At 45.3% G+C, this 288,358-nt stretch overlaps 1 protein-coding gene across 1 annotated transcript; it reads left to right on the forward strand.

Annotated features, from left to right (window-relative positions):
* Nucleotides 1-51,678: 51,678 nt before the first annotated feature.
* On the forward strand, nt 51,679-218,277 carry PREX1 (phosphatidylinositol-3,4,5-trisphosphate dependent Rac exchange factor 1). Its single transcript, XM_069750829.1, has 39 exons — nt 51,679-52,340; nt 119,484-119,555; nt 129,538-129,660; nt 133,789-133,893; nt 134,550-134,651; nt 135,744-135,905; nt 139,446-139,579; nt 139,957-140,072; nt 141,792-141,941; nt 143,949-144,093; nt 147,068-147,168; nt 157,027-157,130; nt 158,798-158,847; nt 161,702-161,777; nt 165,408-165,480; nt 178,871-179,001; nt 180,944-181,036; nt 183,592-183,740; nt 184,328-184,413; nt 196,362-196,498; nt 196,611-196,761; nt 198,061-198,236; nt 198,329-198,490; nt 198,777-198,987; nt 201,615-201,894; nt 203,109-203,318; nt 203,695-203,783; nt 205,543-205,625; nt 205,879-205,969; nt 206,280-206,450; nt 206,522-206,739; nt 207,097-207,196; nt 209,170-209,313; nt 209,509-209,620; nt 213,553-213,610; nt 213,713-213,900; nt 214,352-214,454; nt 214,554-214,621; nt 216,142-218,277. Exons 1-39 carry the CDS (start codon nt 52,197-52,199, stop codon nt 216,182-216,184), a joined length of 4,911 nt encoding a protein of 1,636 aa, XP_069606930.1. The 5' UTR covers nt 51,679-52,196; the 3' UTR covers nt 216,185-218,277.
* Nucleotides 218,278-288,358: the final 70,081 nt, after the last annotated feature.

Genomic DNA, 288,358 nt, shown 5'->3' on the forward strand with positions numbered 1-288,358 from the left:
CAAATTCTGTTTAATTAAAAAAAAAATGGAAAAAAAATTGTGTGGGCTCCTGCGCAATTTTCAAGTACAGAGTGGGAAAGCCAGCGACTGGGGGCTGATTTTTATAGTCTGAGAAGGGGTTAATACCCATGCAGCTTCCCAGGCTATGAATATCAGCCCACAGCTGTATATTTAGCCTTTACTGGATATTAAAATAGGGGGACCCCCCCCAAAAGAATGACGTGGGGTCCCCCTATAATATATAGCCAGAAAGGTTATGCAGACAGCTGCGGGCTGATATTCATAGTCTAGAGAGGGGCCATGGACATTGCCCCCCTAGCTACAATCTGTAAGATGCGCCAATTCAGGCACTTAACCTCTCTCTTCCCACTGCCCTGTAGTGGTGGCATATGGGGTAATAAGGGGTTAATGTCACCTTTGCTTGTAAGGTGATATTAAGCCCGGTTAGTAATGGAGAGGCGTCAATAAGATACCTATCCATTACTAATCCTATAGTAGTGATAGAGTTAAAAGACACAGCCAGAAAAAAGTATTTTAATATTCTTAATTTCACCATACTTACAACCACCATCGATCACCTGCAAAAAATAAAAAATAATAAACCAACCGTATACTATCTATCCGATGCAGTCCAATTAATAACAAGTGTCCCACGACGATCTCCCCTATAGAACAGTGACATCGGGTGATGTCACTGCTCTGTAGGCCTCCTGTGATGCACTGATAGTAGATAATGGCTCGTGCAGTGCATTACTGAAAAGGTTACTTTAGTTCATTCTCTCGTTTTACAGCAATGTTGCGTGGGAATTTTCTCATACAGCATTGCTGGCGAGAGAATGAACTTAAGTGACCTCTCTACCGGCAGCGGCAGAGGGATACATTGCGGAGGATTACCCCGTTGTCAGTTCATCGCGGGGCCCCTGTAGAACACTGACATCGGCCGATGTCAGTGTTCTACATGGGAGATCGTCGTGGGACACACATTATTGGTTTATTATGTTATTTTTATTACAGGAGAATCGAGGGCTTCTTTTTTTTTTTACTACTGAACACAGCCATTGTCTGATGGGACTACTTTCCCATCATCGCCAATGCTGTCACTGTGAGCATTCATTGCCAGATGGGAGCAGTAGTCCCATCAGACAATGGATGCCTACACAGACACGCACAGACACAAAGACCCGCGCACACACACATAGCTCCGCCCACACTCTTCCTCCTCCCTCTCTGCAGCGATTCATCCGCAGCAAAACCGCAGATCTTTTTTACATCTGCGGATGTGCCTGACACAATGAAGTCAATGGGTGCATAAACGCTGCAGATCCGCAAAAAGAATTGACATGGTCCTTTTTTTTTTAATCTGCTGCATTTTCTGTGCGGATTTCTCCACACAATTAGCACAGCATTTTTTTCCCCATTGATTTACATTGAACTGTAAATCACTTGCGGTTCTGCAGCATTTCTGCGTGGAAAAAAATGCTGCAGATCTGCAGGAAACCTGCAACATGTGCACATACCCTTAAGGTACCTTCACACATAACGATATTGTTAACGATATCGTTGCTATTTGTGACGTAGCAACGATATCGTTAATGAAATCGTTATGTGTGACAGCGACCAACGATCAGGCCCCTGCTGGGAGATCGTTGGTCGCTGAATAAAGTCCAGAACTTTATTTCGTCGCTGGACTCCTGCTGACATCGCTGGATCGGCGTGTGTGACACCGATCCAGCGATGTCTTCACTGGTAACCAGGGTAAACATCGGGTAACTAAGCGCAGGGCCGCGCTTAGTAACCCGATGTTTACCCTGGTTACCATGCTAAAAGTAAAAAAAAACAAACACTAGATACTTACCTACAGCCGTCTGTCCTCCAGCGCTGTGCTCTGCTCTCCTCCTGTACTGTCTGTGAGCCGGAAAGCAGAGCGGTGACGTCACCGCTCTGCTTTCCGGCTCACAGCCAGTACAGGAGGAGTGCAGAGAAGCAGAGCGCAGCGCTGGAGGACAGACGGCTGTAGGTAAGTATCTAGTGTTTGTTTTTTTTTACTTTTAGCATGGTAACCAGGGTAAACATCGGGTTACTAAGCGCGGCCCTGCGCTTAGTTACCCGATGTTTACCCTGGTTACCGGCATCGTTGGTCGCTGGAGAGCGGTCTGTGTGACAGCTCTCCAGCGACCAAACAGCGACGCTGCAGCGATCCGGATCGTTGTCGGTATCGCTGCAGCGTCGCTTAATGTGAAGGGGCCTTTAGGAATCATAAGCCACCTAATAAATTTGGTTCATCTTACTTTAACAGTCTATACAGTAGGTTCAAGACTAGTTTATGAAACGCCAGTCTGGATGCATTTTCCCTCTATATAACTGTGTCTTATGTGGTGTAGCAGTATTATACGGGCCCTGTATACAGTAATATTGAAAACTTTCACTACTTTATTTGTGGTGTAGCAGTATTATGTGGATACTGTGTGACTTTGATGTTTGTGGTGTTAAAGTATTATATGGATACTGTGTAACCACATTATTTGTGGTCTAGTAGTGTTTAGCAGATACTGTGTGAATATTTGTGGTTTAGCAGTATTTTACATGGGCACTGACTGCTATTTGTTTTTGGTGCAAAGCAACATTGTACGCACTGTAAGGTTGCTCTCACAGAGTGTATTGGGGGACACTCGCTAGGCACGGGATTCAAGCACACGGTCACGGTTTTTCAAAACAAAAACAGTTTTAGTATGGAGTCATAAGCCACAGAAATATGAACAATAAGCACACAGTCTTTACATCAGTCTTCAGATCATGGTCTACGGCTTTGAAACACGGTTACTAAACACGCCGAACCTCTGTGTCCAGTTATCGTGGGTGACAGCACGCCATACAGTTCAATAATGCCCATGGAGCACAACAGGCACCATCACACGACATTACGGTTGCAGCAACTAAACACGCTGGTCCTCTCCTGACCAGTTGCCATGGGTTACCACACAGTTTATAAATCAACACAAGCACTAGCAGTCTATGGTACCTTATGGGAGCTCCTGCTCCACCTGCTGACACCTTGTCAGTCCTCTCTTCTGGGAAAGCTGCCTACGGGGATCACCAACTTGCCTGGGCGGCACACCTTAGTTAGTCCAGACCCAGCGAAGGTCGGTAGCTTCCCCAACACAGATTATCCAGGTCCACAGTTTCACTGTGTGCTTCTCAGGGATCCGGTCCGACTCCCAGGACCTCCCACACTGTGCGCTGCTCAGGGATCCGGTCCTACTCCCAGGACCTCCCACACTGTGCGCTGCTCAGGGATCCGGTCCTACTCCCAGGACCTCCCACACAGGAACCACACAGAAACATGAACACTGGACCCACACAGGACCATGAGACCCACACCCTGGTTACATTATATACCTTTAAACCACTCCCCTGGGTGGGAGTGGGTGTGTGTGTGGCTAGTTTGTCCCGCCCATCTCACATAACTAGCCCTGCCAACCTCCCATGACTATTACACAACATGCAACATACTTGTGGGACTATAGGACCCAGAACACCACATCGCTTCAGGTTGGCAGCGCAGAGTCCCCTCCTCTGCGACACATATATCGGCCATTCACCACAATGCCGGACTTTGTCACATCATCACATCCATGCATGCAACTGCCATGCACTCTCACAGCCTCAATACGCCTCCGTGCGTATACTGGGGAGACTATGCAGCGCCCCTTACCTGTTACAGGGGTCACTGCATCACAGCACACACTGTGTTACTTTTTTATCAGCGGTGTAGCAGTATTAGGATGTGTGTCTATGGTCCGGATTGTCTGCCCTTTGGACGGAGCGGAAAACCCACTCCGCCCAAAGCGCCTCCCCCTCCTGTACGCGCTGTGATTCCGGATTTGTTCATTGCACACATCCGGAATCGCTGCACCCTATACATAGGACCCTGTTATTTAACTTGCGGCAACGGATCGTCGCCGCAAGGTAAACAGACATGCTGCATTCTAAAATGACACGCCGCATGTCCGGAAATGCAGGGCCACCGGATGCATGTTCGCACGCATAGTGGAGACAGGATTTCATAAAATCCCTTCCACTATGCTGTAACATCTGGACGCTGCAGGTTGAACGCTGCGGTTGTACGCAGTGTTCAATCCGCAGCTAATCCGGATGTAATCCGGCCTGTGGACACATACCCTTACGCGGGACTTGTATGGCTGCATTATTGCAACAACTCTGCCGGCATCATGGCATGGCCTCTCATCTCTCACACTATCTTACCCACTGCTCCAGGTCATGTTGTGGTTTCTGTTTCTTGCCAGCTTCATATTCTGTGCCTCTGCTCTCTGCATGGTTCCTGGCTGTGTGTATAGGGGGGCGGCGCCTGAACTCTCTGGTTCTTATAGGAATCAGGTGCACCTGTCTAATCTGTTCCTGACCAATTACCAAGAGGCCTCCAGTATTTAGTGCAGCTCCACCCAGTGGACTGGGCCTGTGCAATGTGTTAGCTCAGTTTGTGTTTAGCTTCTGGGTTGCCAGGCCTTGCTCTGTGTTCCTCCCTCTCTGGAGGCTCTACTCTTAGCTTTGCCTTGTTCTTGTTGTCTGCCCTCCAGGAGGCTGTTTATCCTTGTCTCTGTGTCCTTGCTTTGCCTTGTTTAGGTTTGTCCGCCCTCCAGGAGGCAGAATGTCTTGTTCCATTACCTTGTCTGAACTTTGTCTTATCTCTGCCTCCTTGTCTGTGACTTCCTTCCCTGCTGTGTCTTTCCTTGTGTTCTCAGATTAGAAAGGTGAACGCATGATAGTGAGGTGCCTGGGTAGATTCCAATATCATAAATTGTAGTAAAAAAAACCAGCACTCTAAAGGTACCGTCACACATAGCGACGCTGCAGCGATACCGACAACGATCCGGATCGCTGCAGCGTCGCTGTTTGGTCGCTGGAGAGCTGTCACACAGACAGCTCTCCAGCGACCAACGATCCCGAGGTCCCCGGTAACCAGGGTAAACATCGGGTAACTAAGCGCAGGGCCGCGCTTAGTAACCCGATGTTTACCCTGGTTACCATCCTAAAAAGTAAAAAAACAAACGCTACATACTTACCTACCGCTGTCTGTCCTCGGCGCTCTGCTTTTCTGGTCTGGCTGTGAGCGCCGGGCAGCCAGAAAGCAGAGCGGTGACGTCACCGCTCTGCTTTCCGGCTGACCGACGCTCACAGCCAGAGCAGGAGGAGAGCAGAGCACAGCGCTGGAGGACAGACGGCTGTAGGTAAGTATGTACTGTTTGTTTTTTTACTTTTAGGATGGTAACCAGGGTAAACATCGGGTTACTAAGCGCGGCCCTGCGCTTAGTTACCCGATGTTTACCCTGGTTACCAGCAAAGACATCGCTGAATCGGTGTCACACACGCCGATTCAGCGATGTCTACGGGGAGTCCAGCGACGAAATAAAGTTCTGGACTTTCTTCCCCGACCAGCGATCTCCCAGCAGGGGCCTGATCGCTGCTGCCTGTCACACTGGACGATATCGCTAGCGAGGACGCTGCAACGTCACGGATCGCTAGCGATATCGTCTAGTGTGACGGTACCTTTACTTAGCTTTTGGTCAGTGGTTTAATTGTGTCCACGTTAAACAACAGAAACGTTTCGGTCCTAATATTCGGACCTTCCTCAGTCACAGTAATAAGATATGGTTGACACCAGGCAGACCCCAGGATTGTGAGATCTCAGTAGATTCATGGGGGATGGTGGACACAGACAGTGTCTCAGGGCTTGTATAAATATCCGGAGGGTGCCCTTAAGGAGAATCTGGAGCCTGTGTGTGTGGTCTGAAGGGACGCGGCATCCACCGTAAGTCCATGCGACCAATTTATTTCCTTGTGTTCTCAGTCAGCTTATGCTCCGCACTCTTGCGGCTCTGACTGCTCTAAACCCTTGTGACATTGCCTGGGCTCCTCTCTTGCTGTCACGATCGCCGATACTTACCTGGCCGGCGCACTCCCGACGTCCCTCCTCGTCCTTCTCTGCCCGGCTTCTATGGTTCTCGGCGCGTCGGCGGTCCGCGCATGCGCCGTAGTGTCTCCGCCGCTCAGCCTTCTGGGAGGTCATGACCCGGTGGCTCCGCCTCCAATATGGCGGCGCCCACCAGGTATTTCTGCTCGGCGCTTCCCCAGGTAAAGCGCAGGTGTGTCGTCGTTGCTGCGATTCTGATTATCTAGCATCGTGCTCAGGCCGTTCTCTTGTGCTGGTTCCCAGTGCTCCTTTCCTTCCGTGCTTGTTCTGTTTGTTCCTGGTTCTTTTGTCCTCCGCTGCCTCCACACTCTTAGTTTTGCCATCACCTAATACTTGTATTTCCTTTCCAGCTCACCGCCTCGTCATCCTCAGCGTTCCTGTTCTACAACTTCACCCAGTCATCCCTTTGGCTCCGGCAGTTTCGGTTCCATCCTCCTTGGGCCTGCTCCTAACACTCCCTGTATAGGGGGTGTGTCCATCAGGTTTGCTCGCCCTTGGGGGCTCTGGGGCCGCGACCCTGAGGGTCCACTTTCGGGTTCACCATTTTCTCTGTCTCACTCCCGTGTAGCGTGATACTTGCAGCGTTGCCTCTGCTCTGCACTCCTGCGGTTCTGCTCCGTTGTACTCTGCTCTGCTCCTGTTGCTGCAGGAATCTCTTGCTGCAGCTCCTCTCCACATTCCTTGGGGCTCCGCTCTGCTTAGCTTCAGCTGCTGCAGTAATCTCTTGCTGCAGCTTCTCTCCACATTCCTTGTGGCTCCGCTCTGCTTTGCTTCTGCAGAAATCTCTTGCTGCAGCTCCTCTCCGCATTCCTTGCGGTTCTGCTCTGCTTAAGCTTTTGTTGCTGCGCTATCTCTTGCTGCTCTTCCGTTCCTATCTGCAGCCTTGCACTTCTCTTCCTGTGTGAACAGGTCCCTACCTGTTCCTTCATACTACATATCCGTACCTGCACCTCCTTTGTGAACAGCTCCCTACCTGTTCCTTCATACACCACACCAACCAGCCCTGTGTCTCTGGCGTGCCTGCCAGCCCTGTGTCTCTGGCGTGCCTGCCAGCCCTGTGTCTCTGGCGTGCCTGCCAGCTCGTCTGAGTTTCATCCATGCTCATCTGCTAGTCCTGCCTGATGCCCGCACCAATCCTGGTGTTCCTGTTTCCCAAGTGGGATCAGCAGCCACAGCCAGACACCACCCTGGAGTAGCATCTGGCAGCTGCCTGCCGCACAAGCCTGACCTCACCATCAGAGGCTCCAGTGAAGACTAAGGCAGTTGTCATAGTCACGCCCCTTCCAGAGTATTCTGGTTTGTGGCACAGTGGGGCCACAAACCCCCTGAGCTCACGCCCACCAGTCAGGGCGTGAGCGTGACAATTATTAGTGATGTACTAGCATATGTGAATGCTGTGTATCTGCATTATTTGAACTTCATATGACAATATCATATGGAGAATGTTTGGGATTGGGTATAATGGAACATTACACGAGGGTCGCTACATTAGGGAGGTTATGATGAAGACGTGTAAATACTGTAACTAGTGATTAAAAAAGGAAATTGGGATAATGCTTGAATTGCTAAAATGTGCCAAATCCTGCTACTTTCTTTTAATCTGTGTATTTACTATGAAGAGGTGGTGTCACAATGTCATTCCTATTCTCTTGTATATAAAACAGAGCCAAATCCTAGTTAACAGGTCATTCATAATCAGGTCTTCTTAGAACTTTCAACAATTGTATGTCATTATCAAGAGGCGACAGAAGATGTGTCATAGCAGAAGACAAAAAAAACTGTCCCCCAAGGGAGGAAATATGTCTGAAGATTTCTGTGAATGCCTCATCTTAAGCAGTAGCTGCCCCCATTTGTTCTGATAGGGTCCCTTGGAGCCGCAACCCAGCTATGTAGCCTGAATGCTATTTCTTTTATGCAGAAAGTCTGCTGTGCTTCATATTTCTAGCAAAGTGGATGTGAGATCATTAAATTCACTCCACGACATATCTTCACTCCACGACACAAACAGTGCCACTGCTTTCTGCAATGCCACTCTCACATCAGCTATAGACAACTGTGGCGCCCCTGGTCGTCACAATAATGTCGCTTTTCTCACGGGGAGAGTGATGCCACGTTTGGAGGCAAGAAAGGATAACTGTAACCAAGTACCACAAACATGCAACACATTCACACTCCAGGCCACCAGGGGAGCTTTTGATCCTATTTACTAGGTGACTATATATATATATATATATATATATATACAGTGGGGCAAAAAAGTATTTAGTCAGTCAGCAATAGTGCAAGTTCCACCACTTAAAAAGATGAGAGGCGTCTGTAATTTACATCATAGGTAGACCTCAACTATGGGAGACAAACTGAGAAAAAAAAATCCAGAAAATCACATTGTCTGTTTTTTTATCATTTTATTTGCATATTATGGTGGAAAATAAGTATTTGGTCAGAAACAAAATTTCATCTCAATACTTTGTAATATATCCTTTGTTGGCAATGACAGAGGTCAAACGTTTTCTGTAAGTCTTCACAAGGTTGCCACACACTGTTGTTGGTATGTTGGCCCATTCCTCCATGCAGATCTCCTCTAGAGCAGTGATGTTTTTGGCTTTTCGCTTGGCAACACGGACTTTCAACTCCCTCCAAAGGTTTTCTATAGGGTTGAGATCTGGAGACTGGCTAGGCCACTCCAGGACCTTGAAATGCTTCTTACGAAGCCACTCCTTCGTTGCCCTGGCGGTGTGCTTTGGATCATTGTCATGTTGAAAGACCCAGCCACGTTTCATCTTCAATGCCCTTGCTGATAGCAGGAGGTTTGCACTCAAAATCTCACGATACATGGCCACATTCATTCTTTCATGTACCCGGATCAGTCGTCCTGGCCCCTTTGCAGAGAATCAGCCCCAAAGCATGATGTTTCCACCACCATGTTTTACAGTAGGTATGGTGTTTGATGGATGCAACTCAGTATTCTTTTTCCTCCAAACACGACAAGTTGTGTTTCTACCAAACAGTTCCAGTTTGGTTTCATCAGACCATAGGACATTCTCCCAAAACTCCTCTGGATCATCCAAATGCTCTCTAGCAAACTTCAGACGGGCCCGGACATGTACTGGCTTAAGCAGTGGGACACGTCTGGCACTGCAGGATCTGAGTCCATGGTGGCGTAGTGTGTTACTTATGGTAGGCCTTGTTACATTGGTCCCAGCTCTCTGCAGTTCATTCACTAGGTCCCCCCACGTAGTTCTGGGATTTTTGCTCACCGTTCTTGTGACCATTCTGACCCCACGGGGTGGGATTTTGCGTGGAGCCCCAGATCGAGGGAGATTATCAGTGGTCTTGTATGTCTTCCATTTTCTAATTATTGCTCCCACTGTTGATTTCTTCACTCCAAGCTGGTTGGCTATTGCAGATTCAGTCTTCCTAGCCTGGTGCAGGGCTACAATTTTGTTTCTGGTGTCCTTTGACAGCTCTTTGGTCTTCACCATAGTGGAGTTTGGAGTCAGACTGTTTGAGGGTGTGTACAGGTGTCTTTTTATACTGATAACAAGTTTTAAACAGGTGCCATTACTACAGATAATGAGTGGAGGAAAGAGGAGACTCTTAAAGAAGAAGTTACAGGTCTGTGAGAGCCAGAAATCTTGATTGTTTGTTTCTGACCAAATACTTATTTTCCACCATAATATGCAAAAAAATTAAAGAAAAAACAGACAATGTGATTTTATGGATTTTTTTTTCTCAGTTTGTCTCCCATAGTTGAGGTCTACCTATGATGTAAATTACAGACGCCTCTCATCTTTTTAAGTGGTGGAACTTGCACTATTGCTGACTGACTAAATACTTTTTTGCCCCACTGTATATGTATATATATATATATATATATATATATATATACATACATATATATATATATATATATATATATATATATATATACTGGTAGTCTGTAGGGAAAGTTAGTGAGTACCAGACAGCAGTCTGAGGAGGACAGAGAGTTTACGGAGCTGTGTAGGCCACAGTGCTACAGCTCCTGGAAAGAGACATTTAGAAAGCAGAATTGATTACAGTGAGCATGCAGGAGAGGAAGCACAGGAGAGGATACCAGTGGGAGACCAGCCCCGAGCAGGCTGCCTCCTTCTGAGGCGCAGAAATCCGGTAGCCGGAACACCGAGGTTGTAAGGACCTCCACGCCTTACATCAGAGACCGGCAGGACAGCTGAACTTTAAGTTCCCTGTCCGACCCAACACCCAGGAGGCACGGTGACACCTTTCAGAGCCGGGTCATCTAAGAGATCCTATAAACAGGCTCAAGTCACCAGTCATATGGGTTATGTCCTATCCTACCTGGGGGACAGAGAGAGAGAGATAACATCTGTGAGGACCTTATGTGAAGCTTCTAGCAGTAAGGGACTACACCACTACAGCGCAAAGGAAGGCTTCTATTTTCCACCTGCATAAGGGGACTCTGGACTTGCCTCCAAACCGGCCGGACCCTATTTAGTAACATAGTAACATAGTTATAGTGTTATATAGTAAGGCCGAAAAAAGACATTTGTCCATCCAGTTCAGCCTATATTCCATTATAATAAATACCCAGATCTACGTCCTTCTACAGAACCTAATAATTGTATGATACAATATTGTTCTGCTCCAGGAAGACATCCAGGCCTCTCTTGAACCCCTCGACTGAGTTCGCCATCACCACCTCCTCAGGCAAGCAATTCCAGATTCTCACTGCCCTAACAGTAAAGAATCCTCTTCTATGTTGGTGGAAAAACCTTCTCTCCTCCAGACGCAAAGAATGCCCCCTTGTGCCCGTCACCTTCCTTGGTATAAACAGATCCTCAGTGAGATATTTGTATTGTCCCCTTATATACTTATACATGGTTATTAGATCGCCCCTCAGTCGTCTTTTTTCTAGACTAAATAATCCTAATTTCGCTAATCTATCTGGGTATTGTAGTTCTCCCATCCCCTTTATTAATTTTGTTGCCCTCCTTTGTACTCTCTCTAGTTCCATTATATCCTTCCTGAGCACCGGTGCCCAAAACTGGACACAGTACTCCATGTGCGGTCTAACTAGGGATTTGTACAGAGGCAGTATAATGCTCTCATCATGTGTATCCAGACCTCTTTTAATGCACCCCATGATCCTGTTTGCCTTGGCAGCTGCTGCCTGGCACTGGCTGCTCCAGGTAAGTTTATCATTAACTAGGATCCCCAAGTCCTTCTCCCTGTCAGATTTACCCAGTGGTTTCCCGTTCAGTGTGTAATGGTGATATTGATTCCCTCTTCCCATGTGTATAACCTTACATTTATCATTGTTAAACCTCATCTGCCACCTTTCAGCCCAAGTTTCCAACTTATCCAGATCCATCTGTAGCAGAATACTATCTTCTCTTGTATTAACTGCTTTACATAGTTTTGTATCATCTGCAAATATCGATATTTTACTGTGTAAACCTTCTACCAGATCATTAATGAATATGTTGAAGAGAACAGGTCCCAATACTGACCCCTGCGGTACCCCACTGGTCACAGCGACCCAGTTAGAGACTATACCATTTATAACCACCCTCTGCTTTCTATCACTAAGCCAGTTACTAACCCATTTACACACATTTTCCCCCAGACCAAGCATTCTCATTTTGTGTACCAACCTCTTGTGCGGCACGGTATCAAACGCTTTGGAAAAATCGAGATATACCACGTCCAATGACTCACCGTGGTCCAGCCTATAGCTTACCTCTTCATAAAAACTGATTAGATTGGTTTGACAGGAGCGATTTCTCATAAACCCATGCTGATATGGAGTTAAACAGTTATTCTCATTGAGATAATCCAGAATAACATCCCTCAGAAACCCTTCAAATATTTTACCAACAATAGAGGTTAGACTTACTGGCCTATAATTTCCAGGTTCACTTTTAGAGCCCTTTTTGAATATTGGCACCACATTTGCTATGCGCCAGTCCTGCGGAACAGACCCTGTCGCTATAGAGTCACTAAAAATAAGAAATAATGGTTTATCTATTACATTACTTAGTTCTCTTAGTACTCGTGGGTGTATGCCATCCGGACCCGGAGATTTATCTATTTTAATCTTATTTAGCCGGTTTCGCACCTCTTCTTGGGTTAGATTGGTGACCCTTAATATAGGGTTTTCATTGTTTCTTGGGATTTCACCTAGCATTTCATTTTCCACCGTGAATACCGTGGAGAAGAAGGTGTTTAATATGTTAGCTTTTTCCTCGTCATCTACAACCATTCTTTCCTCACTATTTTTTAAGGGGCCTACATTTTCAGTTTTTATTCTTTTACTATTGATATAGTTGAAGAACAGTTTGGGATTAGTTTTACTCTCCTTAGCAATGTGCTTCTCTGTTTCCTTTTTGGCAGCTTTAATTAGTTTTTTAGATAAAGTATTTTTCTCCCTATAGTTTTTTAGAGCTTCAATGGTGCCATCCTGCTTTAGTAGTGCAAATGCTTTCTTTTTACTGTTAATTGCCTGTCTTACTTCTTTGTTTAGCCACATTGGGTTTTTCCTATTTCTAGTCCTTTTATTCCCACAAGGTATAAACCGCTTACACTGCCTATTTAGGATGTTCTTAAACATTTCCCATTTATTATCTGTATTCTCATTTCTGAGGATATTGTCCCAGTCTACCAGATTAAGGGCATCTCTAAGCTGTTCAAACTTTGCCTTCCTAAAGTTCAATGTTTTTGTGACTCCCTGACAAGTCCCCCTAGTGAAAGACAGGTGAAACTGCACAATATTGTGGTCGCTATTTCCTAAATGCCCAACCACCTGCAGATTTGTTATTCTGTCAGGTCTATTAGATAGTATTAGGTCTAAAAGTGCTGCTCCTCTGGTTGGATTCTGCACCAATTGTGAAAGATAATTTTTCTTGGTTATTAGCAGAAACCTGTTGCCTTTATGGGTTTCACAGGTTTCTGTTTCCCAGTTAATATCCGGGTAGTTAAAGTCCCCCATAACCAGGACCTCATTATGGGTTGCAGCTTCATCTATCTGCTTTAGAAGTAGACTTTCCATGCTTTCTGTTATATTTGGGGGTTTGTAACAGACCCCAATGAGAATTTTGTTACCATTTTTCCCTCCATGAATTTCAACCCATATGGACTCGACATCCTCATTCCCTTCGCTAATATCCTCCCTTAAAGTGGACTTTAGACAAGACTTTACATAGAGACAAACCCCTCCTCCTCTCCGATTTTTACGATCCTTTCTAAACAGACTGTAACCCTGTAAGTTAACTGCCCAGTCATAGCTTTCATCTAACCATGTCTCGGTTATTCCCACTATGTCAAAGTTACCTGTAGATATTTCTGCTTCTAGTTCTTCCATCTTGTTTGTCAGGCTTCTGGCGTTTGCGAGCATGCAGTTCAGAGGATTTTGTTTTGTTCCAATCTCCTCACTGTGGATTGTTTTAGAAATGTTCTTACCTCCCTTCTGAGTATGTTTTCCTGGGTCGTCTTTGTTCGAGTCTAATGTTTTTCTTCCCGTCCCCTCTTCTTCTAGTTTAACGCCCTCCTGATGAGTGTAGCGAGTCTTCTGGCGAATGTGTGTTTCCCAGGTTTGTTGAGGTGTAGTCCGTCTCTGGCGAGGAGTCCATCATACCAGTAATTCACACCGTGGTCCAGGAATCCAAATCCTTGTTGTCTGCACCATCGTCTTAGCCAGTTGTTTGCATCAAGGATCCTGTTCCATCTCCTGGTGCCATGCCCGTCTACTGGAAGGATAGAAGAAAAAACTACCTGTGCATCCAGTTCCTTTACTTTCTTCCCCAACTCTTCAAAGTCCTTGCAGATTGTCGGTAGGTCCTTCCTTGCCGTGTCATTGGTGCCAACATGTATCAGAAGAAATGGGTGGACGTCCTTGGAGCTGAAGAGCTTTGGTATCCTATCGGTCACATCCTTGATCATCGCACCTGGAAGGCAGCATACTTCTCTTGCAGTTATGTCCGGTCTGCAGATGGCTGCTTCTGTGCCTCTCAGTAGTGAGTCTCCCACCACCACCACTCTTCGTTGCTTCTTGGCTGTACTTTTTGCTGTCACTTGTTGCTGTGTGCCCTTTTCTTTTTTGCTTGCTGGTATTGCTTCATTCTTAGGTGTGCCATCTTCATCCTCTACAAAGATTTGATATCGGTTCTTCAGTTGTGTGGTTGGTGATTTCTCCATGGTCTTCTTGCTTCTTTTGGTCACATGCTTCCACTCATCTGCTTTTGGAGGTTCTCTGACACTTTTTGCACCTTCTGTGACCAGTAGAGATGCTTCTGTTCTGTCTATAAAGTCTTCATTCTCTTTGATGAGTTTCAAAGTTGCTATTCTTTCTTCCAGACCCCGCACCTTTTCTTCTAAAAGGGCCACTAGTCTACACTTCTGACAGGTGAAATTGGATTCTTCTTCTGGTCGATCTGTGAACATGTAGCACATGCTGCAGCTCACCATGTAGGTTGTCACATCTGCCATGTTGCTCCTAGATCCTGCTGACTTGCTGTGTGTTTTCCTTCTTGTGTAATCTACTCAGCCAAGCTCTCTTGCAATAATGTCCTACAGGCAAAAATTGGTGATGCTTTCGAAGCAGCTGGTCCCGGCTGTACCCAACGATCTTCTAGCTTAGGGAGACTTCGCTTCTCCCAGAAGGCACCTGGAATATGCAAATTAGCCTCCTGAAGCTTGAATCCCTGGTTTGGTGATGCTTTCGAAGCAGCTGGTCCCGGCTGTACCCAACGATCTTCTAGCTTAGGGAGACTTCGCTTCTCCCAGAAGGCACCTGGAATATGCAAATTAGCCTCCTGAAGCTTGAATCCCTGGTTTATTTGCCATGTGATCCAGTTCCCTGGACTGTGGCTGCTGAAGTCTTCAGTAAACGAGGTAAAGAGACTGCAAACCTGTGTCCTCGTTCCTTACTGCACCCCTCACCATTCTACCATCTTCACACTGGGAAGCCCTGGGGATCTACTTAACCTGTAGGAAGGTATACCATCTAGCTGCCATAACATCACCCCAGGGGCCCTTAAAGCAGCGTCGGTCCCCACTGACCGAATACCACAGGTGGCGTCACGAACATAAACTTTATTCCCTTTAAAGACCTTTCCCTTTTACATGGGCTCACAGGGCCATTGTGACACGCAAGCCCGCGCAACACAAGTATAAGATTATCTACTCTCTCAATCCACTAAAAACACAGACTTACCAGGAACTATCCTTATGGATATCCTCAAATATATTAGTTCATCACTGATGAAGGTCAAACGTGACCGAAACGTTTGTTAAGCGTACTACAATAAATCATCACAATCTTAAGCGTACTGCAATAAATCATCACAATCTTAAAGTTGAGTGCAAGGTTTCATTTTCACTACTGTACAGTTTGGGTACCTACCTTAGCACCACCCATAGAAGTGCTCACAGTGTTTTTCTATTCAGTAGACACTCAGACTTACCTCTTTATCTCAGATGTCACCTCTCTGCTGTCCAGAATCCTGGAGTGTCTATCAGCCATATCCTCCTTCTTCTCCTTTCGCCTCCTCAAGCTCAATGTGAACAAATCTGAACTCATTATCTTTCCTCCATCTCATGTATCTTCCCTACCTGATCTATCTGTCACAAAAGAAATGACATCACTCTTTCCCCTGTACCGTAAATCAGCTATCTCAGAGTAACACTTGACTCTACCCTATTCTTCAAACAGCACATCCAAGCTCTCGCCACTTCCTGTCGCCTCCATCGCAAAAATATTAAAAATATTTCCAGCATCTTTCCTTTTCCTCAACCCTCAGTCCCGGAGGGCAATGGATTAGATCTTAGCCCCTCACAAAAAAATACGTTGCAGCTTACCTCAATTACATTGTGATATTCTACCTGTATTCGGGAAGTCATCTGCAGAAAGTCCAGGCTATGATGGATGCGCTGTAGAAGGGGTTGTTTACCATAAACCCAAAGAAGTGTGCTGTGTGGAACAAGAAGGGAAAATACTTGGGCTACATCGTTAGAAGAGGCAAAGTAAAGCCGCAAGTGAATAAGGTGGAGGTAATCCAAAATTGGCCAAAACTGGTCTTGAAGAAACAGGTTTGGGCATTTCTAGGAGTGGATTTGGAGGTGCAAGCTCAGGAGATGTGCTTTTGTGTTAAGGAAAGCTGGACGTATGGAGATTGCCATTCTCCTGGATTGAATGTCCTTTGCTAAAGGACATGGAAACTGGAATCTAAGGCTACTTTCACACTAGCGTCGGATTCGGCCCGTCGCATTGCGTCAGGCCGAGATTCCGACGCTAGCGTTTGTTGTGCCGCACAACGGGTGCAGCGGATGCATTTCTCCGGCGCATCCGCTGCCTCATTGTAAGGTGGGGGCGGAGTTCCGGCCGCGCATGCGCGGTCGGAAAAAGCGGTCCGTCGGCTGCAAAAACGTTACATTTAACGTTTTTTGCTCCCGGCGGTCCGCCACAACACGGTGCAACCATCGCAAGACGGTTGCGACGTGTGTCAATACGTCGCAATGCGTCGGTAATGTAACTCTATGGGGCAAAAGCGCATCCTGCAAACAACTTTGCAGGATGCGTTTTTTCCCCTAAACGACGCATTGCGACGTATTAAAAAAACGCCAGTGTGAAAGTAGCCTAAGCCAAGTGGGCTAACCAGAACTATTGTTTGTACTTGTTACTTTATGTTTTACCTTCTGCTGAACAAAGGCTGTGTTTACGTTTTCTGGTGACGTGGTTTATAAGGATTGCAATAACCAGGCAAACTTTAAATAAAAGTTCATGTGTCTACCTCTTTAAGAAGCCGATTGAGTCGATCTATCACAAAGGATACAGCCAGTTAAGAGAACAGGACAGATAGCTTGCAGGGAGATGAATGCTATGTGAACACCTGGATGCAAGTAAATGAAGAAAACAAGACAAGTAGTTGGGAAATTAATGGCATATGATCACATGGGTACAGGTACCTTATGGAAACAGGACAGGTAGGGTGAAATGGAGGATGAAGGATCGCCTTGATCCTAGATACAGGTAAATAAAAAAATACAGCATAAAATCAATTATTTGAATGAATTACACCTTTATTTTATGGAGTTGTAGAATTTTTTGGCTTTGTAGACAAAAATACTCAAGAAACATTTCCGTACTCTCCAATGAAATTCCCTAAGCACCTTATTGTAGATGCAGCTATTTCTTACATAGCTCCTGCTTGTTTCGGTCCAGACCTAATCTAAGGGGATCCTTATTTGTGTACAAAGGATGGTGCTTGTACCCCATTTGTACAAACACATCAGACTACGCTCAACACGCTTTTAGCATCACTGTATTTAAATAAACTCTTCACAATAATCTTAGAACGTTGGGATCGGTACTGTGAATTATTCCTAGCTGGTTGCTAGGTGACACATGTTAATCTGTCAGCAGCGTTGTTACTACAGGGACTGAATGTAGGAGCTCCTGAAAGAGCCTAACCTGTCAAATCCCCCCCTTCCATTTCCCCATAAAGTAGCATCACCCTTGTCACTGTGTACTGTCACAGTCTGAGGAATGAGAGATATAGAATATTTATAGAATATGTCAATGATTAAATGGATGACCATTTTAAGATAGAGACAAGTCTGAAAATCCCTCTCATTGTCTTTTTTTTTTCAAATGTGTTCTTCCAGAGTACACAAGAGTCCCTATTGCTCCCTGTATGATCTTCAATAATTGTATCTATTACCTGGTCAAACATCTATTGTATCTGCTCCCTCGTTGGATCACTGATAGGGCTTCACTGACCATTAGTTGGAAAGAGTTTAATTTACTATCAAGTAAAATAATCCATGTGGAACAATGGAAATATTTTTGATGAGGTGACAAAACAATATTCATATTCACCCCCACGAGTGTTCTGATACATTACAATTTCGAATACTTGTCGTATTTTGTGCATCTACCGACCAACAGCCAGCCTTGTGTGCTATCATTTTATAAATATGGGCTGACTGTTGAGATTTTTCTTGAAGGAATTTTTTCTAATAGTTTTCTCAGCACTATCCAAATGATTAGACGACGTAAGTCCGTATTGTTTCACGTATTCTGTCTGTATTCACATGAAATAAACCATGATCATGGAGAGAACGTCATTATCGAGAATAGACAGGCTATTCTGCTCAGATAAGAATGGTTAATTTCTCATTACATTTTTTTTAAAAACAATCCCAGATGTGGCTATAGGCCAGAAATCTGTATATAACTTACCAACTCAGGTTGACTGTCTGAACGTGGATGTAATTAGAAATATGTCAAACCAATCAGCTCATGCAACCATCCAGATTCTGACACTAGGCTTTGTTCACATGTCCATTTGTCTATTCCTTTTGACTTTTCAGTTGAAAATTGAATTAGCAACCTGTGCATTCCTGTTTCAAACAGAAACAAAAGGGTCCCCATTGATTTATTTGGAGTCCGTCTAGTTTCCGTTTGTTGTTCAATAGTAGAAAGAAAAAAGTCTCAAAGTTTTTTCCCTTCTAAAAATAAACAACAAGCGGAAACCAGACCGACGCCGCATGAATCCAAGGAGCCCCTCTGTTTCCATTTGTAATAGGAATGTACAGGATGCTAATTATATTCTAATCTATTGGTTCCTTTTTTGTAAAGAGAACAGACAAATGGAAAGGATAATGGAAACCGGTGTGTGACTGATCAATTCCAGGCTGATCGTCCAAATGTAGATATTGCATGGAATCCTGTATGTAAGTGTCCCGTGAAAGCCAAAAATTCAGATGCTAATATTGACTTGAAATTAGTGATAAGCGAGTGTGCACGTTACTCGAGTTTTCCGAGCATGCTCGGGTGTTCTTTGATTATCTTGGGCGTGCTCGTAGATTATGTTTGCGTCCCTGCAGCTGCACGATTTGCGGCTGCTAAACAGCCTGAATACATTTGGGGATTCCCTAACAAACAGTCAATCCCTGCATGTGTTCAGGTTGTCTAACAGCCGCAAATCATGCAGCTGCGGGGATACAAACATAATCTACAAGCACGCCCAAGATACTCGGAGAACACCCGAGCATGCTTGGAAACTCGAGTAAGGAGCACACTCGCTCATCACTACTTGAAATCTGTCTAGCTGACTGACCCAGGCGACCACCCAAATGCTGAAATTATTTTGAAATTGCATCAGAAACGGGACAACTTAAGGCCCACATACACATTAGTTATATGTCTGCCAAATCCGCTGAAATCAACAGGTTCGGCAGATGGTCTAATATGTATGGGGCGTCGGTCAACTGATGGTCGGGAGAGATGCCATCAGGCATGTCCAGTTGTGAACTGCCTCTCACATTGTTCCCTGTGATATAAGCCACCGGTTGAAGTGTCATTCGGCGACTTTATCATAGAGAATACAGGAGCAATCGGCCGAACGAGCATTCCTGTGTTTGGTAGAGTCAGCTAAGATGGCTGTCTGCTGAACAATCGGCTGAGGTGTCATTTGGCCGCCAGCCATTTAATGTGTATGGCTTGCCTTAGCTTAACTGTCCAGGTGCAGGTATTGACTTGACTAACTGTCCAGATGCTCAAATTGTCTGAAAATCTGCATTTGTAACTGACTAACTAAAGCTGATCAGCAGGATGCTATTATTGACTAAAAATGTATGTGTAAGTGACCTTTCAGATGCATGTATTGACTGTACACCTGTGTCTAAATATCTCAAATATACTATCCCGATGTAAATACTGCCTTGAAATCTGTGTCATTTTACCAATCCTGTCTACCATCTAGAGATATTGTCTGTAATTCGGATTAAATAAATGCCAATTTGGACCCATAATCGAGATGTTGTCGTCCTCTGCCTGATCCCAGTTTACTGGTTACAGTTGTCTTGATCGTAAATACAGTTAAGGTACATGCACACAATCAGTGGACGCTGTGTATTTGTGCAGCATTCAACCCGCAGAATCCAGATGTTACAGCATAATGGATGGGATTTCAAGAAATCCCATGCCCACTATGCGTCTGTAGACGCCTTTGAATCACCAACGCAGATGGACATGCAACGTGTCTCTCCAAACCACAGCATGTCTATTTCACTTGTGGAGATGTGAGTCTCCTCAAGAGAAATTTCACCCATACAATGTATTGGATGCAGTGAATACGCATGGTTCAGTGAACACAAGCGGTTTCACCTGCGTTCAATAGACAGCAGCAATTCGGACGCAGAATAATAATAATAATAATCTTTATTTATATAGCGCCAACATATTCTGCAGCGCTTTACAGTTTAACAGTTTCAAACACAACAGTCATAGGTAACAACGTTAACAATACAAAAGCAAAATAAGACGACCCTGCTCATGAGAGCTTACAATATACAATGAGGTGGGGGAGATACAAAGTACAGGTGTGTATTTACAATGATGTATTTATAATGATGGTCCAGCCATCTTCAGGGGGTGGGGGGTAGATGGAGATAGTGAATGGGCTACACACAAACATGAAATGACTTTGATTAGTTAACATGGTAGGCCCCTCTGAACAAATGTGTTTTGAGCGAGTGCCTAAAACTATGCAAGTTGTGGATGGTCCTAATATCTTGGGGCAGAGCATTCAACCCTGGCTGCCGCATTAAGGATGGACTGGAGAGGGGAAAGTCGAGTGAGGTGAAGGCCAATTAATAGTGTTGCAGTAGTCCAGGCGGGAGTGGATCAGGGCGACAGTGAGGGTTTTTGTTGTCTCCATGGTGAGAAAAGGGCGGATTCTAGAGATGTTCTTTAGGTGTAAGCGGCACGAGCGGGCAAGAGATTGTATGTGGGAGGTGAAGGAGAGATCGGAGTCAAACATAACACCCAGACAGCGTGCCTGCTGCCAGGATGTTATTATGGTGCCACCCACGGAGAGGGAAATGTCAGATTTAGGGAGGTTAGTAGAAGGCGTGAGCAGAAGTTCAGTTTTGGAGAGGTTGAGTTTCAGATAGAGAGCGGACATGATGTTGGAGACTGCAGACAGACAGTCAATGGCGTTCTGTAGTACAGCGGGGTTAAGGTCAGGGGATGACGTGTATAGTTGTGTATCATCAGCATAAAGATGGTACTGAAAGCCAAATCTGCTGATGGTCTGTCCAATTGGGGCCTTGTAGAGAGAGAAGAGAAGGGGGCCAAGGACTGAGCCCTGAGGTACCCCAACAGTGAGAGGAAGAGGAGATGAAGTGGAGCCAGAGAACAGAACACTGAAGGAGCGGTCAGAAAGGTAGGAGGAAAACCAGGAGAGAGCAGTGTCCTTAATGCCTAGTGACTGGAGCCTAGAGAGTAGGAGAGGGTGGTCAACAGTGTCGAAAGGTCGAGGAGAATGAGCAGAGAGTGGTCACCGTTACATTTTGCTGTAGGAAGGTCATTGGTCACCTTGATGAGTGCAGTTTCTGTCGAATGTAGGGGGTGGAAACCGGACTGTGAAGGGTCTAGGAGGGAATGAGTGGAGAGGTAACGGGTAAGGCGGGAGTAGATCAGGCGCTCCAAGAGTTTTGAAATGAAGGGGAGATTGGAGACTGGTCTCTAGTTGTTTGTGCAGGATGGGTCGAGGGTAGGTTTTTTAAGTAATGGAGTAATGATAGAGTGTTTGAAGGAGGAGGGGAAAATGCCAGAGGAGAGGGAGAGATTAAAAATTGTAGCTAGGTGAGTTGTGACGACTGGAGAGAGAGACTGGAGGAGGTGTGAGGGAATGGGGACGGTGGTGCATGTAGTTGAACGAGAAGAGGAGAGGAGCCTGGAGACTTCTTCTTCTGTGATGGGATCGAATGTGGAGAGTGAGCCAGGGGAGATGCAGGGAGGGATGGGAGTCATTGCTCTTGGTGTCTGGGAGCGGATTTCCTGACGGATATTGTCTATTTTCTCTATAAAGTGGGAAGCCAGGTCATCAGCACAAATGTCTGTGATAGGGTCTTGTACTTTTGGCCTGAGGAGGGAGTGAAAGGTGTTAAAAAGTTTCTTGGGGTTGTTGGATAGTGAGGAGATCAGGGTGGTGTAGTAGGTCTGTTTGGCGCGGTGAAGGGCAGAGTTATAGGTCCTTAACGTAAATTTGAAGTGTATGAAGTCTTCTGGTGTGAGAGTTTTCCTCCATAAGCGTTCGGCACTCCTAAAGCATCGCTGGAGAAATCGTGCTTGTGATGTGAACCAGGGCTGTTTCACTCTGTGTTTGGAGGTTCTAAGACATGCGCTGTGTCTAAAGCGCTGCCAATTCCTGATCATTTGCACATACCCTAAGAGCAGGCGAGACCATACACACTTACATGGTCTAATTGTTTGAGTTGCTCGGAAAATTATTGGAAGAAATTTCCTTCAAGAAATATTTGAACAAACATCCCAAATGTGATAAATCATAGAGCAGATGGCTTTCGGTTGGCCGACAGATGCCCACAATACAATAAGCAGTCTGGTTTATATTTTTTGAGCATGCTTGTTACAAAGAGGTTCACCATGAAAATTGTTTTGTCATATCAAAAACTTTTGACTAAAAATCTCAATAAGGCCAGGTTCACATTAGTGTTTCTGTGATCTGCATATGATCCATATACATCTGCATGCGTCATGCGTACATATTTTTAACATGGTGTACGCAAGGACATGCGTTTGCATGTGGATGCGTATGCATGCATCATTTTGTGGTGTGCGTCGAACGCAACATGTTGCATTTTTTGAGGCCGCAAATATTGCGCAATCGTCTGCATTGCGTAAAAAAACGCATTACTGTCTATGGTAATGCAAGGACATCCGTACGCATGCGTTCGATACGCAATGCGTACTTCACACTAAACATGTCCAGGATATGATGTCAACACCTACAAAATCACTGATGTATAAAAGGGGTCTGGCGACAGGTAGTCCATTACTCTCAAGACTCTGGATGGAAGCACAAGACTCAGGACAAGACTCTGGATGTAATTACAGAAGCTTTGAAAATATGTTTCTCTTTGCAGTCTGTACTCTGTACTAATTTTTTTCTGTTCCTTGTAGACTGTTTGCTGCTCCGGTCCTGTTGCTGCTGTCCTGTGTACTCTGTACTAATTTTTTTTATTTTCCTTGTAGACCGTTTGCTACTGCTGTCCTGGTGCTGCTGTCCTAGTGCTGCCGCCATCCTGGTTCTGCCGCCTTTTTGGTGCTGCTGGAAGTAAATATAGAAGCTTTGAAAATGTCTGTCTCTCTTTGCAGTCTGTACTCTGTACTATTTTTTTCAGGTCCCTTGTAAACTGTTTGCTGCTCTGGTGCTGCTGCCGTCTTTCTGGTGCTGCCGTCCTGGTGCTGCTGGATGTAAGTATAGAAGCTTTGAAAATGTCTGTTTCTCTTTGCAGTTTGTACTCTGTTCTTTTTTTTTCAGGTCCTTTGTAGACTGTTTGCTGTTCCGGTCCTGTTGCTGCCGTCCTCTGTACTATTTTTTTTATTTTCCTTGTAGACTGTTTGCTGATGCCATCCTGGTTCTGCTGCCGTCCTGGTGCTGCCTGACTGCTGTGCTATTGGACTACTGCCTGTGATGTAACTATTGGTGTCCATTGTTGTTGCTTTTTTGTGCTACACTGTGTTTGGCTCTAAACAAGTTAAATTTTTCTTATCTGTTCTTTTCTCTAATGTTTCACTTGACTGCTGCCTGCTCTTCCAACATGTCCTCCACTGAAGGTTCCGAAAGTGGACATGACAGATTATGTAATCATATTTGATTTACTGATTGGTATGTATTGAATGTCAATACTAGACATATGTTAAATCATGTATTTTCTTTACATGTACCTGACAGTGGAGAAGAGCAGGAGCAGTCAAGTGGAAATGTTTCTTCCCAGGGTCGTCGTGTTGTGAATTCTGTGGCAGAGCTCCCTCCTGTGGTCACAAGTGGTACTTCGGCTGATTCTCTCTGTGAGCTTCCGTTGGTGGAGGAAAGTGGTACTGCGGCTTCTGAGTTTCCTTCCACAGGTGATGTGGTGAAGTCGTTAGGTGCTGCTCTATTTAACTCCACCTTGTGCTTTGATCCTGGCCTCCAGTCAATGTTCTAGTATTGGACCTGTTTCCTCCTGGATCGTTCCTGTGGCCTGCTGCTCTGCATAGCTAAGTTCTGCTTTGCTATTTTGTTTGCTGTTTTTTTCTGTCCAGCTTGTCTATTTGTTTTTTCCTGCTTGCTGGGAGCTCTGGGACGCAGAGGGTGTACCTCCGTGCCGTTAGTTCGGTACGGAGGGTCTTTTTGCCCCCTTTGCGTGGTTTTTGTAGGGTTTTGTGTTGACCGCAAAGTTACCTTTCTATCCTCGCTCTGTTTAGAAAGTCAGGCCTCACTTTGCTTAATCTATTTCATCTCTACGTTTGTCTTTTCATCTTTACTCACAGTCATTATATGTGGGGGCTGCCTTTTCCTTTGGGGTATTTCTCTGAGGCAAGGTAGGCTTATTTTCTATCTTCAGGCTAGCTAGTTTCTCAGGCTGTGCCGAGTTGCATAGGGAGTGTTAGGCGCAATCCACGGCTGCCTTTAGTGTGTTGGAGAGGATTAGGAATTGCGGTCAGCAGAGTTTCCACGTCTCAGAGCTCGTTCTATGTTTTTGGGTTATTGTCAGGTCACTGTATGTGCTCTGACCTCAATGTCCATTGTGGTACTGAATCACCTTATCATGACATGTCGGCCTCAAGTTGCTGAGGAGGAAAGATGGGGTGTAAGTAGCCTTTATTAGAGTTGTAATTGAATTTGTTTTCAGTTTTACTTACAAATTCTTTTTTTTGTATTTCATCTATAGGTTCCACAACGTTAGGAAGGACAACGTGACTGTTACGAACGCTGCGCATACTTACCCGGCTTCTCCCATCCCTCGGCGCACTCGCGATCCTGTCCAGCGCCGCTCTGCTTCCTCCTTCGCCGGCTCACGGCGTCCGGTCCCTCTGCGCATGCCCGGTCGCGTCTCCTCCATCGCAGAGCCTTCTGGGAGGTCGCGACCCGGTGGCTCCGCCCCAACATGGCGGCGCCCATCGGGTATTTCTTCCCGGCATCTCCCTAGGTAAGACGCCTTTGCTTTGTAGGTGCACTGTCTGCCGTCAGTGTCCCTATGCCCTAGGCTCCCCTGTACCAGTGTCTTCTCTCAGCCCAGTCTTTACTTTGTCTCAGTGTCCTGCCAGCCCGTGTTCCTGCTGTGTCTTGCCTGTCCGTGTTCCTGCTGTGTCCAGCCTGTCCGTGTTCCTGCCAGTCCGTGTTCCTGTTGTATCCTGCCAGTCCGTGTTCCTGCTGTATCCTGCCAGTCCGTGTTCCTGTTGTATCCTGCCAGTCCGTGTTCCTGCTGTATCCCGCCAGTCCGTGTTCCTGCTGTATCCTGCCGGTTCGTGTTCCTGCTGTATCCTGCTAGTCCGTGTTCCTGCTGTGTTCTGCCAGCCCGTGTTCCTGCTGTGTCCTGCCTGTCCGTGTTCCTGCTGAGTCCTTCCGGATCGTGTTCCTGCTGTGTTCTGCCGTTCCGTGTTCCAGTCATTTTCAGTTAAGTCTTGTTTTCCTATTATTCCCTGCCATCCTTATAGCCTGTGGTTTCCTTCTTTATCTTGGGTCGCCCCTTTGGCTCTAGCTGTTGTGTCTCCATTCCCCCGAGGTCCTGCTCCTAACACTCCCTGTATAGGGGGTGATTCCATCTGGTCCGCTCGACCCCGGGGGCTCTAGAGTCACGACCCAGAGGGTCCACTCCCGGATTTCTGCCCGAGTACTTACAGTAAGCAAAAGCCATGGACCCCGCTGGGGCCTCTGCTGTGCAGAAAGAGCTACTCTTTTTGCGAGAGAATCAGTCCCGCATGATGTCTTTTATGAAAGCTATGGATTCTCGTTTGTCCACGCTCCAGTCCTCCGATCCTGGCAACGCCGCTCTACTCGTTGGCTTACAGCAAGAGTTGGCTCAGCAGCGTGACACCCAGGCCCATATACTTAGTTATATGTCTTCTATTGACGATCGGCTGCTTTCCATCCAGACAGCCGCTTCTACGTCTGCTCCTGCGTCCCACCCTCCACCACGCTTGGCTAAACCGCCTCGGTACAATGGGGATCCTAAGTCCTGCCGAGGATTTCTAAACCAATGCCGTCTTCACTTTGAGCTTCTGCCCCAGCATTACCCGACGGATCGGTCCAAAGTTGCGTTTTTGATTTCCCATCTGGAGGGTGACGCCTTGACATGGGTTAATCCACTCTGGGAGCGAGACGATCCCCTAGTCTCCCGGTTGTCTGAATTTTTGGAGACTTTCCGTCTTGTCTTTGACGAACCTGGACGTCTGGCCTCTACAACTGAAGCTCTATTTTCTCTCCATCAGGGATCGTTATCCGTAGGCCATGACGCTATTCAGTTCCGCACACTCTCCTCTGACTTGGGCTGGAACAATGAGGCGTTGGTGGGTGCTTTTTGGCGGGGTCTCTCTGGGTGCATAAAAGATGAGTTAGCCGGTCGGGACACCCCTACTGTTTTGGAGGAATTAATTTCCTTAGCTACCCGTATTGACCTTCGGTTCCAAGAACGCGCCCGCGAGCGGAGGTCTCTTCATCCTTCTTCTGCCACCCGTAAGCCACTCAGTCCTCAGCCTAGAACCTCCTCTCAGGCGTCCGCACCGGAACCTATGCAAGTGGACCGTCTTAAGATGTCCGAACAACGTCGTAAAGAGAGGCGCACTCAGGGGTTATGCTTTTACTGCGGGAGTGCTGCTCATTTATTACGCTTTTGCCCTGAACGTCCGGAAAACTCCTCCGCCTAGGTCAGGTAAGAGAGGCCTCCCTAGGTGTGTGTGATCCCTCTCAACCCCCTTACTTTGTCCGTTCTTTTGCATATTGCGGGCAAAGGCATTTCTCTGGATGCGTATGTGGATTCGGGCACAGGAGGGAATTTTATTAGGTTGGAGGAGGTTTTGAAATTCTCCGTTCCAGTCAAAACCTTAGAGGCTCCTGTGATTCTTGCATCTGTGGATGGTAAACCGTTAAAGGAGACCATTACTCAAGTAACACTTGAGCTGGAACTTCAGGTTGGGGCTCTGCACAAGGAGAGAATTGCATTTTATGTTTTAGCGGGTCTGTCTCATCCTATGCTCTTAGGTCTTCCTTGGTTACGGAACCACGAGCCCATTTTAGATTGGCGCAATGGTAATATCTTGCGTTGGGGTGAGCTTTGTCGGGAACGTTGTCTGCTGCCGGTGCGTCCTGTGGGATCTTCCTCTAATTCTTCTCCTTCCTCTTCTTTTCCCGCCTTACCCTGTGTCTACAGCGCCTATTCTGATGTCTTCAACAAGAAGGAGGCTGAGGGTCTTCCGCCGCATCGGCTCTATGATTGTCCCATAGATCTCGTGCCTGGAACTAACCCGCCCAGGGGCAGGATCTATCCTCTCTCTCCTGCTGAGACTCAAGCTATGTCTGAGTACATTCAAGAAAATCTTGCCAAAGGATTCATTCGCAAGTCTTCTTCTCCGGCCGGAGCAGGGTTTTTTTTCGTGAAGAAGAAAGACGGTTCTCTCCGTCCCTGCATTGATTAACGAGGCCTAAACAACATCACGGTGAAGAACAAATATCCTCTGCCACTCATTCCGGAACTCTTCGACCGTCTTCGGGGTGCGCAAATTTTTACCAAATTAGATCTACGTGGCGCATATAATTTGGTTCGTATTCGTGCAGGCGATGAGTGGAAGACTGCCTTCAATACTCGTGACGGTCACTACGAGTACTTGGTTATGCCGTTTGGTCTCTGCAACGCTCCCGCGGTTTTCCAGGAATTTGTGAACGATGTATTTCGGGATCTTCTCTACTCCTCGGTCGTGGTTTACCTTGACGACATTCTCATCTTTTCTCCGGATCTCTCCACTCACAGGAGAGATGTCCGTCGTGTTCTGCAAAGGCTAAGAGAGAATCATCTGTTCGCTAAGATTGAGAAGTGCGTCTTTGAACAATCTTCTCTTCCCTTCCTAGGATATATTGTCTCAAGATCTGGCTTAGAGATGGATCCAGAGAAGGTTTCTGCTGTCCTGAATTGGCCTCGTCCTCTTGGAACAAAAGCAATCCAACGTTTTCTTGGCTTTGCCAACTACTATAGACAATTTATTCCTCATTTTTCTTCCATGACCAAGCCTATCTCTGCTCTAGTTCGCAAGGGAGTCAACTCCAGTCTTTGGACCCCTGAGGCTGAAGAGTCCTTTCTGTCTCTTAAACAAAGCTTCGCTACGGCCCCTGTGCTTCATCGTCCTGATGCTAATAGACCGTTTGTCCTTGAGGTCGACGCATCCTCTATTGGAGCTGGTGCTGTACTTTTGCAAAGATCCTCGTCCGGACGTTTGGTGACCTGTGGTTTTTTTTCTAAAACCTTTTCCGCTCCTGAGCGTAACTACTCTATTGGAGATAAAGAACTTTTGGCTATCAAGCTAGCCTTGGAGGAATGGCGTTATCTCCTTGAGGGGGCTCTTCATCCATTCATCATTTACACAGACCACAAGAATCTGGCCTATATTCAGTCTGCCCAAAGACTAAATCCACGACAAGCCAGATGGTCTTTATTCTTCGGACGATTTGAATTTGAACTTCATTTCCGACCCGGAAATAAGAATGTCAAAGCAGATGCTCTTTCAAGATCCTTTCAGCCTCTGGACCTAGAGGATTCTCCGGCTCACATCATTGATCCTGCGAAGATCGTCACTCTTGCTCCTCTAAGAGTGATTTCAACTCCTCCTGGCAAGACTCTTGTGGCTAACCAAGACAAGGAGAGAGTTTTACGTTGGGGTCACTCCTCCAAAATCGCAGGACATGTAGGAGTCAAGAAGACACTTTCTCTTATCTCTCGGCATTACTGGTGGCCATCTCTCCGACAAGACGTCACCAAATTCATCGCTTCTTGTCCTTCTTGTGCAAAAAATAAAGTCCCTAGGCAGCTTCCTTCCGGTCTCCTGCATCCTAGTAACATAGTAACATAGTTAGTAAGGCCGAAAAAAGACATTTGTCCATCCAGTTCAGCCTATATTCCATCATAATAAATACCCAGATCTACGTCCTTCTACAGAACCTAATAATTGTATGATACAATATTGTTCTGCTCCAGGAAGACATCCAGGCCTCTCTTGAACCCCTCGACTGAGTTCGCCATCACCACCTCCTCAGGCAAGCAATTCCAGATTCTCACTGCCCTAACAGTAAAGAATCCTCTTCTATGTTGGTGGAAAAACCTTCTCTCCTCCAGACGCAAAGAATGCCCCCTTGTGCCCGTCACCTTCCTTGGTATAAACAGATCCTCAGCGAGATATTTGTATTGTCCCCTTATATACTTATACATGGTTATTAGATCGCCCCTCAGTCGTCTTTTTTCTAGACTAAATAATCCTAATTTCGCTAATCTATCTGGGTATTGTAGTTCTCCCATCCCCTTTATTAATTTTGTTGCCCTCCTTTGTACTCTCTCTAGTTCCATTATATCCTTCCTGAGCACCGGTGCCCAAAACTGGACACAGTACTCCATGTGCGGTCTAACTAGGGATTTGTACAGAGGCAGTATAATGCTCTCATCATGTGTATCCAGACCTCTTTTAATGCACCCCATGATCCTGTTTGCCTTGGCAGCTGCTGTCTGGCACTGGCTGCTCCAGGTAAGTTTATCATTAACTAGGATCCCCAAGTCCTTCTCCCTGTCAGATTTACCCAGTGGTTTCCCGTTCAGTGTGTAATGGTGATATTGATTCCCTCTTCCCATGTGTATAACCTTACATTTATCATTGTTAAACCTCATCTGCCACCTTTCAGCCCAAGTTTCCAACTTATCCAGATCCATCTATAGCAGAATACTATCTTCTCTTGTATTAACTGCTTTACATAGTTTTGTATCATCTGCAAATATCGATATTTTACTGTGTAAACCTTCTACCAGATCATTAATGAATATGTTGAAGAGAACAGGTCCCAATACTGACCCCTGCGGTACCCCACTGGTCACAGCGACCCAGTTAGAGACTATACCATTTATAACCACCCTCTGCTTTCTATCACTAAGCCAGTTACTAACCCATTTACACACATTTTCCCCCAGACCAAGCATTCTCATTTTGTGTACCAACCTCTTGTGCGGCACGGTATCAAACGCTTTGGAAAAATCGAGATATACCACGTCCAATGACTCACCGTGGTCCAGTCTATAGCTTACCTCTTCATAAAAACTGATTAGATTGGTTTGACAGGAGCGATTTCTCATAAACCCATGCTGATATGGAGTTAAACAGTTATTCTCATTGAGATAATCCAGAATAACATCCCTCAGAAACCCTTCAAATATTTTACCAACAATAGAGGTTAGACTTACTGGCCTATAATTTCCAGGTTCACTTTTAGAGCCCTTTTTGAATATTGGCACCACATTTGCTATGCGCCAGTCCTGCGGAACAGACCCTGTCGCTATAGAGTCACTAAAAATAAGAAATAATGGTTTATCTATTACATTACTTAGTTCTCTTAGTACTCGTGGGTGTATGCCATCCGGACCCGGAGATTTATCTATTTTAATCTTATTTAGCCGGTTTCGCACCTCTTCTTGGGTTAGATTGGTGACCCTTAATATAGGGTTTTCATTGTTTCTTGGGATTTCACCTAGCATTTCATTTTCCACCGTGAATACCGTGGAGAAGAAGGTGTTTAATATGTTAGCTTTTTCCTCGTCATCTACAACCATTCTTTCCTCACTATTTTTTAAGGGGCCTACATTTTCAGTTTTTATTCTTTTACTATTGATATAGTTGAAGAACAGTTTGGGATTAGTTTTACTCTCCTTAGCAATGTGCTTCTCTGTTTCCTTTTTGGCAGCTTTAATTAGTTTTTTAGATAAAGTATTTTTCTCCCTATAGTTTTTTAGAGCTTCAATGGTGCCATCCTGCTTTAGTAGCGCAAATGCTTTCTTTTTACTGTTAATTGCCTGTCTTACTTCTTTGTTTAGCCACATTGGGTTTTTCCTATTTCTAGTCCTTTTATTCCCACAAGGTATAAACCGCTTACACTGCCTATTTAGGATGTTCTTAAACATTTCCCATTTATTATCTGTATTCTCATTTCTGAGGATATTGTCCCAGTCTACCAGTTTAAGGGCATCTCTAAGCTGTTCAAACTTTGCCTTCCTAAAGTTCAATGTTTTTGTGACTCCCTGACAAGTCCCCCTAGTGAAAGACAGGTGAAACTGCACAATATTGTGGTCGCTATTTCCTAAATGCCCAACCACCTGCAGATTTGTTATTCTGTCAGGTCTATTAGATAGTATTAGGTCTAAAAGTGCTGCTCCTCTGGTTGGATTCTGCACCAATTGTGAAAGATAATTTTTCTTGGTTATTAGCAGAAACCTGTTGCCTTTATGGGTTTCACAGGTTTCTGTTTCCCAGGTTTCTGCCTGTGCCTTCCGTTCCTTGGAGTCATATAGCTATGGACTTCATCACTGATCTACCTTGTTCCTCGAATTGCTCTGTCATCTTGGTTGTTGTAGATAGGTTCTCCAAGATGGCTCATTTCATCGCATTGCCTGGTCTGCCTTCCGCTCCTGAGTTGGCAAAGATCTGTTTACACCAAGTCTTCCGTCTTCATGGTTTTCCTCATCATATCGTCTCAGACCGTGGAGTACAATTTACCTCACGTTTTTGGAGAGCTCTCTGCAGTCTATTAAAGGTTAACTTGGACTTTTCTTCCGCTTATCACCCTCAGTCCAACGGACAAGTGGAGCGAGTTAATCAAGTCCTGACTACATATCTGCGACATTTCTCCAATGCACACCACGATGACTGGGTCTCTCTTCTCCCCTGGGCCGAATTCTCATATAACAATCTTCCCAGCGAGTCTTCCTCCAAAACTCCCTTTTTTGTAGTCTATGGTCAACATCCGAACATTCCTCTTCCTGTTTCTCTTTCCTCGGGGGTACCGGCAGCGGATTTCTTGTCCCGGGAATTCTCTACGATTTGGAGTGAGACCAAAGTGGCTCTTGAGAGAGCTAGCCTTAATATGAAAAAGTTTGCTGACAAAAGGCGTTTGGATGCTCCGCCATATTCTCCGGGTGATAAAGTTTGGCTTTCCTCTCGCTATATCAAGCTTAAAATTCCCTCTTGCAAACTGGGTCCCCGCTATATTGGTCCTTTTCCTATCTTGAGTCGCATTAATGATGTTTCTTATAAATTGAAATTGCCTGCCTCTTTGCGCATTCCCAATGCCTTCCATGTGTCTCTGCTCAAGCCTGCAGTCTTTAATCATTTTCACTCCGCTACCTCTTCCTCTCCTCAGCTCTGTACTTCTGATGGAATCTTTAATGTTAAAGACATTCTTGCCAAAAAGGTAGTTAGGGGTAAAACTTATTTTTTGATTGATTGGGAGGGATTTGGCCCTGAGGAGAGGTCCTGGGAGCCCCGAGAGAATATCAATGCTCCTCTTATCATGAAAAGATTCCTTTCTAGCCTTAAAAAGAGGGGGACTAAGGAGGGGGGTACTGTTACGAACGCTGCGCATACTTACCCGGCTTCTCCCATCCCTCGGCGCACTCGCGATCCTGTCCAGCGCCGCTCTGCTTCCTCCTTCGCCGGCTCACGGCGTCCGGTCCCTCTGCGCATGCGCGGTCGCGTCTCCTCCATCGCAGAGCCTTCTGGGAGGTCGCGACCCGGTGGCTCCGCCCCAACATGGCGGCGCCCATCGGGTATTTCTTCCCGGCGTCTCCCTAGGTAAGACGCCTTTGCTTTGTAGGTGCACTGTCTGCCGTCAGTGTCCCTATGCCCTAGGCTCCCCTGTACCAGTGTCTTCTCTCAGCCCAGTCTTTACTTTGTCTCAGTGTCCTGCCAGCCCGTGTTCCTGCTGTGTCTTGCCTGTCCGTGTTCCTGCTGTGTCCAGCCTGTCCGTGTTCCTGCCAGTCCGTGTTCCTGTTGTATCCTGCCAGTCCGTGTTCCTGCTGTATCCTGCCAGTCCGTGTTCCTGTTGTATCCTGCCAGTCCGTGTTCCTGCTGTATCCTGCCAGTCCGTGTTCCTGCTGTATCCTGCCGGTTCGTGTTCCTGCTGTATCCTGCTAGTCCGTGTTCCTGCTGTGTTCTGCCAGCCCGTGTTCCTGCTGTGTCCTGCCTGTCCGTGTTCCTGCTGAGTCCTTCCGGATCGTGTTCCTGCTGTGTTCTGCCGTTCCGTGTTCCAGTCATTTTCAGTTAAGTCTTGTTTTCCTATTATTCCCTGCCATCCTTATAGCCTGTGGTTTCCTTCTTTATCTTGGGTCGCCCCTTTGGCTCTAGCTGTTGTGTCTCCATTCCCCCGAGGTCCTGCTCCTAACACTCCCTGTATAGGGGGTGATTCCATCTGGTCCGCTCGACCCCAGGGGCTCTAGAGTCACGACCCAGAGGGTCCACTCCCGGATTTCTGCCCGAGTACTTACAGTGACATAGATAACGATGTACTTATTCAAGCTGTGCAAGAGCGAGCAGCATTGTGGGACCGCCGTGATCAGAATCATTCCAGCTCAGCCTTGATCCGACGACTCTGGGAAGAAGTGGCCAGATCGCTGTTGGATGTTTGGGACCATGCAAGGCCAAAAGTCAGAAAGGATTTTCGTAAGTATTGCAATGTGGTCTTTTACGTCTTGGTTTTGCTGTCAATGTTGGTGTCTTTTTACAATAATTTTTGTTTTCTTCCCCCTTCACAGTGAAGAGAGTAAAAGTTTGTTGGCATTCAATGAAGGATCGCTTCAATAAGGATATGAGAAGAGATTCGGGTTCGAAGTGGTGCTTCTCAAAAAGTCAGAAAATATAAGTACCATCAGCGCCTTTTTTTCTGAGGCCTGTGCTTGCTCAGCGAACATGAGTATCTTTTGTGTTGTCTTACTATTATTTAAACTTTTAATTTTTTTACTAATGTTTTTAATTTATTTTCCTGACAGAACCTGGTGTAGCACCACAGAACCTGGATCGTCCTCTGTTTGAGCGACCCCCTCATCGACCAGCCAACGAACAGGCCCGAGTGCAGCAGCCCAGCCTTCCCCTTCAACCACGCAGCCGCGTGCAGCAGCCCAGACTTCCACTCCCACCACGCAGCAACAGGAAGCAAAAGGCCGAGGAAGTAGCAAAACAAAGGAAGGAAGCGAAAGGGAAAGAGACATTACCAACCCCCTCCACCCTCACCTCCGAATGTGTTTTTTTTTTTTCAAGTCCCGTCCACACCTTCCCTTGGTTCTTTCCCATCCAATGTGTCAATTCCTTCCAACTTGTTTTTCACTCCTAATGTGTCCTCTTCCCCCAATGTGTCCTCTGCCAGTGTTTCTGACCCAATTCTCCAGTTTCTCCAATTCTCTAGTTTCTCAGGCTGTGCCGAGTTGCATAGGGAGCGTTAGGCGCAATCCACGGCTGCCTTTAGTGTGTTGGAGAGGATTAGGAATTGCGGTCAGCAGAGTTTCCACGTCTCAGAGCTCGTTCTATGTTTTTGGGTTATTGTCAGGTCACTGTATGTGCTCTGACCTCAATGTCCATTGTGGTACTGAATCACCTTATCATGACAGTACTGGAGGCCTAAAGTACTAATGATTCTCAATAGAGGGAAAAAAGAAGTTCTGAGACCATTTTTTTTTTCTCTGCACTGTGTTTTGCCTTTTTTTTCCCCTAGACATTTGGGTGTTTCAGGACACAGGTGTAGCGATGGATATTAAGGGTCTGTCTTCATGTGTGGATCAGCTCACGGCAAGAGTACAAAATATTCAAGACTTTGTGGTTCAGAATTCTATGTTAGAACCGAGAATTCCTATTCCTGATTTGTTTTTTGGAGATAGAACTAAATTTCTGAGTTTCAAAAATAATTGTAAACTATTTCTGGCTTTGAAACCTCGCTCCTCTGGTGACCCAGTTCAACAAGTTAGGATCATTATTTCTTTTTTACGTGGCGACCCTCAGGACTGGGCATTTTCTCTTGCGTCAGGAGATCCTGCATTAAGTAATATCGATGCGTTTTTCCTGGCGCTCGGATTGCTGTACGATCAACCTAATTCAGTGGATCAGGCAGAGAAAAATTTGCTGGCTCTGTGTCAGGGTCAGGATGAGATAGAGGTATATTGTCAGAAATTTAGAAAGTGGTCCGTGCTCACTCAGTGGAATGAAGGTGCGCTCGCAGCTATTTTCAGAAAAGGTCTCTCTGAAGCCCTTAAGGATGTCATGGTGGGATTTCCTATGCCTGCTGGTCTGAATGAGTCTATGTCTTTGGCCATTCAGATCGGTCGACGCTTGCGTGAGCGTAAATCTGTGCACCATTTGGCGGTATCACCTGAGCTTACATCTGAGCCTATGCAGTGCGATAGGACTTTGACCAGAGTTGAACGGCAAGAACACAGATGTCTGAATGGGCTGTGTTTCTACTGTGGTGATTCCACTCATGCTATCTCTGATTGTCCTAAGCGCACTAAGCGGTTCGCTAGGTCTGCCACCATTGGTACGGTACAGTCAAAATTTCTTCTGTCCGTTACCTTGATCTGCTCTTTGTCATCGTATTCTGTCATGGCATTTGTGGATTCAGGCGCTGCCCTGAATTTGATGGACTTGGAGTATGCTAGGCGTTGTGGGTTTTTCTTGGAGCCCTTGCAGTGTCCTATTCCATTGAGAGGAATTGATGCTACGCCTTTGGCCAAGAATAAGCCTCAGTATTGGACCCAACTGACCATGTGCATGGCTCCTGCACATCAGGAGGTTATTCGCTTTTTGGTGTTGCATAATCTGCATGATGTGGTCGTGTTGGGGTTGCCATGGCTACAAGTCCATAATCCAGTATTAGATTGGAAATCCATGTCTGTGTCCAGCTGGGGTTGTCAGGGGTTACATGGTGATGTCCCATTTCTGACTATTTCGTCATCCATCCCTTCTGAGGTTCCAGAGTTCTTGTCTGATTACCGGGATGTATTTGATGAGCCCAAGTCCGATACCCTACCTCCGCATAGGGATTGTGATTGTGCTATCGATTTGATTCCTGGTAGTAAATTCCCAAAAGGTCGACTGTTTAATTTATCTGTGCCTGAGCACGCCGCTATGCGGAGTTATGTGAAGGAGTCCTTGGAGAAGGGGCATATTCGCCCGTCATCGTCGCCATTAGGAGCAGGGTTCTTATTTGTGGCCAAGAAGGATGGTTCACTGAGACCTTGTATAGATTACCGCCTTCTAAATAAGATCACGGTTAAATTTCAGTACCCTTTGCCGTTGTTATCTGATTTGTTTGCTCGGATTAAGGGGGCTAGTTGGTTCACCAAGATAGATCTTCGTGGTGCGTATAATCTTGTGCGTATTAAGCGAGGCGATGAATGGAAAACTGCATTTAATACACCCGAGGGCCATTTTGAGTATCTAGTAATGCCATTCGGACTTGCCAATGCTCCATCAGTGTTTCAGTACTTTATGCATGACATCTTCCGAGAGTACCTGGATAAATTCCTGATTGTGTACTTGGATGACATTTTGATCTTCTCGGATGATTGGGAGTCTCATGTGAAGCAGGTCAGAACGGTGTTTCAGGTCCTGCGTGCTAATTCTTTGTTTGTGAAGGGATCAAAGTGTCTCTTTGGTGTTCAGAAGATTTCATTTTTTGGGTTCATCTTTTCCCCTTCTACTATCGAGATGGACCCTGTTAAGGTCCAAGCCATCCATGATTGGACTCAGCCGACATCTCTGAAAAGTCTGCAAAAGTTCCTGGGCTTTGCTAATTTTTATCGTCGCTTCATCTGTAATTTTTCTAGTATTGCTAAACCATTGACCGATTTGACCAAGAAGGGTGCTGATGTGGTCAATTGGTCTTCTGCTGCTCTGGAAGCTTTTCAAGAGTTGAAGCGTCGTTTTTCTTCTGTCCCTGTGTTGTGTCAACCAGATGTTTCGCTTCCGTTCCAGGTCGAGGTTGATGCTTCTGAGATTGGAGCAGGGGCTGTTTTGTCGCAGAGAAGTTCTGATTGCTCGGTGATGAAACCATGCGCCTTCTTTTCCAGGAAGTTTTCGCCTGCTGAGCGAAATTATGATGTGGGCAATCGAGAGTTGCTGGCCATGAAGTGGGCATTCGAGGAGTGGCGTCATTGGCTTGAAGGAGCTAAGCATCGCGTGGTGGTATTGACTGATCATAAGAACTTGACTTATCTCGAGTCTGCCAAGCGGTTGAATCCTAGACAGGCTCGTTGGTCGCTGTTTTTTGCCCGTTTTGACTTTGTGATTTCGTACCTTCCGGGCTCTAAAAATGTCAAGGCGGATGCTCTGTCTAGGAGTTTTGTGCCCGACTCTCCGGGTGTATCTGAGCCGGCGGGTATCCTCAAAGAGGGAGTAATTGTGTCTGCCATCTCCCCTGATATGCGGTGGGTGCTGCAAAAATTTCAGGCTAATAAACCTGATCGTTGCCCAGCGGAGAAACTGTTTGTCCCTGATAGGTGGACGAATAAAGTTATCTCTGAGGTTCATTGTTCGGTGTTGGCTGGTCATCCTGGAATCTTTGGTACCAGAGAGTTAGTGGCTAGATCCTTTTGGTGGCCATCTCTGTCGCGGGATGTGCGTACTTTTGTGCAGTCCTGTGGGATTTGTGCTTGGGCTAAGCCCTGCTATTCTCGTGCCAGTGGGTTGCTTTTGCCCTTGCCGATCCCGAAGAGGCCTTGGACACATATCTCTATGGATTTTATTTCAGATCTTCCCGTCTCTCAAAAGATGTCAGTCATTTGGGTGGTCTGTGATCGCTTCTCTAAGATGGTCCATTTGGTACCCTTGTCTAAATTGCCTTCCTCCTCTGATTTGGTGCCATTGTTCTTCCAGCATGTGGTTCGTTTACATGGCATTCCAGAGAATATCGTTTCTGACAGAGGTTCCCAGTTTGTTTCGAGGTTTTGGCGAGCCTTTTGTGGTAGGATGGGCATTGACTTGTCTTTTTCCTCAGCTTTCCATCCTCAGACTAATGGCCAGACCGAACGAACCAATCAGACCTTGGAAACATATCTGAGATGCTCTGTTTCTGCTGATCAGGATGACTGGGTGTCCTTTTTGCCTTTGGCTGAGTTCGCCCTGAATAATCGGGCCAGCTCGGCTACCTTGGTTTCGCCGTTTTTCTGCAACTCTGGGTTCCATCCTCGTTTCTCTTCAGGGCAGGTTGAGTCTTCGGACTGTCCTGGTGTGGATACTGTGGTGGACAAGTTGCAGCAGATTTGGACTCATGTAGTGGACAATTTGACCTTGTCCCAGGAGAAGGCTCAACGTTTCGCTAATCGCAGACGCTGTGTGGGTCCCCCACTTCGTGTTGGGGATTTGGTTTGGTTATCTTCTCGTCATATTCCTATGAAGGTTTCCTCTCCTAAGTTTAAACCTCGTTTCATTGGTCCGTATAGGATTTCTGAGGTTCTTAATCCTGTGTCTTTTCGTCTGACCCTTCCAGATTCTTTTTCCATACATAACGTATTCCATAGGTCATTGTTGCGGAGATACGTGGCACCTATGGTTCCATCTGTTGATCCTCCTGCCCCGGTTTTGGTGGAGGGGGAGTTGGAGTATATTGTGGAGAAGATTTTGGATTCTCGTGTTTCAAGACGGAAACTCCAGTATCTGGTTAAGTGGAAGGGTTATGCTCAGGAAGATAATTCCTGGGTCTTTGCCTCTGATGTCCATGCTCCCGATCTTGTTCGTGCCTTTCATATGGCTCATCCTGGTCGTCCTGGGGGCTCTGGTGAGGGTTCGGTGACCCCTCCTCAAGGGGGGGGGGTACTGTTGTGAATTCTGTGGCAGAGCTCCCTCCTGTGGCCACAAGTGGTACTTCGGCTGATTCTCTCTGTGATCTTCCGTTGGTGGAGGAAAGTGGTACTGCGGCTTCTGAGTTTCCTTCCTCAGGTGATGTGGTGAAGTCGTTAGGTGCTGCTCTGTTTAACTCCACCTTGTGCTTTGATCCTGGCCTCCAGTCAATGTTCTAGTATTGGACCTGTTTCCTCCTGGATCGTTACTGTGGCCTGCTGCTCTGCATAGCTAAGTTCTGCTTTGCTATTTTGTTTGCTGTTTTTTTCTGTCCAGCTTGTCTATTTGTTTTTTCCTGCTTGCTGGGAGCTCTGGGACGCAGAGGGTGTACCTCCGTGCCGTTAGTTCGGTACGGAGGGTCTTTTTGCCCCCTTTGCGTGGTTTTTGTAGGGTTTTGTGTTGACCGCAAAGTTACCTTTCTATCCTCGCTCTGTTTAGAAAGTCGGGCCTCACTTTGCTTAATCTATTTCATCTCTACGTTTGTCTTTTCATCTTTACTCACAGTCATTATATGTGGGGGCTGCCTTTTCCTTTGGGGTATTTCTCTGAGGCAAGGTAGGCTTATTTTCTATCTTCAGGCTAGCTAGTTTCTCAGGCTGTGCCGAGTTGCATAGGGAGTGTTAGGCGCAATCCACGGCTGCCTTTAGTGTGTTGGAGAGGATTAGGAATTGCGGTCAGCAGAGTTTCCACGTCTCAGAGCTCGTTCTATGTTTTTGGGTTATTGTCAGGTCACTGTATGTGCTCTGACCTCAATGTCCATTGTGGTACTGAATCACCTTATCATGACATGTCGGCCTCAAGTTGCTGAGGAGGAAAGATGGGGTGTAAGTAGCCTTTATTAGAGTTGTAATTGAATTTGTTTTCAGTTTTAATTACAAATTATTTTTTTTGTATTTCATCTATAGGTTCCACAACGTTAGGAAGGACAACGTGACATACATAACGATGTAATTATTCAAGCTGTGCAAGAGCGAGCAGCATTGTGGGACCGCCGTAATCAGAATCATTCCAGCTCAGCCTTGATCCGACGACTCTGGGAAGAAGTGGCCAGATCGCTGTTGGATGTTTGGGACCATGCAAGGCCAAAAGTCAGAAAGGATTTTCGTAAGTATTGCAATGTGGTCTTTTACGTCTTGGTTTTGCTGTCAATGTTGGTGTCTTTTTACAATAATTTTTGTTTTCTTCCCCCTTCACAGTGAAGAGAGTAAAAGTTTGTTGGCATTCAATGAAGGATCGCTTCAATAAGGATATGAGAAGAGATTCGGGTTCGAAGTGGTGCTTCTCAAAAAGTCAGAAAATATAAGTACCATCAGCGCCTTTTTTTCTGAGGCCTGTGCTTGCTCAGCGAACATGAGTATCTTTTGTGTTGTCTTACTATTATTTAAACTTTTAATTTTTTTACTAATGTTTTTAATTTATTTTCCTGACAGAACCTGGTGTAGCACCACAGAACCTGGATCGTCCTCTGTTTGAGCGACCCCCTCATCGACCAGCCAACGAACAGGCCCGAGTGCAGCAGCCCAGCCTTCCCCTTCAACCACGCAGCCGCGTGCAGCAGCCCAGACTTCCACTCCCACCACGCAGCAACAGGAAGCAAAAGGCCGAGGAAGTAGCAAAACAAAGGAAGGAAGCGAAAGGGAAAGAGACATTACCAACCCCCTCCACCCTCACCTCCGAATGTGTTTATTTTTTTCAAGTCCCGTCCACACCTTCCCTTGGTTCTTTCCCATCCAATGTGTCAATTCCTTCCAACTTGTTTTTCACTCCTAATGTGTCCTCTTCCCCCAATGTGTCCTCTGCCAATGTTTCTGACCCAATTCTCCAATTCTGCCACTTCCACTTTCCCAACCACTCCAAGCCTACCATCACAGTCCAACTCCCCCCTGGTCCACCATGTCACTCCCTCCCGCAGAACCCGAAGGTAATCACATTTTCATTTTTTTTCATTTTTTAATTTTTATTTAAAATCGTTTTTATTTTTGATAAAAATTCTTTTGATTCACAATAACTGTTTCACTGTGTTTTCTTTATCTCTTTATTTAAACGTGTGTATTGTTGAGTGAAGTATTAATGGGTGTTACAGTTAAGGTGTCAATATTACAGTCAGAAAAAAAGTACAGGTACTTAACATTACAGGTACATTTTAAACCATTTCATCTTGCCATGATATCGTATAATTTCTCCTTGCAGAGATTGACATGCTAAGCATGCCGAGATGAGGAGACTTAAAGCCGCAATGCTCCTCTGGGAAATATGCTAATAATGTAGATTGTGTCTTCAGAGAGGAAGAGAACTAGAACTCTACTGTAGTGCCATCTATTGGAAAGTAGCAATCCTACAAGTCAATGTTGACCCTTTAACGAACCTTGTCTCGTGACTTAGGATAATAGCCAAACCAGAATCTCAAATTGCAGACACTGTGCTTCGGGGTACTGCCCCTTGTCAGTGCAAAGTGGAGATCTGGTTGGCTGTGTGAGAGGCATCCGACCTATATCCAAGAAATATCGTTTTTTCTTGCGGAGATCATGCCATGACACACGTCCAATATCCGAGACAAAGTAGGCAGCCAATTTATCCCTCATTTGGACAAGTTCCACTGTAGTCCTCAGAGGGTGATCATGATAATCCGGCAATGTGGTATTAACAGGTTCCTCAAGTTCGAACTGCGGTTGCTCTTTTGCCAGGATATAATTATGCAGAACAACACACTCTTTCACAACCTCATCAATTGTCTCTTTTAAAATTGATTGGTGATCCCAAAATGCACCATTAAGCTGCCAGCAAACCTAAGGCACACTCCACAGTACTTCGTGCCTTTGTCAGTCTGTAGTTGAAAATCCTTTTTGTGTGTTCCCGACTTGAGTATACTCTTATGAGGTTGGGCCACATTTGAAACGCCTCATCACCCAACAAGCAAATGGCATTGGTGGTCCTTCAGTGTTCGGAAGAGGTTGTGGCGGTGGAAAATTAAAATTCTTAGCATACAAACGTTATCCCATGTCAGAGTTTTTGAAAGTCTGTGAGTCATTTCCTTGTCCAAATGAGCCAATGTCAGCGGCGACAAATCAACATTCAACATCCGCAATCGCCATGAGAACAATGGAAAAGTATTTTTTATAATTGAAGTCCTTGGATCCACTTCCAGCAGGTTTTAAAATCTGAATGTGTTTGCCGTCCACAGCCTCCACATAGTTTGGAAAATTACAAATTTCCTTGCATTTTTTCAGCCAGAGTTCAGTTGTGGGTTGGAGGAGGAATTCTGTATGCAGAACGTCACACAATGCACGGCCGGTGATTCCAACAGTCCCAGAAAGGGTGGACAATCCAAACTGAAATTGAAAATGTAAAGATCTTAAAGTCTCTCCGGTGGCCAGGAATCTGTGGAAAAGAAAATGGGGAAAAAATCAGTACATGGCTTTTATAACAAGAATATTAATGACAGGGGTTTCTTTTTCTAAATTACGTACCTTATGGTCACCAACAGATGTTCCTCAGCAGGAATTGCTCTACGTAGTTGCGTGTCCTGTCTGGTGATGGATCCTCACACACGATGCAGCAATTCACCGAAGCTCTGTTCAGACATCCTCGAGTATTCAAAATACTTTTGCGGGTTTTCACAAAGCTCGGTGTACAATGAGTGGTAGGCTCCACGGCTCTCTCGGACATCAACAATGGGGTGTTGCCAATAGCGACGACGACGTCTTCTCCGTCTTTCTCTTCTTTTTTCTTCCTCACAAGCCACAACTAAAGCAAAAGCAAATTTCAATGATAAATCCAGATTTAGATTGAAGCTCTCCATGTTAAGATCCACCTTGCAGCAGGATACAGCATCAAAAGATGAGGATTTCAGCTGTGCAGGGTCTATATATAGTAATCCCATATGCCACGCCCATTGGGAAAGACCGTACGCATGTGCATAAACAACGCAAACACATGCAAAAACGCATTCACATGCAGAATTTTTTGCCCGTCATGCGTAAGATCATGCAGATAAAAAAAGCAGCGTAAACATGTGTTTGGCATGAATTTGCGCATGCAGATGATACGCTGCACACATAAACGCTAATGTGAACCTAGTCTAAGTGACATTAACCGTCCAGATGCTGAATTGTCTATCTAGAAGTCTGCAAGTGTAACGGCCATACATATTAGATGACTGTCAACCAAACGACAATCCATCTCAGCCGACACTCCCATACACAGGAGCGCTCGTTTGGCAGTACAAAATAGGATATGTGCAATTGATATCTCTCCTGATCATCAGTTGGCCGGTGCCCCCATACACATTGGATCATGTGCTGAAGAATATGTTGACTATTATTATCATTGGCAGAACATGGCGATATCAGTGGGTTCATGTGACATTATACTAACGCGAATGGTGGCCCTAACAACCAACTCAGTCCAGCCATTCAGTTACTGTTATTGACCAAACATCTGTGCAATTGCAAACTCAGGCCCATCTTCCAGATGCAGATAACTGGACTGGAAATCATCATGTGTTAGCGACTATCTTAAATCCCCCCCACCCATATTAGACTAAAGTTATACCAAATGGATGATTTCTTCCACATCTATTGTTCATCGTACAGCTCTTTAGATGCAATTGACTTTTAGGCGATGAACGTTCATAGTCATCCGACAGTTCGATAGGGCACATCTGATATTTTCATACAACTATGGCATAATATGATTGTTTGAAAATATCTGTTATTTCCCTTAAAGGGGTTGTTAACTACTCAGAAAAATACCATCTTAATCCCTATGTCTCCCTCTTATAAAATAACACTTTTATGCTCAACTCCTGCGCTGTTCCTAAGGTACACGCAATTCCTGTGACAATCAGCGCTGGCTTCACTCTGCTACGGGCGAATCACATACATCTGGAGGAAATGAGAGGGTAGCTGCAGCTCTGACTTCCAACCTGTGTATTTGATTTGTCTGAATGAGGGGAGAGTGAAGCCAGCGCTTTTTGGCTGCAGGAATCGCATGACAAAACAATGTCATGCAATCCCCAGAAGAGCCAGTGCCAAGAATGCTGGAACGGCGCCGCCACTAGAGATGAGTATAAGGCCGGGGTCACACTTGCGAGTTCAATGCGAGAAACTCGCACGAGTCTCTCACATCAAGTCCCTGCACTGCCGCCGGCACTCATGAACAGAACGTCAGGCTGCTTAGAAATACATGCAGCCGCAAACTCCGGTCCCGAGTGCCTGCGGCAGTGTCGGGTATTGATGCCAGGCAAGGTCGGTGTCAGCACCCGGTGCACCGGGGCAAGTGCCGGGGCCCTGAGCAGGCAGGGGGCCCACTCGCTGTCTGGGACACTGGCGCGCTATAGTGCCGGCCCCCGCGAGTGGACCCCCTGCCTGCTCCGGGCCCCGGCACTTGCGATACTTACCTCTCTCGGTTCCAGCGCTGCAGCGTCTTCCATCCTCTGACTGTGACGTTCAGGTCAGAGGACGCGATAACGTCACCAGTGCGCGACCTCTGCCTGAGCAGTTGCAGCACAGAGAGCAGGAAGACGCCGACGGTGAGGAGTCCAGAGCAGAGCAGCGTCAAGTAACAAGAGGTGAGTATTTCACTTTTTTTTTTAAATATTTGGAGCAATATACAGGGACCATCAGAAGGGGCCCATACTGTATATGGAGCATTATATGGGGCTAATTCTATATGGAGCATCTTATTGGGCCAATAATATAGGGAGCATCTTATGAAGCCAATTCTATAGGGAGCATTATATGGGGCCAATTTAATATGGAGCCAATTTAATATGGAGCATCTTATGGGGCCAATTCAATAAGGAGCAGTATATGGGGCCAATAATATATGAAGCATCTTATGGGACTAATTATACAGTGGGGCAAAAAAGTATTTAGTTAGTCAGCAATAGTGCAAGTTCCACCACTTAAAAAGATGAGAGGCGTCTGTAATTTACATTATAGGTAGACCTCAACTATGGGAGACAAACTGAGAAAAAAAAATCCAGAAAATCACATTGTCTGTTTTTTTAACATTTTATTTGCATATTATGGTGGAAAATAAGTATTTGGTCAGAAACAAAATTTCATCTCCATACTTTGTAATATATCCTTTGTTGGCAATGACAGAGGTCAAACGTTTTCTGTAAGTCTTCACAAGGTTGCCACACACTGTTGTTGGTATGTTGGCCCATTCCTCCATGCAGATCTCCTCTAGAGCAGTGATGTTTTTGGCTTTTCGCTTGGCAACACGGACTTTCAACTCCCTCCAAAGGTTTTCTATAGGGTTGAGATCTGGAGACTGGCTAGGCCACTCCAGGACCTTGAAATGCTTCTTACGAAGCCACTCCTTCGTTGCCCTGGCGGTGTGCTTTGGATCATTGTCATGTTGAAAGACCCAGCCACGTTTCATCTTCAATGCCCTTGCTGATGGAAGGAGGTTTGCACTCAAAATCTCACGATACATGGCCCCATTCATTCTTTCATGTACCCAGATCTGTCGTCCTGGCCCCTTTGCAGAGAAACAGCCCCAAAGCATGATGTTTCCACCACCATGCTTTACAGTAGGTATGGTGTTTGATGGATGCAACTCAGTATTCTTTTTCCTCCAAACACAACAAGTTGTGTTTCTACCAAACAGTTCCAGTTTGGTTTCATCAGACCATAGGACATTCTCCCAAAACTCCTCTGGATCATCCAAATGCTCTCTAGCAAACTTCAGACGGGCCCGGACATGTACTGGCTTAAGCAGTGGGACACGTCTGGCACTGCAGGATCTGAGTCCATGGTGGCATAGTGTGTTACTTATGGTAGGCCTTGTTACATTGGTCCCAGCTCTCTGCAGTTCATTCACTAGGTCCCCCCGCGTGGTTCTGGGATTTTTGCTCACCGTTCTTGTGATCATTCTGACCCCACGGGGTGGGATTTTGCGTGGAGCCCCAGATCGAGGGAGATTACCAGTGGTCTTGTATGTCTTCCATTTTCTAATTATTGCTCCCACTGTTGATTTCTTCACTCCAAGCTGGTTGGCTATTGCAGATTCAGTCTTCCCAGCCTGGTGCAGGGCTACAATTTTGTTTCTGGTGTCCTTTGACAGCTCTTTGGTCTTCACCATAGTGGAGTTTGGAGTCAGACTGTTTGAGGGTGTGCACAGGTGTCTTTTTATACTGATAACAAGTTTAAACAGGTGCCATTACTACAGGTAATGAGTGGAGGAAAGAGGAGACTCTTAAAGAAGAAGTTACAGGTCTGTGAGAGCCAGAAATCTTGATTGTTTGTTTCTGACCAAATACTTATTTTCCACCATAATATGCAAATAAAATGTTAAAAAAACAGACAATGTGATTTTCTGGATTTTTTTTTCTCAGTTTGTCTCCCATAGTTGAGGTCTACCTATGATGTAAATCACAGACGCCTCTCATCTTTTTAAGTGGTGGAACTTGCACTATTGCTGACTGACTAAATACTTTTTTGCCCCACTGTATATGGAGCATTTTATATGGCCAATTATATATGGAGCATTATATGGGGCCCATTATACATGGAGCATCTTATGGGGCCAATTATTTTTGGAGCATTATATGGGACCCATTCTGTATGGAGCATCATATGGGGCTCATTCTGTATGGAGCAATATATGGGACTCAGTATACTGTATGGGGCCAATCATATACTGTATGGAGCAGTATATGAGGCCCATTATATATCGAGCAATAGATGGGGCCCATCATATACTGTATGGAGAATTATATATGGCTCACTATACTGTATGGAGCATTATATGGGGTCAATTCCGTATGGAACAATATATGCAGCTCATTCTGTATGGAGCACTCTGTGGTGCCCATTATACTGTATGGAGCATTATATGAGGCTCATTATTCTGTATGGAGCATAATATTGGGCTCATTATTCTATTTGGAGCAATATATGGGGCTCATTATTCTGTATAGAGGACTATGTGGTGCCAATTATACTGTATGGAGCACTATATGGGGCCATTATACTGTATGGGGCAATATATGGCGCTCATTATTCTGTTTGGAGCAATATATGGGGCTCATTATTCTGTATAGAGGACTATACTGTCCGGTTTCTGAGCTAATGTAGAATGTACAATAGATATCACTCATGTAATGTAAGAAGTAAGTGAAATCTTTGGCATTGTGCTATACCTATATTTCTCTGCCTTTATCGGTGCATTATGAATTGTGGTATGTGTTAAAGGGGCCCACCGGGACTCTTTCGCCCAGGGCCCATGAAAACCTGGAGCCGGCCCTGATGCCAGGGCTGGACTGGACATCTGGCACTTCTTGCAAATGCCAGAGGGGTCGGTGCCAGGAGTGGGCCGCTGCCGCTATCAGCAGTGCCAGGGCCGACTCACCCCCCCGACCCGCATTCAACTATACCGACGTCTATGACGCCGGTACAGTTGAATGCAATGATGTAGGAGAGAGCGTCCGCTGTCACTTCCTCTCCCATCATTCCCCGCTCTGCCTCGCCCTGACACTGTGGGTGCGCGGTGACGTCATATCATCGAGCACCTGCTGTGTGTCGGGCGGGCAGACTGCAGCTGCTGAGACTGGAGCCAGGAGCAGCGTGGGGCACGAGGAGAGGTGAGGAGAGTGTTTTTTTGGTTTTTTTTAATATATCAGTGAGTGATAACTGGATTGTGGGGCAATTGGGGGGCTGTATTACATTCTATGGGTGGGCTTTATTACATTCTATAGGGGCTGTGCTGAATTACCTTCTATGGGGGCTGTGCTGTATTACATTCTATTGGGGCTGGCTGCATTACATTCTATGGGGGCTGGCTGCATTACATCCTATAGGGGCTGTGCTATATTGCATTCTGTGGGGGCTGGGCTGTATTACATTCTATGGAGGCTGTGCTGTATTACATTCTATGGGGGCTGAGCTGTATTACATTCTATGGGGGCTGGGCTGTATTACATTCTATGGGGGCTGGGCTGTATTACATTCTATGGGGGCTGGGCTGTATTACATTCTATGGGGGCTACATTATATTCTATGGGGGGGGGCTGTATTATATTCTATGAAGGGTGATTGCATCATACTCTATGAGGGGGCTACATTATACTATATGAGGAGGGCTGCATTGTATTCTATGAAGGGGTTACATTATATTCTATGGGGGGCTGCCTTATGCTCTATGAGGGGGCTACCATATATATGCAGGGGCTGCATTATACTATATGAGGGGGCTGCATTATATTTTCTGGGGGTTATATTATACTCAGGGGGCTACAATATATTCTGTGGGGTGGCTGCATTATACTCTGGAGTGGCATCATTATACTATATGTGGGCTGCATTAAACTGTATCGAGGACTATGGGGAATACATTATACTATATGAAGAACTATGGGGTGCATTATACTATGGGAAGTGAATTGTACTACATAGATGACAATGGCGGTGCATTATACTATATGGAGCACTATGAGTAGTGTATTATACTATTTGGAGGACTGAGGAGTGTATTATACTATATGGAGGACTGAGGAGTGTATTATACTATATGGAGGAATTGCAGTGCATTTTAATATATGGAGGACTATGAGGAGTGTATTATACTATATGGAGGACTATGGGAAGTGTATTTTACTATATGGAGGACTGAGGAGTGTATTATACTATATGGAGGACTGAGGAGTGTATTATACTATATGGAGTACTGAGGTGCACATTAAAATATATGGAGGACTATGGGGTGTATTATACTAAACAAGCAAAATGCTGCCTATTCATGGGGTGATTGGATTGTTTATGTGGGAACAGAAATCCTTGTTCTCAGCAGCACATCGCCGGTGTAAACTGTAGTTGTGCTGCTGAGAACATGATACTGTGTGGGGACAGATTGATCTAATTGTGATTGTTCTGTCCCCATTATTCTTTCTCAGTTAGTGTAAAGAGGCTGAGAAACAAGCGAACGACTTCAGTATTGTCTATCACACTCGCTTAGCGGCCTGAGATCAGTGCATGTAAATACAGCAGAAATGCTTCGCAGGGAGATGAGGCAAGGATGATGACAGTTGTAGTTAGCACCTGGCGCCTGGGAATAGCGCTAACTCTACTGCTTTTCCCAGCCGCCAAAGCATTTAATTCTGGTATGTGTAATGATTTTTAGGGTTGGTGTCAGCTGCGTAATGTCAGCTTCCATCAATCCCTGGTCTGGTGTAAGTAATGGAGAGGTGTCTATCAGACACCCCCACTTCTAGCCCAAACCTGGCGAGACCCAGCGACTCTGAAGAGCGGTGACGGTAGTAACAATATCGCTCTTCACAGTCGCCGAGCTCAGCGTAAGACCGAGCCGGAATATCTGAAGAGCGGTGACGTTACTGATGTCACCGTTTTTCAGAGTCACCGGGTCTCGTGCTGCGCAGCGGAACCAAAAGTGGCTGTAGGCAAAGTTTATGGAGCAAATAACAGTCAGTGGTAAATCCCAAAAATATATAGGGTATTTAATGTATTGGATCAAATATAACCTTTATTACATATACTAAAAACTCCTGAGAGTACCAATCTCAAACTAAACAAAGTGCAAAGGACAAACGACACTAAACAAGTATGTAAAGTGCCCCTGACTCAATAGAGTATCATAGCAAAGGGTTACTCTAAGGGTATGTGCACACGTCCGGATTTCTTGCAGAAATTTCCTGAAGAAAACCAGAAATTTTCCGCAAGAAATCCGCATTTTTTTTTTTGCGGTTTTTTTGCATTTTTCTTAGCATTTTGCAAGCGAAATTAGCTTGCAGAATGCTAAAGTTTTCCAAGCGATCTGTAGCATCGCTTGGAAAACTGACTGACAGGTTGGTCACACTTGTCAAACATAGTGTTTGACAAGTGTGACCAACTTTTTACTATAGATGCTGCCTATGCCACATCTATAGTAAAAAATAGAATGTTTAAAAATAATAAAAAAAATGGTTATACTCATCCTGCAGACAGCCGATCTCCTCAGCGGCGTCCATTCCTATAGATGGTGTGTGTGTGCAGGACCTTCGATGACGTCGCGGTCACGTGAGCGGTTGCGCGACCAATCACAGGACCGCTACGTCATCGCAGGTCCTTCACACAGACCATCTATAGGAACAGAAGCGGCAGCATGCAGCGCAGAGAGGCGGGAAGACACCGGGGCCATCAGAGGGTAAGTATATGACTATTTTTTATTTTAATTCTTTTTTTTTTACTAATTATATGGTGCCCAGTCCGTGGAGGAGAGTCTCCTCTCCTCCACCCTGGGTACCAACCGCACATAATCTGCTTACTTCCCGCATGGTGTGCACAGCCCCATGCGGAAAGTAAGCAGATCAATGCACTCCTAGGTGTGCGGAATCCCCGCAATTCCGCATTTTTAATGAACATGTTGCTTTTTTTTCCGCAATGCGATTTTTTCGCGGAAAAAAAAGCAACATTTGCACTAGAAATGCGGAATACACTGTAATTAATAGGAGGCATATGTAAGCGTTTTTTTCGCGTTTTTATAGCGAAAAAACGCGAAAAAAACGTGAAAAATCCTGAACGTGTGCACATGGCCTAAAAGAATAGACCGCTATTAAACTACGTACCACACAGCAAACAACCTTCTGTTAGAATGGTAAAGGGTATGCGTAGCGGTTTACTGCCAATCACAGCAATTTTTGGGACAATTCCAATATATTGATTTTATACAGTCAGTGCATCCTAAAAATAGTCAAAAACACCCACTACTGATATAATCAAGACAGTATATCTACAACATCATGCCGTCATAGTGGATGTGACCATATCCCAAGACCTTATTGAAAACCAATAGGTCAAGATAATTACCACACAGAACTCATTCTTGAAACCATGTACCCACAGAGATTGGGTTCACACTGCGTTGTGAGAACCCGTTTAACGGACTACGTTACACCGTGGCATAACGCGGTGTAACGTAGTCCGTTAACGCCGCCATTACTGGCAATGGCGAACGCATCGCTAGCGCACGCCCACAATGAGCGTGCGCTAGCGATGTGCCGTCTTTGAGTGACGGACCCGAGACGCGGGCTGCAGCGTTTCCGGGTCTGTCACTGCTAGCGCAGATGGAGCTAGCAGATGCTCCACCTGCGCTAGCGCAGTGCCAAAGTTGGCACTTGCGTTAGTAAAGTCCGTTTAACGGTTTTGTTGAACGGACTGCACAACGCAAGTGTGAACCTAGCTATGTGACAGGTTTTCAGGTTTGACCCTGGACTTAGTGTTATTATTTTACAGGGAGGAAACAGGAATTGTGAAGAGGTTGTTGGAGCGGTTAACAACCTCTTTTAGCCATCCCACTGATTAATGAACATTTTTGTTTGCAATACATCTTCATCTGAAAGATATTTGGGCACTGTGATCGAACAAGTGTATGGGGCGGTCGGAAAAACGAAACATTTCATGGTTGGATTGTCATCTCAGGTGTATGGAGGCATTTAGCCAACAGTCCAGATGATGAACGTGATTGGGAATATCTGGAAATGACCAGATTGCACCATGTATCTAGGTGCTTAAATTGTCTGGAAATGTGTGTGTAATTGATCATCTCAAGGCCCCCCATCCAGATGCTGATAGTCATCAGTGATCTGTGTGTGGTGGAGACAGACCCCATATTGAGAGGGGGAGGGGATTCTCTTATCTCTGCAGCTTGCTAAACAGATGTATACAACATGCGCTGGACTCCTGTTGTGTTATTGTGAATGGGCAGCAGGGGGCAGAACTTTTCCAGATGTTATTTACATCTATACTGTACTCTTATCTAGAAATCTGCTACATGGTATCAGCAAACTCTTTTTTTCGGGTTCATGATCAGGGATCCTACAAGTAAATGATGAGTGAAGGCACATGGGAGAGAATGAGGCTCCTGCCCAACAACAGATCGATGTGATCTTACCATGAGCTTTTGTCATTCTGTGTGTCTTCTTATCATTGTGCACCTAAAAACAAGGGCAGGCTGGCTCTGAGAAAGCATGGAGCATGTGTGCCAACACTGGGGTGCACTTTGAGAGTGGTGATCGCATAGTGTGCAACAGCTCTGGTACCGGGGAGCCTGGCTCCGTCAGCGGGGTACAGCACCACTGGGCTCAGCTCTGTGCCCCTGCCCCGGGGACCCGTCCCGACATTGTGCCATAGGAAACGCAGAGCTACAATGTAGCGGAGCCGCCGGCGACAATAGGCTGAGAGATTTGGAGCGCACCTCCACCCTCCCCCATCCTGTATTGTGCGCTGTGCCTGAGCACAGAGAAGACGGAGACTCCCAGTGCTGGCGGCAGCAGCGGAGGAGAGTGGTCGTGGCAGCCACACCGGGCAGGGCATTACGGGGGGCGCTCCCTCCGCTGCGCACGATTTGGACATCGCTGTAAACTTTCCCCCAAGCTTTACACTGGACGACCCCTCACTAATCAGAGGACGATGCTTTCCCCAGTCCTCCCCGTGCAGGAGAGTGCACTGAGCCGTACATCGCAGCTGGGGCGGCACTGAGCAACCGCATCCCGAGCCCGGGTCACTGTGGGACATGGAAGCCGAGGAGCAGGCGAGCAGCGCGGAGACCGGCAGCAACAAGGACTCCGAGCGGCAGCTCCGGCTCCGGCTGTGCGTCCTCAACGAGATCCTGAGCACTGAGAGGGACTATGTGGGAACCCTGCGCTTCCTGCAGTCGGTGAGTAGCTGCACATGGTCTTTGTGTTGTTTGGAGCATGATTTGTGTGTGCTCCACCCTGCAACCAGAGCCGGGTTGTAAGCTCATCCTGCAACCTGTTCTGTGTCCTGCAACGAGAGCCCGTTTGCGAGCGCCGTCCTGCAACGAGAGCCCGTTTGCGAGCGCCGTCCTGCAACGAGAGCCCGTTTGCGAGCGCCGTCCTGCAACGAGAGCCCGTTTGCGAGCGCCGTCCTGCAACGAGAGCCCGTTTGCGAGCGCCGTCCTGCAACGAGAGCCCGTTTGCGAGCGCCGTCCTGCAACGAGAGCCCGTCTGCGAGCGCCGTCCTGCAACGAGAGCCCGTTTGCGAGCGCCGTCCTGCAAAGAGAGCCCGTTTGCGAGCGCCGTCCTGCAAAGAGAGCCCGTTTGCGAGCGCCGTCCTGCAACGAGAGCCCGTTTGCGAGCGCCGTCCTGCAAAGAGAGCCCGTTTGCGAGCGCCGTCCTGCAAAGAGAGCCCGTTTGCGAGCGCCGTCCTGCAACGAGAGCCCGTCTGCGAGCGCCGTCCTGCAACGAGAGCCCGTCTGCGAGCGCCGTCCTGCAACGAGAGCCCGTCTGCGAGCGCCGTCCTGCAACGAGAGCCCGTCTGCGAGCGCCGTCCTGCAACGAGAGCCCGTCTGCGAGCGCCGTCCTGCAACGAGAGCCCGTCTGCGAGCGCCGTCCTGCAACGAGAGCCCGTTTGCGAGCGCCGTCCTGCAACGAGAGCCCGTTTGCGAGCGCCGTCCTGCAACGAGAGCCCGTTTGCGAGCGCCGTCCTGCAACGAGAGCCCGTTTGCGAGCGCCGTCCTGCAACGAGAGCCCGTTTGCGAGCGCCGTCCTGCAACGAGAGCCCGTTTGCGAGCGCCGTCCTGCAACGAGAGCCCGTTTGCGAGCGCCGTCCTGCAACGAGAGCCCGTTTGCGAGCGCCGTCCTGCAACGAGAGCCCGTCTGCGAGCGCCGTCCTGCAACGAGAGCCCGTTTGCGAGCGCCGTCCTGCAAAGAGAGCCCGTTTGCGAGCGCCGTCCTGCAAAGAGAGCCCGTTTGCGAGCGCCGTCCTGCAACGAGAGCCCGTTTGCGAGCGCCGTCCTGCAAAGAGAGCCCGTTTGCGAGCGCCGTCCTGCAAAGAGAGCCCGTTTGCGAGCGCCGTCCTGCAACGAGAGCCCGTCTGCGAGCGCCGTCCTGCAACGAGAGCCCGTCTGCGAGCGCCGTCCTGCAACGAGAGCCCGTCTGCGAGCGCCGTCCTGCAACGAGAGCCCGTCTGCGAGCGCCGTCCTGCAACGAGAGCCCGTCTGCGAGCGCCGTCCTGCAACGAGAGCCCGTCTGCGAGCGCCGTCCTGCAACGAGAGCCCGTCTGCGAGCGCCGTCCTGCAACGAGAGCCCGTCTGCGAGCGCCGTCCTGCAACGAGAGCCCGTCTGCGAGCGCCGTCCTGCAACGAGAGCCCGTCTGCGAGCGCCGTCCTGCAACGAGAGCCCGTCTGCGAGCGCCGTCCTGCAACGAGAGCCCGTCTGCGAGCGCCGTCCTGCAACGAGAGCCCGTCTGCGAGCGCCGTCCTGCAACGAGAGGCCGTCTGCGAGCGCCGTCCTGCAACGAGAGCCCGTTTGCGAGCGCCGTCCTGCAAAGAGAGCCCGTTTGCGAGCGCCGTCCTGCAAAGAGAGCCCGTTTGCGAGCGCCGTCCTGCAAAGAGAGCCCGTTTGCGAGCGCCGTCCTGCAAAGAGAGCCCGTTTGCGAGCGCCGTCCTGCAAAGAGAGCCCGTTTGCGAGCGCCGTCCTGCAACGAGAGCCCGTTTGCGAGCGCCGTCCTGCAAAGAGAGCCCGTTTGCGAGCGCCGTCCTGCAAAGAGAGCCCGTTTGCGAGCGCCGTCCTGCAACGAGAGGCCGTCTGCGAGCGCCGTCCTGCAACGAGAGGCCGTCTGCGAGCGCCGTCCTGCAACGAGAGGCCGTCTGCGAGCGCCGTCCTGCAACGAGAGGCCGTCTGCGAGCGCCGTCCTGCAACGAGAGGCCGTCTGCGAGCGCCGTCCTGCAACGAGAGGCCGTCTGCGAGCGCCGTCCTGCAACGAGAGGCCGTCTGCGAGCGCCGTCCTGCAACGAGAGGCCGTCTGCGAGCGCCGTCCTGCAACGAGAGGCCGTCTGCGAGCGCCGTCCTGCAACGAGAGGCCGTCTGCGAGCGCCGTCCTGCAACGAGAGGCCGTCTGCGAGCGCCGTCCTGCTACGAGAGCCCGCGTGGGAGCGCCGTCCTGCTACGAGAGCCCGTGTGGGAGCGCCGTCCTGCAACGAGAGCCCGCGTGCGAGCGCCTTCCTGGAAACGCAAAATGTAGCAAAATGCTACAAAGGAAACTAAAATTTCCAATTTTGAATGAATCTGACTTAAAAAAAAAAAAACCACTGATCTATAACAGCTGATCGGCATAGTGCCCACTGTTGCACCCCCACCGATGAGCTATTGATAGCCTATTATAAAGATAGGTCATCATTGCAAAAAGTAGCGACCAACTTCTTTAAAAGGAGTCTTGTCTGCACAAAATGACTGTTCAAACCAAGCACAGGCTCTCAATGCACACTTTGTGTGGCTAAAAATTTAAGTGCACCTAACTTGTTTTCCCATCTCTGCCCTTCTCTGGCTTCACAGAGCCGGAGTTGTCAATCAAAGAAGGAGCGGAGATAGAGGGATAAGTAGGTGGGAAGGTGCAGTGAACTGATGGCCACATCAAGGGTACTCTGAGCACCTGTACTTAGTTTGAACAGTTATTCTGTCCTGACAGTCCTTGTAACCCTGTGTGTGCTCCACCTTGCAACCTAAACCTTTTATCTATGCCACACTGCAACTTGAGCATTGTACTTATTCTCCATCTCCTCTGTGCTTTCAGAAGGGTGCAGGCAGTTGTAATGTACAGGCAGTATACAGTGCCTTCTGAAAGTATTCGGCCCCCTGGAACTTTTCAACCTTCTCCCACATATCATGCTTCAAACATAAATATACCAAATGTTAATTTTTGGTGAAGAATCAACAATAAGTGGAACACAATTGTGAAGTTGAACAAAATTTATTGGTTATTTAAATTTTTTGGGGGAATTCAAAAACTGAATAGTGGGGCATGCAATATTATTCGGCTCCTTTACTTTCAGTGCAGCAAACTCACTCCAGAAGTTCATTGTGGATGTTGTCCTAAATGCCTAATGATAATAAATATAATCCACCTGTGTGTAATCAAGTCTCTGTATAAATGCACCTGCTCTGTGATGGTCTCAGGGTTCTGTTTGAATAAAGAGAGCATCATGAATACCAAGGAACACAACAGGCAGGTCCGTGATACTGTTGTGGAGAAGTTTAAAGCCTGATTTGGATACAAAATGATTTCCAAAACTTTGAACATCCCAAGGAGCACTGTGCAAGCGATCATATTGAAATGGAAGGAGTATCATACCACTGCAAATCTACCAACACCCGGCCGTCCCTCTAAACCAGTGTTTCCCAAACTCCAGTCCTCACGGACCCCACAGGTCATGTTCTCAGGATTTCCTTAGTATTGCACAGGTGGTGTAATTTTCATCAAGCCCTCAGAAATTCTCTCACCTGTGCAACACTATGGAAATCCTGAAAACATGACCTGTGGGGTCCGTGAGGACTGGAGTTTGGGAAACACTGCTCTAAACATTCATCTAAAATAAGGAGAAGACTGATCAGAGATGCAGCCAAGAGGCCCATGATCACTCTGGATGAACTGCAGAGATCTACAGCTGAGGTGGGACAGTCTGTCCATAGGACAACAATCAGTCGTACACTGCGGAAATCTGGCCTTTATGGAAGAGTGGCAAGAAGAAAGCCGTTTAGAGATAACCATAAAAAGTGTTGTTTAAAGTTTGCAACAAGCCACCTGGTAGACCCACCAAAACATTTGGAAGAAGGTGCTCTGGTAAGATGAGACCAAAATCAAACTTTTTGGCAACAATGCCAAACGATATGTTTGACGTAAAGGCACCACAGCTCATCACCCTGAACACACCATCCCCACTGTCAAACATGGTGGTGGCAGCATCATGGTTTGGGTCTGCTTTTCTTCAGCAGGGACAGAGGGAAGATGGTTAAAATTGATGGGAGGATGGATGGAGCCAAATACAGGACCATTCTTGAAGAAAACCTGTTGGAGTCTGCAAAAGACCTGAGACTGGGACGAGATTTGTCTTCCAACAAGACAATGATCCCAAACATAAAGCAAAATCTACAATGGAGTGGTTCACAAATAAACGTATCCAGGTGTTAGAATGGCCAAGTCAAAGTCCAGACCTCAATCCAATCGAGAATCTGTGGAAAGAGCTGAAAACTGCTGTTCACAAACGATCTCCATCAAACCTCACTGAGCTCGAGCTGTTTGCCACGGAAGAATGGGCAAGAATTTCAGTCTCTCGATGTACAAAACTGATAGAGACATACCCCAAGCGACTTGCAGTTGTAATTACAGGAAAAGATGTCGCAACAAAGTATTACGTAAAAGGGGCTGAATAATATTGCACGCCCCACTTTTCAGTTTTTGAATTTCCACAAAAATTTAAAATAACCAATAAATTTGGTTCAACTTCACAATTGTGTTCCACTTGTTGTTAATTCTTCACCAAAAATGTACATTTGGTATCTTTGAAGCATGATATGTGGGTAAAGGTTGAAAAGTTCCAGGGAGCCGAATACTTTTGCAAGGCACTGTAGATCTGTTATGTGGTGTGCTGGGTATATGTATTTACTAGTAAATCCTTCTCACAGGAGGGGAAATTGCACCAGCCCCCCCCCCCCCCTGACCCTGCTAAGTGTCTGTGTGTCTGTGTGGGTTGTGTGTCTGTGTCTTGCTGTTCGTGAATTGTTTTAAAAGGTTTTCCTTCTGGGTCCATAACTGGATTAAAGAGTCAGAGCAGCAGCTCTTGTGAAATCTGGGAGATTACATGCTGTGTCCTCCATTTGTCAACCATGAGGTCAAAAGGGATTCAAAGTAATCTGTCACTTTCTGCAGCCACGGTTTGGGTGCTGCTTTATTAACCTCAGCAGTGCTAGATTAGTGAGGATCTTTACTTATTTAAAAGGAGTAGTTTCATTGTTGGATGCTCCAGCCGAGGAGACTTCCGTTCACTCCATGTTTAGGTTTAACCCCTTCCCGACCTTTGACGCATACGCTGCGTCATGAAAGTCGGTGCCATTCCGACCCATGACGCAGCATATGCGTCATGGAAAGATCGCGTCCCTGCAGATCGGGTGAAAGGGTTAACTCCCATTTCACCCGATCTGCAGGGACAGGGGGAGTGGTAGTTTAGCCCAGGAGGGGTGGCTTCACCCCCTCGTGGCTACGATCGCTCTGATTGGCTGTTGAAAGTGAAACTGCCAATCAGAGCGATTTGTAATATTTCACCTAAAAAATGGTGAAATATTACAATCCAGCCATGGCCGATGCTGCAATATCATCGGCCATGGCTGGACACACTAATGTGCACCCACCCCACCCCTCCGATCGCCCCCCCAGCCCCCCGATCTGTGGTCCGCTCCCCTCGGTCCTGTGCTCCGCTCCCCCGTCCTCCTGCCCGCTCCCCCCGTGCTCCAATCACACCCCCCGTGCTCCAATCAAACCCCCCCGCACTCCGATCCCCCCCCCCGCACAGCGATCCCCCCCCCCGCACAGCGATTTTCCCCCCTCCCCCGCACAGCGATTTTCCCCCCCCCCCCGTGCTCCGATCCACCCGCCCGCACAGCGATCCCCCACTCCGTGTTCCGATCCACCCCCCCGTGCTCCGACCCCCCCCCCCCCCCTATACTTACCTAGCCTCCCGGGGACCGTCCGTCTGCTTTCCTGGGCGCCGCCATCTTCCAAAATGGCGGGCGCATGTGCAGTGCGCCCGCCGAATCTGCCGGCCGGCAGATTCGTTCCAGAGTGAATTTTGATCACTGAGATAGGTTATATCTCAGTAATCAAAATAAAAAAAAAAAGTAAATGACCCCCCCCCCCCCTTTGTCACCCCCATAGGTAGGGACAATAAAAAAATAATTTTTTTTTTTCCACTAAGGTTGGCGTAAGAACTAGGGGTAGGGGTAGGGGTAGGGTTAGGGTTAGGGGTAGGGTTAGGGTTTCGGTATGTGCACACGTATTCTGGTCCTCTGCGGATTTTTCCGCTGCGGATTTGATAAATCCGCAGTGCTAAACCGCTGCGGATTTATGGCGGATTTACCATGTTTTTTCTGCGCATTTCAATGCGGTTTTACAACAGCGATTTTCTATTTGAGCAGTTGTAAAACCGCTGCGGAATCCGCAGAAAGAAGTGACATGCTGCGGAATGTAAACCGCTGCGTTTCCGTGCAGTTTTTCTGCAGCATGTGTACAGCGATTTTTGTTTTCCATAGGTTTGCATTGAACTCTAAACTCATGGGAAACTGCTGCGGATCCGCAGCGTTTTCCGCAGCGTGTGCACATACCTTTAGAATTAGGCTATGTGCACACGGTGCGGATTTGGCTGCGGATCCGCAGCGGATTGGCCGCTGTGGATCCGCAGCAGAGTTCCATCAGGTTTACAGTACCATGTAAACATATGGAAAGCCAAATCCGCTGTGCCCATGGTGCAGAAAATACCGCACGGAAACGCTGCGTTGTATTTTCCGCAGCATGTCAATTCTTTGTGCGGATTCCGCAGCGTTTTACACCTGTTCCTCAATAGGAATCCGCAGGTGAAATCCGGACAAAAAACACTGGAAATCCGCGGTAAATCCGCAGGTAAAACGCAGTGCCTTTTACCCGCGGATTTTTCAAAAATGGTGCTGAAAAATCTCACACGAATCCGCAACGTGGGCATATAGCCTTAGGGTTAGGGTTGGAATTAGGGTTGTGGTTAGGGTTAGGGGTGTGTTGGGGTTACGGGTGTGTTGGGGTTAGGGTTGTGATTAGGGTTACGGCTACAGTTGGGATAAGGGTTAGGGGTGTGTTGGGGTTAGTGTTGGAGGTAGAATTGAGGGGTTTCCACTGTTTAGGCACATCAGGGGGTCTCCAAACGCAACATGGCGCCACCATTGATTCCAGCCAATCTTGTATTCAAAAAGTCAAATGGTGCTCCCTCACTTCCGAGCCCCGACGTGCACCCAAACAGTGGTTTACCCCCACATATAGGGTACCAGCATACTCAGGACAAACTGCGCAACAATTACTGGGGTCCAATTTCTCCTGTTACCCTTGTGAAAATAAAGAAATGCTTGCTAAAACATCATTTTTGAGGAAAGAAAAATGATTTTTTATTTTCACGGCTCTGCGTTGTAAACGTCTGTGAAGCACTTGGGGGTTCAAAGTGCTCACCACATATCTAGATAAGTTCCTTGGGGGGTCTAGTTTCTAAAATGGGGTCACTTGTGGGGGGTTTCTACTGTTTAGGCACACCAGGGGCTCTGCAAATGCAATGTGACGCCCGCAGACCATTCCATCAAAGTCTGCATTTCAAAAGTCACTACTTCCCTTCTGAGCCCCGACGTGTGCCCAAACAGTGGTTTACCCCCACACATGGGGTATCAGCGTACTCAGGAGAAACTGGACAACAACTTTTGGGGTCCAATTTCTCCTGTAACCCTTGGGAAAATAAAAAATTCTGGGCTAAATAATTATTTTTGAGGAAAGAAAACATATTTATTATTTTCACGGCTCTGCATTATAAACTTCTATGAAGCACTTGGGGGTTCAAAGTGCTCACCACACATCTAGATAAGTTCCTTTCGGGGTCTAGTTTCCAAAATGGGGTCACTTGTGGGGGGTTTCTACTGTTAAGCCACATCAGGGGCTCTGCAAACGCAACGTGACGCCCACAGAGCATTCCATCAAAGTCTGAATTTCAAAATGTCACTACTTCACTTCCGAGCCCCGGCATGTGCCCAAACAGTGGTTTACCCCCACATATGGGGTATCGGCGTACTCAGGAGAAACTGCACAACAACTTTTGGGGTCAAATTTCTCCTGTTACCCTTTGTAAAATAAAAAATTGCAGGCTAAAAGATCATTTTTGAGAAAATAATTTTTCTTTTTTAATTTTCATGGCTCTGCGTTATAAACTTCTGTGAAGCACTTGGGGGTTTAAAGTCCTCACCACACATCTAGATTAGTTCCTTTGGGGGTCTAGTTTCCAAAATGGGGTCATTTCTGGGGGATCTCCAATGTTTAGGCACACAGGGGCTCTCCAAACGTGACATGGTGTCCGCTAATGATTGGAGCTAATTTTCCATTTAAAAAGCCAAATGGCGTGCCATCCCTTCCGAGCCCTGCCGTGTGCCCAAACAGTGGTTTACCCCCACATATGAGGTATCGGCGTACTCGGGAGAAATTGCCCAACAAATTTTATGATCCATTTTATCCTACTGCCCATGTGAAAATGAAAAAATTGAGGCGAAAAGAATTTTTTTGTGAAAAAAAAGTACTTTTTCATTTTTACAGATCAATTTGTGAAGCACCTGAGGGTTTAAAGTGCTCATTAGGCATCTAGATAAGTTCCTTGGGGCGTCTAGTTTCCAAAATGGGGTCACTTGTGGGGGAGCTCCAATTTTTAGGCACACGGGGGCTCTCCAAACGTGACATGGTGTCTGCTAAAGAGTGGAGCCAATTTTTGATTCAAAAAGTCAAATGGCGCTCCTTCCCTTCCAAGCCCTGCCGTGCGCCCAAACAGTAGTTTACCCCCACATATGAGGTATCAGCGTACTCAGGACAAATTGGACAACAACTTTCGTGGTTCAGTTTCTCCTTTTACCATTGGGAAAATAAAAAAATTGTTGCTAAAAGATAATTTTTGTGACTAAAAAGATAAATGTTCATTTTTTCCTTCCATGTTGCTTCTGCTGCTGTGAAGCACCTGAAGGGTTAATAAACTTCTTGAATGTGGTTTTGAGTACCTTGAGGGGTGCAGTTTTTAGAATGGTGTCACTTTTGGGTATTTTCAGCCATATAGACCCCTCAAACTGACTTCAAATGTGAGGTGGTCCCTAAAAAAAATGGTTTTGTAAATTTCGTTGTAAAAATGACAAATCGCTGGTCAAATTTTAACCCTTATAACTTCCTAACAAAAAAAAATTTTGTTTCCAAAATTGTGCTGATGTAAAGTAAACATGTGGGAAATGTTATTTATTAACTATTTTGTGTCACATAACTCTCTGGTTTAACAGAATGAAAATTCAAAATGTGAAAATTGCGAAATTTTCAAAATTTTCGCCAAATTTCCGTGTTTATCACAAATAAATGCAGAATTTATTGACCTAAATTTACCACTAACCATTGCCCAATATGTCACGAAAAAAAAATCTCAGAACCGCTAGGATCCGTTGAAGCGTTCCTGAGTTATTACCTCATAAAGGGACACTGGTCAGAATTGCAAAAAACGGCAAGGTCTTTAAGGTCAAAATAGGCTGGGTCATGAAGGGGTTAAGGCTATGTGCACACTTTGCAGATTCCACTGCGGATTTTTCCGCAGCGGAATTGCAAAATCCGCAGTGAAAACCCATCGCGGTTTTTACTGCGGATTTATCGCGGTTTTTACTGCGTTTTCTTCTGCGGATTTTCAACTGCAGTTTTCTATTGGAGCAGCTGAAAATCCGCAGAAAAGAAGTGACATGCTGCGGAATGTAATCCGCAGCGTTTCCGCGCGGATTTTTCTGCAGCATGTGCACAGCGTTTTTTGTTTCCCATAGGTTTACATTGAAATGTAAACTCATGGGAAACTGCTGCGGATCCGCAGCGGTCAAATCCGCTGCGGATCCGCAGCAAAATCCGCAAAGTGTGAATATAGCCTAAAGGTACCGTCACACTAGACGATATCTCTAGCGATCCGTGACGTTGCAGCGTCCTCGCTAGCGATATCGTCCAGTGTGACAGGCAGCAGCGATCAGGCCCCTGCTGTGCTGTCGCTGGTCGGGGAAGAAAGTCCAGAACTTTATTTGGTCGCTGGACTCCCCGCAGGCATCGCTGAATCGGCGTGTGTGACACCGATTCAGCGATGTCTTCGCTGGTAACCAGGGTAAACATCGGGTAACTAAGCGCAGGGCCGCGCTTAGTAACCCGATGTTTACTCTGGTTACCATCCTAAAAGTAAAAAAAACAACTGCTATATACTTGCCTAACGCTGTCTGTCCCCGGCGCTGTGCTCTGCACTCCTCCTGTACTGTCTATGAGCGTCGATCAGCCGGAAAGCAGAGCGGTGACGTCACCGCTCTGCTTTCCGGCCGCTGTGCTCACAGCCAGTACAGGAGGAGTGCAGAGCACAGCGCTGGAGGACAGACAGCGGTAGGTAAGTATGTAGCGGTTGTTTTTTTTACTTTTAGGATGGTAACCAGGGTAAACATCGGGTTACTAAGCGCGGCTCTGCGCTTAGTTACCCGATGTTTACCCTGGTTACCGGCATCGTTGGTCGCTGGAGAGCTGTCTGTGTGACAGCTCTCCAGCGACCAAACAGCGACGCTGCAGCGATCCGGATCGTTGTCTGTATCGCTGCAGCGTCGCTAAGTGTGACGGTACCTTAAGGTACTCAGCAGAGAAGTTTCATATCCTTAAGCCCCCATTCATCTTTTGGAAACATAAAACAAGGGTTCAGGATTTGCTAGGGTTTAGGATTTGCTACATCTGCTTGTAGCCTGCAGTGTACTATATGAGGAGCAAAGAAAATCTAAGTATAGAAATACTATATTATGTCACAGAGTGTTAGGCTATGTGCACACGCTGCGGATTTTGCTGCGGATCCACAGTGGTTCCGCAGCTGCGGGTCCGCAGCAGTTTCCCATGCGTTTACAGTATAATGTAAACCTATGGGAAACACAATCCGCAGTGCCCATGCTGCGGAAAAAAACGAGCGGAAATGTAGCAGTTCATATTCCGCAGCATGTCAATTCTTTGTGCGGATTGCGCTGCAGTTTACACCTGCTCCTCAATAGGATTCCGCAGGTGTAGAACCGCAGTGGAATCCGCACTAATTCCGCAGGATATCCTCAGGTAAAACGCAGTGCCTTTTACCTGCGGATTTCACAAATCCGCTGCGGAAAAATCTACAGAGCTCCAAAATACGTGTGCACTTACCCTTATGGTCACCTCATCAGTATGTCAGTGTGCTATGATCCCATCGTTGCTGTGCCGGTGTACTAGTATGGTCCCATCGTCAGTGTCCTATGGTCACTGTGTCATTATGCTATAGTCACTGCTTCGGGGGTGCTCTGCTCACCACATCCCTACATTAGGGTGTTGTGGTTACTGCATCAGAATGCTGTGGTCACTACATTACTGTGTCAGGGTGCAATGGTCACCATGTCACTGCGTCAGGGTGCAATGGTCACCATGTCACTGCGTCAGGGTGGAATGGTCACCATGTCGCTGCACCAAGGTGCCATGGTCAGAGCTGTAGTCATCGTGTTAGTCTGTTATAGTGCTAGTAAGTCCTTCAGAGTGATGTGGTCACCATGTCATCACATCAGGGTGCTTTGGTCAGCTTGTCACTGTGCCAGGGTACTAAAGTCACCTTGTCACCTCTTTTAGAATGTTATGGTCTCTGTGTCAGGGTGGTAGTCAGCTTGTAACTGCCTCAGAAAGATGCTATCATCTTGTCACTGCATCATGGTACTGTGCTATCTGCATCCGGGTGTTGTGGTCCCCCAGTCTCTGTGTCACCATGCTGTGGTCAGTTCATCACTGTAGCATTTTGTGAAGTTAGGCTTGGTTGCCATTGCGTTAATGGGAAAGCGCTAACGGACAGCGTTGCACGGCGAAATTAACGCAGTGCAACGCGTCCGTTAGCGCTCCCATTCACGGCAATGGGAACGCGCAGCACTAGCGCGTGCCATGTTCGGCACGCGCTAGCGACGCGCCGGTGTTTCCCGGGGTTCTGCGAGAGCGGGGACGTTACCGCGACCCCGGGACGCGGCCCCATTAAAAACATTGCATAAGCGCTAGCGCTAAACGGGTTGCACTAACGCAATATGAACCTAGCCTTAGTCTTCTGCCCCCACTTTTCATGTCATTTTAGACTGTCAGTTCTGAAAATATTTCAAATAGGACTGGATCGGCTGCTTTTCTTGCATGTATAAGTCCTTAATTTTTTTTTTTTATATTTTCCTCTCGTATAGTGTTCCGTCTTCATTTAAATTGTCACTGTCTTCATGAGTGAAACAACCTCCACTGTGGTGAAATAACCTTTCTTGCATAAGAAGATCTTCTCAGGACTTCCTGTATATGACATGAGGACACTGAGAATAGACTTCCTCCTAATGCTGCATTGTATCAGATGAGAGGAAAGATAGCAAGCTCACATTATTACCTCTGCAAAATCCCTTCCTAACATATACTTTGAATTTCTCCGACTGGGTCATTCACGAGGTACCATTATCAATGAAACTGGTAGACCCATTCACACACTGTCCATACGGTCAGCAGGAGCCAGCACAAAGGAAGGGAACTGTCGCTTTATAACTTAGTGCCACATATCTTACTTCTCCACATAGACTGTAAATACAGGCCTGACTCCTCCGTCCTCGTAGACTGTGGGCACAGGCCTGACTTTTCCTGTAGAATTTGTGTGCAGGTTCTACTGAGACTGCGGGTCCTATGTCTCTTCATAGTCTTTATGTGCTGGTCCTACTTTTCACATACTGTCGGCAAGAGATATACTTTATAGACTGTGGGAGCATATTTTTATCTTTCTTCTTAGACAATGGGTGTAGGTCGTTTACACACAGATTGCGGTTTCATTCTTTTCTTCATAATCCACGAGGTAAAGTCCTATTTCCAGGACGTCCCTCCTGACAGCACCACCAGGAGGTTGTCCTTCTTATCCTTGATAGGGACAGGAACACAGAAGAGGTTAAATAGCCCCTCCCCATCTCCACCCCTCAGTGTTTTACCTGTCCCTATCAGGGACAGACGCAGAGGAGCGTTGGTGCGGCTTGCCGTACTGAAGATTCCAATAGCCGGTTGAGCAGGGCTCCCGGAGTGCCTTCATCCCTTCATCAGCGAAGGCTTGCTAATGCAGGCTGAGTCCGCAGGAACGCGCTGACACCGAGGGAGGTCCCTTAGCGCGGGTTGAGCTGTGTGCTCCCATCTTTGGCACATCCCTCTCCAGTGGGCTCTGCGCCTCAAGCTGCACACGGTCCATGCCGGTGGTGATCGATCCAGGCGCGCCATCGGACACGCCACGTCTCCCTGTATCAAAACTATCATCAGAGAGGAAGTACAGTCCACAGTATCGGCACTAATGCCAGTCGAATCCCCCCGCCCTAAGAAACCTAGGTGGGAACAGGATCTTAGCTCAGAAGAGGGTGAGCTTTCAGCTTACTCCATATCTGACTCCGTGGAGGGCAAATGCTCTTCAAATATCTTCCCAGAAGAAAGAAAGATACCTATTCTCTTCTGTGAACACGGACACACTACTGCAGGCCGTTAGAAACACCATGAAGGTGGAAGAGTCCACAGAACCCCTTACAGGGATGTTTGGCGGGCTCAGAGCTCGCAGGAACAGAGTGTTTCCCGTGAATCACCATATATAAGAGATGATTTTGGAAGAATGGGGTGACGTAGCAAAGAAGCTAGTAGTCCCAAGAGATTTTAGATACCATCTACCTTTTGATCCAGATGAAACCACAGTTTGGGAATCTGTGCCTAAAGTACAGTAGATATACCTGTAGCTAAGATCTCAGAAAAGACCGCCATACCATTTGAGGATTCCTCGGGTCTCAAAGACCCTATGGACAAAAGATCTGAAGATCTCCTCAAAAAGGCCATTATGAAAACAAATATTGCGGCCACCTCAGTTGCCAGGTCAATGTCGCTGTGGGTAGAAAAATTAGAAACCCAAATTAATAGTAAAACTCCCAGAGATGAAATCCTGAAGTCTACCACTCCTGAAGATGGCGACAGACTTTATGGCCGATGCTTCGGCAGAATCAGTGCACTTCGCTGCAAGAAACAACGCTTTATCTAACGCAGCAAGGAGAGCTCTGGCTCAGATCATGGTCGGGTGATACGTAGTTAAAAAACAAACTATGTTCAATACCCTTCTCTGGTCTTCATGTTTTCGGTCCAGTAGTGGACGAATTGCTTGAAAAAGCAGCAGATAAGAAGGGCTTTCCTGAAGAAAAACCAAAAAATACACAGTCCTTTCATAGAACTCGGTCCCATCCCAAACAAGACTATAGAGGGAAAGGGAAAGGCGGAAGATGGAGCTACCCGAAAGGGGGTAGAGGCAGGGGTACCTTTCAAGATCAGAAGCCAAGAACCAACAAACAATGACGTCAACTTAGTGGGTGGAAGACTTCAGTACTTACTACAGGGTTGGAAAAACATCACTCAAAACTCATGGATCTTAAGTTTGATAGAACGGGGGTACAGAATAGAATTCAGCCAAACACCTCCCAGAAGATTTTGCCAAACTCAAACCCAGTCATTATCGGTTCATCAGAGAATTCTAAAGGATATTCAGTAGCTTATCCAGATAAAAGCCATCATTCCGGTACCCCATTCTCAAAGGTTCAAAGGACACCATTCAAGTCTGTTCTCCATAAAGAAACCAAGCGGAGAATACCGTACGATTATAAACCTGAAACCTTTAAATCTATCAGTTGATTACAAACAGTTCAAGATGGAATCCCTCAAGTCTGTAATACCTCTAATCCAGAAGGGATCAGTAATGAGCACATTAGACCTAAAAAAGTGCCTACTACCAGGTTCCCATCTCCGCCTCACACCAACAGTATCTCAGATTTGCCATAAAAGACCGAGATCACATTCTACATTACCAGTTCACGTGCCTGCCATTCGACCTCTCGTCTGCTCCCAGAATATTCACCAAACTCATGGCAGAGGTGATGGCCTTCTTAAGGGGAAAAAAAGATCCTCATCATCCCTTATCTGGACGACATCCTGCTGATAGCAGACTCTCCTCAACAGATGGAACAGAACTTAACAGCGATGTCACTCTTAAAAAGCCTAGGATGGCTAATAAATCTTAAAAAATCAAACCTCAGACCCGAAACAAGGAAATTATTTCTCGGAGTGATTCTAGACTCAGTTCAGGAACATACGTACCTCCCGCATCACAAGCAGGAATCATTCAAAAAAAGAGTTCCTAATATTACAGAAGCAAAAGCAAACATCCAAAAGAAAGGCCATGCGGGTACTGGGCTTAATGACATCTTTCATTTCCAGCGTTCAGTGGAGTCAATATCACTCAAGACCCCTGCAGCAGGATATTCTCTCACTTTGGGACGGCAGAGACGTAACCCTGGACAACATAGTGCGCCTATCCCTAGACGCAAAGAGTTCACTGTCATGGTGGACCATAACAAAGAATCTTGAGAAAGGAAGGCCTTGGAGAACATCTCCATGTGTAAGCATCACTACAGATGCAAGCCTCTGCGGCTGGGGAGCCCACATAGAAGAGGACTACTCTCAAGGGACTTGGCCTGCTTCAGTACGAAGCAGGTCTTCAAATTACAGGGAACTCAGGGCAGTCTAGGAAGCCTTAACAACATTCCAGGAAAAATTAAAAGATCAGCACATCTGTGTCTTTTCAGACAACTCAACGACAGTAGCCTTTCTACTTCATCAAGGAGGTCCAAAACATCGTCACTTACTGGACCTGCCAGATACAATATTCTCCTGGGCAGAACATAGTCAAATCAATAACCGCAGTTCACCTAAAAGGCACCGAAAACCAGGTAGCCGACTTTCTGAGCAGACAGAAATTATGCCCCACAGAATGGTGCTTAAACGAGGAAATCTTCCTCCAACTAACCCAACATTGGGGTTTCCCGGAAGTAGATCTGTTCGCCTCAAGGAAGAATACAAAAACACAAAGGTTCTTTTCGCTGAATCCAGGAGACAGACCGTCAGGAATAGACGCATTGGATCAAAATTGGGACATGAATTTGGCACACACTTTTCCTCCGTTGGCTCTAATACCGAGATTATTGAGGAAGATCCAGGAGAGCCAGACATCAGTTATATTGATAGTCCCATACTGGCCCAAAAGGAGCTGGTTTCCTCTACTGAAATGGATGTCTTTGGAGGATCCAATCTATCTACCAGTAAGACCGGACCTTTTATCTCAGGGCCCTCTAGTTCATCAAAACCCGGGTCTACTACAATTATCAGCATGGATCCTGAAAAAGAAATCCTAAGATCAAAAGGCCTCTCGGAACCAGTCATTGCCACTATCCAGAACAGTAGGAAACCTGTAACTTCCGCAATATACAGGAAAATATGGAAGAAATTTTGTTCCCAGAGCACAGCCCCTGTGACGGTCTCTCAGGGTCCAGATATTCCAAAAATTCTAGACTTTCTCCAGTCAGGCTTTGATAAATGACTAAGGCCTAGTACATTAAAGGTACAGATCTCAGCCCTCAGTTCCTTCTATGACTTCCAGCTATCCTCCCATCCATGGATAGTGCGATTTGTTAAGGCCATTCAAAGACTTAGGCCTACAATTCGCAGTTCAGTGCCTCCCTGGGATCTAAACCTGGTGTTAAATGAACTTTGTAAGGAACCATATGAGCCACTAGCTCAAGCAGACTTAAGAGCCGTAACCTTTAAAGCTCTCTTCTTGGTGGCAATAACTTCAGCGAAACGTATCGGTGAGATCCAATCTTTATCCATCAAAGATCCATACTTAAAGGTCCAGGATGATTGTATCATCCTTAAACTAGACCCCTGGTTTCTTCCTAAGGTAGTCTCTGACTTCCATAGAAGTCAAGAAATTGTTTTACCCACATTTTGCCAAAACTACAGTAATGACAAAGAGTGTTCTCTTCACGCTTTAGATGTCAAAAGGACAATTCTACACTACCTAAAGATCACAAATGATTGGAGAATGGACTCCAACCTCTTCATCCAGATGGCAGGAAGAAATAAAGGGAAGAAAGCATCCAAAGCTACTCTAGCTAGATGAAGTCTACCATCTCGGCAGGAAGAACCCCTCCAGAAAGCCTCAAGGCACACTCGCTGAGAGCAATCTCGGCCTCATGGGCAGAAAGCGCTGAGGCCTCTATGGACCAAATATGCAAAGCTGCTACATGGTCAAAATCAAATACCTTCTGTAGGCATTACATATTAGATGTAACAGTAAACCAACAAACTGCATTTGGGAGGAAAGTCCTCCAAGCTGTAATCCCGCCCTAAGTGAAATAGGAGTTATTGGTATTTCTCCTGGTGGTGCTGTCAGGAGGGACGTCCTGGAAAGTAGGAATTAGTCCTACCGGTAATAGTGTTTCCAGGAGTCCATCATGATAGCACCCCTTATATACCCTCCCTTGAGTTCCTGTCTATGTGATGTAAACATGTGTAGAGAGGAATTTCAATAAAATAGAGTTGCATCCATCCTGGTGTGGTACTTCGAAAAAATCACTGAGGTGGGGATGGGCTATTTAACCTCTTCTGTGTTCCTGTCCCTATCAAGGATAAGAAGGATAACCTCCTGGTGGTGCTGTAATGATGGACTCCTGGAAACACTATTACCGGTAGGACTAATTCCTACTTTCTCATAGACTGTGAATGCACTTCCAATTTTTTCTTATAGGTCTACACCATGTAGACCGCAGGCACAGGTCTTCCTTTTATTCCTTTTACAAGCAACAGCCAAGCTTCAATGAAAATATAGAGCCTGCCGCCATCTGTGTTGGCCAATTATTGTGCCCTGAAAATTCATGGACATTATTACTACTATTTTTGCAGTACTCTGTGATTGTCCTCTGGAGACTTCCTGACACATTGGAAAGGGGGAAGGTAGGACTGAGTGAACATCTGTGATGTTCACTCTTTTTGGTTCAAAACGCAAGTGATACATGTAATGATGCGCTTGTACCTTTAAGATGGTTCTCAGCATGGTAGTTTACAGGCCTGGACCTGGCTCGGGGCTCGTTTCGTGCTGCCTGTTTATCTCGTCTCTAAAGCTGCCTCGCCCAAGTGGCACAGGGCCCTGTAGACCAGAGCGAGGAGCGAAGTTGTGGTTTCTGCTTTTTCTTTTTTTTTGTTTCACCTACTTCTAACTCTGAAGTCTAAAAACAGAAGAAAAAGTATTTTTTTTTCTGCTGTGGGTGGGATCCCTGCTGTGATTCAGAAAATAAAGTCTGGTTCTGACGCTGGGTGCCTCATACCACATAATGTCACTGGTTTTATACATGCAGATAATGATTATTTGCCCTTTTAGATTTCTTTCCTATTCCCTCTGACCTACAGATTTCCTGGTTTATCATGTGTAGAACTATATCATTTTACAGAACAGAATAGGTCGATGTCTCACATGTAGGATAGAGGGTGATTCGTTGGAACAGTGTTGCATTGGCATCATCCCCAGGAGCTGCTCATTACTTATAATAATAATCTTTTTATTTATATAGTGCCAACTTTTTCCGTAGTGCTTTACAGTTTGCACAGATTATCATTTCTGTTCCCGGTGGGGCTCACAATCTTCATTCCCTATCGATATGTCTTTGGAATGTGGGAGGAAACTGGAGTACCCGGAGGAAACCCATGAAAACACGGGGAGAACATACAAACTCCTTGCAGATGTTTTCCTTAGTGGGATTTGAACCCAGGACCCCAGCGCTACAAGGCTTCAGTGCTAACCACTGAGCCACCGTGCTGCTCCTTACCTGCCCCTTACCCTAATGTCCTATCAGTGTTATTAATGTGACTGCAAATAGAAGTGGAGAATCCACCTGGTTCTCATATGTGGCTTCATCTGCGTGGTGGTCCAGGACGTATAGGACGTGAATCATTCTGTTCCTTATTTGGTAGTTTGCTTATTGCAGGATGCAGCAATCATTGAGAAAATGTGGCGATGTTGGAGATGTATTTTACCAGTATAAGGTCCCAGTAATTAGAGGATTTAGTGCAATGTGAGGTTTACGCTGATGACTATTGCGATCTGCCGAAGGCTGTGAGCATTCCCCTGGGCTGTGTACTCTTCGTACTGTAGTCGGAGTTCAATGTGCAATTTACCAACTCCCGGCATGTATTTTACTTACTATATCTTATCATTCCTATCCCAAGAGCTGACCATTTTGTTTAATTTTAGGCTGTGTGCACACGTTGTTGATTTTTTGCGGTTTTTTTTCCGCATTTTTTCGCTATAAAAACGCTATAAAACCGCAAAAAAAGGCATACATTATGCATCCCATCATTTAGAATGAATTCCGCAATTTTTGTGCACATGATGCGTTTTTTCCACGAAAAAAGCGCATCGCGGTAAAAAACGCAGCATGTTCATTAATTTTGCGGGTTTTTTTTTTTTTGTGGATTTCCCACTATATAATGCATTGCGAAATGTCTAGAAAAATCCTCAAAAAAAAAAAACGCACCAAAGACGCGCAGAAAATTTCAGGTTTTTCTCAGGAAATTTCAGCTAGAAATCCTGAACGTGTGCACATAGCCTTAATCCTTGCCTTTGTTAATCTACGGTGTGTTTTGTTTTTGTTTTAAACTGCGGCATGTCAATTCTATCAGTTTTTTGCTGCATTTTTACCTATTCACTGCAATGCATAAAAAGCGCATACAAATGCAAAAGAAACCATGAAAAACGCATAAAAAAGCATGCAATGTGCACAGCATTTTTTCCTGCCAACACTGTGTTTTTCCATGCTGAAAAGGCACTGTGTGGACATGACCTAAGCGTTTCCAAACCTTAGTAATTGACGGTCATGAATGCCGGAGCTGCTTGGATTAGAGGAGTGTCGCCTCCATGAGGCCTCGGCTGTCGCAAGCGTGCCGCTGTCTTAATGACTTTTGCAGATAAGAAAATCTGCGTAACTCTGGACACTTCACAGTTTTCACGTCTGTTTTTTTCCAGTCAGGTGGAAGCCGAATAACATTCTCCCTCCAGGTTACTGTCTGGTTCTGCTTTATCCCATTGCATCATGCACAGAAGTCTGGAGATCAGGCCTGGAAGTGTCCCAGAGGGCGTTGATGCTTGAAAGAGGATGCAAGGGCAGTGAAAACCTCACAGTGGCCAATGCTGTGTGTAAAAATGTTATTTTTCTCAGCAATAATACTGGAAATAATTGTGAAGTAGTCTGCTTTATAATCCGCACCATCCACCATTAGCACTTTAGATAATGTGTGCCGTCCACCAGTAGTATCTTACATAATAATGGCCATCCACTTGTAGAATTTTGTATAATGAGCGTCAACCATCTGTGGCATTTTGCATAATGTGAGCCATCCACCTGTAGTATCTTACGTAATGTGTGCCATCCACCTGGAGCATCTTACATAATGTGAGGCATCCGCCTGTAGCATCTTACATAATGTGTACCATCTACCTGTAGCATCTTAAGTAATGAGAGGCATCCGCCTGTAGCATCTTACATAATGTGTACCATCTACCTGTAGCATCTTACATAATGTGAGGCATCCACCTGTAGCATCTTACGTAATGAGAGGCATCCACTTGTAGCATCTTACATAATGTGAGGCATCCGCCTGTAGCATCTTACGTAATGAGGCATCCACCTGTAGAGTTTTACATAATTAAGGCCACCTACCTGTAGCAGCTTATATAATGTGAGCCATCCACTTGTAACATCTTGAATAATGTGGGCCATTCACCTATGTGATCTTACATAATGCATGACATCCACTTGTAGTATCTTGCATAAGGAGGGCCATCCACCCAGGCCTGTGGAATCAGTAAGCCAAACTTCTGACTCCTCAAACTTCCTTGACTCCAGACTCTTGACTCCACAGCACTGGTCACTACTGAGCATGTACATAAAGTGCAGCGCAGATTCATCTCACCTAAAAAGCTGAGATCCTTAGATCAGGAATAGAATAGACATTTATAGGACATTTCATAAGTTTCCCAAATACTTATGAAAAATGTACAGCACACACTGCATTAAACTACGGTACCCAATTTATTATATTATTTAGGAGTCAGTCGGTCCATTTTATACCGACTCCACTAAAATGGACACAGACTCCCAACTCCACATCCCTGCATCCACCTGTAGAATCTTACCTAATACGTGCCATCCACCTTTAGCATCTTACATAATGTGTTCCATCCACTTATAGCATCTTATATAATGTGAGGCATCCGCCTGTAGCATCTTACATACTGTGCGCCATAAAACTCTAACATCTTATATAATAATGGCCATCCACCTGTAACACCTTACATAACGAGTGCTATCCACCTGTAGCATCTTATATAATGAGGGCCTTCCACCTGTATCATCTTACATAATGAGGGCCATCCACCTGTAGCGTCTTACTTAATGAGGGCCTTCCACCTGTAGCATCTTATAAAATGAGGGCCATCCACCTGTAGCATCTTATATAATGAGGGCCATCCACTTGTAGCATCTTATATAATGAGGGCCATCCACCTGTAGCATCTTACATACTGTGCACCATACTAACATCTATATATATAATTGTCTAAGGGGTACTTCCGTCTTTCTGTCTGCAACTTCCATAACGGAAATCCCGCGTTGCTGATTGGTCTCACCAGCTGTCTCTCATTGCTGCCGCGACCAATCAGCGACGGGCACAGTCCGATTAGTCCCTCCCTACTCCCCTGCAGTCAGTGCCCGGCGCCCGCATGCTCCCATCCAGTCACCGCAGTCAGTGCCCGGCACCCGCATGCTCCCCTCCAGTCACCGCAGTCAGTGCCTGGCGCCCGCATGCTCCCCTCCAGTCACCGCTCACACAGGGTTAATGCCAGCGGTAACGGACCGCGTTATGCCGCGGGTAACGCACTCAGTAACCGCTACTATTAACTTTGTGTGTCCCCAACTTTTTACAAGAGTAAAAAGATGTAATGTTAAAAATAATAAAAAAACAAAAAACATGCTATACTCACCCTCCGTAGTCCGCCGAGCCGCGCGCGGCCTCCGCCATCTTCCGTTCCCAGAGATGCATTGCGAAATTACCCAGAAGACTTAGCAGGTGAGTATATAACTATTTTTTTGTTTTAATTATTTTTTTTTTTAACAGGAATATGGTGCCCACACTGCTATATACTACGTGGGCTGTGTAATATACCGCGTGGCTGCTATATACTACCTGGCCAGTGTTATATACTGTGTGTGCTGTGCTATATATTACATGGCCAGTGTTATATACCGCGTGGCTGCTATATACTACCTGGCCAGTGTTATATACTGCGTGTGCTGTGCTATATATTACGTGGCCAGTGTTATATACTGCGTGGCCAGTGTTACATACTACGTCGCCTGTGTTATATACTGCGTGGCTGCTATATTATTATTATTTATTTATATGGCACCATTGATTCCATGTGGTGCTGTACATGAGAAGGGGTTACATACAAGTTACAGATATCACTTACAGTAAACTAACCAACAATGACAGACTGATACAGAAGGGCGAGGACCCTGCCCTTGCGAGCTTACATTCTACAGGATTATGGGGAAGGAGACAGTAGGTTGAGGGTTGCAGGAGCTCCGGTGTTGGTGAGGTGTATATATATACTGCGTGGGCTGTGTTATATAGTACGTGGGCTGTGTTATATACTGTTTGGGCTGTGTTATATGTTGCGTGGCCTGTATTAACGCATCGGGTATTCTACAATATGTATGTGTATGTGGCACAGGCCACATCGCATTTGTCTGCTATATACTACATGGCTCCGATATACTACGTGGCCTGTGCTATATACTATGGCTGCTACATACATACATACATACATACATACATACATACATACATACATACATACATACATACATATTCTAGAATACCCGATGCGTTAGGCTGCCGTCACACTAGCAGTATTTGGTCAGTATTTTACAATAGTATTTGTAAGCCAAAACCAGGAGTGGGTGATAAATGCAGAAGTGGTGCATATGTTTCTATTATACTTTTCCTCTATTTGTTCCACTCCTGGTTTTGGCTCACAAATACTGATGTAAAATACTGACCAAATACTGCTAGTGTGACAGCAGCCTTAGAATCGGGCCACCATCTAGTCTTATATAATAAGGGCCATCCACCTGTAATACCTTACAAAACGATGGCCATCCGCCTGTAGCATCTTATATAATGAAGGCCATCCGCCTGTAGCATCTTATATAATGAAGGCCATCCACCTGTAGCATCTTATATAATGAGGGCCTTCCATCTGTAGCATCTTATATAATGCACAACATCCACCTGTAGCATCTTATATAATGAGGGCCATCCATCTGTAGCATCTTATATAATGAGGGCCTTCCACCTGTAGCATCTTATATAATGAGGGCCATCCACCTGTAGCATCTTATATAATGCATGACATCCACCTGTAACATCTTACATAATGAGGGCCACCTACCTGTAGCATCTGACATAATGCACGCCACCTACAACCCCCAACACAGTGTGTGCCAGCTTTCTGTAGAATCCTATATATATGTTATTAATCTGTAGGGTCCATACTTGTTATCACTGATAGTGGAGTAGGGTAGTAGAGATGTTTGGGTCCACTGTTTAGCAGAGTTGCTTTTACTTTGGATTCTTCCGATGGTTGACAGTTTACATGTTCTTGGCAGTGGAAGGGTCACTCTGAGCCAAGTTATATTTCTACAAAGCTTATGAAGAAATGTGGAATTTATTATCTATTACCCAACCAGAGTCTTCGATATGGAGTGCAAATTTAAATGTATAAAAGCTTATAAAAAGTAGATGTTCTCTGGCTGAGGAACTTACACTCGTATTGCTGGGGACACAAGTCTGGATAGCAGGGACAGGCAGGAAGGCCGGCCAATTATCTCTGCTAGACATCTATGCCCCACCTGGACCCAGGCCAGAAACTGATAAACGTTAAAGATGGAAGTTCACATCAGCAAGGGCACTTGATCGTGTTACAGACTCCACAGAAAGGAAACCCGAATCTTCCTTCTGTTCTCCTCTTCCTTTAACCTCTTAGCAAACTGCTGCCGGATAGTGGTGATCCGATTTGGACCAGAATCTGAGAGTATGCGCTTGCCTTGGGGTAAAATCATCAATCGCCCAACCCCCGTGGGCTGATTTTGTAAATTAGTGAATGTGATCTAACTGGTTGGCCTGACCCCATCATCATTCCATATAAAGAACCTGCTCACACACAAGAGCAAATAGACTAAAAATGTTACCGGTAGTGTCAACATAAACAAAATCCTTATCCAATTAAAAAAGAAAATACACTTTATAACTATGAAGAAGGAAAATTCATGCACAATTCTTGATTCTAACAATAATTACAAATAGTGGCACTCATATTGTGAGTCATTTATTAAGCCACATATAAAGCCAAGACTAAATGAGTCAGGGAGGTGGGGGAAACAGAAAGCAAACCTCAATGCTTTCACTAATATTTTTGACCCTGTTATTCACCCTACCTGATCAGAGATTGGCACCCTAGGTAAAGTACGCAAGTTATGGTGCCCCCGTTCAGTCGTCTCACCCTATTAAACCCTAGGGAGTCCTGCAAACTACAACCCCTCACGGAGAAAGGATGGAGACAATACGTAATTCCTATGACAATCTGCAACCAATATACAAGTAATAAAGTGACAAAGTTCAGGGTTAATAAATTAATGACAAATTCACCTCCTCAGACCACTCCATGTCCTCTAAAGGTTAATAGTCTGGACTAACTTGATGTTGCCATGACTTCTGCAATCCGCTTCTTTCATGCACATGTCATAAATGATTTATTGTGAATTGACCACTTTATTGCATCCATTACAGAGGCAGAACATGAAGTTCCTGGGCCCCAATGCAGAATCCATAACAGGTTCCTCCCCCATATGTGATATGTCATTATTGCTGATCTCCTGTGGTGTTTGGGTGCCTTTTGCATCTCGGTGAAGTCCCTGGTTCATAATTTGATGCCCCATTTGCTATCAAGATTACAGTTGATATGTGCATATTTTAGATCAGGGGTTTCTGCTCTGGTCATATATGGGGGAACCTGCTGATTACTGACAGAATTACACTGTTTCTATTACTTCTGACATTTGTTTTGGGTTTTGGAGATCTGTTTATTCTGCTGTGTCCTCATGTCATCTTTTTCCTCTTCCTCCTGATTCTTTGCCTCGTTCGCTTCCACATCTTTTGTCTTCCTGTTGTATTTTCCTGCGCTTGCGTGTTGTGTTCTCCCACATCTTTCCCAACTTCCGCTTGCATGCATCCCCTCTTCTTCCTCCTGCGGCTTTTCCTCAACTTCCTTCTACGCCTTTTCTCCATCTTCCTCCTGCGCCTTTCCCCCCAATCTTCCTCTTGCACTATTTCCACCCACTCTCCCTCTTGCACTATTTCCCCCAATCTTCCTCTTTTGCCTTTTCACCCCATCTTCCTTTTGCGCCATTTCCCCCACATCTTGCACCTGTGTCTTTTCCCCCATGTCTTGCACCTGTGCCTTTTTCCCCACGATTTGCACCTGCGCCTTTTACCCCACTCGTCTTGATCCTGTGCCTTTTACCCCACTCATCTTGCTCCTGGGCCTTTTCCCTATATTCTTCCATGTTACTTGGAAATCTTTGTACATAAATGACTACATGTAAAGTAAGTGTATTATATCTGGGAGAGACATCTTTGATTTCCTGTGTTGCTGGAAGGAAGGGACTATAAAGCAGATGACCCCACTGGTACCACTGGATATCATGAATTAACATCAATCTGTCAGGCTTCCTGATGAGCCGCACGGTGTCACACGTTGAGGCAATTATAGGAAGACTTATCTAGATAAGTACTACCCTTTACCTTACATTTAATATGTTATCAATTACATTTATGTTGCAGCTAGGGGAACATATGGCCCTGCTGATCTAAAGCTGTCTGAGTTAGTGGTGTTGGTTCGAGGACAGTATAGGGCATCCCAGAGATAGCTGCCGAGGAGAGTGGGCCACTGTTGTCTATCTAGGGTCCCAACCTCTGCAGTTAGGTAGGGTTGAGCTTGTTACGGTAAGGACGTATTTTTATGTCATCAGTATTTTTTATCAAAATATTTTCTCTGGATTGTTAATGGGTACATATCGGCGATATCGCACCCTAATTGCTGTAAGATAATGTTGTATGTAGACAGCTATTTGTTGATCCTGATTACACTTTTAATATCTGTTTTTAATCTGACGTAAATACATTGGTGTTAGTTAATTAGGGCATACCAGGGCATTGTAGGGACAGCCACCGTTGAGCAGGGGTGCCACTTTGCTTCCATAGGATGCCATTCTCCGCTGTTAGGTAGACACTAATTATAGGCATCGAATTAGGGTGAGTTATTTACATTACGGTGTTTATATCCATTTATATTTGTTAGTGTTTGATATTTTTGTGTTGTGAGTCTGACCTTTTAATGTTTGATAATATAGTATTCAATTTTAATTAGAATGGTCTGTATATAATAGCCCAGCCCCACTGGTGAACAAGATCACTGGAATCTTAACCCCTTCCCGACCTGTAACGCCACGTAGGCGTCATGAACGTCGGTGCCAATCCGACCTGTGACTCCTATGTGGCGTCATGGAGGGATTGCGTCCCTGCAGATCGGGTGAAAGGGTTAACTCCAATTTCACCCGATCTGCAAAGACAGGCGGAGTGGTACTTCAGCCCAGGAGGGGTGGCTTTGCCCCCACGTGGCTACGATCGCTCTGATTTGCTGTTGAAAGTGAAACAGCCAATCAGAGCAATTTGTAATATTTCATCTATGAAACGTGGTGAAATATTACAATCCAGCCATGGCTGATGCTGCAATATCATCGGTCATGGCTGGAAACCCTGATCTGCCCCCGTCACCGATCTCCTCCACAGTCCTCCGTCCTGTCCCATACTGTGCTCAGCTCCCCTCCGTCTTCCTGTACGCTCCCCCCGTCCTCCTTCCCCCCCCCCTCCATGCTCCGAACCCACCCCCTCATACTTACCGAGCCTCCCGGTGTCCGTCCATCTTGTCCATGGGCGCCGCCAGCTTCCAAAATGATGGGCGCATGCACAGTGCACCCGTCGAATCTGCCGGCCTTCAGATTCATTCCAGGTACATTTTGATCACTGTGATCAAAATACGGTTTTATCACAGTGATCAAAATAAAAAAAATAGTAAATGAACACCCCCACCCCTTTATCACCCCCGTAGGTAGGGACAATAATAAAATAAAGAAAATATATTTACTTTTATTTTTCCACTAGGGTTAGGGCTAGAATTACGGTTAGAACTAGGGTTAGGGTTAGAATTAGGCTATGTGCACACGGTGCGGCTTTGGCTGCGGATCCGCAGCGGATTAGTAGCCGTTTTCCATCAGGTTTACAGTACCATGTAAACCTATGGAAAACCAAATCCGCTGTCCCCATGATGCGGAAAAAACCCCGCGGAAATACTGCGTTGTATTTTCCGCAGCATGTCAATTATTTGTGTGGATTCCGCAGCGTTTTACACCTGTTCCTCAATAGGAATCCGCAGGTGAAATCCGCACAAAAAACACTGGAATTCTGCGGTAAATCCGCAGGTAAAACGCAGTGCCTTTTACCTGCGGATTTTTAAAAAGTGGTGCGGAAAAATCTCACGAATCCGCAATGTGGGCACATAGCCATAGGGTTGGAATTAGAGTTAGGGTTGGAAATAGGGTTAAGATTAGGCTTGTGGTTAGGGGTGTGTTGGGGTTAGGGTTGTGGTTAAGGGTGTGTTGGGGTTAGGGTTGTGATTAGGGTTATGGCTACAGTTGGGATTAGGGTTAGAGGTGTGTTGGGGTTAGTGTTGGAGTTTGAATTGAGGGGTTTCCACTGTTTAGGTACATCAGGGGTCTCCAAACGCAACATGGCACCACCATTGATTCCAGACAATCTTGCGTTCAAAAAGTCAAATGGTGCTCCCTCCCTTCCAAGCCCCGACGTGCGCCCAAACGGTGGTTTACCCCCACATATGGGGTACCAGCATAATCAGGACAAGCTGGGCAACAACAATTGGGGTCCAATTTCTCCTGTTACCCTTGCGAAAATACAAAATTGCTTGCTAAAACATAATTTTTGAGGAAAGAAAAATTATTTTTTATTTTCACGGCTCTGCGTTCTAAACTTCTGTGAAGCACTTGGGGGTTCAAAGTGCTCACCACACATCTAGATAAGTTCCTTGGGGCGTCTAGTTTCCAAAGTGGGGTCACTTGTGGGGGGTTTCTACTGTTTAGGCACATCAGGGGCTCTGCAAACGCACCGTGACACCCGCAGACCATTCTATCAAAGTCTGCATTTCAAAACGTCACTACTTCCCTTCCGAGCCACGACGTGTGCCCAAACAGTGGTTTACCCCCCCATACGGGGTATCAGCGTACTCAGGACAAACTGGGCAGCAAATATTGGGGTTCAATTTCTCCTGTTACCCTTATGAAAATAAAAAATTGCTTGCTAAATCATAATTTTTTAGGAAAGAAAAATGATTTTTATTTTCACGGCTCTGCGTTATAAACTTCTGTGAAGCACCTGAAGGGTTAATAAACGTCTTGAATGTGGTTTTGAGCATCTTGAGGGGTGCAGTTTTTAGAATGGTGTCACTTTTGGGTATTTTCAGCCATATAGACCCCTCAAACTGACTTCAAATGTGAGGTGGTCCCTAAAAAAAGGTTTTGTAAATTTCATTGTAAAAGTGAGAAATCGCTGGTCAAATTTTAATCCTTATAACTTCCTAGCAAAAAAAAATTTTATTTCCAAAACTGTGCTGATGTAAAGTAGACATGTGTGTAGCGTTATTTATGAACTATTTTGTGTCACATAACTCTCTCGTTTAACAGAATAAAAATTCAAAATTTGAAAATTGCGAAATTTTCAACATTTTAGCCAAATTTCCATTTTTTTCACAAATAAACGCAAAAATTATCGACCTAAATTTACCACTAACATGAAGCCCAATATGTCTCGAAAAAACTTTCTCCGAACCGCTAGGATCCGTTGAAGCGTTCCTGAGTTATTACCTCATAAAGGGACACTGGTCAGAAGTGCAAAAAACGGCCAGGTCATTAAGGTCAAAATAGGCTGGGTCATGAAGGGGTTAAATAGATGGAGTAAAGTACATTAGTTTCCTGGTTTACTGCTAGTGTTTCCCTAGACTCTGGTTCCAACACTGGTTCGCTAGCATCCAGTGAACCATGTAGCATCAGTGTTTTGGTGCTGTTTCCAGTGTTGATGTTGAAGTTAAATAAAAATGGACATTTCTTGGGCATTCCCCTAATCTCCCTCTCTGGCATCATGAAAGTGTATCCTTTGTTTCTTCTTTTCAAAGAATCATTGACTGTCGGTTGTGAGCAGTACAAATGAAAATAAATGCTTCAGTGTCTATATGGATGAAGTGTTCTGGAGGGGCACAAAGGGGGTGTTGGTGGCCTGTGGGGGGGTCTACTGTCCAGCGAATAGGATTCCAACTTGGAGAAAGAAAGGGATCATTGAGCAGCTCCCGTGGATGGATAATTGATATATTCTGTCAGTCCTTGTATAAAATCAAATCTGGCACATTTGTAATTTACACAGTTGATTACCACTGATTATACTAGGATCAGGATTATATTGTGTATTACTTTTTGATTCCTATCAGAAATTTACAGAGGCATGTAAATGTTTGGGCACCTCTGGTCAAAATTACTGTTATTGTACACAGTAAGCAAGCTAAAGATGAAATGATTCTTAAGTTAAAGATGACACATTTCCTTTGTATTCGGGACAAAAAAATATTATTTTTTACATTTTAAAAATTACAAAAAGATAAATGGTCCAGTGCAAAAGTTTGGGCACCCTTTGAGATTTGTGTGCTCAGATAACTTTGACCAAGGTTTCAGACCTTAATTAGCCTGCTAGGGTTATGGCTTGTTCACTATCATTGTTATGAAAGACCAGGTGATGCAATTTTCCCAGCTTTATAAAAACCCAGTCTCCTCTAAACTTGTGCCATAAACAGCAGCCATGGGTTCTTCTAAGCAGCTGCCTAGCACTCTGAAAAATGGAGGCCCACAAAGCAGGAGAAGGCTGTAAGAAGATGGCAAAGCGTTTTCAAGTTGTTTTTTCCTATGTTGAAATGTAATTAAGAAATGGCAGTTAACAGTTCCTGGAATGGAGGTCAAGATAAGGTTTTGAAGACCAAGCAAAATTTCAGTGAGAGCTCCTGGTAGGATTGCTAGAGAGACAAATCAGAACCCCCAACTGACTGCAAAAGACCTTCAGAAAGATTTAGCACTCTGGGGTTGTGGTAAATTTTTCTACTGTTCAGAGACACTTGCACAAATATGGTCTTCATGGAAGAGTCATGAGAAGAGAATATTTCCTGCATCCTCACCATAAAATAAACACCCATTGGACCGGTCCTCCCCCGGGTGAGTATAATAAACCTTGTTTTTCTTCTCTTTCAGGTTGGTCCAGGGGCTTATCTACAGCATTATAGAATGCTGTAGATAAGCCCCAAAAGGCAGTGGCCGTATCTTATAGCGGCAAAACGAGGTGACAGGTTCCTTTTAAGCCTGGGGATGGATCAGTCATGCTTTGTGGTTGTGTTGCAGAAAATGGCATGGGGAACATTTCACTGGTAGAAGGAAAAATGGATTCAATTAAATTTCAACAAATTCTTGATTCCAATTTTGAAAAAATTGTTTTTAACTCCAACAATACGTGAGGTTTATTAAGCAGGAAGGTGGTAGATGTCACATGAACTTGGCCCTGGTGACTTGTGCGGGACTCCTAGAATCCATTGATCCGCAATAATGTAGAGTTCAGGCTAATGGGCAAGGAGACAATAGACTGGTTTGCAGAGACTGTAGGCTAGGAATAGATGAGTTTTCAGGTTCAGTTTGAAGGATCGAAATATGGGAGACAATCAGACATGTTGAGGTACTTGGTTCCAGAGGATGAGTGAAACCCGGGAGAAGTCTTGGAGGCGATTGGATGAGGAACGCATGAGAGCAGAGTACACAAGGAGGTCTTGTGAGGACCGGAGATTACGTGTGATGAGATATTGGGAAGTTAGTTTACTTATTATGCTTGCTTGTATAGCACCATCGTATTTCACAGCGCTTTACAGATATTATCATCGATGTCTCCAATGGGGCTCACAATCTAAATTCCCTATCAGTATGTCTTTGTAGTGTGGGGGAAAACCCACACAAACACTGGGAGAACAGACAAACTCTTTGAAGGTGTTATCCTTGGTGGGATTTGACCCCAGGACACCAGTGCTGCAAACAGTGCTAACCAATAAGTCACCATGCCGCCTAATTTTTTGAAGATGTATGGGGGAGCAAAGGTGGTCCTCTAATTTCCAAAGGAGATCTTCATGGTCAGAAAGGTCACAGAGTGGATAACCCATCGGAGAGGTGTCTTTTCTTGTAAGTGATGGCACTCATTTGACATATTTTACATTCTGTGGGTTGGGATCTCCACCTCTTCCTACCCCAAACAAAGGACAGTTACAGAACAGTCAACCCCTCTGCACTCTTGCCCACATTCAGCTTCCCAGCAGTGTAGACATTGGGGATAATCCTCATACAGCAGGGTGGGCAGTATTGTTTCATGTGATCAGCTATTGCAGATACATTGCTGTTGGCATCATCAGTTTAAAAGTTAAACATTCTAGATAAGTTCCAGTGATTTTCCAAACAAAAAAAAAATTGTGATATAATCACTATTCAATACATACTGAAAACTATATAAAACTACCAGGAATAATGTAAAAAAAAAATCACAGCACAAATAAGACCAGAATATTTAAAAACAATTAAAAGGGCGCAATCAAAAGGTTCATTCAAGTTACTGCCCTAGACATTTTATATAAATAACATTAGCCAGGACCCTCTGTACATCTGAGGAAGCCACTGTGGGTGGCAGGACACTTGGGGTGACAATCACACTCTCCTCCCCACGTACTGATTCTCTATACTTTTCGTCCTGTCTCTTCAATTTTCATGGGTTTCAGGGTCATCTTGTATTCATTTTTGTTTATTTTTCTATCTAATAGTATATATTGAGGTTATTTCTGTATCTAGTGTCTTGAATCCTCGATATTACAGCACGTATCGGATTATGTTCTGTTGGTAACCTTGTGTTCATGTTTTGTACTTGTTTCATAAGTTCCGAAGAATAACCGTAGTTTAAATTTTTATTAAATAAATCATGGGTACATGTCAAAAATAACCAAATTTGTAATAGATCCTATCAGAGAAAGCTTTTTTTTCTCCTCCTGGATTGATCATTTACTCTGTTTTTGGGTAAAATTTGTGTTCCACGAAGACAGATTTTCCTATTACTAATTCTGCTGCAATTCTCCTGAATCGACAGTTACAGTTCTCCGTAGAACGTTATAAGCACTTTAGGGATTCACGTTCTCAGGTAAGCATTAGGTAGCATTCATAGGCAATGCAGTTTGATCCAAACAGGTGCAGTTTTATTGCTTTCATAAAATTCCCAAGTAATTCAAAACCAAAAACCGCTTCTTCTGGTCATAAAGGTATCACGGAAAATAAACAGTTTAATTTGGCAAATATGTTAGTACGGGCTCAGTCGAACAGAGTACAGTCCTTTCTATCGGAGCAAACTTCATACACAGAAAAGGCACCATCTTACCAGTCTCCGTATCCGATTCAGCCTGAGGTCCAGCAGCTTCCAGAGCCAAACATAAGTATTCAACTCCAAGAACTGGATGGACAAATGTCTTTTTTCGATCTTACTAACTATTACTATGATATTTGCAGATGATACAAAACTATGTAAGAACAGTTCAAAATGAACAGGTTGCAGCTTCCACACAGACTGCTCCGCTTTCTTAAGGTACCTTTACACTAAACGACTTACCAACGATCACGACCAGCGATACGACCTGGTCGTGATCGTTGGTAAGTCGTTGTGTGGTCGCTGGGGAGCTGTCACACAGACAGCTCTCTCCAGCGACCAACAATCAGGGGAACAACTTTGGTATCGTTGAAACTGTCTTCAACGATGCCGAAGTCCCCCTGCAGCACCCGGGTAACCAGGGTAAACATCGGGTTACTAAGTGCAGGGCCGCGCTTAGTAACCCGATATTTACCCTGGTTACCATTGTAAAAGTTAAAAAGAAAAAACACTACATACTCACATTCTGATGTCTGTCACGTCCCCCTCCGGCGTCCACAGGGTTAAAACTGCTTTAGGCAAGAGCGCTGCTAATGCACGCGCTGCTGCCGAGATACACTGACTGTGTCAGCGCCGGCAGTAACAGCGGTGACGTCACCGCTGTGCTCTGCTTTACGGCCGGCGCTGACACAGTCAGTGCATCTCGGCAGCAGCGCGTGCCAGGGTGGATTTGATTTAAATCTAACTGATTTAAATCACGATTTAAATCACGATATAAATCACTAGTCAGTAAGGCTTGATTTAAATCGGTGATTTAAATCAAAGTTTCTACCTAAACTAGTTCTTGCTACTTTAACATGCAAGTAGATGAAGATTTTTAGAATCACTTTTTATATTACTTTTTTCTCCCCAGTTTAATGGGTTAATCATTCATATTTGGACACCACTGTTCTGTTGTACTTAGGAAGGAGAAAAATAATCCTGACCTTAATAACAATTTAAATAGATTTATTCAATTGAAACAATAACAACATTACAGCATAAGTTATTTGCTTAAACAAACATCCATGTTTGTTAACTAATTTGGCTAAACAAAATATATATATATTATAAGAAACTTAGACTGTCAGCCCAGCCGACACATGAAAAACTTAAATACTACTGTCCCTGCTGTCCTCTGTAGCTCACTTGTCGTCATCTTCATCATCATCTTCTTCTTTGTTCCTATTCATAATCTGGAAAAGAAAAACAAGCTTTCCTGCTTTATTGGGTCCCAACCGATTTCTCAATTTAGAATGAATGAGTCCAAAGGAAGAGAATATTCTTTCAACGCCTGCAGAAGAAGCTACTGCTGTTAAAAGTGAAATCATTACTTGAACAGTCTCTAAATCCCTAAATCCAAGCGCTTAAGTGACTTCCACCAGTTTACTGGTGTGACCTTCCTTAAAATATCTTCAGCAAACATATATTTCTTGAATGGTTCCCCCTTAGCACTGAAGTTTATTATAGTTGGCATTAAAGATGGATGATTGCTGGATACCCATGTCATAGCTAACTCCTCTTCCTCAGCACTTAGGTTTTGACCCTGATATTGGATATTGACAATATTTGCCAAAAAATTAGCTGGAGTCAGTGCTTGTCCCATTCGTTTGTTTACTGCTTGTAATTTAATTCTGTCCATGTGTAGTTCTGCTTTTAAGTGTTCACTCAGTTCCTTCCAAATTTCAACAGCATCCGCAATAAAACAGCTATTTTTCTGTTTTGTTTTAAGCTTGAGAGATGGGTTTCAGGAAGCTCAGCATATGTTCAACATTTCTCTTAAGCCCAATGTTGAGGATTTTGGCCGTGACAGTGCCATCTATTTTATCTCGATTTTCTTCACAAAGTGTCATCAGAATAGGCCAGTTTTTGATATACTGCTCAAAACAGTCCACCACAGAGTTCCATCTAACATCTTGTGGGAGCGTTAGCTTGGTTCCACCCATCCTTTTCAGAGCTGCTGCAGCAAAATGATTATTACGGAAGTATTTAGCAATTTCAACAACATTAGCCTTTATTTCTGGAACACTTAAGTCTTTGGCTAAGAGGAGCAGCAAATGAGCACTGCAACCATATGTTATTAGCAGCTTTGTATTCCCTCCCTGCTATTCTAAATCTCTTCTCGTCTTGGATACGTTTGCAGCATTGTCAGTGACCAAACTGCGTAGTAGACATTTGAATTTTTGTTCACATGTCGTTATAGCTTTTACTGCCACTTCTTGTAAGTATTCTGCTGTGTGTGCATTTCCTGACGTATCAGTTGTTTGTGCAAGGAAGACTTTACCTTCTTCTGTTGTTATACAAGCACATACAATAGGATCATTGTGGACATTACTCCACCCATCAATACTTAGGTTAACAATTTTACCCTCCAGAGCTGTTGCACATTGCTCCATTTCTCTGTCATACACTTGATCCAGCAGTTTCCCTGCAACATCAGCTCTGCTGGGTGGACTGTATCCTGGTCTCAGTGACTGAACCATATTAATGAAATGTGGGTTCTCAGTCAGACGGAAAGAAGAGTTCGTTGCATAAATAAACTGGGCAATTTTTTCATCAATCAACTCTTTTTCTAATCTGCTAGTTCTTATCACAAACCTATCTATGGTGGTTCCAGGAGGTAAAGGTTTTTTCTTCCTTTTGGGTGATGGTGATATGTGGCTGTGGGTGTCTGATGATGCTGCTGCTGCTAATGAAGCACTATCCTGGATGGATAACTCTGAAACTGTAGAACAGGATGATGGTGATCTTGGAGGTGGATAGTTTCCAGAATCCATGAATTCCCCTAAACAAAAAAAGTCAATGCTGTTATTTTATTGTTTATACAATTTCTGCTTATTGTACACAAGACATCACTGCCCCTGCCCCAAAAGGAATATTTGTTTTTCTTCATAACTGTACCAAATGACAGTAACATGCAGTAATAATAAGAAATATAATTTTTCTCACACATGACAGTTCAGTCTTTAGAAATAGGATTCAATAAAAATGTTTACCAACCTGAAGATCCTGCCTGTTCAGAAGTGTTTCTTTGGTCATCTTCATCACCGCACTTCTCATGATGTTGCCTCATTCGCGCCACCAGGCCTTGCATCTCTTTGTTGCATCGATTGCATTTTGCACGCATGCCTGCCTTACCGATAGGCGAAGGAGCTTCATTAAAATATTCCCAAACTGGGTCTCTTTTACGGCCTGCTGCCATTATAAGGAAAGAATGTAATAAACCTCAGATCGTACACACAAACAGATCCAGACTTGTCTGTCTGTGGCTATGCTGCAGTATTGTGCTCAAAGTTTCACTTTCATTTTCTTGTCTGCTTGCCCTTCCTCCTCCTCACACTTAGATTCACATTCTTCTTGTGTTGTGCAGATCTATTCCACTCCAAACAATCAGAAACATATTGTCTAACTTCTTGGACTTGGCACTGAAGGGGTTGATTCTGTATTCATAGGTTTGTAGAACAATAGGATTAAGGTCTTTTTCTCAACGCTGTTCATGTTGTAACATTTTTGCCGTGAAGAAGAGGCTGGGACCTCTGCGGAGTCAAATTCAGTTTTGAGAACTGCGTAAGTAAAGCGAGCGTCTGTGATAATATAGGAGAGAAACTGCCCACTAATCCTACAGAAACCTCTGGAAGAGCATGGCATTGTGAATGTTACACATATACAGCCTTTATTCTACTGAGTTAAACAACTCAGCATGATCTCATGATGGAAGAACCTTTGGATGGTAAAATATTTTCCTCAAAAAGCAGTTTATTGAAAAAAATCCGATTTAAATAAAAAAAATCCAATTTAAATAAAAAAAATCCAATTTAAATAAAAAAAATCCGATTTAAAAAAAAAAAAAAACATTGATTTTTATCCACCCTGGCGCGTGCATTAGCAGCGCTCCTGTCGAAAGCAGTTTTTAACCCTGTGGACGCCGGGGGACGTGACAGACATCAGAATGTGAGTATGCACTGTTTTTTTTAACTTTTACAATGGTAACCAGGGTAAATATTGGGTTACTAAGCGCGGCCCTGCGCTTAGTAACCCGATATTTACCCTGGTTACAAGTGAACACGTGTGTCACACACGCCAATCCAGCGATGACAGCGGGTGATCAGCGACCAAAAAATGGTCCTGATCATTCCCCAACGACCCACGATCTCCCAGCAGGGACCTGATTGTTGGTCGCTGTCACACATAACGAGATCGTTAGCGGGATCGTTGCTACATCACCAAAAGCGTGACGTTGCAACGATATCGTTAACGATATCATTGTGTGACTCCAGCTTTAGATGACCCATGCAGTCTCCATTAAGAGAGAGACCCTGGCACGTCTCTCAGCTACAGTTCACATTTTGACTGGTCACTCACCACCAGCACACTTGACTCTGCTCCATCCTGCAGACATTCACACCTTTTGAACACAGGTCCTGATTCTAGTAACCCTGTCCTACCTCGATCTGCTAAAGCACTAGCTGTCATATGATATCACAGTAATGGGAAAGTCTGTATTTACTGAAGACAGATTTTACGTCTGAATTCAGAATCAATGATCAGTCAACAAGGCGAAAGAAGCAGATTTCTCTCATAGGTCTGCATCCCGCGATCACTAATACTAGCTTTCTGGATGCTGCGTATTTTTGCTGTGTCCAAAATGCTGCGTTGTACAGTACCAGCACAGTGGAAGAGATTAATAGAAATCCCATGCCCGCTTCCTTTTACACTGCGTGAAATGTCTTTTGTGGGAACGCTCATTCTTCTGTCTTATGCACCTGTGAATAGCCGTAAAGTGACCGCTATTCATGGGCGCTGGGTAGTAACTACGACACTCATCGGAGCCGCCGAATCTCGCTGTGCTCAATGATGAGCGTTAACGTCACTACCTGGCACCTGTGAATGGTGGTCACTTTACTGCTATTCACAGGCGCCGGAGACAGAATCGGGGAACTTGGACTACATCGGACCTACATGGCAACATTTTGGGTAGTAAAATGGTGAACGAGGGAATGTTTGAGGCAGTCTTTATTCAAATAAAGTGTTATTTATTTTCTATGTGTGTTTTTATTTTTAATTACCGGGTTAGTAATGGGTTTGTCTGATGGATAACTCTCCATTATTAACCCCAGGGCTTGATGCCAGTTGTGAATTTTGAAAAATCACAGCTGTCATCAAACCGAATTACCATTACAGCGATTGCCACCACACCAGGGCAATCGGGAAGAACTGTGCAAAACATCAGAAGTGGCACATCTAATGTGAAGAGCCAATTTTGGGACGGCTGCAGGCTTGTATTTTTAGGCTGGGAAGGGCCAAATAACCATGGACCTTCCCAGCCTGATAATACAATCCTACAGCTGTCTGCTTTATCTTGACTGGTTATCAAAAATCAGGGGGACCCCGTGTAATTTTTTATTTTTTTTTATTTTAACTTTTATTAAGACAATGCCAAGAGTGTGCAAAGCAGTCATCAAAGCAAAAGGTGGCTACTTTGAAGAACCTAGAATATAAGACATAATTTCAGTTGTTTCACACTTTTTTGTTAAGTATATACCATATATACTCGAGTATAAGCCGACCCGAGTATAAGCCGACCCCCCTAATTTTGCCACAAAAAACTGGGAAAACTTATTGACTCAAGTATAAGCCTAGGGTAGAAAATGCAGCAGCTACCGGTGAATTTCAAAAATAAAAATAGATGCTCCATACCGTTCATTATTGCCCCATAGATGCTCCATATACATCTGTGCTATATAGAATGCTCTGCACCTTTGATTATGGCCCCATAAATGCTCCTTATAATGTTGTGCCATATATGCTCTGCACCTTTGATTATGGCCCCATAGATGCTCCTTATAATGTTGTGCCATATATGCTCTGCACCTTTGATTATGGCCCCATAAATGCTCCTTAGAATGCTGTGCCCCATATATGCTCTGCACCTTTATGGCCCCATAGATGCTCCTTATAATGCTGTGCCCCATATATGCTCTGCACCTTTATGGCCCCATAGGTGCTCCTTATAATGCTGTGCCCCATATATGCTCTGCACCTTTATGGCCCCATAGGTGCTCCTTATAATGCTGTGCCCCATATATGCTCTGCACCTTTATGGCCCCATAGGTGCTCCTTAGAATGCTGCTGGTGCTGCCATAAAAAAAAAAAAAAATCACATACTCACCTCTCTTCTCAGGACGCCGGCGCTTTCAATAATTACCTGCTCCTCGTGTGGCTCCGTCTCCAGCACTGACGCTCAGCAGAGGGCGCGCACTGACTACGTCACCGCGCCCTCTAACCTGAGCGTCACTGCTAGAGGACGCTGCAGACGGAGCCGGAGCGAGGAGCAGGTAATTATAGCGCTGCGCTCCCCTTACCTGCTGCGGCGCGGTCCCTGCAGTCCCTGGCTTCTCCGCCGCTGCAGCTTCTTCCTGTAATTGAGCGGTCACATGGCACCGATCATTACAGAAATGAATATGCGGCTCCTCCCCTATGGGGGTGGAGCTGCCTATTCATTTCTGTAATGAGCGGTGCCATGTGACCGCTCAGTACAGGAAGAATCTGCAGCGCCGGAGAAGCCAGGGACGGCAGGGACCGCGCTGGGAGCAGGTAAGTATGATTACACAGCCCCCGCTCCCCCTCCCCTGCTGACACCCGGGTATATGACTCGAGTATAAGCCGAGAGGGGGACTTTCAGCCCCAAAAAATGGGCTGAAAATCTCGGCTTATACTCGAGTATATACGGTAATTCCACATGTGTTAATTCATAATTTTGATGCCTTCAGTGTGAATGTACAATTTTCATAGTCATGAAAATACACAAAAATCTTTAAATGAGGTGTGTCCAAACTTTTGGTCTGTACTGTATTACAAAGTCTTTTTTATTTTCTCCTCTATTATTGAGTTATGAAATAAAAATTAAAAAGATGGTGACTTTTTAAATGTTTTTGTTCTATTTGTGCTTTGGAATGAAACTATTTTTGGAATGCTTTTGGTAGAATTGTACAGTATTTTATCACACTTTTGCTTTTCCTTTTGTTTGGTTTTGCAGTTTATCTTGGTGTGTGTCACTTTATCGTGAGTAGAAGCATTCCCAGCTACTCTGTTCAGTTCTTTAGTGCCTGACTGGTTCCACCATTGTCCACCTGTTAAATTCAAGACATTCATTACTCATTTGTGATAAACATTCCCTTAATATGTAAAGTGCTGATAAGAGTAAAGTCTCGAGTTGTCTGTGCTGTGGGGGCAGGACAGGTACACCGCTTCCTTTTGGCTGACAGCTAATTTCTTCACGAAAAGGATGCAGCAAAACCAAAATAAATAAAACTTTTACCAAATATAGAAGATCTTCTATAGTCACCGAGCACCCAATTTGTAGGAGCAATCTGTGCATAGGTTTAGCTACACCTGGTCAGCAGACATCATCTTACATGAGTGACTTACGTTGCATTCATACAGCCCGATTGTGGCCGTCAGACGAGCAAATTAGCTACATCTAAATGATTGGCAGTTATTTAATATCCTATTTAGATATGCAGACCGTACTTTTATGTAATTATGATAGTTTTGTATACATAGAATATTATTGTTCTCGGCAGCACATGATCTGTTTACACAGGACAATGTTCTGAGAATGATGACTTTCAAGCAAGCTTAGACATCATTTCAATCAAAGATATACATTCTCCTCATTTTTGGGTGATTGTATGCCTATTTAGAGATGGGGTCTAAGGGGTAACGTTTCTCCTTATGGAGAGTGACATACCAGCTTACCAAGGTAAGGATGCTTATTTGCCGTGCAATGCTCCTCTGGGAAATTAAATATGCAAATTGCCTCTTCTGAGAAAAAGAGGACTTAAACTCTATAGCGCCATCTGTTGGAAGTAGCGATCCTACAAGTCACAATCAACTCTTTCATGCTTCGCACTGACGAGGGCCAACAGCCCGAAACATCGTGTCTGCGAATTGAGATACTAATTTGGCTTTAATCCTAAATTATATTGCACGACTCGTTAAAGAGTTGATTGTGACTTGTAGGATTGCTACTGACAACAGGTGCCGCTATAGAGTTTAAGTCCTCTTTTTCTCAGAAGAGGCAATTTGCATATTTAGAGATGCTAATGATCGGGAAATAAGCTTTCCTAAAGGTACCGTCACATTAAGCGACGCTGCAGCGATAAAGACAACGATGCCGATCGCTGCAGCGTCGCTGTTTGGTCGCTGGAGAGCTGTCACACAGACAGCTCTCCAGTGACCAACGATGCCGAGGTCCCCGGGTAACCAGGGTAAACATCGAGTTACTAAGCACAGGGCCGCGCTTAGTAACCCGGTGTTTACCCTGGTTACCTAAAAAAAAAAACATTCCGGTGTCTGTCGCGTCCCTCGAAGTCAGCTTCCCGCACTGACTGTGAGCGCCGGCCGTAAAGCCGAGCACAGCGGTGACATCACCGCTGTGCTTTACGGCCGGCGCTCACAGTCAGTGCGGGAAGCTGAAGGCGAGGGACGTGACAGACACTGGAATGTAAGTATGTAGTGTTTTTTTTTTTTTTTTTTTTACATTTACAATGGTAACCAGGGTAAACATCGGGTTACTAAGCGCGGCCCTGAGCTTAGTAACCCGATGTTTACCCTGGTTACCAGTGAAGACATCGCTGGATCGGCGTCACACACGCCGATTCAGCGATGTGTGCGGGAGATCCAGCGACGAAATAAACTTCTGGCCTTTCTGCTCCGACCAACGATGTCACAGCAGGATCCAGATCGCTGCTGCGTGTCAAACACAACGAGATCGCTATCCAGGACGCTGCAACGTCACGGATCGCTAGCGATATCGTTGTTAAGTTGTTTAGTGTGAAGGTACCTTTAGATAAATCCGTTTACCAGACTGTATCGCATATATGATTAGATACAGTGGCTTAGCAGACAGTATCACAGATGATCGGCTATGATAAACCAGCTCAGCAGATAATATCACGCATGACAGCATTGGATAAAACAACAAAAACAATTAAGCAGACCGTATCACACTTGATAAGCTAATGGCCTATTTAAGATTTTGCCTGTCTTCATACAAGTCTTTAGGCATTTGTTTACTGGCTTGGTTACAAGGTCAGTCCAATAAATACCATCAAATTATCGTTATCTCTATTGATCTGCCCCCATACTACTTCATGTTGTTGGCAGCACATCAATCAGAGTAAATGGAGGATGTGCTACAGAGAACATGAAGTTGTATGGGGACAGATCGATTGTGATAATGATCATTTAAGGTACCGTCACACTGAACGATATCGTGTGTGACGCCGATTCAGCGAGGTCTTCACTGGTAACCAGGGTAAACATCGGGTTACTAAGCGCAGGGCCGCGCTTAGTAACCCGATGTTTACCCTGGTTACCAGCGTAAAAGTTAAAAAAAACAAACACTACATACTTACCTTCCACTGTCTGTCCCCGGCGCTGTGCTTCTCTGCACTGGCTGTCAGCGCCGGCCAGCCGGAAAGCACAGCGGTGACGTCACCGCTCTGCTTTCCGGCCGCTGTGCTCACAGTCAGTGCAGGAAAGCACAGCGTCGGGGATAGACAGCAGAAGGTAAGTATGTAGTGTTTGTTTTTTTTACTTTTACGATGGTAATCAGGGTAAACATCGGGTTACTAAGCGCGGCCCTGCGCTTAGTAACCCGATGTTTACCCTGGTTACCGGCATCGTTGGTCGCTGGAGAGCTGTCTGTGTGACAGCTCTCCAGCGACCAAACAGCGACGCTGCAGCGATCGACATCGTTGTCGGTATCGCTGCAGCGTCGCTGAGTGTGAATGTACCTTTAATGTTGATTTTTTTTTTACTCTGGCATATTCACCCATTTGTTGGATGATCCCTAGCAGGTTTACATCTACTAAAAATTAGGAACGCTCGATTACCGTATATTGGTTTGTCTAAGTACACCATTAGATACATCTGCTGTAATCCTGGAAACTTGTCATCATAAGAGCCGTGGTTTTTGGGAAATAAATCTTTTGACTAGTGGAAGTTAATTTTTAGTACTAAGCTTTGTTGGGTTTTGCTGAAATGTGAAGTTATGTTTCCTCTTTTCATCAGAACAGACAAGTCGTCACTTACTCATCAGGAACTTCTTCATTTTGTCGGATGTTGTATGCAGTTAGTGCAGCTTTTTTTTTTGGCTTATGGCTATCTTTCATCTTCTGTAGCTTGAGGCCAAGATCATTAATAGAGATGAGTATGTGGGCCCTCGTGGAGGTCCAGGGCCAGTGATGTCATTCATTCATGGGAGGTTCTACTGGTGTCCATCATATGTTTACACTGTGCTGACTGTCTGGGGGGAGCGCTTTTCAGTGTCTCGAGAGGCAAAGTATTTGACCCTTTGATGCAGATTCAGTTTCTATTGATTTAAGCTGAGATTTATCTCCTAATGGTTCCAAGTGTGAGCACGTAATGTAGCAGGATTAGTAATTCTTCGAGCTGTAAAATCTCGATCACAGAGTGCTGGATAGGAGGGTGCTGAGAACTAGGCTCCATCATATAAATTTATGGACCCCACTGATTGTCATCTTCATCATACTTAACATCATTCTTATTACCATCACCATCATCCTTCAGGCAGTCTTCCAGAACAGATGAGAACTGATTGTATCGATCTGCATACAAAATTCTTTAATATCAATCTGTATGGGGATGAACTATCATTAATAAGATCACTTAGATGCCATATAATTGGCAAATTGTCGGCAGCACATTCCTGTTTACACAATCAATGTGCTGCTGATGACAAATATTGTTAGACCACATTTAAGATTTAATCAGCCAATGAATGAACCTTTTACTCATTCTTCAGCTGATAACAGCAATGTTTACCCAAGCAAATTATTGGGAATGGTCCATCCTTCTGAGTTTTTGGTCTGAGTAAAAGGATCTTTAAGGCTATGTGCACACGTTCAGGTTTTTTTGCGTTTTTTCCGCGCTAAAAACGCTATAAAAACTCACTAAAAACGCATACATTATGCATTCTATCATTTAGAATGCATTCTGCATGTTTTGTGCACATGGATGCGTTTTTTTCTGCGAATAAAACGCATTGTGGTAAAATAATGAGCATGTTCATTATTTTTGCGGATTTTCGGCGTTTTTCCCGCAATTCTATGCATTTGGGAAAAAACGCACCAAAACGCGTCAAATAACGCGAAATTAACGCATGCGGATTTCTGGCAGAAACGTCAGGTTTTTGTCAGGAAAATTTCTGCCAGAAATCTTGACGTGCACATATCCTAAGGCCCTCTACCCATAAGATAAAAGTTTATGGAACCTGCCAATTTTGGCAGGATATGATGACCATCTAGTGTGTTTGGACACCTCTCAACATAAAGACGATGCCCCTTTAGTGAGAGCGGATCCATTCAAAACGAAACAAAAGCCTATGCAATCCGATACAGATCGGACACCAAAGTGAATGGAGCCTAATCACATTGCAGAATTATTGTGAATGAGCGTTCCCAGTAATTTTCGTTTTGTAATAAATTTGCACTTTGAGGCTATGTGCCCACTTTGCGGATTTCTGTGCAGATTTTTCCGCTCAGTTTTTGAAAAATCTGCAGGTAAAACGCACTGCGTTTTACCTACGGATTTACCACGGATTTCCAGCGTTTTTTTCTCTCGCAGATTTCACCTGCATTTTAAAACCTTCGGATTCCTATTGAGGAGCAGGTGTAAAACGCTGCGGAATCCGCACAAAGAATTGACATGCTGCGGAAAATAAACCGCAGCGTTTCTGTGCATTTTTTTCCGCAGCATGTGCACTGCGGATTTTGTTTTCCATAGGTTTACATGGTACTGTAAACCAGATGGAAAACTGCTGCGAATCCGCTGCGGTTCCGCAGGCAAATCCGCAACGTGTGCATATACCCTTAAACAGGCTACAGATTTCCCGCCGAACAAGCAAAACAATCATTCATCGCGTGATATTATATTTTGGAATGTACTAAAGATCATCGTTTTCTGTGTAAACAGGACTCCCTCGCATTATTACAGATCTTTCAGTCTGTATCGTTAAGCACAATCTACCTGTATAAAGCTGGCTATTCAACGACTGTTGACCAGTAAATATTAACCAATTGGTGGTGGTTAATGCTGGGTGGTGTAAAAGCAGCTTATCCTTTTTCCCTCCTGAAAACATATGTATGAGGAAAACGGAGCAATAGCAGTCTGTCGAACAAACCTACAGCTCTCTGCTGGGATGATCCCGCTCACGAGGTGCATTTAGGTGACCCCTATCTTGTGCCATCAGATGACCCATATCTCGTGTCCGAAGACAACCCCTATCTCGTGTGTATACAGAGCTGAAGGATAATGGTGATGATAAGAATAACAAAGATAAGAAAAATGAGCAGGATGAAAAATGATAAAGAGAATAAAAACGATAAGGATGTTGAGGAAGAATAAAGCTGCTGCTTGACACCTCTGGCCGTAGCTGATCTCCTGAAAACCAAAGGGCAGGGCAATGTAATTCCAACTGCTCAATCTATCTCATTAGGTGAGAATCCAAAGGCTTCCATACACATTAGATAGTTGACCAGTCCCATAGAGTTCGGCATGCTCATCTGACTTCCATCTGATGGAGACGGCGTGCTTTTAAGGTGCCTGCTCGATTATCGTGAAGAAGTGCTCCTAGAAAAATTTGTTTTGTGATAATTGCGCAGTCTAAACAGGCTGCCGGTCACCGAATGAATGAATAGAATGCTCGCTCGTTCATTGGGTGAATTGCAGTTCTCGGCAGCGCATCGTCCTCTGTAAGGGTACGTTCACATTCACGTCTTTGGACGCAGTGTCGTCGCCGCAAAACAACGCATGCATCATGCGTCCCTATCTTTAACATTGGGGATGCATGGGCATGCGTTGTCATGCGTTTTGGTGCGTTTCGCGACACATGGGTCGATTTGACGCACCTGCCAGGGCGCGGCAAACGCAACATGTTGCATTTTTTCTGCGTCCAAAATGTTTAGAACGCATGCGTCGCACTTGCGTTGCATTTGCGTCGTCGATACGTCAAAAACCCCACTGAAGTGTATTGGCAACGCAGAAGACGCAAGTACTTGCGTTGTTGTGCGTTGTATGACGCATGCGTTCTTGTATAGACTGTGTCTAGACACTGAAAAGACCCTATAAATATAAAAAAAGGTTGAACGCATGCGTCAAAAAAACCTGCGTTTTACATGCGTCATTCGTGCGTTGCGTCCGCGACGCTGCGTCCAAAGACGCGAATGTGAACGTAGCCTAAACAGGAGCTGTGCGGCCGAGTACAATGGCAGGCTATGCGCACAACACGCCCTATAATTAATCATTTACCGTAATATGCATCTGAAGTAAGGTCTGTCAGTGCTATTAAATGACTGCCTGGCAGGAAACAAGTAGCTGATCAGTGGACATTTAGTGCCGCCGATTGGCCATGTGCACCAACCTTAACTTATTCATCATCCTCACTTTTCTGAAATCCTTTTTTTTTTTGTTGCCTCTAATATCAAATAAATATATTAGAAGACGTTTGCTTAGTCAGGAAAACCACAAATTGGGTTGTGCCGAGCAGCCCTCGTCTGCTGTCACCTGCTTATTTCCTATTTACCAGCCAGCGCTTCCTTTGTTGTATGTATACGTGTGTATATATAGAGATTTACCCCCACATCGCTGGTGACTGCGGTATGAGTACACTATATATTGTATGATTAATAAAATTATATACCCTCCGGGTATGTGCACACGATCAGGTGTTTTCGCGGTAAAAACGCTATAAAAACTCATTAAAAACGCATACATTATGCATCCTATCATTTGGAATGCATTCTGCAGGTTTTGTGCACATGATGCGTTTTTTTCCGCAAAAAAAATGCATCGCGGGGAAAAAAAAGCAGCATGTTCATTAATTTTGCGGATTTTCTGCGTTTTTCCCGCTATTCTATGCATTTGGGAAAAAACGCACCAAAAACGCAAAAAAAAAACGCATGCAGATTTCTGGCAGAAATGTCCGTTTTTTGTCAGGAAAATTTTTGCCAGAAATCCTGACGTGGGCACATACCCTCACACTATTGGTGTCTGCTGCTCAGCTGTGATTTGGTAAGTGCGGTCTGTGCAGTATGGAGGGTTCAATCTTTGGAGTATGTATTGTATAGGGCAGAAATCTTGCCACAGTACCCCACAGAGTAGGGTAGGACTCGTCAGTTCCTGAATGTAAACAGGAATGTTTTTATTCACTGACAGCAAGCACAAATCTTGAGAAATTGAAGCACAAATGCAATTAGTGAGAGCTTTTTTTGTGTCTTACATAGAAGTGCACAATCCCGATATGATATGCAGGGTATAATGTGTGAGGAAACTCTCATCTTTGAATTCTATCATGAGGGAATTTTTTACAGGCCTTGTCCCTTGCTGGGGGCTGTCACCCCAGATGTTTGATCTGCTTCTCTTCCCTTTTAGAGGATTGATGACAGTGGGCGTAGTCATTGATGGAGAGCGTGTGAGGGCTGGGGTCATCTCTAGGCGGTCCTTTACCCAGTGCAGGGGTCCACAGATACATGATACTGCAGTGTCTTTTTGGATATTATCATGTGAGGCCGCTCCCACAGACTGCAGCCGCATTTGCTCTTTTGCTCTTTTTTTATGTTTTTTTTTTCCTGAATGTTATTATTCATTTATATAGCGCCATTTATTCCATGGCGCTTTACATGTGAACGGGGCAAATATAGACAAGTACAATAAACATGAGTAATACAAGGCACACACAAGTACAGAATGAGGGAGGACCCTGCCCGCGAGGACTCAGTCTACAGGGGATGGGTGAGGATACACTAGGTGAGGGTAGAGTTGGTCATGTGGCGGTTCAGTATACTGGGGATCACTGCAGGTTGTAGGCTTGTCGGAAGAGGTGGGTCTTCAGGTTCCTTTTGAAGGTTTCCGTGGTAGGCGAGAGTCTGATGTGTTGGGGTAGAGCGTTCCAGAGTATAGGGGAAGCACGGGAGAAGTCTTGGATGCGGTTGTGGGAGGAAGAGATGAGAGAAGAGTAGAGAAGGAGATCTTGAGAGGATCGACGGTTGCGTGTAGGTAGGTAATGGGAGACCATATCACAGATGTATGGAGGAGTCAGATTGTGAATGGCTTTGTATGTCATTGTTAGTGTTTAGAACTGTAGCCTCTGGGCAATAGGAAGCCAGAATTTTACACATTCTTCTTATATAGTGACAACACAGCTTATGTAAAGGAGATCCTGTGTATTATGGCTATCACAGAGGGCCACTCCACTTCTATCTCTGACGTATTTGTCCGAATGAAAAGTAGCACTGGTCATGTTCTCAACAATTCCATGTTCGCATAGTTTGAAAGCCCTTTGATGAGTGATAATCGGTCTGCATTTTTTCTTTTCATGTATACTTTTCCCCCTCCACTTACTTTGTGATGGGCCTTTGGGGTTAGCACATGTGGCTGTTCATCACCCTGATGTAGGCCTTCAAGTCCTCTAATCCCTGGATGATCCCGTCCTGATTTATGGAAGGACAGGAATCTTTTGTTTTGGGTCTGAGGTTTCTGTAACTAGTCCTGTCCCCCCCCAAGTGACTCCCTCACCAAAAGATGATCAACTTGAATTGTGGAGTTGATGCACTCCATATCCTGACCTTCTGCTCCTATCAGTATCACCTTGTTTTGAGTATCTGGACGTGATGTTGATATTGTTGGATATGCAGAAACAGATACAACTAGGAAAACAAGTGAATCAAACGTCACATATTTTCTAGAGGACTGTTCATTTATGGGAATCTACTATGGTGATATACTCGCTCTGTCGTACATGCCTCAATGTCTCCTATTTTGGTTCCCGTACATCGCAACATCATTGCAATCTTTTTAGTGTTCTTGTCCAGAGAGGTGGTCTACTGAAGCACTCCTGCACCTATGGAAAACTTTTTTTTATCAATATCCATGCAATCTTTCTGGCCACTTTCCACTCGTTGATTTCCGCTCCATGAATGTGTGTTAGGTGCTAGGGCTCTTCTCATGATGGAGTGCTCCAGGGGTTTCGAAGGATTTTGGAAGCACTGTTTTCTCTGAGGCCTTGGTGTGTACTGAGAATGGACAACTCTTCCTGGAGTCTTGGGACATCTCCCCTTCTTCTGGAAGCCTTCTAGGTATATCAGTAGAGTTGTCTAGTATGTCTTGTGATGTGTACAGTGCTGCCTCTGACATGTCTGCCCTGTTACCCCAGAGATTTCCTGTTATCCACCTGGCTGCTTCCGACATCAGTCATATTTGGTAGGTTTACTTTTAACCCCAAGCACCTGCCGCCTGGGCAGACGTGTTACGCTGGGCGCACAAGATCTTATATACAGGTCCTTCTCAAAAAATTAGCATATAGTGTTAAATTTCATTATTTACCATAATGTAATGATTACAATTAAACTTTCATATATTATAGATTCATTATCCACCAACTGAAATTTGTCAGGGCTTTTATTGTTTTAATACTGATGATTTTGGCATACAACTCCTGATAACCCAAAAAACCTGTCTCAATAAATTAGCATATCAAGAAAAGGTTCTCTAAACGACCTATTACCCTAATCTTCTGAATCAACTAATTAACTCTAAACACATGCAAAAGATACCTGAGGCTTTTATAAACTCCCTGCCTGGTTCATTACACAAAACCCCCATCATGGGTAAGACTAGCGACCTGACAGATGTCAAGAAGGCCATCATTGACACCCTCAAGCAAGAGGGTAAGACCCAGAAAGAAATTTCTCAACAAATAGGCTGTTCCCAGAGTGCTGTATCAAGGCACCTCAATGGTAAGTCTGTTGGAAGGAAACAATGTGGCAGAAAACGCTGTACAACGAGAAGAGGAGACCGGACCCTGAGGAAGATTGTGGAGAAGGACCGATTCCAGACCTTGGAGAACCTGAGGAAGCAGTGGACTGAGTCTGGTGTGGAAACATCCAGAGCCACCGTGCACAGGCGTGTGCAGGAAATGGGCTACAGAGAAGCAGCACTGGACTGTTGCTAAGTGGTCCCAAGTACTTTTTTCTGATGAAAGCAAATTTTGCATGTCATTCGGAAATCAAGGTGCCAGAGTCTGGAGGAAGACTGGGGAGAAGGAAATGCCAAAATGCCTGAAGTCCAGTGTCAAGTACCCACAGTCAGTGATGGTGTGGGGTGCCATGTCAGCTGCTGGTGTTGGTCCACTGTGTTTCATCAAGGGCAGGGTCAATGCAGCTAGCTATCAGGAGATTTTGGAGCACTTCATGCTTCCATCGGCTGAAATGCTTTATGGAGATGAAGATTTCATTTTTCAGCACGACCTGGCACCTGCTCACAGTGCCAAAACCACTGGTAAATGGTTTACTGACCATGGTATTACTGTGCTCAATTGGCCTGCCAACTCTCCTGACCTGAACCCCATAGAGAATCTGTGGGATATTGCGAAGAGAAAGTTGAGAGACGCAAGACCCAACACTCTGGATGAGCTTAAGGCCGCTATTGAAGCATCCTGGGCCTCCATAACATCTCAGCAGTGTCACAGGCTGATTGCCTCCATGCCACGCCGCATTGAAGCAGTCATTTCTGCCAAAGGATTCCCGACCAAGTATTGAGTGCATAACTGAACATTTTTATTTGTTGGTTTTTTTGTTATTAAAAATTTTTTTTATTTGATTGGATGGGTGAAATATGCTAATTTATTGAGACAGGTTTTTTGGGTTATCAGGAGTTGTATGCCAAAATCATCAGTATTTAAACAATAAAAGACCTGACAAATTTCAGTTGGTGGATAATGAATCTATAATATATGAAAGTTTAATTGTAATCATTACATTATGGTAAATAATAAAATTTAACACTATATGCTAATTTTTTGAGAAGGACCTGTAAGAGCAGTAAACTCAAGCCTTCCAGAAAGTTCTTTCATTTCTTATCTCAAGTAGGTCAGAGCTGTGCACAATGGGTCTTTGGACTGCAATCAGAAAACGTCTCGTCTTCCCTGGGAACCGCTGCCTGTTTTGTGCTGTGAACATTGGACGCTTTATGAGCATCTAGAGTCGTCTGGGAAACCTGACAGAGAACGCGGTAGAGATGGGAAGAGAAACGAGGGCTCTATAGCATTTCTAGGGGGTCAGGGACTGGACATACTTACTGTACCCCTCCATGTATCTGGCCAGTGATAAGTTAATACTTGTCATCCATGGGAACTTCGGTCTGGGTCCCTGTATATTTTATCTGTGTGAGATCACAAGATACCAGCAACATAAATCAGAGCTAACTGTCTGTGCCGTCACTGATTTGTATGGTTATACACAGTTACATCCGTCTCCCTATACATATTTCTCAGGTTTGTGAATTAGACAGCTCAGGATGAGCGGTTATTGGCCTCTCCCAGAAAGCTTTGGCTGCAGAGCAGGAAAGTCAGCAGGAACAGTGTGATAAAAATCAATTAAAAAAGAATTAAATAATGTAATGCAATTGCTGTCTCTATGGAAGTCTTAAAGGGAACCTGTCAAAACCCCCCCACCCCCACCCCCCCAGGCGTTTGTAACTAAAAGAGCCAATTGTGCAGCACTAATGCTGCATTCTGACAAGGAGGCTCATTTGGTTCTTGTTCCTGGCACTACTGAAATAATAGTTTTTGAAATGTGTCCCTCATACCTTGAAATTGTCCCGGGGCAGGTCTTTCCCCCCTAACACAGACGCACCACAGCCGTCACTCATGGCCTCTGCGCGCCGGACGCCGCCTCCTCTTCCTTCATTAGTGTTCCCGGCGCCTGCGCTGTTGTTTTTTTTTTTTTTTTCCCGGCATGCGCAGTTGCGCTGCCCTTCAAACTTACAGTGCAGGCGCCAGGGACTGTTATGAACTGGTGGTTTAGGAGCAACATGGGACGAGCTCTGAAGGAGGTGGTACCTGTACTGATCGCAGTCCCTAAGCTCAACACAACACTAGAAGTAGCCGTGGGATGCTCCAGCTTAACTGAATTAATCCATACTGACAAGCTGGACAAAACATAGAATGCACAGAACGAATAAGTCCACAACATGTGGACAGAAAAGAGCAAAGCAAGGACTTATCTTTGCAGAACTGGTCAGGATATCAGGGAAATCCAAGAGAGATGTGAATCCAACCAGGAGCCATTGACAAGTGGCACTGGCTGAAGGGAAGAGCCAGGCATAAATAGCCGAGCAGAAAGACAATCAGTGGAAGCAGCTGCAGACTGCTAAATCCAAGGAGCAGCCATTCCACTTAAAACCACCGGAGGGAGCCCAAGAGCAGAACTCACAAAAGTGCCACTTACAACCATCAGAGGGAGCCCAAGAGCGGAATTCACAACAGTACCCCCCCCCCCTTGAGGAGGGGTCACCGAACCCTCACCAGAGCCCCCAGGCCGATCAGGATGAGCCAAGTGAAAAGCACAAACCAAATCGGCGGCATGGACATCGGAGGCAACAACCCAAGAATTATCCTCCTGGCCATAACCCTTCCACTTGACAAGATACTGAAGCCTCCGCCTCGAAAAACGAGAATCCAAAATTTTCTCAACCTCATATTCCAACTCTCCCTCAACCAACACCGGGGCAGGAGGATCAACCGAGGGAACAACAGGCACCACATATCTCCGCAACAAAGATCTATGGAAAACATTATGAATGGCAAAAGAGGCTGGAAGAGCCAAACGAAAAGACACCGGATTGATAATTTCAGAAATCTTATCAAGACCAATAAACCGAGGCTTAAACTTAGGGGAAGAAACCTTCATAGGAACATGACGGGAACACAACCAAACCAAATCCCCCACACGAAGCCGGGGACCAACACACCGACGGCGGTTAGCAAAACGTTGAGCCTTTTCCTGAGACAACGTCAAATTGTCCACCACATGAGTCCAAATCTGCTGCAGCCTGTCCACCACAGAATCCACACCAGGACAATCAGAAGGCTCAACCTGCCTCGAAGAAAAACGAGGATGAAAACCAAAATTACAAAAGAAAGGTGAAACCAAAGTAGCCGAACTAGCCCTATTATTAAGGGCAAACTCGGCCAACGGCAAGAAAGCCACCCAATCATCCTGATCAGCAGACACAAAGCATCTCAAATAGGTTTCCAAGGTCTGATAAGTTCGCTCAGTTTGGCCATTAGTCTGAGGATGAAACGCCGAAGAAAAAGACAAATCAATGCCCATCCTAGCACAAAAGGCCCGCCAAAACCTAGAGACAAACTGAGAACCTCTGTCAGACACAATATTCTCCGGAATGCCATGCAAACGAACCACATGCTGAAAAAACAATGGAACCAAATCTGAGGAGGAAGGCAACTTAGGCAAAGGTACCAGATGGACCATTTTAGAGAACCAGTCACAAACAACCCAGATAACAGACATCTTCTGGGAAACAGGAAGATCCGAAATAAAATCCATGGAAATATGCGTCCAGGGCCTCTCTGGGACCGGCAAAGGCAAAAGCAACCCACTAGCGCCGGAACAGCAAGGCTTGGCCCGGGCGCAAGTCTCACAGGACTGCACAAAAGCACGCACATCGCGCGACAAGGAAGGCCACCAAAAGGACCTAGCAACCAAATCTCTGGTACCAAAAATCCCAGGATGACCAGCCAACACAGAACAATGAACCTCAGAAATTACCTTACTTGTCCATCTATCAGGAACAAACAGCTTCCCCACTGGACAGCGGTCAGGCTTATCAGTCTGAAATTCCCGAAGCACCCGCCGCAAATCAGGGGAGATGGCAGAAAGAATCACCCCTTCCTTAAGAATGCCAACCGTCTCAAGGACTCCAGGAGAATCAGGCAAAAAACGCCTAGAGAGGGCATCAGCCTTAACATTCTTAGATCCCGGAAGATACGAGACCACAAAATCAAAACGGGAGAAAAACAGGGACCATCGAGCCTGTCTAGGATTCAGCCGCTTGGCCGACTCGAGGTAAATCAGATTCTTATGATCAGTCAAGACCACAACGCGGTGCTTAACTCCCTCAAGCCAATGTCGCCACTCCTCAAACGCCCACTTCATAGCCAACAACTCCCGATTGCCGACATCATAATTGCGTTCCGCAGGCGAAAACTTTCTGGAATAAAAAGCACACGGTTTCATCAAAGAACCATCAGAATCCCTCTGAGACAAAACGGCCCCTGCCCCAATCTCAGAAGCGTCAACCTCAACCTGAAAAGGAAGAGAAACATCCGGCTGACGCAACAGAGGGGCAGAAGTAAATCGGCGTTTAAGCTCCCGAAAGGCCTCTACAGCCGCAGAGGACCAATTCATCACCTTTCTTCGTCAAATCAGTAAGGGGCTTAACCACACTGGAAAAGTTGGCAATGAAACGGCGATAGAAATTAGCAAAGCCCAAAAGTTTTTGAAGGCTCTTCACAGATGTGGGTTGAATCCAGTCATGAATAGCTTGGACCTTAACAGGATCCATTTCCATAGACGAGGGAGAAAAAATAAAACCCAAAAAAGAGACCTTCTGAACTCCGAATAGGCACTTAGACCCCTTCACAAAGAAAGCATTATCACGAAGGATCTGGAATACCATCCTGACCTGCTTCACATGAGACTCCCAATCATCGGAAAAAATCAAAATATCATCCAAATATACAACCATGAATTTATCAAGATAATTGCGGAAAATATCATGCATGAAAGATTGGAACACAGATGGAGCATTAGAGAGCCCGAATGGCATCACGAGGTATTCAAAATGGCCTTCGGGCGTATTGAATGCAGTTTTCCATTCGTCACCCTGTTTAATACGAACAAGATTATATGCCCCTCGAAGGTCAATCTTAGTAAACCAACTAGCCCCCTTAATCTGAGCAAACAAATCAGAAAGCAAAGGCAAGGGGTATTGGAATTTGACCGTGATCTTATTAAGAAGACGATAATCTATACAGGGTCTCAAGGAGCCATCCTTCTTAGCAACAAAAAAGAAACCCACTCCCAATGGTGACGAAGACGGTCGAATATGCCCCTTCTCCAAAGATTCCTTAACATAACTCCGCATGGCGGCATGCTCTGGCACAGACAGATTGAAAAGTCGGCCCTTAGGGAACTTACAACCTGGAATCAAGTTAATAGCACAATCACAGTCCCTATGTGGAGGAAGGGAACTGGACTTGGGCTCATCAAATACATCCTGGAAATCCGACAAAAACTCAGGGACCTCAGAAGAGGGGGAAGAGGAAATTGACATCAAAGGAACGTCATTATGTACCCCTTGACAACCCCAACTAGTCACAGACATAGTTTTCCAATCCAGCACCGGATTATGTTCCTGTAACCATGGAAAACCCAGTACAACAACATAATGCAGGTTATGCAACACCAGAAAACGGCAATCTTCCTGATGTGCTGGAGCCATGTACATGGTCATCTGCGTCCAGTACTGAGGTTTATCCTTGGCCAATGGTGTAGAATCAATGCCCCTCAAAGGAATAGGGCTCTGCAAAGGCTGCAAGGAAAAACCACAGCGCCTGGCGAATTCTAAGTCCATTAAGTTCAGGGCAGTGCCTGAATCCACAAACGCCATGACAGAAAAGGACGACAATTAGCAAATCAGGGTCACAGATAAAAGAAATTTAGGCTGTACAGTACTGATGGTAACAGACCTAGCGACCCTCTTAGTACGCTTAGGGCAATCAGAAATAACATGAGCAGAATCACCACAGTAAAAACACAGCCTATTCTGACGTCTGAATTCCTGCCGTTCTGTTCTAGTCAAAATCCTATCATATTGCATAGGTTCAGGACTCTGCTCAGAGGACACTGCCATATGGTGCACAGCTTTGCGCTCACGCAGACGCCGATCCATCTGAATGGCTAGAGACATAGATTCGCTCAAACCAGCAGGCGTAGGGAAGCCCACCATAACATCTTTAACCCCTTTCTGACATCAGACGTACTATCCCGTCGAGGTGGGGTGGGCCCCTATGACCACCGACGGGATAGTACGTCATATGCGATCGGCAGCGCTCACGGGGGGAGCGCCGCCGATCGCGGCCGGGTGTCAGCTGCTTATCGCAGCTGACATCCGGCACTATGTGCCAGGAGCGGTCACGGACCGCCCCCGGCACATTAACCCCCGGCACACCGCGATCAAAGATGATCGCGATGTGCCGGCGGTACAGGGAAGCTTCCCGCAGGGAGGGGGCTCCCTGCGGGCTTCCCTGAGCCCCCCGCAGCAACGCGATGTGATAATTCTGGGATTCTGGGATTTTCAGTCCAGTGGGTGGTCCTCCACTGCTCTTTCTGGGATTTTCAGTCCAGTGGGTGGTCCTCCACTGCTCTTTCTGGGATTTTCAGTCCAGTGGGTGGTCCTCCACTGCTCTTTCTGGGATTTTCAGTCCAGTGGGTGGTCCTCCACTGCTCTTTCTGGGATTTTCAGTCCAGTGGGTGGTCCTCCACTGCTCTTTCTGGGATTTTCAGTCTAGTGGGTGGTCCTCCACTGCTCTTTTTGGGATTTTCAGTCCAGTGGGTGGTCCTCCACTGCTCTTTCTGGGATTTTCAGTCCAGTGGGTGGTCCTCCACTGCTCTTTCTGGGATTTTCAGTCCAGTGGACGGTCCTATCAGTACCTAGCAGTTTTTTTTTGTAAAAATGAGCTTACAGAGATAGCTGTCAATCATTGAGAAGACCGCCCACTTAGCAAAAAATCCTTAAAAGAGCGGAGGATTAAACAATTAAAAATAAGGTTATATTGAATCTTATTCTCAAACAAAACTATATATCCATGTACTCTTCTCCCCCTGGCTCTGTAACATGATGTTTGCAGAGTGGATTGTGTGTTCTTGGTGACAGGTTCCTTTTGATGATGCACACTGTCACTGAACCATTTGTTGTAGATTCCGAAGTGTGAATAGATTGCCATTGTTCTTGACAGCACAATTACAATGTGCTGCCATGAATAATGGTCTTTAGTTAAATCGAAAAGTTCATTTCACCCTGTGAAAGAGTGTTTTACTTGTGGGCCTTTGCCACCTCAGTCTGACACTGTCTCCATCTACAGTTAAAGATGCCAAAATGCCTTATCAGCAAATGTAGGAAAGGGACACATTATGTTGTAAATTAACGACCACATGGAAACACGAGAAGCAATGGAATGAAACTGGAAGGGAGAAGATACAGATTAGATATTAGAAAAAACTTTTTTGACAGTGAGGCTGATCAATGAGTGGAACAGGCTTCCAGGTGAGGTGGGGAGTTCTTCAAAGGAAGTCTTCAAACGGAGGTTGGACAGAGGTGTTTTAGATGGTTTAGTGAATCCTGCATTGATCAGGGGCTTGGACACGATGACCCTTGAGGTCCCTTCCAACTCTAACATTCTAAAAGGACCAAAGCCCATTACTCTGGCACCCATATCATTCTACATTATCAAAAAGGGGCTTCCTTTAATAGCTGAAATGCCATTCATGTGGGGGGTGCAGGATATGTGAAAAAGGCAGTCGGTTCCTGTGAAGCTGGTGCTTCATCTTTGTTACATGAGTGGCACTGGAACCTGTCAGTACATGTCACAAAAATTTTCACCTCCAAGGCTAGACAACATTCCTTGGCCTGGCACACCCAAGGAATCGACCTCAGGAGTACCCAGATCTGGCGAACCCCGAAACAAGAAAAGAACATTGAGAATTTGACATTTTCACACATTGGTCGTTTTATTCTTTGTTGCTCCAGAAGTAATTCTCATCTTGGAAGGCTTCGAAGTAATCAGTAAGCAAGACTCCAGCTACAACTTCTTAATAAATGGCTCACATTTACTGTAATGAAATGGTAACATCATGTATAAGTGATTTTTAAATGGTCACTGACGTTTAAACAGAATTTGCTTAAATCAATAATACCAATGGAAAAAATGTTTGGTTTTTGTTAGATGTCGCATCAGGGGTATATACTTTTTGCACCACTTCTGAGCCATTCCATCCCCCCCCTCTCCCGCTTCACTAAAAACTGCTAAAATCTGCTCAAGACAAGATGTGATTCCAGCTCACTGTGTAATCAGATTCCACCTACCATAATTACATTGAAGTCCGAGAGGAGTAAGAGTGAGACACAGAGTGCAACAGCTTTCTCGTGAGTAGTTGTTTTTTTTTTCTCCCCAGTGCTGGATTCACAGTCACACAGCTCAGTACGGCTCTATAGCATCCTCCATGCTGCTGTTGTTTCTTAACGTACTGGTAAGGCTGATTTCACACATCAATCTTTTGCCGTCGGTCTCAATCCGGCGAATTTTTAAAAAAAATGCATACGGCGAGTGTTGCCGCCTGATCAGTTTTTTTTCTCATAGACTTGTATTAGCGACGGATGGCCTCACATTTCATCCGTCGAAAATTGTTTATCCAGCAAACAGACATAGTAACTTTTTTTGTCTCCGTCGAAAAATCGGACAGCGATGGATCCATCACCATCCGTTGTTTGCTAGAATGGAAGTCTATGGCGCCGGATCCGTCAAATGACGGGTTCCATTTTTTTTAACTGAGCATGCTCCGATTTTTTTTTTAGGATCCAATTAGCTGAATCAGCTAGTCGGATCTGGTGGGGAAAAAAAGGATCTGTCGCATCAGTTTTTCATTATCTGCAGAAACTGATGTATGAAAGCATCCTAAAGGTACCGTCACACTAAGCGACGCTGCAGCGATACCGACAACGATGTCGATCGCTGCAGCGTCGCTATTTGGTCGCTGGAGAGCTGTCACACAGACCGCTCTCCAGCGACCAACGATCCCGAGGTCCCCGGTAACCAGGGTAAACATCGGGTTACTAAGCGCAGGGCTGCGCTTAGTAACCCGATGTTTACCCTGGTTACCAGCGTAAACGTTAAAAAAACAAACACTACATACTTACCTTCAGCTGTCTGTCCTCCGGCGCTCTGCTTTCCTCTGCACTGTCAGCGCCGGTCAGCCGGAAAGCAGAGTGGTGACGTCACCGCTGTGCTTTCCGGCTGGCTGGCGCTGACACAGGATGCAGGAGGAGTGCAGAGAAGCAGAGCGCCGGGGACAGACAGCTGAAGGTAAGTATGTACTGTTTGTTTTTTTAACGTTTACGCTGGTAACCAGGGTAAACATCGGGTTACTAAGCGCGGCCCTGTGGTTACCAGTGAAGACATCGCTGGATCGGTGTCACACACGCCGATCCAGCGATGTCAGCGGGAGATCCAGCGACGAAATAAAGTTCTGGACTTTCCTCAGCGACCAACGATCTCCCAGCAGGGGCCTGATTTCCTTAACAATATCGTTGCTACGTCACAAAAAGCAACGATATCGTTATGTGTGACGGTACGGAATCTCTCATGCCTGTGTGTACTGTGTATGGAAGACCTCAAAGCAGCCTGTTTCCAAAGCAGCCTGTTTCTCATATATACACATGACCACTTATTCTAAAAAGTCATTAGAAACGACAGCCAGTCTTTTTTTAATTTTCAAGTCACGTTTCACCAGTTCGGACTCCACAGCCCTAGTTTTGTTTGGCTTGAGGTCGGTGCTCATCACATTGCACCATTGTGTCAGGGATACATTACAAAATTAACATGATCAGATCTCATGCATGCATCCATCAGTGTCACTGCATATAAGAGGTGCAGTGCATACATATCTGACATATGAAAGGTGAGGATGGACATGTGGTAGACAGTGACCTGTCACAGGGATCTGCTGAGCTGGGAGGACTATGAGCTATGGCCAGCTATGGCTACCGTCCCAGCCATTTCTTGCCAGTCACTGAGGTGGAAGCTTTGTCCCTCTCGGCAGGACCCCATCACATAAGAAGTAGCCGAGTCCTCTAGATTAATGAGAAGTTTTCTTGTCTTTGCTGAACCACAGACAATAGAATCTGCTCTGAGAGAAGAGACTGTTTGTTTCAGTGAGAAATCCCTCAACTGGAATTTTCTCCAGGTCGTGTGGTTCCATGTCTCCAGTTCTAAGAAAATAGATTGCGACGACCATGACCTTCGGGAAGACTCTGCTTTACTGTAGTCACGTTATTCTCTGGACAAGGCATCAATCCCGGGGTGCAGTACTTCACCCTCCTCCATTTGTGAGTGGCTTGAATTGCCCAGCCATGCAGATCCAGTGCACTTGCATAATTTACAACTAGTTTTATGCAATAAAGTACCCAGAAATCAGAAGAGCATAAAACATGATATATTGGAATTGTGACTTGAGTAGAAAAAAGATGTATCAGAATGGAAAGAGATTAGGCAACTCTTGTTGATTTTTGATATTTTTGCTTTGATGATCCTTAAACCGTTGTCAGCCATGTTGTGACTGGTCGCACTCATCCTACTGGTTTGTGTATCATCAAGTATGGATTATGTGCGTCAGGAATGGCCACTCTTTGACGTAGAAGATCTGTGCCTTTTCCTTTTTAGCCTCATGACATATCAGAAATTGGGGCATAATCGTTCCTGCATTCAGGTGGTCCGTCACCAATTATGCTGGTGGTCAATGGCTGACCAGGAGGGTGGTCTCGGGTGTTGGAGTCTGCCTCCTTGTGCATGTGCTCATTCTTTGCTTCTATTACTATGTCTCTGTAGCTGTTAATTGTAGCGTGGTCGCACCTCGGCGTCTTGTCAGTCAGGTGTCATCACAGTCATCTCCAGGAAATTTCACACACCTTGTGTTGTAAACGAACGAATAATTATCAGATCCTAATTTGATTTTGGCGTTACCATACCGGCAGGGTCAACAAATTTCACAGAAACTCCGTTCGCATATGTTTACTGTGGAGGCAAGTGGTGACTGTGAGTAGTAATGTCCCTGTGTGGGCTTTAGGCATTTTATTCTGAATATGTGCCAAATTCTTTACCATATTGCTGAATGTGACGCAAATGATAAAGAAGACAAAAAATGACTTGGGGCTAAAAATCATCAGTTTTTCTCCTTTGGACTAATGCATTTGGGCAATACAGCACCTCATGGGCTAGTAACCACCCATTTTTCCAAGAGTTGTGGTATGATGCAGCCCAGTCTATGGGGATTATGATGGCGATTCTGGAAGACGTGTGATCTTATGTGTCATGATTGCGTTATCTAGCTGTATAGGAGGAGAGCTTCTTCTGAGTGTGTCACAAAGTGTTGATTAATGAGGTGAATGTGGCGCGGATGCATCCGTTTTACAGCCATTGATCACCATCGTCAACTTGCCCGAAGATTCTTTTCTTTTAAAGGGAACCTGTCACCTGAATTTGGCGGGACAGGTTTTGGGTCATATGGGCGGAGTTTTCGGGTGTTTGATTCACCCTTTCCTTACCCGCTGGCTGCATGCTGGCTACAATATTGGATTGAAGTTCATTCTCTGTCCTCCATAGTACATGGCTGCACAAGGCAAGATTGCCTTGCGCAGGTGTGTACTATGGAGGACAGAGAATGAACTTCAATCCAATATTGCAGCCAGCATGCAGCCAGCGGGTAAGGAAAGGGTGAATCAAACACCCGAAAACTCCGCCCATATGACCCAAAACCAGTCCCGCCAAATTCAGGTGACAGAGTCCCTTTAAGGTTCTGGTCTCTGGGGTAAAGTGTGATAATTGACATCCAGGCTACAGCTCATATGATGTAATGGTAAAAATAGACGCGTGGCTCGGGTTACTGAGTGAGCTCCTGCAAGGAGTCAGCTCTGGACGCCACGTCCATCCAGAACCGCTCTCTGGATCTGTGTCACTGCTTCTACTTTTATGCCTGTAGATAAAAGTTTCTGCTCCTGCAGTGTCAGGGAAATCCTGGGATAATTACCACAAGGGGCGACTGATTATAATAAGCTGTCAACGCACAGGTTCTCTGCAGAGTCCAAAAATGTGCTGAAAAAGGGTTGCACTATGCGTCTGTTAAAGGGATAGTCCTACGTAACTAAAACTCCACCATCGTAGAATGAGAAGTTTTGCAACCTTTGTAATTTTTTCATGATGTGTGCTTCTTGTCTGTGAATATACTGGACATTATGGTGCTTTTAGGATTTCGCAGCCTTAGGCTATGTGCACACGTAGAAAAATCCGCTGCGGATTTTTCCGCAGCGGATTTGCTAAATCCGCAGTGCAAAACCGCTGCGGATTTTACTGCGGATTTATCGCGTTTTTTTTAATGCGGATTCTGCTGCGGTTTTCCATCTGCAGTTTTCTATTAGAGCAGATGAAAAACCGCTGCGGATTCCGGATAAAGAATTGACATGCTGCGGAAAATAATCCGCTGCGTTTCCGCGTGGCTTTTTTCCGCAGCATGGGCACAGCATTTTTTGTTTCCCATAAGTTTACATTGTACTGTAAACTCATGAGAAACTGCTGCGGATCCGCAGCTGCGGAAACGCTGCGGATCCGCAGCAAAATCCGCAACGTGTGCACATAGCCTTAGCAATCACCTCCACGCTTTTACCAAGCTGCAGCTGTTGTAACCTGCATCTCTCAGCAGCCCTATACTTACCCTGGTCCTCTATAGATCCAGGACAAGTCATCTTCTATATACCGTACATTTATATAGTCTTCCCTCAGATGCAGTATATTTGAATAAACTCTCATCAGGCTGTCTTCTGTATATTCTATAGATCCGGGTCATGCCATCTTGTACCTTTAGGCAATTGTCTGTCTGGCCTCTGTGCCCATGTATCCACATAGGCCCTCATTCGGCAACCATCTATATGCCGTTTATGTGTATAGCGTCTGCTTCACTATGAACTATCACCTCAATTTCTCCTTTGTGATTTATTGAGGTAACTTTTTTGTCTTGTGCTATTCACTAATGTTTTTTTTGCGTCAAAATAATTCAGAATGGTGCACGCGGTTCATGAATTTGGCGCAAATTTTAAAAAAATGCTTATTTTTGTCTTTAATCTTTTTTGTGACTTTTGAGTGTAAAAACTTGCAAATTCTTTAAATAGTCTCATGTTTGCCATAAAAGACGCAAAATTGGAAACTCAGACATAAACTTTAGGAAGGGACTGGAGTGAGATGCCCCCCTCCTTTTTCTCCCCAAAAATATGCAAAAATTTGGTAAAAGTCTTGTCTAAAACTTTTGCATAGGCACAGCTGTCAGCGGGGGAAAAAAACACACACATCTTTAAAAATGGCGCAAAACTTCTAAAGAATAAGGCACAGACGAAAAGGTGGATATTAAATGACTATGATGAATTGGGGACCATGTGTTGATATTAGAGGATTTAGGGGAAATGTCGTTCCTCTATTGGGTTCATGCCTTCCTCATCATCTCTGTAATGTTTTTTGTCTCCACTTCTCTTCAGTCTAAGCCTCAGTGCTTAGTGCTTTAATTTTCACACAGTGGTCTCTGTCATTATCTATTATGTCACAGAGGAGACCACCAATGGAAGACAAAATGAAGAGACTGCAGGACAATATAATTTCCTTGTCCTGCGGGGGCGCTGTTTCCTCTGCAGCGCCGATCTACTGCTGTGTATGGTCGTACAGTGCTATATGCAGGTGACGCAGATCTTCTATTTAACTCTTTGAATTCTAATTTATTTAAAATATTTCCTGTCCCAAATTTCCAGGTCTCATTTTCGTCTTGTAACAGATTATTTTGTTTAAAACTGGATCACGGCTGATGAAGGCTTAATTAACGAGTAATTTTTTGCTTAATTAACGAGTAATTTTTTGCATGTCGAAGGGCCATTGTTAGAACCCCATTTTATATTTGAGTGTGTGGATGTCATCTCACCGTGTGACATAAACCCTTTGAAGTAAGTTGCAGCGATTAGGGACGAGCACTCCGAGTGTGGGGCACTGGTTTGTTTGCGAACAGGAATGGTCTCTCTTCCAATGGGGTTACCACTGTCCTTACAGAATCTGTCGGGAAGAGGGGGTTGGTGTCGATAGTTGCAGACAAGTGTGTCCTTCACTTCTTGGCCCTTTTCTTTCTCGTCACATGTCCTTAATGCAGCCATTATTGGAGGCTAACCAGCTGTTCCCCGACAGATAAATCTTCCCACAGCTGTAGGGCTGCACATCTGTTGCAACCGGGGCTCTCATACAAAGCAGCAGCCTGTGCCGTTTAGGATGTTGCTCCATGATTAGTGGTCCTACCTTCAAGGTTACCCCCTTCCCCACACCGCCTTTATTTTCTGATAGTACATGACCCAAATTTTGTCTTTGTGATGGCTCCTATCCAAAGCAGTAGGCAAACCTGAGGATTATGCTATACCAAATGAACACAGCACAGTGACATTCTACAGTGTTCCCCAACGTTTTACTGGCTGAAAACACATTTGGGATAAATTACTAATTTTATTTTCATTATCTAAGTTTATTGAAATTAATATCGATTTTAATTGGCATCAATTTAATGAGTCTAAAGCGGTCGGCCTCGTGCCACCGCTGTTGTCCTTAATCCGAGTGTCTCGTGTTTGTCCGCTGGTCCTCACGTTCACAGGTGCCTCGTGATGTGGGGTGCGTTGAAGACCGGTCCACTTTACGGCCACTTCTGTATGTGATAACCCAGGTTTAGAGACACGTGCGGCTGTCTTGTGCTGTGAGGTGATTAACTGCAGTGGGCGAGATGTGTGGGATTGAAGAATAGGTGGGAGATGTAATTGTTGAATGTGCGTCATATCTATATGACTGGCTGGTGACGTGCTGGGCTTCTCCGTGCAGGACGCAGGTTATTTCATGAAATGTGCTCACAGGTTATTACAGTTATTGGCTTTTATGCTGCATCCTGTAATTGCCATACACCATGCATATTCCCAGGTCATTGTTCTCAGATCATTAGCCGTTTCTATGTCTAATGTGACAGGTAATGCAGACGTAGAGACTTCCTGCCTATCAGAGGAGATATCATTTATTTATCCACCACCAGTGTCCTCGTTATAAGTAACACTGCACATCGTGTTTAGGGGACGGGGAACATCAGACTCCAGTTCCAGCTGAGGATCATAACAATAGAGCAATGGCTCGTCTGACCTGCTACTTATACCGAAAGTCTCAGCCAAGGCTAAAGGTACCTTCACACATAACGATATTGTTAACGATATCGTTGCATTTTGTGACGTAGCAACGATATCGTTAATGAAATCGTTATGTGTGACAGCGACCAACGATCAGGCCCCTGCTGGGAGATCGTTGGTCGCTGAAGAAAGTCCAGAACTTTATTTCGTCGCTGGATCTCCCGCGGACATCGCTGGATCGGCGTGTGTGACACCGATCCAGCGATGTCTTCACTGGTAACCAGGGTAAACATCGGGTAACTAAGCGCAGGGCCGCGCTTAGTAACCCGATGTTTACCCTGGTTACCATCCTAAAAGTAAAAAAAACAAACAGTACATACTTACCTACCGCTGTCTGTCCCCGGCGCTGTGCTCTGCACTCCTCCTGCACTGGCTGTGAGCGTCGGTCAGCCGGAAAGCAGAGCGGTGACGCCACCGCTCTGCTTTCCGGCCGCTGTGCTCACACAGACAGTACAAGAGGAGTGCAGAGAAGCAGAGCGCCGGGGACAGACAGCGGTAGGTAAGTATGTACTGTTTGTTTTTTTTACTTTTAGGATGGTAACCAGGGTAAACATCGGGTTATTAAGCGCGGCCCTGCGCTTAGTTACCCGATGTTTACCCTGGTTACCGGCATCGTTGGTCGCTGGAGAGCGGTCTGTGTGACAGCTCTCCAGCGACCAAACAGCGACGCTGCAGCGATCCGGATTGTTGTCGGTATCGCTGCAGCGTCGCTTAATGTGAAGGGGCCTTTACACCCATACATTAGTCCCAATCACATTCGCACCGTACAAGTAAATAGGAAAAGGTAGGATGCATCATAGGTTCTCATACCTTGAACATCTTAAGCTCTGCTTCTCTTTTGTATCCATATCCTAAAAAGAAGAAAACAATGTCTTTCGTTCATCTCTGTATGGTCTTGGGACTAAACAAATCTGCTGGGTTTCTCATGGATCTGCTTCACACTGTCCAGGGACTTGGCAGATCTGCAGATTCTCCTGTATATCTGCCCTGTGGGGTTTTTGTTAATGTGCTGGGTGTAGTATAGGGCTCAGGATATTTGTAGGCTCTCTTGTGTATCTGAGCCATGTGGTACAGGAGCTTAACAGATCTGCAGATTCTCGTGGATCTAGAAAGTGTGGTCCAGAGGCCCATCAGATCTTCAGATTCTCTTGTTGATCTGTAAAGTGCCCAAGCGAGGTAGTTGTGGGAGAGTTGCTGCTCCCACTCGCTCTGGCACTCTGACAACACGTGTCCCCGTCCCAGTGTGCTGCTGTGTGTTGGATGCATCACACTTGCTTCTGGCCTGCAGGCCACCATTGGTTCCAGGTTTTCCTCTTCTTGGCAGCCATCAGTTCAGGGGACACAAGTTTTGTAAAAAAACAAACAAACAAACTTTTACTGGACAGGTGGCAGTATTTACAACCAAGTTAAAAGGGAAAAAAAAGGGTTTGGTACTGTGATAGCCAGTTGAAAAAAGAATGCGCTCAGTGGGAAAAATAAGATAAGAAAATAAGATAATTTTGTAATTTTTGTTAGCCATTAAAAGGTATCATAACTACAAAATGATCTATTTTTTCCCACTGAGAGCATTCTCTTTACAAACTAGCATATAGGATCAGGCTCAACCGGTTGTCCTCTTTGCCACAGGTACCGGACACAACTTCAGCCATGGGTCTCGGTATAAGCAGTATATGTAGAGTGTCCCTCTTGCTATCTTCACTAGCACTAGGAAGTCTTCTTCACCACTACCAGTGCACCCAGATTGCAACACCTCCCGTTTCATAGAGTCTGAGTCCATCTTTCCCTGTAACTCCACAGGCTGAGAGAGCCCAAGGCCCCTGATATCCACCTCGAGGTTGCATCAGGCTGGTGGACTGAATCACACAGAAGGGTATTTTAGGCACTCCACTGCCCCTAGCATTGGGCTCACATTGTCCCTAGCAGCCTATTGCATGAGACTGCTGCTGACACTTCTACTGTTATGCACTGAACTGTCACTTCCTGAACTTGGCACTAATTCTCAGTTCCTCCTCACCAATCTGGGCCACCATTGCAGTTAACCCTGCCTAGGCTAGACTGCCGGCCCAGTGGTTGTTACTCCTGGCGACATGCATGAATATAAAATACATTTAACCCCTTAGAGTGTCAGGGAGCAGACCATCAGCTCCACCACTCCTACAGATTTACCTTGTGTGGTCTGGTGGTTCAGCAGAGCTGTGAGTTCTTCCATTATTTTGACATGTTTGGTCTTTGAGTTTAGGCAGATCTACTGACTTTGTCATGGATGTGTCTGTGTGGTCTGGGAGCTCCACAGATTTGCAGGGTCTCCCCTAAATCTGTCCTGGGGCTTAGCAGATCTGGAGACTATTTCAAGGTTCTGCCATTATGGTCTGAATGGTTTACATGTCATCTGTACCTCAGCAAGTCCACAAAACCTCTAGTGGATGAGGAGATTTCCTCCTCTAACTGATCTGATGCGTGTATATGAGTGACAGGATTGTTTACAATGAGACAGACCTGTATTGGGGCAACCTAAAATCACCCAGATTTGGCTTTATAATATGTAACTCAATCAACTCCAACTTACAGATGGACTCTGGCATGGATTATTAATGTAATGAATATTTATTCTTCTTTCTAGGCATTTCTGCAGCGCATCCGACAGAATATCAGCGAGAAAACTGAAAGCTGCATCTCCGAGGAAAATGTTAAGGTAAGATATTGAGACTAACACCCTTTTACGTGTATCGTTATGGTTAAAAATAGCATGTGATTGATAAGTGGGGACAGACATTATTCTTCCATGGGTCAGTGAAGAGACACAGTCATAGGTATAAGATTGTCAAGCGACTTGAAGTAAATATAGACCAAAACCATTATATAAAGTCGGTGCAAACCTCCCTTCAACCCCAGGACCAATTAGCCAAATAACAACTCAGGGACATGAGACCACCCATGGCTGAATACATTTGTCACCCTGGGAAGAGTGGGGATCTTGGGGACCACATCCAGGAATGCAGAGCTGACGGAGCAGAGCCATAGCACAGAAGCAGGAAATCCCAGAGGAGACGAAAGGAGCCAAAACCCTTCCCCCTACCTCCCGGGAAATGTCTGAGGAAGGAAAAGTCCGGCAGCCACATAGATGTGAATGGAGGAAAAGTGGAAGGAATTCTCTGCTGCTCCAGATAAGGGGACCACTCTTCAGACTAGTAACCTTTGACTGTGCACAACACACTCCACAATCACTAGGGACAGGATGGAAAGAATGGCTTCAGGATTGGACAGATCTAACGCTATGCAGAACAAACCCATGAGTGAGTACCATGGAATGGTGCAAATTTACATATGACAACCTGCGATGTCACCAGGTTGACATTGACCCCATCATACTGAATTTTATTCCTAAACTGGTATTCGCATAATGGCGAATGTGATAATCTAGTTCTAGTGCCAGCGATCAGAGTATGGCCACAACAGTGCCGGCGTCAGATGACCCTAAATACCAGGGATCCAAGGGGGAGCTAAAATGCGCTGTACAACCTCTCCCCATTCCCTGTGTGCAGGGCACACGTATAATATCATCTCTATGCCGACGACACACAGATCTACATCTCTGGACCAGATATCACCACCCTACTAACCAGAATCCCACTATGTCTGTCTACTATTTTATCCTTCTTCTCCACTATATTTCTAAAACTTAATATGGACAAAACAGAATTCATCTTTCCCCCATCTCACTCGACTCCCCCAGCAGACCTTTCCATTAAAGTAAATGGCTGCTCACTCTCCCCAGGCCCACAAGCGCTCTGCTTCGGGGTAATCCTTGACACTCATCTCTCCTTCAAACCACATACCCAAGCCCTTTCCACTTCCTGCTGACTTCAACTCAAAAATATTTCCCGGATCCGTACATTCTTAAACCATGAATCTGCAAAAACCCTAGTCCTTGCCCTCATCATCTTTTGCCTTGACTACTGCAACCTCCTGGTCTCTAACACTCTCGCACCCCTCCAATCTATTCTAAACTCTGCTGCCCGACTAATACACCTGTCCCCCCGCTATTCCCCAGCCTCTCCCATCTGTCAATCCTTGCACTGGCTCCCCATTGCCCAAAGACTCCAGTTCAAAACCCTAATCATGACATACAAAGCCATCCACAACCTGTGTCCTCCATACATCTGTGACCTCGTCTCCCTGTACTTGCCTACATGCAACCTCCGAGCCTCACAAGATCTCCTTCTCGACTCCCCTCTTCTCTTCCCGCAATCACATGCAAGATTTCTCCTGCGCATCCCCATACTCTGGAACTCTCTACCCCAACACATCAGACTCTCACCTACCGTGGAAATTTTCAAAAAGAACTGAAGACCTACCTCTTCCGACAAGCCTACATCCTGCAATATCCACCGATCGACCAAACCGCTGCTCGACCAGCTCTACCCTCACCTACTGTATCCTCACTCATCCCTTGTAGATTGTGAGCCTTCTCAGGCAGGGTCCTCTCTCCTCCTGTACCAGTCGTGACTTGTATTGATTTAGATTATTGTACTTATATTTTATTATGTATACCCCTCCTCACATGTAAAGTGCCATGGAATAAATGGCGCTATAATAATACATAATAGTAATATTCGCTCACGCATGGGACATCTCCTTGTGCTCCCAGCAGCCGTTACCTGAACTGCATATAAGAAACATGACAACTCTGCTGGAAAAACTGTAATCAACATCTACTTCCCCTTCGGTCTCCACATCAACATCCTTGTCATCGACATGACATGGCTCTTATTTTATTCTGCTGCTCCCAAGTATTCTGTTTTTTTGTGTGTGTTTTTTTAAAGACAAACAGTTGTTTTAATATGTTGATAACTCAGTAGTGCACGTGATAATAATACTCTTTGTGATATATCTTCTCTGAGAAATTTGCTTCTTTCTCCTCCTGGACTGATTCTTTATTCTCCAAAATTCTCAAATCATGGGTAATATCTGTCTTCACTAAATTCAGGTATTACTGAGACAGGAGATGACCGTTGGTGTGCATAAAGTTCTATGGAGAACTGTAATTGTGGTCTCATGAGAACTTGCAGCAGAATGTCTGTCTCTAGCTGCTCCCTCAAAAGAATTTTAAAAGCACCAACTGCCGTTTCCTATCTCAATAATTAGTGCATCTTTTTCACTAAATGCAGATTTGACAGATTATAGCAATAATTTGAGAATTAAAAGTCATTCCAGGAGGATGAAGTAGCATATTTCTCTGATAAGATATATCACAAACGTTCTCAAATTCATTGATTTGTGAAATTAAAAGTAACACTGCGGTCACTCTTTAATCCGCTCTACGGTTTCAGAGATGTGGGTCTTTTTAGTGGTAATTTTTATAGTCTTTATTAGAGATGAGCGAACATCGTCGGCTCCCTCCTTATTCGGCAAGCTATAGCGCTTAGTGAAGAAGCTGCATCAGGAACCCGGATACCTGGAGAGCTCCCAATGATCAGGTGTTTGGCGCCGCGGCTGCATGTGTCGCCACTGTGTGACAGTCACAACACACAGGCTGTCCATGCATGTGGTATGACTGTCACACAGCTGTGACACATGCAACTATGGCGCCAAACACCTGATCATCCAGCATGCTCCAGGTATCGGGGTCCCAGATGCAGCTTCTTTGGTAAGCGCGATAGCTTGCTGAATAAGGAGGGAGCCGACGATGTTCGCTTAACTCTAGTGAGGCATTGAAAATAAACGAGCTCTGATCAGCTTCCAAAATCAACAACTAGCGCTAGTAGAGGACAATTTTCAGCTGATGTAAAATTCCATTTAGTCTCCTCATCCTCTGCCTTCATCTTCTTCCTCCTCATCATGAATTTATCCTGCAGGTCTATACAATAATGTATGACTGTTCCTCTCAGTTCCAAGACTAATCTGCTTCTCCTTCGATTTCCAACCACAGAACATCCCTCACACCAAATACTTCCACCAGAAATGGTCACCGGTCATAGCCATCACTTCCTTTCCATCTCCGCTCTCTAACTCTCTCATCCCCCACCCCCATATCCCTCCTCAGTGTGAGTAAGCTGCTTTGGTCAGGGCATGGAGGTGACTGCACCAAATAACGAATAGTAATGCAGCCGATGCCAAGGAAGTTCTTGGTTTCCAGCCTCAGTTCTTTTCTCTGGTGGTCACTCTTCTCTGCAGCACATTTCACCTGCTTTGCATGAACAGATGACCCTGTGTGCTGTACTGTGAATAGGGGAAGCACAGCCTTGCACCATGCAGCCTTTATGAGCAGCAGCTGAGCATTGTGTCCTCATAGAAGTCTCCCAGCTGTCTCTATCTTACTGAAGCCTCATTCAGGGCGGAGCTTTTATGGGGAATGTGACTAGAAGCCACATGAGAGGCATCAAAGGCCCCACTGTCAGCGGCTCCTTCCTCTGCCCCAGCTCTGAGGTTAGGAGTCAAGAGCATGTGCTGATGCAGCCTGATCCTAATTAGTCCCCGTGTGACCCTGGTTGGATGCCAGGAAGAAGTGGAAATGCTGAGAGGGTCAGATATTGGTGGCCATCATTGTTTTCAGAAAGCTTGGTTACCTGTCAGGTGTAGACTGTAGGCTCTTGGGGACATTTGTCACATCGGCAGCCTAGAATCCTCCTGGAATCCAATGATGTGAGAGTTCCCTGTACCTGATGGCATGAAACAAACATTCATCATTATCATCATCCTATATATATTTTTTTTTAACAAAGATATAAAGTTTATGGAAAGACTCAATATTTGCAGTGTTGTCCCTTATTTTCCAAGACTTCTACCCTTTGCCTTGGCAGCTGGAGATCAGTTTCTGGGCCAGATCCTGACTGATGGCCGACATTTTTGTCTCATCAGTGCTTGGAGTTCATCACAATTTTATGTGTTTTTGTTTGTACACCCGCTTTTTGGGGATTGGCTGCAGGTTCTCAATGGGATTAAGATCTTGTAAAATAAGGGTCAATACTGTAAATGTTGAGAATTTGAAATAAACTTGATGAATTTGTCAATAAAAATGTTAAAACGTATGAAACACTGATGTATTTTAGTAACCAGAGAAACATCCAACCAAAAGACCTAAAAACTCCGAAGAAGCAAACTGTGTGAAAACCAAAATTTGTGTCAGTCTCAAAACTTAAGGTACCTTCACACATAACGATATCGTTAACGATATCGTTGCTTTTTGTGACGTAGCAACGATATCGTTAAGGAAATCGTTATGTGTGACAGCGACCAACGATCAGGCCCCTGCTGGGAGATCGTTGGTCGCTGAGGAAAGTCCAGAACTTTATTTCGTCGCTGGATCTCCCGCTGACATCGCTGGATCGGCGTGTGTGACGCCGATCCAGCGATGTCTTCACTGGTAACCAGGGTAAACATCGGGTTACTAAGCGCAGGGCCGCGCTTAGTAACCCGATGTTTACCCTGGTTACCAGCGTAAACGTTAAAAAAACAAACACTACATACTTATCTTCAGCTGTCTGTCTCCGGCGCTCTGCTTCTCTGCACTCCTCCTGCTTCCTGTGTCAGCGCCGGCCAGCCGGAAAGCACAGTGGTGACGTCACCGCTCTGCTTTCCGGCTGACCGGCGCTGACAGTGCAGAGGAAAGCAGAGCGCCGGAGGACAGACAGCTGAAGGTAAGTATGTAGTGTTTGTTTTTTTTAACGTTTACGCTGGTAACCAGGGTAAACATCGGGTTACTAAGCGCGGCCCTGCGCTTAGCAACTCGATGTTTACCCTGGTTACCGGGGACCTCGGGATCGTTGGTCGCTGGAGAGCTGTCTGTGTGACAGCTCTCCAGCGACCAAACAGCGACGCTGCAGCGATCGACATCGTTGTCGGTATCGCTGCAGCATCGCTTAGTGTGAAGGTACCTTTTAAGGCCACAACTGTATATATAAGACGTTTGAACCAGCTCACCTACGATAAGGCTGCAACTATCCTTGGCACAGAAAAAACACCCCTGTCCGATGTGGTGAAACAATGATCCATGAAAGGGACCGCATTTCAGTCTTGACACATTTAGGAAAATCTGCATATTTTTGGATGTACAGAGAACGTAATTTTTAATTTTGTTGGAATAAAGTTTGTGCATATTTTTTTTATCTGGAACACGGCTGGAAAGCTTCTAACTTCACAACAACTTTATATACAGGGCGATTTATAAAAGATTCATCTGGTTTCACATTCATATTACTGCAAAGACATAAATTTGTAATAACGTATCGAAAGGTCAAATCTCAGAGTTTGTAACTCGCGCTTGCAGACTCGCTTGTGAGTCGCCAGGAGGCTGGGCAGTATCCGATCCCAAAATGGCGACTATGCAAGAAAAAGTGTTTTGTGTTTTAGAGTATGAGAAATGTAAATCAATTGTTACCATATGGCGAGTGTTCCGAAGACAGTTTGAAAGTGATCCACCTGTGGTCGCTTGTATTCTGCGGTGGTATTGACAATTTAAGGACACAGGATGCTTATGTAAACGTAAAAGCCGCGGAAGACCGAGTGTCACAGGCGGATAGGGTTCGGGAGACCTTTGCACGTAGTCCACAGAGATCAGCTTGATGGGAACTTGCCATTCCTCAGCCGACTTGAAGATTCTGCGACTGCACCAGAAACCATATTGCATACAGTTATTGCAACATTTATGGCCAGCTGACCATAGCATCTGATATGAATTCTGTGCACTTTTTGAGGCAACATTGGAAGATGAAGAATTTGGTTCTCGGTTCGTGGGCAGCACGGTGGCTCAGTGGATAGCACTGCAGCCTTGCAGCGCTGGAGTCCTTGGTTCTAATCCCACCTTGGACAACATCTTCAAGGCGTTTGTATGTTCTCTCCGTGTTTGCGTGGGTTTCCTCCAGGTACTCCGGTTTCCTCCCACATTCCAAAGACATACTGATAGGATATTTAGATTGTGAGCCCCATTAGGGACAGTGATGATAATGTGTGCAAAACTGTAAAGCGCTGCAAAATATGTTAGCGCTATATAAAAATAAAGATTATTATTATTAGTGTTCAGTGACAAAGCAACCTTCCACTTAAGCGGAAAGGTGAACTGTCACAATTTCCAAATATAGGAAACGGAAAATCCCAATGCCACTGTGGAAATCGAAAGAGATTCTCCAAAAGTACATTTTTTTCTGTGCAATCTTGAGAACAAAGATGTATGGGTCCTTTTTATTTTTGCCAAAAACACTGATTGGTACATTGTACCTTGTACCTCGATATGTTATGGGTGTTTCTGCAACTTGAAATTCATTCCAGAAACTTCATTTTCCAACAAGGCTGAGCGCCACTCCATTATCATTTAGAGATGTGTTGCTATATCAACAAGGAACTCCCAAACTGGTGCATTGGATGCTGTTTCGATGTTGAAGTGGCACTTTTCAGATGGCTCCCACAGGTCTCCTGATCTGACATTGCGTGACTTCTTCCTTTAAGGGGAACATCAAAGACATTGTTTACATGTTGCCTTTACCAGCAACACTGGATGAGCTCTGGAACCACCTTACCGCTGCTCTAATGACCATCGACGAAGACATGCTACAACTTGTTTGGGTCTAAATGGATTACCACATAGATTTGTGTCTTAAGAAAAGGATGACAAAGAAAACATTTGTAAACATTATGTGCTAAACTTAGAGAGTTTGTGTCACGGGTTTATCGCGACTGTGAGGAGGCAGAAGAGACCACAGTGTCTGATTTCTACTCCAGCACTGATTAGAAGCACTTCACCTTTTTATTAAACGGTGTAAGTTTTTTTGGCAGTGCAGGGGTTAATCTACTCTGTTGAGAACTCCTGGGGCATTTAGGCTCTCAGCTGTGCACTGTTAGCCACTCCCATCTCCTATATAAACTAGGCCCTGGCTAGCACTCATTGTCAGAGGTTAGCTTATGCTGCATGGCTGGAGGTTGTTGGTTATTATAAGAGAAGGATTTGGTGGGTTTATCTGTGACTTATGCTAGATTTTTTTAGTGTGTGATAATTCCCTTTCTTCTCCTACTTTGGTTTAACCCCATCCTACAATCCCCAGTGCATTCCTCTGTTATATGTGTGAGTATATTTGTATGTTTGGTATTTTTCGTTACACCTGTTGTTATTTCCTTGTTAGTCTGGTTGGTGTACTACGGTTTACTACTACTCCTCTCTTCCCTTGGTGGGGGAAGGGTACAGACTAAGGGCGGATTTAGGAGCTAAAGCTAGGTACATGGCACTGGCATCTTCACATCAGATGTATTCCGGGGAACAAGGGTGAGCTAGGGCGCCCTAGCATTAGGAACAGGGAAGGAGCCCCTGGTCCTTGGACACTTGGCAACATTATGTTGTGAGATTATGTTCTTTATCATGTGCAATTCACAATTGTGCATGTAATACATTTTGAAATATACCTCTTTGAAACCCGATGGATCTTTTATAATCACTCTGTGTGTATATACCCGCTCCCAATCTTTTGCATGTTTGTCACACTTAGATCTTTCAGATCACCAAACAAATTTTAAATATTAGACAAAAATAATACAAGTAACCACAAAATGCAGTTTTTAATAAAGGTCTTTATTATTCAGAAAAATAAATCCAAACCTACAGGGCCCTGTGTGAAAAAGTGATTGCCCCCTTAACCCCTTCATGACATGCACCGTACTAGTACAGCGCATGTCATGTCTGCCCCTTTGATGTGCGCTCCGGCGCTGAGCCCACATCTTTCCCGGCACATGTCAGCTGTTGAAAACAGCTGACATGTATCTGGAACAGCCGCTGCTGGAATCACGATCCACCCGCGGCTTTTAACAAATTAAACTCTGACAACCGCATCTAACATGCGCTTCCGGCAATCGTGCCGGAAATCCGCCCGTTGGTGACCCCCGCTGCGTTTATTCCGCAGCATGTAAATTCCTTGTGCGGATTTCGCTGCGGTTTACACCTGCTCCATAATAGGAATCCGCAGGTGGAATCCTCACAAAAACCGCGGTAAATCTGCGGTAATTCCGCAGGTAATCCGCAGTGCGGTTTACCTGCGGATTTACAAAAACGGGTGCGGAAAAATCTGCAGAGATCCCACCTACGTGTGCACATACCCTTATGGTTCTCAATGCCGCATTGCTGTGAGCTACATACAGGCGATCTGATCATTGCCTGTATGTAGCAGAGGCAATTGGGTTATGGCAGCTTCTAGTCTCCCATGGAGACTACTGAAGTATTCCAAAAGTAAAAATTTTAAATTAAAAAAAATAAATAAATAAAAGTTCAAATCGCCCCCCTTTCGCCCCACTCAAAATAAAACAATATAAAAACCCTCAAACATACACATATTTGGTATCCTCACTTTCAGAATCACCCGATCTATCAATATAAAAAGGAATTAACCCGATCGCTAAACGGAGTGATGATAAAAAAATCAAAACGCCTGAATTAAGGTTTTTTTTGTTACAACAACATTGCATTAAAATACAATAACGGGCCATCAAAAGATTTCCATCTGCACCAAAATGGCATCAATAAAAACGTCAGCTCGGCACAGAAAAAATAAGCCCTCACCCAACCCGAGATAACAAAAAATGTAGCGCTACGGGTCTCGGAAAATGACGCAAGTTTTTTTTTGTTTTTTTTTTAACAAACTTTGGATTTTTTTTTTTCACCACTTAAATTAAAAAGAACCTAGACCTGTTTGGTGTCTATGAACTCGTAATGACCTGGAGAATCATAATGGCGGGTCAGTTTTAGCATTTGGTGAACATGGTTAAAACATTTTTTTTAAAAAAAACATTGTGGAATTGCACCGCATTTGGAATTTTTTTCCTGTTTTACTCACGATATGTTTTTGTACACTATATGGTAAAATCAATGGTGTCATTCAAAAGAACAACTTGTCCTGCAAAAAAAACAAGCCCTCACATGGCCATATTGATGGAAAAATAAAAAAGTAATGGCTATTAAATGGGCTGCAGCGCCCATAAATATGTTATTAATAGTTTAGTTTTTGGATTAACAATGTATTTGTTAATGTGACATCCTTTTTATGTGCCGTATGGGCTGCCTGTGTAATAATATTACATCAGAAAACGGCTAAGGAGATTATTCATCAAGACTGGCGGTCTTGATGAAGGAGGTTGCTGGAGTCAGACACTCCTGATTCATGAAGAATGAATCAGAACCATCGAACGAGTGGTGTACACCTCTTTGTGCACCTTGCCACAAATCCTCCTCGCGCGGCCGCTTGTCATGAGTTTGTCGTCAGGCCTCTGTCACGCCCCAACTCTGCCCATATTATCGGAGCTACTACAAGAGGTTGACGTGATTACACCAAATATTTGAGTTGCTTCAACATTTTGAGTCTTTTCAAAGCTTTTACACCAGAATTCTTGCTTGAAAGTTTGATGAATCAGGGGCTCAGGGTGAGCCGAAATGTTACATTCATGTTGTTGGGAGTCAAACCATAAATCAACTTGTGTTTTAACTTAATTGAATGCTACCCTTCTTTTACTATTTATCCCATATAGTGTATGACCTCCTATAGACTGTACTGTATCTGATACAATTACACAACCTCCTATGGACAAACCTCTATTATGTAACTACATAGTCTCTTACGGACTGTCCCCTATATGATGTAATGTTTTATATGGAGTTTTTGTGTCTCCTGCTCTCTTCATATCATATTTCTTTCTTTCTTCAGATTTTATTCTCCAACATGGAGGACATCCTGCAGGTTCACTGTGAGTTTCTGGCAGCACTGGAGAGTCGTCTCCAGCCGGAGCCTCATCCGCAGCACGAGCTGGGAAACATCTTCCAGCAGTTTGTGAGTATGAAACTTCTTGCACCCTATCTGATTTATGATGTTCCTGGAATTGAAGTTAATTCGGCACTAGAAACCTTAAGAGTTGAGAAACTTTGCACTAACCACAGCAACTCTCGTCACATATCACTTCTGCAACCTTCTCCACAATACACGGGGGTTACATGGGACTGCAGGAAATCAGACTAGAATTGCTGTGTGAAGCGAGCACTGGTGTGCACTTGTTTCTCTGTGCAGCCGCTCTGTTGGTGGGGTCAGAGGTGGCATCCTGGCAGCTGTGCAGGAACATGTGTTCACCCTGCTGGATCTGTAACCATTCAGATTGTTTCTCACTTCCTGACTCCAAAAGTCGACAAAACTCTGCAGGATTATTGATGTCACATGAGAAGTGAGTTTCCCATCATCATCTCTGATCTTCTACAAAACAAACACCTCGATGGCGGCCAGAATCCTCACTGCATATCCCCATCCTGACAATGATCTTAATGTTGTTCCCGATGTAAGAGAAATCACAAAATGTCCCATCTACTTCATCAGTAATCTGCATGGCGCACACTGGTCACATCATTTCACTTCTGATTCAAGTCTTCAGCTCAGAGCAAATTCACTTGCTGGTAATGGAATCCACCAAGTTCCAGATTATAGATTGCAAAATATGAAGGAAATGTGAGGAACAATAACTCCTTAATGAGATCACAAAGTGGAAATAACACATACATACCTCTGAATACATACATTTACAATACACAAAAAGTACCCATCAAAAGTTTGCCCACATCTGTTCATGCAATGATTTTCCTTGTTCTTAAAGGAATGTGCACGTTGTAGATTCAGACTGAAGGTAGCAAAACCACAAATGGACTCATGGAAACAAGGAATGAAGTAACACATATGAAACAAACCATAATGTTTGTTAAAGCTTAGATTCCATAAAGACCTCCCTATTTACTCTTAAGGCTGTGTGCACACGTTGCGGTTTTTTCGCGGTTTATCCCGATAAAAACGCTATAAAACCGCAAAAAAACGCATACAATAAGCATCCCATCATTTAGAATAAATTCCGCATGTTTTGTGCACATGATGTGTTTTTTTTCCGTGAAAAAAACGCATTGCGGTAAAAAACGCAGCATGTTCATTAATTTTGCGTTTTTTTTGCGGATTTCCCACTACAAAATGCATTGGGAAGTGTCCGGAAAAAACCGCGGCAAAAATGCATCAAAACCGCGGCAAAAACGCTTCAAAACCTCGGCAAAATTGCGGCAAAAACGCATGCGGTTTTCTTGCAGATTTCTTGCAAAAAATGTCCGGTTTTTCTCAGGAATTTTCTGCGAGAAATCCTGAACGTGTGCACATAGCCTAACAGCTTTACACCCCTTGGTGTAAGCAGCAGTTTAATAAGGTCGTCACCTGGAATGGCTTCCTATAGTCTTGATGGAGTTTTCAGAGGAGCTGAACACTTGATGTCTGCTCTTCCTTCACTCTGTATCCAACTCATCCCAAGCCATCTCAGTTGGGTTGAGGTCGGCTGGTAGTGGAATGTCATATCATCTGACACAGCCTCTATCCCTCTCCTTGGTCATTTAGCCCTTACATTGTTTGCCCGTGTTTTGGGTCATTGTCTTTTTACAACATAAATGATGGTCAAGCTAGGTGTAAACATGGTATGTTGCTGCAGAATGCTGTGGTAGACATGTATTCCTTAGATTTGGCATAAATAAATCACATTGTCACCAGAAAAGCACCTCTTACACCATCTCACCCACCTACCTACATGCCTCACAGTGGGCACCACACATGTAGAAACCATCCGCTAACCTTTTCTGCATCTCACAAAAACACAGAGATTGGGATGAGCTATACCGTGGGTACGGAAAGTATTCAGACCTCTTTAAATTTTTCACTCTTTAACATGTGATATTTCAGTTTTTCTTTTTTAATAAATTTGCAAAAATGTTTACTTTTATGTTTTTTTCAGGCAAGATGGGGTGCAGAGTGTACATTAATGAGGAAAAAAAATTAACTTTTTTGAATTACCCAAATGGCTGCAATGAAACAAAGAATGAAAAATGTAAAGAGGTCTGAATACTTTCCATACCCACTGTATCTCAAATTTTGACTCGTCGGACCAGAATATAAGGTTCCACTGATCTGATCTAAATCCAGTCCTTGTGTTGCTTGGCCCAAATATGTTTCTTCTTGTTTGTGGTCTTCAGTAGTGGGTTCTTCGCAGTTGTTTGACCATAAAGGCCTGCTTCTCAAAGGTTGCTCTTGAAGTTGATGTTGAGATGTGTCTACTACTTCATGTGCAGAGTTCACTGAAAAAAAAAAAAAAAAAAAAAATATATATATACCGTGTGTATATATCTCAGACTGGTAACTCTGATGAACTTATCTGCAGTAGAGGTACCGTAATTCTTGGTTTTCCTTTCCTGGGGTGGTAATCATGAGAGCCAGTTTCATCATAGCGATTGATAGTTTTCATGACTGCACTTGACAATACTTTCAAGATTCTAGCAATTTTCCAGATTGACTTACCTTTTTTTCTTAAAAGTAATGAGGGACTCTTGTCTCTCTTTACTAAGTTGAGTGGTAATTGCCATATTCTGGCTTAGAACAGGTGTGGAATAAGACTCAGCACTGTGTGGAGCTACCAATATCGCCTCTGCATAGAACACCTGATGATAGCAAACACTTTCTGAAGGGGAAAAGTTCCATAAATGAGCCCTTGACAAGACATACCTGTTCTTTGTAATCCATTATAGGTCATACCTAATAAAGCTGCATGAGAGAATGCCAAGGGGGTGTAGAGCTATCATCAGAGTAAAGGAGGGGGACTGTGAGGAATCTACGGTTTTATAAATTCTGGTTTGTTTTACACGTGTTTCCTTACTCTTTGTTTCCATATGTATCACTCATAGTTTTTTTTGCCTTTAGTCTGAATCTACGATGTGCACAATCCAATATGAAATGGAAAAACATTGTATGAACAGTGCTATATACTATGCAGGTACACCCTACACAAATATACTATACACATACACTGTACTTACATATTCTGCACATATATACCGTACACTACACTACTCGCATACATGCACTCCTGGGTACACCGATCTATTTCCTGTCAGATTTCCTTCTCTTGTCTTTTTCCTGTGGAAACAATGACGACAATGCTGATATGAAGAGGCCGCTCAGGCAGATTTTGCCTGACCCCTGAGATTGAGACGGAGAGGAAAACCAGTGAGTGAGGAGGTGATGTCACCTGGATGTGTCTGTCCACACATTGTCCTGCCTATGCACAGTCATCATGATGTGCGTGCTGTCACCCCTAGGTCAATATATGTGGGTGCACACTGATACTAGGTGATTTCACTCAGGAATAAGGATTTTATATGGTCCTGAAGCTTGGGATGACCGCTGAAATGAAGCGCTGCAAAGGAGCAGAAAGTCCCACATGAAACATGCCACAAATCTGAGATCATTAGTACTTGATATTGTGGAAATTCGGCCGGGTGCAGTAGGGCCTTTTTTTTTTAATTTTTTTTGAGGGTGTAATGTCCACTAAGCTCACATAGCCGCATCGGCTCTACGGAAATTACAGGGCACATTGTGCCCCTTGACCACAAAGCAGCAATGGTCAAGGAGGAGGGACGGTGACCAGCACATAGAGCACTGCAACCTAATTTCCTGGGATTGTAAAGGTGGCGCTCCCTTTCATCATGGTGTTTTCCCCCACCCCCTCCCAGAGCCAGAGTAGGATTGGTCTGTGTTGTCACCTCAATTTTTTTTTAGAACCTGATCCTCGATTATTGTCTGCGGAACAGGCGAATTTACTGGATCTATTGTCTGAATCAATATTACTGTCTTAATACCCCCTCCCCCCCCCCCCCCGCTACCCCTTTCCCAAAAAAAAAAAAAAAATTAAATTCATCTCTGAATAATCTTCTTCTGTCAGACTCTGACAACTTCTGTTCACCCTTTTGGTCACCGCTTCCTCAGTGGCTGTCACTTAGGACTCCTGATGTAAAGGGGGTAAGGAGTACGGAAAGTGTTTGCATGGGGGATGGAGTCCCCATTATTTGTACCTCTCGCATATTAAACTATTTGATTTATATATTTTTTTCCTTGCAGAAGGATCGTTTCTGTGTCTACGAGGAATACTGCAGCAACCACGAGAAAGCCCTAAGGCTGCTGATGGAGCTGAACAAAGTCCCTAGTGTCCGAGCCTTCCTGCTGGTGAGTCTCACATGTCCGCACTACATCCGGTGGTCTTTCCACAATTGCTGCAACTTGTGGTCCTTCATGACATTAGTCTGCCATTTTCAATTGATGAATCTTGGACACAGGAGCTACAGGGACTACAGCTATTATCGGCGAAGCGCAGAACAGCCTTGCAGGGGCTTCTGTTCCTTAAACATTGCTGTCCTGTCAGTGTCCAAGTTTCTTCTCTTAGTTTATCAGATTTTGGTAATTGGTGACCTTGCTGCAGCCTGCAGCACTGATCTCGATATCATGTTATATCCCTCCATGGGTCACATAGATATACCGCCACCAAAATAGATGCAATTTTCTTGTTTTTATAAATCTTTAGTTTTTGCTCCCATTCTGCCATGGCTGCATCTACAACACAATAATAAGCATCACCAAAGCCAACATAATCCACATCATCCAACCAACCAGATTCAAGCTTTTGTGAGCAGAAACAATCTGATGGGACAACATTGATTATTTTACACTGATTTTTATACATGACGCCACTGTATATTATCCTTCGCTCTGGGTGAAGCCAATATTAAACATAGAGACCTGTTTTCAAAGCCTAAGTAACATATCCCATTAAGTGATTAGAAATATCCTGCAATCATTATTTCTGATAATTTTGTCTCTATAAGAGCTGCATGTTACTCGGTGGCCGCAAGACGACAGACATCCCCCTGGAGGGCTACCTGCTAACCCCCATACAGAGGATCTGCAAGTATCCACTGCTCCTCAAGGTAGGACTCCAAGCTACTCCTGTGAGCAGTCATGTGGAGGTTGGGGTGCATATAGCCCCCTTATGATGCTTTGATACATGCCCTAGTGTCTAGAAAAGACAAAGCTTTCATGGGGTCAACCCTCCACAAAGACAGATGCAACACAAAGTTTTATGTAGGGGCATAACTGCCACATGGAATATGCCTTGAGTGAGCTGCTGTCAGATGGTGGGTGGGAGTCCCCATGATGTGCCCGCCCCCGAGGAGCCTATTTATTATAGCAGACAGACTATCACCATATGATAGACCATAAAAATTCTTTAGTAGTACAGTAGGTGGGGATGTCATGGCCAGGGCACAATTTTTGGGGTAAATTTACTGCTGAGCACTTAGCGGCCAGGAATTTACCGTAAATCTCCAGTAAAGTACTGTAGCGAACTTTCTAGAATTCGGCTTGTTATACTTGTGGAATAAGAGAATTCCCAGGTATCTTCCTGTGCTCCTCTGAAAATTGTGACTCTCCATAGTGTCAGTGACTTGGTGACATTGTGTAATCCTCCAGCACAGGATTAGGGATGTTCTGGCTTTTATAAATAAACCACAGGAAATGAGGTTGGTTTCGGATCCCATCACAAAAAATTTTGCTTTTCTAATTCCTGTTTCTACTGCAGCTCTGCGGCCGCACAGCTGTGTTTATCAGCGCTGATACTTCAGTCTGTTACATTCAGGAAATATTCAGCGCTTTCTGCGCCAAATATTAATTTAAGGCAAACAAACACAGGTGGTGAGGAGTAGTTGGGAATCCTGGTAGTCAGTACTCCAGTCACATCTAGAGCTGCTGTCACACTTATTTCGCTTACCCCTGCCTCTTATGTCCTCTCCGTTCACGGCACTTTAATACCGTGAGTCACATGACTGCTGCTCCTCCATGTTGTCCTAGTGTCCTGGGGAAGTTCTGGGGAAGAATTGTCTGCCTTTGTGGATAGAAATGAGGGGAAACATATAATGAGCTCTGCATCGCCTCCTGTCACTAGCTTATTCTCAACAATGGCAAATTATACAATGAACTTTGAAGGAGGATGAAATTATTTCCAGTGTATTTATTTAATAAAGGAACTGGCAAAAAGGACCCCAGCAAAACACCCAGACCACCAGCCAGTACATAGTGCCCTGCAAGCAATGAAGACTGTGTGTACCAACATCAACGAAACCAAGAGGCAGATGGAGAAACTTGAGGCCCTGGAGCAATTACAGTCCCACATAGAAGGATGGGAGGTCTGTAATATATACATAAGGTGGGAAAAGTAATACTGTGCACCGTACACAAAAGAACTGGTACTGTGCAGTGATACTTAACAGGAACTTATTCCAAGAATTACACCCATCATATAGGACGAGAAATGGTACTGTGCAGTGTGGATATATACAAGATACCAGATATTGAGAATTACACCCAATATACAGGACAGGAGAAGTGGTACTGTGCAGTGTACATACACAGGATAATACAGATATTGAGAATTACACCCAGTATACAGGACAGGAGTAGTGGTACTGTGCAGTGTATATATACAGGATAATACAGATACTGAGAATTACACCCAGTATACAGGACAGGAGAAGTGGTACTGTGGTGTGTATACACAGGATAATACAGATACTGAGAATTACACCCAGTATACAGGACAGGAGAAGTGATACTGTGCAGTGTATATACACAGGATAATACAGCTACTGAGAATGACACCCAGTATACAGGACAGGAGAAGTGGTACTGTGCAGGGTATATATACAGGATAATACAGATACTGACAATTACACCCAGTATACAGGACAGGAAAAGTGGTACTGTGCAGTGTATACAGGATAATACAGATACTGAGAATGACACCCAGTGTACAGGACAGGAGAAGTGGTACTGTGCAGTGTATACATACAGGATAATACAGATACTGAGAATTACACCCAGTATACAGGACAGGAGAAGTGGTACTGTGCAGTGTATATATACAGGATAACACAGATACTGAGAATTACACCCAGTATACGGGACAGGAGAAGTGGTACTGTGCAGTGTGTATACACAGGATAATACAGATACTGACAATTACACCCAGTATACAGGACAGGAAAAGTGGTACTGTGCAGTGTATACAGGATAATACAGATACTAAGAATTACACCCAGTATACAGGACAGGAGAAGTGGTACTGTGCAGTGTATATACAGGATAATACAGATACTGAGAATTACACCCAGTATACAGGACAGGAGAAGTGGTACTGTGCAGTGTATACAGGATAATACAGATACTGAGAATTACACCCAGTATACAGGACAGGAGAAGTGGTACTGTGCAGTGTATATATACAGGATAATACAGATACTGAGAATTACACCCAGTATACGAGACAGGAGTAGTGGTACTGTGCAGTGTATATATACAGGATAATACAGATACTGAGAATTACACCCAGTATACAGGACAGGAGAAGTGGTACTGTGCAGTGTATATATACAGGATAATACAGATACTGAGAATTACACCCAGTATACAGGACAGGAGAAGTGGTACTGTGCAGTGTATATATACAGGATAATACAGATACTGAAAATTACACCCAGTATATAGGACAGAAGTGGTACTGTGCAGTGTATAGAGGATAATACAGATACTGAGAATTACGCCCAGTATACAGGACAGGAGAAGTGGTACTGTGCAGTGTATATATACAGGATAATACAGATACTGAGAATTACACCCAGTATACAGGACAGGAGAAGTGGTACTGTGCAGTGTGTATATACAGGATAATACAGATACTGAGAATTACACCCAGTATACAGGACAGGAGAAGTGGTACTGTGCAGTGTATATACACAGGATAATACAGATACTGAGAATTACACCCAGTATACAGGACAGGAGAAGTGGTACTGTGCAGTGTATATATACAGGATAATACAGATACTGAGAATTACACCCAGTATACAGGACAGGAGAAGTGGTACTGTGCAGTGTATATATACAGGATAATACAGATACTGAGAATTACACCCAGTATACAGGACAGGAGAAGTGGTACTGTGCAGTGTATATATACAGGATAATACAGACACTGAGAATTACACCCAGTATACAGGACAGGAGAAGTGGTACTGTGCAGTGTATATATACAGGATAATACAGATACTGAGAATTACACCCAGTATACAGGACAGGAGAAGTGGTACTGTGCAGTGTATATACACAGGATAATACAGATATTGAGAATTACACCCAGTATACAGGACAGGAGAAGTGGTACTGTGCAGTGTATATATACAGGATAATACAGATACTGAGAATTACACCCAGTATACAGGACAGAAGTGGTACTGTGCAGTGTATATATACAGAATAATACAGATACTGAGAATTACACCCAGTATACAGGACAGGAGAAGTGGTACTGTGCAGTGTATACAGGATAATACAGATACTGAGAATTACACCCAGTATACAGGACAGGAGAAGTGGTACTGTGCAGTGTATATATACAGGATAATACAGATACTGAGAATTACACCCAGTATACGAGACAGGAGTAGTGGTACTGTGCAGTGTATATATACAGGATAATACAGATACTGAGAATTACACCCAGTATACAGGACAGGAGAAGTGGTACTGTGCAGTGTATATATACAGGATAATACAGATACTGAGAATTACACCCAGTATACAGGACAGGAGAAGTGATACTGTGCAGTGTATATATACAGGATAATACAGATACTGAGAATTACACCCAGTATACAGGACAGAAGTGGTACTGTGCAGTGTATACAGGATAATACAGATACTGAGAATTACGCCCAGTATACAGGACAGGAGAAGTGGTACTGTGCAGTGTATATATACAGGATAATACAGATACTGAGAATTACACCCAGTATACAGGACAGGAGAAGTGGTACTGTGCAGTGTGTATATACAGGATAATACAGATACTGAGAATTACACCCAGTATACAGGACAGGAGAAGTGGTACTGTGCAGTGTATATACAGGATAATACAGATACTGAGAATTACACCCAGTATACAGGACAGGAGAAGTGGTACTGTGCAGTGTATATATACAGGATAATACAGATACTGAGAATTACACCCAGTATACAGGACAGGAGAAGTGTTACTGTGCAGTGTATATATACAGGATAATACAGACACTGAGAATTACACCCAGTATACAGGACAGGAGAAGTGGTACTGTGCAGTGTATATATACAGGATAATACAGATACTGAGAATTACACCCAGTATACAGGACAGGAGAAGTGGTACTGTGCAGTGTATATACACAGGATAATACAGATATTGAGAATTACACCCAGTATACAGGACAGGAGAAGTGGTACTGTGCAGTGTATATATACAGGATAATACAGATACTGAGAATTACACCCAGTATACAGGACAGAAGAAGTGGTACTGTGCAGTGTATACAGGATAATACAGATACTGAGAATTACGCCCAGTATACAGGACAGGAGAAGTGGTACTGTGCAGTGTATATACAGGATAATACAGATACTGAGAATTACACCCAGTATACAGGACAGAAGTTTTACTGTGCAGTGTATACAGGATAATACAGATACTGAGAATTACACCCAGTATACAGGACAGGAGAAGTGGTACTGTGGTGTGCATACATACATTCGTTTATTCTTTCTTTTCCTACATTTATTTGACATTGCAGTATCATTAGTAGATAACTATTTAACATGTTTATAATTAATGAAATCTAGACATATTTTTCTGGGTGTAGGGCTCAAACCTTACAGACATCTGTACTCAGCTGCTCCTCCAGGGGACACTGCTCAAGATATCAGCAGGAAATATCCAGGAACGTATGTTCTTCCTGTTTGACAACCTGTTGGTTTATTGCAAGAGAAAATCCAGGTGAGAAATGGTTAAAGTTGGTAATCTCTAGCGCTCCCCTTACACAGAAATCTCTTCCCCAACTCCCCATAAGAACTCATGACCAGTTTATGTAAGGCATGTACCTTAACGGCAGCCCCTGATCTACTAGGAGCAGATAGTCGGATCCCCTCTCCCTTACAAAACTCATAGGGTTCAGTCAACTTTGATTAATATGTATGGCCAGTTTGACAGTCACCATTGTAACAGATCCTCAGCTCTGCGCTGTGCTGACCCCGTGGTTTTCTTGTCACTTTGCCCAGATGTTTTCCCCTTTAAATGATATGTGGGGTGTCTGCACATTTTTGACTTGACTTAATTTTTATGCTATCTTTCACTCATGCACTATTTCCTTCCAGGGTTGCGGGGAAGAAATCCACAAAGAGAACCAAGTCCATCAACGGCTCATTGTACATTTTCCGAGGGAGGATCAATACAGAGGTCATGGAGGTGGAAAATGTAGAGGATGGGACAGGTAGGGGCAATTTACAGGATCCGCTTATAAAATGTCTTGCGCCCCTGGTGTTTGGTCCCAGAATCCCATATGTCCAGTCACTATACCCGAGGGCAAAAGATCTCTGTCTTTTCATTGGCTTTGGGGCTAATAGCATTGACTCTTGGTCTCCAGGATTACCGTGGGATCATAGGTGGCTGTATTCTAGGAGATGGACAGGGCGGCTTGCAATTGGGGTCTCCTCTGCTTAACCGGATTCTGTTCGTGATTTAACTCTTTACATTGGTATTTCACACTCCATTCTTAAAGCCCATTACCTTATAGTAAAGTGAGCCAAAGTTTCATAAGGGCACACTCTTCCTAATAAAGTTGGTGTATTTTTGGATGTTTGTACACAAGAGTGTAACATGTAACCCTGCATTGATCAGATGTAGATTTGTGCTGAATTTGATGCCAATTTCTGACAAATCATAGTAGATTTGACGTAACTTTAGCTAAACTCTCTCCTTTTCCCTTTTAAAAAGTGGCAAGAGGGGTGACACGTTGCAAATTTATCACAAAATAATTGTGCTCCAGTATATGCAACTTTTGTACGCTAAAATACTGCCTCAATGACCTTGATAAAATTCCACCTTTTTAAAATGATTTAATCAAGTGTTAATGTGGAGATGGTGTAATTTGTACAGATTTGTCATCATCATAATTGTCGTGATCGTCATCCTTCCCTGTCCTTTATGAGCCCAAGTCACCTCCTTTTAGACCAATGACAGTCCTGGAGAAGATAAAACCTATGCGATGTCTGAGCTCTGCTGGTGGGGGTGACTCTTTGGCAGAGGTTAAGGTGCTGTTAGTGGAAGCCATGCAGGTGATATACAAGTTGTTAAAGTTGTGTTAATGTCTAAGGTGCTTCCAGTTGTCTGTTTCTTAGTGCGAGTTGATATTTAGCAAAGGTTGAGGAACCATCTGTTGGTCATGTTTTGGCATAGACTGAGATGCCATCTGCAGGTCATTTTTTGGCAGGGGTTGAGGTGCCTTCTGTTTGTCATGTTTTGGGTATCTGCTCTTATATACGGTATGTATCTATGGTCAGCCGTATGGATATTTATTGACTTGCCTACAGATTCAGCTGAGTCTAGTGCATCCTCATGTATCTTCATAGTTGTATAGTCTGTAGAGTAGCATCTGCTTGTGTGGAAACTCCCAGAAAGATCAAAGTTTGTCTTTTGTGTATATAACCCCATATATTGACTTCATATTCTCATTCACATGACAATTGTTGGGTAGCTTACACACCTCAAACTCCGGACTGTTACCAGAGACAATTTGGTTTCTTTACAATAGTGGCTCTTTGGAGGTGGGACAGAGTAAATACACACTATTTTTCTTAGCTCCACCCCTGAAGTTCCAGTTTCTGGTATTTTCTATTATATGGTGTAGAGCGACTCCTTCATCCAGTATAATTCTGAATTTTCTGGGCTTGAATATACTAACATTGATTACACAATAGAAACTGTTGGAAAAGGATGATGATAGTATTAGTTGGTAGTCATATTGAGGTTATGTTTTCCCTGATGTTGGTAAAAATAGTCATTATTTCCCCAGGCCAACGTCTTGCTGACCCCATATCTTATGATCTGCAGGTCTGTAAGCACAACACCTCCAGGTGGTTAGTGGGGAGGATGCAGAGGCCTTTTTGGTCACCATATTGCATTGGTTTTGATGTTCTTATCTTCCTGGCAGCTGATTATCACAGTAATGGTTACACCGTCACCAACGGCTGGAAGATCCATAACACGGCCAAAAACAAGTGGTTTGTCTGCATGGCAAAGACCCCTGAGGACAAGCAGAAATGGATGGATGCTGTCCTGAAAGAGCGGGAGCAGCGGGAAAGTGAGTATATCCTGTAGATGAGTGCATAAGAACAGGTCACCTCAGGGGAGATCAATGTGGTGCCTACAACCATCATAGAATCATATGATTGGTGCCTGCAACCATAATAGACTATTTCTCCGTACGGTGTAATTACCATAGATTGGTGATTATCACCACTTCGTTATGGGGAGATGCATTTGAGGTTAGTGCGTTACAATTATGTATGTGGCCCCTGGTTTAATCATTACCAGAGACCCATAGTAGTTGCGATTCAGTGCTGGCAACTCATTAAAATCCTGTAGATAGTGGAGCACAGCTGTATATAGCGAGGAGGGTGGCTCTGGCATATCTCCCTCTGGAAAGTTCCAAGTGGTATATTCCTGCGGAGTCAGCGTTCTGTACAGAAGCTCCCGATCCATCGTTTTAACCATAATCCCTAATGTTTATTGATTGATGTTGATACATAATTAATGTCGTGATAGAAAGAGAAATGAACAAGCATTGTGCACCAATTCACGGTATCATCAGCAGCTTGTTACCTTGTCTCCTGTGGAACAAGCTGAAGAAGGTTTCATAATCCATTACCAGAAATATCAATTCACCTGCTGTGGAGACGGAGCTTGTGGAGTGTTCAGGGCGAAGAAGAAACATGGAGTGTGTGTAGAGTGTGAACGGAGTGTGTGTAGAGTGTGAACGGAGCATGTGTGGTGTGTACACAGATAGGACGGATCATAGAGGACACGGCAGGGACTAAACATGTGGATGTGTACAGAGTCTGGGCGTAGCATGTGGGGGTTGTGCAGATCAGTGATAGAGGATGCAAAATGTGTACAGCGCTTTAATGGGTAATCTAAAGCATATAGGATGAGGAAGGAGCATTTAGAACGAGGATGGAGCATGAAGAGCGTGGATGGATCATGTGGAGCGTATAGAGCGTGGATGGATCATGTGGAGCGTATAGAGCGTGGATGGATCATGTGGAGCGTATAGAGCGTGGATGGATCATGTGGAGCGTATAGAGCGTGGATGGATCATGTGGAGCGTATAGAGCGTGGATGGATCATGTGGAGCGTATAGAGCGTGGATGGATCATGCGGAGCGTATAGAGCGTGGATGGATCACGTGGAGCGTATAGAGCGTGGATGGATCATGTGGAGCGTATAGAGCGTGGATGGATCATGCGGAGCGTATAGAGTGTGGATGGATCATGTGGAGCGTATAGAGTGTGGATGGATCATGTAGATCGTATAGAGCATGGATGGAGCATGTGGAGCGTATAGAGCGTGGATGGATCATGTGGAGCGTATAGAGCGTGGATGGATCATGTGGAGCATATAGAGCGTGGATGGATCATGTGGAGCGTATAGAGCGTGGATGATCATGTGGAGCATATAGAGCGTGGATGGAGCATGTAGAGCGTGGATGGAGCATATACAGCGTGGATGGAGCATGTGGAGCGTATAGAGCGTGGATGGAGCATGTGGAGCGTATAGAGCGTGGTTGGATCATGTGGAGCGTATAGAGCGTGGATGGATCATGTGGAGCGTATAGAGCGTGGATGGATCATGTGGAGCATATAGAACAAGGACGGAGCATTTAGAGTGAGGATAGAGCAGGTGGAGCAGTATATAGAGCGAGGACGGAGCATGCAAAGCGAAAAGAGTGAATGTGGAGAGTAGACCTCGTGGAAGGAGCATGCGGATCGTATAGAGCGAGGGTGAGAATGTGGCGTGTGTGCTAAGTAGGTGTGTTGCATAGCTGGGTTAGGGGAGCGTTTAACAGTTGATCTATTGGGAGTCTTATTGGGAATTGACATTTGCATCCTTTAAATAAGTAGCAGTGGTGGAAGTGTCCGTTCTTCTCCTTGGCATCAGAGCTGACGATCCACTTGCATGCAATCATGCGATTCAGGTCCACTGATAACATAACTGAGATACCATCTCTGACCACAGGAGCTCGCACTCTGTAGTGCGTGTACGCGGCATGCAGCTTGTATGCAGAGGTAACGCTGTTGTTGCTTTGCAGGTTTGAAGCTCGGGATGGAGAGAGACGCTTACGTCATGATCGCAGAGAAAGGGGAGAAGCTCTACCACATGGTCAGCAAGAAGTCCAGTCTCATCAAAGACCGGAGGAGAAAGTTCAGCACTATCCCCAAATGCTTCCATGGAAAGTAAGTTCTGCTGCTGAAAAGCTCCATTCATGGCCGTGACCTGAAAAGCTCTGCAGGGTGGTGGAGCCGCTGCGCTGCGCATACGTAATGAGGCCGCCTCTGACAGGCCACCCCATTCATCGCTGTGAGGGACAAGTCCAGAGAGTGCCCCTGACATAGTCATCTCACCCCCATGTTCTCATCCTGCAAGAATAAAACCACAACAAATGAATCTAGGGGTGGTACAACATGGCGGAGCACTCGGGACACGTAAACCACTTTCACCGTACCCACAGTCTGCACACGTGCCAGTGGGGTGGGGGGGGGGCATAATTTAGATTATAAGACCAAAATCTTTTCATTGTACAGGTCCCGGGGTTTGGACACACGGGGAGAAGTGACTCCACACCTCTATTAAATAAGCTGGTGCAGTAGATAAAATATAAGTTCCTCATTCATTTCTCACTTTTCTTGCTTCCACTTAGTGAAAGTGTAAATGGACCGGCCCTTTAAATCAGAGGTCCCCAACTCCAGTCCTCAAGGCCCACCAACAGGTCATGTTTTCAGGATTTCCTTTGCATTGCACAGGTGATGCAATTATTACCTGGGCAAGACTAAGGAAATCCTGAAAACATGACATGTTGGTGGGCCTTGAGGACTGGAGTTGGGGACCCCTGCTTTAAATGATGAGTGCCCCACCCTTCTGGGCTGAAAAGTCTACATACTGGATCCTGGAATGAACCATTATCAGTAATGGGGGGTGGGTGGTGATATCTGGATGTGAGGACATAGGGCCCAGATGCTTACATGGGGGTATACAGTATAAACTATCTGTTGCTTGTGCCAGGACTCCGCACAGTTCACTTCTCCCATTCCCCGGGGTGCAATGGTGGAGCTCTGTATCCGCAGGATAAACACGTCGAGATGTCGATCTGTTTCTCATTCTCTCAGCGGAGAATCAGCGAAATGTTAATAAGTTTAAGTTTCGTCTTATTATACTTCTGACTGACGGGGAGTCCGTGATCGAACGGCTGAGAGAAAGCAGAGCAGCCCCATTCTCTGCAGAGGACGTCTCTTCACCTCGCCTCCGCTGGCCGCACGGTTAACCTTTGCATGGCTGTGTGCCCCACAAGATCAGGGGCCGATAAGGAAATGTGCAGTGTGACACTAGGGCAAGTGATGCCATATCCAGAAGTGATGGGTGTCAGATTTGCGGTGATTGCGGTCTCATCTTTTGCCTTAAAAGAGAAAATGCTGTTTGCTGAAGTGAAATGTGTGTTTTTTCCGCGGTCTGTGTCTCCTCCTCAGGTGCGCGAGTGCTTACAAGTAATGGATTCCTTAACACCGCTCGCTGCAACAACATATATTGTGCTGGATCCTGATACAACATGACAATTAAAGTGTTCTCTATACCCGGGATCAATACATTGTGTTTATCAATCTGTATAGGTATACACATGAGTATCACTATCCCACCCAAAAGGCAGGGGAGCACCATCATCCATTCTTGTGGGGAGGTTCCCATCATATTTCCTTGTAACCTTCTGTAGAGGAGGAGACTTTGCCTCTTCTCATGTGGTGGGCGGCCCATCGTCTTGTGGGGGTGGCCGCATATTCTTCTATTGTGATGGAAGCCCAGTCGTCTACCCATCAAATTCTCTAGTAATGGGACCCCATTCATTGTCCCTAGTGCTGGTAGCCCCATCATTTTCCCAATACGGTGGGCATCCCACTGTCTTGTGGCATTGTCCACATATTCTTTTTGTGTGCTAGTAGCCCCATCATCTTCCCATGTAATGGGAGCTCCATCATATTCTCTCGTAATGGGGGCCCCATCATCTTTTCCTTGTGCTGTAGCATCATCTTTTTCTTCCCACCTACTGGGAGCCCTCATCATATTCTATTGTAATGGGGGGCATTTCACCTTCCTTTATGAGGTTAGCCCCAACATCTTTCCACATGGTAAGAGCCCTATGAAGTTCTCATGGAGTCCTCTTTCTCTTCTCTTGTTGAAGGCCTTGTTATACAGTATTCTCTATTGGAATGGGCCCCATGATCTTCTCTCATGGTGGGGTCCCTTTTTACTCTTGTTGTGGTGGCCCCATTACCTTCTCTTGTAATGCACATTCCATCACTTTACACTATTAGGCTATGTGCACGCGTTCACAAAAACGCATACATATGCATCCCATCATTTATAATGCATTCCGTAATTTGTTTGCATGTGCATCGAGTTAAAAAAAATGCAGCATGTTCATTAATTTTGTGGATTTTTTGCGGATTTCCCACTATATTATTGCACTGGGAACCTCCGGGAAAAAAAAGAAAAAATTCTGCAAAAAACACGTGAAAAAAACGCGATTAAAAACGCATGCTGATTTCTTGCAGAAAATGTCCGGTTTTGTTCAGGAAATTTCTGCAAGAAATCCTGACGTATGCACATTAGCCTTAGAGTATGCGCACACATCAGGATTTTCTAGCAGAAATTTCCTGACAAAAACCGGATATTTCTGCCAGAAATCCGCATGCGGTTTTTTTTTTTGCATTTTTGACGCGTTTTTTCCCAATGCATAGAATAGCGGAAAAAACGCAAAATTAATGAACATGCTGCTTTTTATACCGCAATGCGTTTTTTTTCTCTAAATGATAGGATGCATATGTCTCCAGTTTCTAATGCGTTTTTATCGCGAAAAAACCTGAACGTGTGCACACAGGCTTTGTCCTCTTCTCTTGTGGGGTGACACTGCATTGTTCTTTTGTGTTGGGTATCTTCATAGTGGGGCCCCATCATCTACTCTTGTTGCCATTTCCATTCAGTTTGCAGCTTTACATTTATTCAATGCTTACAGTTCACATATGGATATATATTATACATCATGATCTGTAAAGACCCTGAACCAGCAGAGGGGTGCCATGGTTCGTGTATGAAGATCATGTGAGAACTACTGTCTATCCCGCCGCTCACTCCTGTCTTTTTTTTTTTTTATTGCTGCAGTGAACTAGTCTCCTGGCTTATGGAGAATGGAGAGATCGGTAAACCTGAAGAAGGCGTTAACCTGGGCCAGGCCTTACTGGAGAATGGGATCATCCATCACGGTAAGATGGCTGCCTGGGCCGAGAGTAGTGCATGGGGCACATTTGTGATGTGGAATCTCACTTGTTGAAGCTCTTTTTAAATCCGTGGTGGAAATATGTGTCTGCCTGAATGGCAGCGTGGATTCCCCATTTAGAACAATTGGACACAGTTTTCATATGAGTTTCAGTGCAGATTAAGCAATGAAAACCATGTGAGAAAAAAAATCTCTGTGGAAGCATACACTTAGGGTGAGTTCAGAAAACCTCTGTCTCAGAATTTTGCGGGGTTTTGCATTAGACGTAATCCTTGGCATTATAGATGGTGAAATCAGCTGTGATTTGCAGCATAATAGGCAAGAGACTTGGAAATCAGCATTTTGCTCTAAATGCCATGCTGTTTTTTTCTGCTCCACGTTCATGGGGTTTTAAAAACCCATATACATGTATTACACAGGAACTTGTAGTGGATTTTCAGTGCCCAATCAGCCACATCTGAAGTGCTCTGAGGGTAAATTCACACAATACAGTCATGTCATTATACAAACCTGTGATACATACATACACAGATTATACACACTATCATACATATACTACACACATTATAAACATATCATATACTTTCATACCTATATTATACACATCAACTATAAATACTATCATGCATATACGACACATTATACACATACACTATACACACCATTTTACGTATACTGTACACATATAAAGTACATTATACATACATGACACACGTTATACACATACTATCATACATATACAACACACACTGTTTTACTACACACATTATACACTATGCACACAATTATATATATATGTGTATAGACATTATACATACGTATATGTACTGCACACATTATGCTCACATTCTATTAAAACATGGTATACTCCTCTATCACACACAGCATGTGAACACACACTATACACATCCACTATACGCACTGTCATACATATACTACACACATTATACACTATACACACTATTATACATTTACTATATATATGTGTAGACCCTATACATACATACATATACGGCACATGCACACATTATACACATAGATTATATTAAAACATGTTATACTCCTGTATCACATAGACATAGCGTGTGGATGTTCTGTATACTGTCATGGCCAAAAATTAGCCAGACAAAATTGATGGCACCTCTTTCAGATTCACATGTGGCAAGTAACAGGTGTGGCCAATATGAAAATCACACCTGAAACCCCATAACCCCCATCACACCTGAAACCCCATAAACAGCGAAGAAGTTGGCCTAATCTTTGTATTGTGTGTGCCACACTAAGCATGGAGAACAGAAAGAGGAGAAGAGAACTGTCTGAGGACTTGAGAACCAAAATTGTTGAAAAACATCAACAATCTCAAGGTGTCCATCTCCAGAGATCGTGATGTTCCTTTGTCCATGGTGCGCAACATACGGCAATCAAGAAGTTTACAACCCATGGCACTGTCGCTAATCTCCTTGTATGTGGACGGCAGAGAAAAATTGATGAAAGGTAGCAACATCGGATAGTCCGGATGGTGGATAAGCAGCCCCAATCAAGTTCCAAGTTCCAAAGAAATTCAAGTTGTCCTGCAGGCTCAGGGTGCATCAGTGTCAGTGCAAACTGTCCATCGACATTTGAATGAAATGAAACGCTATGGCTGGAGACCTACGAGGACCCCACTTCTGACAGAGACATGAAAGGAAATCTGAAGATTACTAAAGGATTTTGGATCGCAATGTAGTGCCCTGTGTTAGAAAGCTGGCTTTGCATCCTATGTCATTGGTCTTCCGGCAGGACAATGACCTGAAACATACTTCAAGAAGCACCCAGAAATGGATGGAAACAAAGCCCTGGAGAGTTCTGAAGTGGCAGCAATGAGTCGGGATCTAAATCCCATTGAACACCTGTGGAGAGTGTTACAGAACCCCCCAGCACTAAGAATGTTATGCAGTATATGTATGTATAATAGTTTCCATGTGAAATGCATCAGTCCACAGGCTGCGCCCCTGGACAAGATATTCTTTCTGACCTCCCCCCACCTTTGTAATTCCCACAGTAAATAGCGGCAGGCTCCGGCCCCCTGCGGCTATTGTAATGTATGTCTGGCCAGCTGTTTTCCTATTGGCCTGCCCTGTGTATCTGTGTTTTATATTCTGTGTGCTGTAAGTAAAGGGTGTTCTTAGACTGGAAATACCTGGAGAAGCAGTCAGCTTTTATATGCTCTCATGTAATCAAGAAATTCCTGCCAGCGTCTTTCATTCAGAATCTAGCAAAAGCAGATTGGACCTCCTGAAACACTGGGTGGTACTGAAAGAGGTACTACAGCACAGTAGACCCCGTTACAGAGAGGGCTTATAATTCCTGCTGGGAGAAGGCACCCTTCAAATATGAGAGACCTGGAGCAGATTGCAAAAGAAGAGTGGTCCAAAATTCCAGTTGAGAGGTGTAAAAAGCTTGTTGATGGTTATAGGAAGCAATTGATTGTAGTTATTTATTCCAAAGAGTGTGCAACCAAATATTTAGTTGAAGGTGGCAGCAATTTTGCCCATTTTTGGGGTTGTTTGTGAAATTATGTCCAATTTTCCTTTTTTTTTCATTTGTTAGTGTTATTCCAATACACACAAAGGAAATAAACATGCCTATAACAAAACATGTGTAATTGCAATAATTTTTTGGGAGAAATACTTCATTTTCTGGAACAATTTCATAAGTGGCAACACTTTCGACCATTTCTGTATATATATATATATATATATATATATATATATATATATATATATATATATATATATATATATATATATATATATATATATATATATATATATATATATACACACATTATACTATATACACACACATCATACACACATAATATATGCATACCATACATGTATAGTACATGCAAATTACACATGCCTATTTTAGACCTTGTTCACAGTGTGTTATGGTGCATACGGCAGGAGAAATTTCTCACATGTGCCTCTGAAGCCATGAACTCCTCTGTTAAAGAATAAATATTTAACTCTATATAGCATTTTATTTTCTGCATGCTGATGTATGAAAATAGGTATTCCATTATTCTTTGTCCTATACATCCAGCCAAGGACACTCTTTTGGCTGCTGTCAGGTTAACAAAGCCCTATAGATTTAGCTAGCAGGTGTGTCGCAACTATATACACATTATACATGTACATCACACACTATATACATTATACACACAATCATACAGAAGTATTATACACACAAATCATATACATATCTTAAATACATACTTGTGCATATATCCTAAACATATTATACACATAGATCGTAGACATATTGTACACAATTTACACATATTACACATGTACACGTTATTTATTATTATTATTATTATACATTTTTATAGCGCCATTTATTCCATGGCGCTTTACATGTGAATACGGGGCAAATATAGACAAATACATTAAACATGAGCAGATAACAAGGCACACGAGTACATAAGGAGGGAGGACCCTGCCCGCCACATTGTACACATACAGCTCTGGAAAAAATTAAGAGACCACCGCATCAAATCCCTGTCATGGGCAGCCCAATCTCCAGACCTGAACCCCTTTGAAAACCTCTGGAATGTAATCAAGAGGATGATGGATAGTCACAAGCCATCAAACAAAGAAAAACTCCTTACATTTCTCCTTTGCCACATTGGGGGACACAGAACCATGGGTGTTATGCTGCTGTCACTAGGAGGCTGACACAAAGTTGAGACAAAAAGAGTTCTCTCCTCCCCTGCAGTATACACCCTCATGCTGGCTTCCAGAGACCCAGTTCAAGCTTGGTGTCCGTAGGAGGCACACTGGATTTAACTTTTTACTGGACGAAGGGGCGACGGAATCTTTCAAGGCTCCGATCTCCCCGAACTAACAACAGGCGAGAGTATCCCTCTCCGTATCCTTTCTTACAACGTGGGATGTGACTGCCTGAGCTGACTTTTGGGGCGACGGTCCCCTTCAAGGGCACCGATCTCCCCCCCTGCTTTACAGACGAACATTGGAGTGTCCCTCCAGTATCCTCTTCTGCAGCCAGGCCTTATTGCCGGACATCTTGCCCTGCCCACCAGGTCTCACCCTCGGCTGTTCAGAGGCACTTTCCACTGTGGCGTCCGTGCAGCCCCCCACTGTATCACCACTGAAAAAGCGGATGATGGAAGGAGGCGGACTGTTCCTCTCCACTCCCCTTTTAAGGGGATGGTGGATGGAGGCTCCCCTAACCCTACCCCGAGTCCTACATTTGCCCCCCCTCCGTATGGGGTAAGTCAGATAAGGGGTCGTGTTTTCTGGTGTTTTGTGAGGGCTCCACTGCGTCTTTCCCGGCGGTCCGCGGGTGCGCGCCGGCCGAAGCCAAAAATTTAGTCCTCGGCTTCGGCCTAGTGTAGGCCGCATCCCGATAGGCCCCGCCCACGCTCGCATCATTCTTGCGGCTCCGCCTCCGGTCTTGGCGCTTCTCACTCCTTGAGAGACTACCCCCAAACTCTCGGCAGCAATCTTCCCACTGCCAGCAGCTTTGGAGGTTTTTCCTACTCAGCGCCACTAGCAGCCTTTCTTTCTCATATTGGGGTACAACATGTTGCAGTCAAGGATTAAAAAGACCACTAAGGTACATACCACCTTTTTCTCTGCGTGTACCACCTGCCAGGCTCCCCTCCCTCGGCCTCAAAGCTCCCCCCTCTGCCCTGCCTGTGATGCCCAATGTGCCCAGGAGCCCTCCGCCGCTACCGACCCCAGTGTATCTAGCCCACCTGAGTGGGCCGCGTCACTGTCACAATCCATGGCTTCGCTATCCAAAGCGATTGAATCCCTTCAGGACCCCTTTGGGGAGCGGGGCGCTCATTTTCCTGGGTTAAGAGACCCCTCTATAACAAGGGAATAGCAAGGGCCGCTCTCACCTGAAAGAGGTATGAACATCCAAAAAACGGATCCGCACTACCTCTCCTGAGCATGCACCACGCGATTCAGCCTCTGGTAGCTCCAATTCTCACTCACCCTCTCCAGGGGCTCGAAGCGATCACGACTCTGGGTATGAGTCTGAAGCGTCCTTGGACCCGGATTCTCCGGAGTTTCGATCAACTATTGATTCCCTCATTCAGGCTGTCAATCATGCGCTAAAGGTTGATGATGACCCTAATTCCACTCCGGATCACGTGGTTTCCTTTACGAGAACCAAGCGATCCCATAAGGTGTTCGCCTCTCATCCAGATTTCCTAGATATAGTCCGGCGACACAGGGAGCGACCGGATAAACGCTTTACGGGTAAAAAGGCCCTGGAATCGAAGTATCCCTTTTCCGCAGATCTTGTCAAAGATTGGGCGGAACCACCTCTGGTAGATCCTCCGGTATCGCGTTTGGCTGCCAAAATGCTTTTATCCGTACCTGATGGGGCTTCACTTAAAAATCACATAGAACACCAGTTAGATTCCCTGGCTCGCTAAGTGTATGAAGCCTCATGTTCCTCCCTATCTCCTTCCTTCGCTGCGGCATGGGTCGCCAAAGCAATGGTTTTCTGGGCAGATGCTCTTGCAAAATCCATTCAGGACCAGGCTCTTCCGTCTGAGATGGTGGATCTCGCCAAACAAATTGCTATGGCTGGAGATTATGTGATGTACGCGTCATTAGACACAGCGGACGGTGTGGCAACTGCGGCTTCAAATGCCATCACCATTAGGAGAGCTATTTGGCTTAAAGAGTGGCGTGCGGATTCCTCCTCAAAAAAGTCTCTGATTTCCCTTCCCTTTCAGAGTGGACGTCTATTTGGAGAAAAATTAGACCAGCTTATTTCCGATGCTACAGGAGGGAAAAGCAAGTTCCTCCCTCAACACAGGCCTAAAGCTGCCTTTCAGCGCCAGCAACATTTTCGTTTTTTGCCCTTTCGCAGTAGCCCTTTCTGATCCAACTCCACAGCCTCGTCCAGATCAGAACGATCTCCACGCACAGACAGAGACTCTCGGCCTTTTTACAGGCCGAATCAGTCCTGGCGAGGAAAGCCTAGACAACCCAGAACCAGAGGGTCCAGGCCTTCCAGATTTCCTTTACAATGACTCGGGGAGTTTTCAAGTCGACACCTCCAAAGTAAGATGACGCCTGCTTCTTTTTCAACACGTCTGGCTTTCCGTCATTCACGACGAATGGGTCAGAGACCTGGTGTCTTCTGGTTACAAAATAGAATTCTCTGCCTCCCCTCCAGCATGGTTTTTTCCCTCTCGTCTCCCAAGTTCGGGAGCTCAATCTCTCGCACTTCACCGCGCCATCAAATCCCTCTGCCAAAACAGGGTCATTGTTCCGGTTCCAGAACACGAGAGATTCAGAGGTTTTTACTCAATCCTCTTCGTCGTGCCAAAAAAGGACGGGACGGTGCGTCCTATTTTGGACCTGAAGCTCCTAAACAAGTATGTAAAGGTTCAGCACTTCAGGATGGAATCCCTCCGTTCAGTCATCTCCTCAATGGAGAGAAGGGAGTTCCTAGCATCAATAGACATCAAAGATGCTTATCTTCATATCCCAATCTTCCCGCCACATCAAAGGTTCCTCCGTTTCGCCATCCAAGAGGACCGCTTTCAATTCACGGCCTTACCCTTCGGCCTTGCCAATGCGCCCAGGGTATTCACAAAAGTCATGGCGGCTGTCATGGCCATTCTTCGCTCCCGAGGAGTGGTCGTGTTGCATACTTGGGCGACCTCCTGATCAAAGGTCCGTCTTTTCATGCCTGCGAATCAAGGGTCCGCATTACCTTGGATTCCCTTTCGTGCCTTGGCTGGTTAATCAACTTAGACAAGTCCTCCCCCATTCCAGCCCGACGGATCTCTTTCCTAGGCATGATCCTGGACATGTCCAAGGGGCTGGTTTTCCTTCCTCGGTCCAAGGCCCAAGCGCTTCAGCAGGGAGCCCGGACGCTCTGTCGCCCTTGTCCGCAGTCCATTCGGTTTGCCATGAAGATCCTGGGGAAAATGGTGGCCGCAATGGAAGCGGTTCCCTTCGCTCAACTGCATCTCCGCCCCTTACAACAGTCCCTGCTGGACAATTGGGACAGGAGTCCCTTAACTCTCGACCGGCCATGTCCTCTGCCCCCACGGATCAGGCATGCGCTCAAATGGTGGACTTTGGAATCATCTCTCGACCAGGGGAGGTCTTTTCTCCCAATCCACTGGCTGGTGTAACTACCGACGCCAGTCTCCTCGGTTGGGAAGTGGTGTTTCGCCACCACACTGCCCAGGGGCGTTGGGCGATTCAGGAGTCGAGACTTCCCATAAACCTCTTGGAGATTCAAGCTATCAGATTTGCACTAAGACGTTTTACTTCCTGCTCGCGGATCACCCAATTCGAATTCAGTCGGACAACGTCATAGCGGTGGCGTACATAAACCATCAGGGGGTACCCGCAGCAGGGCGGCGATGCAGGAAGTCTCCTACATTCTCCGTTGGGCCGAGACCAACCACTCCACCATTTCTGCAGTGCACATCCCAGGCATCGAGAACTGGGCGGCGGACTTTCTCAGCCGTCAGGGTCTCGCCTCGGAGGAGTGGGAACTCCATCCAGAGGTTTTCCAGCAAATCTGCCTTCGTTGGGGAACTCCAGACGTGGACCTGATGGCGTCCAGACTGAACGCCAAAGTTCCCAACTTCATAGCACGTTATCGGGATCCTCGGGCCATCGGGGTGGACGCACTGATATCCCCATGGCATCGGTTCCAATTCCCGTATGTGTTTCCTCCGCTTCCTTTGCTGCCGAAAGTAATCCGGAAAATCAAGACTGAGGGGTTCCTGTGATCCTTATCGCCCCGGGTTAGCCACGTTGCGCATGGTACGCGGAGCTCGTTCAACTCGTATCCGACGTCCCCTGGCGGTTACCAGACCGCCCAGATCTGCTTCGCCAAGGGCCGATCTACCACCAAAGCTCAGGGGCCCTACGTTTAACGGCTTGGCTGTTGAAAACTGGATCCTAACTCAAGCTGGTTTCTCCCAGCAGGTCATTGCCACGCTCGCAAGGCGTCTTCTGCTCGCATCTATCGCCGCACCTGGAAAGCCTTCTCATGGTGCAGGCTCCGCGGTCGCCCTCCTCTCGTTTTCTCAATTCCCTCCATTCTGGAATTTCTCCAGTCCGGCTTGGATTCCGGCCTGGCGCTCAGTTCCCTCAAGGGTCAGGTCTCAGGGTTATCTGTGTTGTTCCAACGTAAGATTGCTGCTAACTTGCAAGTCAGGACCTTTGTTCAAGGGGTCTCCCACGTGGTACCCCCCTACAGAATGCCGTTAGAGACCTGGGATCTCAATTTGGTCCTGAGAGTTCTACAGGAATCTCCGTTTAAACCTCTGCAGATGTCTCACTGACTGTTCTCTCCTGGAAGGTTGCCTTCCTTGTGCCAGTAACATCTATCAGGCGAGTCTCAGAGTTGGCCGCACTATCCTGCCCGGGCGCCTTTCCTTTCCTTCCACCAGGACAAAGTAGTCCTACGCCCATCTCTGGCTTTTCTCCCTAAGGTGGTTTCATCCTTCCTCCTTAATGAAGATATCATTCTTCCCTCCTTCTGCCCACTGCCAAGAAATAGGGTCGAAAAGGCCCTTCACACCTTGGACGTGGTACGGGCCCTCAGGAGGTACATTTCTAGAACTGCTCCCTTCCGCAAATCGGACTCCCTCTTTGTTCTCCCGGAGGATCGCAGAAAGGGTTTAGCCGTGTCTAAGGCCACGATAGCCAGATGGATCCGATCAGCTATTCAAGAATCTTATCGGGTCAGGGGCAGACCTATTCTGGCGGGGGTTAGGGCACACTCTACTCGGTCGTTGGGTGCTTCCTGGGCCATTCGACACCAGGCAACTGTGGAGCCTGCATACTTTCACAGAGCACTACAATGTCCACACTCAATCTTCTGCGGATGTGGCCCTTGGCAGACGTATTCTGCAGGAGGCCGTTGTGTATTTATAGTCAGATGGCACACGGAGTTATTTGGCTGTATTGTTTCCCACCCAGGGACTGCTTTGGGACGTCCCATGGTTCTGTGTTTCCCAATGTGGCGAAGGAGAAATATGGATTTTTGTGTACTCACCGTAAAATCCTTTTCTCCGAGCCACTCATTGGGGGACACAGCACCCACCCTGTTAGCCTTACGGCTCGTTACTCTTTTGGTTCTTGACTTTCTCTGATATGTTATACTCTAATGTTATGTAATATATTGTTGTTAATCTCCTGCTTTTGCATTGAACTGGGTCTCTGGAAGCCAGCATGAGGGTGTATACTGCAGGGGAGGAGCTAACTTTTTGTCTCAACTTAGTGTCAGCCTCCTAGTGACAGCAGCTTAACACCCATGGTTCTGTGTCCCCCAATGAGTGGCTCGGAGAAAAGGATTTTACGGTGGGTACACAAAAATCCCTATTTTTGCGCCAGAAGCAGTGTGAAAGACTGGTGGAAAGCATGCCAAGACGCATAAAAGCTGTGATTAAAAATCATGGTTATTCCACAAAATATTGATTTCTGAACTCTTCCTGAGTAAAACAATAGTACTGTTGTTTCTAAATGATTTCTTTGCATTATTTGAGGTCTGAAAGCACCGTTGTTGTCTTTTTTTTTAATTTTGACCATTTATCTTTGTCAGAAAAAAAAATACAAAATTTATTGCTTAGAAATTTGGAGACATGTTGTCAGAAGTTTATAGAATAAAACAACAATTTACATTTTACTCAAAGATATGCCTATAAAGAGAAAAATAAGACAAACTGAACAATTTGCAGTGGTCTCTTATACACACGTCATACACATACCATACACACCTCTATCTGTCCCTTTTTTAATAAAGATTTTTCTTCTCACTGTTTTTCCCCTCCTGCTTCTAGTATCAGACAAACACCAATTTAAGAATGAGCAGGTTCTCTATCGATTCCGCTATGACGATGGGACATATAAGGCAAGGAGTGAACTTGAAGATATCATGTCGAAGGTATATTCCGATCTTGCCATTAAGTGAATGGTTTATGGTGCTATTTGCTGGCCCCACTCATGCCATGTGTCAGACATTAAGATTTTCAGTCATTGTGAGTTCAGGGCAATTAGTCAGTTTAGAGAAAGTGATGTGATTCATGTAATGGCCACCATCACTGCTGCTCCCCAGGGAAGCCAAGGAGGCAACATCATTAGTTAGCCCTATCAAGCACATTAGTAATTGAGTTCATAAAGGATAAGTAAAACCGCTGAACCCATCGGTTCCGAAACAGCGGTCACACGTCATTGGACTTTAGACAAGATTAAAGGGGTGTTCCAACATCCAAAAAAAACATTTTCAAAAGGACAGGACTTTTTTGAAATATAAAAAGAAGGTACACTCACCTACTCTAACCCCCGTCGCTCCAGCATAGGCCTTCCAGAGATCATCAGAGCGGCCTGTGCTGGAGCAACAGGTAAGTAAATGTTCCTTATATTATTTCTCAATACTTCCTACCTTTTTACATTTTGTGGAAGTCAGACAAGACGTTTATGACTCTTCTCAGGTGTCATTGTAGCATTATAAGTGCTCATACAGAGTGGTCTATCCATAAGCTTCCTGACACTTACCATTAACACCAAGTAGAATAGTGAGCGCAGCTCTGGAGTATTATACAGAATGTAACTCCAGACCAGTACAGGATAAGTAATGTATTTACACAGTGACTACACCAGCAGAATAGTGAGTGCAGCTCTGGAGTATAATACAGGATGTAACTCAGGATCAGTACAGGATAAGTAATGTAATGTATGTACAGAGTGACTACACCAGCAGAATAGTGAGTGCAGCTCTGGGGTATAATACAGGATGTAACTCCGGATCAGTACAGGATAAGTAATGTAATGTATGTACACAGTGACTGCACCAGCAGAATAGTGAGTGCAGCTCTGGGGTATAATACAGGATGTAACTCCGGATCAGTACAGGATAAGTAATGTAATGTATGTACACAGTGACTGCACCAGCAGAATAGTGAGTGCAGCTCTGGGGTATAATACAGGATGTAACTCAGGATCAGTACAGGATAAGTAATGTAATGTATGTACACAGTGACTCCACCAGCAGAATAGTGAGTGCAGCTCTGGAGTATAATACAGGATGTAACTCAGGATCAGTACAGGATAAGTAATGTAATGTATGTACACAGTGACTGCACCAGCAGAATAGTGAGTGCAGCTCTGGGGTATAATACAGGATGTAACTCCGGATCAGTACAGGATAAGTAATGTAATGTATGTACACAGTGACTGCACCAGCAGAATAGTGAGTGCAGCTCTGGGGTATAATACAGGATGTAACTCCGGATCAGTACAGGATAAGTAATGTAATGTATGTACACAGTGACTGCACCAGCAGAATAGTGAGTGCAGCTCTGGGGTATAATACAGGATGTAACTCAGGATCAGTACAGGATAAGTAATGTAATGTATGTACACAGTGGCTGCACCAGCAGAATAGTGAGTGCAGCAGTATAATACAGGAAAGGTAATGTATGTACACTGTAACCTCACTGTATTTGGAAATGAATGCTATATGTATATGTATAATAGGGCCAGAGGTGGATCTAGGCTGTAAGCTTTATGAGAATGTGGTGCTGGCGGTGACTCTGCTTTTTTCTTTTGTAGGGTGTCAGACTTTACTGTCGTCTTCATAGCCTCTTTAGCCCTGTCATCAAGTAAGTGTGAGCTCCCCGCTGGCGATGTTTCTTCACGCTGGTGTCTCCTTATCTTTCTGGGTGTCACTATCGGTGCTGATGTTGTCGGGGAGGCGTTGTTTGTAGTCAGGGAATTACCCCCTTTATTCTCATAATAATGCACTTTATACTTTGTGTCACTTATGTGATATTTGTTGTGTGTTTTGGAGGTTACTATATCTCATCCACCAATCCTCCCAACCAATGGGTTTTTAGCAGTACAAAGGTGAATGCAGCTCTGGAAGTGACTGGAGAATAACAAGAGTGACCTTGGCGTGGCGGTCGGCTCAGTATTACACAGTGTAAGGGTCACCCAAGTCTGAGGTCCTTTCTATCCCACTAGCTTATGGTATACAGGGGGCACTGAGAAGGGTGAATGAGGAGTTTACTTCCGAGGAGAGCGTACATGTCAGCGGAGTCCCTCAGGAGAGCTCCCTTTATAATGTTAATGATTTGTAAATCATAATAGTGATTGGCTAGCTGGAATAAGGCACCGGATGTCAGCGGTCCTCACACATAGCGCACAGGACAAGGGGTCACTAGATGGTCCGAGTCGCCCTCTTGTGTGCAGCTTTTGGATCTTGTATTTGCACTGATTTGTGGTTTGGCATTGGGTTATTTTTGCTTTGGAGGCAGATTTTTCTGCAGTTAACGGCGATGGCATCTGATGAGCTGGCACCTCCGCACCACAGATCATGCAGCTGCTTCTCCCACTTCCTGTTAAGGTGAAATGACTAAAGTCCGGGGATATTTAGATACCCGGTACCTACATAACGCAGCTGTGTGACCGGGTGACGGAGAGGGGTGAGATGTGGCATCATCAGTGTTGCTGCCTGGGGAAATGCAGACTACAGACGCCATCATGTAGCAGCACGTTATATGGCCAGGCAACTCGAACTGTGTGTTTGAACCCGTTCTACGCCCGGGTGCCGAGCATTTATATTGGTATATGGTCTCCATCCTGGTATGTGCTGCTCCATCCTGCGTCCCCATCCTGTCATGTGCTGCTCCATCCTCCGCCCCCATCCTGTCATGTGCTGCTCCATCCTGCGTCCCCATCCTGTCATGTGCTGCTCCATCCTGCGCCCCTGTTCTGTCATGTGCTGCTCCATCCTGCGTCCCCATCCTGTCATGTGCTGCTCCATCCTGCGTCCCCATCCTGTCATGTGCTGCTCCATCCTGCGTCCCCATCCTGTCATGTGCTGCTCCATCCTGCGTCCCCATCCTGTCATGTGCTGCTCCAAACCTGCGCCCCTGTTCTGTCATGTGCTGCTCCCATCCTGCGCCCGTTCTGTCATGTGCTGCTCCCATCCTGCGCCCCTGTTCTGTCATGTGCTGCTCCCATCCTGCGCCCCCGTTCTGTCATGTGCTGCTCCCATCCTGCGCCCCCGTTCTGTCATGTGCTGCTCCCATCCTGTCATGTGCTGCTCCCATCCTGTCATGTGTTGCTCCCATCCTGCGCCCCCGTTCTGTCATGTTCTGCTCCCATCCTGCGGCACCGTTCTTTAATTTGCTGCTCCCATCCATATGCCCCATACGCTGCTCCATAAGATGCTCCATAGTATATGCCCCGTATCAGGTGGCGTAAGTAACAAATAGCTGCGGCATGAAGTGCCACAGCCTCATGCCACAGCAATTTGTTACTTGCGCCACCTGATTCCTTTCCACCGCCATTTTCTTGGTCCTCCTGCTGGCGGAATCGGCGCCTGCGCAGTCCGCGCTTTCCGGCGCCATTTTCTTGAAGACGCACCTGCAGTGTGTCTTCAAGAAAATGGCGCCGGCAGTGTGTCTTCAAGAAAATGGCGCCGGAAAGCGCGGACTGCGCAGGCGCCGATTCCGGCAGCAGGACCAAGAAATTGGCGGCGGAAAGGAATTAGGTGGCGTAAATAACAAATTGCTGTGGCATGAAGTGCCACAGCTTCATGCCACAGCAATTTGTTACTTACGCCATTCCTTTCCGCCCATTTTCTTCGTCCTCCTGCTGCCGGAATCGGCGCCTGCGCAGTCCGCGCTTTCCGGCGCCATTTTCTTGAAGACACACTCCGGCTCATCTGCCTGTGACTGGTCAGAGGGCGGCGCCGGCGCGCATTAAGCGCGTCATCGCGCCCTCTGAACTGTCACGGCAGAGGAGCCGGGAGACGGAGCCGCACGCAGCGCTGGAACGGGGAAAGGTGAATATACTTACCCTCCTGACTCTCCGGTGGAGATCGCGGTATGCGTTCAATGCTTACGCATACCGCGATCTCCTGGAAGCGTTACTCTGTGGGGGCCAGACTGCGCCGGCGCTTGCGCCAGCGCAGTGTATAAAGGCTTCGGACATGTGTGTATACACACATATACATATACATATACATATACATATATATATATATATATATATATATATATATATATATATATATACACACATATACACACACACACACAGTCTCTACTTACAGTATATGTCCCTCTTAGTGCTAATGTAGCATCACATGTGCTATCCTTTTTCGTTCTGTACTTAATACAGAGACGTCATTGCAGCAGCTCAGTGTAATGGAGGGGGTTGGTTGCATTGGGTCACCCTGATCTGACGAGAGGTTTGCTTGGATGCAGAGAGTAGTTGTGTTGTCTTGGTATCATATATCATGTACTGGACGTTTGCCATGTTTACTGCCATGTTACTATATATACCCCATGTCCCTGGCACAGAGACACCTCATTACATATACTTACTGGTGACCAGTGACACATCCGACTGGAAGGAATTTGCTGTGTACTGGGTCATGTCATTGTTGTATTGGTATATCTCCACCATATCATTACACTGATAATAACTCTCTGTTCTGTCCCACAGAGACCGAGATCACCACCTGAAAACCTACAAGTCCGTCATCCCAGCCAGCAAGCTGGTGGATTGGCTAATATCACAGGTATCAGCCACTGCCTCTGATAATTAACACAGGAACAGCAGAGGCAAGATTGTGGGTAAGGCTACTTTCACACTAGCGTCGGAATCTCCCCGTCGCAATGCGTCGGGAAGAGATTCCGACGCTAGCGTTTGACGCACTGCACAACGGGTGCAGCGGATGCATTTCTCCGGCGCATCTGCTGCCCCATTGTGAGGTGCGGGGAGGTGGGGGCGGAAAAAGCGGTCCGTCAGGAGCAAAAAAAACGTTACATGTAACGTTTTTTGCTCCCGGCGGTCCGCCACAACACGGCGCAACCGTCGCACGACGGTTGCGACGTGTGGCAAAGCGTCGCAATGCGTCGCTAATGTTAATCTATGGGGCAAAAACACATCCTGCAAACAACTTTGCAGGATGCGTTTTTTGCCATAAACGACGCATTGCGACGTCTGGCAAGAAACGCCAGTGTGAAAGTAGCCTAACAGAAGTGAGAAGTAGCCATATACTAGCCCTAGGAGCACATTATCATTATTGTTTACTTGTCACAAATGACTGATCTCTGTATTGTATACTAGCCCAGGTGACTGATATGTCTATTACATACATGCTAGCCCAGGTGACTGGTCTCTGTATTATTTACTATCCCAGGTGACTGATCTCTGTATTATTTACTATCCCAGGTGACTGGTCTCTGTATTATTTACTATCCCAGGTGACTGGTCTCTGTATTATTTACTATCCCAGGTGACTGGTCTCTGTATTATTTACAAGCCCAGGTGACTGGTCTCTGTATTATATACTAGCCCAGGTGACTGGTCTCTGTATTATTTACTATCCCAGGTTACTGATCTCTGTATTATATACTATCCCAGGTGACTGATCTCTGTACTATTTACTAGCCCAGGTGACTGGTCTCTGTATTATATACTAGCCCAGGTGACTGATCTCTGTACTATTTACTAGCCCAGGTGACTGGTCTCTGTATTATATACTAGCCCAGGTGACTGGTCTCTGTATTATATACTAGCCCAGGTGACTGGTCTCTGTATTATATACTAGCCCAGGTGACTGATCTCTGTACTATTTACTAGCCCAGATCACTGGTCTCTGTATTATTTACTATCCCAGGTGACTGGTCTCTGTATTATATACTCTCCCAGGTGACTGGTCTCTGTATTATATACTAGCCCAGGTGACTGGTCTCTGTATTATTTACTATCCCAGGTGACTGTAGCCCAGGTGACTGGTCTCTGTATTGTATACTATCCCGGGTGACTGATCTCTGTATTATATACTAGCCCAGGTGACTGGTCTCTGTATTATATACTAGCCCAGGTGACTGGTCTCTGTATTATATACTAGCCCAGGTGACTGGTCTCTGTATTATTTACTATCCCAGGTGACTGATCTCTGTATTATATACTAGCCCAGGTGACTGGTATAGCCACTGGTATATACTAGCCCAGGTGACTGGTCTCTGTATTGTATACTATCCCGGGTGACTGATCTCTGTATTATATACTAGCCCAGGTGACTGGTCTCTGTATTATATACTAGCCCAGGTGACTGGTCTCTGTATTATATACTAGCCCAGGTGACTGGTCTCTGTATTATATACTAGCCCAGGTGACTGGTCTCTGTATTATTTACTATCCCAGGTGACTGATCTCTGTATTATATACTAGCCCAGGTGACTGGTCTCTGTATTATTTACTATCCCAGGTGACTGGTCTCTGTATTATATACTAGCTCAGGTGACTGGTCTCTGTATTATATACTCTCCCAGGTGACTGGTCTCTGTATTATAATCTAGCACAGGTGACTGGTCTCTGTATTATATACTATCCCAGGTGACTGATCTCTGTATTATATACTAGCCCAGGTGACTGGTCTCTGTATTATAATCTAGCACAGGTGACTGGTCTCTGTATTATTTACTATCCCAGGTAACTGGTCTCTGTATTATATACGAGCCCAGGTGACTGGTCTCTGTATTATATACTAGCCCAGGTGACTGGTCTCTGTATTATATACTAGCCCAGGTGACTGGTCTCTGTATTATATACTAGCCCAGGTGACTGGTCTCTGTATTATATACTAGCCCAGGTGACTGGTCTCTGTATTATATACTAGCTCAGGTGACTGGTCTCTGTATTATATACTAGCCCAGGTGACTGGTCTCTGTATTATATACTAGCCCAGGTGACTGGTCTCTGTATTATACACTAGCCCAGGTGACTGGTCTCTGTATTATATACTAGCCCAGGTGACTGGTCTCTGTATTATTTACTATCCCAGGTGACTGGTCTCTGTATTATATACTATCCCAGGTGACTGGTCTCTGTATTATATACTAGCCCAGGTGACTGGTCTCTGTATTATATACTAGCCCAGGTGACTGGTCTCTGTATTATACACTAGCCCAGGTGACTGGTCTCTGTATTATATACTAGCCCAAGTGACTGGTCTCTGTATTATTTACTATCCCAGGTGACTGGTCTCTGTAATATACACTAGCCCAGGTGACTGGTCTCTGTATTATATACTAGCCCAGGTGACTGGTCTCTGTATTATATACTAACCCAGGTGACTGGTCTCTGTATTATACACTAGCCCAGGTGACTGGTCTCTGTATTATATACTAGCCCAGGTGACTGGTCTCTGTATTATATACTAGCCCAGGTGACTGGTCTCTGTATTATACACTAGCCCAGGTGACTGGTCTCTGTATTATATACTAGCCCATGTGACTGGTCTCTGTATTATATACTAGCCCAGGTAACTGGTCTCTGTATTATTTACTATCCCAGGTGACTGGTCTCTGTATTATATACTAGCCCAGGTGACTGGTCTCTGTATTATATACTAGCCCAGGTAACTGGTCTCTGTATTATTTACTATCCCAGGTGACTGGTCTCTGTATTATATACTAGCCCAGGTGACTGATCTCTGTATTATATACTAGCCCAGGTGACTGATCTCTGTATTATATACTAGCCCAGGTGACTGGTCTCTATTATATACTAACCCTCTGTATTATATACTAGTTTCAGGTAACTGATGCTTGCTAGCTTTCTTGTCTGCTCTGTCTCTGCTCATTTCATCGTCTCCTTTGCCACTATCTTGTGATTTTTATTTTTATTTTCCATCTTTCTTCCTGAACTTTTATAAACAATGAATTTGATTTGAACTTTAACTTTTGCCAGTTTTCCAAATATCACAATTTTGGCCTCAGAGTTATAGACGTGAGTGGTGATGGCTGACTCCTCTGGGACCCTCACATCTGTGAGGCCAGAGACGCGCTCCTTGCGAGAACATGCTCAGGATAATCATGTCAGACTTGGCTTCCATCTTTTCTTCAGTTCTTTCATCCACCACGTTCAGTAGCAGCTTCTCTGCTCATATTTTGTGTATTTGGCTGCTGCACCCGAGCTGCTCAACCCAACAATGGCCATAATTGCCTTCATCACAAAGTCTATGAATAGTCATCTGTCGGGCACAGCCATGCTTCCAGCAAGATGGGGAAAGGCACAGAAATAGGAGTGACAGATTTGTAATCATTGCTGGCTTGCTTTAAGCATGTGGGCTGTTATGTGGACGTTATGCGCTCCATGTTTGTCCTTCTGTAATAATAAGACACTATTTTTCTTCCAGGGAGATTTTCAGACGAGAGAAGAAGCAGTCGCTCTTGGTGTTGGGCTCTGCAACAATGGATTCATGCATCATGGTAATTATGCTGACTTTTAGTTGGAATTTGGATTGCACCAGTGTACTAATATACCGTACTGCAATATCTCCTATCAGCCCGCATCTATGCTCTGGATTGATTGGTCATGTCTGCTCCGCATAAACAGACATAATCAATCGATCCTGCACATGCTCTATCATCCCCCTTGAAGTCCTCAGCGTTCTCGGGCTGAATCACTCGTCCCTGATCATAGTATACAGGTTTTATGTAACCAGCAGATACATTCTTGCTCATCGTTATTGTTACCCACAAAGTTTAAGTACATAATGTGGAATATCTCCTGAAAAAATGAATCAAGTAAACCAGTATTTTTGTATAGAGCACTCGTGTTAATTACAAAAGAGCAAATGATAAACAATAATTTAAAACAAAAAACAATGGGAGGTGTAGTGCAGTGGGGTTGGAGCAGTGTGACAGACAGGCAAGGACCACAGGAAAGTTCACAGCAAACGTGTTTAATTGTCCAAACTCATTGAGTGTACAGCATGCGGTATCCTCCGGATCGCAGCCGGGAAACAAGACAGTATCACACTGCGGGGTGCGGTGCCAGGAGCTCCTTCTGCTGGTTCTGTGCTACCTCACACAGATGGAGCTTCTGCAGAGCCGACTGCTCCACAGATTGCTAAATCCAAACTGACACACCCAAACCCTTCCTGCAGGCATTTTTTACTCTGGAATCTGTGGCCAAATAACACCAGTCGCTGCCTCATATACCATTTCCCCACCCCCCCCGTTCAAACTTGTGTGGCTGAATATTTGTAAATTTTCCTGTGACTTTCCCGCCCGATGTTCCACGGTAAAATTTAAATTTTGCAGACAGGAACCATCGGGTGACCCGCACATTTCTCTCTTTGGGTTTCCTCATCCAGACCTAGGGTGAATGATCTGTTAGTAGTGATGAGCTAATATACTCGTTACTCAAGATTTCCCGAGCCTGCTCGGGTGTCCACCGAGTATTTTTTAGTGCTCGGAAATTTAGTTTTCCTCACCTCAGCTGAATGATTTACATCTGTTAGCCAGCATAAGTACATGTGGGGGTTGCTAGAGAATCCCCACATGTACTTATGCTGGCTAACAAATGTAAATCATGCAGCTGAGGTGAGGAAAACTAAATCTCCGAGTACTTACAAATACTCGGAGGACACCCGAGCGTGCTCGGGAAATCTCGAGTAACGAGTATATTCGCTCATCACTATCTGTTACCAGACGAAACAATCGACCAAGCAAATAATAATTTATGGACTCCAAGACCCACTTAATGCCCAGGAACTCCTCTACGCTATAGATTTTCTCAGCCGGGGTGAGTTTCCTACTTAGGTAGGTGACCGGATCTCCTCTCCGTCCACCTACTGCGACAGGACTGCTCCTAGGCCCATGTTAGAGGCATCTGTCTGTACAATGAAAGGTTTCTGAAAGTTGGGGCTAATGAGGATGGGCTGTCCGCACATCGCCACCTTCATGGATTGGTACGCTTCCTTCACCTGGGGGTCCACCGAACTATGACCAACTTCTTTCCCTTTGAGGAGATCGTTCAGGGGTGGTGTTCTCCCTAAAAAATTGGGTATATATCTCTGGTAATACCCAATGATCCCAAGGAACGCTCTCACCTGTTTGGTGGTCACAGGTCGAGGCCATTTCTGAATGGCCTCGATTTTATTTATTTGGGGTTTAATCACCTCATGGCTGATCACAGAACCCAAGTATCGGGCTTCCTCAAGCCCTATTGCACATTTCTTGGGATTCGCCGTCAAGCCGCTGGTCTGAGCGAATCCACCACCATTTGTACCTGGGACAAGTGGGTATGACCAAACTGCTGCATGACCAGCTCTACCCTCGCCTACTGTATTCTCACCCATCCCTTGTAGATTGTGAACCTTCGCGGGCAGGGTCCTCTCTCCTCCTGTACCAGTTATGACTAGTATTGTTTAAAATTATTGTACTTGTTTTTATTATTTATACCCCTCCTTACATGTAAAGCACCATGGAATAAATGGCGCTATAACAATAAATAATAATAATAAATAATAAAGTATGCCACTCAGAACTAAAGATGATGATGTCATCTAAGTATGCGGATGCATAATTCCGATGGGAGTTCCAGCACTATATTCATTAGCCTCTGGAACGTGGCAGGGACCCCATGTAGTCCATAACGTAGTGGTAAAGACCCTCTGGTGTTATGAAGGTGTTTTTCTCCTTCGCCTCATTGGAGGACACAGACCGTGGGTGCATGCTGCTGCCAATAGGAGGCTGACACTAAGTGATACAAAAAAAGTTAGCTCCTCCCCTGCAGTATACACCTTCCTGCTGGTTCTCAGCTAATCAGTTCTTGCCTAGTGTCTGTAGGAGGTACATGGGTCTGGTTCAGGCCCCATCGTTTTTATTTTATTTTTTACTTTTCTGTAAATTTTTATTTTTTAATTAACGGCATAAAGGGGGCGACGGATTCTCTCAAGGTTCCGATCTCCCCCAAACCATCAACAGGCGAGAACGCGGAGTGTCGCCTTTTCGTACCCTCTCCTGCGACGTGGGAAGCCATGCCTGAGCTCACTTCAGGGGCGACGGTTCCTTCGGGTCCCGATCTCCCCACACCAGCAACGGGCGAGCACATGGAGTGTCGCCTCTATGTATCCTCCCCTGGAGCCAGGCCTAATGCCGGACAACTGGCCCTGTCCACCCGGGGGCTTGAACTCCGTGGATGTACAGAGGCTCCTTCTCTTCGGCGTCCGAGCAGCCCCCACTGTCCCATCACTGTTAAAGCGGATGGCACAAGGAGGCGAACGGTTCCTCTCCACCTCCCTAACAAAGGGATGATGGATTGAGGGTTATCGCTTTATCCCTGCACCGTCCACGCTGCAATACCTGACCAGCAGCAGAACAGCACAGTCATCTGCGGCGGCTCCATGCCGGGACATGCACCAATTGTGAGTGGATCCAGTCAGCGATGGGCCCCTGCAGTGGGATATTAACATGCTGACAGGCAGCCGCAGCTTCCCTGTGGCCCACCTCCCTAAGGTAACGCTCCGGCCGGCTGCAAAAATTTAGCCCCCGGCTTTGGCCGATGTGTAGGCCGCATCTTCGAAGTCGTGCCTGCACTATTGCACGCTAAGACGGCTCCGCCCTTCTTTTCTGGAGTTTTCTGTCTGGCATGGGAGCGTTCACTTTTCTTGGCCCACTGCCCCTCTATTCTACCCCTGGTATTGCTCCCGCCGGCTGCAGAAATTTAGGCCCCGACTTGGGCCTATTCATGGAAGTCACGTGGCTCCGCCCACATAGTGTCTGTGGCTCCGCACCCAAAATGGCTCCGCTCGCTCTCTGCGAGACTTTATCACCTCTGCATCTACAGGTGGCCATCTTGGTCCACTCGGCCGGCAGGGGCAATGTTTTTTTGCATTAAAGGGGCACAACGACTCTGCACCTGGGTAAGGAAGTACTGCTCTCTTCCCTCCTGTACTTACATAAATGACCCGTATTATTCCCCGGTCTTAATGGAGGCACATGACCAGTATTCCCTGGTCTTAAAGGCACATGATCAAGATTCCCTGGTCTAAAAGGCACATGACCAGCATTTCCTGGTCTTAAAGGCATTTGACTAGCATTCCCTTGTCTTAAAGGCACATGACCATTCTGAAGCTGGTCACCCTAAATTAACTCAGGAACCCCCCGCCGCCGATCCCAGCTTATTTCAGAGTACCATAGTTCCTCTGAGTGGGTTTCATCACTGCCACATCCCAGGGCTTCTCTGATCAAGAGATTGAAGCCCTCCGTGAACACTCTGTGGCTCGGAGAGCTCGCAGGACCGATATACATGGTTCCTCTCCTACATGGGAGCCGTCGGCTAGCAGGGGCCGCAAGTATTCTAGAAATGTACAGGCATGTAGAAAATTGAAGCTTCATTTCCTGATCTCCCTCACCAATGATTTCCTGAGAACAAGACTTTGATATGGATCGGATACTGCCTTGGATCTGGACTCACCAGAGCTTCAGAAAAGGATGGATTTGCCTATTTATATCATCAACCAATCTCTGTTGATTAATGAGGGCTACGGTTCTACTCTAGATCACACAGTGTCCCTCATAAGGAGACTAAACTCCCTTGCAGCGTATTTATCATTCACCCAGACTGGGAGCATCCGGATAAGCGATCCACTGGACAGAAGCCTCTGCAAGCGCGGTATCCTTTTTCAGCCAATATGCAAACACGTGGGATGTCCCCTCGACGTATATCCCCCTACGACGTGGGATGCCAAGCCTGGTCTGATTCTTAGTGGCAACGGGTCCTTTTAAAGGGCACCGATCTCCCCACACCATCAGTAGACGAGCACATAATAATAATAATAATAATCTTATTTATATAGTGTCAACATATTCCGCAGCGCTTTATAAATTATAGAGGGGACTTGTACAGACAATAGACATTACAGCATAACAGAAATACAGTTCAAAACAGATACCAAGAGGAATGAGAGCCCTGCTCGCAAGCTTAGAAACTATGAGGAAAAGGGGAGACACGAGAGGTGGATGGTAACAATTGCTTTAGTTAGTCGGACCAGCCATAGTGTAATGCTCAGGTGTTCATGTAAAGCTGCATGAACCAGTTAACTGCCTAAGTATCTAGCAGTATAGACACAGAGGGCTATTAACTGCATAAAGTGTATGAGAACATGATGCTAGGAACCCAATTATGTTTTTTTTTGTTTTTTTTTAATGGGCCACACAGGGATAGTTAGGTTAATGCGTTGAGGCGGTAGGCCAATCTGAACAAATGAGTTTTTAGGGCACGCTTAAAACTGTGGGGATTAATCGTATTAACCTAGGAAGTGCATTCCAAAGAATCGGCGCAGCACGTGTAAAGTCTTGGAGGCGGGAGTGGGAGGTTCTGATTATTGAGGATTCTAACCTGAGGTCATTAGCGGAGCGGAGGGCATGGGTAGGGTGGTAGACTGAGACCAGAGAGGATATGTAGGGTGGTGCTGAGCCACGGAGTGCTTTGTGGATGAGGGTAGTAGTTTTGTACTGGATTCTTGAGTGGATGGGTAACCGGTGTAATGACTGGCACAAGGTAGAGGCATCGGTGTAACGGCTGGTGAGGAATATGATCCTGGCTGCAGCATTCAGAACAGATTGGAGCGGGGAGAGTTTGGTAAGAGGGAGGCCGATTAGTAGAGAGTTGCAATAGTTCAGACGAGAATGAATAAGTGAAACAGTAAGAGTTTTTGCAGAGTCAAAAGTAAGAAAAGGGCGAATTCTAGAAATGTTTTTGAGATGCAGATAAGAAGAGCGAGCCAGTGATCGGATGTGGGGGGTGAATGAAAGCTCGGAATCCAGAATGACCCCAAGGCAGCGGGCATGTTGCTTTGGAGTAATGGTGGAACCGCACACGGAGATGGCAATGTCAGGCAAAGGTAGGTTAATAGAGGGAGAAAACACGAGGAGTTCAGTTTTTGACAGGTTCAGTTTCAGATAGAGGGAGGACATGATGTTAGAGACACAATCACTGGTGTTTACTTAAAAGGTCGGCGTGATAACAGGAGAAGAAGTGTATAATTGGGTGTCATCAGCATAGAGATGGTACTGGAAACCAAATCTACTGATTGTTTGTCCAATAGGGGCAGAATGCGAAGAGGAGGGGGCCTAGGACTGATCCTTGAGGAACCCCAACAGTAAGGGGAAGGTGAGAGGAGGAGGAACCAGCAAAAGATACAGTGAAGGAGGGGTCAGAGAGAGAGGAGGAGAACCAGGAGAGAACGGTGTCCTTGAGGCCGATGGAGCGGAGCATAGTGAGGAGGAGCTTATGATCCACCGTGTCGAATGCTGCGGAGAGATCCAAGAGAATTAGCATGGAGTAATGACCATTAGATTTAGCTGTTAATAGGTCATTAGAGACTTTAGTGAGGGCAGTTTCAGTAGAGTGTAAAGAGTGGAAACCAGATTGAAGAGGGTCTAGAAGAGAGTTATCTGAGAGATAGTGGGTAAGACGGGAGTGGACCAGGCACTCGAGGAGTTTAGAGATGAAAGGAAGATTAGAGACAGGTCTATAATTAGCGGCACAGTTTTGATCGAGGGATGGTTTTTTAAGTAATGGATGTATGATGGCATGCTTAAATGAGGATGGAAAAATACCGGAAGTGAGAGAAAGGTTGAATATTTTTGTTAGGTGAGAGGTGACAGCCCGGGGAAAGGGACTGGAGGAGATGTGACGGAATGGGGTCACTGGTGCAAGTGGTTGGGCGAGAAGATGCAAGGAGCCTGATTACTACTTCTTCTGTAACTGGTTCAAAGTCAGAGAGTGAACTAGATGCAGTGGGGGAGGGAGGACAGTGCATGGTATGAAGAGATTGGGAGATGATTTCCTGTCAAATGTGGTCAATTTTTTCTTTGAAGTAATTGGCCAGATCGTCAGCGCGGAGATCTGTGGTTGGGGCCTGCACTCCTGGGTTGAGTAGGGACTGGAAAGTGTCAGAGACTTTTAGGGTTATTAGACAGTGAGGTGATGAGGGTGTTGAAATAGGTTTGTTTGGAGAGGTGAATGGCAGAGTTGTATGTTTTTAGCATGAACTTATAATGGATGAAATCTTCAGGTAGATTAGATTTTCGATTTTCTCCACAGACGTTCGGCGCACCTGGAGCACCGCTGCAGGAAACGTGTTTGCAGCGTGTGCCACGGTTGTCGCCGTCTGTGCTGAGTTGTTTTATTTATAGGAGGAGCAACTTCATCCAGGGCACTTTGCAGGTTTTCATTGTAATGCTTCAGAGCAGAATCAGGACATGAGATGGAGGAGATTGGGGCCAATGAGGACTGCAATTTCCTCATAAGTTTCTGGGTGTTAATGGCCTGTATGTTTCTATAACTGTGGAAAGTGGGGGTAACCTGAGCGGGATGGCAGTTCTTGATAGAGAATGAAAGAAGGTTGTGTTCAGAGAGCGGGAGAGGGAAGTATGTGAAATCATCCACAGTGTCACCTCCATGTATACTCTTCTGCAGCCAGGCCTAATACCGGAACTAGCCCTGTCCACCCGGTGACCTGAACTCTGTGGATGTACAGTGGCACCCTTTTTTGGCGTCCAAGCACCCCCCTCTGCAACTCCACTATTTAGCAGATGATGCAAGAAGGCAGACGATCCCTCTCCACTTCCCTGTTAAGAGGGTGGTGGATCGAGGGTTCATCCTTTTTAATTCTGCACTGTCAATAGAGAGCGGAGGTAGCAAGAAACAGCTTTTCCTGACCTTCTGGATTTCAGCCGCGCATTCTGCCACTTGGCAGATTAACCGGGTATAGCCTCCTGTGGTTTTGTCTACCAGTATTCCTGCTGGATGGGTCATCAATTAAAATTACAACGGACTGTCAGATAGCAAATCTGGTTCGGTCCGTCTTGCAGCCTCGAGTTGTGTTCTACCCTTCCTTAGCCACCGCATGGGTTGCTCGAGCAGTGGTCTCCTGGTTGGAGACCTTAACTACTTTGATTCACATCAGTAACCTTTTCCTGAATACAGTACAGCTGGTCAATCAAAATTTCTTGAGCAGGAGACTAGCTGGTTCACGCCTCTCAGATGCAGCTAGTTGCGCGGCGCTGTCAGCAGCAAATGCCATTACACCCAGAAGGGCATTATAGCTCAGAGTATGGAAGCGTACTCTGCGTTCAAAAAGCCTCTGACATCACTCCCCAGGATTGCATGTTTCCTACAGACCCAACCAGCATTGGAAGAATTGTCCAGGACAGTCTAGAACTAAGGGATCTTGGTTCCAAAAAGGGGGACCGAAAAATAAGACTGATCCTGGACCTCAAACTTTTACCAAGCTGGACATGGTCGTCCTCCTTGGATGGAGTTCCTCCGCTCAGCCATTACTTCAATGGGAAAAAGGGTGGATTTTCTGGCATCCACCAACATTCGGGATGCTTACCCTCACATTCCTATTTTCCCCTCTTCAAAAATTCCTTCACTTTTCCATTCGCAAACAACATTTTCAAGTCACGACTTTGTACTTCGGCCTTGCTGTCATGTTCCTCTTGCACCCTAGAGGCGTGGTCGTCCTACCCTATCCGATCGACTTTCTAGCCGCTCTTCCAGGACTACACTGAATCGTCTATATCAATTGCTATACCCTCTCTCTCCTGGGCTGGCAGCTTCATCTAGGCAGGTTTTTCCTCTTTTCCAGTCAAGCAGATATCCTTTTTGAGGATGATCCTGTACACTTCCAGAGGGTTGCTATTTCTCCCTTGAGACAAGGCCGTGGCCCTTCAACTCAGAACTCACTTACTTGATGAATCATTCAATTCGATTTGCTGGGAGGGTCATGAGGAAAAAAGGTGACAGCGATGGAAGCTGTTTCCTTCGCTCCGTTCGTTTTCTGTAGGTCAAACAGGCTTTCAGAGGATAGTCTCTGAGCTTCTTCCTCATCCAGGGGAGTTCCTTCCGGTTCAATGATTATTAGTGACTACCGATGCCAGCCTTCTTCTCCTGATCTTTGTTCTGGGGATCTGAACAATATGGCTAGTCCTACAGCAGCGCCTCTGCCTTCTGTTGGGTCACCCCATCCGAATTCAATTGGATAATGCCGTGGCTGTGCCATACGTCAATCATCTAGCAGGTACCCTCGGTCAGGCAGCATGGACGAGGTACCTCACATTCTCTGAAGGGCCAAGATCTATCATTCGGTGATCTCGGCAGTACAAATCCCAGGAGTAGATCTCTAGGCGGTAGACTTCCTCAGCCATCATGGTCCCGCCTCAAGTGAGTGGGAGCTTCTCCCGGAAGTCTTCCATCAGATCTGTCATCACTGGGGCAATCCAGATGTAGATCAGATGGCTTCCAGACTGAACGCCAATGTACTCGTGTTCATCGTTAGGCCTCAAGATCCAAAAGCCATTGCAGTGAATACTCTGGTTCTTCCGTGGTACCAGTTTCCATAACCCCCTCCCCCCCCCCCTTCCCCTACTTCCGAGAGTCATTTGGAAGCAAGAAGGCCCCCAGTGGTCCTGAGAGATCTGCACGGACCACGTTAGGTTTTTTGTTTGCGGAGCTAGTACTTTTTCTGACTTAATGCAACGAAACTGCAAGTAGGGACTTTCTCGCAGGGAGTTTTCACATGTGTTCCTTCCCTTTCACATACCACTATATCTTTGGGACCTTAAAGGGAACCTGTCACCCTTCCCCCCAGGCGTTTTTCACTGAAGGTGCCACCTTGTGCTGCACTAATGCTGCATGTTGTCAAGGTGGCTCTTTTAGTTGGTGTCCCTGTCAATGCTGAAATAATCATTTTAATAATTTGTCCCTCATACCTCTATTTTGTCAGGGGGGCATGTCTTCCCCCCTGACACAAACTCCTCCCAGCCATCACTCAGGGCCTCCGGGCACCGCCTCCATTTCCTTCATGAACGTCCCCGGCGCCTGCGCTGTAAGTTCGAAGGGCAGAGCAAACTGCACATGCCCGAAGAAGAAAAAAAATGGTCCTGGGAGTCTTACAGTAGACTCCTTTTTTTGATTCGGACATACTTTACTATCAGGGAAGGTCGCCCCTTTTTTTTTTCTCTGCGATCTCGTCATTCTGACAAGTCTTCGGAGCTAGACGCTCTGTTCTTTCAGACTTTTTTCCTTATTACCATCAAGGCAAGGTTGTCCTCAGGCCATCTCCGTCCCTTGTTACCATGGTGGTATTGTATTCCCAATGTTACAAGGGCATCGTTCTTCCCTCATCTCTTTCGGCACCAGTCCATAAAACGGGAGGGATGGGTTCTCCATATTCTGGAAGAAGTGAGTGCTCTGAGTAGGTACGTATCGTGCACGGCGTCCATCCGAAGGTTGGGCACCTTATTTGGGCTTCCTGACGGTCAGAGGAAGGCTTCCTGACAATTACAGGAAGGGTTTAGCCATTTCATCGGCCATGTTAGCCTGGTGGATTCGTTACACCATCCAAGAGTCCTTCTGGGTTCGACGTCAGCCTAACTCGACTCCACTTTGTCGATTTCTTGGGCTCTTGGCACCAGGCATCGGTAAAGCACCGATGAGGCTCAGTGACAATGTCATGCTAGATGACAGAGTTGCGACCGGGTAATACCAAGAATACGTCCGTATTCTCATGTACCAATTTCCACACCTTTCGCTACTGTTGTTTCGAGAGGGTGCCTCCTATTTTTACCTCGGTCTCTGTCCGGACCGACATCAGAGGGTCCCCAGATGACCTGTCGGGAGTCACTTCCGTAAGCATACACTCCTGGTCCTTCCACGCTTTCAACAAATTTACATGATATAACTGTTCCTTTTCCCAGGCTGGTAACCTCAGTAGCTTACTTCCCCCACTTTTTCCCGAACTTCATACTGCCCTTGCCTGTTGGCCATAAGCTTCCTCTCAGTGGTGAGCACCAAAACCAACATCCGATCTCCTGCTTTAAAGGACAGGCTGTGGCCTTTTTGTTATATACGCGTCCTTGCGCTGCCTGAGCACCCATCAAATACTCTTTTACAATAGGCCTGACCGCTGCAATTCGATCCTGCATATTAATCCAAAAGCAAAGAAAAACGGGACCGCATTAACAGCTGGTTCTATCACCTGGATGAATTGAATGTGACTCAGATACCAAGAAGCTAAATTGAATATCAGGTGCTCACACTGAAAATAAGTCCAAATCACCGCTGCATGTAGATCACAAGGAACCTCACCTGGAGGAGGAACTTTTTCACCACCTGTAGAAGAAGCAAAAGATTTAAACAAATAGATTTTTCTTAATGCTTTATCTACACGCAGCAGCGATCCTGCATATTGGTCTCTTGCTCAACGACACTCTTTTTTTCTCTGTGATCTTGTCATCCTGATGAGTCTTCAGAGCTTGCCACTCTGTTCTTTGACTTTTTTCCTTATTATCATCAGGGCAAGGTTGTCCTCAGGCCATCCCTTTCCCTCGTTACCAAGGTGGTATTGTATTCCCACTTTTACAGGGGCATCGTCCTTCCCTCATCTCTTTCAGCTCCAGTGGACAAAACGGAATGGGTTCCCCATAATCTGGACGAAGTGAGTGCTCCGAGTAGGTATGTATCGAGGACGGCGTCCTTCTGAAGGTTGGACACGTTATTTGGGCTTCCTGACGTTAAGAAGGAGGCTTCCTGACGGTTACAGGAAGGGTTTAACTGTTTCATCGGCAATGTTAGCCTGGTGGATTTGTTTCACCATTCAGGAGTCCGTCTGTGTTAGATGTCAGCCTATCGCCCTGTCTATCGAGGGATCTAGGCACCAGACGTCGGCAAGCATGCCTGAAAGCTTGCGGATTCGTTCAGTCCGCATGCATTCTTGAAGCATTATAATTCCCACACTTCCACAGATGTGAGTCTGAGCAGGCGGACTCTGCAGGCCGCGGTGGCGCACTTGTAACTAGCGGTTACACAGGGCCTGATCAGATGTTGTCCCCACCCAGGGACTGCTTTGGGACGTCCCACTGTCTGTGTCCCCCAATGAGGCGAAGGAGAAATAGGGATTTTTGTGTACTCACAGTAAAATCCTTTTCTCCGAGCCATTCATTGGGGGACACAGCTCCCACCCTGTTATTAGCTTGTGCTTGTTTTATAATTTGACATGCTATACTCTCATATATAATATGACATGCTATACGCTCATATGTTGTTATTGATCTCCTACTGCTTTTGCACCGAACTGGTTAGCTGAGAGCCAGCAGGAAGGTGTATACTGCAGGGGAGGAGCTAACTTTCTTTGTATCACTTAGTGTCAGCCTCCTAGTGGCATCAGCATACACCCACGGTCTGTGTCCCCCAATGAGTGGCTCGGAGAAAAGGATTTCGTGGTGGGTACACAAAAATCCCTATATTAGCAAACACAAGATTTCCAAAGGGTATAAGGCCATCTCTAAAGACCTTGGTATTCCAGTTTCAACAGTGTGAAATGTTATTAAGAAGTTTGCCAAACATGTAACCGTCAAGAACCCCTCTGGATGTGGAGGAAAGAAGAAAATTAACGAGGTTTTCGAAAGTTGGTGAATGGTGGAAAAAACATCACGACAAACATCAAAGACCTGAAGGCCAACCTCGAACAGTCTGGGGACATGGTTTCAACAAATACCATACGCCGCATAGTAAACCAAGCACAGCTTTATGGATGAATGCCAAGGAATAAACCATTGCTGAAGAAAAGACATAAAAAGGAACAACTGATCTTTGCCAAAGAGTACTTTGACAAACCACAATCCTTATGGGAAAATGTTCTGTGAACAGATGAATAAAAATAGAGCTTTGCAATGCAAAGCAACAGTTTCTTTACAGATGGCACAATGAAGCTTATAAGAAAAAGAACATCCTACCAACTGTTAAGCAAGGTGGAGGATCCATAATGCTGTAGGGTTGCTTCGCTGCATCTGGTACTGGAAACCTTAACCATATCACAGAAATCATTAAATCAGAGAATTATCAAGAGATTTTAAAGCGAAACATTCAAACCCAGTGTAAGAAAACTTGATTTAAGTCGAAGAGCATAGGTCTTCAGGCAAGACAATGACCAAAAGCACACATTCAAAAATCATCTGAATCCCACTGAAATCTTTGGGGGGAGCTGAAATCTGCCATTGGGAAAATTCAGTTGAAAAACAATGTTTTAAATGTTTTATTGTTGTATTACTTTGGACCACTAATTATAAAATTCTGAGGATATCACTTTGGTACATGTTCCATTTATTTCCGAAGATATTGTAGAGTCTATATAAAAAAAAAATTAAGGGGTGCCAATAATAGTGAGCAGCACTGTAGATTTTACCTGTATAATGATGTTGGAGTAACAGGGCAGACACAGACAGGAGAGAGCCCCTGTGCAAGAATCATATAGGGGCTCTTTGTCGACCTTTAGCTTGTCATAATATGCCCATAAATATGTCTGTGATAGAAACTGCTTGCTGATTTGGAGCTGGAGGTGGCCCCCTTGCCTTCTGGGCTTTTAGTTCGCTCCTAGGGGTAGGAGCGGGGGGCATGTGAAGGGGTGCGCCTTCTCCCACGTAATTGGGATGAGGCTGCAATGCGTTACTTACCGGTCACTGTCTGTGCTTCTCGGCCATGGCTGTCGGGTCTCCCCTCTTATTATGGCCGTTGTGTTATTGGGAGACACTGAGTGCTGTCAGCTGCCCACCACATACCCTGTAATTTCCTTTATGATGAGTAGTGCAGCTGTGTGAGCTCAGGAGACATTACACCCTTTCCCAGAATACTATAAAGTCCCTTCCATGGATTCCCACAATACAATGAGGACTTTGTGGTTTTTTTTGTGTGTTTGTTTGTTTTTTTGTCTCCATGTATAACTTGTTGCTCATCTGTTTCCCTTTGCCTCTCTTGTTTGCTATTTCTCACCTTCCCTCTCTTTTTATTTCTCCGTTTTAGTGTTGGAGAAGAGCGAGTTCAAAGATGAGTCGCAGTTCTTTCGGTTTCACGCTGATGAGGAGATCGAAGGAACCAAGAACAAGAAGAACGACTTTAAACTCCTGGAGAACATCATGGCCAAGACTCTGCTGGTGAGAACGTGGTGGTCAGCAGCACAAGGGCAGGCATGATTTACAGGTCTCCATGCATCTGACACACGGCGTTCAGAAGATACCGATGTATAAGGGATGGAGAGAATCTTGACCTAATGCATAAGTGGCCCTGTGTGATCTTGGCTGTGTGTGTGCAGCCTCAGTCGTGTGTGAGATGTGTGTGAACTGTGACCTTGGCCATGTGTGAAATGCAGAGCATTCCCTGATGATGGCGACCCCAAATAAGGAACAGGATGTGATAAATGGCTTTGCATTTGCCATAAGTAGGTCCCAGGGCCCCGCGTCCTCTACATTTTGTACACCTCATAGTGTCCTATGTGAACATAAATACATCTGCTGTGCTCACACATTCCTCACCGCTCTGAGACCGCCAGCACAGGAATAGAAACAACCCTCCCCCGATCTCTGAACTGAAAACAGTAATCACACACTGTCCAGAGTTATGAGAGGTCAACCAGGGAGATTATCACTTGGACAGGTTAGAGAGAACAGATTGTTGGCTCTAGCGGACAGGGATGGTGGGTGTGATAAAAGGAGATTATAATTCGAGCTCCTGGGGACAAAGATGATAGGAGTGATGCATAACGTGATATAAAGATTAAATTGTGAGCTCCTGGGGACAGAGATTGTGTGATAATCCACCCAAACACCTCGCTTGGCCGAGCTTTCCTGTGTTCTCTATGAGAAAATCGTGTCAGCCGTCTTTCATAGAAAATGAGATTGACAAGTCCGAAATCGGACATTCACAATCAATATCTCTCCCGCCCATCACTCGCCCGGTGCCCCCATACACGTTAGAGTGTCAGCTGGACCTTTCAATGTCTGTGAGTTCTGCAGACATTAGTCCAATGTGTAGTGGGCCCTTTAAGGTACCGTCACACTAGACGATATCGCTAGCGATCCGTGACGTTGCAGCGTCCTCGCTAGCGATATCGTCCAGTGTGACAGGCAGCAGCGATCAGGCCCCTGCTGTGCTGTCGCTGGTCGGGGAAGAAAGTCCAGAACTTTATTTGGTCGCTGGACTCCCCGTAGACATCGCTGAATCGGCGTGTGTGACACCGATTCAGCGATGTCTTCACTGGTAACCAGGGTAAACATCGGGTAACTAAGCGCAGGGCCGCGCTTAGTAACCCAATGTTTACCCTGGTTACCATCCTAAAAGTAAAAAAAACAAACACTACATACTTACCTACAGCCGTCTGTCCTCCAGCGCTGTGCTCTGCTCTCCTCCTGTACTGGCTGTGAGCGTCGGTCAGCCGGAAAGCAGAGCGGTGACGTCACCGCTCTGCTTTCCGGCCGCTGTGCTCACACAGACAGTACAGGAGGAGTGCAGAGCACAGCGCTGGAGGACAGACGGCTGTAGGTAAGTATGTACTGTTTGTTTGTTTTTTACTTTTAGGATGGTAACCAGGGTAAACATCGGGTTACTAAGCGCAGCCCTGCGGTTAGTTACCCGATGTTTACCCTGGTTACCGGCATCGTTGGTCTCTGGAGAGTTGTCTGTGTGACAGCTCTCCAGCTACCAAACAGCGACGCTGCAGCGATCCGGATCGTTGTCGGTATCGCTGCAGCGTCGCTAAGTGTGACGGTACCTTTAGACTGTTGGCCGAACTCGTCGATATCGGCAGGTATGGCCAACGTTAAAGTCTGCGTATGTGTGGTGAGGGGATTAGATTGCCTTCTCCCGGAGACAGGGATGACTGGAGTAATATATTGTGTGTGCTATGGAGATTAGATTGATATTAGTAACACATACAAGTTGTTGGTGCGATATGTGAGGGGCTACTGGGGCTTTCTAGTTCTTCACAGTTGGATTGTCCTGTTTCTGGGGGCAGGCATGTCTGTGTTCAGCGACTTTTCCAGTTGTTCAGTCAGTGTCCAGTGAGGGGTAGCACTAAGTCTCTGCTCTGTTCATCCATAGATTCTACCACATGAAGAGGATTACGGCTTTGATCTGGAAGAGAAGAACAAAGCGATCGTGGTGAAGTCTGTCCGGAAGGGATCACACGCTGAGGTGAGACCCATCAGGCAGAGATATAAGACCAATGTGGTCACCCACAAAGCAGCACTGACTACAGCAGAGCCTTGCACCAGAACAATGACATTAAAGGAGTTTTCCCACCAGAGACGCTTGTGACATTTCAGGGACTTCCAGCGAATCAGAAAATTCAAGACTATTGGCAACTATGACCTAGGGTCTACTTACACTGCAAGATTATCTTGAATGTGCATTCCTAGGAACACTCATTGCATGATAATCTTTCAGTCTAAGGGTACCGTCACACTGAAACGACGCTGCAGCGATACGACAACGATGTCGATCGCTGCAGCGTCGCTGTTTGGTCGCTGGAGAGCTGTCACACAGACAGCTCTCCAGCGACCAAGGATCTCGAAGTCCCCTGGTAACCAGGGTAAACATCGGGTTACGAAGCGCAGGGCCGCGCTTAGTAACCCAATGTTTACCCTGGTTACCAGCGTAAACTTAAAAAAACCAAACATTACATACTTACCTTCCGCTGTCTGTCCTCCGGCGCTGTGCTTTCCTCTGCACTGTCAGCGCCGGTCAGCCGGAAAGCAGAGCGGTCACACAGTGGCATTTTGATCGCTAGGACGGCACGATCCGTGACGTTCCAGCGATATCGTTACGATCTCGCTGTGTCTGACACGCTACTGCGATCAGGGACCCCGCTGAGAATCGTACGTCGTAGCAGATCGTCTGAAACTTTCTTTCATCACTGGATCTCACGCTGACATCGCTGAATCGGTGTGTGTGACGCCGATTCAGCGATGTCTTCACTGGTAACCAGGGTAAACATCGGGTTACTAAGCGCAGGGCCGCGCTTAGTCACCCGATGTTTACCCTGGTTACCAGCGTAAACGTAAAAAAAACCAAACATTACATACTTACCTTCAGCTGTCTGTCCCCGGCGCTGTGCTTCTCTGCACTCCTCCTGCATCCTGTGTCAGCGCCGGCCAGCCAGAAAGCACAGCTCTGCTTTACGGCTGACCGGCGCTGACAGTGCAGGAAAGCAGAGCGCCGGGGACAGACACGGAATGTAAGTATGTAATGTTTTTTTTTTTTTTACGTTTACGCTGTAACCAGGGTAAACATCGGGTTACTAAGCGTGGCCCTGCGCTTAGTAACCCGATGTTTACCCTGGTTACCAGGGGACTTCGGGATCGTTGGTTGCTGGAGAGCTGTCTGTGTGACAGCTCTCCAGCGACCAAACAGTGACGCTGCGGCGATCGACATCGTTGTCGTATCGCTGCAGCGTCGTTTCAGTGTGACGGTACCCTTAGGCTGTGTTCACATGTAGTAATCAGTTAGAACGGATCCAGCAGCAGTCTGTGGGCAAAATAGTTGTGCAGAAACTTTAGTCTGTTTTTAACTGATCTCTGCTGGATCCATTTTTTTTGAACATTGAAGTCTTTTGAAAACGGATCCATTACGGTAATTATCCTTCATTTTTGTTTCTCTGGTAACAGATCCGTATATTAGCCATCTGTTTTTCTTTACTTCGTAATGGATCTATTTTTTGCTTACAGATCAGTTGCAAAGGAAAGAAAAACTAATTGCTACTAAATGGATCTGTTTTCTATAGTCTTCTTTGTACATAACTGGATCCTTTTTTTTTTTTTTTTTTAATATTGGACTAGAAAATTTGTGTCTGCTTAACTTTTCTGTGAATGGGTTGCTGCTGGATCCATTCTAACTGATAACTACTGGGCATGTGAACATGGCCTAAATGGTTTGCTTATCACCCGATGAAAGAGAAAAATTATCTTTTGTGCTGCAGAAAAGATCATGCTTCTCGACAGCAGTTGTCCTGTGTAAGCAGTACTTGGGCTCCCGAAGACTCTTGCCTATGTGCACTGAATAATCTATTACAGATCTCTCAGTGCGCATCATTGAACACTATAACTGTCTGATGCCTCTCACACAGCCAGACCAGATCTCCGCTTTTCACTGACGAGGGGCAGTACCCCGAAACACAGTGTCTGCAAATTGAGATTCTGGTTTGGCTATTATCCTAAGTCATGTGACAAGGCTCGTTAAAGGGTCAACATTGACTTGTAGGATTGCTACCTTCCAATAAGTGGCACTAGAGTTCTAGCTCTCTTCCTCTCTGAAGAGACAATTTGCATAATTAGCATCGTTGAACACTATTTGTGTAAACATGATACTTGACTACCGTTAATTAGTAATGGCGGTCGTTCAGTGCCGCAAGTCATGTTGTGTAAACCGACTTTTACCTGTATGTCATTGTGGGCTATAGAGGTGGCAGTTATCAGGGACTATTGCATTGCACCCCCGGTCAGCGATCATTAGCATTGGGTATGTTGATTTGGGAACAACTTTCAAATTCATTGTGATGTCCAATCGATCCATTTTTCAGCACTAATGCAGCCACAGTATGACTGGAGGATTTCATTTTCTTTCCATCGAGCTTTGTTTTGGTCAGTTCACAAGTCGCCTGGGTAATGGACATTGATAGCAGAGTGCAACATTTTTTGCATCATTCTTGTTGTGTGGTAATTAGAAAAAAATGCCCCTTCATCTTCCTGCAGATGGCCGGACTTCAGGTTGGACGGAAGATCTACACCATTAATGAGGACCTCGTCTTCCTCAGACCCTTCTCTGAAGTAGAGATTCTTCTGAACCAGTCGTTCTGCGCTCGAAGGCCAATCCGAGTCCTGGTGGCTACCAAATCCAAAGAGTAAGTATCTTAAGCTCACCATACACTTTAGATGGCTGTTGGCTGAACAATGCTTCGGCCCATCATTCAGCCAACAGCCATCTCGGCTGGCTCTCCTCATACACAAGAGCGCTCTTTCAGCCAAGCTCTTCTGTGTCCTCTGAGAAAAATGCCAAAAGACATTTGTGACAGTGACTTTTCTTCAGGTAAACAAAACGATTGGCAGTCCTAAATCCAGACATGCCCGATTGACATCTTCTCCGAGGCCGGCGCCTCCGTAAAGACTAGAGTGTCATCCGAACCCATCAATATAAGCGAATGTGTATTGGGGGGGCTAAACAATGTCTGTAGTGTGGGAGCTGCAGCAGATGTGATCTGTTAAGGATTATCTAATATCCCTACAACCAGCCCTAGACGGCGATTGATGTGTCCCCCTCATCACATTATGGTCTGTGCCTTGATGTGCGGTGCAGAACATTGCATTATGTGATATCTGCACTGGACACTGATGACTATGATGGGTGAGAATTGATTGTGGTGGGGGTGGGGTATTACCCACTGCCCGACATTATCCTGTCTGTACGCATGTAATCCTCTTGTCGTTGTAGGATTGTGAAGATCCCGGATTGTTCGCAGTCCCTGTGTTTCCAGATCAGGGGATCGGCTCCTCCTTACGTCCATGCAGTGGGGAGAGGTGAGACCTGCTGGTGCAGTGATGGGTTTACTGTTCATGAAGTGATCTGCATAGCATGCATACTGTTATATATGATTGTGGGGTGTGGAGCGGCACGGTGTAGACATTGAATGCAGACCTGGCATTGCGTCCCCCTGAACTGTGTCATCCCCTCATATATTACTGCTGTGCTGTTTACATGTCGGGATCACGGCTCTGCATCCTTCCCGGCAATACAGTCCTCTTGCTGTTACTCTCCGTTGATAATTCCTCTTGTATGAGAAGCTCAGACTTCATGGCGAACGCCTCATAACAAGTGCTGTGTCTAATGTCAATCACAGCCGGCGAGCATCAAAAATATCCACCACATCCTAAGTACCTACAGATGTGAGGCCGACATCTGGTGCGCATGGGTGGCAGGCAGCAGACTGCTTTATGACCCCTCAAGGCATTGATTTACTATTTTACATCAGACCTAGAAGTTTTAGGGCTAAAACCAAGTTATACAAAGTGTAAATGTGTCTGTAGATGATAGGTGTGTGCTGTATGTGTTTGTGTGTGAGTGCTTCGTGTTTACTGTCGAGCTTCCTGCTGCCTATTGCATTGCATGTGAGGGACTGAGCTAATGACTTTCAGAGCTCGTATTTGCTGGTGGACTGTTTATTGGTTAGAAATGTAAAGAGGTTGCTTTATTTTACATGCACAGAGGCCCTCTGCTGTGCTTATAGGTGTACAGTTTGGTATTTGTGTGTACATAATGGTATGTGAATATAGTATATCTGTACACTGTATGGTATGTGTACATGTGGGTGCAATGAATAATATGCACTGTATATGTGAGTTTTATGTTGTGTATACTGTATGTCTTCACTGTCTGATATACTGTACGAATATGTGGGTGCACTAGATGGTATGTACATGTGCATCATATGGTCTGTGTGTGCGCGTGTAAGCTGTATATGTAAAACAGTATTGTTTTAGTTGTCCAATGTGTTCTGTATATATATTGTGTGTATTTGTATATGCTGTGTACAGTATATAAAAGTTTAAAATGTATGTGTGCATCCTCTGCATGGTACAGCATGTTGTGTGTATGTGTACAGTATGGTGTGTGTACAGATTGTGTATGTGTACAGAATAGCATGTGAACAGCATAGTGAATGCTCAATATGTTTTATGTGTGTACAATATGTGTGTATAACTGAGTGTATGTGTGTACAGCTGTGTACTGTCTGGTGTTTGTGTGTGTGTACGGTATGTGTGTATACCTGTAAGTGTATGTGTACAGCTGTGTACTGTATGGTGTTTGTGTTTGTGAGTACAGTAAGTGAGTATACCTGTGTGTGTGTGTGTACAGTATGTGTGTATACAATACAGATCAAAAGTTTGGTCACACCTTCTCATTTAAAGATTTATCTGTGGGGGCGTGGCCTGAACATCCATGTAAGCGGACGCGTGACAGAGCGCTCCCGCTGCTAACGCTGAGTTTATCCTGATAAGCCGCAGCTGAGCGGCGATTCAAAGCGCTTACCGGCTGCAGGAGAGTCCCGGGAGTGCGGCGGTGAATAGCGGCGGCCCAGAGATCGGCAAACATGACCAGGAGGAGACAAAGAGACGCCGGAGCCGGCGAGGCAGGGACCGGCCAAGATGGCGCCGACGCCAGGGAGAAGGCGGAGAAGGACAACGCGGCATGCCAGAAAAGAATGGCGGTGGCGGCAAAGCTCCAGCAGTTTGCTAGAGTGGAGGCCGCAGGGAACACAGGAAAAGCAGAGGAGGACGCCGGAGGGGACACAGACACAGAAGGAGAGGAGGAAAGCCCAGCAGAGGAGCAGGAGGTACAACAGGAGAGTGGGGATGGTGACATGGCGGTGGTAGCGGGGGGACCTGAAGATAAGGAGTCAGGAGCAGAGCCCACCCTTAGAGATGTCTTTGCACTGGTATCATCCTGCAAACAATCCCTGACCCAGCAGCTACAGGAGGTTAAAGGGGATACAGCCCAGATAAATGCAGCCCTGCAAAAGATTGACAAACGTGTGGGGGCTGTGGAGGAAAGAGTGAGCACAGCAGAAGACCATATAGTGCAGCTGCAGAAAGCGGAGAGGAAGTTTGCTCAAACAATATCGGAGCTAGCTGCAAAAAATGAGGATCTGGAGAATAGGTCCAGAAGAAATAACATTCGTATAGTGGGTGTCCCTGAAAAAACTGAGGGGAGGAATCCCACGGAGTATATTGAAAGCTGGCTCCTTGAGACCTTTGGTGATGCAGCACTGACAAAAGTATTTGCGGTAGAGAGAGCCCACAGGGTCCCACCGAAACCACCTGTCCCTGGAGCAAGTCCCCGTACCATGCTTGCCAAAATCCTAAACTACAGAGACAGAGACATTATCCTGAGGAAGGCTAGAGACCTGACGGATCTGACAATTGGAGGTCAAAGAATTGCTATCTACCCTGACTATTCCGCCCTGGTACAGAAACAACGGATGATGTTCACGGGTATCAAGAGACGGCTGAGAGAACTGGGAGTGCAATACTCCATGATGTTTCCGGCACGACTGAGAGTGGTAGCGTTGGATAAGATTCATTTTTTCCAGACGCCGGAGGACGCTACCCAGTGGATAGATCTTAACGCTAAAAAACTTAAAGGGAAAGGAGATTGAAAATGTGAGGCGGGTTGGTCGGGAGATATCTTAAATCTTTCAAAAAGGGGGGAAAAAAAGAGATTGATTGACAGTACACTGGTAATTGAAATGTGAAGGTTGGAGGGTGGAGTTGGGTATTACTCAGGGAAAGCACTGGGAGTGCTGATGCGGCGGCGAAGTACGAGGGAGGAAGGGTGTGCAGCGTACTAAAAGTTTATTTAGTTTCTTGCAGTTGTAATACAATACAGGTTCAATTATATTGTTCTTCTAAGAATTGCGCCGAATTCTGTTATAAACGGTAGCGGGAGGCGGAAGGAGAAGGTTACGTTAACAAGAGTGTTCGCAATGGGTGATGGTGCCCCACTCTTGATAAGAGGCAGAATGTATAGTATTGGGGGGTGTGGGGGAGGGGGGAGTGGGGTGAGGGTGGGAAGGGAAGTTAGACAGCTCAGAACCGGGAGTAACGACACAACTAAAGATGATGAGTCACATAATAGGGGACCGCTTTAAGATATTGAGCTGGAATGTGAGAGGCCTGGCGGATAAGTCTAGGAGAGCTGCGAGCTTGCAGTATGCGAAGGATCAACGGGCTTCTATGATATGCTTGCTAGAGACGCACTTGATACAGGAGAAAGTGGACGTACTGAATAGACGTTGGATACAGAAGGGGTATCATTCTACCTTTTCGACGTACTCAAGAGGTGTGTCAGTGTTGGTGCCGGTGGGAGTGCAATATGAAGAGGTGAAAGTATGCGTGGATGCTGAGGGTCAGTATGTGGTGATACAATGTATATTGTATGGAGTGAGATTGTGTGTTGCGGCAATGTATATTCCACCTCCATATTCAAGTAAGAAGATCAGGGAGGTATTGGAGAGGGTGGGACGATGGGAACCACTGCCAATCTTATTATTGGGGATTTGAACAATATATGTGATGACTTTTGGGATAAAAATAAGAACACCCAGAATAGGTCGGAGGGGCACACTACAACATTTGGAACCTATGTGCGTGAATTAGGCATGATTGATCTATGGAGAGTCAGACATGTTGGGGAGAGAGGATACTCGTGCTATTCACCGGCTCATGCTACGCTATCCAGAATTGATATGGCACTGGGTAATCGCCTGTTGGACACAATGGTGGGGGAGGTGCGTTATCTGCCGAGGGCCCTTTCGGATCATAGTCCAATTGAGGTAGAGGTTAGGTTGTTGGGGACACGGACCGCAAGCGGGAGAGAATGGAAGATCCATCCTAACTGGTTACAGAGCATTGACTTGGACGGTATAGGGAAGGAGGTGACGGAATTCTTTGCGTTAAATGATGGGAGTACAGATGCTCTAACCGTTTGGGATGCAATGAAAGCGTACCTGAGAGGGTTACTATTTAGAGACATTAGTAGGTGTAAGAGGAAGACGAGGGAAGCGGAGAGAGTGGCGTTGGAGGAGCTGAAAGCCGCGGAGGACGAGATGGTTGTGCTGGGGACTTCCGAGGCAGAGAAAAGATTGAGAACAGCGCAAAATTGTATGGAAAAGATTCTGCTGGGGAAAGCTGAAAGGAAGCGGGAGTTTCAGAGGGTGGCTTATTTTCAGGAGGGAGAGACAGTTGGACACATGCTATCGGTGGTAGCCGCGGCTCAGCGTAGTACCTCGTATGTACACTCGTTGGTTTCGGATGGGGGGAGCAGGGTATCTGAAACACCGGATATTATAAAGGTCTTTGCGGACTTTTACGCGGACTTATATTCCTCCAAGGTCAATGAGTCAGCCGGAGAAACGGAGACTTTCCTTGAGAGTCTGGGTCTTCCGAAATTGAGTGAGGAGGATAGGGTGAGCCTCGATGCCCCTATCACCGAGGAGGAACTGAGTCGGGCGCTGAAGTCTATGGCCAATGGGAAGGCACCTGGGGTTGATGGGTTACCAGCCGAAATCTATAAAAGTTTGGAGGAAGTGCTGATTCCCAGATTAAAGTTAGTACTGGAGGAGGCTGGATGCCAAGGGTTTCTCCCAGCATCTATGAGGGAGGCTAATATAGTGGTTATTCCGAAGGAGGATAAGGATCTGGGGAAGCCTGAGTCATATCGGCCAATCTCTCTGTTAACCATCGATGTCAAGCTCTTGGCCAAGGTGTTAGCTACCCGTTTGTCCAGCGTCATTGCTAACCTTGTACATCCGGATCAATCTGGTTTTATGCCTGACAGATCTACAGCGGTTAATCTGCGGAGGCTGCATATGAACCTGCAGCTGAAGTCTGACAATTGTGGCCGAAGGGTTATTGCATCCTTGGATGCCCATAAGGCGTTTGACAGTGTGGAGTAGGGATATCTCTGGCGGGTGTTGAAATGTATGGGTATTGGCCCGCAATTTGTGGCGTGGACTCAGCTGTTATACTCACTACCAACAGCTAGAATTAGAGTGAATGGGGAGCTTTCTCAGCCTATAAAGCTGGCCAGAGGTACGAGGCAGGGTTGCCCACTGTCGCCCCTTCTGTTTGCCTTAGCTGTGGAGCCACTGGCCGCCAAGATCCGGCAATCGGATGAGGTCCCTGGGTTCAGATATGGGCGTGTGGAGGAGAAGATTGCATTATATGCAGATGACATCTTACTGTTCCTGGCGGACCCGGATGAAGCCTTGAAGGGGGCTATCGAGATCGTTGGGAAATTTGGAGACTTATCGGGATTGAGGATAAACTGGGATAAATCGGTCCTCTTTGAGGTGGATGAGGTGGAGGAGAGTAGAAGTGAGCCATTGGGAGAGGGGCGGCTTAAGGTAGTATCCCTTTTCAAATACCTGGGAATATGGATCTCGATGCCAGTTACAGAGTTTTTATATAGGAATTTGACACCTCTCATGGGCGCTCTTAAAGCAAAAGTGGATGCGTGGAATAAATTACACTTATCGGTGGTAGGTAGGGTTAATCTCATTAAAATGGTTGTGATGCCCAAATTACTCTACGTCCTACATAATGCGCCAGTTTGGATTCCACGTGGGAAATTCCGGCAGATTAATGCTCTATTTAGAAGTCTGATATGGGGGAGGCGGTGCCCACGTATTCGCCTGGAGACGCTTCAGCGACCCAAGGAAGATGGAGGATTGGCTTTACCTAATCCTGAGTTATATTTTCTTGCAGCCCAGAGCCAACATTTGAAGGGCTGGGCGCGGGAGGCGTCTTCCAGTGCGGTACAGCACTTGATGGAGGGGATGACGGACCGACGACCGGTAGCGCAGTGTCTGGAGGATGGTTCCTTGGATGCATTGGGGAAATTATACCCAACTATGTTTTTGATATATAAATTATGGACCAGACTGCGACAGATTCGGGGGGTCACGGGGCTGACTAAATTTACACCGATATGGTTTAATAATAATTTTGTTGAGTTTGCGGCCCTTGGAGTGCTGGCGGAGTGGCAGGCCAAAGGAATCCACTTGGTGGCTCAGATAATTCAACAACAAGGATTAAAGCCCTTTTCGCAGCTGCAAGGGGAGTTTGGACTGAGACCGACTGGGGAATATCAATATGCTCAGATGAAACATGCTTTTAAAGCTCAGAACAAGGGTGGTGGTATTGAGATCCAGGAGGACATAGTTCTGGAATACGTGTGTGGGTGTGGGGAAGGGTCCACAAGGGGAGTCATTACCACCCTTTATAAGGACCTTGGTGCAGAATCCAACCAGAGGAGCAGCACTTTTAGACTTAATACTATCTAATAGACCTGACAGAATAACAAATCTGCAGGTGGTTGGGCATTTAGGAAATAGCGACCACAATATTGTGCAGTTTCACCTGTCTTTCACTAGGGGGACTTGTCAGGGAGTCACAAAAACATTGAACTTTAGGAAGGCAAAGTTTGAACAGCTTAGAGATGCCCTTAATCTGGTAGACTGGGACAATATCCTCAGAAATGAGAATACAGATAATAAATGGGAAATGTTTAAGAACATCCTAAATAGGCAGTGTAAGCGGTTTATACCTTGTGGGAATAAAAGGACTAGAAATAGGAAAAACCCAATGTGGCTAAACAAAGAAGTAAGACAGGCAATTAACAGTAAAAAGAAAGCATTTGCACTACTAAAGCAGGATGGCACCATTGAAGCTCTAAAAAACTATAGAGAGAAAAATACTTTATCTAAAAAACTAATTAAAGCTGCCAAAAAGGAAACAGAGAAGCACATTGCTAAGGAGAGTAAAACTAATCCCAAACTGTTCTTCAACTATATCAATAGTAAAAGAATAAAAACTGAAAATGTAGGCCCCTTAAAAAATAGTGAGGAAAGAATGGTTGTAGATGACGAGGAAAAAGCTAACATATTAAACACCTTCTTCTCCACGGTATTCACGGTGGAAAATGAAATGCTAGGTGAAATCCCAAGAAACAATGAAAACCCTATATTAAGGGTCACCAATCTAACCCAAGAAGAGGTGCGAAACCGGCTAAATAAGATTAAAATAGATAAATCTCCGGGTCCGGATGGCATACACCCACGAGTACTAAGAGAACTAAGTAATGTAATAGATAAACCATTATTTCTTATTTTTAGTGACTCTATAGCGACAGGGTCTGTTCCGCAGGACTGGCGCATAGCAAATGTGGTGCCAATATTCAAAAAGGGCTCTAAAAGTGAACCTGGAAATTATAGGCCAGTAAGTCTAACCTCTATTGTTGGTAAAATATTTGAAGGGTTTCTGAGGGATGTTATTCTGGATTATCTCAATGAGAATAACTGTTTAACTCCATATCAGCATGGGTTTATGAGAAATCGCTCCTGTCAAACCAATCTAATCAGTTTTTATGAAGAGGTAAGCTATAGACTGGACCACGGTGAGTCATTGGACGTGGTATATCTCGATTTTTCCAAAGCGTTTGATACCGTGCCGCACAAGAGGTTGGTACACAAAATGAGAATGCTTGGTCTGGGGGAAAATGTGTGTAAATGGGTTAGTAACTGGCTTAGTGATAGAAAGCAGAGGGTGGTTATAAATGGTATAGTCTCTAACTGGGTCGCTGTGACCAGTGGGGTACCGCAGGGGTCAGTATTGGGACCTGTTCTCTTCAACATATTCATTAATGATCTGGTAGAAGGTTTACACAGTAAAATATCGATATTTGCAGATGATACAAAACTATGTAAAGCAGTTAATACAAGAGAAGATAGTATTCTGCTACAGATGGATCTGGATAAGTTGGAAACTTGGGCTGAAAGGTGGCAGATGAGGTTTAACAATGATAAATGTAAGGTTATACACATGGGAAGAGGGAATCAATATCACCATTACACACTGAACGGGAAACCACTGGGTAAATCTGACAGGGAGAAGGACTTGGGGATCCTAGTTAATGATAAACTTACCTGGAGCAGCCAGTGCCAGGCAGCAGCTGCCAAGGCAAACAGGATCATGGGGTGCATTAAAAGAGGTATGGATACACATGATGAGAGCATTATACTGCCTCTGTACAAATCCCTAGTTAGACCGCACATGGAGTACTGTGTCCAGTTTTGGGCACCGGTGCTCAGGAAGGATATAATGGAACTAGAGAGAGTACAAAGGAGGGCAACAAAATTAATAAAGGGGATGGGAGAACTACAATACCCAGATAGATTAGCGAAATTAGGATTATTTAGTCTAGAAAAAAGACGACTGAGGGGCGATCTAATAACCATGTATAAGTATATAAGGGGACAATACAAATATCTCGCTGAGGATCTGTTTATACCAAGGAAGGTGACGGGCACAAGGGGGCATTCTTTGCGTCTGGAGGAGAGAAGGTTTTTCCACCAACATAGAAGAGGATTCTTTACTGTTAGGGCAGTGAGAATCTGGAATTGCTTGCCTGAGGAGGTGGTGATGGCGAACTCAGTCGAGGGGTTCAAGAGAGGCCTGGATGTCTTCCTGGAGCAGAACAATATTGTATCATACAATTATTAGGTTCTGTAGAAGGACGTAGATCTGGGGATTTATTATGATGGAATATAGGCTGAACTGGATGGACAAATGTCTTTTTTTCGGCCTTACTAACTGTTACTATGTTACTATGACCTTCTACATGCACATCTGCTAGACTTCCCTTTAAAAGCGAGAGCGAAATGGGAAAGAGATTTAGGCCCAATGGAGGATGAAACCTGGGAGTCGGTGTTGGAGTGGGTTCCACGAGTGTCACTGAGTGAGCCGTACAGACTATCGCAGCTGTACATCTTACACAGAGTCTATAAATCACCGGAAGTGTTGCACAGAGCGGGGTTGCGTGCTGACTCCGAATGCCCGAGATGTGGGACTGAGAATGCAGGAATATACCACATGATGTGGACATGTCCAAGACTGGTTGCTTTCTGGTTGGTGGTAATGAGCCGTGTGGAAGGGGCGTATAAATGCAGAGTGCCGAGGGATCCGATAGTGTGTATACTGGGACATGTAGAGGAAATCAGAGTGGATAACACCTGGAAGATAGCAATAGCTAGGCTATTATATATGGCAAGGAAGGTAATAGCAAGGAACTGGATCAAAGAGGAACCGCCTACAAGGGGTGAATTCCTGAATTATGTTAAATATGGTCTCAATTTGGAAAAGGGGGTCTATAAAAGACGTGGGAAAATAGAAACATTTGACAAAATGTGGTCTCCGTGGCTCGAGCTGGGATGAGTAGTTATGGGAAATGGGAGGATGAGGGCCTCTGAAAGGAAGAGAGTGCTAGAGGAACAAGCGGACATAAGTGAGTCAAATGGCTCAAAGAACCATCAATACTGGTAACAAAAGTATAACTGGGTATGAGCTGTCAGGGGAGGGGGGGGTTGGGTTTTGTTGGGATTGTTGGGGGCTTGGAAAATGTTAAAATTTTGCAAAATACTGGAAAATGCATAAATTGTATTGTTCACATTTGCTTTCAATAAAAAACTATTTAAACAAAAAAAGATTTATCTGTATTTTCATGACTATGAAAATTGAACATTCACGCTGAAGGCATCAAAACTATGAATTAACACTTGGAATTATATACTTAACAAAAGTGTGAAACAACTGAAATTATGTCTTATATTCTAGGTTCTTCAAAGTAGCCACCTTTTGCTTTGATGACTGCTTTGCACACTCTTGGCATTCTCTTGATGAGCTTCAAGAGGTAGTCACCGGGAATGGTCTTCCAACACTCTTGAAGGAGTTCCCAGAGATGCTTAGCACTTGTTGGCCCTTTTGCCTTTACTCTGCGGCCCAGCTCACCCCAAACCATCTCGATTGGGTTCAGGTCTGGTGACTGTGGAGGCTAGGTCATCTGGCGTAGCACCCCATCACTCTCCTTCTTGGTCAAATAGCCTTTACACAGCCTGGAGGTGTGTTTGGGGTCATTGTCAGGTTGAAAAATAAATGATGGTCCAACTAAACGCAAACCGGATGGAATAGCATGCTGCTGCAAGATGCTGTGGTAGCCATGCTGGTTCAGTATGCCTTCAATTTTCAATAAATCCCCAACAGTGTCACCAGCAAAGCACCCCCACACCATCACTCCTCATCCTCCATGCTTCACGGTGGGAACCAGGCATGTAGAGTCCATCTGTTAACCTTTTCTGCGTCGCACAAAGACACAGTGGTTGGAACCAAAGATCTCAAATTTGGACTCGTCAGACCAAAGCACAGATTTCCACTGGTCTAATGTCCATTCCTTGTGTTCTTTAGCCCAAACAAGTCTCTTCTGCTAGATGCCTGTCCTTAGCAGTGGTTTCCTAGCAGCTATTTTACCATGAAGGCCTGCTGCACGAAGACTGTTCTTAACAGTTCTTGTAGAGATGCGTCTGCTGCTAGAACTCTGTGTGGCATTGACCTGGTCTCTAATCTGAGCTGCGGTTAACCTGCGATTTCTGAGGCTGGTGACTCAGATAAACTTATCCTCAGATACAGAGGTGACTCTTGGTCTTCCTTTCCTGGGCCGGTCCTCATGTGAGACAGTTTCTTTGTAGCGCTTGATGGTTTTTGCCACTGCACTTGGGGACACTTTCAAAGTTTTCCCAATTTTTCGGACTGACTGACTTCATTTCTTAAAGTAATGATGGCCACTCATTTTTCTTTACTTAGCTGCTTTTTTCTTGCCATAACACAAATTCTAACAGTCTATTCATAGGGCTATCAGCTGTGTATCCACCAGACTTCTGCTCAACACAACTGATGGTCCCAACCTCATTTATAAGGCAAGAAATCCCACTTACTAAACCTGACAGGGCACACCTGTGAAGTGAAAACCATTCCCGGTGACTACCTCTTGATGCTCATCAAGAGAATGCCAAGAGTGTGCAAAGCAGTCATCACAGCAAAAGGTGGCTACTTTGAAGAACCTAGAATATAACACATACTTTCAGTTGTTTCACACTTTTTTGTTAAGTATATAATTCCACATCTGTTAATTCATAGTTTTGATGCCTCCAGTGTGAATGTACAATTTCAAGTCATAAAAATACAGAAAAATCTTTAAATGAGGTGTGTCCAAACGTTTGGTCTGTACTGTACCTGTGAGTGTATGTGTGTACAGCTGTGTACCTTAGTGTTTGTGTGTGTATACCTGTGAGTGTGTGTGTACAGCTGTGTACTGTATTGTGTGTGTACAGTATGTGTGTATACCTGTGAGTGTATGTGTACAGCTGTGTACCGTATAGTGTTTGTGTGTGTACAGTATGTATATACCTGTGTATAGTATGGCATTTGTGCAGTCCGGATAATCTGTTCCAGCTTTGATCTGGGAATATATGGACACTATTCTGTGTGTCCTTCGACAGTATAAGCCAGTTGACCAGTCACAATACTGTAATAATGTAGTATGGATGTACAGTTTTGTGTACGGCTTCTGTCCTCTGCCAGAGCCTGGCGGTGCCTTATACCACAGCATATACTGTTCTTTACCTGCATGTGTTGCCCATAGGAATGCAGAATGGGTAATAATGGGGCCAATGATTGGTTTTGTCTGTGCTCAGCCACTGGAGCAGAACTTTCCCACATCTTTTTTCCAGACATGTAGAGCCCCCTCCAGGGGCCACACGGGTCCTGTAGTGTGAGAACCTGGAGCTTATAAATCACCCCCAGTAATAACATTCCAGCCGCATGTGTTCTTCAGGTGACATTCACCCATAACAGAGGGTCTCCAGACTGCTCAAGGGGGTATCGTTGCCTTATAGATTACCTAAAGAAATGTTCAAGTGCACAGTGTGATAAATTATTATTCTGTATTTACTTATATTGGAGAGTATCAGAATGTGTGGGGGTCCTATATGGAGAAAGAAGGGTCTTCGGCAGCTTCGCTCTGTAGATGGGGTGTAGTCATCTGTCTGACATGGTGAATCATATCGCCCCGTGTTTAGGGTCACAGGCAGCTGCTGTTGGTCTCCATCCTGGACAATGTATCCTCAAGGTAAACGGAACAAACGTCATACACGACAGTCACTCCGAGGTCCTGGAGCACTTCAGTGCATACCGAAAGAACCCACAAACCCCCCTGGTGAGAACTACCACTCTCAGCATCCTCCATATACAAACTGTGTTACAATATGTGATGAGTGCAGCACCTTGCGATTGTAAGTGCAGTGGATAATATATTCTTATGATTTCAGGGGCTGTTCCAGTGGATCTATCGGACTCATGAGGATGCGGAGGAGGACAGGGCGCAGAGATGTAGATCTGATGAGTGTCTGAACGGCGGCTTGTCTGATGACCACAGCGCCGGCCTCCTGCTGGACACGAGCGTGCCCAGCAGACAAGCAGGTAGCGCATGACAGGCACATCTCTTGTAGATAATGATATCCTGACCCCCGTTATTGGCTAATATTTAGGAGGCAGAGACGTTGTAACCCATTAAAGGGGCAAACACATCTAATACATTTATGGTTTATTCACAGGGTAGGTCATAAATGTATAGGACCCCCATCTATCCTGAGAATAGGACCCTGTTGCTCATTGTTTTCATAGGAGTGGTTGTCCGAATTCAGACCATCTCTGCACCGACAGCTGTTCACTTCAGGACCTTGTTCTCAGGATAGGTCCAGGTGCCATTGATGTTCTCTTACGAATTCTACTTTAGAATGCCCCATTAGAAAGCGTTTCTGCAATTATTTTTACAGACAAGGGCCCCGATTCATCATTTATGTTATACTGAAATCACTTTCCTTTTTTGTCATGTAGTGTTAGTTAGCATCCTCAATAATCAGAACCTCCCACTCCCGTCTCCAAGACTTTACACGTGCTGCGCCGATTCTTTGGAATGCACTACCTAGGTTAATACGATTAATCCCCAATCCCCACAGTTTTAAGCGTACCCTAAAAACTCATTTGTTCAGACTGGCCTACCGCCTCAATGCATTAACCTAACGATCCCTGTGTGGCCTATTTACAAAAAAAAACAAAAAAAAAACAGGTTCCTCGCATTATGTTCTCATTCACTTTATGCAGTTAATAGCCCTCTGTGTTTGTATTGCTACATACTTAGGCAGTTAACTGGTTCATGCAGCTTTACATGAACACCCGAGCCTTACACTATGGCTGGTCCGACTAACTATAGCAATTGTTACCATCCACCTCTCGTGTCTCCCCTTTTTCCCATAGTTTGTAAGCTTGCGAGCAGGGCCCTCATTCCTCCTGGTATCTATTTTGAACTGTATTTCTGTAATGTCTATTGTCTGTACAAGTCCCCTCTATAATTTGTAAAGCGCTGTGGAATATGTTGGCGCTATATAAATAAAAATTATTATTATTATTATTATTAGTTGCCATTTTTTATGCCAAATTCATCAATATGGCAGGACGTGCTGAAATACACACCAGGGGGCAACTGCAGTGTAGTTGCGCCAAATTTTGCAACATCTGTAATCACTAAAATCCGACCACAAAGCGGAAAACAAAAAATACAAGCGAGCACATAGAAAATAGACTTCAAAAGCCGACAGCTGGCGCATCGCTGAAATCCCCAGCACTTCTGCATCAGTCGAATAGGAAAGGGGTAACGTGATGCAACTAATCAGGCAAGAAATCCTGATGTTTATGGGTTCTGACTCTGTCTGTCTGTAGATGTTCCCTACCCCTCCACTCCCATCATTGATGACGGTCCACTCATCAACCTGACGGTGGAGAACGTCCACCTTGAGCATGGTGTGATGTACGAGTATGTCAGCACCGGCGGGATAAAGTGCTATGTCCTGGAGAAGATGGTTGAACCTCGCGGCTCCTTTGGGATCACTGCTAAGGTAAAGTGGATTGTGCCTGACCCCACATCGAGGGTTCACATTACTCTTAGGGGGACTGGGCTTTTCAACCTGTCTTTCACTTGTCTTCTCAGATCCTGCAGGCATTTATTGCTGATGATGTTGAATTTGTGAAGAATTGTACGAGACTTATCGCAATGAGCAAATCAGTGATGACCATGCCGCAGTACGAATTCCGCCACATCTGTGACACCAAACTGGAGAACATCAGTCAGAGGATCAGCAACTACGAGGGGGTAACAAATTGGGATCCTATCTCCTAAGAACCTAACTCCTAAGAACCTGTCAGCCTTTTCTTCCCTTCCTGTATATTATAGGCCTCTATCTTCCAATCCCCCTCCTCCATCATCTACCCTTCACCCTTAACCTTCTTGCATGGATGAGCCGCTGCTCCTCCTAAATGCTGTACACTGCAGCTTCCATTTTTCTTAATCTTCTTCTTGTTTCATCTGCTTATTTCCGGTGCTATTGACTTTTTCACCCTGTGACTAGGAACTGTGTGATTAAAGTTTGTGTCATCAGTTTGCAGATGAGCTGAGGATGAAGGTCAGTCCGTCCTTTAAGCAGGCCATGAGTGAGCAGCACCCACTGCAGAGTATGGACTTCTGCCCGACCAATTGTCACATCAACGTCATGGAGGTGTCATACCCCAAAACCACCACATCAATAGGGAGGTCATTCAGCATTCGCTTTGGCCGAAAAAACTCCTTCTTTGGCCTTGATCCAGACCAAGGTGAGATCATGTGACCAATGGAATGTATGCACAGGATGTAACTCAGGATCAATAATGTAATGTATGTACACAGTGACTCTACCAGCAGAATAATGAGTGCAGCTCTGGAGTATAATACAGGATAAGTAATGTAATGTAGGTATACAATGACTCCACCAGCAGAATAGTGAGTGCAGCTCTGGAGTGTAATACAGGATAAGTAATGTAATGTATGTACACAGTGACTGCACCAGCAGAATAGTGAGTGCAGCTCTGGAGTATAATACAGGATGTATCTCAGGATCAGTACAGGATAAGTAATGTAATGTATGTACACAGTGACTGCACCAGCAGAATAGTGAGTGCAGCTCTGGAGTATAATACAGAATGTAACTCAGAATCATTACAGGATAAGTAATGTAATGTATGGACACAGTGACTGCACCAGCAGAATAGTGAGTGCAGCTCTGGAGTATAATACAGGATGTAACTCAGGATCAGTACAGGATAAGTAATGTAATGTAGGTACACAATGACTCCACCAGCAGAATAGTGAGTGCAGCTCTGGAGTGTAATACAGGATAAGTAATGTAATGTCTGTACACAGTGACTCCACCAGCAGAATAGTGAATGCAGCTCTGGGGTATAATACAGGATGTAACTCCGGATCAGTACAGGATAAGTAATGTAATGTGTGTACACAGTGACTGCACCAGCAGAATAGTGCGTGCAGCTCTGGTGTATAATACAGGATGTGACTCAGGATACGTACAGTACGAGTAATGTAATGTATGTACACAGTGACTGCACCAGCAGAATAGTGAGTGCAGCTCTGGAGTATAATACAGGATGTGACTCAGGATCAGTACAGGATAAGTAATGTATGTACACAGTGACTGCACCAGCAGAATAGTGAGTGCAGCTCTGGGGTATAATACAGGATGTAACACAGGATCAGTAATGTAATGTATGTACACAGTGACTGCACCAGCAGAATAGTGAGTGCAGCTCTGGGGTATAATACAGGATGTAACTCAGGATCAGTACAGGATAAGTAATGTAATGTATGTACACAGTGACTGCACCAGCAGAATAGTGAGTGCAGCTCTGGAGTATAATACAGGATATAACTCAGGATCAGTACAGGATAAGTAAGGTAATGTATGTACACAGTGACTGCACCAGCAGAATAGTGAGTGCAGCTCTGGGGTATAATACAGGATGTAACTCAGGATCAGTACAGGATAAGTAATGTAATGTATGTACACAGTGACTGCACTAGCAGAATAGTGAGTGCAGCTCTGGGGTATAATACAGGATGTAACTCAGGATCAGTAATGTAATGTATGTACACAGTGACTGCACCAGCAGAATAGTGAGTGCATGAGTGCAGCTCTGGAGTATAATACAGGATGTAACTCAGGATCAGTAATGTAATGTATGTACACAGTGACTGCACCAGCAGAATAGTGAGTGCAGCTCTGGAGTATAATACAGGATGTAACTCAGGATCAGTAATGTAATGTATGTACACAGTGACTGCACCAGCAGAATAGTGAGTGCATGAGTGCAGCTCTGGAGTATAATACAGGATGTAACTCAGGATCAGTACAGGATAAGTAATGTAATGTATGTACACAGTGACTGCACTAGCAGAATAGTGAGTGCAGCTCTGGGGTATAATACAGGATGTAACTCAGGATCAGTAATGTAATGTATGTACACAGTGACTGCACCAGCAGAATAGTGAGTGCATGAGTGCAGCTCTGGAGTATAATACAGGATGTAACTCAGGATCAGTACAGGATCAGTAATGTAATGTATGTACACAGTGACTGCACCAGCAGAATAGTGAGTGCATGAGTGCAGCTCTGGAGTATAATACAGGATGTAACTCAGGATCAGTACAGGATCAGTAATGTAATGTATGTACACAGTGACTGCACCAGCAGAATAGTGAGTGCATGAGTGCAGCTCTGGAGTATAATACAGGATGTAACTCAGGATCAGTGCAGGATCAGTAATGTAATGTATGTACACAGTGACTGCACCAGCAGAATAGTGAGTGCATGAGTGCAGCTCTGGAGTATAATACAGGATGTAACTCAGGATCAGTACAGGATCAGTAATGTAATGTATGTACACAGTGACTGCACCAGCAGAATAGTGAGTGCATGAGTGCAGCTCTGGAGTATAATACAGGATGTAACTCAGGATCAGTACAGGATCAGTAATGTAATGTATGTACACAGTGACTGCACCAGCAGAATAGTGAGTGCAGCTCTGGAGTATAATACAGGATGTAACTCAGGATCAGTACAGGATAAGTAATGTAATACATGTACACAGTGACTCTACCAGCAGAATAGTGAGTGCAGCTCTGGAGTATAATACAGGATGTAACTCCGGATCAGTACAGGATCAGTAATGTAATGTATGTACACAGTGACTGCACCAGCAGAATAGTGAGTGCAGCTCTGGAGTAAGTGAAGAATAAATGATTTTACGTGCATCAGAATGATGTTGCAATTGATCGATCTTTCTGTAGCATGAAATAGCTGGGACCAGCACTGTATTTTACCCTGCATACTGGTGCAGTGCTCCCTTGTGATTTGCACTTAGGTCCTCTCCATCTGTTGTCTCCACAGTCGGCAGCTTGAATCCTATGACGTACTCCCAGCACTGTATGTCCAGTATGGCTGCTCCTGCCTGGAGGTGTAATAACGTAAAGGATGATGATGAGGTGAATGGAGGATGCCTGGACAGCAGTTTCTCTCAGATGAATGGAGGGATGAAGAGTGAGGAGCGAGGGCTGAGCCATCTGCTGAAGCAGGAGGACACGGAGATTCAGGATGCCTATCTGCAGCTCTTCAACAAGCTGGATGTGGCTGTGAAGGAGATGAAGCAATATGTCACCCAGATCAACAAGTGAGGTTCCTGCTTGAGTCATGTGACCAGGAAGACCTTAAAGATCACAGCAAAAGCTGAAATCCTTAGTGAAATGAACAACCTGAAATCCAAATATACATTTAACCTGTACTGATACATTGTAGCAATCTATCAGCACAAGGGACACATTGATACATTGTAACAATCCACAAGCTGGGAATGTTCATATTAGTGGATACATTGTAACAATCCATGAGCTGTGGATATTCATATTAGTGGATACATTGTAACAATCCATGAGCTGTGGATGTTCATATTAGTGGATACATTGTAACAATCCATGAGCTGTGGATATTCATATTAGTGGATACATTGTAACAATCCATGAGCTGTGAATGTTTATATTAGTGGATACATTGTAACAATCTGTGAGCTGTGAATGTTTATATTAGTAGACTGCAAGCAGAATTCTAGAAATATAACTATAGTGAATGCAACACATCACATGATATATTACAAAAACTGCAGACCATTTATTAAACACAATTAGCTTCACTTACATAGGACTTCACCGTGCTTTCAGCCTAAGTTACATTGGACTGTAAAGGCCCTTGGGGATGTCTTTTTTGGGATGTATGTTACATAGTTTTGCAAAAACCAATTAGACACACAATGCACAGGGTTACTAATTCCCAACCCCTGTGCCCATCCAGAAATAAATATAATTTGTCCCATGCAAAGAATATATGAACCTATAACTAAATTTTGCACACCAGAACTCGGATAAGAAAAAAGTATAACTTTTATTGATAACACTTAAAATCATGAATAATATTGCCAGTGGTGAATGGTACCAAATGAAACACGACACCGCAGACCAGAGGATAGTTATGTCCAAAAATTCTGACTCCTACCAACATAATATAAATACACCCAGTAGCTAATCAGTACCTCGTCCGAAAACAGGCATGATCACCTAAGAACGCCACATACGGGTCAGTAAAAAGATGGCATAGTATCAATACACATAATACTGATTACCTCTGGTCCGATGGTGCCACGGCCCCTACGCGCGTTTCGGCTGTGTATGCCTTCTTCCGGGGGAGTCAGTCCTCAGCGTACCCGAGGCATATATAAAACGCTACAACTTGGTGTCCACGATTCTGATATTTTCTTCTGATTCCGGCATACGAGTCGGGGCAGGACTGAGTCATCTCTAGTGAGTATAATTCCCTGCTCGTCTCATTCTGCAGGCTGCTGTCCACCATTACTGAACCCTTGGAGCCTGAGCCGTCATGTGAGGCCCCGTCTGCCGGCGGCACTCCCCCATCCTCCCTGGTGACAGATGATGGTGAAGGTGACAGAGGTGAACCCGGGGGCATAAAGAAAGTTTGTTTCAAGGTGTCAGAGGAAGATCAGGAGGACTCGGGGCATGATACTGTCAGCTACAGAGATTCCTACAGGTCAGTGCTTGTTCCATGGTTTACCTAAGGGAGCCCTATGGTTGTCTGCATCTTGGATTTGCAAAGATTAGGTAAATGATCCCTGTGGAACTGTGATGTTCTCCGTCATGTCACAGGACTACAATTTTCAGCAGCCACAGTGGGTTGAGTCACTTGGGTGGGTGTATTGAGACCTAATTTTTCTTTCACTGCTTCCTCCAACAAACCACAAAGGGCGATAAAATCACTGAGTGACAGGATGTGGCGTCTTCACTGCACACAACTAGGACACCCCAGTCCCTAGTGATAACACCTCAGTGCCTTAGTATGCGCAATTTCTCCTGGGTGGTGTCCTGCTCTTCTCTGGGTAACTGTCCTGTTTTCTTGTGTCCCACAGTGAATGTAACAGCAACCGAGACTCTGTCCTGTCCTACACGAGCGTCCGCAGCAACAGCTCCTACCTGGGCAGCGATGAGATGGGATCAGGTGATGAGATCTAGTGTATCCTGCGTACCCCGTCATCCACCTTTATACCTGCATATAGACAAGTATATTCCCCTATGCTGGCCAATATATATCTTCCGAATAATTACTATTGTATATCTCCTCAATGACTGCAAAAAATTATTAAAATTATACAAATTAAGAATTCTTTTAAAAATAGAAGTGTTAATACTTTATTTTTAGTGATTAATAAAATACAAAGTGAATGAACAAAAGAGAAATCTTAATCATGTCAATGTTTGCTGTGAACAGCCTTTACCTTCAGAACAGCCTCTACCTTCAGAACAGCCTCACTTCTAGGTACACTTGTACTTGTACCACCCTTTACCTTCAGAACAGCCTCACTTCTAGGTACACTTGTACTTGTACCACCCTTTACCTTCAGAACAGCCTCACTTCTAGGTACACTTGTACTTGTACCACCCTTTACCTTCAGAACAGCCTCACTTCTAGGTACACTTGTACTTGTACCACCCTTTACCTTCAGAACAACCTCACTTCTAGGTACACTTGTACTTGTACCACCCTTTACCTTCAGAACAGCCTCACTTCTAGGTACACTTGTACTTGCACACAGGATTTGAAGGAACTCGGCAGGGAGCTTGCGCTAAACGTCTTGGAGAAGTAGCCACAGGTCTTTTGTGGATGTTGCTTCTGCAAATCCTTCTGTCTCCTCATATAATCCCAGACAGACTAGATGATGGTGAGATCAGGGCTCTAGAAGGTCCATGACATCACTACCAGGACTCCTAGTTTTTTTTACAATAAAGATGGTTCTTAATGATATTGCTTGTATGTTTGGGGTTGTTCTTCTGCTGCAGAATAAATTTGTAGCCATTTAGTCGCCTCCCTGATAGTATTGTATAATGGGCAAGTGTCTGCCTGTATTTCTCAGCATTGAGGACACCATTAATCCTGACCAAATTCCAAATTCCATTTGCTGAAATGCAGCCCAAAACTTGCAGGTCCTCCACAGCACTGGGCAGCCCACCATAGGGCGTCATTAATAGGCTGAGAACCAGATGCTCTGCATTCCTTGTGTGAACATTGCCACATACAGAGTATATATCTTAGTGCATTGGTGTACCACACGGCCAATCCCTGATTGAAGGCTGGCTGTCTCATCTGGTATTGCACCTGTGCAGTTGCCATTTTACTTGGGTCCGCTGCACCCTGGTAGTGCAGTTGTATTGAGGCCCAGTTAGACAGGTAAGCATCTCTGCCTGTTTTTGATGCAGTAACTACCTTGTAATTTGATTTTAGATTTCTTTTTTGTAAATTCAATTTGTATTTTTTTAATTGATAAAAATAAACTAACACTTCTATCTTTGAAAGCATTCTTACTTTGTTGCTTTTTTTTTTTCAAATGTGCCTAAAACTGCATATATAAATCTTCCATATACTGTACCTTTGTATGCCCCATCAATACCTGCACCTTTAGTGGTATATAATATACCAGCACATTATTATTATGCTTATATAGCGCTATCATATTCCACAGCACTTTACATACATTATCATCACTGACCCCCTTGCAGATGGTGTCCTTGATGGGATTTGAACCCAGGACCCCAGTGCTGCAAAGTAGCAGTGCTAACCTCTGAGCCACCATGCTGCCCAATAAATATGTATCTCTATCTGCACACTTATATCTCCTGATACACCTCTGTACATCCCTGTTTTATTCCTATATATCCTCAATTCCCTTTTTGTCTAATGATGCCCGTTCCTGTGCCCCCAGGGGATGAGCTGCCCTGTGATATGCGGATCCCCTCAGATAAACAAGACAAGCTGCACGGCTGCCTGGAACATCTGTTTAATCAAGTGAGTGATCATCCCAAAGTCATGATCACCATAACTGTTGTAACCCACTTCCCAAGTATAGCTCTATCTATTTCTATTTATCTGTCGATCTACATGTGAGGTAGAGCGCCCACTGGTAGAAGAAGTCACTACCTACACCAGCTTATATGACTATATCATAGCAGAAGTAATATATATTCCAGCAGTGACTCATTTCTGTCCTGTAATGTCAGTTCTGTTCTCACCAGGTTCCTCCCCGTTTTTCTCCTTGCAGGTAGACGCCATTATAACACTTCTCAAAGGAAAATTTATGTCTAAGGCTTTCGAGGAGACTAAACACTTTCCCATGGAACACAGCCTACAAGGTAAGTGACAGCAGTGAGGTCACTGATGACAGAATTTAGCGGAACCAGAATCCAACCAATCACAATGCAGCAGTATGATAAAGTCCTGCCCTGTTTGGATGCAAAGCTTATATATAAATGTTCATTGTGACATTTTACGCCCCTTGCTTTGTCCCCTCTTTTTCCATACTGTCTGTCTAATGCCAGCGCTGGATCAGATCACTGACCCTGAATGACACTGTACATCTGCCAGCTTGTGGCTTCTAGAGACGGTTAGAATCTTTCTAGATTATTGTCTATGCTCTCTATTAATGTTGGTTTCTTCCTCCAGAGTTTCAGAAGAAGGAAGAGTGGACAATTAAGTGCCGCAGTATGATCCAAATCAGTGTTCGAGAAGATCCATGGAATTTACCGAACTCCATCAAGATCCTGGTGGAAAGTATCCAGAAATATGTGGAAGATGGGAAAAATCAGCTCCTGCTAGCTCTGCTGAAATGTACAGGTAAGCTCCATATAACACCCACCACCCCCAGGTGACGTGGTGCCGGCTATAACTTTCTTCTCTCCTCATAGACACGGAGCTACAGGTCAGGAGGGATGTGATCTTCTGTCAGACGCTGGTCGCCGCCATCTGCACGTTCACAGAGCAGCTCATGGCCGCCCTCAACTACCGATACAACAACAACGGCGAGTACGAGGAGAGCAGCCGGGACGCCAGCAGGAAGTGGCTGGAGCAGATCGCAGTGACCGGTGTCCTCCTCAGCTACCAGTCTCTGCTATCACCCAGCCTAGTAAGTCTCCATCTTCATACACTCACTGTTCTTCATTATGCTCCCTCTCCAAGTATGATAGGTATATCTATAAGCCCTGCCCACTGTGGAATGAAAGGTCAAGCCCCCCACACAGCTCTGCTCATGGCTGCCCTGCATTGTCAGTAAATCCGACTATCCAGGAACATTTGTGTAATGTGGATAACATTGGCGCAGTAGCCAAGAGCTAAATTTGTGATCCATCAGTGACCTCCTGTGGCCACGGGTGGAACTACAATTAAACACTGAATGTGATTATGAAGGGAGTGGTCATTGCCTCCCTGAGAGTAGATACTGCGAATATTGGGAGTGAATTACATCCATGGCTCTGTCACACAGAAGGAAGAGCGGGTGATGCTGGAAGACATTAAGGCGACTCTGCAGGACCTGGACAAAGTGGTGTTTTACTTCAAACAGATGGACGAAACGCTGGTAGCCAGTAAGAGACTCTGACCCATAATCATCACCCTGACCCATAATCATCACCCTGACCCATAATCCTCACCCTGACCCATAATCATCACCCTGACCCATAATCATCACCCTGACTGCATTCATATCACTTATAAGTGCTTGTTCACATGTTGCATTTTTTTTAAGGAAAAAAAACTTGCAGTGTTTTACAGTACTAACAAAGTGAATGAGATTTCTGAAATCTCATGCACACTCTGCTTATTTTTTTCTTTCTGAAAAGAAGCAGTGTCAAACCTGCAGTATTCTTTTAGCATTTTTGAAGTATTTTTTACCCATTCAGATGAATAGTCAAAAATGCATCAAAAAAAGCGCACATTTTACCCAGCATTATTACTGCCAAATGACGCCTTTGTGGTGTAGAGATTTCTGCTGTAAATATCAACATGTGCACATACCCTAAAGGTACCGTCACACTTAGCGACGCTGCAGCGATACCGACAACGATCCGGATCGCTGCAGCGTCGCTGTTTGGTCGCTGGAGAGCTGTCACACAGACAGCTCTCCAGTGACCAACGATCCCGAGGTCTCCGGTAACCAGGGTAAACATCGGGTAACTAAGCGCAGGGCCGCGCTTAGTAACCCGATGTTTACCCTGGTTACCATCCTAAAAGTAAAAACACAAACGCTACATACTTACCTACCGCTGTCTGTCCCCGGCGCTCTGCTTCTCTGGTCTGGCTGTGAGCACCGGGCAGCCGAAAAGCAGAGCGGTGACGTCACCGCTCTGCTTTCCGGCCGCTGTGCTCACAGCCAGAGCAGAGAAGCAGAGCGCCGAGGACAGACAGCGGTAGGTAAGTATGTAGTGTTTGTTTTTTTACTTTTAGGATGGTAACCAGGGTAAACATCGGGTTACTAAGCGCGGCCCTGCGCTTAGTTACCCGATGTTTACCCTGGTTACCAGCGAAGACATCGCTGAATCGGTGTCACACACGCCGATTCAGCGATGTCTGCGGGGAGTCCAGCGACGAAACAAAGTTCTGGACTTTCTTCCCCGACCAGCGACAGCACAGCAGGGGCCTGATCGCTGCTGCCTGTCACACTGGACGATATCGCTAGCCAGGACGCTGCAACGTCACGGATCGCTAGCGATATCGTCTAGTGTGACGGTACCTTAAAGCACAGTATGAAGACAAGACATGACGGTCACAGTGCACGTTGCTCAGTAAGGCGACATTCACACATGCATTTTTTGAGACCCATGAGTATAAATAGCTTCAGAAAACACTTCTTTTGTTTGGAAGGGGTGCATGGGGTGGGTGGAAGTGTTTTCCGTTTCTTGTAGCAGTTTGAAGAGGTTTTGAAAGAGATTTTAATTTTTTCCTGACTAGCTCTTAGCAGCGCTTCTTTAAAAGCTTCTCATATGTACAGCGAAGTGGATTTCCCATAGAAATGAATTGGAAGAGGTTTTTCCAAAGTTTTACAACCAGTTATTTGAGGAAGATTTTGGAGAGTATTAGATTAAAAACACCAACTCCTTAATAAAACTCCATGAGCACATACCCTATGGGCGTGTTCACACTGCATCTTTTTCTGGCGGTCAGAAATGTCAGTTTTTCTAGCACAAGAGGCTTTAGGAAATTTGCCTTTTCCAGGAGTTTTGTAAGCTTGAACCTTATTTTTTCCCAACTTCATTTTCAACTTTTTTTTTTTATCATTTTTTTTTTCTTACTGACAATTATCTGACTCTTTTTTTATAAAGATGAAGAGTAGCGCTTAGCATTCAACTTCTGTAGAACAAGATGCAGTGTGAATATACTCCGAGTCCTACACCACAACCTCAGTGTCCCTGGCTGCTCATCTTGTTGATCAGTGCCGCTGACCTCTCGGCTCCTTCTTTGCCATCCCGTTATGGACTTTGTGATCTGACAGATGAGACTCCTTTGTACCCCCTCCTCGTACCCCCAGCAGGCAGATGTAATGCATTGGTGTTTCCTCCAGACACGGCCGTCTTCCACCACATAGAAGGATGCCGCCAGTCCCTCAAGGTCGTCTTCTACCTGGACAGTTTCCATTTTTCGAAACTGCCAACTAAGTTTGAGCACGGTGGCTGCTTGAAGCTTCAGTCCGTCCTATTCACACAAGGTGAGTTAAGCCTGTATGGTGATGTCCCCCCAAGTGCTGTACGTTTATCTGGGCAGCACGGGCCCTCTAGAGTGTTTGTCTTGCTAATGACAGAGGATACATGATTTTGGGCTAATAGCTGATGTCTCATTAAACCAGTCTTGGTTGGGTATCTGTGGGTTGTTACTCATGGACTCACGCACTTTGTTGTTGCAGCTCTGGACAGTGCAGAGGGGCAGCCGGGCAGTAATGTATCCCCGGAGGAGATTCGGCAGCAGATTAACCAGAGTTCCCTGGAAAAGGTGCAGAATTACTACCGGAAAATCAGGTAACGTTGTGAATAACGTTGTAAACGGGAGTTTTCATTGTATGAGACAGTTCTTGTTAAAGCCAATTCCAAAAACTAGTTCCTGGAATCCACGGAACGTAAGAGAAACAAAAATCCGACAGGACGGAGAATGCGTAGTGTCCTACCTCAAAGGATACGTTTAACCCTTTAACAATGCAGCCTAGTTTGTTAGTTAAAGATTCTGTGATTATTGTTTTATTCTAATATTATGGTACAGAAGTAATTGTATCCTAAAACACCCTATAATGTGTCTATAGTGACCTGCAATAGGGGTCTGTGTCGCCCCATTCTGGGCTATATTATGGCCCTAGGCCTAGACACTCCCTGACAACAAAGAAAATAAGATTGTACTGTAATTGCCCATTTAGATGAGCCAATAATGAGCATTCATTAGAATATTTTGTTCCATATTGCTGGTCCTGATGAATGAGCAAAAAAGGGGGAATGTGCTGCCAATAGAATGATACTGTATTTTCCCATATTCATTATGTGGGCAAAAAGAACTGTACAACAGGAGCTGGCTGTAATATACAGCTGTGTGCTGGAACCGAATATAGCTCTGATCCCAGCAGTTTAACTCCCTCACATGTCGTTGTCAATAGTGACAGCGGCATGTGCCTCCCACTGTCAGCCGATTGGCACCCCCAAGGCGCGCTCATGGAGTGCCGATTGGTTGCTATCGCAACCGAAGGCCTAACAATGGCCTCCATAATTGCCATATACACCAGCCTTTCACATCTCACCGGTGGCAGAATCTAATAGGCCATCTGTCAGTCAAACTCGGATCGGCTAGGTAGTGCTCAAAGTTGTACATTATTAATACAGTCAAAGCATCAAGTCCTCTTAATGGGACTAGTAAAATAAAAGTAAACGTATGAAACCCCAAATCTCAGTTTTAATAATACTAGTAATAATAATACTAAAAAGGTTTCTTTGGGACCAAAGAAAAACCTGAAAAATAACACATATTTGGTATTCACAAACACCCATTCTATAAATTGATATTTTCTTTAGTGATTGCGTTAAAAAAAAAAAAAAAATGAAAAACTACTCCAAAATTGCTGTTTTTGTTAATATCTCCTTTAAACAAAATTTAAATAAGCAAACAAAAAGTTGTACGTATCCAAAAATGGTACCAATAAAAAATTTTAAACCACTGTGCAAAAAAACAAACACAAAATCGTCATAGTTTTGTAAACCAAAAAAATAAGTGTTTTGTCTCTCACAATGTGACGAACAAAAAAAAATATTTTTTTAAAGTGATTTTTGTTTTTGGGCAAAAGAAGTAAAACATAAAAAGGTATAAATTTGGGTATCATTACAATCATATCGACCTGTAGAATAAAGTGAACATGTTGGTTACTACATGGTGAACTCTGAGAGTTATCAAATTTAGAAACTGTTACAGATGTAACGGTTTTGGGATCATGCATACTACCAAAAAATAAAAAGTAAAGAGTGAACAAAAAGTTTAATGTACCCCAAAATGGTACCAATAAAAAGTACAGATTGTCTCATAAAAAAAAACAAGCCTAAGTATCAGAATACGTTGTTCAAAAAATGTTTACAGTTTGGTCCATATAGTAAGTAATTGGACAGATTCAATAATTTTAAATAAAATGTTCATTTTTAGTACTTGGTTGAAAACCCTTTGTTGGCAATGACTGCCTGAAGTCTTGAACTCATGGACATCACCAGACGCTGTGTTTCCTCCTTTTTGATGCTTTGCCAGGCCTTCATCGTGGTGGTTTTCAGTTGCTGTTTGTTTCTGGGCCTTTCTGTCTGAAGTTTAGTCTTTAACAAGTGAAATGCATGCTCAATTGGGTTGAGATCAGGTGACTGACTTGGCCATTCAAGAATATTCCACTTCTTTGCTTTAATAAACACCTGGGTTGCTTTGGCTTTATGTTTAGGGTCATTGTCCATCTGTAGTATGAAACGACGACCAATCAGTTTGGCTGCAGTTGGCTGGATCTGAGCACACAGTATGTCTCTGAATACCTCAGAATTCATTCGGCTGCTTCTGTCCTTTGTCACATCATCAATAAACACTAGTGACCCAGTGCCACTGGCAGCCATGCATGCCCAAGCCATCACACTGCCTCCGCCGTGTTTTACAGATGATGTGGTATGCTTTGGATCATGAGCTGTACCACGCCTTCGCCTTACTTTTCTCTTTCCATCATTCTGGTAGAGGTTGATCTTGGTTTCATCTGTCCAAAGAATGTTCTTCCAGAACTGTGCTGTCTTTTTTAGATGTTTTTTTAGCAAAGTCCAGTCTAGCCTTTTTATTCTTGATGCTTATGAGTGGCTTGCACCGTGCAGTGAACCCTCTGTATTTACATTCATGCAGTCTTCTCTTTATGGTAGATTTGGATATTGATACGCCGACCTCCTGGAGAGTGTTGTTCACTTGGTTGGCTGTTGTGAAGGGGTTTCTCTTCGCCATGGAGATTATTCTGCGATCATCCACCACTGTTGTCTTCCATGGGCGCCCAGGTCTTTTTGCATTGATGAGTTCACCAGTGCTTTCTTTCTTTCTCAGGATGTACCAAACTGTAGATTTTGCTACTCCTAATATTGTAGCAATTTCTCGGAAGGATTTTTTGTGTTTTCGCAGCTTAAGGATGGCTTGTTTCACTTGCATGGAGAGCTCCTCTGACCACATGTTTACTTCACAGCAAAACCTTCCAAATGCAAGCACCACACCTCAAATCAACTCCAGGCCTTTTATCTGCTTAATTGAGAATGACATAACGAAGGGATTGCCCACACCTGTCCATGAAATAGCCTTGGAGTCAATTGTCCAATTACTTTTGGTCCCTTTAAAAACAGGGTGGCACATGTTAAGGAGCTGAAACTCCTAAACCCTTCATCCAATTTTAATGTGGATACCCTCAAATGAAAGCTGAAAATCTGAAGTTCAACTGCATCTGAATTGTTTTGCTTAAAATTCATTGTGGTAATGTCTATAACCAAAATTAGAAAAATGTCTCTGTCCAAATATATATGGACCTAACTGTATATACATGTATACAGCTCTGGCAAAAATTAAGAGACCACTAAAAAATGTTCAGTGTGTCTGATTTTCTCTTTATAGGTATATTTTTGAGTAAAATGTAAATTGTTCATTTATTCTATAAACTTCTGACAACATGTCTCCGAATTTTTTTTCTGAAAAGAAATGGTCAAAATTACAAAAAAAAAACCAGACCTCAAATAATGCAAAGAAAACAAGTTCATAATCATTTAGAAACAATAATACTATGGTTTTAACTCAGGTAGAGTTCAGAAATCAATATTTTGTGGAATAACCATGATTTTTAATCACAGCTTTCATGCGTCTTGGCATGCTTTCCACCAGTCTTTCACACTGCTTCTGGCGCAAACATTTAAGCAGTTCTTCTGTGTTTGATGGCTTGTGACTATCCGTCATCCTCTTGATTACATTCCAGAGGTTTTCAATGGGGATCAGGTCTGGAGATTGGGCTGCCCATGACAGGGTTTTGATGTGGTGGTTTCTTAATTTTTACCAGAGCTGTATTACAAAATAAATAATTAAAAAAAAACAAACATATATATTTGGTATTATCCTGACTGCATCGACATGCAGAAGACGTTTAACGTGACAATTGTACTGAACAGTGAATGATATTTGGACGAAAACAAAATATAGAATTACTGTTTATTTGTAGGTGATGAAAAGTCAAATGTACCACAAAATGGCAGCAGTTTTTTTTTTTCAATCAGCATCTGCCACAACTAGTTATTACCGCAATGTCCCCCCCCCCCCCCCCAATATCACCGCTGTATCTTCTCTTCTATATCTCCTCATTATCCATTCTATATCACCATTGTCCCCCATTTGTGTTGCATTGTACCTCCTTGTGAGATCTATATTTTTATTTTAGGGCATTCTACCTGGAGAAGTCAACAGACTCCAATACCACAGCCATAAAGATTGACCAGGTAAAGATGAACCATTATCTTTGGGGGTCTTGTGATGCTGTTTGGTTAAGGGGTAACATCTATTCATGGATAACTAATGTCATGCTGGTTCTGTGCCCTCAGCTGATTCGTCCCATAAATGCACTGGATGAGCTTTGTCGGCTCATGAAGTCTTTCATCACCCCAAAACAGTCACCATCAGAATTCTGCAGGAACAGTTTGTCAGGGGCTGCACTTCTACCAATCTCCTCAGAGCTCTGCTACCGCCTGGGGGCCTGCCAGATCGTCATGTGCGGCACAGGAATGCAGAGGTAAGTGATGCTGTACTGTCCTGTATGTACGTGTACTATCCTCTGCACATATGTACTGTCTGCCCTTCCTCCATATGTGTACATATGTTCTATATCTCACGTCCTCCATACCCTTACATACATGGACTATTTACCCATCCTCCACATATACTATACCGCCCAGTTTCCATATTCCATAAATGTTCTAATCCCCCTTCTCCTTCCCTATACATGGATGAACTATCCTCACATCCTACATACATGTCCATCCCCTAATCCTTCATACCCTTACGTCCAATGCCGCCCATGCTCTTTCCTCCCTTCTTCTATATCTATTCTAACTATGCCCATAACCATGCCTATACAGGCACGTACTACTCCTCCCATTCTCCATAATCATATATACATGTACATATGTGTACTATAACCCCATTCTCCATGGGTGTGTGACTTTATTATTCCCTCTGCACAGGAGTACGCTGAGTGTGTCCCTAGAACAGGCTGCCATCCTGGCCCGGAGTCATGGACTGCTCCCCAAGTGCATTATGCAGGCTATGGACATAATGAGGAAACAGGTGAGAACTGGACATCGAGTGTTGAAGGATTAGTGACCTCCAGATGGCTGGACGTGGTGCTCTCCGACCCTCCCCTAATTTTCTGATTTTGTTTTTTAGGGTCCTCGTGTAGAAATCTCAGCAAAGAATCTAAAAGTTAGGGATCAAACATTGCAGTCTGCACCACGGTGAGTGCATCTCTTCTTCCACCCTCCACCACACTACCAGTGCTCAGTGCCACTTTTTCCCTCACTACCAGGTGCTACCCCTGCTTAGTGCCACACATTCACCCTGCCAGATACCACCCCTGCTCATTGCCACACTTTCACCCTACCAGATAATACCCCTGCTCAGTGCTACACTATCTGATACTACCACTGCTCAGTGCCACTTTTTCCCTCACTACCAGATACTACCCCTTCTGAGTGCCACACATTCACCCTACCAGATACTACCCCTGCTGCCTGCCACACACTCACCCTACCAGATACTACCCTTGCTGCGTGCCACACTTGCCCTACCAGATGCTATTCCTGCTGAGTGCCACACACTCGCCCTACCAGATACTACCCCTGCTGCGTGCCATACACTTGCCCTACCAGATACTACCCCTGCTGAATGCCACACACTCGCCCTATCAGATAATACCACTGCTGGGTGCTACACACTCGCCCTACCAGATACTACCCCTGCTGCCTGCCACACACTCACCCTACCAGATACAACCCCTGCTGCGTGCCACACTCGCCCTACCAGATGCTATTCCTGCTGAGTGCCACACACTCGCCCTACGAGATACTACCCCTGCTGCGTGCCACACTCGCCCTACCAGATGCTATTCCTGCTGAGTGCCACACACTCGCCCTACCAGATGCTACCCCTGCTGAATGCCACACACTCACCCTATCAGATAATACCGCTGCTGGGTGCCACACACTCGCCCTACCACATACTACCCCTGCTGCCTGCCACACACTCACCCTACCAGATACAACCCCTGCTGCATGTCACACTCACCCTACCAGATGCTATTCCTGCTGAGTGCCACACACTCGCCCTACCAGATACTACCCCTGCTGCGTGCCACACACTTGCCCTACCAGATACTACCCCTGCTGAATGCCACACACTCACCCTATCAGATAATACCGCTGCTGGGTGCCACACACTCGCCCTACCAGATACTACCCCTGCTGCCTGCCACACACTCACCCTACCAGATACAACCCCTGCTGCATGCCACACTCACCCTACCAGATGCTATTCCTGCTGAGTGCCACACACTCGCCCTACCAGATACTACCCCTGCTGCGTGCCACACACCTGCCCTACCAGATACTACCCCTGCTGCGTGCCACACACTTGCCCTACCAGATGCTACCCCTGCTTAGTGCCACACACTCACCCTACCAGATACTACCCTTGCCCAGTGCCACACATTCCAAACTACTATATACTGCCCTTGCTTAGTGCCACCCATCCCCTTTGATCAGTGCCACCCATTCCTGCATTACCATATACTATCCTTTCCCATCCCTCACCCTTTGCTTGTACTCTTGATACATGTCACCCTCCCCTACCAGGCACCAGCCTGTGAGATTCTCCAGAACATCAGATGCCATGTTCTCCCCTCCTGTCGTACTGAACTTTTGTCCTGGTTCTAACCAGACAATTTTTCTTCATGTTTCCCATCTTTTGTCTCCCGCAGGATCTACAGACTATGTGTTCCACCACTAGATGGAGACTTGTAACTTTCTGCCTTTTAACAACGTCTTACGCCACTGGGCACCGGTGACATGAAGGGACCCGTTGGCGACAGAGCGGCCAGTGCCCATTGTGACTTCCCTGGGGAAGGGTAAAACCGATAAATTGGGCTCCTCCCAGGATTCCTGGCACACACTAGACTTTTTGGACACTGGAAGTGTGCAAGGGTATATCAGTGTTATCATGTGGCTATACTGGAGGGTGAGCACCAAACTGCAAAACGTGACTACCTGACCGCCCTAACCAGGAGTGAAGCTCCTCTGTCTGCCCAACAAGCAACGCCACTGCCGCCAGTATTAGGAACCGAGCTGCACTTTCTGACCATTGATGGCACAAAACTATTTATTATGACTTGTAGATGGCTCCCCACAGCCCTCTCCCTAATTTTACCCCAGTTTTATCTCAACTTTTATTTTAGACTTTTATGTTCCGATGTTTTATATGTGGAGATTTTACTTTTATAATTAAAGAAGCGTTTAAGGAAAAATCCTAACAAAAGAAGAAACCCATCCCGCTGGCTGCACCAAAATGAAGCCTTACCCAGAATACTTCACAATGCTCTTGAGGCCTAATGATGTCATCACACGGGACCAATCTCCTCCATCCCTCTTAGGTCTGTTCTACACAAGGATGATGCCACAGTCCCTCTAAAACTGTGACCTCTATCATTCAAACAATGTTGCGTCTTCTATAACACCATAGCCATGAGCGGTCCTCTGTCTGCAGGGTCGACTGTCCACCTATAGAATGTATTGTAGATTGTGTCCCGTTCCACATGAGTGTCTGTGAATGAAGTGATGGCTGCTGAAACCCCCTGTAAAGCGACCTGTGGTGATAATACAGCATTTGACCTTGGGTGTCCACGTCGTTAAGAGCCACCTTAGAACCATCTGGGAAGCTTGTCCTCTAAGCCATACCATGTCTGTTGTTGTCCTACCCCTGGACATGACGTTTGTTTGTTATAGCTGCCTCATACTAAATTGTGGGATATTGGTTGTAGGTTGTCAGGATATTCATACATTTCATAGCAGGTATTGCTTACAGTTAGAGTGGCCTTATACAAAGAGCATGTTTACAAGGTTAGGGCCAAGTGTCTTAAAGGGGTTTTCTGGTTTCGGGAAAACCCCTCTCATTTGGCTGCAGTTTGTTTAAAAAAATAAACTTAAACTGAATTATACTTTACTCACCATTCCTGGGTCCCGCACTCAATCTACATGGCTCTGCCCAAGTTGATGACATAAACCGTTAAGAGCCACTGAGCTCATTGATTGGATACAGCGCTGTTGACGTCCTTTACAGTATCAGACACTGGGTGCAGCGGCATATTCAGTGTTGGACCTGGGGAGGGCAAGTAGGGAAGAGTTGGTTTTTAAAACAAACTGTAGTCAGGGAGATGGGGAGGGATTTCTGACACTGGAAAACACCTTAAAAACACTGTACATATTTGTGGAGTTCTCCTCTGATGGTGCAGTATCAACACGACTTCAGTCAAGTATTACTCCATCTCTACCTTTACTCCAAATTTCTAGAGGCAGAGCACAATCTTGTCATGGTTCGTCTGGAAGAAGCAATAACGTCCCGAGAAGTGACCTTACGACATTAGTGGCCACACTTTCCAGATCTCCAGACTCATTCATGATGCCATCTCTTCTGCTGCAGCCTCCCGTCCAGTCATCTGTGGACACTTGCCAGGTCGCAGAGTATGGGGGTTCAGACCTGTATGTGGTCACTACCCCGCTTCCACCATTATCACACATTCCTCTTACTTGAATACATTATAATTTAGGGGTTTTGTTGGCATCCATCTTCTTTGTATCCTCCTGAGCCTAAAATGAGAAGTTGAGGTCTGCTGCATGATGACTGAAATGGAAAAACCACCACCTCCCTGCAGATTAGATGCTGCTTCTCGTAATACTTGCATCCTATAGAAATCCATCTATCAGGGCATTCTCTGTATGATCTCATTACTTTACACAGGACGTGTCCACTCTCTTTTTTTTTTTTTTGGAGGCGCCACTTTTATTTGTACAGATGACCCTGTCATTTTAAATGTGTCTTAAATAAACAATTTACATATAAAGTGTGTGTGGTGACTGATCTGCTGTAGAGCCTTCTCACCCCCTAATCTAGTCCGTGTCCGTCATACACTGCTACACCTGACATATCAGAAGGGGATATGTTGTCATTGGAAACTCTGTGGGGCAGCTTCAGGGCGTGTAAAAGAAAGGGTTAAAAAGCTGTTTAATTTTTTATTTGAACCATAACCAGCTATTTTGTGTTTCAAAAGCTTTGCTTGTGGCATCAATGATGCTTATCCTTCCATAACTCCACACCGTGTCAGACTGGGCTGCTAAGGGCCCACCAGTAGCCAACTCCAGGGTGCCACTCTTCAGCTAAATGCAAATGTGACATTATCCTCAATCACAAATGTATAGAACAATGAACTGTGTAGATTGGTAAATTAATAAGATGCCGCCTTTGTCTGTACTTAGTGAAGTACTGCTCATATAAGAAGGTGGTGGCCCAGTCTTGCACAGGGGTCCACCGGAGAATTCTCCAGTCCAAGCCTGTCTCTACATGATCTCCAATAGTCTTAAGGGTATGTGCACACGTTGCAGATTTGGGTGCAGAATTTTCTGCACAAAATCTGCATCTCTTGTCAGAAAAGCAGGTGCAGATTTGATGCGTTTTTCTTGTGGATTTTGTGCGTTTTTCCTGCGGATTCAGTGCAGATTTCATGCTTTTTTTTTACCCCTGTGGATTTCTATAATGGAAGGGTGCAGAAACGCTGCTGATCCGCACAAAAGAAGTGACATGCTCCTTTCAATCCGCCGCGTTTTTTGTGCGGATTTTTCCGCACCATTAGCACAGCAATTTTTTTTCCTATTGATTTACATTGTACTGTAAATCACTTTGCGGATCTGCAGCGTTTCTGCGCGGAAAAAACGCTGCAGATCCTCAGTAAATCCACAACGTGTGCACATAGCCTTACAGCTATTTAGAAAAATTCAGATTGGCAGCCATTTTGAGGACAACAAAAAAAAATCAACCGCATCAACCAAAAAAATACAGGTGTTTTAGTTATATTTCTCCTTCGTCTCATTGGCTGGGTTGCCAGCTTAATTTTTTATTTATTCTGGACCGCTTATCCAAAAATAACAGATAACCAACAGCTTGTATGGACAGATTTGAAAACCATTATAAGTAGTTAAGATTTTAAGTGATAAATGTCTGCAGCCCATAAATCAGAAACACAGACCTCAGCTGCAGTCACTGTGAACTGTGATCATTGATTATTACAGTCAAAATAACAAATTTGTACAAATTTCTCCAACCTCAAAAAAAAAAACGCTTCAAACATTATTTTTTATGGATAGGGGGAAAAGCAGCCCTATTTTTACCGAATTTCCAGAAATTTCTGAAAAATATATATTAAAATTTGAGAGTCCTCATTGGTTGTTACCTTTTTAATGGCTAATAGTGATGAGCGAATATACTCGTTACTCGAGATTCCTCGAGCACACTCGGGTGACCTCCGAGTATTTTTTAGGGCTCAGAGATTTAGTTTTTCTTGCCGCAGCTGAATGATTTACATCTGTTAGCCAGCTTAAGTACATGTGGGGAAGCCCTAGCAACCAGGCAACCCCCACATGTACTTATGCTGGCTAACAGATGTAAATCTAAAAAATACTCGGAGGTCACCCGAGCATGCTCAAGAAATCTCGAGTAACGAGTATATTAGCTCATCACTAATGGCTAACTAAAAAGATTGTATCAAATTGCAAGCTTTCGAGACTACCCGGTCTCTTCATTTATATTTCTTTTCATCTATAATTGTGAAGCGCCCGCTAGGACCGTGGGGTACTCGGACCCGGGCCGCTTCTTAAAGGGGAAGTCACAGTGGCAGCGGTGACCCGGTCGGTGGCACTGGGCGTCGAATTAAAGGGGAAATAAAGTGTATTGGGAAACAAAGTCTAAAGTTCTTGATGCCACCTGTGGTACTTGGCCAGGGATGGCAGATGCTGCTTAAAGGGGTCCACTGGGGATGATGGTATTGCAGCAGAGTTGTTATAGCTCCCCACAGGTAGAGCAGTTGGTAAAGGATGATAGATGGTGAAGTTCAGGAAAGAATTGGAGGACACAGGGTTACAGTCTCTTTACCTTTTACTGATGAAGTTCAGGTACACAGATTACAGGTGGTCTTTGGAATCCAGGCAGCCTGGAAGTGATTCGGAATCCACCTAGCCAGGTGGGGTTGGAAGCCTTCCTTTCTGCGCTGAATTCTCTGTCCTTTGCTGCCTGAGGCTTCACACAAGGTCCTCTCAATCTGTCCTTTTAGGTAGACACTACCCACATAGGAGGCAGCTCGAGTCTTTTTATTGGTGTCCCTCTCGTGGTGACTCTAATCTGCTGCTGTTCCTTCAGGTGTAATTGTGGCCAGGACACTCGGAATCTCCTGCCTGCCGGTTTCTGCTGTGTGGCATACAGTTCCCACACAACCCCGGACTCCCGGCGTCTGGTTTCTTGCGCTTAAACCTGGAGGAAGCCCAGTCGCAGCTCCACTCCAGTTTCTCTCTCCTCCTTTTGCTCCTTCTCCCCTCACTGTCTCTTACAATCTCCCTAACACATTTGCAGATCCCCAAGTTCTGTATTTTAGGCAACCCCGAAATCTAAGAAGCATCAATGTCAGAAGCTCCCCTGTCCTCTCCAACAGCTACAGGAACCTTTCCCTGCAACCAGAAAAAATGCAAAACCTGTCCATTTATAACAAACACGGACAAGATAAAGATCCCCAACTCACATCAGGAACTATAAGATGCCAGGTACTTTCAGCTGCATCACATCTAATGTGGTGCACTTAATTATATGTTCTGAACGGGGTTTGCTTCTTTCCCGTCCTAGTCAGGTCATAGTTAATTTTATCCGCTTCTCTTTGATTCAGGGGCGGCTATTTAGTGCTGTCTCTGCCTAGGTCCGGTGTCAGTTATAGTTTCGCTCCCTTGGCTAGAGCCGCTGACCTAGGTTACTCCGTGATTCTCTACCTCCCTGTTTAGTGTTTTTCCCATTTCCCTGTGTCCCTGTCCTACTCTGTGTTTGGTTGACTCCCGCATATGACTCGCTTCCTGACCTGTCTCTTCGTTCTCTGATTTGGTACTGCTCCGTCCTCTCTGGCTTCTGACCCCTTTGTTCGTGACTTGGCTTCTGTTTCCTCCTTGTGGCACTACGCTCCGGGCTGGTTCCCAACCCCCTGTCTTGTCACTCACCACGCTCTCGTCTCTTCCTTTTTGTTGCTCATCTCCGCAGACCTCCGTCGCCTTCACTCGCGTCCAACACTGCTCTCGTCCACGCTCCTGGTCCCGGGTTAACTGCGGTCTCATTTTTGCAGCGTCGGCTCCGTTTTCAGACAAATCCTCCTGGGGCTTCGTCTCCTGCTCCACCGTGCGGTAACTGCAACATCATGTCCTGAACGGCGCGACATTATAACCAACCCATAATTAGCTCCAGGGAATTTGTCCACTGTTCCAGTATGGATTCGCTTCATGCCCTGTCTGATCAAGTGGCCAACCTGACCCAGATGATGCAAAATGTATCTGTGGATCAGAGGCCCTTGGCAGTATCTCACCAGCAGGTCCAAAGAGATTTGGATGAAATAGTTAAGTTTATTAGGATTGCGTCTCCTGCGGCTGACTGTAAGAATGCTGGTGTATCTGATGTTTCTTTACCCTCCCATGAACCCTCTGTAAAACTCCCAGACACTTTTCTGGGAGAAAAAGGGAAATTTAGGGAGGGTTGTAAATTACTGTTTTCCCTCCGTCCTTGGTCTTCGGGTGATGAGTCAAAGGGTGGGGATAGTTATGTCTCTGATTTGGGAGGGTCCGCAGGTTTGGGCTTTCTCCCTACTCCCCCACCGCCCCTGAGAGAATGTCTGTAGATCAGTTCTTTGAAGCTCTGGGGCTGATTTATGATGAACCGGATCGTATGAGGTTGGCAGAAGACACGATTGAGTCTCTCTCAGGGAAAACTCTCAGCTGAGTGGTACTGTTCTGAGTTTAGATGGTGTTCCCCAGAGGTGTCTTGGAATGACTCGACACTCAGGTGTCCCGAAAGGGATTATCTGAACATTTAAAGGTCGCTTAGGCATCCATCACCCAATTCTTTGGAAGAGGCGATAACACAGGCAGTCCGCATGGATCGTAGAATGTGGGAGAGAGGAGTGGTGCAACGACAGGCCCCCTTGTTGCAGTGGGAGTGCATTTGTCATTTGACAAGTTTTGGTGAGTTTGCTCTTCGTGTTGTTTTTCTTTGGTGTTGGGGTTCCCCTGGTTACAGGTTCATAATCCGGTCTTTGACTGGGAGTCCCGGGAGATTGTAAAATGGGGCCCTAATTGTGTGAAAAAATATTTATTTTCTGCATCTATGTCGTCCGGTCTGGAGGGTATTCCGGAGTACCTGAAGGACTACGAGGACATGTTCTCCGAAACTGAGGCTGAAGTTTTACCACCGCACCGCCCATTTGATCTGTCTAACCAATTGTCTGGTGCCAAATGGTTTTCTAAGCTTGACCTGAGGGGAGGATACAACCTTATTCGGGTGCGGAAGGGGGATGAGTGGAAGACTGCATTTCTCACATCCGGGGGGCTGTTTGAAATTTTGGTCATGCCCATCGGTTTAACTAACGCTCCAGCAGTTTTTCAGAATTTCATCAATTGTGTTCTCTGATTTTATTGGGCGTTTTTTGGTTGTGTATTTAGATGACATAATCATCTCGCCTGATAAACAGGCTCACACTGCTCATCTCCATGCAGTTCTCCAGAGGCTCCAGAAGAACTTGCTATATGCTAAGCTAGAGAAATGTTAATTTTTTTTATGCAGGAACTGCCTTTTCTGGGGTTCATTACATCTGGTGAGGGGTTTGTATGGATCCCAAGAAGGTCCAGGCCATTGTAGATTGGGTGCAGCCCCGAGATTTGAAGGGTCTTCAACGCTTCTTGGGATTTGCCAGTTATTATCAGAAGTTTATCAAGGGGTCCTCACAGGTGGTCAAGCCCCTCACCGATTTGACTCAAAAAGGGGCTGACATCAAGAATTGGTCACCTTCAGCTGTAGAGGCATTTTTGTCATTAAAAAAAGTGTTTCATGTTTACTCCGGTTCTGATTCAACCGGATCCGTCTGAACCATTCATTGTTGAGGTGGACGCCTCAGAGGTGGGGGTGGGGCAGTGTTGTCTCAGGGACCCGTCACATTGACCAATTTGAGACCCTGTGCCTTCTTCAAGAAGTTCTACCCTGCAGAAAGGTACTATGATGTTGGTAATCGAGAACTTCTGGGCGTTAATTTGGCTTTTGAAGAATAGAGGCATTTTTTTGGAGGGGACGGTTCATCCTATTACTGTGGTTACTGACCACAAGAACCTGGCTTACATCGAGTCTGTTAAGAGGTTGACCCCAAGGCAGGCGAGGTGGTCACTTTTCTCGGTTCCAGTTCTCAATTACTTTTCGGCCTGGGTTCAATAATATCAAGGCTGATGCCCTGTCCCGTAGTCTGGATCCAGTGTTGTCTTCCGAACCTCCTTCCTCCATTCTTCAACCTGGGGTGGTGGTGGCTGACGTGTCATCCGGATTAGAACGGGAGATTCGGGAAGCTCAGTTGCAGGCTCCTCCGTGTAAACCTGTAGATAAACTGTTTGTATCCATTCGCTTGCGCCTCAGGGTCCTCCGGGAATTCCACGACTGTCCTTAGTGGATACCCTGGGATGTCGGCCACCCGTAGGGCCATCGCCAGGGTTTTTTGGTGGTCTTCGCTTACCTCAGATGTGGGTAAGTTTGTGTCTGCCTGTGAGATTTGTGCCCATGCAAAAAATTCCCATAATCGACCAGCTGGGGAATTGATGCCTTTGCCAATTCCTGAGAGAACATGGACTCATTTGCCCATGGACTTTATCACCAATCTTCCTCCTTCCAAGAGTGATACTGTCATTTGGGACAGGTTTAGTAAACAGGAACATTTTGTACCCTTGGTGGCTTTGCCCTCTGCAGAAACATTGTTCAGGTTGTTTGTTGAGCATGTGGTGCGATTGCATGGGATACCCTTGAATGTGATGTCTGATAGGGGAGTGCAATTTGTGTCCATGTTTTGGAGGGCATTTTGCAGGAGGTTGGGTGTTTCTTTATCCTTTTCGTTCCCTTACCGTCCAGAGACCAATGGTCAGACTGAGCGCACTAATGAGTCCTTGGAGCAAATTTTACGTTGCCTGTCCTCTTCTAGACAGGACGATTGGTGTGCTGCCTTGCTTATGGCCGAGTTTGCATTCAACAACCATGCTAATCAGTCTACGGGCACATCCCCTTTACTCTGCAATTATGGGTTCCATCCACATTTTGGGGAGTTCTCCCGGTTGGACTCTGGATGCACTGAAGCTGATGGGGCTGTTCAGCAGTTGGGGAAATTGTGGTGAGAGGTCCAAATGAATATTGGGAGTGCTCAGAGGAAATATTTTTTTGCAGATAAAAGACTGGTTGTGGGCCCTACATTCTGGGTTGGGGATAAAGTTTGGCTGTCCACCAGGAAAATTAGACTCAGTTCCTTTGGAAAAACTGGGGCCTAAGTTTATCGGCCCTTATGAAATCACGGAAGTTGTGAACCCTGTGGCATTTCGGTTGCGTCTTCCGTAGTCTTTCTGGATCCCCAATGTATTCCATAAGGCCCTTTTGAAACTTTTGGGGTCTGTAGAAGAAGGTTTGGTGTCTTCACCACCACCGGTCTCAGTAGAGGACCAAGCGGAGTATGAGGTGGAACGCATCGTGGATTCTCGATGGTCTGTCGTGCACTTCAATATCTTGTGTATTGGAAGGATTACCGGTCTTGGGTTCTGGCCTGACTGGTTCATGCGGATCGGTTTGTCCTGGCCTTTCATGCCAGATACCCCAAAAGACCTGGGGGTCTGGTGGCCCCCGTTGAGAGGGGGGTTGTTATGAAAGGTAATTCAGTACCACAATGGACATAGAGGTCAGCGCACATACAGTGACCTGGCAATAACCCAAAAAAACAAGAACGAGCTCTGAGACGTGGGAACTCTGTTGACCGCAATCCCTAATCCTCTCCAACACACTAAAGGCAGCCGTGGATTGCGCCTAACGCTCCCTATGCAACTCGGCACGGCCTGAGAAACTAGCTAGCCTGAAGATAGAAAATAAGCCTACCTTGCCTCAGAGAAATACCCCAAAGGAAAAGGCAGCCCCAACATATAATGACTGTGAGTTAAGATGAAAAGACAAACGTAGAGATGAAATAGATTCAGCAAAGTGAGGCCCGACTTTCTAAACAGAGCGAGGATAGGAAAGGTAACTTTGCGGTCAACACAAAACCCTACAAAAACCACGCAAAGGGGGCAAAAAGACACTCCGTACCGAACTAACGTCACGGAGGTACACCCTCTGCGTCCCAGAGCTACCAGCAAGCAGCACAAATTGACAAGCTGGACAGAAAAAACAGCAAACAAATAGCAAAGAGGAACTTAGCTATGCAGAGCAGCAGGCCACAGGAACGATCCAGGAGGAAACAGGTCCAATACTAGAACATTGACTGGAGGCCAGGATAAAAGCACTAGGTGGAGTTAAATAGAGCAGCACCTAACGACTTCACCACATCACCTGAGGAAGGAAACTCAGAAGCCGCAGTACCACTTTCCTCCACCAACGGAAGTTCACAGAGAGAACCAGCCGAAGTACCACTTGTGACCACAGGAGGGAGCTCTGCCACAGAATTCACAACAGGGGGTACTGTCATGATCCAGGGCAGGGTTTGCTTCTTTCCTGTCCTGGTCAGGTCAGGGTTAATTTTATCCACCTCTCTTTGATTCAGGGGTAGCTATTACTGCTGTCTCTGCCTAGGTCCGGTGTCTTATACTTCCGGTCCCTCGGCTAGAGCAGCTGACTTAGGTTACTCCATGATTCTCTTCCTTCCTATTTAGTGTTTTTCCCCTTTTCCCTGTGACCCTGTCCTACTCCTCTGTGTTTGCTTGACTCCCAAATGTATGACTCTGCTTGTTTCCTGACCTGTCTCTTCGTTGTCTGATTTCGTACCACTCAGTCCTCTCTGGCTTCTAACCCCTTTGCTTGTTCGTGACTTGGCTTCCGTCTCCTCCTTGTGGCACTATGCTCCCGGCTGGTTCCCGACCCCTTGGCTTGTCACTCCCCACGCTCTCGTCTCGTCCTTTCTATTGCTGCTCACCTCCGCAGACCTCTGTCGCCTTCACTCACGCCCAACACCGTCGTCCACGCTCCTGGTCCCGGGTTACCCGCGGTCTCCATACTGGCTTTACTGTGCTGCATTTTTGCAGCATCGGCTCCGTTTTCCGACGAGTCCTCCTTCCTAGGGCTTCGTCTCCTGCACCGCAGCGCCGCTGTGCGGTAACTGCAACATCGCTCCTGAACGGCCAAATGAACCAAATGTCCAGTAGGGGGTCTGTATGTGGGGGAGACAGGGCAAAAACTTAAAAACAGGATGAATTCTCATCGCCACACAATAAAAGAATAGATCTCCCTGTGGCAAACATTTTTGTATCCCTAATCACAGCATCATGGACATGAAATTACTTCTATTAAAAGGTAACTTCAAATCTCACAGACAAAAAATTTTGGGGCAATACAAACTTATGACTACCTATGTCTTTCTATATCAACTAAGAAATGTGCTCCTCATGCCTTTTAGGGGCATCACACCCATGGACCAGACCTCAATCAAAGGACAATACAAATTTCATATTCCTTAGTCTGGTTTCACACTAGCGTACGGGAGGGCTGCGGATGGCAGCATACTTCCTCCCTTCTTCCTAAATGGAACCGCCTACTACTCCTTGCGTTCTGTGTTGCCCTGCGTACCTATCTTTAACATTGGGTACACAGGCCGTATGCGGATGCCACCGCATGCACCGTTTTGACGCTGCGCTGTCATGTTGCATTTTGTTGCGGTCGGCGCAGCGTCAAAACGGTGCATGTGGAGGCATCCGCATACATTCGCATGGCCTGTGTATCCAATGTTAAAGATAGGTATGCAGGGCAACGCAGCACGCAAGGAGTAGTAGGCAGAGCATAGGTGGGTTTCATGGAGGAAGAAGGGAAGGAAGTACGCTGCCATCCGCAGCCCTCCCGTACGCTAGTGTGAAACCAACCTTACCTATGAACTGCTCCAATCTTTACAGCCACAACTGTTTATCCCTCTTCCATAATGATAGTTCTGCTTCAGCTTCATGTCACTTGTATTATTCCTGTGCCCTGTTATGCATAAATATGCGATGCTTCATCAGGCACAGAATAACACAAAATCTGAAAAGACCAGAGTAGTCTCAAAAGCTTGTAATTTGTTGCCATCTATTCAGTTAGCCATTTAAAGATGTTAATCAAATTTTAATATTTTTCTATCTTCTGGCTAACACTATACAAAGATATGTATTTTTCCTGTATCAAAAAATTTCTTGGCGGTTAACAACCCTGGAAAGCAACAGGGAACAGGCCAGGATTTCCAGCACCACTGTGCAGTCTCTAGATACCCACTAAGACAACTCCAGTTCTATATGAGCAGCCATACATATACATGACATCCAAGGAGAACAAACACCCAGTATAATCAGTACATGTGATCCTCATTATCAAGTGAATGCTGAAAATTATTACTGAACCAAGCAAAACACTACAATTAGTAGAAAATTAGTACATTTTTATATAACCAGATATAAAAGTAGCAGGCCATAGTTTTTTTTTAAATTTATCCTGTGTATATAATTCTGCCAGTATTCACTTTTTTTAGTTGTTCCTTTCTATCTGAAAATTCATAGAATACTTATCTTCAGTCAAGCCATGCAATCTCATGGTGACTCCCTGTACGTGAACTTATGTTCTCTGAAAGTGATCACCAGACATTCCTGTATAATGAAATTGTATGGACTGAAAAACATAAGTTCTCTACATGGGATCATAGGGGGAAGAGAGCAGAAACAGCTATCACATTTACTGATGATGATATGCAGTGTCTCACAACTATAATATAGAACAAGGTTTCTCTGTCTCTTTCTATTCTAGGGTCCTGTGAATCGATTTGTTAATTTCTAGTGGTCGTGCATGGGTGTCTTTCTTCATCTAATTGGGATTGCCAAGCAATTAGGTGGATCCCTCTGGCTCTCTCCATTTCTGGCAGTGCCCAATGGGACTTTGATCTCAATATAGATGGGTGTTCTAGTGGTGGGACCTGCATCTATCGAGCATTGATATAATTTTGTATTGTTATGCCATTAATATCCCAAAAGGGAATTACCATCTACCATTAAATACTGACCATAGGAAGTTATTGCTGGGCCAAAATACAGTGAAAAAAGTGTAATTTTATATTATGGAAGTCCAATGTATTATCAATGACACTATTCACCAGTTTTCTCACTTGTGTCCAGCAGGAGGCTCTTCTAGTCTATGAAACAATAAAAATAAGTGTCAGTGAGCGTTCAGAATTAGTTACGACTGATACGGCTGATTTATTGTGCAAAGCTGGACTTTTTTTTATTTTAGCTATGATCAGTAAATTGACCCAGGATCAGTGGCAGCTTATATCAATGACTTGCGTGTACGTTATACATAGTAACATAGTTAGTAAGGCCGAAAAAAAGACATTTGTCCATCCAGTTCAGCCTATATTCCATCATAATAAATCCCCTGATCTACGTCCTTCTACAGAACCTAATAATTGTATGATACAATATTGTTCTGCTCCAGGAAGACATCCAGGCCTCTCTTGAACCCCTCGACTGAGTTCGCCATCACCACCTCCTCAGGCAAGCAATTCCAGATTCTCACTGCCCTAACAGTAAAGAATCCTCTTCTATGTTGGTGGAAAAACCTTCTCTCCTCCAGACACAAAGAATGCCCCCTTGTGCCCGTCACCTTCCTTGGTATAAACAGATCCTCAGCGAGATACAGTTAGGGCCAGAAATATTTGGACAGTGACACAATTTTCGCGAGTTGGGCTCTGCATGCCACCATATTGGATTTGAAATGAAACCTCTACAACAGAATTCAAGTGCAGATTGTAACATAACATAGTAACATAGTAACATAGTTAGTAAGGCCGAAAAAAGACATTTGTCCATCCAGTTCAGCCTATATTCCATCATAATAAATACCCAGATCTACGTCCTTCTACAGAACCTAATAATTGTATGATACAATATTGTTCTGCTCCAGGAAGACATCCAGGCCTCTCTTGAACCCCTCGACTGAGTTCGCCATCACCACCTCCTCAGGCAAGCAATTCCAGATTCTCACTGCCCTAACAGTAAAGAATCCTCTTCTATGTTGGTGGAAAAACCTTCTCTCCTCCAGACGCAAAGAATGCCCCCTTGTGCCCGTCACCTTCCTTGGTATAAACAGATCCTCAGCGAGATATTTGTATTGTCCCCTTATATACTTATACATGGTTATTAGATCGCCCCTCAGTCGTCTTTTTTCTAGACTAAATAATCCTAATTTCGCTAATCTATCTGGGTATTGTAGTTCTCCCATCCCCTTTATTAATTTTGTTGCCCTCCTTTGTACTCTCTCTAGTTCCATTATATCCTTCCTGAGCACCGGTGCCCAAAACTGGACACAGTACTCCATGTGCGGTCTAACTAGGGATTTGTACAGAGGCAGTATAATGCTCTCATCATGTGTATCCAGACCTCTTTTAATGCACCCCATGATCCTGTTTGCCTTGGCAGCTGCTGCCTGGCACTGGCTGCTCCAGGTAAGTTTATCATTAACTAGGATCCCCAAGTCCTTCTCCCTGTCAGATTTACCCAGTGGTTTCCCGTTCAGTGTGTAATGGTGATATTGATTCCCTCTTCCCATGTGTATAACCTTACATTTATCATTGTTAAACCTCATCTGCCACCTTTCAGCCCAAGTTTCCAACTTATCCAGATCCATCTGTAGCAGAATACTATCTTCTCTTGTATTAACTGCTTTACATAGTTTTGTATCATCTGCAAATATCGATATTTTACTGTGTAAACCTTCTACCAGATCATTAATGAATATGTTGAAGAGAACAGGTCCCAATACTGACCCCTGCGATACCCCACTGGTCACAGCGACCCAGTTAGAGACTATACCATTTATAACCACCCTCTGCTTTCTATCACTAAGCCAGTTACTAACCCATTTACACACATTTTCCCCCAGACCAAGCATTCTCATTTTGTGTACCAACCTCTTGTGCGGCACGGTATCAAACGCTTTGGAAAAATCGAGATATACCACGTCCAATGACTCACCGTGGTCCAGTCTATAGCTTACCTCTTCATAAAAACTGATTAGATTGGTTTGACAGGAGCGATTTCTCATAAACCCATGCTGATATGGAGTTAAACAGTTATTCTCATTGAGATAATCCAGAATAACATCCCTCAGAAACCCTTCAAATATTTTACCAACAATAGAGGTTAGACTTACTGGCCTATAATTTCCAGGTTCACTTTTAGAGCCCTTTTTGAATATTGGCACCACATTTGCTATGCGCCAGTCCTGCGGAACAGACCCTGTCGCTATAGAGTCACTAAAAATAAGAAATAATGGTTTATCTATTACATTACTTAGTTCTCTTAGTACTCGTGGGTGTATGCCATCCGGACCCGGAGATTTATCTATTTTAATCTTATTTAGCCGGTTTCGCACCTCTTCTTGGGTTAGATTGGTGACCCTTAATATAGGGTTTTCATTGTTTCTTGGGATTTCACCTAGCATTTCATTTTCCACCGTGAATACCGTGGAGAAGAAGGTGTTTAATATGTTAGCTTTTTCCTCGTCATCTACAACCATTCTTTCCTCACTATTTTTTAAGGGGCCTACATTTTCAGTTTTTATTCTTTTACTATTGATATAGTTGAAGAACAGTTTGGGATTAGTTTTACTCTCCTTAGCAATGTGCTTCTCTGTTTCCTTTTTGGCAGCTTTAATTAGTTTTTTAGATAAAGTATTTTTCTCCCTATAGTTTTTTAGAGCTTCAATGGTGCCATCCTGCTTTAGTAGTGCAAATGCTTTCTTTTTACTGTTAATTGCCTGTCTTACTTCTTTGTTTAGCCACATTGGGTTTTTCCTATTTCTAGTCCTTTTATTCCCACAAGGTATAAACCGCTTACACTGCCTATTTAGGATGTTCTTAAACATTTCCCATTTATTATCTGTATTCTCATTTCTGAGGATATTGTCCCAGTCTACCAGATTAAGGGCATCTCTAAGCTGTTCAAACTTTGCCTTCCTAAAGTTCAATGTTTTTGTGACTCCCTGACAAGTCCCCCTAGTGAAAGACAGGTGAAACTGCACAATATTGTGGTCGCTATTTCCTAAATGCCCAACCACCAGATTGTAACGTTTAATTTGAAGGGTTGAACAAAAATATCTGATAGAAAATGTAGGAATTGTACACATTTCTTTACAAACACTCCACATTTTAGGAGGTCAAAAGTAATTGGACAAATAAACATAACCCAAACAAAATATTTTTATTTTCAATATTTTGTTGCAAATCCTTTGGAGGCAACCACTGCCTTAAGTCTGGAACCCATGGACATCACCAAACGCTGGGTTTCCTCCTTCTTAATGCTTTGCCAGGCTTTTACAGCCGCAGCCTTCAGGTCTTGCTTGTTTGTGGGTCTTTCCGTCTTAAGTCTGGATTTGAGCAAGTGAAATGCATGCTCAATTGGGTTTAGATCTGGAGATTGACTTGGCCATTGCAGAATGTTCCACTTTTTGGCACTCATGAACTCCTGGGTAGCTTTGGCTGTATGCTTAGGGTCATTGTCCATCTGTGCTATGAAGCGCCGTCCAATCAACTTTGCAGCATTTGGCTGAATCTGGGCTGAAAGTATATCCCGGTACACTTCAGAATTCATCCGGCTACTCTTGTCTGCTCTTATGTCATCAATAAACACAAGTGACCCAGTGCCATTGAAAGCCATGCATGCCCATGCCATCACGTTGCCTCCACCATGTTTTACAGAGGATGTGGTGTGCCTTGGATCATGTGCCGTTCCCTTTCTTCTCCAAACTTTTTTCTTCCCATCATTCTGGTACAGGTTGATCTTTGTCTCATCTGTCCATAGAATACTTTTCCAGAACTGAGCTGGCTTCTTGAGGTGTTTTTCTGCAAATTTAACTCTGGCCTGTCTATTTTTGGTATTGATGAATGGTTTGCATCTAGATGTGAACCCTTTGTATTTACTGTCATGGAGTCTTCTCTTTACTGTTGACTTAGAGACCGATACACCTACTTCACTGAGAGTGTTCTGGACTTCAGTTGATGTTGTGAATGGGTTCTTCTTCACCAAATTAAGTATGCGGCGATCATCCACCACTGTTGTCATCCGTGGACGCCCAGGCCTTTTTGAGTTCCCAAGCTCACCAGTCAATTCCTTTTTTCTCAGAATGTACCCAACTGTTGATTTTGCTACTCCAAGCATGTCTGCTATCTCTCTGATGGATTTTTTTCTTTTTTTTCAGCCTCAGGATGTTCTGCTTCACCTCAATTGAGAGTTCCTTTGACCGCATGTTGTCTGCTCACAGCAACAGCTTCCAAATGCAAAACCACACACCTGGAATCCACCCCTGACCTTTTAACTACTTCATTGATTACAGGTTAACGAGGGAGACGCCTTCAGAGTTAATTGCAGCCCTTAGAGTCCATTGTCCAATTACTTTTGGTCCCTTGAAAAAGAGGACGCTATGCATTACAGAGCTATGATTCCTAAACCCTTTCTCCGATTTGGATGTGGAAACTATCATATTGCAGCTGGGAGTGTGCACTTTCAGCCCATATTACATATATAATTTTATTTCTGAACATGTTTTTGTAAACAGCTAAAATAACAAAACTTGTGTCACTGTCCAAATATTTCTGGCCCTAACTGTATTTGTATTGTCCCCTTATATACTTATACATGGTTATTAGATCGCCCCTCAGTCGTCTTTTTTCTAGACTAAATAATCCTAATTTCGCTAATCTATCTGGGTATTGTAGTTCTCCCATCCCCTTTATTAATTTTGTTGCCCTCCTTTGTACTCTCTCTAGTTCCATTATATCCTTCCTGATACTGTGATGTATGTGGTAACATAGTAACATAGTAACATAGTTAGTAAGGCCGAAAAAAGACATTTGTCCATCCAGTTCAGCCTATATTCCATCATAATAAATCCCCAGATCTACGTCCTTCTACAGAACCTAATTGTATGATACAATATTGTTCTGCTCCAGGAAGACATCCAGGCCTCTCTTGAACCCCTCGACTGAGTTCGCCATCACCACCTCCTCAGGCAAGCAATTCCAGATTCTCACTGCCCTAACAGTAAAGAATCCTCTTCTATGTTGGTGGAAAAACCTTCTCTCCTCCAGTGGTGTGGTGACTTCCTGATGTTGGGCAACAATAATGCAGAACCATCTCCCATAATGACAAACTCTTTTCTATAAAGATAATCTGGCATAACTTTTGCCCCTAAACCTCCCAAAATGTTAACTCTACCCACAGTCCTGCCGTTACCACCAAATGCTGATTAATGAACAACCAGGATGTGGTTTTCTTCACTAAGGGTATGCGTCCACGGTTGCCGGATTACATCCGGATTAGCTGCGGGTTGAACTCAGCGTCCAGATGCTACAGCATAGTGGAGGGGATTTTATGAAATCCCATCTCCACTATAAGTGCGAACACGCATCCGGCGGCCCTGCTTTTACGGACATGCGGCATGTCTTTTTAGAACACAGCATGTCTGTTTACCTTGATATATATATAATAACAGGGTCCTATGTATGGGGTGCGGCGATTCCAGATGTGTGCAATGAACACGTCCGGAATCACCGCGCATACAGGAGGGGGCGGCGCTTTGGGTGGAGCGGGTTTTTCGCTCCGTCCAAAGCGCCGACAATCCGGACCGTGGACACACACCCTAAAGGTATCTATTGAATCTGTATCACAGCGCCATTTTGGCCATACCTTTACTTTAACAGGCTTCGCTGCTGGCTTTTGTACGCACGGTGATTCCGCATATGTTCATTGAACCATGCGGACTCACCACATCCAATACATAGGACGATGATATTTATCTTGAGGAAACTGAGCGTCTCTGCAAGATAAATTGACATGCTGCGGTCTAGAAAGACGCACCACATGTCCGATTAGGCAGAGAAGTCGGAGACATCCCTACACGCATAGTGGAGATGGGATTTCATAAAATCCCATCCACTATGCTGTAACATCTGGCTGCTGCAGATTGGATGCTGCGGCTGTGTGAGGGGTAGCAGGGCCGTAGTCATGGCTGACATATATTGCTCAATCGTGCCCTGGTTACCCATCACATGAATACAATGTCCCCTTTTCAGTATACCTTCTGCTTCACCTTCTGCACCGTCAGGATCCCATCGGGGTTGGCGAAGTTCTGCTGCTGGCGTTGTTAAGCATAAAGAGACAGAGTTCAAGTTCAACTTAAAACAGACAACTTTACTGGTTTCTTTCCTCAGCACGTCCAGATCCATTACAGCATTGACATTGTGTTCTAAACAGCTTATATTCTTCTCTTTCCCTGTGCTCTCCCTCATGTCTTTCAACATGTACCCGGGTCATGTCTTGTCTGGGACTGCAGCGTCCTCCCTGTCCAGCTTCACTACTCTTAGGAGTTCCCTTGTTAGTTTCGTGACAGATATAAGGGCATCTGCAAACGTAGCAAGCAGCCACATAATGGAGCCACCGGACAGCTGGGCTCTTATCTTGTGAACGTTGCGGGGTCACTGTGCTGTCCCGAACTCTAAAGGTACCGTTACACTAAACGACTTACCAACGATCACGACCAGCGATACGACCTGGCCGTGATCGTTGGTAAGTCATTGTGTGGTCGCTGGGGAGCTGTCACACAGACAGCTCTCTTCAGCGACCAGGGGAACGACTTCGGCATAGTTGAAACTGTCTTCAACGATGCCGAAGTCCCCGGGTAACCAGGGTAAACATCGGGTTACTAAGTGCAGGGCCGCGCTTAGTAACCCGATATTTATCCTGGTTACCATTGTAAAAGTTAAAAAAAAAAAACAAAAAAAAAAAAACATACTCACATTCCGATGTCTGTCACGTCCCCCGCCGGCATCCACAGGGTTAAAACTGCTTTCGGCAGGAGCGCTGCTAATGCACGCGCTGCTGCCGAGAGCTTCCTGCACTGACTATGTCAGCGCCAGCCATAAAGCAGAGCACAGCGGTGACGTCACCGCTGTGCTCTGCTTTACGGCCGGCGCTGACAGTCAGTGCAGGGAAGCTGACGTCGGGGGACGTGACAGACATCGGAATGTGAGTATGTACTGTTTTTTTTTTAACTTTTACAATGGTAACCAGGGTAAATATCTGGTTACTAAGCGCGGCCCTGCGCTTAGTAACCCGATATTTACCCTGGTTGCAAGTGAACACATCGTTGGATCAGCGTCACACACGCCGATCCAGCTATGACAGCGGGTGATCAGCGACCAAAAAAAGGTCCTGATCATTCCCCAACGACCAACGATCTCCCAGCAGGGGCCTGATCGTTGGTCGCTGTCACACATAACGAGATCGTTAGCGGGATCGTTGCTACGTCACAAAAAGCGTGACATTGCAACGATATCGTTAACAAAATCGTTATGTGTGAAGGTACCTTAAGCCCTACAGGACTGTCTGGACTCCCTGGCCCTTCTGACTACATTCAGGAAATGCTCCTGTCTTACCCACAGCTGGCCCCTCCTATGTTAACTATTACTTTTGCTATTGAAGCTACTGTACTAAGGTATCTCCATCTAGTGTCCTAATTAACATACTGCACTTTCCCTTTTCACAATATACACATCACAGCAATTAGGTAGATAGTACAATATACATAGCAGCATTCGGTAGTAAAACATACACAGTTAAAACATTTAACTGAGAGAAGGGTGGGGGTCTTTTCAGTCTTTGTAACCCTTTACAGCTGTACTCAGCGTCCATCCGCAGTGAATACTGACCGTGGAAACATACCCTAAGAACGTCCTTTTGGGCCATACAATTATCTCTAAGTCTGAAATATCAAATTATAAATCTGACCTGTCGCATACAAATTAGCCAGGACTAGTCCAGCGTGGTGTTGAGTCTCCCAAACTAGTCCTGTCACTGCGCATGCCCAGGCAGGCATAAGTGACGCTGATTCCGCTTTTCAGCCAGATGCAATGAAGAGGGGTCAGTTTCACTAATAGTTTGATTGCGAATATCTTCGTAACCGAGAGATAAAATTCATCTAAAAAAAAAAAACATTTTATTCTGTTCCAGAACCATTATTACATCGTGTGTCAGGTTCAACAAGAAAAATTTAGTGAAAGGTCTTCTCTAAAGATAAGCAGCTAGTAAATATCATCACTACACAATCAGTAGCAGTAGAAGTCTGATCATGAATTTATTCATGTTTGCCGGTGTCATGATATGTACTTTTGCCCTGTCCTGTATTTGAATAATATGCCATTTGATGTATGTAACTGTTCTCTGGTGTCTATTAGCTGTAATTTATGTATTTTCTTGGGCTGGGAGTTCACCTGTAACAATATGTCTCCTTCCCCCAATACTTGCAGCCCTAAGCTATAATGTGATTAAGCTTTGTCAACATCACTAGTGGAGGAATAGCCATTCTTCCTCACAGCAGGTGGCTAGTCAAATGTACATACTACATAGACTCCGCGGAGCCCACCAGTCTAGAATCTTCTGGTGGACTCAACCATTGAATAGAAGGTGTGACCCCTACCCCCCTTCAGGGGCGGATCCCAGGAGCTCAGACAATCCATTCTTATTTTGAGATCAGATGTGAGTTGATCCTTGAAGGAGAAGGAGTGGGGATTCTTAGCTGAGGCAAGACCCCACGTCCATCTGGGACTGCGGAAGCGAACGGGGCGAGACTTGAGCTGAGGACATATCTCGTCGTTTGTGAGATTGTTTTGGGATCCATTGGACTCGTGTGGACTATTGCTTTGTTACCTGGCACAAGGATTATCGGGAGGTGCCCCCGAACCAGTTCCGTTGGACTAATTGTGGACTCTGTAGATCTACCTGCATGTGTTGTTCCAGCGTTCTTGATAATAAATCTGTGGAATCATCCCTTGGCCTGTTGTCCCTTCTTGCTCTGCCATACACCCCGTCACAAACTGGTGGCAAGCAGTGGGACCAGAGCAGAAGGAATGGAGGACAACGGCCCATCAACATCGAGAACCAGCACCACAGAGTACAAGAACTGGAGTTTGGGGAGCCTACAATCAACGGCCCGGGAAGTAGGAGTCCGTTTTAAAGGACTCTCCAAGGAGCAGCTTATTGAGGCTTTGGAAGGAGTTTGCCTGCAAGATGACGCTGAGGAAGGATCCTCACAGCAAATGGAGGAAAGAAGGCAGCCGGAGGTAAATACCCAAAAAAGTCAGTGGGTTGTGTGGTACGAGGAGGAGTTGGCATTGCTGGGAGAAGAGGCCACCATAGACTAAGATGGAGGCCATTCACAGAGCTCAGGAGAGGGAGGCCATTCACAGAGCTGAGAGGGAGAGGGAGGCCATTCACAGAGCCGAGGACAGAGCTCAGGAGATGGCATTGCTGGAGAGGCAGATCGCTTTGGAAGCAGCTAGAAGCTCCAGACAGACTCTAACCCCAGCACCCACCATGAGGGAACTCCCCAGAGTGTCCCGCAAAGACTTCAAGCCCTTTAATGAGGCTGCAGGCGACATTGAGGGCTTCTTCCAGGACTTTGAGCATCAGTGTCGATTAATTGAAGTCCCAGAAAGGGACCCTCAGGGGAACTGTGAGTATGCGGAGATTAAGCGGACTATTCTAGAACATTATGCTGTTACCCCAGACACTTACAGGACTCAGTTCCGTACTTTAGCCTGTGATGAGGAAGTGTCTTTCAAGATGTATGCCCACAGACTCAAACAAATATGTCATCGCTGGCTGGAGGCAGAGGAGGCCTTAACCTGGGAGACCTTCCTCCAGGTTATCCTAAAAGAGCAGTTTTACTTCAAGTGCCCTGCTGAGATCCGGGAATGGGTGCGTGAGAGGAGACCAGCCACTGTGGAGGAAGCTGCATCTCTCGCTGATGAGGCTCTCACCATTAAGCCTCAGTGGAGGGTTCTGTTGGAGGATGGAGAGAGGCCTACCAGCTACACAACACCGGTTGACCCCAGTTCCTCTGTCCCCATTGTTCCCCATTCCTCTAAGCCACTACCTCATGCTGATACCCGTGCAAAAGTGCCTCCAGTTGCTTCTACTGCATTTTCTGGAATACGACGAGGAGAGGAAGTAGCAGAGCGCAGGTGTTATGGTTGTGGGCATCTGGGGCATCTGCAGGCCTCATGCCCAGCCAGCTCATGGAGAAGTCGTCCTCAAACCCCTACAGCACCTTTGGGTGGGAGCCGGCCTCCAGGTGCCCTTACCCCTCGCCCAAGAGGACGCCTTGGATGGAGTGAGACCCAGCACAGATGCTATCGATGTGGACAGCCGGGGCATCTGCAAGCCTCCTGCCCAGCTGTTCAAATGAGGATTAGTCCTGTACCCAGTCGTATTATTAATTATGTACAGCCAAGTGCCATGGAGGACGACGTGTCACCACTATGTGAGGACTGGCCTAGTGCCTCACCCACCCATGTTGCACCACTAGGAGTTTATGGTGTGCGACCTGCAGCTATGACAACTTCTGCTCATCGAGGTACGCACTTGCAGGAGGTCGTGCTGGATGGACAGAGACTTATTGGATTTTGTGACTCAGGGGCTTTCCTCACACTGGCTGATCCCCGAGTGGTTCGGCCTGAGGCAATCCATCGAGGACCTGGGATTGTCATTGAACTGGCTGGTGGACAATGGAGGACTATTCCCACAGCCACTGTGGATCTGAACTTTGGTTTTGGGGTCAGGCGATGTGTGGTTGGGGTGATGGGTGGTCTGCCTGCAGATGTTCTCCTTGGCAATGATGTGGGAGAGCTACGATGCCAATTCGTGGCTGCATGAAGCCACATGTTAGTTACGCTCTGCCTGTGTGTACTTAACCAGCGACCTGTAGAGGTCCCTAGTACGTACACAAATTGGGAGGGGAAGGGATTGTCATGATATGTACTTTTGCCCTGTCCTGTATTTGAATAATATGCCATTTGATGTACAGTGGGGCAAAAAAGTATTTAGTCAGTCAGCAATAGTGCAAGTTCCACCACTTAAAAAGATGAGAGGCGTCTGTAATTTACATCATAGGTAGACCTCAACTATGGGAGACAAACTGAGCAAAAAAAATCCAGAAAATCACATTGTCTGTTTTTTTAACATTTTATTTGCATATTATGGTGGAAAATAAGTATTTGGTCAGAAACAAAATTTCATCTCAATACTTTGTAATATATCCGATGTTGGCAATGACAGAGGTCAAACGTTTTCTGTAAGTCTTCACAAGGTTGCCACACACTGTTGTTGGTATGTTGGCCCATTCCTCCATGCAGATCTCCTCTAGAGCAGTGATGTTTTTGGCTTTTCGCTTGGCAACATGGACTTTCAACTCCCTCCAAAGGTTTTCTATAGGGTTGAGATCTGGAGACTGGCTAGGCCACTCCAGGACCTTGAAATGCTTCTTACGAAGCCACTCCTTCGTTGCCCTGGCGGTGTGCTTTGGATCATCGTCATGTTGAAAGACCCAGCCACATTTCATCTTCAATGCCCTTGCTGATGGAAGGAGGTTTGCACTCAAAATCTCACGATACATGGCCCCATTCATTCTTTCATGTACCCGGATCAGTCGTCCTGGCCCCTTTGCAGAGAAACAGCCCCAAAGCATGATGTTTCCACCACCATGCTTTACAGTAGGTATGGTGTTTGATGGATGCAACTCAGTATTCTTTTTCCTCCAAACACGACAAGTTGTGTTTCTACCAAACAGTTCCAGTTTGGTTTCATCAGACCATAGGACATTCTCCCAAAACTCCTCTGGATCATCCAAATGCTCTCTAGCAAACTTCAGACGGGCCCGGACATGTACTGGCTTAAGCAGTGGGACACGTACTGGCACTGCAGGATCTGAGTCCATGGTGGCGTAGTGTGTTACTTATGGTAGGCCTTGTTACATTGGTCCCAGCTCTCTGCAGTTCATTCACTAGGTCCCCCCGCGTGGTTCTGGGATTTTTGCTCACCGTTCTTGTGATCATTCTGACCCCACGGGGTGGGATTTTGCGTGGAGCCCCAGATCGAGGGAGATTATCAGTGGTCTTTTATGTCTTCCATTTTCTAATTATTGCTCCCACTGTTGATTTCTTCACTCCAAGCTGGTTGGCTATTGCAGATTCAGTCTTCCCAGCGTGGTGCCGGGCTACAATTTTGTTTCTGGTGTCCTTTGACAGCTCTTTGGTCTTCACCATAGTGGAGTTTGGAGTCAGACTGTTTGAGGGTGTGCACAGGTGTCTTTTTATACTGATAACAAGTTTAAACAGGTGCCATTACTAGAGGTAATGAGTGGAGGAAAGAGGAGACTCTTAAAGAAGAAGTTACAGGTCTGTGAGAGCCAGAAATCTTGATTGTTTGTTTCTGACCAAATACTTATTTTCCACCATAACAGGCAAAAAAAATGATAAAAAAACAGACAATGTGATTTTCTGGATTCTTTTTTCTCAGTTTGTCTCCCATAGTTGAGGTCTACCTATGATGTAAATTACAGACGCCTCTCATCTTTTTAAGTGGTGGAACTTGCACTATTGCTGACTGACTAAATACTTTTTTGCCCCACTGTATATAACTGTTCTCTGGTGTCTATTAGCTGTAATTTATGTATTTTCTTGGGCTGGGAGTTCACCTGTAACAATATGTCTCCTTCCCCCAATACTTGCAGCCCTAAGCTATAATGTGATTAAGCTTTGTCAACATCACTAGTGGAGGAATAGCCATTCTTCCTCACAGCAGGTGGCTAGTCAAATGTACATACTACATAGACTCCGCAGAGCCCACCAGTCTAGAATCTTCTGGTGGACTCAACCATTGAATAGAAGGTGTGACCCCTACCCCCCTTCAGGGGCGGATCCCAGGAGCTCAGACAATCCATTCTTATTTTGAGATCAGATGTGAGTTGATCCTTGAAGGAGAAGGAGTGGGGATTCTTAGCTGAGGCAAGACCCCACGTCCATCTGGGACTGCGGAAGCGAACGGGGCGAGACTTGAGCTGAGGACATATCTCGTCGTTTGTGAGATTGTTTTGGGATCCATTTGGACTCGTGTGGACTATTGCTTTGTTACCTGGCACAAGGATTATCGGGAGGTGCCCCCGAACCTGTTCCGTTGGACTAATTGTGGACTCTGTAGATCTACCTGCATGTGTTGTTCCGGCGTTCTTGATAATAAATCTGTGGAATCATCCCTTGGCCTGTTGTCCCTTCTGGCTCTGCCGTACACCCCGTCACAGCCGGGGGGGTTTTTTAGGGTCTCTGCAGTCATAATATATATATATATATATATATATATATATATATATATATATATATATATATATATATATATAAAAATGGAACAGCACAATGCTCACCAGTGGGTGCCTGGCCTGCTGGGTAGAGTGGTCCACTCCTCCTCCCAAAACACAAAACATATACAAAAGAAGGCAGCACTCCAGTCCTTGTAAAGGTGAAAAAAGTGAGATTTATTCAGCCCACATCTCTGTGCAACGTTTCGGCTCACACTGAGCCTTTTTCAAGCAGTGAGTGGTACCAATAGTTGTGTTTTTATAGGCATAATCTACAGACATTTGCATAATTGTTCATAAAACATTGTTACTACATATATAATTGTTATAATGTGCATATACTTTGTGCAGTTTTTAAAGTGCATAGTGCTAGTGTGCAATATACTTGTATATCCTCACGCATATTTCTTTAGTTCTCTTACTTTGTGTACCTTTCTATTACTTATTTATATCATCAATCATATGTTATTCATATTTATTCGGTTGCCTTACCCTGCCGCCCACAGAGCACACCACATGGAAGATGCTGAACGCCGTTACCGGCGTTACCTTCTCCTTACTGCGCATGTCTCAGCGTCATAGCACTCAGTCATAAACTGCCAGCCAATCCAAAGCCCCCTGCGATGCCCTCTCACTTGCGCATGCGCACTCGGCTCCCATCCGTGCCGCGGCGCCATCTTGGATGTAGCTTACTATTCATTTACACATAGTATTTCTAGATAGCCTGCATTTATATAGCGGTACACTTAAAACTAATAAAATCCTCTTATATTAAGCTGTATTTGTTCATGTGGTCAGGTCTGATATTGGTCCACTAAAAAATAGCTGTCAGACAACAATCACTGGGATAAGTCAGAAGGGTTGCTTCCCATGTTTGTCATGTGTGAACTGTGCCTACATGTTGAAAGGTTCCACATTTAAACATCCAGACTCAAATAAAATATATACAATTAAACAATTCCTATATACCATGTAATTTACCTACTAGAATGTCCATGTAAATTATGGTACGTGGGGGAGACGACATGCGAGCTAAAAACACGTATCAACAATCACTGACACTCAATTAGAAAAAAGCGACTTGACCTCCCAGTCTCAAAACACTTCACGAAATTAGGACATAGGGAGAGGGACCTCAAATTTAGAATAATAGATAAGATCCTGATACAAAGGAGAGGAGGGGACAGGGTAGCCCTTCTAAAAAACAAGAACTGAAATGGATTTATGAGTTGAACACCCTAAAACCAAAAGGACTCAATGTGGAATTTAAAATTCAACCAAACATGTACTAGCTCCGTTGAAGTATGCCTAGGATTTAGATGTATATGAGTTCCTTGTTAAATACTTGGAGTATGGTATATAAAAAAATTACTGTGATAACTTTACTCCAATTTTAAATGTGATTTTATCTCTTTGTTTAGATATATCCTCACGTCTATCAAGAGTCACAGCACATAACCTGTCGCCATATGGAATACAACCACACGGAAGCTGAGGCTGAGCTTATTTATAATTTTTTATTTTTATTTTTTTCTATTATTTTCTTCTAGTTCCGTTTAAAATTATTATTATTTTTTTTATATTGTTTTAATTTTGTCATTTGCTGTCAGCCAGTATCAAAGCCTTATGTATTTAATAAAGGAAATGCATGGTAAAACACAGTGAAGTGGTAGCCTGCAATATATTTATGGACATTTGGCAGTCTGTAAGCACTTTTATGTACCGTTTGGCGATGATTTATGGCCATAATAGGCTATGAGTCTAGCTGAAGGGGCATTGGTAAATGGGGACAACCTGAAGAAGGTGCCGCCCGTGTTACCAGAGTGCAAAGTCACTAAGCCACATAATGTTCATGGGTAGAAAATACAGCGGAATATAAGAGGATTTTATTAGTTTTAAGTGTACCGCTATATAAATGCAGGCTATCTAGAAATACTATGTGTAAATGAATAGTAAGCCACATCCAAGATAGCGCGGCGGCACGGATGGGAGCCGAGTGCGCATGCGCGAGTGAGAGGGCATCGCAGGGGGCTTTGGATTGGCTGGCAGTTTATGACTGAGTGCTATGACGCTGAGACATGCGCAGTAAGGAGAAGGTAACGCCGGTAATGGCGTTCAGCATCTTCCATGTGGTGTGCTTTGTGGGCGGCAGGGTAAGGCAACCGAATAAATATGAAATATGAATAACATATGATTGATGATATAAATAAAGTAATAGAAAGGTGCACAAAGTAAGAGAACTAAAGAAATATGCGTGAGGATATACAAGTATATTGCACACTAGCACTATGCACTTTAAAAACTGCACAAAGTATATGCACATTATAACAATTATATATGTAGTAACAATGTTTTATGAACAATTATGCAAATGTCTGTAGATTATGCCTATAAAAACACAACTATTGGTACCACTCACTGCTTGAAAAAGGCTCAGTGTGAGCCGAAACGTTGCACAAAGATGTGGGCTGAATAAATCTCACTTTTTTCACCTTTACAAGGACTGGAGTGCTGCCTTCTTTTGTATATATATATATATATATATATATATATATATATATATATATATATATATATATATATATATATATATACACAGCCTAAGTCTCCCTGCTAAAACATTTTCTATTGATTTCAAATCAGATCATGTTAAGTGTTTCTTGCCTCTGTGCCTGGAATCGGTGTTAGACCCTTATATGCAGACTCCCACTGAGGTTCTATATGCAGGAGGCCGGATGTGGAGCCCAGAGAAATGTCACTATCGACGGCTTATCGAGGAACACAGTGAGGATGAAAGGGCAACACCAATAGCAGAACCAAGTGCAGGAGTCTCCCAAGACTCGGCTGCAACTAATAAATCCGCTCAGTCACCATGATGTGCACGTCTGCTCCCACTGACTCCTACCATCCCAATCTAGTCTATTTTACAAATACTTGATGAATGCCATCATTCCTGTTCTGAGAAACCTAAAAGATGTTCTGGGAGAGGTTACGATATTTATAGTGCTACCAGTAGTATAGAACGTCCAAAAATTCCTTGATGGTCCGTTAAAAAAAAAAAAGTGAGAAAAACAATTTTTTTTAACGCTGGAGAAACTTATACAAATTATTATGAAGAATTCCCCAAATTTTACAGTTCACAGTGAATGCTGCTAATATCTTCATACAAGAATTATACACTCTATACATATATCACTTATAATATTATTATGGCTTTATGACGTCTGTGAATTTTTGATAAGCTGTCCAGAATAAAAACAAGATTGCAACTTTGGGTGCAACATGGTAGTATGTACAGCTTGAAACCACAAAAGGTGGCAGGTGGCCTATAGGGAATGGTTGACCGCTTCAGCTTAGGGTAGAAATGACCAATTTCAGAAAGATGATATTTTATGGGCAGGGCATCTGTTTTTTCCTAATGCAAATTTTTAGTTTGGGTAATTTTCTTAAAAGCATTTCCAGAACACACATTGATCCGGCAACATTACAATAGCCGTTATGTGATGCCGAAACGACCAGTGAGTATGTAATTACATTCAATACACTAACTTACGCAATTCCTTTCTAAAGGGTTTGGAAAAATAAGGCTGGAGTGGTGCTTTGATTATATTGCAAGGCTCGTTAAAAGGTCAAATGTTGTAGGCAATATTGAGATTTTTGCCTTGGTAGAAACACAACGCTTTTGGAAAATCAGAACAAAATTCTGCATTTTTGCTGTGACTGCAACAAAAAGGCTGGATGCAGCCGCAACGTATGAACAGCCATAAGGTGTTACCTCCAATAAGTGGCAGAAGAGAGACTATTTCCTTATTCGGAGATCAGCTAATTTGACTACTTTTTTCCCATGAAGCATGTAAGGGATCTTTCACACATTAATATTTTAGTATGTGTGCTCCTACGAGAGTCAATAGTGACTTTTAGGATTGCTACTTCCTGTAGGTGGCACTAGAGTTTTAGTCCTCTTTCTCTCTGAAGAGATAATTTGCATATTTTCCAGAGGAGCATTGTGGCTTAAAAGTCTCCTCACTTCGGAATGTCAGGCTTGACATGTCACTCTCCGCAAGAAGAAATCTGACCCCTTGGATTCTGGTCAGATGCCTCTCACCCAGTCAATCCAGATCTCACACTTTGCACTGATGAGGGGCTGTACCCCAAAATACATGCAAATTAAGATTTTGATTTTTGTCTTATATCCTAAGTTACTTTTAGGATTGTTACGTCCCATAGGTGGCACTAGAGTTCTTATCCTCTTCATCTCTGAAGAGATAATTTTCTATATTTTTATCACGGAGCCACTACAATCAATGTGCCCAGGGCCGGTTTTAGATAAAGTGGGGTCCGAAATGTAAACATATTGCACCATCACACAGAAATATTTAGGTTGCATTTATCCATGCTGAGTTCAGGATGTTAAATGAGTGCGATCGACAATATTGAAGTGGTTTGGTGCTTGTTTACCAGCTTCTTTACACAGGCTGGGGAAGAATGATTGTCACAGAGCAATCAATAATAGATCAATCTCTCTTCAAACAGTATCATGTTATCAGCAGCACATCTTCAGGTTCCATCGGTGATGTGCTGCTGAGAACTATGTTTTTTTGTTCCGGCATAAACAATCCAATCACCCGATGAATGAGCTACATTTTGCTGTCTCATTGGGCGAATGCTAACATGTTTACACCTATGAGCTCTCATCTGAACTGCCGGGATTTATAAATATGGATGCTACACAGTGTGTGACACAATACACAGAGTACATACACACATAGATGTATGTATATACAAAACACATACACATATATGTGTACACAGAGCACATACATACACACAATAGATGAGCGAATAAATTCCAGTGGAATTGAATTCTACTCGAATGTTACAAAAAATTTCATTCGCCAAAATGGTGACTTCTTGCAATTCACTTTCATGCAGATTCAGCAAAATCTGTAAACCGGATTCAGCAGAAGCCACAAATTGAACCTTAAAAGGCCATCCAAATGTTAAAAAAAGCAATAAAAAATCCTAATACTCAGTTCACGGCTAACCACTCCAACCCCTCTGCTCCTCCCATCACCCATCCTGTCCTTGCCGCATCCTCATGTCATCATCATTCATGCTGAGATCCCTGTGCCTCTCACACTCGGCACAGACTTCCAGGTTTGACTAGACCATTGAGGGTTCTGCGCATTTTCTTGTCAGGGGCAGACTGGGCCGGGTGACAGGAATGCATATGCCCCCCGGGCCGATGCCTGAGCAGCTGCACAGGGCTGCAGGAGGACCGGCAGCGATTTTAATACATAGCGCATCCTGCCAGCCGGCCCTTTAAATCTTGCAGTCACTAGTCAGGTCCTGTGTGCGCGCATTGCCCGCGCTGAGAAGTGCCGAGGTGGCCCGTGCTAGTGCACGAGCACGGCCGCGTTCCTAGGTCCTGCGCGTGCTCGTCTGCTGCCTGTGCTATGTGCTAGCGCGGGCAATCAGGAGACCACGCGCACACATGGAGAGATTTAAAAAGTCCGGCGCGCATAGGGCGCCTCCAGCAGGCTCCAGCTGACTGTCTGTATCTGACGCTGGCCGGCTTGCACCAGCGTCAGGGAAGAGTGCTCTCCTCACCAATGCCTGGGATGAATCTGATCGTCTCCTCTTCACCGCCTATGCTGGCCAGGACCCGACCCACTTCTGCTCTTCATCCTCCCGACCTCCCCCCATCTCAGGGACCTGGGTGAGTCCCAAGATGAATTTTTTTTATGTATATACAGGAGCAGTTGCACCTATATAATGTGTATAGACTGCTATATATACATTATATAGGTGATACTGCTGTATATAATCACTATACCAACTATACAATGTACGTATAGCAGTCTATATGTTATATAGGTGACACAGCTACTGATGTGTATATACCTTATATAGGTGACACTGCGGGGTGTGTGTGTTTATATCACACCACTGTATACACAGCAGTATCACCTATATAATGTATATACACATCAGTAGTAGTATTGCCCATATATATAAGATACAGACTGCTATACATACATTATATAGGTGATACTGGCTGCTACTGCTGTATATAATCACAGTATCACCTATATAATGTATATACAGCAGTCTATATACATTATATAGGCAATACTGCTACTGATGTGTATATGCGTTATATAGGTGATACTGGTGTGTGTGTGTATACACACACACATACATATACACAGCAGTATCACCTATATATAACGTATATACACACCAGTAGCAGTATTGCCTATACAATGTATATAGACTGATGTATATACACTGTATAGGTGATACTATCATATACAGCAGTATCGCCTATATAATGTGTATCCAACATTTGCAGTATCACCTGTATAATGTAGACTACTGCATATACGTTATATAGGTGATACTGCTATGTATAGTCGCACTATGTGTATATATACGAGGGGCGATCCAAAAGTAATGATAATCAATACTAAACACAATGAATATAGTCAAAAAATAAATTTATTTTTCTACATAGTCTCCTAACAAGTCTATACATTTAGTCCATCTATTTTCTAAACTTAGAATTCCCTTCGAAAAAAATTATTGATTTTGACCCTCTCTTCGATCTGCCAATACAACTTCTTCAACTTTTTTCACGTTTTCTTCATTGAGGGACGTGGATGGGCGTCCTTCACGATGGTTATTTTCCGTCGATGTTCTTCCCAGCTTAAATTCCTTGACCCAGCGTGCAACTGTGGAATATGGAGGAGAAGAGTCCCCCAATGTTTCCACCAAGTTGCTGTGTATGTCTTTGGTAGTCATTTTTTTCAAGCAGAGGTATTTGATGACAGCTCTGAGCTCGTTTTTTTCCATTTTGATGTTCACTCCTCGGCAGTTCATATTCAAATGAATGTAGCTCCCGGGAATCGTCGTCTATTTAAGTAATTTTTTTTTTCCTGGACTAGTGGGTACCTAAGAGAGAAGAAAACATTTTATTTTAATTTTTGTGTGCAATAGAAATAACCGATTATCATTACTTTTGGATCGCCCCTCGTATATATATTGTCCATGTGGGCTTGTCTATATCGGATTGACCACACGACAATTGAAAGTGCGCGTTAGGGAACATGTTTTGGGCATAGTGGCGGCATCTACATGTACGGACACAGCCACCCTCAAAACACTTCCACGGCACTTTAGGGAATTTCACCAATGTGATGCCTCTGGCCTTAAAGTCCGAGGGATTGATCTTTTGAAGATCAATATTAGGGGGGGTAATTTGAGCAAACGTCTTGCCCAGATGGAGGCTCGATGGATCTGGACTCTCCAGACTATCCACCCTAAGGGACTTAATGAGAATATTTCATTTGCACCTTTCTTGTAATCCAGATCCGCTGCATCTCTGATGATGCATCTTTATGGCTTGTACTTGTTTTTAACTTTTTTATTATTTTTCTAGACATATTGTTGACCATAAGCTTTGGCTGGAGGTTGTATTGGGCGTGATGACTACAATCAATACTACGTCAACATATACTTCTATCAACACCTGCTGCTTGACGGAGCGTTATATTGGACTATCTTTGATGTTTTTTCTACGAGTAACCTTTTCATTCGTTTGATGTAGTCCTGTTCGGCAGAGGCATATATGTCCATTTTATGGGTGGGAGTGTTATAAGTTTTTGTTTTTTATTCATTTGTTTTTGTGTTGGTGATTGTATCTATATTGGTATATTGTGGCATGTAGTTTGGTCTTTTGTTCCTCTATTTATACTTTGTGGCCATATATACTATAATGCAGGTATTCTGTTGTACATTTCCTGTTCACAAGTCTGATGTGGTCTGCTCTTTTAGATTCCCTTTTCCATCATTACCGCGGTTATGCCGCGCCTGCGCACTGCCTATATTATCTTATTATCTACGCCAGTTGTCTCCTGTATGCCGTGTCTCCATGGCTACCTGATGGGGGATCACGTGGGTTCCGCGTGGTTCCTGCCGCGGGGGGTGATGTGAGTACTTGGCGCAGGGGATCTGGCGTTCGGCGGGCGGCTGGCATACTTCTTTCAGGCACCTTAGTTTGGGTCTTATTCCTGATAAGGTTTGCCCTTTCAGGTTCCCTTACCTATCATGGCCGCGGCCGTGCTGCGTCTGCGCACTGCCTGCACTCTCCCGTATGCCGCGTCTCCATGGCTACTCGATGGGGGATCACGTGGGGCCCCGCGTGCTTCCTGCCTCGGCTGGCGGTGTGAGTGCCTGGCGTAGGGGATCTGTTGCTCGGCGTGCGGCAGGCATATTACCCTCACACACTTCCGGTTTAGCGCTATATAAAGTGATATGCACATTAGATCTATATGCCCCCTGAGGAAGGAGCGGTGTGCTCCGAAACGCGCGTTGGGGTGGACTCGGGACCTCTCACTGTGGCACTGGTAGGTAACTAAACCTTCTATGGGTGCCCCTTGGTCATGTTAGAGTTATCTATTTATTTGTATATAGCTATGTACATAGGCCACTGTTGCTGTATATGGGATCATGGATCCTTGTAATATGTATTTAGGCCAAGGGTCCCGGTGATATATGAGTATGTGATTAGTTCCGCAGTGATGGGTGTCCGTGTCCTTTGGTCACTTTAAGTACCGCCATATTGTGCTTCATTCGTCCTCTGTTTTCCAGAGGCCTGTTCACATATGATTTTTTATTCATTGGTTTGTTAATAAAATTTGACTTTTAATGGGACTTTGTTTGACTGCAATTTTCCTTGTGAGCTTTTTCATATGTATGCTGGCAGTTGTCCCAGCTTATGTCCTATCGTACATGCCCTGAGATATTTCTGCTACTATGCATAAAATATGGTCTTTATTCTTGATCAGTGTATGGATGTCGTATTTAACTATCCTCGTATATATATGTATATATATATATATACACGTATATACATACTAGATGGTGGCCCAATTCTAACGCATCAGGTATTCTAGAATATGTATTTATGTATGTATATAGCAGCCACATGGTATATAGCACAGGCCACGTAGTATATAGGAGCCATGTAGTATATAGCAGACAAATACTACGTGGCCTGTGCTATATACTATGTGGCTGCTATGTACATACATATTGTAGAATATCCGATGCGTTAATACAGGCCACGCAATATATAACAGTGGCCACGCAGTATATAACACAGCCACGTACTATATAACACAGCCCACGCAGTATATAGCAGCAACGCAGTATATAACACAGGCGACGTAGTATATAACACAGGCCACGCAGTATATAACACTTGCCACGTAATATATAGCACAGCCCACGCAGTATATAGCAGCCACGTATATAACACTGCCCACGCAGTATATAGCAGCCACGTAGTATATAAAACTGCCCACGCAGTATATAACAGTGGGCACGTAATATATAGCACAGCCCAAGGAGTATATCACACAGCCCACATAGTATATAACACTGCCTATGTAGTATATAGCAGCCACGCCGTATCTAACACAGCCCACGTAGTATACAGCAGTGTGGGCACCATATCCCTGTTAAAAAAAAATAATTAAAATAAAAAATAGTTATATACTCACCCCTGGGATCCAGCGGAGCTCCGGCGATACGCGCGCAGCTGCCGTCATCTTCCGTTCCCAGGATGCATTGCGAAATTACCCAGATGACTTAGCGGTCTCGCGAGACCGCTAAGTCTTCTGGGTAATTTTGCAATGCATCGCCGGGAACGGAAGCTGGCGGGAGGCGCGTGCGGCTCGGCGAACTACGGAGGGCGAGAATAGCAGGTTTTTTGTTTTTTTTATTATTTTTAACATTACATTTTTTTACTATTGATGCCGCATAGGCAGCATCAATAGTAAAAAGTTGGGCAGCACGTACTATATAACACAGCCCACGCAGTATATAGCAGCCACGTAGTATATAACACTGCCCACACAGTATATAACAGTGGCCACGTAATATATAGTTCAGCCCACGGAGTATATAACACTGCCTATGTAGTATATAGCAGCCACGCGGTATCTAACACAGCCCACGTAGTATACAGCAGTGTGGGCACCATATCCCGGTTAAAAAAATAATTAAAATAAAAAATAGTTATATACTCACCCCTAGGATCCAGCGGAGATACGCGCACGGCTGCCGCCATCTTCCGTTCCTAGGATGCATTGCGAAATTACCCAGATGACTTAGTGGTCTCGCGAGACCGCTAAGTCTTCTGGGTAATTTCGCAATGCATCGCCGGGAACAGAAGATGGTGGCCGGCGCGAGCGGCTCGGCGGACTTTGGAGGGTGAGAATAGCAGGTTTTTTGTTTTTTTTTATTATTTTTAACATTAGATCTTTTTACTATTGATGCCGCATAGGCAGCATCAATAGTAAAAAGGTGGGGACACACAGGGTTAATAGCAGCGGTTACGGAGTGCGTTACCCGCGGCATAACGCGGTCCGTTACTGCCGGCATTAACCCTGTGTTAGCGGTGACTGGAGGGGAGTATACGGGCGCCGGGCACTGACTGCGGGGAGTAAGGAGCGGCCATTTTCTTCTGGACTGTGCCCGTCGCTGATTGGTCATGGCAGTTTTGCTGCGACCAATCAGCGACTTGGATTTCCATGACAGACAGAGGCCGTGACCAATGAATATCCGTGACAGAAAGACAGACAGACAGACGGAAGTGACCCTTAGAGAATTATATAGTAGATATATATATATAGCAGTTTCATCTATATAATATGTGTACAGCAGTCACAGTATCACATACAAAATATAGGTGATACTACAACTATACACATCAGTCACAGTATCAACTATATATTGTATATACAGTAGTTTCAATGTGATATATATTCAGCAGTCGCGTTGTCTCCTATGTACATCAGCCTCGGTGTCTCTTATGTGATGTATGCATCATAATGTATGCATCATATTATAGTATAATGCTGTCTTAATTATATATATATATATATATATATATATATATATATATATATATATATATTCAGTTAGGTCCATATATATTTGGACAGAAACATCATTTTTCTAATTTTGGTTATAGTCCTTACCACAATAAATTTTAAGCAAAACAATTCAGATGCAGTTGAAGTTCAAACTTTCAGCTTTCATTTGAGGGTATCCACATTAAAATTGGATGAAGGGTTTAGAAGTTTCAGCTCCTTAACATGTGCCACCCTGTTTTTAAAAGGGCCAAAAGTAATTGGACAGATTCAATAATTTTAAATAAAATGTTCATTTTTAGTATTTGGTTGAAAACCCTTTGTTGGCAATAACTGCCTGAAGTCTTGAACTCATGGACATCACCAGACGCAGTGTTTCCCCCTTTTTGATGCTCTGCCAGGCCTTCACTGTGGTGGTTTTCAGTTGCTATTTGTTTGTGGGCCTTTCTGTCTGAAGTTTAGTCTTTAACAAGTGAAATGCATGCTCAATTGGGTTGAGATCAGGTGACTGACTTGGCCATTCAAGAATATTCCACTTCTTTGCTTTAATAAACTCCTGGGTTGCTTTGGCTTTATGTTTTCGGTCATTGGTCGTCGTTTCATACTACAAATGGACAATCAGTTTGGCTGCATTTGGCTGGATCTGAGCACACAATATGTCTCTGAATACCTCAGAATTCATTCGGCTGCTTCTGTCCTGTGTCACATCATCAATAAACACTAGTGACCCAGTGCCACTGGCAGCCATGGATGCCCATGCCATCACACTGCCTCCGCCGTGTTTTACAGATGATGGGGCATGCTTTGGATCATGAGCTGTACCACGCCTTCGCCATACTTTCCTCTTTCCATCATTCTGGTAGAGGTTGATCTTGGTTTCATCTGTCCAAAGAATGTTCTTCCAGAACTGTGCTGGCATTTTTAGATGTTTTTTAGCAAAGTCCAGTCTAGCCTTTTAATTCTTGATGCTTATGAGTGGCTTGCACCGTGCAGTGAACCCTCTGTATTTACTTTCATGCAGTCTTCTCTTTATGGTAGATTTGGATATTGATACGCCGACCTCCTGGAGAGTGTTGTTCACTTGGTTGGCTGTTGTGAAGGGGTTTCTCTTCACCATGGAGATTATTCTGTGATCATCCACCACTGTTATCTTCCGTGGGTGCCCAGGTCTTTTTGCATTGATGAGTTCACCAGTGCTTTCTTTCTTTCTCGGGATGTACTAAACTGTAGATTTTGCCACTCCTAATATTGTAGCAATTTCTCGGATGGGTTTTTTCTGTTTTTGCAGCTTAAGGATGGCTTGTTTCAACTGCATGGAGAGCTCCTCTGACTGCATGTTTACTTCACAGCAAAACCTTCCAAATGCAAGCACCACACCTCAAATCAACTCCAGGCCTTTTATCTGCTTAATTGAGAATGACATAACAAAGGGATTGCCCACACCTTTCCATGAAATAGCCATGGAGTCAATTGTCCAATTACTTTTGGTCCCTTTAAAAACAGGGTGGCACGTGTTAAGGAGCTGAAACTCCTAAACCCTTCATCCAATTTTAAGAGATGTTTATATAGTGTAGAGATGTTTATATGGTGTAGAGAGGTTTATATATTGTGGAATTCACACTATATAGACACTGCTGTCACATCTCTACACTATATAATATATACACGGCTCTATATTCCTTAACACGGTATATAATATGCAGCTGTGTATATAATAGAATGTAGTATACCGTATATACTCGTGTATAAGCCGAGTTTTTCAGCATATTTTTTTTGTGCTGAAAACGTCCCCCTCGGCTTATACACGAGTCATTGTCACAGAAAGACGGAGGGGGAGCAGCGGGTCACAGAGGCAGGAGCCGGCGGCTGAGGCTAAAGCCTGTGCCGCTGCTAAAGAGAAATGAATATTCACTGCGCTGGCAGTGAATATTCATTTCTCTTACAGTGTGCACAGCCGCCGGCTTCCAGCACACATCCTACTTACCTTCCCTGCGCGCCCTCGCTGAATCTCGTCCCGGGGCCAGCAGCTCTTCAGGCCGAGCGATCACATGCCCTCCACTCATTAAGGTAATAAGTAGTCACCCCTCTCCCCTCCCATAGGTGTGGGTAAATATTCATTACCTTAATGAGTGGGGGACACGTGATCACCCAGCCATAGGAGCTGCTGGCACCAGAACGAGATGCTGTGAGGACATACTGGGAAGGTAAGTATGATGTGTTTTTTTTTTTTTTTTTAATAGCAACCATGCATACAAGAACAGGGATAAGAAGCCATGCATACAAGGACGGGGATAAGGAGCCATGCATACAAGGACGGGGATAAGGAGCCATGCAAACAAGGACAGGGATAAGGAGCCATGCATACAAGGATGGGGATAAGGAGCCATGCATACAAGGATGGGGATAAGGAGCCATGCACACAAGGACAGGGGAGCAATGCAGACAAGGATGAGGATGAGGAGCTATGCATACAAGGACAGGGATAAGGAGCCATGCATACAAGGACGGGGATAAGGAGCCATGCATACAAGGACGGGGATAAGGAGCCATGCATACAAGGACGGGGATAAGGAGCCATGCATACAAGGACGGGGATAAGGAGCTATGCATACAAGGACGGGGATAAGGAGCCATGCATACAAGGAAGGGGATAACGAGCCATGCAGACAAGGATGGGGATAAGGAGCCATGCAAACAAGGACGGGGTTAAGGAGCTATGCATACAAGGACGGGGATAAGTAGCAATGTATACAAGGATGCTGATAAAGAGCCATGCATACAAGGACGGGGATAAGGAGCCATGCATACAAGAATGGTAATAAGAAGCCCACGCATAAAAAGACGGGGATAAGGAGCAATGTATACAAGGACGGGGATAAGGAGCCATGCAGACAAGAACGGGGATAAGGAGCCATGCAAACAAGGACGGGGATAAGGAGCCATGCATACAAGGACGGGGATAAGGAGCCATGCATACAAGGATGGGGATAAGGAGCCATGCATACAAGGATGGGGATAAGGAGCCATGCATACAAGGATGGGGATAAGGAGCCATGCATACAAGGATGGGGATAAGGAGCCATGCAAACAAGGATGGGGATAAGGAGCCATGCATACAAGGACGGGGATAAGGAGCCATGCATACAAGGACGGGGATAAGGAGCCATGCATACAAGGACGGGGATAAGGAGCAATGTATACAAGGGTATACATGGACGGGGATAAGTATCCATGCAGACAAGGACGGGGATAAGGAGCCATGCAAACAAGGACGGGGATAAGGAGCCATGCATACAAGGACGGGGATAAGGAGCCATGCATACAAGGACGGGTGTTGTGAATTCTGTTGTCGAACTCCCTCCTGTGGTCGTGAATGGTACTTCGGTGAGTTCTGTCTATGGGCTCCCTCTGGTGGCTATGAGTGAAGCTGCTGCTTCTGAGGTTCCTTACACAGGTGACGTAGTTTATCCTTTGGTTGGCTGCTCTATTTAACTCCTCTCAGATCGTTACTCCATGCCAGCTGTCAATGTTTTTGCATTGGTTCAGTTCGCTCCTGGATCTCTCTGGTGACCTGCCTTCTCCTGCAGAAGCTAAGTTCCTGATTGTCATTATTTGTTCACTGTTTTCTTGTCCAGCTGGTTTTCATGATTTTGTCTTGCTAGCTGGATGCTCTGGGATGCAGAGTGGCCCCTCCGCACCATGAGTCGGTGCGGAGGTCTTTTTTGCACACTCTACGTGGTCCTTTGTAGGTTTTTGTGCTGATCGCAAAGTTACCTTTCCTATCCTCCGTCTATTTAGTAAGTCAGGCCTCCCTTTGCTGAAACCTGTTTCATTTCTGCATTTGTGACTTTCATCTTTACTCACAGTCAATATATGTGGGGGGCTTCCTTTACCTTTGGGGAATTTCTCTGAGGCAAGGTAGGCTTTATTTTCTATCTCTAGGGCTAGATAGTTCTTAGGCTGTGACGAGGCGCCTAGGTCTGGTCAGGAGCGCTCCACGGCTATTTCTAGTGTGTGTGATAGGATTAGGGCTTGCGGTCAGCAGAGCTCCCACATCCCAGAGCTCGTCCTGTATGAGGTTTAACTATCAGGTCATTCCGGGTGCTCCTAACCACCAGGTCATAACAGTACAGCTGGCCAAAAGTATTAATGCATCTCAATAGAGGGATAAGAGAACTTCTGAGACCATTTTTTTTCCTTTGCTCTGTGTTTTGTCTTTCTTTTCCCCTAGACCAGGGGTCCCCAACTCCAGTCCCCAAGGCCCACCAACAGGTCATGTTTTCTGGATTTCCTTTGCATTGCACAGGTGATGCAATTATTACCTGGGCAAGACTAAGGAAATCCTGAAAACATGACATGTTGGTGGGCCTTGAGGACTGGAGTTGGGGACCCCTGCCCTAGACCTTTGGGTGGTTCAGGACACAGGTGTAGATATGGGCATTCAAGGTCTGTCCTTTGTGTGGATCATCTCACTGCAAGGGTACAAAACATTCAAGATTTTGTGGTTCAGAATCCTATGTTAGAGCCTAGAATTCCTATTCCTGACCTATTTTCTGGGGATAGATCTAGGTTCTTGAATTTCAAAAATAATTGTAAACTGTTTCTAGCTTTGAAACCCCGCTCCTCTGGTGATCCCGTTCAACAGGTAAAAATCATTATTTCTTTGTTGCGTGGTGACCCTCAAGACTGGGCATTTTCCCTTGCGCCAGGAGATCCTGCATTGCGTGATGTTGATGCGTTTTTTCTGGCACTTGGATTGCTTTATGATGAACCTAATTCAGTGGATCAGGCAGAGAAAATCTTGCTGGCTTTGTGTCAGGGTCAAGATGAAGCGGAGGTGTACTGTCATAAGTTTAGAAAGTGGTCTGTGCTTACTCAGTGGAATGAATGTGCCCTGGCGGCAATTTTCAGAAAGGGTCTTTCTGAAGCCCTTAAGGATGTCATGGTGGGATTTCCCACGCCTGCTGGTCTGAATGAGTCTATGTCTTTGGCCATTCCGATCGATCGGCGCATGCGTGAGCGCAAAGCTGTGCACCATCTGGCGGTATTCTCTGAACATAGGCCTGAGCCTATGCAGTGTGATAGGACTTTGACCAGAGCTGAACGGCAAGAACACAGACGTCGGAATGGGCTGTGTTTTTACTGTGGTGAATCCACTCATGCTATCTCCGATTGTCCTAAGCGCACTAAGCGGTTCGCTAGGTCTGCCACCATTGGTACGGTACAGTCTAAATTTCTTTTGTCCGTTACTCTGATTTGCTCTCTGTCATCCTATTCTGTAATGGCATTTGTGGATTCAGGCGCTGCCCTGAATTTGATGGACTTGGAGTTTGCCAGGCGCTGTGGTTTTTTCTTGGAGCCCTTGCAGTATCCTATTCCATTGAGAGGAATTGATGCTACGCCTTTGGCCAAGAATAAGCCTCAGTACTGGACTCAATTGACCATGTGCATGGCTCCTGCACATCAGGAGGATATTCGCTTTTTGGTGTTGCATAATCTGCATGATGTGGTCGTTTTGGGGTTGCCATGGCTACAGGTCCATAATCCAGTGTTGGATTGGAAATCTATGTCTGTGTCCAGCTGGGGTTGTCAGGGGGTACATGGTGATGTTCCATTGCTGTCAATTTCGCCTTCCACTCCTTCTGAAGTCCCTGAGTTTTTATCAGATTACCGGGATGTATTTGAAGAGAACAAATCTGGTGCCCTACCTCCTCATAGGGATTGCGACTGTGCTATTAATTTGATTCCTGGTAGTAAGTTTCCTAAGGGCCGTCTGTTTAATTTATCTATGCCAGAGCACGCCGCTATGCGGAGTTATATAAAGGAATCCTTGGAGAAGGGTCATATTCGTCCGTCGTCGTAACAATTGGGAGCAGGGTTCTTTTTTTGTGGCCAAGAAGGATGGTTCTTTGAGACCTTGTATTGATTACCGCCTTCTTAATAAGATCACAGTCAAATTTCAGTATCCTTTGCCGCTGATGTCTGATTTATTTGCTCGGATTAAGGGGGCTAGTTGGTTCACCAAGATAGATCTTCGTGGTACGTATAATCTTGTGCGAATTAAACAGGGTGATGAATGGAAAACGGCATTTAATACGCCCGAGGGCCATTTTGAGTACCTGGTTATGCCATTCGGGCTTTCTAATGCTCCATCTGTGTTTCAGTCCTTTATGCATGACATCTTCCGAGAGTACCTGGATAGATTCATGATTGTATATTTGGATGACAATTTGGTCTTTTCGGATGATTGGGAGTCTCATGTGAAGCAGGTCAGAATGGTGTTCCAGGTCCTTCGTGCGAATTCCTTGTTTGTGAAGGCGTCAAAGTGTCTCTTTGGAGTTCAGAAGGTTTCATTTTTGGGTTTCATTTTTTCCCCTTCTACTGTCGAGATGGACCCTGTTAAAGTTCAGGCCATTTACGATTGGACTCAGCCGACATCTGTGAAGAGCTTGCAGAAGTTTCTGGGCTTTGCTAATTTTTATCGTCGCTTCATCGCTAATTTTTCCAGTATTGCTAAACCGTTGACTGATTTGACCAAGAAAGGTGCTGATGTGGTCAATTGGTCCTCTGCGGCTGTAGAGGCTTTTCAGGAGTTGAAGCGTCGTTTTGCTTCTGCCCCTGTGTTGTGCCAGCCAGATGTTTCGCTCCCTTTTCACGTTGAGGTTGATGCTTCTGAAATTGGAGCAGGGGCTGTTTTGTCACAAAGAAGTTCTGATGGCTCGGTGATGAAACCCTGTGCCTTCTTTTCTAGAAAATTCTCGCCTTCTGAGCGCAATTATGATGTGGGCAATCGGGAGTTGTTGGCCATGAAGTGGGCATTCGAGGAGTGGCGACATTGGCTTGAAGGAGCTATACATCGCGTGGTGGTCTTGACGGACCACAAGAATTTGACTTATCTCAAGTCTGCCAATTGGTTGAATCCTAGACAGGCTCGATGGTCGCTCTTTTTCTCCCATTTTGATTTTGTGGTTTCATACCTTCCGGGATCTAAGAATGTGAAGGCTGACGCCCTGTCAAGGAGTTTTGTGCCTGACTCTCCGGGTGTTCCGGAGCCGGCGGGTATTCTTAAAGAAGGGGTAATTTTGCCTGCCATTTCCCCTGATTTGCGGCGTGTGCTGCAAAAGTTTCAGGCTGATAGACCTGTCCGTTGTCCTACGGAGAAACTGTTTGTCCCTGATAGATGGACTAGTAGAGTTATCTCTGAAATTCATTGTTCAGTGTTGGCTGGTCATCCTGGAATCTTTGGTACCAGAGATTTGGTGGCTAGATCCTTTTGGTGGCCTTCTTTGTCACGGGATGTGCGTTCTTTTGTGCAGTCCTGTGGGACTTGTGCTCGGGCTAAGCCCTGCTGTTCTCGTGCCAGTGGGTTGCTTTTGCCCTTGCCGATCCCGAAGAGGCCCTGGATACATATTTCCATGGATTTTATTTCTGATCTCCCTGTTTCTCAAAAGATGTCGGTCATTTGGGTGGTTTGTGATCGCTTCTCTAAGATGGTCCATTTGGTACCCTTATCTAAATTACCTTCCTCCTCTGATTTGGTGCCATTGTTTTTCCAGCATGTGGTTCGTTTGCATGGCATTCCAGAGAACATCGTTTCTGACAGAGGTTCCCAGTTTGTTTCGAGGTTTTGGCGGTCCTTTTGTGCTAGGATGGGCATTGATTTGTCTTTTTCTTCGGCTTTCCATCCTCAGACTAATGGTCAAACCGAACGAACTAATCAGACTTTGGAGACATATCTGAGATGCTTTGTTTCTGCTGATCAGGATGATTGGGTGTCCTTCTTGCCTTTGGCTGAGTTCGCCCTTAATAATCAGGCCAGCTCGGCTACTTTAGTTTCTCCTTTTTTTCTGTAATTATGGTTTCCATCCTCGTTTCTCTTCAGGGCAGGTTGAGCATTCGGACTGTCCTGGTGTGGATGCGGTGGTGGACAGGTTGCAGCAGATTTGGACTCATGTGGTGGACAATTTGACATTGTCCCAGGAGAAGGCTCAACGTTTCGCTAACCGCCGGCGTTATGTTGGTCCCCGACTTCGTGTTGGGAATTTGGTTTGGTTGTCATCTCGTCACGTTCCTATGAAGGTTTCCTCTCCTAAGTTTAAGCCTCGTTTCATTGGGCCATATAAGATTTCTGAAGTTCTTAATCCTGTGTCATTTCGTTTGGACCTTCCAGCTTCTTTCGCCATCCATAATGTGTTCCATAGGTCGTTGTTGCGGAGATACATGGCGCCTATGGTTCCCTCCGTTGATCCTCCTGCCCCGGTGTTGGTCGAGGGGGAGTTGGAGTATGTGGTGGAGAAGATTTTGGATTCTCGTGTTTCGAGACGGAAACTCCAGTACCTGATCAAGTGGAAGGGTTATGGTCAGGAAGATAATTCCTGGGTTTTTGCCTCTGATGTTCATGCTGCCGATCTTGTTCGTGCCTTTCATTTGGCTCATTCTGATCGGCCTGGGGGCTCTGGTGAGGGTTCGGTGACCCCTCCTCAAGGGGGGGGCACTGTTGTGAATTCTGTTGTCGAACTCCCTCCTGTGGTCGTGAATGGTACTTCGGTGAGTTCTGTCTATGGGCTCCCTCTGGTGGCTATGAGTGAAGCTGCTGCTTCTGAGGTTCCTTACACAGGTGACGTGGTTTATCCTTTGGTTGGCTGCTCTATTTAACTCCTCTCAGATCGTTACTCCATGCCAGCTGTCAATGTTTTTGCATTGGTTCAGTTCGCTCCTGGATCTCTCTGGTGACCTGCCTTCTCCTGCAGAAGCTAAGTTCCTGATTGTCATTATTTGTTCACTGTTTTCTTGTCCAGCTGGTTTTCATGATTTTGTCTTGCTAGCTGGAAGCTCTGGGATACAGAGTGGCCCCTCCGCACCGTGAGTCGGTGCGGAGGTCTTTTTTGCACACTCTGCGTGGACTTTTGTAGGTTTTTGTGCTGATAGCAAAGTTACCTTTCCTATCCTCCGTCTATTTAGTAAGTCTGGCCTCCCTTTGCTGAAACCTGTTTCAGTTCTGCGTTTGTGACTTTCATCTTTACTCACAGTCAATATATGTGGGGGGTTTCCTTTACCTTTGGGGAATTTCTCTGAGGCAAGGTAGGCTTTATTTTCTATCTCTAGGGCTAGATAGTTCTTAGGCTGTGACGAGGCACCTAGGTCTGGTCAGGAGCGCTCCACGGCTATTTCTAGTGTGTGTGATAGGATTAGGGCTTGCGGTCAGCAGAGCTCCCACATCCCAGAGCTCGTCCTGTATGAGGTTTAACTATCTGGTCATTCCGGGTGCTCCTAACCACCAGGTCATAACAGACGGGGATAAGGAGCCATGCATACAAGGACGGGGATAAGGAGCCATGCATACAAGGACGGGGATAAGGAGCCATGCAAAAAAGGATGGGGATAAAGAGCCATGCATACAAGGACGGGGATAAGGAGCCATGCAGACAAGGACGGGGATAAGGAGCCATGCAAACAAGGACGGGGTTAAGGAGCTATGCATACAAGGACGGGGATAAGGAGCAATGTATACAAGGATGGGGATAAGGAGCCATGCAGATAAGGATGGGGATAAGGAGCCATGCATACAAGGACGGGGATGAGGAGCCATGCATACAAGGACGGGGATGAGGAGCCATGCATACAAGGACGGGGATGTGGGGACAATCTATACCCAGCTTATACTCGAGTCAATACGTTTTCCCAGTTTTTTGTGACCAAATTAGGTGCCTCTGCTTATACTCGGGTCGACTTATACTCGAGTATATACGGTATGTTGTGGAGCTGTGTATACTTCTACTGTCCTGCATAAATGGTGTAATTCTCAGTATCTATTCTTATTATGTATGTGTGTATCTATATATCTAGCTATCATTCCGATTAATTGTGAGAAAACTAGCGGACGCTTTATTAGTCCATGTGGCAACGTTTTGGATCCATAACTGAACATTTCTCTGATATGGAAGTGAAATGTTGCCACATGGGCTAATAAAGAGTATAAAAAAAAAATCTGTTCCATTTTCTTCCACAAAAGTGGTATAATTTTCTTCTCACATCTGATGCCATATTCTACTGTGATTCCACCCTAATGAGTACTTGTACTAAGCCCACGTTCACACGATCAGTATTTGGTCAGTATTTTACACCAGTATTTGTAGCCAAAACCAGGAGTGGAACAATTAGAGGAAAAGTATAATAGAAACATATGCACCACGTCTGCATTTATCACCCACTTCTGGTTTTGGCTTACAAATACTGATGTAAAATACTGACCAAATACTGAACATAATAGCTTCAATTTTTCCAACTTTCAACAAGATAGATTTATTATGGAACAGCCGATCAATAACAGACATCAATTTCCAACGTTTCGACAACTTATGTCTTTTTCAAGGAAGTCTGTAGGGAGTAATCACTGCCTATTGAAACCATAAGCAGAATCTGCTATGCAAGGATCTGCTTATGGTTTCAATAGGCAGTGATTACTCCCTACAGACTTCCTTGAAAAAGACATAAGTTGTCGAAACGTTGGAAATTGATGTCTGTTATTGATCGGCTGTTCCATAATAAATCTATCTTGTTGAAAGTTGGAAAAATTGAAGCTATTGTGGATTTTATTGAGTGCCGAAGGTTATTTTCTTCTTTGATTCATTTTTTCCTTCTGAGCACCTTCTTATAGTATTGAGTGCGCCATTTCTGATCCTAATATCAAATACTGAACATGTGACCGTGGCCTTATTCTGCATATATACACTGCACAGTACCGCTCCTCCTGTCCTGTATATATACACTGCACAGTACCAATCCTCCTGTCCTGTGTTTATACACTACACAGTACCACTTCTCCTGTCCTGTATATATACACTGCACAGTACCAATCCTCCTGTCCTGTATATATGCACTGCATAGTACCACTCCTCCTGTCCTGTATATATAGACTGCACAGTACCACTCCTCCTGTCCTGTATATATACACTGCACAGTACCACTCCTCCTGTCCTGCATATATACACTGCACAGTACCACTCCTCCTGTCCTGTATATATACACTGCACAGTAACACTTTTCCTGTCCTGTATATATGCACTGCATAGTACCACTCCTCCTGTCCTGTATATATACACTGCACAGTACCACTCCTCCTGTCCTGTATATATACAAACACTGCACAGTACCACTCCTCCTGTCCTGTATATATACACTGCACAGTACCACTCCTCCTGTCCTGTATATATACACTGCACAGTACCACTCCTCCTGTCCTGTATATATACACTGCACAGTACCACTCCTCCTGTCCTGTATATATACAGTACAGACCAAAAGTTTGGACACACCTTCTCATTTAAAGATTTTTCTGTATTTTCATGACTATAAAAATTGTAAATTCACACTGACGGCATCAAAACTATGAATTAACACATGTGGAATTATATACTTAACAAAAAAGTGTGAAACAACTGAAAATATGTCTTATATTCTAGATTCTTCAAAGTAGCCACCTTTTGCTTTGATGACTGCTTTGCACACTCTTGGCATTCTCTTGATGAGCTTCAAGAGGTAGTCACCGAAAATGGTCTTCCAACAATCTTGAAGGAGTTCCCAGAGATGCTTAGCACTTGTTGACCCTTTTGCTTTCACTCTGCGGTCCAGCTCACCCCAAACCATCTCGATTGGGTTCAGGTCTGGTGACTGTGGAGGCCAGGTCATCTGGCGTAGCACCCCATCACTCTCCTTCTTGGTCACATAGCCCTTACACAGCCTAGAGGTGTGTTTGGGGTCATTGTCAAGTTGAAAAATAAATGATGGTCAAACTAAACGCAAACCGGATGGAATCGCATGCCACTGGAAGATGCTGTGGTTGCCATGCTGGTTCATTATGCCTTCAATTTTGAATAAATCCCAGCAAAGCACCCCCACACCATCTCACGTCCTCCTCCATGCTTCACGGTGGGAACCAGGCATGTAGAGTCCATCTGTTCACCTTTTCTGTGTCGCACAAAGACACGGTGGTTGGAACTAAAGATCTCAAATTTGGACTCATCGGACCAAACCACAGATTTCCACTGGTCTAATGTCCATTCCTTGTGTTCTTTAGCCCAAACAAGTCTCTTCTGCTTGTTGCCTGTCCTGAGCAGTGGTTTCCTAGCAGCCATTTTACCATGAAGGCCTGCTGCACAAAGTCTCCTCTAAGTCTTAACAGTTGTTGTAGAGATGTGTCTGCTGCTAGAACTCTGTGTGGCATTGAGCTGGTCTCTAATCTGAGCTGCTGTTATCCTGCGATTTCGGAGACTGATGACTCGGATAAACTTATTCTCAGAAGCAGAGGTGACTCTTGGTCTTCCTTTCCTGGGTCTGTCCTCATGTGAGCCAGTTTCTTTGTAGCGCTTGATGGTTTTTACCACTGCACTTGGGGACACTTTCATAATTTTCCCAATTTTTCGAACTGACTGACCTTCATTTCTTAAAGTAATGATGGCCACTCATTTTTCTTTACTTAGCTGCTTTTTTCTTGCCATAATACAAATTCTAACAGTCTATTCAGTAGGACTATCAGCTGTGCATCCACCAGACTTCTGCTCAACACAACTGATGGTCCCAACTCCATTTATAAGGCAAGAAATCCCACTTATTAAACCTGACAGGGCACACCTGTGAAGTGAAAACCATTCCCGGTGACTACCTCTTGAAGCTCATCAAGAGAATGCCAAGAGTGTGCAAAGCAGTCATCAAAGCAAAAGGTGGCTACTTTGAAGAACCTAGAATATAAGACATAATTTCAATTTTTTCACACTTTTTTGTTAAGTATATAATTCCACATGTGTTAATTCATAGTTTTGATGCCTTCAGTGTGAAATACAGAAAAATCTTTAAATGAGAAGGTGTGTCCAAACTTTTGGTCTGTACTGTACACTGCACAGTACTACTCCTCCTGTCCTGTGTATATACACTGCACAGTACCACTTCTCCTGTCCTGTATATATACACTGCACAGTACCACTCCTCCTGTCCTGTATATATACACTGCACAGTACCAATCCTCCTGTCAGTATATATCCACTGCACAGTACCACTCCTCCTGTCCTGTATATATCCACTGCACAGTACCACTCCTCCTGTCCGGTATATATACACTGCACAGTACCACTCCTCCTGTCCGGTATATATACACTGCACAGTACCACTCCTCCTGTCCTGTATATATACACTGCACAGTACCACTCCTCCTGTCCTGTATATATACACTGCACAGTACCACTCCCCCTGTCCTGTATATATACACTGCACAGTACCACTTCTCCTGTCCTGTATATATACTGTACACTGCACGGTACCATTTCTCCTGTTCTGTTTTCGGAGAGGCGACATTGGTCTTTGGGAAGGTCAATACTGGTTTATTATTTTCAGGTTTTTTTATGGGAAAATTTAAAAAAATATTGGAAAATCCATTGAAATGGATTATCCCAAGTAATCTCCTATGCCGAGAACTTGGAATCGCCAGGGTCCAACCGCTGAGACCCCCAAGATCCCGAGAGCTGGAGCTCTAAAGAGCACCATGTAAATGGACCTGTGGTCGATCATGCGCACTTCGGCGCCATTCACATGTGGCTCTTCAAATAACGCCTTTAAGAGGAGTGTTGAAGGGCAGGACAAAGTATAGCAAAATTCACTGATTGGGGGTGGGGAGTGTGTGAGTATGTGCACTGGTGGGGTTTTTTGTGGCAGGGCTGCTTTTTTGTCCCTGTCCGGCCCTGTGTGTGTGATTATACAGTGGGACTGCCGTAACGGGGCTACCAGGTACACTTAAAATTGGCCATTTTTATGCGCTAAAAGCTCTCATTTTTCATATTTCTAGTGCAGTAATGCAGTTCAAATTTCGTTTTTCAAGTTTGTATGTTCTAGCGCTGCAGTGTGCTGCCTTATTTACTTAAAGGGAAGGTGCCGCTTTTTAACCCCTTTCTGACATCGGACGTACTATCCCGTCCATGTGGGGTGGGCCCCTATGACCATGGACGGGATAGTACGTCCAGCGCGATCGGCGGCGCTCACGGGGGGAGCGCCGCCGATCGCGGCCGGGTGTCAGCTGCCTATCGCAGCTAACATCCGGCACTATGTGCCAGGAGCGGTCACGGACCGCCCCCGGCACATTAACCCCTGGCACACCGCGATCAAAGATGATCGCGATGTGCCGGCGGTGCAGGGAAGCACCGCGCAGGGAGGGGGCTCCCTGCGGGCTTCCCTGAGCCCCCCGCAGCAACGCGATGTGATCGCGTTGCTGCGAGGGTCTTACCTCCATCCCTCCCTGCTCGAGCCCCGGATCCAAGATGGCCGCGGATCCGGGTCCTGCAGGGAGGGAGGTGGCTTCACAGAGCCTGCTCAGAGCAGGCACTGTGAAGGCTGCAGCACTGCATGAGTGCTGTGCACACTGTCAGATCACTGATCTGTGATGTCCCCCCTGGGACAAAGTAAAAAAGTAAAAAAAAAAATTTTCAAATGTGTAAAAAAAAAATAAAAAAAAATATTCCAAAATAATGAAAAAAAAAAAAATATATTATTCCCATAAATACATTTCTTTATCTAAATAAAAAAAAAAAACAATAAAAGTACACATATTTAGTATCGCCGCGTCCGTAACGGCCCGACCTATAAAACTGGCCCACTAGTTAACCCGTTCAGTAAACACCGTAAGAAAAAAAAAAAAAAACCAGGCAAAAAACAACGCTTTATTATCATACCGCCGAACAAAAAGTGGAATAACACGCGATCAAAAAGACAGATATAAATAACCATGGTACCGCTGAAAACGTCATCTTGTCCCGCAAAAAACGAGCCGCCATACAGCATCATCAGCAAAAAAATAAAAAAGTTATAGTCCTGAGAATAAAGCGATGCCAAAATAATTATTTTTTCTATAAAATAGTTTTTATCGTATAAAAGCGCCAAAACATGAAAAAATGATATAAATGAGGTGTCGCTGTAATCGTACTGACCCAAAGAAAAAAACTTCTTTATCAATTTTACCAAACGTGGAACGGTATAAACGCCTCCCCCAAAAGAAATTCATCAATAGCTGGTTTTTGGTCATTCTGCCTCACAAAAATCGGAATAAAAAGCGATCAAAAAATGTCACGTGCCCGAAAATGTTACCAATAAAAACGTCAACTCGTCCCGCAAAAAACAAGACCTCAGATGACTCTGTGGACCAAAATATAGAAAAATTATAGCTCTCAAAATGTGGTAACGCAAAAAATATTTTTTGCAATAAAAAGCGTCTTTCAGTGTGTGACGGCTGCCAATCATAAAAATCCGCTAAAAAACCCGCTATAAAAGTAAATCAAACCCCCCTTCATCACCCCCTTAGTTAGGGAAAAATTAAAAAAATGTATTTATTTCCATTTTCCCATTAGGGCTAGGGTTAGAGTTAGGGCTAGGGTTAGGGCTAGGGTTAGGGCTAGGATTAGGGTTAGGGTTAGGGCTAGGGTTAGGGCTAGGGTTAGGGTTAGGGCTAGGGTTAGGGCTAGGGTTAGGGTTAGGGCTAGGGTTAGGGCTAGGGTTAGGGCTAGGGCTAGGGTTAGGGCTAGGGTTAGGGTTAGGGCTAGGGTTAGGGTTAGGGCTAGGGTTAGGGCTAGAGTTAGGGCTAGGGTTAGGATTAGGGTTAGGGCTAGGGTTAGGGCTAGGGCTACAGTTTGGGTTGGGGCTAAAGTTACAGTTAGGGTTTAGATTACATTTACGGTTGGGAATAGGGTTGGGATTAGGGTTAGGGGTGTGTCTGGGTTAGAGGTGTGGTTAGGGTTACTGTTGGGATTAGGGTTAGGGATGTGTTTGGATTAGGGTTTCAGTTATAATTGTGGGGTTTCCACTGTTTAGGCACATCATGGGCTCTCCAAACGCGACATGGCGTCCGATCTCAATTCCAGCCAATTCTGCGTTGAAAAAGTAAAACAGTGCTTCTTCCCTTTCGAGCTCTCCCGTGTGCCCAAACAGGGGTTTACCCCAACATATGGGGTATCAGCGTACTCAGGACAAATAGGACAACAACTTTTGGGGTCCAATTTCTCCTGTTACCCTTGGGAAAATACAAAACTCGGGGCTAAAACATATTTTTTGTGGGAAAAAAAAAGATTTTTTATTTTCACGGCTCTGCCTTATAAACTGTAGTGAAACACTTGGGGGTTCAAAGTTCTCACAACACATCTAGATTAGTTCCCTGGGGGGGTCTAGTTTCCAATATGGGGTCACTTGTGGGGGGTTTCTACTGTTTAGGTACATTAGGGGTTCTGCAAACGCAATGTGACGTCTGCAGACCATTCCATCTAAGTCTGGATTCCAAATGGCGCTCCTTCCCTTCCGAGCTCTGCCATGCGCTCAAACGGTGGTTTCCCCCAACATACGGGGTATCAGCGTACTCAGGACAAATTGGACAACAACTTTTGGGGTTGAATTTCTCCTCTTACCCTCGGGAAAATACAAAACTGGGGGCTAAAAAATAATTTTGGGGGGAAAGATTTTTTTTTTTTTAATTTTCACGGCTCTGCGTTACAAACTGTAGTGAAACACTTGGGGGTTCAAAGCTATCACAACACATCTAGATGAGTTCCTTAGGGGGTCTAGTTTCCAAAATGGTGTCACTTGTGGGGGGTTTCAATGTTTAGCCACATCAGGGGCTCTCCAAACGAAACATGGCGTCCCATCTCAATTCCAGTCAATTTTGCATTGAAAAGTCAAATGGCACTCCTTCGCTTCCGAGCTCTGCCATGCGCCCAAACAGTGGTTTACCCCCACATGTGGGGTATTGGCATACTCAGGACAAATTGTACAACAATGTTTGGGGTCCATTTTCTCCTGTTACCCTTGGAAAAATAAAACAAATTGGAGCTGAATTAAATTTTTTGTGAAAAAAAGTTAAATGTTCATTTTTATTTAAACATTCAAAAAATTCCTGTGAAGCACCAGAAGGTTTAATAAACTTCTTGAATATGGTTTTGAGCACCTTGAGGGGTGTAGTTTTTAGAATGGTGTCACACTTGGGTATTTTCTATCATATAGACCCCTCAAAATGACTTCAAATGAGATGTGGTCCCTAAAATAAAATGGTGTTGTAGAAATGAGAAATTGCTGGTCAACTTTTAACCCTTATAACTCCCTAACAAAAAAAAATTTGGGTTCCAAAATTGTGCTGATGTAAAGTAGACATGTGGGAAATGTTACTTATTAAGTATTTTGTGTGACATATCTCTGTGATTTAATTGCATAAAAATTCAAAGTTGGAAAATTGCGAAATTTTCATAATTTTCGCCAAATTTCCATTTTTTTCACAAACAAACGCAGGTACTATCAAAGAATTTTTACCATTGTCATGAAGTACAATATGTCACGAGAAAACAATGTCAGAATCACCAGGATCCATTGAAGCGTTCCAGAGTTATAACCTCATAAAGGGACAGTGGTCAGAATTGTAAAAATTGGCCCGGTCATTAACGTGCAAACAACCCTTGGGGGTAAAGGGGTTAATATTGTAAAAAAAAAAAAAAACCTCTTTAATTCCTAATTTTTATAAGTTATTTTCAAGTGCACAGTATTTATTGTTTTTTTTTATTCATTTTTTTTTCTGCCACTGGGCGCCGCCATTTTCATTTTCAGGACTGTAAGTGTAGCTGCACGACACTTACAGTCTTCACATACGGCTGCCCTGGACATAGAGATCTGCAGTCGGGAGGCGACCCCATAGCTTCCATTATAAGCTTCTCTCTGCTCTGATGTGGCCACGCCCCCTGGGCGGTCTCCACATCACAGCAGAGGCAGGAGGTCGGCGCCATCTTGCTTCAGCCCACAGTGGAGTGTACCTGTGAGCTCCACTGTGACTGAGAGCCGTGCTGTTGGAGGGGCAGCTACATCTGTCTCCCCTCACACTCAGCGGCCATTCCCTGTCCTCTGCTGCCTGGTGTGTGGCTGAATCTCTAGAATCGCTAGAGAGTCTGAAGTGCTGTGGTCTGATGTTCTCTTATCAGGAGCTGCAGAGGGGTAACAGAGGGGGATGGGGGAGGCTCTGTGCTGCTCGGACCTCACTGCAGCTCCTCACAGGACATCAGACCCTGCATCTATCACTATACTGTGCTGAGCCGTGTATCTAATCCTATCCTGTGCTGACCTGTGTATCTAATCCTGTGGAATACTGACTGCTGAGCCGTGTATCTAATCCTATCCTGTGCTGACCTGTGTATCTAATCCTGTGGAATACTGACTGCTGAGCCGTGTATCTAATCCTATCCTGTGCTGACCTGTGTATCTAATCCTGTGGAATACTGACTGCTGAGCCGTGTATCTAATCCTATCCTGTGTGATATTGTCTGCTGAGCCGTGTATCTAATCCTCTCCTGTGTGATACTGTCTGCTGAGCCGTGTATCTAATCCTATCCTGTGCTGACCTGTGTATCTAATCCTGTGGAATACTGACTGCTGAGCCGTGTATCTAATCCTATCCGGTGCTGACCTGTGTATCTAATTCTGTGGAATACTGACTGCTGAGCCGTGTATCTAATCCTGTGCTGACCTGTGTATCTAATCCTGTGGAATACTGACTGCTGAGCCGTGTATCTAATCCTATCCTGTGCTGACCTGTGTATCTAATCCTGTGGAATACTGACTGCTGAGCCGTGTATCTAATCCTATCCTGTGCTGACCTGTGTATCTAATCCTGTGGAATACTGACTGCTGAGCCGTGTATCTAATCCTCTCCTGTGTGATATTGTCTGCTGAGCCGTGTATCTAATCCTCTCCTGTGTGATACTGTCTGCTGAGCCGTGTATCTAATCCTATCCTGTGTGATACTGTCTGCTGAGCCGTGTATCTAATCCTCTCCTGTGTGATACTGTCTGCTGAGCCGTGTATCTAATCCTCTCCTGTGTAATACTGTCTGGTGAGCCGTGTATCTAATCCTCTCCTGTGTGATACTGTCTGCTGAGCCGTGTATCTAATCCTCTCCTGTGTGATACTGTCTGCTGAGCCGTGTATCTAATCCTATCCTGTGTGATACTGTCTGCTGAGCCGTGTATCTAATCCTCTCCTGTGTAATACTGTCCGGTGAGCCGTGTATCTAATCCTCTCCTGTGTGATACTGTCTGCTGAGCCGTGTATCTAATCCCCTCCTGTGTGATACTGTCTGGTGAACCGTGTATCTAATCCACTTCTATGCACTCCTCTCCCCCCTGCATATCTTTCCCCATTGCACACACAACTCAATGCGTGCGATAACAGGAGCTGCGGGCGTCATGCTGTATTATGGCATTATGTGAGATCTATATGATGGTATTATGTGATCTGTATGGTGAGAATTATATGGTGGTATTGTGTGTGATCTATATGGCGGTATTATGTGAGAACACTATGGCAGTATTATGTGTGATCTATATGGCGGTATGTGAGAACACTATGGCAGTATTATGTGTGATCTATATGGCGGTATTATGTGAGAACACTATGGCAGTATTATGTGTGATCTATATGGTGGTATGTGAGAACACTGGCGGTATTATGTGTGATCTATATGGTGGTATGTGAGAACACTGGCGGTATTGTGTGATCTATATGGCGGTATTATGTGAGAACACTATGGCAGTATTATGTGTGATCTATATGGCGGTATGTGAGAACACTATGGCAGTATTATGTGTGATCTATATGGCGGTATTATGTGAGAACACTATGGCAGTATTATGTGTGATCTATATGGCGGTATTATGTGAAAACACTATGGCAGTATTATGTGTGATCTATATGGTGGTATGTGAGAACACTGGCGGTATTATGTGTGATCTATATGGTGGTATGTGAGAACACTGGCGGTATTGTGTGATCTATATGGCGGTATTATGTGAGAACACTATGGCAGTATTATGTGTGATCTATATGGTGGTATGTGAGAACACTGGCGGTATTATGTGTGATCTATATGGTGGTATGTGAGAACACTGGCGGTATTATGTGTGATCTATATGGCGGTATTATGTGAGAACACTATGGCATTATTATGTGTGATCTATATGGCAGTATGTGAGAACACTGGCGGTATTATGTGTGATCTATATGGTGGTATTATGTGAGAACTGTATGACTGTATTGTGTGATCTATTTGATAGTATTGTGTGTGATCTATATGGCGGTATTATGTGAGAACACTATGGCAGTATTATCTTCAGAAAGCGGACCCATTCTATGGTGGTTCTGGCTGAGCACCTGCACGCGGGTCTGGGGTAATAGAGGGGGCAGCATGACCTCCAGTTAGGTGCAGTCAGGGGAAGGCTGGTGAGGTAGCTGAAGAGAGGGGCAGGGCCGCCATCAGGGCATGACAGCCGTGACTGGCGTATGGGGCCCGGTGAGCAGAGGGGGCCCCGTCTCATCTGGTCACCGGGCCCCCCCTGCAGGCGCTGCGGCAGCGGCACACTATTGACGTGCGGGCCCGCGCCCGCACGTCAATAGTTAACAGCCGCCAGCCAGTCTGAGGCTGGCGGCTGAATAGGGCCGCAGTGCGCACTCGCCGCCGCCGGCGTCTGACGTCATTGTCAGCCGCCGGGCCCGGCGGCGAGTGCGTCTGTGTGGAGCCTGGAGAGGGAGCTTGGCCAGGTAAGAAGTTGTGTTTTTTTTTTTCTTTGAGAGCTGCTGCGATCCAGGGGGGCCCGGGGGGCAGGATGATGGACACACAGGGGCAGAAATGCTGGACACACAGGGGCAGAAATGCTGGACACACAGGGGCAGAATGGTGGACACACAGGGGCAGAAATGCTGGACACAGTGGGGCAGAATGGTGGACACAGTGGGGCAGAATGGTGGACACAGTGGGGCAGAATGGTGGACACACAGGGGCAGAATGGTGGACACACAGGGGCAGAAATGCTGGACACAGTGGGGCAGAATGGTGGACACAGTGGGGCAGAATGGTGGACACACAGGGGCAGAATGGTGGACACACAGGGGCAGAATGGTGGACACAGTGGGGCAGAATGCTGGACACACAGGGGCAGAAATGCTGGACACAGTGGGGCAGAAATGCTGGACACAGTGGGGCAGAATGGTGGACACACAGTGGCAGAATGGTGGACACACAGGGGCAGAATGGTGGACACAGTGGGGCAGAATGCTGGACACACAGGGGCAGAAATGCCGGACACAGTGGGGCAGAATGGTGGACACAGTGGGGCAGAATGCTGGACACAGTGGGGCAGAAATGCTGGACACAGTGGGGCAGAAATGCTGGACACAGTGGGACAGAATGGTGGACACACAGGGGCAGAATGGTGGACACAGTGGGGCAGAATGCTGGACACAGTGACACAGGGGCAGAAATGCCGGACACAGTGGGGCAGAATGGTGGACACAGTGGGGCAGAATGCTGGACACAGTGGGGCAGAAATGTGGACACACAGGGGCAGAAATGCTGGACACAGTGGGGCAGAAATGCTGGACACAGTGGGGCAGAAATGCTGGACACAGTGGGGCAGAAATGCTGGACACAGTGGGGCAGGATGCTGGACACAATGGGGGCAGAATGCTGGACACAGTGGGGCAGAAATGCTGGACACAGTGGGGCAGAAATGCTGGACACAGGGGCAGAAATGCTGGACACAGTGGGACAGAATGGTGGACACACACAGGGGCAGAAATGCTGGACACACAGTGGGGCAGAAATGCTGGACACAGTGGGGCAGAATGCTGGACACACGGGCAGAAATGCTGGACACAGTGGGGCAGAAATGCTGGACACAGTGGGGCAAAAATGCTGGACACAGGGGCAGAAATGCTGGACACAGTGGGACAGAATGGTGGACACACACAGGGGCAGAAATGCTGGACACACAGTGGGGCAGAATGCTGGACACACAGGGGCAGAAATGCTGGACACAGGGGCAGAAATGCTGGACACAGGGGCAGAAATGCTGGACACAGTGGGGCAGAATGCTGGACACACAGTGGGGCAGAATGCTGGAGACAGGGGCAGAAATGCTGGACACACAGTGGGGCAGAATGCTGGACACAGTGGGGCAGAATGCTGGACACACAGGGGCAGAAATGCTGGACACAGTGGGGCAGAAATGCTGGACACAGTGGGGCAAAAATGCTGGACACAGGGGCAGAAATGCTGGACACAGTGGGACAGAATGGTGGACACACACAGGGGCAGAAATGCTGGACACACAGTGGGGCAGAATGCTGGACACAGTGGGGCAGAATGCTGGACACAGTGGGGCAGAATGCTGGACACGGGCAGAAATGCTGGACACAGGGGCAGAAATGCTGGACACAGTGGGGCAGAAATGCTGGACACAGTGGGGCAGAATGCTGGACACACAGTGGGGCAGAATGCTGGACACACAGTGGGGCAGAATGCTGGACACACAGTGGGGCAGAATGCTGGACACACAGTGGGGCAGAATGCTGGAGACAGGGGCAGAAATGCTGGACACAGTGACAGGGGCAGAATGCTGGACATTGGGGCAGAATGCTGGACACAGTGGGGCAGAAATGCTGGACACAGTGACAGGGGCAGAATGCTGGACACAGTGACAGGTGCAGAATGCTGGACACAGGGGCAGACTGTGAGACCCAGGGGCAGAATGCGAGACACGGGGCAGAATGGAGATACGGGGCATGATTGGAGACACGGGGCAGGATGAAAGACATGGGGGCATGACTGGAGACAGATGGGGCAGGATTGGAGACAGATGGGGCAGAATGGAGACACAGGGGGCATGATTGGAGACAAGTGTCAGGATTGCAGACATGGGGGCATGGTTGGAGACATAGGGGGCAGAATGGAGACATGGGGCATGATTGGAGACACTGGGGGCAGAATTGGAGACAGATCGTGCAGGATCATGGGGCAGGATGGATATGATGGAGACAGATGGGGCAGGATGGAGAGATCACATGGGGCGATCATATGGGGCAGGATAAGGAGATCATATGGGGCAGAATGGATACTCATGAGGGCAGGATGGGAGAATATCTGGCTGACGCCAGGAATGAGACACACGGGGCCAGGCTGGGTGATATTATTAATACCATAGGGGCTAATTTAGGGATATTATTACTGCAGTGATGTATTTATTTTATTTTTTGAGTATACTGTTTTAAATGGGGGGCGGTCCTGTTACTGTATAGAGTGATACTATGTCGCCTTCTTCATGTGGTGTAATGTAGAAGTTGTGAAAAATTAAGTAATGTGTTCTGCAAGCGGAGCTCGAGATAACTGTGTTATTTCCTGCAGAGAGAAGTCCTGGCTGGATGAAATGATGGCGGTCTGTGCTGGATAAAAGATAAAGGACTTCACCTAGAGACGTCACTGGTGAGTCAGTGTGTTACCTATACACTGACACTATACACTGTATACAGAGCTCCTGTGTATAATTTCACTAGTGATCACTATATTATCTGTACACAGACACTGCATACTAAGTACAGATCTCCTGTGTATAATGGCACTTATGGTGATAGTATGGTGCTTTTTTAAAAATTACTGATCAGAATTGTAGTATTCAGTCACTATGTGGTGGTAATATGTGGTCTGGACATGGTGTTGTGGTATTTGTTCCTTGTATGTGATATTATTCGATCACTGTGGTGGTAATATGTGGTCTGGTCATGGTGTTGTGGTATTTGTTCCTTGTATGTGATATTATTCGATCACTGTGGTGGTAATATGTCATCTGGTCATGGTGTTGTGGTATTTGTTCCTTCTATGTGATATTATTGGGCATTTTAAAAATTGAAAAATAAATAAAAATATACCTAAATTGTATTGCATATTTTAACAAATATTTAATAGGTTACAGCAGAGTAGGGCCCGGCCAAAAGTGTCTACCGTGTTATGGTGGCGGCTTAAAAAATCTTTTGGCCAAAACAAAAGCTGCCTGCTATATGTGTGATCTGGTGATGGGAACTGTTAATGTGTGATTGGTGAGAAGTGGAGTTTTTCCAAGAGAGAGCGGTGGGACTGTGGACAGTTCGAGGGGTGGAGCCTGGAGGCGGGGCTGGGGTGGAGCCTGGGCGGAGTCTCAAGGGGGCCCCGAAAATTTTGCCAGTATGGGGCCCCGAAATTTCTAGTGGCAGCCCTGGAGAGGGGTCTCATTTTTATCGTTACTATATGGCTACATTTCCTTCCCAGCGTCACCCCGTACTTCGCCTGTCGCCTCGCTTTCACATATTGCCAGGACAGGATGGAGAAGACAGGATCTGAGGAGGGAGTGGGGTCTGTATGCAAAGTCTGGATCAGACCAGGCCATCAATCCGCAGAAATGTTTCCTGGATTTCTGTGGAGCAGACGGTCCATCCATGAGTATAAAAGACAGCGCTCTATGTACAATCCCTGGATGCTCCGCGCACCAAACAGGGGGCCCCCATAGATCAGCACACTGCTCTCCTGAAATACTCTGTGCTGCTGTCACCCTGCTCCCTCCACCATATATCTCCCAGAATCCTTGCTGCCTGCCATCCTCGCTGACCGTCTACTTGTCAGTATAAGGCTGCCTTCACACTAGCATTGGTACGGGTCCGTCGCAGTGCGTCGTACCGACGCATGCTGTGAAAGAAATGTCCGACGTGGGCAGCTAAAGCAGTCTTACGATGCTTCTGCTGCCCCATTGTAAGGTCTGGGGAGGATGGGGCGGAGTTTCTGCCATGCATGCGCGGTCGAAAATGGTGGACTTGATGCACAAACGTTACATGTAACTTTTCTTGTGGCGGCGGTCCACCAAAACATGATGCAACCGTCGCACGACAGTTACGACGTGTGGCAATACGTCGCAATGCGTCGGTAATGTTAGTCTATGGGGAAAAAACGCATCCTGCAGACAACATTGCAGGATGCGTTTTTTCTTCTGAATGACGCATTGCAACGTACGGCCAACAACGCTAGTGTGAAAGTAGCCTAAGGCTGCCGTCCACGCTCAGTATTTGGTCAGTATTTTACCTCAGTATTTGTAGCTAAAACCAGGAGTGGGTGATAAATACAGAAGTGGTGCATATGTTTCTGTTATACTTTTCCTCTAATTGTTCCACTCCTGGTTTTGGCTACAAATACTGATGTAAAATACTGACCAAATACTGATAGTGTGACGGCAGCCATACTCTGCAGTCACCAACAAAATGGCTGCTCACTGGGTTCCTGAATATCATCCTCTCTAATCCCTTAGCAAACACCCAGAAGGGGAGGAGACATCACACACGTCAGCAGACTCCGCCCATAATTACTGCAGTGCAGTAATGTGAGCTATTTGTACACTAGGTTTTTCTGAAATTTCAGCAGCTGCTCCCCCTAGTGTTGAAAAGTGGAAATTCCAAAACTTTTCAACTTATTTTTCATATTTTACTAAATTATAAACAAATGATAATATTTTTTAAGAAAATGTAATCATTAATTCTTTACATTTTTACAATTTCTGAAAAAAAATTTTTTTTGATGGCATCTTCTCTTTAACCCCTTTCTGACATCAGACGTACTATCCCGTCCAGGTGGGGTGGGCCCCCATGACCAGGGACGGGATAGTACGTCATGCCCTTTAATGCGACACTGCGACTTAAGTCGCGGTGATCACATTAAAATTCCGACGCCATCTTACCTCAGGGAAGATGGCCTCGGCATCCTGGGGTATGGCGTCCCCTCCCCCGCCTCCCGATCGCTGTGATTGGCTGTTCAATTCTGAACAGCCAATCACAGCCTTTCTCATTGTTTCAGCCAATCAGCTTGGCTGAAACAGTGAGGTTCCAGGCTAGGATCGAGTACCGATGTACTCGATCCTGGGGCCGGTGCCTGGCAACCCAGGCACCGGCCAAAACCCCCGGATTGGCGCGATTGACGATCACATCGATCGCGCCAATCGCAGGGCATAGCGGCGGTGTTACCGCGCTGTGCCCTGCCTGAAAGTGCCTGATCCGGAGCCGCAGGGCAGCTGAGGAAGGCTCCGGATCCTGCAGCTGTGATTGGCGCGATCGATGTGATCGTCGATCGCGCCAATCAGGAACAGTCCCGCCGGATCGGCGCGATCGACGATCACATCGATCGCCGTCGATCGCGCCGATCACAGGGCACAGCGGCGGTGTTACCGCGCTGTGCCCTGCTTGGAAATCCAGCCTCATCTGCCTGCCACCTCCCCCACCACCTCCTGCAGCTCTGCCAATCAGGGCACAGCAGCGGTGTGCCCGCGCTGTGCCCTGATGGTGACCTGCCGGTGACCTGCCGGTCACCTGCCGGTCACTTGCTGGTGACCTGCCTATGATCGGAGCTGTGAGCTCCGATCATAGGCTGGTGCCTAGCGACACCGGCGTCACCAGGGCCACCTCTGATTGGTGGGATCGATGTGATCATTCGATCCCACCAATGACAGGTCACAGCAGCGGTGTGACCGCTCTGTGACCTGTCTCACCTGTCCCTGACCTGTCTGACTGCTCTTCAGGAATCCTCACACTTGGTGAGGATTCCTGAAGAGCGGTCACGCTGACAGATCCCCTCCTGTGCTGAGACTTGTGGTGCCACAGTAGCCTGTGACACCACAATTCTTGCTAAAGAAAGAAGACAGAAGAAAGAAGACAGAAGAAAGAAGAGAGACTACAACCGTAAGTGTTCATCCCCGATCCCGGCCCGATCTTACTTCACCCCCCCCCTTACCCCTCCCCCCCTTCCCCTTCCCCCTCCACCCCCACTTTGCGCCGCGTCCGTCCGTGCCCAAATATAGCAGCCGCTGAGCGTTGATTGGTGACGCAGTTCACCGATCAACACTCGTGCTCGCTTTTCTTTCCCACATCCCCGTCCACGCACCCCGCCGCTGCGTCTGAACCTGTGCCTTTCATTTCTTTTTTTTTTTTCCCACATCCCCATCCACGCACCCCGCCGCTGCGTCTGAACCCGTGCCTTTCATTTCTTTTTTTTTTTCCCACATCCCCGTCCACGCACCCCGCCGCTGCGTCTGAACCCGTGCCTTTCATTTCTTTTTTTTTTTTCCCACATCCCCGTCCACGCACTCCGCCGCTGCGTCTGAACCCGTGCCTTTCATTTCTTTTTTTTTTTCCCACATCCTCGTCCACGCACCCCGCCGCTGCGTCTGAACCCGTGCCTTTCATTTCTTTTTTTTTTTTTCCACATCCCCGTCCACGCACCCCGCCGCTGCGTCTGAACCCGTGCCTTTCATTTCTTTTTTTTTTTTTCCCACATCCCCGTCCACGCACCCCGCCGCTGCGTCTGAACCCGTGCCTTTCATTTCTTTTTTTTTTTTCCCACATCCCCGTCCACGCACTCCGCCGCTGCGTCTGAACCCGTGCCTTTCATTTCTTTTTTTTTTTCCCACATCCCCGTCCACGCACCCCGCCGCTGCGTCTGAACCCGTGCCTTTCATTTCTTTTTTTTTTCCCACATCCCCGTCCACACACCCCGCCGCTGCGTCTGAACCCGTGCCTTTCATTTCTTTTTTTTTTTCCCACATCCCCGTCCACGCACTCCGCCGCTGCGTCTGAACCCGTGCCTTTCATTTCTTTTTTTTTTTTCCCACATCCCCGTCCACGCACCCCGCCGCTGCGTCTGAACCCGTGCCTTTCATTTCTTTTTTTTTTTCCCACATCCCCGTCCACGCACCCCGCCGCTGCGTCTGAACCCGTGCCTTTCATTTCTTTTTTTTTTTCCCACATCCCCATCCACGCACCCCGCCGCTGCCTCTGAACCCGTGCCTTTCATATCTTTTTTTTTTTTTTACACATCCCCGTTCACACACCCAGCAGCCGCCGAACTTTGATAAGTGACGCAGTTCACTTATCAGAGCTAGGGCCTGCTGTTTTGGACTTTTCCTTTTACAGGTATTTTTTTTCCCTTTAGCTTTTACCTTTCAGAAGAGTTTGCACCAAACACTATCCCCCCCCACACGTACACAGTTATCAATAAATATTACACCCAAGCACCATAATCACACAAAAAATGTCCCGTTCGTCCCAGCAGCGCTATTCATTGGAGGAGGCATATGCTTTCCTTGCCTCCGACACTGATAGCGAGGGAGAGGATCCCACATTCCTTTACTCTTCAGATTCTTCATCCTCTTCCTCCTCCTCATCTTCCTCCTTGGGTCCTGCGGAACCGCCACGCAGACGCCCCAGGAGAGAAGATCAGGCAGCGCCCACTCCTGAAAATGAACCAGCGCGACCCTCTTCGGACCCCATATGGACCTCGCCCCCCGAAAATTACGAGCCACTGATTCCTGATTTTGTGGCAGAATCAGGAATCAAGTTTGACACCACCGGCCTCACAGAAATAGACTTTGTCAAAGTCTTTTTCTCTGAGGCTTTCGTTAACCTCATGGTGGAGCAAACTAATTTGTATGCTCGGCAATTTTTGGAGCAAAACCCCCGTTCATCATTTTCTAACTGGTCTCCTGTGGACTCAGTTGAAATGATGCAGTTTTGGGGCCTGGTCCTCCATATGGGGATCGTGAAGAAGCCAGAAATTCGGCAATATTGGAGTGTAGATATTTTATATAACACTCCAGTGTTCCGAATGGTCATGGTTCGGACGCGTTTTGAGGCCATCCATAAGTTTTTGCATTACAACGATAATGCACGGTGTCCCGCACGAGATGACCCCAATTTTGACCGTCTGTACAAAGTTCGGCCGGTCATCGAACACTTCAGCAAAAAGTTTGCTGAAGTGTACGTGCCCAAAAGGGACATCTGTGTGGATGAGTCCTTGGTTCATTTTAAGGGGCGGCTCAGATTCCGTCAATACCTGCCCAGCAAAAGGGCCAGGTACGGAATCAAACTCTACAAGCTGTGTGAGAGTACCTCAGGGTACACCTACAGCTTTAGAGTGTACGAAGGGAAGGACAGCAGGATTGAACCGCCTGAGTGTCCTTCCATCCTGGGAGTGAGTGGGAAAATTGTGTGGGATTTGGTGCACCCACTGCTGGATAAAGGTTATCACCTCTATACTGATAACTTTTATACCAGCATCCCACTCTACAAATCCCTCTCTGCGCGAGGTACCGCAGCCTGTGGTACTGTCCGCAAAATTCAGAGAGGCCTCCCGAAGACGCTACTTGGGCAGATGCTCAGAAAAGGTGAGAGCAAAGCCCAATGTAGCGACCACCTGCTGGTGGTCAAGTACAAGGACAAGAGGGATGTCCTTCTCTTGACCACCATACACGGTGATGGCAGTGCCCTCAGCAGTGTACGGGGTACCTCAACACAGGTCTGCAAACCGGACTGTGTACTGGGGTACAACAAAAACATGGGGGGCGTTGATCTCTCCGATCAACTCCTCCAACCGTACAGTGCTTTGAGGAAGGCCAAGGTGTGGTACAAAAAGCTGTCCGTGTACATCGTACAAATGGCAATGCTCAACGCTTTCCTGCTGTCACGATGTGCACGACACACTGATACGTCGTACCTTCAGTTCCAGGAGGTAGTGGTTAAGGCCCTGATATTTGGCACGAGGGAAGGAGCGGGCCCCAGTACTTCCGGAACTGAGGGTGCTCGTATCATACCAGGTCAGCATTTTCCGGGGGTGGTCCCGCCAACTGATAGAAAAAGTAAGCCGCAAAAAAGGTGCCGAGTGTGCTACAAAAGAGGAGTACGCAAGGACACCATCTATCAATGCGACACCTGCCCCGACAAACCTGGCCTGTGTATGAAGGACTGCTTCAAATTGTACCACACCTCCATGCACTACTAATTTACTTAACAGGAACCAGTAGATTAGTTCCAAAGAGGGGGCACATCTAAGTAAGTTCCTTGGGGGTCTAGGTTCCAAAATGATGTCACTTGTGGGGTTTTTTTACTGTTTAGGCACATCAGGGGCTCTGCAAACGGAACATGACGCCCTCAGAACTAGTCCATCAAAGTCTGCATTCCAAATCGTCACTGCTTCCCTTCTGAGTCCCGAAGTGCCCAAACAGTTTTTTCCCACATATGGGGTACTAGCGTACTCAGAACAAATTGGACAACAACTTTTGGGGTCCAATTTCTCCTGTTACCCTTGGGAAAATAAAAAATTGGGGGCTGAAAGATCATTTTTGTGGGGGAAAAAATAGAATTTTTTATTTTCACACCGGGCATCATAGACTTTAGTGAAGCACTTGGAGGTTCAAAATTCTCACGACACATCTAGATAAGTTCCTTAGGGGGTCAAGTTTCCAAAATGGGGTCACTTGTGGAGAGTTTCTACTGTTTAGGCACATCAGGGGCTCACCAAATGGCACATGATGCCTGCAGACAATTCCATCAAAGTCTGCATTCCAAGACGTCACTACTTCCCTTCCGAGCCCCGAAGTGTGCCCAAACAGTAGTTTTCTCCCACATATGGGTTACCAGCGTACTCAGGACAAATTGGACAACAACTTTTGGGGTCCAATTTCTCATGTTACCCTTGGGAAAATAAAAAATTGGGGGCTGAAAGATCATTTTTGGGGGGGAAAAAATAGAATTTTTTATTTTCACACCGGGCATCATAGACTTTAGTGAAGCACTTGGGGGATAAAAGTGCTCACCACACACCTAGATAAGTTCCTTAGGGGGTCTAGTTTCCAAAATGGGGTCACTTGTGGGGGTTTTCCACTGTTTAGGCACATCAGGGGCTGTCCAAACGCGACATGGCGTCCGATCTCAATTCCAGCCAATTTTAGCTTGAAAATGTCAAACGGTGCTCCTTTCCTTCTGAGCCCTGCCATGCGCCCAAACAGTGGTTCCCCCCCACATATGGGGTATCAGCGTACTCAGGACAAATTGGACAACAACGTTTGAGGTCCAATTTCTCCTTTTACCTTTGAGAAAATAAAAAATTGGGGACTAAACCATCATGTTTGTGGAAAAAATAGGATTTTTTATTTTCACGCCCGGGCGTTATAAACTTTCGTGAAGCACTTGGGGGATAAAAGTGCTCACGACACAACTAGATAAGTTCCTTAGGGGGTCTAGTTTCCAAAATGGGGTCACTTGTGGGGGGTTTCCACTGTTTAGGCACATCAGGGGCTGTCCAAACGCGACATGGCGTCCGATCTCAATTCCAGACAATTTTAGCTTGAAAATATCAAGCGGCGCTCCTTTCCTTCTGAGCCCTGCCATGCGCCCAAACAGTGGTTCCCCCCCACATATGGGGTATCAGCGTACTCAGGACAAATTGGACAACAACTTTTGGGGTCCAATTTCTCCTTTTACCTTTGAGAAAATAAAAAATTGGGGACTAAACCATCATGTTTGTGGAAAAAATAGGATTTTTTATTTTCACGCCCGGGCGTTATAAACTTTCGTGAAGCACTTGGGGGATAAAAGTGCTCACGACAAAACTAGATAAGTTCCTTAGGGGGTCTAGTTTCCAAAATGGGGTCACTTGTGGGGGGTTTCCACTGTTTAGGCACATCAGGGGCTGTCCAAACGCGACATGGCGTCCGAGCTCAATTCCAGCCAATTTTAGCTTGAAAATGTCAAGCGGCGCTCCTTTCCTTCTGAGCCCTGCCATGCGCCCAAACAGTGGTTCCCCCCCACATATGGGGTATCAGCGTACTCAGGACAAATTGGACAACAACTTTTGGGGTCCAATTTCTCCTTTTACCTTTGAGAAAATAAAAAATTGGGGACTAAACCATCATGTTTGTGGAAAAAATAGGATTTTTTATTTTCACGCCCGGGCGTTATAAACTTTCGTGAAGCACTTGGGGGATAAAAGTGCTCACGACACAACTAGATAAGTTCCTTAGGGGGTCTAGTTTCCAAAATGGGGTCACTTGTGGGGGGTTTCCACTGTTTAGGCACATCAGGGGCTCTCCAAACGCGACATGGCGTCCGATCTCAATTCCAGACAATTTTAGCTTGAAAATGTCAAACGGTGCTCCTTTCCTTCTGAGCCCTGCCATGCGCCCAAACAGTGGTTCCCCCCCACATATGGGGTATCAGCGTACTCAGGACAAATTGGACAACAACTTTTGGGGTCCAATTTCTCCTTTTACCTTTGAGAAAATAAAAAATTGGGGACTAAACCATCATGTTTGTGGAAAAAATAGGATTTTTTATTTTCACGCCCGGGCGCTATAAACTTTCGTGAAGCACTTGGGGGATAAAAGTGCTCACGACACAACTAGATAAGTTCCTCAGGGGGTCTAGTTTCCAAAATGAGGTCACTTGTGGGGGGTTTCCACTGTTTAGGCACATCAGGGGCTGTCCAAACGCGACATGGCGTCCGATCTCAATTCCAGCCAATTTTAGCTTGAAAATGTCAAGCGGCGCTCCTTTCCTTCTGAGCCCTGCCATGCGCCCAAACAGTGGTTCCCCCCCACATATGGGGTATCAGCGTACTCAGGACAAATTGGACAACAAGTTTTGGGGTCCAATTTCTCCTTTTACCTTTGAGAAAATAAAAAATTGGGGACTAAACCATCATGTTTGTGGAAAAAATAGGATTTTTTATTTTCACGCCCGGGCGTTATAAACTTTCGTGAAGCACTTGGGGGATAAAAGTGCTCACAACACAACTAGATAAGTTCCTTAGGGGGTCTAGTTTCCAAAATGGGGTCACTTGTGGGGGGTTTCCACTGTTTAGGCACATCAGGGGCTGTCCAAACGCGACATGGCGTCCGAGCTCAATTCCAGCCAATTTTAGCTTGAAAATGTCAAGCGGCGCTCCTTTCCTTCTGAGCCCTGCCATGCGCCCAAACAGTGGTTCCCCCCCACATATGGGGTATCAGCGTACTCAGGACAAATTGGACAACAACTTTTGGGGTCCAATTTCTCCTTTTACCTTTGAGAAAATAAAAAATTGGGGACTAAACCATCATGTTTGTGGAAAAAATAGGATTTTTTATTTTCACGCCCGGGCGTTATAAACTTTCGTGAAGCACTTGGGGGATAAAAGTGCTCACGACACAACTAGATAAGTTCCTTAGGGGGTCTAGTTTCCAAAATGGGGTCACTTGTGGGGGGTTTCCACTGTTTAGGCACATCAGGGGCTGTCCAAACGCGACATGGCGTCCGATCTCAATTCCAGCCAATTTTAGCTTGAAAATATCAAGCGGCGCTCCTTTCCTTCTGAGCCCTGCCATGCGCCCAAACAGTGGTTCCCCCCCACATATGGGGTATCAGCGTACTCAGGACAAATTGGACAACAACTTTTGGGGTCCAATTTCTCCTTTTACCTTTGAGAAAATAAAAAATTGGGGACTAAACCATCATGTTTGTGGAAAAAATAGGATTTTTTATTTTCACGCCCGAGCGTTATAAACTTTCGTGAAGCACTTGGGGGATAAAAGTGCTCACGACACAACTAGATAAGTTCCTTAGGGGGTCTAGTTTCCAAAATGGGGTCACTTGTGGGGGGTTTCCACTGTTTAGGCACATCAGGGGCTGTCCAAACGCGACATGGCGTCCGAGCTCAATTCCAGCCAATTTTAGCTTGAAAATGTCAAGCGGCGCTCCTTTCCTTCTGAGCCCTGCCATGCGCCCAAACAGTGGTTCCCCCCCACATATGGGGTATCAGCGTACTCAGGACAAATTGGACAACAACTTTTGGGGTCCAATTTCTCCTTTTACCTTTGAGAAAATAAAAAATTGGGGACTAAACCATCATGTTTGTGGAAAAAATAGGATTTTTTATTTTCACGCCCGGGCGTTATAAACTTTCGTGAAGCACTTGGGGGATAAAAGTGCTCACGACACAACTAGATAAGTTCCTTAGGGGGTCTAGTTTCCAAAATGGGGTCACTTGTGGGGGGTTTCCACTGTTTAGGCACATCAGGGGCTCTCCAAACGCGACATGGCGTCCGATCTCAATTCCAGACAATTTTAGCTTGAAAATGTCAAACGGTGCTCCTTTCCTTCTGAGCCCTGCCATGCGCCCAAACAGTGGTTCCCCCCCACATATGGGGTATCAGCGTACTCAGGACAAATTGGACAACAACTTTTGGGGTCCAATTTCTCCTTTTACCTTTGAGAAAATAAAAAATTGGGGACTAAACCATCATGTTTGTGGAAAAAATAGGATTTTTTATTTTCACGCCCGGGCGCTATAAACTTTCGTGAAGCACTTGGGGGATAAAAGTGCTCACGACACAACTAGATAAGTTCCTCAGGGGGTCTAGTTTCCAAAATGAGGTCACTTGTGGGGGGTTTCCACTGTTTAGGCACATCAGGGGCTGTCCAAACGCGACATGGCGTCCGATCTCAATTCCAGCCAATTTTAGCTTGAAAATGTCAAGCGGCGCTCCTTTCCTTCTGAGCCCTGCCATGCGCCCAAACAGTGGTTCCCCCCCACATATGGGGTATCAGCGTACTCAGGACAAATTGGACAACAACTTTTGGGGTCCAATTTCTCCTTTTACCTTTGAGAAAATAAAAAATTGGGGACTAAACCATCATGTTTGTGGAAAAAATAGGATTTTTTATTTTCACGCCCGGGCGTTATAAACTTTCGTGAAGCACTTGGGGGATAAAAGTGCTCACAACACAACTAGATAAGTTCCTTAGGGGGTCTAGTTTCCAAAATGGGGTCACTTGTGGGGGGTTTCCACTGTTTAGGCACATCAGGGGCTGTCCAAACGCGACATGGCGTCCGAGCTCAATTCCAGCCAATTTTAGCTTGAAAATGTCAAGCGGCGCTCCTTTCCTTCTGAGCCCTGCCATGCGCCCAAACAGTGGTTCCCCCCCACATATGGGGTATCAGCGTACTCAGGACAAATTGGACAACAACTTTTGGGGTCCAATTTCTCCTTTTACCTTTGAGAAAATAAAAAATTGGGGACTAAACCATCATGTTTGTGGAAAAAATAGGATTTTTTATTTTCACGCCCGGGCGTTATAAACTTTCGTGAAGCACTTGGGGGATAAAAGTGCTCACGACACAACTAGATAAGTTCCTTAGGGGGTCTAGTTTCCAAAATGGGGTCACTTGTGGGGGGTTTCCACTGTTTAGGCACATCAGGGGCTGTCCAAACGCGACATGGCGTCCGATCTCAATTCCAGCCAATTTTAGCTTGAAAATATCAAGCGGCGCTCCTTTCCTTCTGAGCCCTGCCATGCGCCCAAACAGTGGTTCCCCCCCACATATGGGGTATCAGCGTACTCAGGACAAATTGGACAACAACTTTTGGGGTCCAATTTCTCCTTTTACCTTTGAGAAAATAAAAAATTGGGGACTAAACCATCATGTTTGTGGAAAAAATAGGATTTTTTATTTTCACGCCCGAGCGTTATAAACTTTCGTGAAGCACTTGGGGGATAAAAGTGCTCACGACACAACTAGATAAGTTCCTTAGGGGGTCTAGTTTCCAAAATGGGGTCACTTGTGGGGGGTTTCCACTGTTTAGGCACATCAGGGGCTGTCCAAACGCGACATGGCGTCCGATCTCAATTCCAGCCAATTTTAGCTTGAAAATGTCAAGCGGCGCTCCTTTCCTTCTGAGCCCTGCCATGCGCCCAAACAGTGGTTCCCCCCCACATATGGGGTATCAGCATACTCAGGACAAATTGGACAACAACTTTTGGGGTCCAATTTCTCCTTTTACCTTTGAGAAAATAAAAAATTGGGGACTAAACCATCATGTTTGTTGAAAAAATAGGATTTTTTATTTTCACGCCCGGGCGTTATAAACTTTCGTGAAGCACTTGGGGGATAAAAGTGCTCACGACACAACTAGATAAGTTCCTTAGGGGGTCTAGTTTCCAAAATGGGGTCACTTGTGGGGGGTTTCCACTGTTTAGGCACATCAGGGGCTCTCCAAA

This window comes from Ranitomeya imitator, chromosome 2 (assembly GCF_032444005.1).
Source record: "Ranitomeya imitator isolate aRanImi1 chromosome 2, aRanImi1.pri, whole genome shotgun sequence".
Taxonomy (NCBI): domain Eukaryota; kingdom Metazoa; phylum Chordata; class Amphibia; order Anura; family Dendrobatidae; genus Ranitomeya; species Ranitomeya imitator.

Excerpts from the sequence above, each read along its gene's own strand:
- PREX1 (XM_069750829.1), top strand. The coding sequence starts at position 52,197 with ATGGAAGCCGAGGAGCAGGCGAGCAGCGCGGAGACCGGCAGCAACAAG. Across the intron at positions 52,341-119,483 it reads CCCTGCGCTTCCTGCAGTCG|GCATTTCTGCAGCGCATCCG; the intron begins GTGAGTAGCTGC and ends TCTTCTTTCTAG. Across the intron at positions 179,002-180,943 it reads TCATGGCCAAGACTCTGCTG|ATTCTACCACATGAAGAGGA; the intron begins GTGAGAACGTGG and ends GTTCATCCATAG.